We start from the raw sequence: 285,628 nt of genomic DNA on the forward strand, positions 1-285,628 counted from the left end.
TGCAAGCGCACACTGAAGCCGGCTCATGTTCATTTTCTCATTGACCAACACCCCCAAGTCCTTCTCCTTAGGGCTGCTCTGAATCTCTTCTCTGCCCAACCTGTAGCTGTGCCTGGGATTGCTCCAACCCAGGTGTAGGACCTTGCACTTGGCATGGTTAAACTTCATAAGGTTGGCATCAGCCCACCTCACAAGCGTGTCGAGGTCCCTCTGGATGGCATTCCTTCCCTCCAGCCTATCAACCGAACCACACAGCTTGGTGTCATCGGCAAACTTGCTGAGGGTGCACTCAATCCCACTGTCCATGTCAGAGATGAAGATGTTAAACAAGACTGGTCCCAACACTGATCCCTGAGGGACACCACTTGTTACTGGTCTCCAGCTGGACATTGAGCCGTTGACCACAACTCTTTGTATGCAGCCATCCAGCCAGTTCTTTATCCACTGAGTGGTCCATCCATCAAATTGATGTCTCTCCAATTTAGAGACAAGGATGTCCTTCATTCAGAGCCTGCGTAGGCACCACGGTGTTAAAGATCACTAAACAAGAACACAAGTGTCTTTCAGGTCTGCTCAGGAATGCAAGGAAGCAGAGAAGAATCATCTTCTGTCATCCATACTCAATTCAGCAACTTCCCTCCACAAGGCTTACCCACTCTTGGTTAAGTGATTACGGAGAGCCACCAGTTACCCTTAGGTGGGTGCAGTGACTGACAGTATGAACAAAGAGTCAATTTTAACAGAGATACTTGGGCAAAGACCTGCAATCATCCAGCTGCAGATGATCAAGCTCAACACAGGTTAATTCACCCAGAAAAGAAACTACTCTGAGCCAAAGCGTCAGGCAAGAGAGAGCCACCACATGATTTTACAGCCTTTAAGGCCAGCAAACGAGCTCTGCCTCGTGCTGTAACCTCACAGGTAGACATACCACAAGCTTCTTGCCCTTTCCAAGCAGACATGAAAGCCAGAAGCTAACATGGAGTCTGTGGTGAGTTGTGTAGCATTTAAGTAATAATTGGGATTTAAGCAAGAAATTCAAGCAGCAACAGGGACCTACATTGCTCATCAGCACTGTCAGAGAAAGGAGAAAGAAAGGGAACCAAGAGAGGTGCAGCAGAACCTTACAGCAGTCCAAGAGACACCTACAAGTCGTAGCATTTGTTAATGACATGGAGTTACTGTGCTGTTCCTCCAAGTAGCTACAAACAAGGTGAACAGCACAGCCAAAATAGCAAGTTAGGTAGGGCTACACCATGTCTAATCCTTGGGGCTCAGATATAAACACCACTGTGGTAGAAGACATTTCAAGAAGGTAACCCACCACCATAGCACACAGAGAAACCTGCACAGAGACGTAAGTACAAGGAGAGTGAAGATCAGTCAAAGCAATCACTTGGAGGGGAGGGAATCAAACTGGACAGATTGAAACAGAATATAACTAGCTCTTGAACCTAACATCAATGCTAAAACAGAGCTGCAAGTGCTGGGCAGAAAGTAAAATGCCTTCTAGAAAGCAACTGTGAAGAATTTAGGCATCAGATAGAGACAGCCCATCAGCAGGTAAAGGAACTTCAGAAATCAAGTTTAGGACAAGCTGAGTGCAGCTGGAATGAGCACATCCACTGATGCAAGAAAACACAAGCACACACAAAGAGACTAGAAAAGGCATCTTCTCAGCAAGGCAGTGCAGCTGATAGGGATACTGAAACGGAAGTATTTAAAACCGGTTCTGATTCCTATAAAAAAAGTGAGATGCAGAACAAGCCAGATAAAGAAATAAAAGGAAGAAGTTTGCATACGTGTTTCTGTACCTATCAAAAAGCCTCTAAGGATGACTGCGAAAGTTCTCACTAACAAAAGTAGTAAACCCAGGGATGCTTCAGCTGGAAGAGAATCTTAGCACTAGAGCACATTTGGCAACTGCAGGGAGCACAGCCTCCTCTTGTTCTGGTAATTTGTGAGCTAAAAAGTTTATACTGATCTTAAATAACTAGAGAATATCTTTCAACTGTACCAATACTTCATGCACTGTCAGACTGACGCAGTTGCACAGAAAGATGGATATACTGCTTGGGTCAATGATGCATCCATAACTGTGTTTTAAAGTCACGTCTGAGCTCTAGAGTGAGCAAACCTTTAAAAAAAAAAAAACAAAGAACCAAGCATACCTCATAAATGTATGGCCATTCCTGGAGTTCTGGCAAGCAAGTGCTTAAAGACCAAAGCATGGGCAAGCCTGCACCCTCTGTAACTGCATTAACAGTCACACTGGTTTTGGTGGAACAGCCACAAGCTTTGTGGAAAGCACACTTGTTTTGTTGTGTTAGGCACAGAAGACAGCATCTCCTCAGGAACTGGTCAGAGCCCATGAAGTAAAACATCTTTTGCGTGATTGAAGGAGCATCGCTACACTCTCTGCTGCATCTCCACATCTCAGCTTGCTCTCTCCAGCAGACATAAAGCTGTATGACTACTTAAAAAATTCCCTACCACTACAAATAACTCACTGCGCACACAGTTGTCTCCAGGGCAGAGGATAAGCGTAACAGCAAACTGCATGTGACAGGTCACTTAATGCATTTCATGGCAATGCTTCGGGCTGCAGTCAAACTACCTACTATCAGACTCTAATTTAGGTGTCATGACTGCTTCTTTTCAGTGGCTGATAAGCAAGTTGTTGCCTAGGAGCCCTGTCCAGTTCCTGGTCTTAACTTCTCCATGCTCATCCTATACAGTAGCTGTGGCAGGTAGGGAAGCTGCCATTGGTTTATGCCCCTTGGATTTTATGGCACCGAGGGCACCATAAAACCCCATCTAGAAAAGCATGGGGGGAACAGACCAACACACTCTGGTCACTGCCGGTGGTCAGACAGTGTGGTCAGTGTGTCTGTCCTCTTGCTGCCTCCACCACAGCCCCACTGCAGCCCAAGCAGGCTGTGTGCTTCATGCTCCTGCCACCTCCTCCAGCGACAGGCGTTTTCTGCTTCTGTAAGATTAATTTGATGACTGAATTAAACTAATAATTGCCTCACTTCCAAATGTGGTCTCTGGGTGCACTTGACTTAGAACGTGCTTCTCCTGGGAGGTACCAGGCAGATCTGGCTGTATTACTTATGGAATCTGGGCTAATTTAATTAATTTTTGATGGAAAGTGCTCAATTTTGCAGCCGGTAGCTGTCTGCAAGGCCACACACAGTGGCTGATATCTTTTCACTTTCCTTGGTGATGTAAGAGATGATAAAAGGCCCAATTAATAAAGCAATCTTGAAAGGGAGACCTTCTGTTAATGGGAGAACCAAAAGCAATTCACCATTTGGGAGAACTCTGGTTTCCTTATTTCTATCCCATCAACCACTCACCCACTCACAATATGCCTCTAGAAAACAACTGACTCCTGAAGAAGTCCATATGCCCACACTTTCCCAAAGTCTTTCAAAGCAAGGTAACGACTACAAGCTTAATTGCAAATGACATCCTGAAACGGTGCCATTTCCCTCTTTCACGGAGCATTGCCTCCAGTTCCACATGTGCTCCCACAGGAGCCAGCCCATGACCACCAGCCCTGCAGGCAGGAACAAGATGCTCGCATCCCGTGTTAAGTCTGGCAACTGACAATGCAGAAAGAGAACCACAGTAAATAACGATAAGCAGTTGTTTCAGAAGTAAGCCAGGGCTGTGCAGACAAATTCCATTCGCCTCTGGGATGCCACAAGACCAGAAAGCCCAAACCCAGAAGAATGAACATGCACCCCCAGCAGCATCCACGCACATTGGCAACAGCCAGCCTGGTATCTCATGACTCCCCTTGGGACAGGGAGGAGGGCTTGAAAGAGAAAAGCTCGATCTGGCATCACTGACATTATGAGGCCTCTGGTACAATATTAAATTAGAGGCTCTGTACTCCCCCTAGGACCACATACTGTTATTTGTAATGCAGTTGAGCTGCACTTAAAATGAGGGCTTGCGAGAGGAACAGGCTACCATAAAAAGAATTAATTTTCTCTACTCCACATCAGAGCTGCAGCACTCAAGTGAGTCCTTTGGAAGCGAATAACCAAAAAGCAATAAACCTATTAAAAGAATAAGCTTTTACTGCACCAAAAGGGTGAAATAGTGACCTGCCACACGAATGGCTCAGAATACGTTTTCTGTTTCGTAAATCAAAGCCCATTTCCTAGGGAAATGGATCCCTCTTTTTTTTGAACAAATGCTTCTTTTAGGATTAGGCATGTTGGAACTGCAGCTTGACTTTACAACATGGCTGTGCATTAAGCAGATTTTTAGTAGAGCAAAGAACTTATGGATGTAGTTAGTCAGCAAAAAATTAAAAGAGGATGATCAGAATAGTCAGGCATTAAAGACTGAGAGACACTATTCTGCATGCCAAATGCTCTGGAGCTGCAGCTTTCAGGCTGTGGCATGATCACATCTGGTGCCCAGTGCTTTGGGTAGGGGCACAGACCCCGTCTAAAGGCAAGTGGCCTATTTCCTAATGACTCTGTTGCTCTCAGCTATTCTTTGCCAGTGACAGCTATACCTTTGCACCTATGGCAGGTTGATGCAAGGGCATGGACAATTTATTTAAACCTGTGTCCCCTGATCCCCAGGTTTCACAGCAGGGAATGACCACTTCCACGTTCTCTCATAGGGACCTCCATCAGGTTATGCAGGTCCTGTGTACACAGTCAGCATTCTCAGCCCCACTGCTCCAAAAGTCCTAGCGTCTGATGACAAGAAAAGGTTTGGCTTTCCTCCCAGCCTCATGCAGGCAGGTCAGATATTCAAATCCACCCATGCAGATGGAGGTAGGAGGCTCACACTTCATAAGCAAACAAATCAGACATTTCTAGGAATGCAGTTTTCAGAAAGACATCGGGCAAGGACTCAGGATTACAATGGTAGAACCAGCAATGGTTACACGCACCCAAAACACCCTTGCAGTGGTGAGAGAGAACTCTGCCTCACCCACAGCCCCCACACAAATTCATTCATTCTTCCACAGTGGCATGGTTTTATTAACCTAAACCAGATATAGCCAGACCTTGATGAGTTCTTGCTGCTTTTAAATCTATCACTCAGCGAGCTGCTCTTGCAGGGAGTGTTTGACACTGAGTGAGAGGCATCAGTGCTGGGCAAAACCTGACTTGCCTGCTTTTATGGAGGCTCTGAGCATCCATCAGGTGTGCTGCTCACACAGCCCAGCCAGGCACTGCTCTAATACAACTGGGCAGACATCACAGCACCGTCTCTCACTCAGTGTTTCTTCTTTGACTACTTCTCGAGGAGAAACCCAGGCAGATGGTGTCCTTCCTCCTCACACTACTTTCACACTTTGCATTGCTGAGCTCTACATCTTTTTCTTGCTCTGAACGCGGTAAGGTGCAACACCTTTTTATTCCACCTTTAATAACATGGAAACTGGCATTTAATTTTTAATGTTAGCTTGAAACCCAGGTGGTTGCCGAGCTTTACACATCAGCAAAATCAATCTCCTTTTGGGTTATTTAGAGAGTTCAGGAGTCCGACATTTACTGCCTTCAACTAATCCCTTCCTCCTCCCTCAAACACCCTAGCAATTTTGCCAGACTAAAGGCAGGGTAAGGTCAGACAACAGCAGGGCTGCCGGGGTACTGCAGGGGCCATAAACCAACAGGAATGAAAGCAGGATGTATACACCAGGTTATCAAGCCCATTTCCCTGCTAGTGCAGTTCAGTGCCCCACGACACATTCCCTTGTGTGTTACCTACAGCTCTTGAACAGAGTTTGCTACTATTTGCTTCCGGTCACTAGGACCTGGCAGCTTTTAGGATGACCTGCAGGCTGGTTTGATCCTACCTGCAGAGCCTGTCTTGTCTAAGAAAAAAAAACACAACCCAAACCAGTGTATAAAGGAATAGGTAAGAACATGTTCCTGCAGAGATGAGCCCCGTTGGTTTTAGGGTTTCATGCGCTACCAGCAAGTTCATCGCACTTGTGAGATATGTCCGTGCCATCAGTGTTTTAAAACCTACATTAGAGAACAGACTGCTTTTTCTTCTCTTTGGATTTGCTAAAAGGAAAGATCAAGGAACTGGAATGGAAGTGGGGGGGGGGGGAAGCCACAAGTAGGACTAGTTCCAAGAATCAGCTACTTGTCAGCTCTGCAAAATAGCTGTTAATTTATAGAGAAGTGTGCAGGTTCTTTCAGAGCTATACGTCAAAGCTTTCTCACTATGACACCTGGCTTTATTTGGCCTTCATATCATGGACCAAATTGGATTTCTCTGGTTCTGGCTAAGCCACACAAGGGTGATGTACATTGTGATTTATTGCTGTAAGTGCTCAGAATGCCTCCCACTAAATTTGTTGTGACCTTATCACACTATTAAAACCTGAAGTAAATAAGTGCACTGAGTAAAGGTTAACAACACACCAAATAAAACAAACAGGAAACAGAGGGGATAGGACCTACTCACTCACATCGCTGGCACGCTCCAGGGAATGAGATTGCTGCATGTTCTGGCAGCACAAGGGAAGAGCCTCAGAGCATGCGGAGCCATACAAAGATAAGGAATGGGGGTTAACTCCCCAGAGCAGCCCCCAGCCCTGCAGCCCACTGACTGTGACAGCTCTGCTCATGCTTTTCACCTCCAGAGGCCCCTGGATCAGGCCCCATGAAGAACAGCATCCCTCTACTTCCAACTTAGGTTCACAGGGCTCCCTCTGCACATAGGATCCTAACACCAAATCCACTGAAGAGGTCTCTATACAAAAGCATTCAGGATTATACGTACTGCCAGGAGGTAGCAGCCTTCAAGATGAGCCTGAAAGGAGCTATACAATTTATTTGCCTGCTTTAGCCAGATTCCTCTTCCTAAGGGGCAAGATGCTCCCAGCCCATACTCAAAAGTACTCAAAGCAATGAGCACAAGCAGGTTCATGAGACCTTCCCCTTCTCAAACAAGATACCCTGAGCTAGAAGTTCCCCATCTCCACAGCCTCCCTGAGCTAGCTGGAGCCGAAGGGCTGAACACCACAGGAGAGGTGAGAGGGCAGATATGCCCATTTCTGTAGCAGACTTAAACCACCAGATACCAAATCAGTAACACATCAGGTTTATCACTGTCCCCCTTTTCAGTGCACCAGTTCACACCCCTCTCCAGACAGGGCAGTAACTTCTACAGCAATAGCTCTGTTGCCACGAGATGCTTTAGAGAAAGAAACTTTACATTGTGGTCTGAAGGTAAGAGCCACGAGGAACAGATCCAGCTCAATGTTTTAAAAAAGGGCTGAGTACTTTTGCTATAATAATTGTATTAATTTGATTTTCTATGAAAAAAAAAAACCAAACCATACCTAGGTCATGCCCTGTATTATCTTTCCCAAGCATTCAGACCTTATCAAACACCTGAACATAATCAGTGCCAGGAAGCAGAGAAGCCTTTGGAGAAACAGGAGCAACATGAAAAAATGCAGACAATGACTAAGAAAAAGAATCATTTAAATGCCTGATTCAAACAGATTCTTTGCTGTTCTGTAGGAGGAGATGCTCTCATCTCCAGGTGCTCATTATAGCTAAAGAGACTAATAAAGCTTTATGAAACTCAGACCAACAGGACACACCTGCCTGAGGGTCAGAGCTGGCTTCAGTGAGAAGCAAAGGTTAGGGGGTGATGGCATTTTTCATTAGGGAGCCTCGAAAGTGTTTGAAATCCACAAGAAAAAAAGGCAGAAAAACCCCAAGCAAACAACAATTTCTGAATAAAAACCAAAGCAAGTTTGTCTCTGTGTTCAGCTCCATTAGGAAAGGGGGTTTTGCTCCAAAGTAAGTATTCACATCTCAGGGAAGAGTGAAGTTTCTCCCCAAATATTAACCAGAGCATAAAATTCGGTATTCCAAACCACATCTTCTCTTGATACACCAGCAAAGGTGAGCAGGGCACTAACAGCTGCTTCTTTGTTAGCCCAACAACAGTTGTGATAAACACGTTATTTTCATAATTGCTCCATTATAATTCAGTAACAGGTTCACATTCATTTCAAAAGTCCCACCATGAGGCGTTAGCAAACAAAACGACAAATTAATCTGAAACCCTGCTTATGAGAACCACAGAACTATAAGGCATTAATAAAACAAGTAACATGCACCATGAAGTTCACCTAACACCCAATTAAAAATCGTGATTTTGAGGTCAAAATAGAGCATTTCTTGTACCTAAAAGCATATAATTGACTTTTTCTGCTGGGCGAGAGCAGCCAGCCTGCCGCAGCGCTAGAACACAGACGCTGGGCAGCCAGGGAGGGCCACCACGCCAAGGCTGGTCCCAGAGCCCAGCACCACCTCCTCTCATCCAGCCCCTTTCGCCCTCTCCCGCGTTTTCCTCTATCAACTCAAGGATGTTTCCACACCATTCACTCACTGTTGGCAGGGCAGCTCCTTGGGAAGCCTTCTGTGCAGGATCCTGCTACCGTCAGCCCTCAGGGTTAAGAAATCCCTCCTCTCTGGCTGCAGGGAACCACCATAGCCGACATCTTCTTCCCACCGGGTAACCACAGCCTCACCCGTGCTGCTTCCCATCCCTACTAAGCCCATTACCCCACAATGAGGGACAGCTGTGGCGAGAAGCGCTCAGCCCCTAATCACAAACACCTTTTCAGCTGCTCTGACCTGGGTCCCACCTGCTCAAACCAGGGTGTTTTAAGGAGAAAAGGCTGATTTTAAACAACAGGCACCTGCTGTGCCTGTCTGCTTTGGGTGTTCGTGCTCCATCCTTGCAGGCATCGCAGCAGACCGCTATTTGGTCCCCGAGGCTTCTCAGACTTTGTGGCACCATTACCTTGAAGCTGCTTTGTTGTTACCTGTTTTGGGGAGCACTAAGCCCCACCTTAGAGTGCTCTTTCAAATGTCCCTCCATTAGGTTGTAACCACTTTTAAACTAAACCCCTCGTAGTTCTTTTGTTTTAAGCATGTGTTGAACTGCTCTTGCTGGAGGAACGCGTTTTCTCTGCAGCAGTGGAACTTGTATTAATGCAAACCAGCCTTCTCTGTAACACATACATGGTAACCTTAACGCGTTTCTTCAGTACATCTCAATATGTAGGTCATAAACAGCATTAAGAAAAATGCTACAGATCAGATTCCCATCTGCCATGCCCCACAAGGGGAACTAATAGCATCATTTTATACGAGTAACTTGAGCTCAGCATCCATTTTTACACTTCAGAACGTATATCCATGTTCAAAAACATATTCAAGCAAACACTGAATTCCACCCCTGTCACTTATCTCCTGTCTCTGCCTTCCTGAATGAGTCATTAACTGCATTTCATCTGTTCAGCTCCCAAATCCTCAAATTCATCTGCAAAAATGGAACCCCTTTGATCTCAGATTGCTGCTAATTCATTATTGATGACCCAGTCTGGAAAGAAGGGATAAAGCTCCGTCCCCATTAGTTGTTCCACTTAGATGTTCTGGTGCTTCAATTATGCAAAACCCAACTCTGAGGGTGTGACTGCCTTCCACAATGTGAGTCAATGGGGGGGAAACAGAAAAACTGGAATAAAGCTGGATTGAATTAATCCAGCTGTAAATCTTTGTAATAGCATAGATGTCACCAGAGTGATATCCAACACTGAACAATCCTGTTTGTTTCCCGAGCTGCTGCTTTGTAGAATTCCCAAGGCATCCATTAAGGGTTTCTCAGTGAAGAAGGACTCATTCTCCCTCACTCACATTTTTCTGGTCAAGTCATTATTCTGTGTGCTGTAATGACCCTTTTTGGCCCAAGGCACTAAAAGCCTTGGAGTAATATATGAGCTGGTGAGTGAGTAAGCAAGAAGGAATAATTAACACAAGTCATTTTGCTCTTTGTTTTGTAGAAGGGAAACTTCCACTTCTTTCTGAAGATGTCTGAACTATAAATGTTATGAATATGAGCCTGAAAACACCAACGTGCAGACATCACTGGGCCAAAGCGTGCTTTTCTACAGGGATGCTCTGACAGAAGCAGGACTACACAGCAGGAAACACAGCTAAAAAGGCTCATACACCTACATCATCTTATATGAACAACCAGCAGTCAAAAATACGGATATGCCTGCACCTATGTTCAGTCACCCAGCAAGTTTTTGGGCTTAGAGAAGAATCATTTGACTCACATTTCTCTTAGACTAAACTGTACAAACATGCAGCAAGCTCCCAGGAACCGGGGGAAATTGAAGACTACAATTGGACAAGGACTGATTTTAGGCAGAGGATGTCCCATTGAAATCAGGTGGATCAGCTCTTCAGGACATTCTGGTTCCATAATTCTCCTGAATTCACCCACATTAGCACAAAAAGAATGTAGTTGGATTTTCTGCTAGCTTTTGTCAAGTGACTGATGGGCTTCGTGCTTCAGGAAGGTGTTAGCTCCAGTTGTCCAGGACCAGGTCTCTCTTCTGGAGCCCATCACAGCTTTTCTTATAGGATCTTATGGGACCTCTGCTCTACCTGTCACTGGTTTTCTATAAACTTCATTCTCTTCCATACGTGTCTTCACCTGTCAAACTTGATCAACAGATCCTGGCACTGTTGGGAAGTCTGGCTGATACACAGAGTGCAAAGGCTTAAGCTTCCTTCCTGCAGTAAACTATGCTAAAGAAAAACACAGATACTTTGCATCAGAAATTCACATCCTTTTCTCTCCCATGCACTGAGTTCCCCATAGCGACAGAGTAAAGTCAAAGGCTCAGAGCAAATAGAGGAAGCCTTCACACCACATTTATTGCCAGAGTATGTCAAAGCCATCACAGAAACCTCCTTGCATTTTCTAGTACATTTTAAGGGCTAAGCCATTAACCTCTTATATGGCCAAATGTATGCAGTTCTCCAGGCTTCCCTTGCTTTGTCCATACTTCCCTGCTGAAAACTCTTTCAGTACCTGGAAATTGCAGAGTAGACAATGGCCTTTATAGACAGACAGATGCTACCTGTCCTCACAACCATCCCCTTCCCCCTCTTCGCCACATGCTGCAGCCCATCCACTCTTTCTTTTGCCCTCCTGCCATTCCCAATTCTGATTCGCACCCAGATTTCCCCTTATTTCTTAAGAGAAAAACACACCCCAGCCTTACACAAGTTGATGAGAGCAGGATACTGTTATCTTGCTTCCTTGGCAAGACCCTTCCCCATGCCACAGGAGAGGTTTGGGAGTCCCATTTCAAGGCCAGGAGGACCAGGACCATTGATCAAAGGCCAGTTCTTGACTTACATTTTGCACCTCCTGCTTTGCTGCATGTTCTCCTCTTGGTTTTATTTCTCACAGACACCTGGCAAAAGAAAACCCCTGCACCTCACAGGCATTTTGATCATTCATATTCAACTTCAGTGACTGCAAGTGTAATAAACAAGCACTTATTAGAATACAATAACTTCTTAGGGCAGGCAGTTTTCAGGAATGAAATCACAATAATTACCTCTAAGAATATGTATGAATAACAAACATTCAGTCCTCCTGGGTTTGTTGTTGCATTCACTTGCGTGGAAGCCTTCCACTATTCCTCTTGCCTTTTTTTTGCTTAGCAGAGACCTTGCTTTTAATTGGATTAAATATTCAGCTGGGTTCAACCCCAAATTTGTAGGTAAAGAAGCCATACATGGCAGGCAGCTCATCCTGGAATCCATTAAATAGGGACTGAAATGAGATTATTCCAAGAGCTCTCCTGCATTCATAGGAAACCAGATTTACTGCTGAAGAGCAGCTTTCCCAGGCCAGGGAGATGCAGGTGATAACATTGAGTCCTTCTGGTTTTCCCTCTTATCCACAAAGCGGAACCATGCACATTTCTGAGCTCATTTCATACCTGAGAAATGGCTTCCCAAGCACAGATAGCCTGTTATCCACTTCTACACCGAGACCAATTGTACTTTAAGCACAGTGATGTGCCAACACTGCCTGTTTCTGCAGCCTCTTTCCTTCAGCCCTCCCTTTGTGTGCTTTGCAGGCCCCCATGAAATACAGCTGAGCACTAAATGGGAGCAATGGAGAATACAGTAACCTGTACAAAACAAAAACAAACTAGTCACTAAGGGGCGACTACGATAAGCACACCTCCAAGACCAGAAAGCAGGTTGAAAAGCAGCCTCAGCATCATGCATCCCTACCACCACCCCGGCAAGCACAGCCACCCTCTCATGGGGCTTTAATGAAACTGAGGCTCACCACATCAGCAGCATTGGGTAGATCACAGTGCCAACTGCAGCCTGCCACCTCAGCTGCTTCTTCACAGGAAGAAACCCTACTTTAGCAAGGTAATAAATTGGTTTTGGGGACCTGCTGTGGAACTGTTTAATGGCAAAGAACATGGGGAAAAGGACAATTCTGACTTTCTCAGCAGGGAAAAGCGACACCTTTATAAGTCAGAGGCACACACTTTCAGGCTGTGGCTGAGTTTTTGAAGGGAAAGCCCTCTACCAAGACTTGCCTTGCTGGTTGCCCTCTGGGGACCTCATACAGCAGTCCCAAAAGAGGCCTTGAAGTCATAATCTCCAAGCACACAGTCTGGGATGTGCCTCCTCTGAGATAACATTCCTTCCCGGGGAGAATGTACATTTGACTCCAGGACTACAAACAGAGGTCAGGGTGAAGCAGCAGCATGTTCTCCTGTGTCAGGTAAAGTATGGCCTTTCAAGTTGCTCTTCAAAACAGAGCATCTTCCTTTGGACCACAGAGGCATACACAGCTTCAGCTGCTGGTGAAAGGTCTGTGCTCAGAGAGGCTGTGATTAGAGGCCAAGCAAAACAGGATAAATCTGTAGTGGTTTCGAGAGCATGTTTTACTGACTGTCACACACCTTTAAGTCTTGAAAGTCTGTTGATCCCCAAAGGTTCAGGCCACTAAACAGAAGTCACAGGAGCCAAGGCAGTTTCTCTGAAGTCTTGCTTCTAGTTGCTCTCAAACCAAATGAGCTGAAGTTTGGCTCTCTGTAGATAAAGGTCTTACATCTGCAGTATACCAGAAGAGCTCCCAGAGCACAGAGTAATTCTTCTGTGCCATGCAGATTCCTGTAAGAGTTAATCACTGTAAAAGTCTTTGGGTGAAGGGCATTAAAGAAGTCAAGCCCCACTTTTTCCTTACACACTCCACATCAAGCTAGTTTGTTTTTTTCCTAAGGGTGAACTGACCGTTAGCATGGCTCAGTTCTGAAGTAGAAACTTAGCTGATGTAAATTAACAGAACTCTGACCCATATGACTAATGCACACCTTCTTGCCAACCCGATTAGATGTTTGGTGGTGAAGCACAACCAAGATAACTGAGTTAACTATAAAAGCCTTGGCTTCAACAAGGTTAAGGACTCATCAACTTACTTTCATTGTGATGTCCTCATTCTAAAACTAGAAGAGGAAATAGGCTTTCATTTCAGTATCCTAGAGTTTTTCCACCCTCCATATGAACCCAGAAGCATTTTATAGGAGCCTGTGACTTCTGTCATTTGTCAACTCATTTTCCCTGGTGTATTGGCATAGAAGCATGCTGGGCAAAAGCAAAAACCAACCCAGCAAAAACCAGTGACCATGTTTGGATCTAACCTAGTTTGGGAATTGATGGGATGCAGGGGAATCTGAACTGGCTACCCAGTTCTGGCTGTGTGAAAAAAAAAAATGGCTTCTTTTTAAGCTTATTTATGTACAGATCAAACAAACAGACTTCCAAGTGCTTTCATTTAACTTTGATGCCAAACTTTGATGTCTTCACCATTTGCAGTAATCATTTTTATGTGCATTTACTATTATTTTTTAAGTACAAAATGCCACACATAAGACCAACTTCATTTGAAATACGCAGCATTTTTGCTATTTGAAAACTGCGTTTTTAATTTGTTTCTTATCAGCAGAACACTTCTGGGGCAAAGAGAGCATCAAGTTTAGAATGCCTTTCAGATGACTTAAATTCACATTTTATGTTTGTATTCAGAAGAGCTGGCTAATAGAAGGGTGCTGACATCTTTTCACACTCTTTCTTTGGCATGTGTTATATGCAAAGTAATGGTTACTTTTCAAATGTTTGGTGCTTTGCTCTGTGATGAGTACCCAAAGGTGACATTTCCACACAATTTAATCCACTTGGATCACTGCTCAAAAGCCTTGTGCCCAAGCTGGGGAGGAGAGGTACCCCAGCCTCTCAGGACTAAGATTTAGTTGATATTATCAACGCTTTGCTTTAGATGCAAATACCTACTTTTGTGTGCTTGAAAGCCCCATTACCCCCCCCCCCCCCCCAAAACAGAGGAGCATTTCTCATCCTAGCTCTGTATTTCTGCCAGGCTTTTTCCCCAAGAACATAGGAAGCCAGAGATAAGAGTGAAGCTTTTAATCAAAAGGGGCCTGAATGATTTCTATTGCATTTAATAACCACTTCATCACTGTCACTAGATGAAAGTTCTGTATTGGATTCCATAGCTGACAACAGTGGTGAGGTAGAGGATACTCTTCAATTAGGAAGCGATACCTCTCTCCTTTTAAAACTGATGGAGGAGGACAGTATCTGAAGTTACTTTTTCACTGCTGAACACTCTGGCTAGCTTTAATCTAGGTAGCTCAGAGGCTCATAGCAATCTAGTACCAATAGGATGGAGCTCAGTTTCTATCTATCATTGTATTTAACAGAATTAGGGTCAGAGTGATGCCATGGTCATAATGACCAGAAACCTTCCAAGATTCTGTTAAGAAGACAGTACTAGATGGCTAAGGAAGTTGGGAATCATTCCCAGAAGGCATTTGCTAGTCAGAAACTGAGTTAACTCCGTACTTAGGATTCACTTAAGAGATGACCCCTGGGCTTCCAAAACCAAAAGTAGCTTTTTAAGTTGGGATTCTTGCCATGCTACTCCTGTTTAGAGCACAGCTAACTTTTAGCTCACTGAATCAAGAGCACACCTTCAAGCAGGAAGGATTACCATTCTGCTCCTGACATAGCCACATATATTCCAAACATTTTCTTTGTGTTTGCGTATAGACACTTACAGCCATAAACCTCCCCAGGGGTCTGACTACTCTGAGAACTTCATGTACACACAAACTGCTTATGTTCCTCAGTTGAAGCTACTGGAGTCAACCTGGACCAGCTGCACAAACAAGCCAGCAGAAGGTCACCACACACATAAGAGAAGTCCTCACCGAGCATCTCCTGAAGAGTCTGAAACACTCTGGAAGCGTTAATTCTTCCATCGCTTTGGTTTACAGGAAGCAGTCGAACAGCTCAAAGAGGGGTCAGCAGAGATGCAAGCTCTGAGACTATCCCTGCTAAAGCTACAAGGACGGACAAGATCTACAAATTAAGTGAGGACAGGGAGGGAACTCAGAGGAGGAACATAATTACACAGCTGACTTCCGTGCAGGTGTTAGCACCGCATTTTTCCAGAAACCATTTATGCCATTATCCAAGAGGGCAGAGTAGAGAGGAGAAAGTTTTCCTCTCGAGGGCAGCTGAAGGAGGAAAGCACTGAGAAGCAATCATTAGTAAAATAATTGGCTGCCTGCTTTGCACAGTTGCCACAAAATGTTTACGCTGTCAGTGCCATGAATGTGTTGGCTTGCCAAAGGCACAGCTGTGCCAAGGAACTGTCTGCTGCTGGTGCTGCTGTGGCATTTCACCTTGTAGGTACATGATGCACTCCTGGGTCATCATCCAGATTCCCCTGCTACCCCAGGAACCAGATTGGGAAACTTTATCATTAGTCTCCTTCTGAAACCAAGAATGCTGTAATTGCTATCAGAAATAAGTAAAATACCCAGATCCTACTTCTGATAAACAAAGACACTGAGCTGTCTGATAAAGGATGTGAATTAAGGAGGTCTTAAAAAAGCAGTAATAAATTGGAAGCTTCCATGTCAAAGAATAAGACCTGTTGTTTGTTAATGTTCTAGATAGAAAGAAACACTGATGTCTTACATTCAAGGACAATGATACTGAGTTTATTGCACTGTGCTGGAGTGGAGTAGAAGTGTTATTTAATGGAAGTATTTTTGTTGCTTTTCTCTCCTCATTTTCCAACTAACTTTAACAACGTACACCTTGAAGAATGAAGAATGTCTTTGCTTCGTACCAGAGGATGGGCATTGAAAAGAGCTCCTAAAAGACCCCAAAAAGTGGTTAACTGAGCACAGGCTCGCTTATGAGCAAACAATCATATTAAAGAAGGGTATGGTCTAGGAAGGAAAGACATGCACCACACGTAACTTATTCATATATTCCATGTGTAAAGAAAGCTTCTAAGAGCACAATCCTGAAAGATGCTGCAGGCTCCCTGCAAGTTACTGCTGCTCTCAGTTCTGGTGGTGTGGAGCATACTCAGCACACTGCACGATTTAATTCTGAGGGCTAACTGATCCAAAAGCCAAACTGTTAAATTAATAAAAGCCCTGCATGCTAGAGCAGGACATGATTAGATTGCCTATGCTGCAGAGAGATTATCAAGTGAATAAATCTAGCATGTGATAGATAAAACAAATACCTATTAAAAATACAAATCTCTCAACACTAGGAACAGAAATGCATTCCCAGCACAGAGTCTGAAAGCCTTCAGAAAGACAGGCGTATCCAGCATCAGAACAGATGGAGATGAACAATAATTGCTTTTCAAGCATCCATCCCCAATGAAGTAGTGAGCACAGGCCCCCTAAAGAGACAGATAATAAAAGTGAAAGGAAAATGAAGAGTATCTTTGAAACACTTAGGATTAGATAAGAATGGATGGGAATCTCAGCTTTCAAATGTGACATAGGAGAGACAAACCCAGACATTTCTAGCTGCTTAGCCGACAGTTTAGTTGCTATTGCCTTGATCTTGGATAGAAATTTTCACTGACTTTTTGTAGGTAAGAGAGGTTTCACCGCACCAGAATTCTGACCCTTAATCTTGGCTCCAGTCAGCCCAAGGTAAATCCAGGTTTCACATCATTTTGTCCCTTCCTTTCACTGACTTTAGAAATTGCTTTCCCCTTCCGGTCACCAAAGTTCCACTTGATTCACACTCAGATTTCTCCAGATATATCTCTGTCATTTTACATTTACCTAGGACCCTGGGCACACTCAGGATGAAACTTAGCAACAGCCCTATTGAAGAGGTTGCCATCAACAGGGCTCGAGTGGCCTCTCCAATTCACATAGGGCAGAAAGCAAAAGCTCTATCAGTTATGATAGAGCACCTTGGCAAAAGGCATTTAGTTGCTGCAAGGGAAACTACCACAGGGCACATGTCCCACCTCCGTTCTGCACCACAGTGGGGCTCAGCTACACCACCTTTCTGGTGAAAACTTTACTGATGTGCAGCCCTATGAAGAATTTTGCAGTACGTTCCGCTGTACTGGAATAATTCAGGGAATTCAAACTCCAGAAGAGAGGGCAGCAGGATGAGACTCATTATTAATGATTTAATCAGCCATTTGTGGGGGTTTCTGGGTTGGTGCCAACTCCACCTTCAGAATTTTAGGACACACACTGCGTGAGGGGAAGTAGGGCTTCTGTGCGCTCTCTCAAGCTGTTCCACTACACCTGATTTATAGCATGACTCCGCTTGTTCTAGCCCGTAACCTTGAGCTTGTAAACTATACAGGGGAAAATTTACTGAGTTCATCTTGAGACACTACTGGGCACTATTTTAAGTGGGGAAAAAAAGGAAGGCAAGTAATCAGGGGCAGCTTGAAGAGTTGGTTTTGAACATCAATCCTTTTATGGCCCAGTGCAGTGCACCTCACAGTCCACTCTGTTTTCACTTAATTAAGGTTTTAATTTACATGGCCAGCATACAGTAAGGGCCCATGTTTGTCTTGCTCTGAAGGAGAAAATCAATAGGAGAGGTGTAGACACATTTCACTGCTTGTTAGCTGCATACCCTGATGGAGTTTACCATAATAGCATGTACAAATGCCTTTACTGCACTCTTAGCTAGCCTGTTTGATTAATAACAGAAGCCAGAAAACCATTTTGCAACTTTTCTATTAGGAAAGACAATTATAATCCACACAGCAGAACAACAGCCTAGTGGTAAAGGGGTCCTCATTAGCGTACACTGGAAAGCAACAAGAGCTGGGACACAGCTGCCACAGGTACTTACCGCAGTTCTGATGAGCAGCCTAAAAAGGTCCTGGTTTTTGCATGATCAGGCTGAATATGAGCCAACATGCTCTCATCACAGTTACAGCAAACTGCATACTTGGCTCCACTAAAAGCATGGCCAGATGACCAAGGGAAGTTATCTCCCTTTCATCGGTGCTGCTGAAGCTGTACCAGGAACACTGAATCTCGTTCTTGCTTCCCCACTGCAACAGACAGGGAAACTGGAGAGAGTACAGGACAAGGGCTAGAAAACGAGATCTATGAGGACAGGTTGAAGCTGGCTTGTTCATCCTGCCAAAAAGGTCATTAGCAGGGTGATCTCAGAGCAACAGGAGAGTTACAGTGGGATAGTCAACCACTTCTCAGTAGCACCAGGCAACAGAATGAAGGATGAGGACAACAGAGCTTCAGAGACTCAGGCTGGGCTTTATAAGAGGTTCTCAGGGAGAGTAGCATAGCACTAGTACAGGCTACCAGAGAGGTAGCTGGATTTCCAAGAGACTTAATGCAGTGTTAATAATGGTCCTAAATCCAAGCTGGTTTAAAATAAAGGTATCATATGAACACAAATATGGTTTAAGCCTCCATTTCATTATATTTGGAAAAAAAAAAGGTAGTGAATCTAGGTCCATATATGAAAAATTCATTTTACCACACAAAACTCCTACACAATACACAGAAGCAGCACCCACAGAGGCAGCAGTTATTCAGATGCTTTGCCCCACACCTTTGGTTTCAAGAATGCTCTAATCAAGTGTAGGACACAGACATTCAGCTTAATTTCCTCAGCTAGTATCGGAGGTGGATGCCTAATTTGCCCAATATAAAGTTACACTCTCCTTGGCATGTTCTCTTCAATGTCAGTCTGCCCTCTGTATTACCATATAACTTCCCTGAAACAGGAGTGTTGATGTTATAGAGCAAATACAAAATTATCTCTGCATTTGCTGACTATGCCCAGGAGGTATCGTGTTCCTTACTTCAGCCTAGTACTCAAAAGTCAGTTCCTGAAATTCTTCTCTCAAGTTATTTTCCCTAGGTAAGGCTCCAGCAAACACTAACTTGTGTGATTATTATTGCTGTTTCAGTCTCTTGTTTGTTTAGTAACTATTTTAACTTACATGGCTGAAGTGCAGCTGGACAGATGTCACTCGGTAATAACTGCTTGTTCTTTGAAAACCTTGAAATAGGGGCATTTTCAACAGGACTGTATGGTGAAGAATGTCACACTTTGTTCCTATGGTTCATGGAGGATATTAGGAGTAACAATATTTCTATTTAAAGGAGAATTTTGTTTGCAAATGACTTTCCAGCCTCCCAGCAGTGTGTTTTCATAGGGACTGGAAGAAAGCAAACCGTGATTCCTGTTGTTCCTTTACTCCAGTGGCTGAAGGACTGTCCAAGCAACTCCGCAATGCGGTGGCAGCACTGTTACACACCTCCCGTTTGTGCAAACAAGAGTAATGGGAAGATTTGTGCTGTGTGACCTTGATCGAGACAAGTTCATGCCACATACAGTGACACAGCTGAAGCACTGGGCAAAACACGCTTGTCTGGGCACAGATACCACCCAAGCCCAAAACAGCAGTTTCCAGTACAGACCTGAACAGGTCCAGTCACTATCACATTTATCTTCCGTATTTGTCAAGAAGCTGATGACCACTTTATAACACTATCCCTGAGTCTTTTTTTACCTTTGATGAACTACCTCCCCAATAACTGCCCAGGAGTTTTATAAAGGAAGAAAAAATAATCAAAACATCCAAAAACCCATCAGACTGACAGAAGTACTTCAGCTTTCTCACTGGATACTTTAAAATGCTTGTGAAAACTTGCTGTTGGGCTTGTTAACTTTTCCTCAATTAAACCTCCCATTGCTGAGCACAGCTCACAGTGCTGCTCTCTTCAGATTTCCCTGAAGCCTTACTACACCTTCATGCATACTTGTTCCTTCTCCAGCTTCTGACATCAGCACATACATACATGAGTAGCGAGTTTACAGTGCCCCCAAACGTCACTCATAAAATCAGCATCATAGAGGTGCCACTCTCGCTCCCTCCTGGTGATGGCTCATTTAAGAATGTTCTTTTATTGGAGGTCACAGTAATAAATTATCATCTGCTAAAGACTTGTTGAAGTTAGCATGGCATTTTCTGTCTGAATCCGTATCAAATACTTAACTGAAGTGTAGATGTATCACTTGGCAAGAAAGCATGGTGGAATCAATCCCCCCAGATTTTATTTATATACAGAACTTGACAGTATAAAGTTTTATCTCTAGATCTTAACTGAATTTTATAAAGGTTCAGACAGGTTTTTATAGCAATGTTTTAATGCTTCTATCACAGAAATCACTTCAGACACCAGTGCCAGGCAGAATAAGCCAGCTGAAGCCCCTCATCTCACCAAGTCTCCCATCTTTGTATGTTACTGACATGACCATGGAGCTTCCTTGGCCAGCACCATAAGAATCCATGATAGGTGATGCTTAAGAAGGCAGAAAGGGGTACTAAGGAGTAAGAGGAATGTTGAAAAGCAAGTCACAGTCTTCCCACATAGTATTTTGAGAAAGAAAACAAGAATGAAAAGCAAGAATCTTGCTTTTTTGACTGAGAATTTTAAAAGCCAGGTCTGTTTATCTAAAGGAGCGTCAGGGCTCCTTTTTGCTGCATAACAAACAAGCTGGGAAAGACATCAGTGACATTCTCACTTCTCTCCCCACCTGCAGATTCACAACTATAGTGATGATATATATAACGACACAACCTTGTCTTGGAGGTCCAGAAGGGACCAAAGCAAAATATAGAGCATGCAGGAGAAACAGGCCCTGGAATAAAATATCTAGAAGGCAGATTTTACATGCTTAGATGACAAGGGCTTATTAAGCTTGGCTTTTTTTGCAATTCCTTAGTCTTCTCCCAGATCACTGACTCCAAAAAAAGATTAAGTCATTTAAGTTTGCTACAACTTGTAAGAGATTCAGTATGACAAAAGAGTGTAAGAGCAGCTGGCAGAGCAAAGCAGAGCTGTTTATCACAGCACAACAGAAACAGTTCTTCAATCCCCCATCAGGGACTGCAGAGATAGTTTTATCAGGAACATACCTTTCAGAAAAAAGTTACTAAATCGGAGGTTTAAAGCAGGTAGTGTGTCTGAAAATGCACTGCAGAAAACCAGACTGCAAGCAAGCACCCATTAACAATCCCAAGCTATGCATGTACTGCTTGTGTAACTTCACAATCACTCTTTAACATCATGAGACCTTTTCTCTGGTAGCCAAAAGAAACAGCTGTATACAACCTTCATTAAGACACAAAGCTAATTTGTTTCCTTACAGGAACTGTCCCTTTGTCATCATTCGATTACTGCTCAAAGAAAATACCTGTAAGAAAAGCTACCGCTGGTTGGTGTGGTAAAAAGACCCAAATTTAAGCAATTTATCTGACATTCTAATGTTCTCAGAATGGAAAAGGTCTAAATATCAGACATTTACATAAACAAGCAACTACTCATTCTTTTTATGCTGATGTCATTTTATGCTGATATTTTTATCCTGATGATCTCTGGCCATCCCAGTTGAAAATGTGTCTGAGTGAAATGAGATTGCCCCCTAATGACCTCAGCCTTTTTCTCTCCAAAGAGTAATGATAAAAATGGAATTGTTTTCAGAGTCTGGATTTGTATATTCAACAAGCCATTCCACATTAAATCCATCAAGCATCTTACTTGCCTCAAAATTAAAAAAGCAATTTGTTTCCAAAGCAGAACCATTAGTTCACTCTTCAGCAAGACAAGCTTTTCTCCATACTGTGCCTGTTGCCCACACTCAGTTTCCAGAGAACAACCTGAACCCCATGCACCTATCAGACTGTTAACGCCATGGTCAGAATAAAAACAGTTCCAACACTTGAGTTTTCATTGCCACTTCCCTCTCTGACAAACTAAACATTGCCACCTAGTGACTGACAAAACCTGAACTTTAAATGGGTTTTTATTCCCCACTCCCAGACACAATGCCCAAGATGCATAGCAGACTCTAAGAAAAAACATGACAGCCCAGATAAAGAAACCATAAACTGATGCCTGATAATCTCAACTATTATTGTTACTTGTTTTGTTCCATTGTTGTAGCTACTTTGTCAAATTTTAGCAATTTTCGTGCAAGTCTTGGTCTTGCAACATGGCTGTCAAGCACCGATTTTTACAATAAAACACCCAACCATACATAACCAAGACAGCTGCATGAATGTAGGACAAACACAGCTCCTGTCAAGCTTTATAACAGCACTGTATACTCTAGATCTGATAGTCCAAGGTAGAGCCTGAATGCTCTGGTTCGAATAACTCAGAAAAAGTAACATCTGTTGCTGCTTTTCCAAGACTTTTCCATACCTATGGCTTAACAAATAAGAACAAAAACCTATGACCATTCTTGCATCATCCAGCTCCAACATCACCAAAGATATCACTAAAGCATTATTTTAATTATTCTTTTACATAATTACATTATCAAACAAATACCTAGACAGTCACAAAAGTTTGTCACAGTGTGTTAACAAGGGTTCTACTCCGCAGCTGCTGCACGTATTCTTTGGCTTGGTCAAACCCAGTCTTTGGTGGCTCTGGAGGAGGAGGGGGACCTTCCACCAGCTTCACAAAATAATGGCACCTGACGATTTTCATGATGCCAAACATGCCTTTGGCATGGTAACGAATCCGCTTCGTATAGCGGCCTCGGCCCGTCGTTGATTCGGCTGAAAGAAAACGGCAGGAGGGAGAGAGAAGAGTGTTCAGTGACTCAACTACTACACATCTGCAAAGAAATGCTGTCTTGCCAGTGTATTTTTCATGGCTGCATATGAAAAGTTAATTCTACTCAGGATTCCCTCCTCCATCTTTCTTCTACTACAGTTAGCAGATTACTGCTATAGAGGAGCCTGTTAGTTGAATTAACTCTCTTCAGGAGCATCAAAAATGTGAATTTAGAAAGTATGCATGCAAAGATGAATGTGTAGTAAAGGAAAAATACAAAGGAAACCACACTGAGCACTGACTGGGTTATACAGCTCTTCTGAAAGTGGTATTAATTTCACTGCTTTTCGGCAATTTGTCTCATGAATTCCTGCAGAAGTCTTACAGAATTCATTTCTCTCCTTTCTCCCTTTATTGCATTCATCATGAGTATTTTCATTATCTACACATCCAGTCCTGCACTAGCAGATAAACCTTCTTATGGCAGAGGCCTGGAAGGCTCCAAAGACTTCTAATCAAATCTGCTCTCCAGTCCAGGTTACTTGAAGCTTATGAGGTCAGCTTAATAACATTTATGCCATATTTGGAAAGATGGGACTTTTCTCCCCTTTGGGAAAAAAACCACCTACAAGTAAACATTTCTCTAACATTTTTTAGACAGCACTGTAGTTACTACAAACTTATCGTGTAGTCATCTAGAGCAAAGCCTTTTTATAAAGAAATCTACTGTCAATATTCATTTATACTGTTTCAAACAGAAGTTTAGGTTCCCATCCTGCAAATCTAGTAGTACTAAGCCATGGGCAAAGCTTCCAGCATCTACATCTACTGGCAACAATAAAAAGTAGTAACTGTTTGCTTCTTGTTGTCTAGTCTTTCATGATCATGTCAATCATCCTCCTCTTCAGGACTTTCTGTTCACATAGAGAGCAGAAATTCAACTTTAAGACGAACAGGTCTTAAAAACAATGCATCCAGGTGTCAGAAGAACACCAGTCAGACACCAACACAAAGTGATGGCTGAAGGCTCAACCACCTCACTAACTTCTGTACACTTGCCTTTCATGTTTTGGTAAAGCCAAGTGTACTAGAAACCATCCTCCATCACTTCAGCTGATTTAAAGCAACAAAACCTCACTTGAAAGAGCAGGGAGGAAAAAGTACCTATATGTAAATTTGATTTGAATTCCACGTTGTGCTTTTTTACTGCTAATTCCTGAGCTTCTAACAGAACCTGTAACAAAAGGAAAAGAAATGGAAATGCTGAGTAGGAATTTAAGCAATGCTATTTCTTATCTCCAGATAAGATGGAACAAATTGCAAACTTGTAGAATACTTTTTCTGTTAGTGCCTTAGAGATCTATATTGTTAAAAGACAAGCATCTTGCACATAAATATGTTCTTTGCATACAGAATGAAAAAGGTGCAGGACAATTTTATTACATTTTTGGGAAGGAAAGGGAGTGGAAAAGATGGTTTCCACCAGCATGTATCAGCCTTCCATCCATGGACCTTTGTCTAATTACACATCAGACTGGAAACAAATTCCATGACGGGCAAAATGAGCTTAGGCCATTCAGTATTTTCAGCTAATACAGTATCCTACTTGGTCATTATGATGCCAGAAATCAATACTTTGGCCAAGAAAATGAGTAATTTGAGACTCCTAGTAACTACAGTCTATGAAAAGCTTTCATGCCTTTACAGAACCTTCCCTGATGGTTATCTTTCATCTCTCACAACTTTAAGAACCAAAGCACATACATGTAGGAACTGTTAGTGCAAGGATTCTGCATTGTTTACCATGAACTTAACACCAAACACTGTTAGAGAGGTACCCAATGTAATTTATTATTATTACAAGTTAAACCAGCAGCACAAAGGACCTTGGCATATTCCTAAGCCACAACATTACATGACTGCTACAAAAGCATTGTTTGACTCTGCTCCCAACGAGCTTAACAGAAACAGAAAAACACAGAAACAACTCCAAACTTCTGGTGATGGGTATTGATTTGAAAGTTTTCTTGAAACTAGGAATGTTAAAGAATCCTACTGCATACCTCTTTGATCACCTTTGCTCCCTTTTTATCACTGAATTCCAGCTGAGCCAGAGCCTGATCAATGGACATCCCTTTTATCTGAAATCAAAGTGTTAAAGTTAGCTTCTGCAATTACAAACATTTCCCTTCTCTTATTCAGAAGACAGTATTGAAATTATTTTGCCATTATAAAAAGCAAATCAAAAGAACTTCTTTAATTACCATTTCTTCAATGTAATAAATACAGAACTTCTGAGCTAAGTATTAAAAAAATCTTGATATTTAATTATGTTTTCTTTAAAGAGAAAACTAGTCCATTACTATCCTTCAAAGCTCCACTTGCCAGCTACTACTAGGCAGAAGCAAACACAAAAATGCTTCCACAGTGCATGATCTGCACCTGATCCTGGGTACACATCTGAGAGTGTAGTAGGATAAAGCAGCTAAACCAAACTACACACAGCCGCTCGCCTGCACAGATGCATGTTCTTCCCCAGGACTCTATTACAAAGCTGCTGATTAGACTGTGCCTGAACAAGGCTGTTAAGGCAAATACAGCACTTGAATTTGGTGTTCTAACAAATACAGTACAAAGCACTTCTTGCTTACCAGTTTTGCTAGGTACCACATCTTATCTTTGCTGTATTTTATCTCCCTCCGACAGTGATATATTTCCTAGGTGCAAAAAAAGAAGTGGGAGGATCAGTAATTCTGCTGTGAAAACAAGAATCAAGCATATAAGCCTTACACTGTGTTCTTACTAAGAATAGAACTAATATGACTTCTCCTGTTATACCATGAACATCACAAATCAGGCACACTTTTGAAGCTGAAAGCATTAAAAAAAGAGAAGTAGCTAGACAATCACAAACTTTTTTTCATCATCTCTTCATTTCCTCCTCCCCACATTTTGAAGCAGTCTATGACAGACATGCCCATTCAGTCTAAAAAATACTACTCTTGCTGTCAAGTCAACTTACTGGAAGAGCAACTACACAATATTCCAGACTGAACTTCAATAGCTCTTCAGAAGTGAAGAGGGTTTCAAGTCTGACTGGCATGAATAGCTGTCTGAAAGACCCAGTTAACATTATTACTTTACTAACACGGATTAAAACTAGCAAGTTTTAACACCAATATATATGTTTGGGTTTTTTTTTAAAGAGGTGGCATTAGCTATGAACAGGTAAAAAACCCTGATTTAATAACAGAGTTGGTTGATAACTGCATTTTCACATACACTGCATTAGTTAGCACAGTATTTCTATGTCCTAGGCCATAACGTTCACAAAAGTGATAAATGCTCATGGCCCAGAAAAGCACATCCAAAAACCCTCTATCCTTTTGAGATGCAAACACTTCACTTTGCTGCCTAACAGAGGCCACAGCACATTAATTCTTAATGAAGAACAATTACAAAAATGCAATTTCAAAATACCCGTTCTTGAGAGTGAGGAAATACTGAACAATTAACCTAAAATTCTCCCAGGTTGTGCTATAAAGAAAGCAGCACTGGTTAACCCCTTCAGTGATCAAACACAGGACACTCAGTTTTCAAGCACAACTTAAGAGGCTTGCTCCTATTCACAGGTAACTGTACTTCCCAGGGACAGGGAGAAATAGGCATAAACCTGCTGTTATCAAAACCCAACCTATTTTGACTATATTGAAAAATGTGACCGGTTTATGTACGCTGACTTTACCAAAAGTTGTCTTGAACAGTAGAAGACCCTACACTGAGCATACAGGTAACAAAAGGATGTTTAGATTCTTTGCTGCAGTTTATGGCTTAGTAAAACACAAGTTCTTGTGCACCAGACTGAAGAAACAAGCCCACTGACAGCATATATAAAACAGTTTCCTAAGAAAAACACCTCAATAACATGCCATATCTGATTCACACATCCCTCCCCATAGAACCTTTCTCAGTACATATTGAATGTTTTGAGCAATGGCTATGACAGAAAACATCTGAAGAGCTTAGTTAAAGGGGAGACCACAACAACAGGCAATGCATTATATATTCTGAAGTCCGATAACACAAAGAAATTAAGAAGTGAAAAGAGCACGTCCTCTATTGTACCTACATCAAAGGCACCACTAGTTCCACTGCTCAAGGAAAGTTACATTTATATCTTTGTGCACAGAAGCAACAATACAGTGACATTCCTCTCTAGTTACTTACTGTCACTACAAACAGCGTATAATGACACATCCTTGGTAACTTCTACGTCCTTGTAGTTCAGAGACTTCTACATAGAGTGAAGCCTCAGCAATTTGCATCACATACTTGCAACGTGAAGCTCCAATATAATTTGTAAATGAGAAACATACAAATTGATGTTAACTTTTATAATACAAGTGTGTTAAACTAACTAAAATATTAAATAACAGACAAATAAACTATCAAACCAATGTCTTGTGGAGTCACTCAGAGACAATCACAATTTAATCAGAAGCAGCCAAACACAAACAGGTAAGTAAGTTCCCTGGGACATCCTTACAGCTGGTCTGCGAGGTTCTCCAGGCAGTTGTGGAGGGTAAACAATCCTGTTCTTTTTCTCCCACTTTCCAATTTGCTGCAGAGCTGTGCATGACGTGTGGATGCATGACAGAGGAAAAAGGCTACTCGCTGCTAGCCACCTGCAAGACAAGACCACAGTGTTTGCTGCTGAACATCAGGGCTCTTTGTCCCTACCCAGTTTATCTGGAAACTTGTGAACTTACCTGTCCTGACAAAGAGAACTGACACATTTGAGTACTCGCAAAATAAAACTGTTCAAGTCCTCTATAGCTTACATTGAAAGGACACTTTAATTCAGTAAGAAGCCTCAGGCTTCCTAAAGCAAACCATGACAGTGGTTTGGTAAGTGGCAGTGACATAGCATGAGGTTTCACATTCAGTGTCCCAGGACTGTCACACAAGGATGTAGTCACCTTTTTGTTCTTATGGAGGGTTTATTACTCCCACAAACCATTTACTTCTTTCCAAGACTGTCCAGTATACATTTACCTTTTACCTACAACATTTTGGCAGTAAACAGTTCATTTTTCAACTGTGGACTGAGTATCCACGAAATAATATAAGTTTATAAACCTTCTGAGATTTGAAAGGAAAGACAATCAAAACTACTTTCCAAATGCAATCACATCAATGTAAGCCAGTGACAGCAAAAACCTCCAGTTCTCAGTCGCTCACCTCGGATTCAGTAGAAAAACCAAGCTCTATTTTGCCATCTGCTGACCAGATAAAGCAGTACAGGGCAGCCACTTCTAACTACAGGAAACACACGAGCTCAAGACCAGACACTGTGAATTTGACTAAGGTTTGAACAGCTTTGTGTACATATTGATCAGTTTCAAAAGGCCGTTGTACACCTTAAAGGTTTCACATCCTAACAGTAGGGAGTAGCAGAATATACAGATTTAAATGTTACAGAATATATTTCAAAATATTTAACAAAAGCAATTTATTTGCTTAATACTTAAAATTTTCACTCACCGGGACAATAATTTATCATCACCAGACACATTAGCATCCACTAATACAGGGAAATATTTGAATATCATTTTTGTCCTTGAACAACTTAATCACTAATGAACTTCTGGTATTAACAGAACATTAATACACTTAACTAAAGAATCGTGCATTCTCCCCACCTTAAGGTAATCCAACCTCATATGAAAAGCAACTATCATAACGTTAGAACAGGACACAAACACTCATAAGCAAATGGTGACAAGCAACAAACAAAACCACATTAGAGATGGGTAAATAATGGGAACAGGAAATAAAGCTTTCTAGAAAGCATCATGCATAAGTAACAAGTGGGACATACACAGACTAGAAGAACTGAGTAAAGCATCATCATGTAACTGTTCAAATGCAAGTCAGTAAAGCACAGGAGACAAGATGCCTGTTTCTTCTTCCTTCAGTGACACAATGACTCCAATTTACCCCCACAGGCTCTAGGAAAGACCAAAGCTCTGCACTTTGAGAGCCCACACCAGCCTTTCTTCTGAAGTCAGGGATACAGCCAAAAGCAACCGATGCTCCTCCAGCACCACTCTGCCGTTCCTCCAGATTGAGGGGAAAGACCAGCAACTACAGAAAAGCAACGACTAGGGAGAACGCAGAGAGAAGCAACAGGCACTACATTCCCCTGACCTGCACCAGACACCACACCACACCATGCCACAAGCACACAGAAAGACACCTCAGGGGCACGGAGCGGCCTATTCCCTGCAGCTCCAGGATCACGTCAGCGCCACACTCACCTCTCCGGCCGCGCCAAACCCAGCAGACCGCGCACACAGGCGTTACCTATAAAGAACCAGCACGGGAACAAGCGAGGAATGAGCAGGCAAAATCCTCCTGACACCAGCGCTCTGCCCCGGCCCCTCATACTTACCCACACCTGCAGCCCACCGCGCCGCCATCTTCCCGGCCTCGCTTCACGGCAGTCGCACGCGCGGCGAGGCGCGTTGTTTTGCGACGGCGTGCGGGGCGCTTGGCGACAGCGCCCGTGCGGTGGGCGGAGGGGGAGCGATGGCGGCGGCCGGAGGGGTGCGGGTGCTGCCCGCCTCGCCCAACTGGTACAGCAGCCGCTGCAGCGACGCCAGCAGCGACGGCCGCCTCTTCGGCTTCGCGGCGAGGCACCGCGTCTGCCTGCTGGAGATCGGCGGCGCCGCACCTGCGTTCTACGGTACCGTTACAGCGGGATGCTGGGCCCTCAGCCTCCCTGGTTTATACGAGCGCCACGGGGCCGCGCTTCCGCCGGGAGCTGCCGCTCGGACACGTGGGGGGCGGCGGGACCCATGGAGGGGGGGGGGGGATGCTGAAGAGCTCACGGGGGTCTGATGGCGGTCTCTGTCGGTGCAGGAGAGCTGATCGGGCACACGGAAAGGATCTCCGGGTTCGCGTTTTGCCACTGCCCGGGGCAGAGTAGCCTCTGCGCCAGCAGCTCCGACGATGGGAGCGTCAAAATCTGGGATACGGAGACACTGGCTCCCGTGGTGGAGCACAGTCGGCACCAGGTGGGATGTCCCCGGGGGCCGCGGGGCTGGGGAGGTGGAAGAAGGCACAGGGTAGGGAGGGATGTTCGGGTCTTGCACACAGAGCGGGGTAATGTCGCTGTAACCACGGTTGAATTTAACCAGAGAAGCTGTGGTTGCCCCATCCCTGGCACTGTTCAAGGCCAGGTTGGACACAGGGCTTGGAGCAACCTGCTCTGGTGGAAGGTGTCCCTGCCGTGGCAGGGGGTTGGAACTGGATGAGCTTTAAGGTCCCTTGCAACCCAGCTCAGTCTGGGATTTGATGATTTCAAAACCAATGAAATAAATAACATTGAATGCTTCTCGCCAGCTTTTTGTTGTAGCCTTAGGCCAGCGTTTTTGTTACATCACCTTAATAAGCTGTTGGTTACCATCAAAGCCTCAGTAAGTGCCTGTGCTTGTAGCATGTACTCATTGCACTTAACCCAGCTTGCTTTAAATCTGTTCAGCAAGTTACTGTTCCACAGAGGAGAGACTAAGAACCAGCATTTGAACAGCTATCTTGAATCAGGACACCATATCGGCCAATGCCTAGAAGAACTGAAAACCTTTAGAACAAACTCAGCTGATGCTGAGGTGTACTTGCAGATTATTTTGTACCTCTTATTCCATGTTAGATGGTAGCAAAACAGCTTTGAAATGTATTCAATCCTCTTCTCTTCAGAATGCGATCTCAGCACTGCACTGGTCACCTCTTGTGAAAGATCTGATTGTGTCTGGTGATGAAAAAGGAGTCATTGTTTGTTACTGGTACAACAGAAGTGACAGCCAGCAGTTCTTCCCAGAGCCTCGGACAGTTTTCTGTCTCACTTGTTCTCCTCATCATGAAAACCTGGTGGCAATTGGGTAAATATTCATTAAGTTTCGTTTTCCATTTTTCTTCTGCAAGAACCTTATTGTGAATTTTTGCTGCACAGTTGTAAGGTTAATTTTAAGTGGTTTTCTGGTATAGAACAAACTAGAAATAACATTTAGATTTGGTAGACCTGCCAAACACAGAAATCTGTAACAGTGTAAGGGCCCAGGTTTGGTTTGCTGCTATGGAGTATCTTAAAACTCTAATTTTTTTAATTAGACTTGACTGGAAGCTGTATTACTAATGAATTGCTGACACTCTTTAAGCCAAATATATTGGTTCTTGAAAAAGCAGCTGCAGGTACACCAGTGCTAAATGGAGCTCCCCTGGACTGTTAGGCTACTGCTGCTCCCCTTGTGGCTTGTGATTTGGCTTCTCTGTAACACAGTAATGGTGATCCTAGTAAAGAGCTTGAAAATTGACTTAGGTATTATTCCAAAAGGATCCAAGAATCTTTTCATTAATTTAAATCTCTGGTTTTAGCTACAAGGATGGCATGGTGGTTATAATTGATATCAGCAGGAAAAGAGAAGTACTGCATCGGCTGAGAGGCCATGACGATGAAGTACATTGTCTGGCCTGGTGCCCTGTGTCTGGTGAAGAAAGGTTATCTGCTTGGCAAGATGAGTTCCCAGGTATGTAAAACTGATTAATAGTTTATAAAGTTGGGTTTAGTTTATGTAAATGTCCTTCTAGTACATTGAATTCCTTATAGAAAGTCAGTAAGTCACTAAGCAAAGTCAACTGGTAAATTCAGTAATGTATATTCTGCTAAAAATCAATATATTTTCAGGTAATTTCTATAAAGTTTGACTTTTCAAGTATAATAACATGACTTCAATGGTATTCAGTTGTTCCTTCAGAGGAAGGCGAAGTTCCAAATGGGGAGCTGACACCGGACACAACCACGAAGAAAGGTTGTTACCTGGCTTCAGGAAGCAAAGATCAGACCATACGAATATGGAGCTGCACTAGAGGCAGAAGTGAGTAAGATTGATAATGTGAGATAACAGGAGGTGGAAGAACTCTCTAAATGCAGCCTTGATTGGTTAACTTGATAGTTTAAAGCATGGGGAGCATACTTCAGATTGACATGACTTCTTTTTCTCTCTGAGAATGTTGATGTGTTTGATGTTGAGGGTCTAAATGATCCCTCTTGCTTCCATAGGTGTAATGACTTTGAGGTTGCCACCCACAAAGAGAAGAGGTGGAGCTGTTGATCCCACTGTTAAGGAGCGAATTTGGCTGACTGTTCACTGGCCGCCTGGTCATCCCACTGAAATTGTATCCAGCTGTTTTGGGTAAGTAAGGCACACAGATCCCAGCAATAGCTGTGGATTAATTTATTGAGCCTTAAGGAAGAACTGCGTAGGAAACGCTGACATCCCCTTCTTCCTTCCCAGTATAACTAGAGAGAAAACAGACCAAGAGTTAAAGTGTGAGTTCAGACTTCTAGAAAACTACTAGTCCTATAATTTGTCTGATAATCTAACTTAATATGTCTGCTATACTGGGCTTTTGCCCATCTACTGGGAGGAAATGATGTCAGTTTTCAGTGTGGGTAGCTAAGGATATGGTTTGTAGGGTGAAAGCTGCATGTGCATATCTGCTTATAGTTGCACGATGTGGATGTGTGTCAAGCTGTATTGCTCTTGTACTTGCAATATGTATACATGTTATACGGTGTCTATATATTATTATATTAACCTATATTATAATTTTGAAGTGAACAATGAAGTACACATTTACATCTTGCAGAGGAGAACTGCTGCTCTGGGATTTGACCCAGTCTGGCAAACGCAAGTGGACTCTTCTAGGATCTTCAGAAGGACAAAATCATTCCCGGATTGTGTTCAATCTGAGTTCTGTGAAGCATCAAGACAAAGAACTGCTTTTTTCGATTTCGATGGACAGAGATGTAAGAACCATTCATAAAGTTAACATAAAAATAGCCCTACCTGTACAGTTTGACTGAGTGAGCCTACCTCGTTTAGGGCCACAGATTTTCTCTTAAAGTGGGTTTACTGCAGCTTTTTGTAACATCGTTGCCTAAAATTTGTCCGAGTCCCTGTGTATATTTTTGTTAGTTTATAAACTCAACCGTTACCATGTTGGCGTGAATTGTTAACATTCTAGACTTGAATGGTAAGCATTTAATAAGGGAGTTTACCATCTTTTTCCTGAATGTTTCATTTTAAAAAGGTCTTTTTCCTTCTTAAAATCATCTACTTGGTATAAACTAAAGGGATTTTGTTTTTGTTTGGTTTTTAACTTTCTGCCTTTTCCAGGCAGGAGAGTGCCTTGTATTTTTAAGTTAGAAGAGGACCATAGGATTAAAATCTAGCCATTTTGTCCATTCCATTAGAGTCTTCCAGCTATTGCAGCCCTGACTGTGACATGTAATCCTCAGGATGGAGACCACATACTATGTCAAGCCTTGAATTTGACCCTTTATCTCACTCATGCTTTGCTTCTCCTTGTCATGCCAGTCTCTGTTAACCATTCCTTTTTCCTTACTCTTCAGGTAAAGTGCTGGGACCTGTCAACTCTTGATTGTATCTGGACCATGCCCTCCCTTGGGGGATTTGTCTATAGTCTTGCATTCTCCCCTGTGGACACGGGCTGTCTTGCCATTGGTGTTGGAGACAGCATGATCCGGGTGTGGAATACTTTGTCCATGAACAATATTTATGATGTTAAAACCTTCTGGCAAAGCATAAAGTCCAAAGTTACAGCAGTAAGTGTCCTTTTGATTCCTTCTTTTTTATCTTTTCACTCCCATTTTTTTTTTTCTTCCACTCCAAAGAAGGTTCTTCCCAACTAACAATATATAAAGCCAAGTTGTTCCTTTTCTACTTGATTCTTTTGGTACACAATACATTTTAGAATCTGGCAACAAATTTTCACCTACCCTAGATACTTGCATTACATAGTGAAATCAGCTGAAGTCCCACTGGCTGTTTCACTGCTCTTTGACTTTTGTCCTACTTCATGATCCTTCCTTTCTTTATCTATGACTGCACTTGCTCTGCTAGGTAGTTTAACACGCTCAAAACCACACCAAAGTCTTCTCACCATTCTACCACAGTCTCCATTTCTATTTTGTAATGCAGACGTCAAATAGTATTTCACTGATTTTAATCCTTTTCATCTTATCCCATTATAGCTGCAAGGGGGGAGCCTTTGCTCATAGCAGAGTGATCAGATCAAGTGGCTGTAGTTGTAGCTTGTGTCATTCTGAGTCTCTTTTTGTTTTGCTTGCAGTTATCCTGGCATCCAACTAAGGAAGGCTGCTTGGCTTTTGGAACAGATGATGGAAAAGTTGGCATATTTGACACCTTCTCCGGCAGGTAAGAAAGTAACTTTCAAATTCATTAGTGTCAGATCCTGCTGGTATGTTACCATGTAGAGGGGCTGTGGTCTTCTCTGAGGTATGTCTTCACTGTTAGACAAGAGTAGGATTAAATTAAAACTAGTCAAACAGTTGGATTGTCAGTGCATCTTTTAATCTCTCCATTATTGTTTGTTAGCTTCTAAGGTAATCTTTACTTAAAATTGCATGACCAGAGAACCCCTGTGCAAGAATATCAGTCAGAGAAGGCTTTAGACAGAAAGGCATTTTCAGAGAATGAAAAGCAACATGCAAGTAAAGGTCATCAGGACAATTTTGTTATGATTTTAGTAGTGTCCTACAGGAGATGTTAAGGAAGGCTTGGTTATGCCATGGCTTTAGGATGCTAAAGCGCGTGGTGTCTTATTTCATCATTGGAAATATGTTGATTTTATTTTTGTATTCCTCTCTGCTGAAATCTGTCTCTGCTTCCTTATCTTCCTGCCCAGTGCTAAGAATAAGCCACCTCAGATCTCCAGTACGTACCACAAGAAGACTGTGTACACGTTAGCCTGGGGGCCTCCAACTCCTCCTCTGTTTCCTGGTGAGTCTTCCTGTGCCTTGTGATGAAGTAGAACATCCATGCAGAGCACACAGATGCCATGAAGTTGGTATGCCATCCCTTCATAGGAAAAGGAGCCCTATTTGCTTGGTAGCAGTCCTTTCTAGCAGCTAAGGATGCATTCTGCTGAAGGACCTGTTAATAGTTTTGCAAGGGAGCAAAACAACCTTTTCCAGTTTGAAATCTAGGAGCTTCAGGAAGTAGGTGTGCACCACACCTGCTCTTACTTCAGGGTGTTACAGAGCAGTATCTGCACAGGCTTCCTGCAAATATGTGTTCCTTAGCTCCAGAAGTCTGTTTCTACCATTTGAACTGATCAAAACTCCATTAGCTCTTCACAACTTGAATTTAAGGACTAAACTTTAAAGGGAGTTTTAATGACTGCAGGGATGATGCTATGGAGAGATCTGTTTGTAGAAGCAGAGGACTGAATTGTGAGAATTTCTTAGTCAATTTCAGCACAGGCAACTGAAGCACATCTATATCCTTTTAAAATGTTTTGATTTATAATAGGAGTGATTCCTTCTGGGAAGACTGATGAAGAACATGGTATATTTAGGGTTTTTTTTCCTCTATTGGATAGGAGGAGAAGGTGAACAGCCCTCTGTGACGTTATATAGTTGTGCTGGAGAAGGTATTGTTTTTCAACACAACCCCTGGAAGCTTAATGGAGAGGCAAATGACATCAACAAAGTCATCCGAGACACTAATTCAATCAAAGTGAGTACAGTTTTGAGGGGATTTTATGGATTCATGGTAACTAAATCATAGTTTCTATGCCCTTGTAGTTGTAGGTTTCTGATTTTGCCCGCATGATGTATCTGTAGCAATGAAAAGTTTGAAACCCACAGTCTCCACAGATGAACTTCAGACATATATTGACTCAAACAATTTAAACAGTTTGTCTCTGAAAAAGGGTCTCTTTACCCCCTGATCTCAACATGCACATCTGTTTCCAGCATCAGTTACTCCATTTTCTTAACTAGAAAAATAAAATTGAAGTAGAATCTGGTTTTAAAGCTGTGTGTGGCGGTTTGAAACAATCAGTTTATATAGAGCTTTCCAGTTTCAAAGCACTTGAAATAATATCCTGAATAATGTCCTGAATGATTGCTGCTCCATCCAGTTGCCAGCCTTGCCCTGTTGAATGCACGTGAAAGAGATTGAAGAGTTTTTGGCAATCGTTGTGTCTTCTTTCTACAGCACAAACTGCCTGCACGTACAGAGATCAGCTGGAAGCCAGATGGCAAACTCTTGGCTCTTGGCAATGAAGATGGGTATGTGTCACTTGGAGGTTAAGGTGGTTTATGTGCTGATCTGACCAGAATCTCTGTCATGAAGCAAAAGTACTTTTTGTTGCCCTGGTTTGTCTCTGTTCTTTCACTGATGATGTATTTGAATTGTGATAATACCGCATTCCTTGCTGTTAGTTGGTTTAGCTGCTCTTGGCATGGAGGATCCACATCATCATGTCAAATTACTTTTTAAGGACCCACTCATGATTAAAATGCACTTTTACTGATGTGTTAAGTGAGGTTTTGAGTTGAATCCAGAAAAGAAGCTCATTTAGTTACTCTCTTTCATATCCTGTAATTCTGCTCATGCAGGATAACAAAAAATACCCATTTTCACTGACTGCTGGAATTCTTACACTGTTGTTCTTACTTTCAGCTCAATTGAAATATTCCAGGCACCAAACTTGAAGTTGCTCTGCACTATTCAGCAGCATCATAAACTGATTAACGCTATTCGTTGGCATCATGAGCATGGGAGCCAGCCAGAGCTGAGTTACCTGATAGCTTCAGGCTCAATCAATGCCACTATTTATGTGCATAATCTGAAGAGCGTCATAGGTAACAGATTATATCCCAAGTTTTGGCATCTTGTTCTGGTTTACTCTCAGTTTGTTTTGCTGCCTGTACCCGATGCTTTTCTTTTTTGTTTCAGAGAGCACTTCAGAAAGTCCTCTGACAATAGCAGAGCCGTTTCGAACTCTGGCTGGGCACACAGCTAAAATCACAAGTCTCTCTTGGAGCCCCCACCATGAGGGAAGATTGGTATCTGCTTGCTATGATGGCACTGCTCAGGTATTGCTCCACAGCCTCTTAGATGTGTATCTGAGATCATCCATTGTATAGTGTTTTAGAGCTGACTAAACAGCAAAGCTTCTGTGAGATAAATGACTGAAGTAGTGCACATTTGCCCTTGGGAACTATCTCCTGGTTCTGGATACCTGATTGCAGGTATCTGTGTGGTTTTGCAACTCACAAATTGATTTGTAAGTTCAGTTGTTACCATTTTCATACTGGCACTTTTAGATCCTTAAAAAAGATGTTAGGCAAACAAAGGAAGCTCTGATTTTTCTCCATGGTGGTATTTGAAATACCTGTTCAACATGCATAGAGAAGCTCCTACAAGTGCAAATCACTGAAGAGAAAAATGCAGAGTATTAGGGAAGATGAGACTTTCTGAGTAACTGGATTTCTTCTTTGTTTCTAAGGTATGGGATGTTATGAAGGAAGAGCCGCTCTGCAACTACCGAGGGCACCAGGGCCGGCTGCTGAGTGTCCAGTGGTCACCAGTGGATCCGGATTCTGTTTATACAGGAGCAGATGATTTTTCTGTTCATAAATGGCACATCTCAAAGCAGGAGCATACACGGCCTCCTCAAGGTAAGTATATTCAAACATCAGATCCTTTCCTGAACACGATGTTGGAACTGGGAAATAGAGGGTTGCCACATTGATGTGATAAGTTCCAATGCTGAATTCCAAAGAATAAACTGTGTCTAGGTTTAAATTGAGTTGTATCCTTACTTGGAAACTAATTGTTGATCTCTAGAGATAATATCCAGGTAACTTTTGCAACCTTTTACAGGCAAAAAGAGTATAGAATTGGAGAAGAAAAGAAGTATGCAACCAAAAGTCAAAGCCAAGAAGAAGAAAAAACCTATAGGAAAGAGCCCAGGCAAGCAGGATCCAAGTGATGCCATGAATGGAGATGAGAGCGCAAGGGAGATGTTGCCAGAGGAAAGCGGAGTGTCGGACCATGAAGAAGAAAAAGAAGCTCAGGAGGCAGAGTTGCCTGATAAAGTCTCCACAACTGGTAATAATAAAATCATCTTAGCTCAATGGTTCCCAGAGTGTTCAGTGCTCAGATCATCATCAAGTTCAATATTTTCATGAAGATTTTCTCATAACACCTATTGAAATAGTCTTGGTGAAGGAAATGTGGTCCTGGAATGTATTTCACCATTTTCTAAACTAGTTTGGGCTGAAACAATGTCATTTTTGATCAGTGTTGGCTTCTGGTCATAAATCTTAAAATAGCGGTGGACCTTAGTGTGTTTTACACCTTGTTCAGCTTTCTGACAGCTCTGTAATGTTTTCTTAATACTTGCTTGCCCTAAAAAGCTGTTCAGTGCCATGGCAAAGCAAAGCTTGCTTTCTGTGTATTTCAGAATCCATGTAACAGGATGTGAATATATCCAAGTGTTCTGCTATGGGCTTTTCCATGAATCGTGTTTCCTTTTTTTATCACTTACCTCCACAGTGTCCAAGGATACACCTTCCTTTGCATATGATTATTCATCACTCAGCTTGCCAAAGACTTCTGTGGCCCAGAAAGCCATTCCTGTGAAGAAGGATCCACCTAAAGAGAAAGCAAGTTAGTATGTTTCAGTTCTGGTGTCCTCAACATAAAAGGGACATGGAACTGTTGGAACAAGTCCAGAGAAGGGCCATGAGGATGATCAGGGGACTGGAGCACCTCCCGTATGAAGACAGGCTGAGGAAGTTGGGGCTGTTCAGCCTGGGGAAGAGAAGGCTGCGTGGAGACCTCATAACAGCCTTCCAGTATCTGAAGGGCACCTATAGGGATGCTGGGGAGGGACTCTTCATTAGAGACTGTAGTGATAGGACAAGGGCTAACGGGTTCAAACTTAAAACAGGGGAAGTTTAGATTGGATATAAGAAGGAAATTCTTTCCTGTTAGGGTGGTGAGGCACTGGAATGGGTTGCCCAGGGAGGTTGTGAATGCTCCATCCCTGGCAGTGTTCAAGACCAGGTTGAATGAGGCCTTGGGTGATATGATTTAGCGTAAGGTGTCCCTGCCTGTGGCAGGGAGGTTGGAACTAGATGATCTTAAGGTCCTTTCCAACCCTAACTATTCTATGATTCTATGTTTCAGGTCCTGTATCAAGGTCCTCATTCCAGGCACTCTCAGAGCACTTCTAAAATCTCTTGAACATTTTAAGTTGCTGCTTCTTTTACCTGCCTGGATTGTCAGCTGTTCAGTGTGGGCTTAGACGCTGCCTTTTGTTTGCTAGTTTCATTCCAGACAAGATGGGCAGAAAACTATGCCAAGTGATCAGTATTCAGAAGTCATAGTAGAAGTGCATGTGGCACTTGGCATCTGGTTTTTGTTTTCCTGTGTGAGGAAGAGGGGGTTTGGAATACCCTGAACTGGAGAGCTCTGCTGTAGGGGACTTGTAGCTCTGCAGCAGCAAGTAAAATGTCTGATTTTTCAGCTCCTGATGCCTCTCTGAAGAAGAGGAAGCCTCGTTCTATTCTACCCTTCAGCACATTCCTGGACCACAGATCAAAAGACGAAATGCATCAGGACTGCTTGAGGCTGGCTGCGTGTCTGAAAACCAAAGGTATCAGTCTAAAACTAAAATACTTGGAGGATAGGGGCTCAAAAGTATTCAGAAGCACATGTCCAAGGACTTGACTTTGACCAGTAAGCATTATCTTTCTAAAATACTTCCCTTTATCTAAGTGTGTGACTAGTTGTGGTCTCTTACCTGACTTCTGCAGTGTTCCAGCACTCTAGCCACTCCAGCCAGGCTTTGAGTAGGATACAGCCAGGCCTTGATCTGCGAAGAGTAGGATTCTCTGTTCATGTGCAAAGTATTTTTACCTGCAGAGGCATAATATGGGTGGGAGAAAATAAACCATGAGGAAGATGTTAGTATTCTCACAGTATTGCTCCTTAGAACATGCAAAGAGATATGCTGTGCTACATTTAGAATAAATGCTTTGCACATATATGGTCCTGATCAAACTTAGAAGTATGTTCTAGCTGCTGATCTGACAGAACATAAGAAGACTAAAGTATTTGCCACCAGTTGAGTGCAATGTAGTAGTAGAGTGACATGGAAGGTCCCAGTTCCCAGTGTTGTACCAAATCTTCAATATTCATTCTTCTTACCTGGTTTAGATCATAATGAAGACGTGTCCCCTGACCTCAAGGATCGTATCCACTTGGGACTGTTCACAGACAGGGCCTCTCTGCACAAAATGATTGATGTGGAAGGTAAGTGGAATAATGAATCCACTTTGATAACACGTTCATTGTAACTTATATTCCAGGAGAAAACAAATTGGGAAAAATGCTTGAATAATGCTATTGCATTCCAGCTGATAGGAAGTGTGTTTGGTTCCAACAGGAAAACACCACTTGGAGAATGGACATCCAGATCTCTTTCAGCAGCTCATGTTGTGGAAGGGTGATATGAAGGGTGTCCTCCAGGCAGCTGCTGAGAGGGGAGAGCTGACAGACCAGCTGGTGGCCATCTCACCCATGGGTACGTTTGGTCTTGTAACACAAACAGATGGAATTAGCTGTCAAGAGAAGCCTCCTTCTGATTGTTCAGGGTTGGAAACTCGTGATTGTTCCAGACTGGAAGTTGCTTCTTTAACTGCCTGATAACAAAAATCAGATGTAAAACACATCCTATTTATGACTGAGACCTGAATATTTCCACAGGCACCCACAGGTTGGGATAGCAGGAAACAGAGTGGCTGCCTTTGGGACTTCTTGAAGGAGCAGGCTCTTACTTCCAAGCATAAAGTTGGTACTTTGTAATATGTTGTGGTCCTTACAGCTGCCTGATGTAAATATACTTTAAACTTTTTTTACTGGTAGTGAAGCCCTACAGTTGGTTAAGAAACTAGTCTGAGGCAGAGAAGAGATACGTGATGTCATCCCGCCGGAGTTCTTCCAGTTTTAAAACTTTGCCTTCTCTTTTGCAGTTGGGTATCAGGCCTGGGTTTGGACAGTAGAAGCCTTTGCAAAGCAGTTGTGTTTTCAGGAGCAGTACGTGAAGGCTGCGTCCCATCTCCTCTCCATCCATAAAGTGTATGAGGCCATTGACCTCCTGAGAGTGAACCAGTTTTACAGGTTGCTGTATATTCATGTTTTCTAATGGGTTAGATTTGATATTTGGGTTCACTTTTTGTACACAGTCAATTAACTTCCCTATCTTGCTTCTCTTATGTGCATTAGGGAAGCAATTGTAATTGCTAAGGCCAGGTTGCGTCCAGAAGATCCAATTCTGAAGGATCTCTACACAAGCTGGGCAGCGGTATTAGAAAAGGATGGTCATTATGCTATGGCTGCCAAATGGTGAGTGGGACTGGGAAGAAGACAGAATCGGTTCCATGCCTGAAACAAAGAAGGTTCTTGGTTTGTAGTAGCTGAAATCTGTCAACTGCTCTGGTTGTTATTTGTCTGAGGTGGTTTCTGAGCCTCTTCTCACTCGATTCCCTCTAACACAGGTGGGAAAGGAAGCTACAGAGGACAGTTCAGAGCAGAAGGTCCAAATGCTGTATTAAAGGAGAGCCAGCTCCTTCCATAGGCATTACTGGCAGTCTCTGAAAAAGAGTCTAGCAAGACTAAGAGTAGGATGTCTATGAAGAGACTGGGGGATGTTCCCAACCTTTCCACTGAAAATGTGCAGTGTAGGACTTGTATCCTGATCACTGGGTCATACTCCTCCAGTCAGATTGCTTCAAATTTGTGACTATCAAAATTACTAACACTGCTTGAAATACTTTGGCTTGGAATAATGGCCTTTGCTTGATGCTGGTTCCAGTTCTTGCTTGTGTTCACGCTTGTGAAAGTATTCAGCTGAAATCCAGAGCAATGCATTAAGGATAAACTACTGTAATCTTCTCTCTTCAGTCTGTCTCTTTCTGTTCCTTATCCAAGGTGTGCACACCACCAGAGGTTTCAGTCCAGAATATTAGGCTGTCCAACTTCCCCTTTGTAGCTTTGCAGCAGATCAGGTACCATACGTCTGTTGTAAACTTTGGTAAGGCAAAGTCATGACAGCTCTGAGAACCCATGGAAAATACAGGTTTATCTCCAATTGTATGTGCTGCAGTACAACTCAAAACCAGTATTAAAGTACTAACCAAGTTGACTTGCCATTCTCTCTTTTCAGTTATTTGGGGGCTTCCTCACCCTATGATGCAGTTAAGGTGCTGGCAAAAAAGGGGGATGTGACATCCCTTAAAACTGCTGCTGAGCTTGCGCTGATATCTGGAGAGGAAGAGTTGTCAGCAACTTTGTCTTTCAGATGTGCCCAGGACCTGCTGCTATCCAGGAACTGGGTGGGAGCTCAGGAAGTCCTTCAGCAACATAAAACACTATTTGTGAGTTTGGTAGTTTCCTCTCAGCTTTCTTTAGTGTTGTTTCTCTTCAGATTAACACGTACCTCTGCAGAGGCAAAGGGCCCATGGTGGGGTAACAATCTATCACCAAGCTGCTGCTAGCCATGATGTTCTTACATTTGTCTATCTGCTGTGATCAATAAGGATTTGCTTTTCTTTGGGCAGCAGCTCAGTGCTCTCGATTGATTTATTTTTCTTCCTTGTTAAAGGGACAGAGACTTGTTTTCTGCCTTAATGAACTGCTTTGCAAGTGCCTTAGTGAAAGAAATCCCTGCAACCGAAAGAGCCCTGTGCCTCCCTGCTACCACAGCTGGGAGCTCAACAGAGAGGCCTCATTTTTGGACATGGTGATAGAAGTGTGGCAGAATGTACTGGGCATGGACACCACTGAACAAGCCACATGTGCATGGGAGCAGCTGCATAGTGTTGAGCATCCTCCTTCTACCAGCAACACACACCCAAAGCAGGTAAATGGATTTAGATCCATATGCACACTAAGCTTTACTATGGCATATGCAGGAAAACACAACCCATGGTGCTGTGCCAGCCATTCCTAGGGGCTGGTGTTGGCACCCTGTTGCAGAATGAGGCTATAATGTGGGAGAAATAGATTATAGGCAGCTGGGACAGCTTACATAGCCACCAGTTTGTCTGCATTTGTTTCTGTGCAGGGTAAGAACTGACAGATGGTGTCAGTGACAAGCACTGAGATGTGCTGGCTGTGACTGGCAGAGCTGAGTGGACTCAGCACTGATTTAGGGCTTTGTGTCGAGCTGTTGGAGTCAGGGCTGCTTGTTATTAAAACACTCTGGAGTTCAGAAGGTCTATTCATTGCCTGGTGCTCCTGCAGCTCTTGTGATTGACCTTTGATGTGCTCCCATCTCTCATCTGTTTAGTAGGACACAAGTAAGCACAGCTGCTGAGTTTACCATTATAAGTAATGTTGAAGTGCTCTTATCACCTGTGTGAAGACGACTATGTAAATTGCACTGTTGCTAAATTTGCTTTTGGTTAAGTGCTGTGTTTCTTTGCTCCTCCTCAATGTTCATACTTTACAGTATTCCATCATGCTCCCTGGTGCTTCCTGTAGGTGCTTTTCCATATCTCCCATGACCTGAGCCTTGCAGCCCTGAGCTATCGGAGTGCTACTTGGCATGAGGCAGTGAAGAGTATTCTTGGAGCCGTGACCCGCAGTTATGATGCTGGTAATTTCACTCTGATGCAGGAGATTTGCAGGATCATCCTTCCTGAAGGTAAGGCTCTTCTCTTGGCACTGACAGACAGAAGGATCTTCCCTGTAAGTGTCCATTATTATCAATAGGCATAATAATGCTTGGAAGGAGCAAGACATACCCATATCTGTGGAAACCTGTGGAATTTGGCTAGTGCAAGGGCTATTGGGCCATCAAAATTCAGACATGCGGTCTCATGGTAGAACAGAGTACTGTGTTTAAAAAGATGGCAAACATGTCTGCCTTTGCTTCCTCGCTTCCTGCACCGCTCCACCAGCATCCAAGTAAATCTCTGGTTTGGATTTCTGGGAATAGCTGTTAATTTAAACCTCTTCAGAAAGTTGTAGAAACTATTTGTAATGCTTGGTTTTTGGTGTTTGTTTTTCTTTACTAGGCTGTGATAACTTGAGACACAAACTGGACAGCACACATCCTCTGAGCATGGATGCTTGTAGAAGTTTAGAGGGCTTTGTGGCTTATGGACTGCTGTATGACCTGTGGTGGAACCCACCCAAAAACTCCCTTGCTTCACAAAAGGCTTTGGGTCCTGTGCTGTGTCCCAGTGAGCAAACAGGTCTTGAGAAGAGTTATATTTCAGGTCAGTCCTCCTCTGAAGAAACTCCTGATCGAAGTGCAGTTGAGATGGATGAAACTTGCTGCCATACAACTGTTCAGAGAAGTGAGGCAGAAAGTGACTCGAGAACTACCTCAGTTGATTTAGTAGACAGACAGTCAGAACTGAATGGCTGCAAAGTGCTTCTTGTAGAAGAGATTGCTGCTTTACAGAACACCCAGAGAGATATAGCTGAGGTCCAGCAGATTTTAGCAGGTATGATCCGTCAGCATCAGCAGGAGAGGAATAATCTCCAGGAAAACACAACTGGAAGCACCCAGGAAAGTAACCCGGAGCAAAGTTCAGACAAACCACACTCTGACAGCAACCAGCTGAATGGGTAAGCTTCAGAACATGAATGAATGGATTGAAAGTTTTGCTGCTTGTGTGTGTTTGTGCAGCAGATTTCTTGCTTAGCTCAGATTGCCTCTAATCTCAAGATCATCACCCAGGGACACTTTAACATACAGCTTTCAACACTTCAGAAGTCTTGCATTTTCTTGGGGCTCAGCCACTGTATACATTCACTTATTGCAGCTGGAGAATTCCCTGATACGCAGGGTCTGTTGTTACAGTGAATAAATAGGGCAGCCTGAGAAGGGGAGGGATAATGAAAAGGACAAGTGTGGTCTAAGCGGTCTGTCTTTTTGCTGAACAGTTACTTAGGACTTTGGCAAGAATGAGCTAGAGCATGTTACACTTGTCCAGCTCTCTCCTGTGCTTGCTGTACAAGGAGAGGCAATGTGGTCAGTTAAGCAAACCGGTTGTTCACAGCAGCTGCTCTTTTCTTGACAGTAAGGATGAAGTAAAGCAACCAATTACGCTACCTGAGCTCACAAAGCAACTTCTGAAAGCAAAGGAGAAACTAGCAGAATTTCCAGACAATCTGAAGGTAAGTTTTCAGAAGAGACATTGTGGTTCTGGAAAAAGACAGTCTTTTTATAAGGGGCAGCCTCCTCATAGAATCCCTTTCATACAGAAAGTAAGGAAAAGTGACTTTCTTTCTGATCCTGTGGCAGTTTTGAGAGAGAATTGACACATGGCATCAGGGTGATAGCTTTCTTTAAAGCATGAGTTTCTCCATACAGTTGGGAAGTATAGGTGAAGATCCTGCATGGAAAAACTTAATGGGATATTCACAGAGTCATAGAATGGTTTGTGTTGGAAGGGTATTCTGAATGAATCTCTCCCATGCATTTTAAAAGTAATCCCTTGTTACTTAGAATTAATTATGTAAGCAAAATCATTGTGATAAACAGATCAGAAATTTAAGGTATAAAATGGCATTTAGGAACTATAAAAACTACACATGACATGTTTGAAAACAGTGTTGCCTAGGTTGTCTCATCTCCTCTGTTCTTTAGTCTATAATATAACTAAAGGTAATCATGGTGATTGTGCAAAAGGGGGCAAACCTGGTTACAGGTAATGCTCATGCACTGGAAGAAGAGTCAAAAATACATTCAATTTATGACTATCATCTGTTCTAAAGATACTGCAGAGCAGCGTCTTTGGAGAGCTGCTGCCTCAGGTATGTTATAGCTGAACAATTATAATTGAAAGACATCACCTCGTGTTTGTTGTCTTGCAGATCTTCCCATTCCCGGATGTGCTGGAGTGCTGCCTTGTGTTCCTTCACACTGGGTCACAGTGTCCTCCTAAGCTGTTGGAACAGGCTCTGGATCTCCTTCGGAAACACGGCAGTGCTGGTGCCTATAGGAAGGGTGGCAGGAGGTTCTTGACGTGACATCTTGAGACCACACTGTCTCCCTTGAGCTTCCTACACTACCACGGCTCTTCTTTCTTCAAGTGAAGGCTTGTTTTGATGGCTGGGGTAATTTTGGATAAAACCACAATAAATCAGGAGTATACAGACTCACTTGCAGTCAACTACTACTCCTTAAGGAGATTGTGTTAGCAAATTGCAAGGCAGTAGGTTGTGGGCTTGAACTGTATACAGGAGTTTTGTATAGTCTTTTTTTATTTGATGGAAGTTATGCTAATGAAAGCTCTTACTACTGACATGCAAGAGAAGCAGTTTGGAGCAGCTATATTTGTTTTTCAGCAGAGAAGGAATAGTAGCTACCCTGAAGAAAAACAATGGTTTCTGTAAGCAAACTGCCCCTTACCCGAGTATTGTTCTTAAAAGTATTGTGAGTTTATCTTCCCTCCTTTCAATAAAGTCTTCTACCAGCATGAACTGGCATTTCATTTGATGTATAGAAATCAGTATCAGTCAAAGGCACAGGTACTGAAAATAAGCCTGGGGTGGTTTTGTTGTTAAACATACTCTGTAAATCAAAGTTAGTAGATAAGTGTGCTATGATTCAGTTTTGCATGGTGAAGCCACCTACACAACGTAATAGGGAGGGTGAGATCTTCTATATTTGTTTCCAGCACAACTAGCAAAAGGTAAGGGATTTTTCTAGGTCAAGAAAAGTCCCTGCTTTTGGCAACATACGTGGCTGAACAAAGTGGTTTCTGCTCCAGCAGTGGTAAATTTAAGGTACTATATCAAGTACTCTAGAAAAGATGCTGTTTTAGAAGTGCCAAAACCAACCCTAAATTACAGGGTCTTGCCCATTCAACACTTCAGCCACTCTTAACAGTTTACCTGGAGGGCTTTGCCTGTCTTGTTAGCAAAACTAACTCTTCTTAAGAAAAGAACAAGACTGCATAAGCCTTAGTGACCACAGCATATATCTTAGTAATTTCTAGAAGCAAGTTTTCAATTGCAGCAAAAAGTGTGGTAGGATGGGGTAAGGGGTGTCATGAATCTAGACAGATTCTAAGTACAATGGGAGTAGGAGGAATGGATTTATCAGATCAAGACCTGTTCCAGATTCTTTCCAGACAAAACGCAGACTTGCTACTGATAATTTCCTGCTCCAGGCTGAGTAAAGCCTCAGAACAACGTGAAGAGCAGTACATGAATGCTGGGGGTTATACTACAAGATGCGTTAATGCGGCAAACTGCTGCCACTAACTTTAACTTGCCACATTCTGTGCAAAGTATTTGCAAACCAGGAGGGGGAGCCAGTGCTTCACCGAACCGCCTCTTGCGCTTCAAGCAGTAAATTTAGATGGAGCACGGGAACTTCACACAGAGCACGAGTGAAACAGCTTTGGCTAATACTGCACTGAAAGAACACTCAACACCACCAGCTGTGCTAAGGTGAGCAGGAAGAGAGCACCAGTTCCCCAAAGACAGCTTGAGCTCAACTTCCATCAGCTCCTGTACAATAACCTCAAAAGCAGATTTTACTGAGAACTACCACAGTAACACATCATAAATGGTAAAGTTGAGCATCTTTAAGCACGTATCACAACTTTAAAGCCTCAATTTTGGGAATTTTAGTGCTTGATGGAAAATCCAAACCAAAACCTGGTTTAAAAAAAATATTTATTTTACAAAAATTAAAAACAAGTAGTATTTACAAGCATTTGAAAAACTAGCTCTAAACCTCGGCTCCTACTCATGGATCAGTTAAGCCTGTTTAAAATGCAAGATAAAGTCTTAACATTTTAAGCTTGCCATGTCCAAAAGGGTTAAAGGGGCTTTTAAGAAACATTAGAGCTGTTGAAAATAGAATAGCTCATTGTTTAAAAAGTCAGAATCCCAAATTGTTCCTCCATCCTCTAATGACTTCAGATGTTTATAATGAAAAGAAAGGGAGCTGTTTCATTTGTTGTTAAGCAGACAGTAAAATTAGGGGCTGGAGAAGAGGATCAAGAAGAGGATCAAGTATTGAAGTTCTTGTGTTGCAAGGAGAAGAATAAAATTTGTAGGTTAAGTGAAAACTAAAGTCAAAGCATTGGTCCAAGTCTCTGCCAAAGGCAAACTTCTAGGCCTCAAGCTATTTCCAGAACAGTTTCTTAATACCCGTAAGAACTAAGCTGAGGCTCAGTGTGGGTCAACCTGTACCACACAGAATTAGAAACTATGGAGAGCTGTTCAAATCAGCTCCAGGAGTATCCATCCGCACCGTTGTTCAAGCAAATCTCTGAATATTTTTTAGCTGCAAGGATCATTTTTAATGTCACTGTTACCAAACCTCCACAGTGATCAAAGGGAGCCATTTCCACAGACCACACCAAGATAAAATAAGCAACAGATGAGGTGAAGTAGTCACCCTCACAACATGCAGAAGTTTTAAAATAAGCTTTATAAAACACAATTTACAAATCTGTGTGCATGTCTGTGTCCATTTTCACTGGATTTCCACACCCTCAGCCCTACTCAATATTCTACCCTTCCTTGCAGATTCTGTACAGTATAAAGAGGAAAAAAACAGAGGTATGTACAGTAGGTTCTTTTGCCCTTGGTATTAAAAAGATGGCAAACCACAAATGCTGGCATTAGGAATTCATTCAACTCTCTTCTTGTGGGTTTCAAATGAAGATGTTGCTCTTCAGCAGAACTGCAGGCCTTGTGCAGGCTGGATGTGCTGTAGATGCCTTTTGTTTGAGACAGTATTAGGGAAAATGGCTGAGGACAGCAGCTGCCAATATGGTAAAACCACGTTGTGCTGAGGGGTGCCGCTCATCACGGCTGCATGTTGTTGATAATAGCCAAAATGCTCATTTTCTCCTGGACCGAGTCCACATCTTCATTCTGTTTCTGAGCCACTCCTGTGCCGAGGCCATACAGCCGCCCGCAGTACTTTGCATCATCAATTGTATCCTCAAAAAACAACTGCAGGTTAAGAAAAGGAAGAAATGGGTATTGTTTAGCTGTGCCTCCAAATCAGAAACCCCCCAATGTAAATTAAACAGCTTATTTGAAGTCAGCCACCTCTAAGATGCAGCATGTGAATTAAAGGAGGTACATGAAAGAGGAGTAAACAAAAGTCTGGGCCAATATCAACACTTCCTATTGTTGACAGTTTGAAGTGCGATGGCCACAAAGCTCAAAAAAAAGCCCCCCCCCCAAAAACCAAAACAAAAACCACATTGTGCAGATTGACATTCATAGATAGGAACTGGAGAAAGGAGAACTGTAAAGAAGAACACCACAGTACCTCTTTCATTCTGAAGAACGCCATTCCCGTGAGGAGAGAGTCCGATCCTGCCTGGTGCTGTCGTCCAATTCGCTGCAAATCCAGCTGATCTGCCACTTCCTGAAGGCCACCCTGCAATGTGAACACGACAGTGTTTATGTTGGAAGACCCATCTCTTACCAGAATTGCCACACTTTTCCAAAGCATGCTGAGTGAAACACAGGAGTAAATATTGTTTAAGAATTCATAAATACTCATCCCAGATTCAGGAACCTTGCTTTCCTGCTGCAGATACTTGAGATGACTGTGGGTACATTCATAGGTTATAAATGCTGGCCCTCTCTCTCCCTCCCCTCCCTCAAACAAGGCTGTGATTCAGTAGATAAGTTATTTTCAAGCCTCTGAGTGTCTACCAGTTAATCAAGTCATGGAGCAGTTCATGTAAGAAATACTCCACCTTGCACAGGGAAGATAAGCAACGCTGCATTGTAATTAGCCTCTGACATTACTGATACACAAACCGGAAGGTTATGGGAACATCCCCTATGTAAATACATATTGATAAGACTAAAGTCAGAGAGGCATTATCTATGAGATACCAACTTAGTCATAGGTACTTATGTGCGACTACGAGCATTTATACAAGTTCCAGTTCAAGGATGACATATGCAGCAGTTCTGTCACTTGGCTTTACAATTTACAGGGTTGATGCCCGTCATCACTTGCTTGCTAGGGACATACAAGTACCTTGAGGTTTTTGCAGCTCTTCATTAAGTACTTTACATCATAGATAGATGGGAAGAAAAGGTTCAAGATATGGAAAAATTCATGTTCCTCTTCTGGTAACCTGGAATCTGTCAACAACTTCACCATGTAGCCAAAGTCATAACCACTGGAAACAAAAACATACAGAAACCAGATAAGCAGAAAACACCTACACTCAGTTGGTACCAATATCTCGTTTTTCACAAGAGTTTTACTTGCTGTAGCTTTAGGACCTTCGCATTTTCTGACATTCATAAAACTTCTCTGGATCCGAGCCAGAATTCTCCCTGATCATCTATGTCAGTGTATGACTTCTGAATGCTCCCTGGGTGCCTCGCTAACCTCTTGTGGAACAGCTAATCACTGCAAAGAACAAGCTTCTCTTCCCAACACTGCAAGTTTCCGTAACTATGGGCAAAAGAGGAAAGCAAGGAAACCCTGTAAGCACCTGTTGTCACTGCCTCCTCCTCTCTCAAGTCCTTTCACTTGTGATGGTATCAAGGACCAGAGGATTTGTCATCAAATTGCTTGAAACTCTACAATAAAAGATATCTTAGCTACACAGATTTACATAAACACAAGATGGAAGTTGGGAACACCATCAACACTGTAAGGAATAAGAAACAAAACCCTTACTTTACAATGCACACAAGTTACTAAGTGTAGAAATCATATTTCAACTTCTTCCATAGAGGAAGACTGTAGCAGCAAAAGGATTTGCAAGCAACGCATACACAAAATCCAGACCACAGCAAGTGCTAGTACAAAATCAACTGCTAACTGCCCTGGCTTCTTAAACTTGCCCTTCATATCTTCAAGCTCATTTTAGGAACTGCAGAGCTGGTAACTCTCCGTAGAATCTGTGTCAGCCTCCATGGACAAAAGCAGCGGTATTTCAATCAAAAAGATTTCCCACTTGCCAGCATCAGTGACCATCCCAGACCTACCTGTGGAAGGACAGCCACTTCACACTGTCACTAAGCACGACCCCAGATGTCATAAGCAACTCAGCAAAATGCAGAGTATCGATCCCTTCTTCTTCATGCTTCTGGAACTGCAGCCCAGAGCTGGCGAGGAGGTCTATGGAATCCTGAGAGTACATGTCCTCCCTGAAGGAGAAAAGCAGCTTTGCACTTCAGATGTTACCAAATTTCATCAGTATTAAAACCACTGCTGCAGCCTCCCACATCTCTAACAACCTGCTCTGCTGTCATTAATAATTCTGTTGCTATTGCAAATTCCAAAGATTCCTCTGTAGAACTGAATGACTTTGAGAAATGTCACTTCCGCACGACAAACGGAAGCACCATGGATGAGAGCCCAGAGAAAAGGGGAATTCTCTCACGTAGGCAGATGTGCAACTCCAAAGCACTGAGCATCATTCCTGTCTACATTTTTCTTTTTCACTTCACAGCACACAGCACTGTGTCATCATCTCCAGCTCTATCTCTGGGAGTAAACAAAATTGCCTAACACTTGACTCAGGAAGGAAGGCAAGGATGAGTGATGAGATGCTTGGTGGAGAGCTGAGCAGGAACCCGACTTCCACACTGGTTGGTCTCATTCGAGGGTTGGGGGAGGGAAGGACGTGACAACACACAGCAAAATTCAGGCCAAATATGATAACAGAGTCACATGAAGCGATTGCACTATGCAAACTTCACTGCGATTTCAATGCTTCAAGAGGCTAACAAGTTTGTGGAAGCAGAGATTGCAACTTCTGGGTTCAAGAACTGGATGATCAGCACACACTAGCTATGAGTTTTTGTCATGTTCTCCAATGACAGTTTCATAAAAACACTGACTGGTTTCCTAGAAATGTGTGGGTTTGCCAGATAAACCCTCTCTTTACTTCCAGGCAGCTCTAGTGGTAATTATGCCGAGTTTACAATTACTTTACAATTACAGGGACAGGGATAATGAAACTTCTTTCAGCTGTAACACAGGATATTACAGTATGGAGGAGAGAAGAACAACTGCCACACTCCACTGAGCAAGACCCATTCTCCTGAACCTGGTGTGACAATTACATAAACATTCTTCTTTAGATCCTAGTTTATATTTTAGCAAGGATCTGTAAAGAGGTATTTCTCTTTCTGCAGAAAACAGCACATCCATGTATTTTTAGCAGAAAGAGATAGATTTATCTATATATTCATATATAGATATGTATACGAAACGTATAAAGTTTCAGACTCTAACAGTGTCCCAGAAAAAAAAAAATTAAGGAACACAGAACTACAGGGAAAGGGTATTAAGGGTATCAAGGGAAAGGGTATTAAGGATAGTATTCTGACACAGCTTTGGCTTCCAGAGACACTGCAAACTCCATTCACACCACAGCAGTTTCCCACAAAAATCTGTTAGAATCTGAACATTTATTGCTCAGAACCAGCCAGTAATGAACATACAGGCACCTGTGTTTGCCAAAGGAAAGCATCACTTCAGCAGGAGAGAAAAGGCGATTATTCCTGAGCTCAGAAGACTCACGTGAGGTTGAATTTGAAGTTGAACTGCCAGGTATTGATCCCAGAGGGATATTCTCCTTTCTCATTTGTGAAAGTCAGGCCCAGCTGGATAATTTTTAGCAGGTCAACATTACACCGGAGGAGCTGGTACTGATAGTCTATGGAGCTGCGGAATTCTCCAATCGGCCTTACAACAACTCCAGGAAACTCCGTGTCCTAGGAGAGAAGGGAAAAGCTTATTGCACCACTTGTTCTACTAGGAGTCATTATTATCACTCTATACGGAGTCTACTCAGTTCCACACTCACAGGTCTCAGCACTGCATTCCCTGAATTGTTTTGTAAAAATCACTTCCCCCCTCTCCTTTTTTCATATTTATAAAGGTTTTAAACTGCTACATGTCAGACACTAAAAAAAACCCACACAACTTGCTAACCATTCCATTATGTAATAGTTCTTATTCCACAAGAAAAACGTTACAAACTCATCCAATATGCACTACTGTATAATCTAAACATCTCTCTCGCAAAGGACTCTCTCGTTTTCCCTAAATCTACTAAAATGGACTTTTATTTATTCAGCGCTCTTTCATGTTCTAAATACAAGTGAAATTCAGCACTCTGACCATCTTCGTTTGACAGTCCAGGTGGTGATAACCTACCTGGTTTTGAGGAACAGCCAATGCCTACATGAACAAACACTACTACCAATCAAAACAGACCTTAACAACAGATCAACCATCAAGTAGATGAAAAACATTTTACTTGGCCAGTGACCACGAGCTATCTTTGCTGAAAACCCAACTTTCACACTATTTTTATTCTCAGATGAAGTCATGTCACTTCTACTGACTAGAGTGTGTGCAAAATCTTTAATGAAGGGTCCAGTGCTGCATATGTGGCAAAATCTCTCCCAGGCTCAAGATCTCTGTGTGTCCACTCTGGCAGCACAGCTGCTAACACAGGTCACAAGCACACTCTCAGTGAGAGAAATTCTTTACTGTTAGGGTGGTGAGGCACAGGTATGGGTTGCCCAGGGAGGTTGTGAATGCTCCATCCCTGGCAGCGTTCAAGACCAGGTTGGACGAAGCCTTGGGTGAGATGGTTTACTGTGAGGTGTCCCTGCCCATGGCAGGGGGGTTGGAACTGGATGATCTTAAGGTCCTTTCCAACCCTAACTATTCTATGATTCTATGATTAAGATAGCCCATTTCCCACTGACATATGGTAACAAAAAAATCACATTCACTTACACAGCTGTGTTCTACTCTGAAATACCACACACTCTGCTGGGGCATGTGGTTTTATGACATGCTTTTATTTAGGACTTCTCATACCTTGAAGATTAGTGTTCCTAAGCAAAATTAGTGTAACTTCCAGTATCATAACTAACCCCAGTTATCTATGTAAAAAACCGACTCCAGTCAAGACTTTAAGAGCAGGAAGAGATTCCTCCAACCTGGGGGAGATTTCGGTCTTCTTAAACAGAGCTTTCTGAAGACGCTGTTGTACTTACAGCCAGAATGTTTCCCTTCCCTAAGAATCAATATTTGAGCTCAGTGAAAGCCCAGCTGACCAGTCAGCAGCCCAGCTGACTAGTTGTCACTTCCAGACTTTTTGTCCTACAGGACCACAGCATCTTCCGTAACCAAACAGAGAAAGACATTCAAAAGACAAATACACTGGTGGAGAACTAAAGATTTATACCCAATTGTACATCTGGCACATTTCATTTTTCTGTTGTGCAAACTCATAAATTATAAACAGCTAAATATTAAGTGAATTCATGTTTTTAAGGTGTATATTTCTCCCCTTTCATTCAATCCATACTCAGCACTACTTGTATTAGACTCCAGAAAGCTTCTGCTGAACAGCTTTCTACCTTTCTACCGCTTCTAGCTCAGTTTGACTCAGTTTCTCACTCAAGAATCAACTTCTTCCTCTACCCCCAAAATCCCTTGACTAAGGCAACTAGATCCAGTATAAAACACTTACCATTGCAATGTAGCTGTAACTCAGAACAATCTCTCGGATTTTCCTCATCTCTTCCTCCAGGTTGTTTGCCCACACCTCACAGATAACCTGGCTGTTCTCTGCCAGAGCCGCCGGCATCTTGCAGGGACCAGAGGAAAGGGACCGATGCTGAATTCAGATGAAGGGTTGAATTGCAAACTATGCGATCTTATCGGTGTGCTGTGTTAAAGAGATCAATAAATAATGCTTTATAGGAAGAAATAGCTACATATAAGAATGAATTATAAGTTGGAGTCAGTCACACTTCCATTTTCAGCTTCAAAATAGCCCATTAACGTTTATACCAGCTCTTTTTCTTGCTTTTATCGCTTCCCATAAACACACTGAGAGAGATCTAGAGCATCCGTTCAGGTTACAGGAGCGGCCGTGCAATTAACAGAGCAGTTATTCATGAAGAGAATCATTCTCCCCGTCTTTTTCTCCTGCCACAAGCTCAGAAACTTTCGGCCATCAGCTGTACAAGCAGAGAATCCCGATGTTTAACATTCACCTACTGCAACAGCTTTTAGAAACAGCCACACAACGCCTCACGGACCGCACTGACAGACACCAGTTCCTCCGGCATAACCCAGGAAACACCGAGGTGAGGTCTTTCAGCTTACACTAACGGCAGCTTCAGCGGTAAACCGCCGGTTGTTCAACATTCCCTGCACCAACACGGGCACAACGACCCCAGCCTCTGTCATCGGTGAGGCCGGGGGAACACGGTGCGGGCGCGGGGGGTCAATGAGGCCGCGGGGGGGGGGGGGGCTCAACGCTGCCGGTGGAGCCGCGCTGGTGCCCGTTTTCCCTCAGCTCTCCCTCAGTCCTCCCGCCGTCCCCTCAGGCTCGGAGGCCCCGGTCCGGCACCCTCCCCGCACCTGCTCGCGCGCGGGGCGCCGCTCTAGCCCTCCGTCCCCCCCGCCACTCCTCTGCCCCGCCGCTCCCCATCGCCATTCCCTACCCGTACACCCCCCCCCCCCTTTACACATACACACCCCGCTACCTGCCCGGAAGCCCGGGCCCGACCAGCCACTGCGCATGCGCGATACGCCCCCTCCCCAATCGCCGCTCGGGGGGGAAGGGGCGGGGTTGCGTCCGGCCCGTTGGCGGGGGGGTTGGCGGGGGCTGGTTTCCCTCTCGCGAGATTTACGGGGAAGCCGCCCCCGGAGCGCGCGCGCGTTCCCGCGGAGGTGGAAAGGGGAGGGGTGTGACCGCCGCGCGGGGCTGTGCGCGCAGTGCGCCTGCCCGCAGCCGAGGGGCGCGCGATGAGCTCGCTACCCCTGTCCACCCCCCAGGGCGGGTAATGGCATCGCCCGGGTTACCTGAAGAGGGAGCCCGGGCGAGCCCATTCGCCTCACTTGGGAGGGGTGTACGGGTGGTAGGTGTGCCCTCTGCCTGGGGAGCACTGCCAGGGATGGGGCAGCCACAGGTTCTCTGGGCACCCTGTGCCACAGCCTCACCACGCTCTGCCTTATATCCAGTCTAAATCTCCCCTGCTTAAGCTTGAACCATCGCTCCTCATCCTATCACTACAGTCCCTGGTGCACCGTCCTTCCCCAGCATCCTTGTATGCCCCGTTCACATACTGCTATTTAAATTGCTATTTAAAATCTGAATGGCTATTTAAATGATATTTAAATTACATTAGCACAGATGTCTGTATTCAATAAAGCAGCATAATATAAGTTCTTGTGTAACAGAGCTGCCAAAGGTTGCTTTGCTGGCTGATGCTGATGACAGATACACAATTTATTTGGAAGCTTGTCTACTATAATTAAGCTTAGATAGTATTTCCTTTCTTTTAGAGTGCAGCATTCTGGATCAGGTTGTATTTGCTATCAAATAATGCAATTCTGGTACTGATGCAGAACTGGCCACCAAATCTCAGCTACTTGCCTACTGTTTTCATGTAAGTATCTGGAAGCCCAAATCATGGCATCTTTTACCCTTCAGACATAGTTCAGTGCCTCACATTTAATGTTCATCCCTCAGCACAAATGTAACTTCTAGAAAAGAGGAGGTTTTTCCACGTGCTGCTCTCCATCAAGTGACCTTGGTGCTGTCAGCATCTTATGACATCCCATTATTGAGCGCTACTTTGACTCACAGTTTGTCTTCATGGATGATAGATAGCCACCATTCCTCCTTAGCTCTGCAGTCTCTGGTGTTGCATAATTTATGTATTAGGCAATAGACTGGCAGAATGTAATCGCCTTTCTTCCTGTGCTCACTTGAGGTTGGGATTTCATGCAAGAAAACACACGTTGATAGCAGGTAAATAGAGCAGGCTGGTTTACAGCACACAGTAAGTATAAGGTTAGGGTTTTTCCCTGCAGAATTCAGAGCAAAACATAGATATCATTTGTCTTGCTCATAAACTCAGCACTTAAAGGTATGGTGAATCCAGGGGGAAAAGGGAGGATGGATCATCTCAGGACAGGAAAAATGTGTGTGCCTTGCTACTGGAATAAAAAATGTATTGCAGGAAATAATCACTTGGGATAAATTGCGCCTATAATGTTTGTGTGTAGTTGGAAATAAAGCTATTCAAGGATGCACCTCCCGTATGAAGACAGGCTGAGAAAGTTGGGGCTGTTCAGCCTGGAGAAGAGAAGGCTGCATGGAGACCTCAGAGCAGCCTTCCAGTATCTGAAGGGGGCCTATAGGGATGCTGGGGATGGACTCTTCATTAGGGACTGTAGTGACAGGACAAGGGGTAATGGGTTCAAACTTACACAGGGGAAGTTTAGATTAGATGTAAGGAAGAAGTTATTTACTGTGAGGGTGGTGAGGCACTGGAATGGGTTGCCCAGGGAGGTTGTGAATGCTCCATCCCTGACAGTGTTCAAGTCCAGGTTGGATGGAGCCTTGGGTGAAATGGTTTGGTGTGAGGTGTTGTTAGCACCAGAGTTAAAATGCTTTGTGTAGATGCAATACATCATAAGGTGGAATAAAGGGCCATAGCTCAATATTTTCACATCCGCTCACTGGAGCCCCATGTCCTGGATCATGTCCTGTCGAAACAGTTCTGCATTTCCTTTAGAGCTTAGTAACAGCACCACAAATGGTAAAAAGCTTACTTATGGAAACCTTATAAAGTGAATAAAGAGTTAAAAGACACAGCTACTGCTGAACATGTTTGAACCCTAACAACAAAGCCATCATTTGCATTTTCCTAACCTTTCTGTTGCCCAGAGATGCTCCCAAAGCCTGCCACTGCAGTACTGAGTGGTGGCACACATCTGCCCTGGCAGCTGGATAGGAATACAGTTGAGAATGCAGGGGATTAACAATGAAGTGAGGTGCACTCAGTTCAGGTTCCTCTTCCATGCTAGAGGAGCCATCAGTTTGGGTTTTCACAATCCTGAGACACAGTTCATAGCTCATATCCTTCTCATGATTTTTTCAACCAGTGAAACAGTGACTATTGCAGAAATGGAGAGTGAGCAAAGAGAAGTTATTTTATAAAGCATCAGATCCAAAAACCTTTCTGCTGAGAAGAGATCAGACTTCTTGCATGCCTCAGCACTAAGGTTGGGGTGTTTGTAGTGAAGACAGCAGAGCAGGACACAAGCCACCTGACAGAGGCAGCTTTTAGATTGCTGCCCACCAGCCCTGGACACAAACTTGCAGTAGAAGGTAAATGACGTTCACATCCTCATGACTAATACGCTGAGCGCTCTGTTCCTGTTGGGTATAAATATTTCAGACATAATCAATGTCAGAATCAAACAGCGCTTTAAAAGCAGCACTGACACCTGTGAAAGCCACCAGCTTATCTCCACTTTTGGCTATTGGATGAACAGTCCTCCCAGTGCAAGCTCCAGCCCAAAGAAAGGTCATCGCAGGACAGCGTTCATACAGCACCCCTCTTGAAATGCCAATTCCCACTTCCCCCTCTGCACGTGTGGAAATAGCTGGAAGGGATCGCATTCCTCCCTGTTGAGTCTGCTGTCTTATGACAAATAACAACTGGTAGCATCAGCTGAAAATTACAAACTCTTTTCCTACTAGGGAATAGTTAGGATTAGTCAAGAGAAAGCGACAAATAGAACAGTAACACAGTCTTAAATGTGAAATGAACCAACATCGAATGTTTACCGTGCCAAGAGGACAGTGTGAGGGGAGTTCTTGGAATACTCTCTTTCCAGAAAGAAGTTAGTAGTGGTAGGGATAAGGAAACGGGCGCAGGCAACGAGGCATCACTGGTCTTCATGCTTGCAGGTCTCTCTACAGCAATAGCTGGTGCTAGCTTGAGGTTTTGCTTCACCTATGGATGGCCATACAGGGCTGTGAGGCCAAGGTATTCCTTGTTATTCCTTGTGTGGAAAAATAAATCTCAGAAGTTATGGCAAGCAACACCCTCAATTCTCCACACTTAATTCATAATAGAGCGCTGTATATGAGGTAAGTAACAGAGATTGGGGCCACATTTGCATAATAAAGACCGATGCTACTGCAAATTCCATCTTGCTCTTTGCAACAGCATAATTACAGACTTTGTGGTCTCTAAACATTGTATTTAAAGACAACTGAGCCCAACCGCATTCTAACCTATTTGCATCTTGTCCTTACAGATGGAAACTATACCTGTAGCTGGTTGAGGACACCATATAGTAGCAGCATTGGTTTAACTGCTAGACACCAGGAAAACTGGACTGCTGGTGTTTTGCCAAATTCCATGGTGACCCTTACTGCTTTTAGCAAGTACACTTTTGGCCCATTCAGTTGCACTGGCTATTTTGTGCCCAAAACATGAGTTAGTGCATTATAAAAATTATTTATCTTTAAAGGTTAGGTGGCTTTTTTATTCTCAGATACAGCCATTAAGACTCTTACCTGCAGAGATGTATGCCTAATGCTTAACCGAGTGACAGCTTGTGTATGCATGCTGGGAACGCTGCCAGTACTAACAGTGACATGGCACTGGCTTCACATGACTTGCCTGGGAGGGGACAGCCAGCTCCTGCTTGGAAACACCCCCGTCTCCTTCGCCTAAACCCTCATAAAGTTTCCACAGCAGTGATGAAAGGTGAGGAGCTGAAGCCCAGGCTGTAAATGGGCACAGAGGACCTCTCCTAGGCTGCCGTCAGCAGAACGGACAGGCAGAAGTCAGGGATGTAGCAGCTTGAAAAGATGTGATAGAAACATTGAGGAAGTCATTCAAAGGCAATGTATGTCTGTGTAAAGGATGAGTGTAAGCTCTTCTAGGAACTCTGGCTGCCTTCAGACCTGTGCAGTGCTTGGCACAGTGAGACGTCCACCAAACACGATGTCTAGTCCTGTGTCTGCCCATATAGCGTGGCTGATATGAAACTCTTTGGGTGACCAGGTAAGCTGGCCTTATATTTTTCCCTTTCTATACTTTCATGGATGGCTGTAGCCTTTTTCCCTCTCAGGTGGGTTGTTTTCCATTGTCTGGGCACTGTAAAGGTTGATTCCAGTGAAAGAAGGTTTACAACAGAAGAATCAAGCAGGAGGGAGGAATAGCAACAAGCTGGCGTGGGCAGGCAGTCCATCACAGTGATGTACTTAGTAGTAGTAGTGTATTACTGCGTGTTAGTGTAGTGTATTACTGAGCTGTGCCTGCCAGCAGCAGTATGGTCTGGCTGCTGTCAGGACGCAGTACTGGGTACAATACGAGGAGAAGCCTCAGCTTGGGGCAACAGAAATTGATGGGACAGCCGAGATGAGACATAAATAATAATATGACTGTTAAATATAAAAGGGCAGTTCTTTCCTTTTCAGATGATGTTGAGCATTTTAGAACATGATTCAGACAAACTGGCTTTTTCTGATACCTGAAGTGGAAAATTCAGTGAAAATACATCTCTGACTTAATGAACAGTTGTTGGACAAGTGATGAAGTACATGGAAATAATTAAACAAAATGCATTGGAATTCTTTATGGACCAGTGTATGTTTCGTTTCCGCTTTAACATCAAGGCCCTGATTGAAAAAACAGTTACTTTAGGGGTGAAAATTTAGTTTGAATCAAATTTTGTGTTAACTAATTTGAAATAACCAAAAAGGAACCTTTTTTTACCCCCCTTTTAAGTGAGCACCAGTTCTAGCTGATATTTGGAAATAGCTGCAGGCAGCTGAGATCTTCACTGGTTGATTCGGGGCTGTGTAACATGCCAACATGAGAGCAGTGCCAAGCAGCTGAATGGCTTTTTTGTTTGGCAAAAGAGCTGTGGTTACACCAATGCTTTTTTAATGTATTTGATGTATTCTGAACCAGAAGAGAGATTTTCCAACAATAAAAGAAAGTAGGCAATGATATATTTTGGGAATCCTGATCCATTGAAGTTTATCTTGTTTTAAGGCACGTAATGTCAATTTCTATCCTGTAAATACGACTTGACTGAGATTCTGGGGAGAGGGAGGGTAAGGAGATGCACAGGATTGTTTTGAACTGGAAGTCTTTGCCCAAGCAAGACTTGTAGCATAATTTGGTTATTTAAAAGGAGTACTACTAGAAACATGATTCTAATTTTAACTCTTTCCTAAACTCACAGAATCTGGGACTTGGTGAAGCAATGGCTCTTCTTCCTCCTAAACCCTCAAAGCAGAATCACATTCTCTTTTGTGCTCTGCTTTTGAGCTCATTCACACACAAAGATTCATCAGCCTTCCATCAAGCAGCTAGCTGAGATACCCCTCTTATGTCTGCCTCCCTGAGAGGTAATGTTGTACCGCAAGGTCATCAGAGCTGAATAATCTCTTTAACCACAGAAAACTGTGACAATGCTCTTTGCTGTACTGTGTCAGCAGAATCATTTCGTATTGCTGTTTTCATCTCCCTCCTGGGTGGTGGTAGAGAAGATAACACAGCAAAAGGGCAAGGGATACGAGATATAACAAGGGACATTCTGATTAGGAACTGCATTGGGGATATCACAGCAAGGGTAGTCAAATCCCTGGACAGTTTTCCCAGAGAAGCTTTGGAATCTCCCTCCATGCTGACACTCAGAACTCAACTGTTCAGGGCTCCAACCAACCTGCTAAGAAAGGTGGAATGGAGCAAAGCCTCATAAAGGAATGGATTATTCAAGCTTGACATGTTTTGAGCATTAGTAGTGCTTTCTTGGAGGCAGTGGGCACACCTGCATTGAGAGGACCTGTGTGACAAGATAGGTGCATAGCGCATGTTTCGTAACGCGAATGCATCACTGCAAGCAGAAGGGCTTTTGGAAATGACGATAAGATCCATTTGTCCTGTGGCAAGTGATTTATGCTGTTCTGTTCAGGCTGGCAAGTTATTTGTGGTTGCTTTCAGGTATTCCTCATAAGATACGTTAGAGTCCAACTATATTTTTTCAATCAGGTTACGTTGGCAACCTTGATACAGTGGAGAAATAAAATACACAGAAGACCTCTCATACTGGCTTCAATAGTTCACAAGTCTAATAGTGAGGAACTGCAGATCTCAGGAAACATGAGAAGTCCTAGGACACTGTGACTTCCTTAACACATTCTCATTTTAAGCAACACCACCTCAGGGCACTTCTCTCACTACTGCTTTGGCCAAAGGAGGCAGAGTTAACTTGTTTATGTCTTTCAAGGCTGCTACCAAAAGTGAGCATTTCCCATAGGAGCACATAGAGCCCTGTTTCGAAACAGGGGGGTTGGGAGTTCAGATCCATGGCTTCAGGTTTCAAATTGTTTCTTGCCTAATTTTATTTCTTCTTCTCAGAACCATTTATCATCAGCTTCTTCCACTGAAGTATATGGTGTGGTGACTGGGCTTGTCTTTTCCTGTCCTTGGGAAAACAGGAATACGAGCAGAAAGATGGTCTCCAATTTTTGTCTCATGCTCCTTGACGTGCATGCTAACATAGGGGTATAACATAGGGAACACAGGGAAACAGAGCTGGAAACTCCTGTAAATAAACTGAGTTGCATTTGTAAGGATGTACCCAGAAAGCTATCATTTCAAACCTTCTGGCTGACATAGGGACTTATTTTTGGCAGTGTATTCCTCCTCTCTGAAACGCTGCAAGAGGAGTACTCCCAAGAGGCTTGCTACCATCAGAAAGGTAATGGAATATCATCTTTCTAATGAATACATTTCCAACTGTTTCTCTTTATACTTTAGGTAACACATTTTGCCTCTGCTTGAATATTCTTCTTGAGTATGAAAAGCAAAAAGGATTTAATTCTGCAGCCATGAGTAATCTGGCCATCATATTAGAATTCATGTGTTTGTGTTCAGGTGAAGCCACGAAGACATTAAGGAATGTTTTGTTAGCTTTTTCTAGTTAATAATTTATAGTAAGAATGCAGCAATATCAAAACAGTTACACAATAATTCCTAGGACAGCAACAGCAGGTCCTGAATCACAGAGATCTTGCCATGGCCACAGCCAGCAGTGAAACCCCAACAGCTACTTTAACCTCGGGGCTTATTTTATTTTAATTCTATTTTATTTTTTACCAAAACCAGCAACAAATGGTCAAATGCAGGGAGATTTATTACAAGATTTTGTCCATTTAGGACTTTAAACCACCAAACTGACCATAGCAAGACTTGAAGCAAAGATGATTTCCTCACAACTCACAGTTCCTCTGCCACAAGAGTGAAGGCTGTAGGGGGCTCTACTGTGTTAATTCTTCATGGCACAAACTCACTTTGTTGTAGCTGGATTTTTGTTTCCATCCTTGTGAATTTAACAACATGTCACCATTCATGAAGAGCACAGGTTCCACATCGTTATTTCCCTGCAGTCAGTGAAGGGCTGGAGTTCTCACTGGGTGCAATGTATTCCTGGGCCAGATCAGGGGAGGAAGCTGTGCCACAACACGAGTGGCACGATCACAAGCTTTGGGTTTGGCTGTTCTCCCATGTGTCTTTGTTACCCTTGCATCCCTGTTAGTCTTGTAGACAATACTCATCAGGACATAAGGGGATTTCTCTCCTCAAGAGCTCAGTTTGCTCAAGTAGCCAAGACGAAGGAGGGAATAGGACAGGACACAGCACAGAGATTAAGTACTTGACAGTTTTGCAACTGAACTAGAAGCTGAGGGGGTTTGCTGTTGTCAGCAGTGTGCTCTTCCACTTTTCAGCTGTACAAGGCTCACTTACTTAGATCACCGTTTATTTCAGATGAAAAGAGTCTCTGGGTATCCCACCATGGCTGAGCAGCAGAAGCAGGTAAAGACTCAAGGTTATCTTTTAAAGTATCATCTCTTGCCACTACAGCAACAGCTTCCCAGCATTTTTCCCTTCCAGTGAGCTGCAGCTGAAGGGTGTGTTACCTTTGCTTGTATGGCAAGAGACCACAGCACTCCCCTGTAACCAGAAGCTGTGCCACCTAACTGAGCCCAGTCCTCAAAGTGGTCCTGCTGAACAATGTTTCCCTCTTCTACATTAAAGGAATATTCCAACTTCTACAAGCCCTTTAAGGGCAAGATGGATCAAAGTCTGGCAACTAATGTGCTGGGGCTGTTGGCATGAAGAGAAACAGGGTGTTAGCACTGGGACTTGATGAACAAGATGTTTTTTTTCCTATATAAACTTCTGTGCTCCTACAGCTCATGTAATTCCACAGTGTGGGATTCACTCACGTAATCACTTCATCACATGAAATAAAAACACAGCCTCAAAACAAGCCAAAGGGCTTTTAAAATAGCTTAAGTACTGAGCTTCAGCCACTCTGTCCTGTCCCAGAGCAGGACACACAGAGTGATGAGCATTAGGAGTTAATAGATTTTGAAGCTCAGTTCTTCAGCTGGAAGGTGCTAAATAACTGAAATACTATTTGGTCTAACTAAAAATCCTGACCTTGTGAGACATCAGAGTTTTTTCTTTGCTGTGTTCTTCCTTCATCCCAGAAGAAGGATTTATGGATACCACTCCCTTAAGAATGTTACAAAAGCTTTGTATAGCTTTTGTAACCTTTTTTCCAGATAATAAGAAGATGGTATTCCAGGGCCTAGAGATTAAGAGAGTCTTATCTCATGTCAGCAGACACGAGATACCACACGGATGCGATTGGAAGTATGAAACTGCTGAGAGAGCAAATCTCCAACCCTGAATCCAGCAGGCACCCTCTGAAGCTGGAATAGGTGGCTTTTGCCAGCCTTGCAGCTATAGCTCAGTGCGCCAGTGATAATGCGGAGGCCCTGGTTGCATTGCTTCCAATGTAAAACTGCAGGGTTCACAAACAGCAAGCTGTAGGGCAAGAGTCCTTTAAATTACTCCCAGTTCCAACTCGATTAAAAAGAAATGATAAGAGATGAAGGTTGGTTGTTTTAACAGGGAAAGTTTCAGTGCTAATGAGCAAAGTTCTATCCTGGCACAGACATAGTACTGACAAGTCTTGGGCAGTGTTTAATGTTCTGTAGCTGTTACCGAATCTTAAAGCACTGAAAGCTGTGTAGAGAGGATTCCTCCGTATTGCATTACCCTAAACACACCTGCATTCAGCATTTATTAGTGAGCTGCCTCTCTTGTTTGACCTCTCTGATGGGAGACAAGCAGGACAGCAACTGTGAATCATGCTATTTTTACTCCAGTCTGTTTGTGCAGCACAGCAACACGTATTAAAAACAGGAAGGAGAGAGTAATGAAACAGACACTCACTGGTTAGTACACTATAGTCTTTTAGAACTGCACTGATTTCTTTTTAAACAGTTATTCTGCAGATAAATACAATACACAGCAACCCAAGAAAACTGAAACTAAGATTGCTGAACTCCAGAACCAATTCCACCTTGGGCTACTCTAAAAGATAGATGGTTAATTATACAGTTGTCGTATATTTGGCTAAACAACTTGGGTTTGGATCTTTAAATGCTCACATTGAAGATGCTTTTTGTAGTTAAAATCCTTACTGTAATAAAAAAAGTCACAGTAACATCACATTTTATGTCCTTATGCTGTACACAGGAATATTTGTTCAGTAGATATCATTTCTGTGACTGATAGCAGAGACTTAGAGCACTTTAGAGTATTTTAGCTCCTTGTTCATGTGCAATTGTTCCATACAGATGGCACTTATTAGCCAAGTGGTACTCTCAGTACTAGAGCTTAGCTGTACCTGTGATGGCCTAAAGGCACATAAAGTGCATTATGCAAGGAAAGGTATTAAACCTCTCTTGCACTTGTAGGGAAAAGAATAGGCAAGGTTCTGGGCACATGAGCCTGACTTCACAATCAGTCTTCAAAGCAAAAGTGGAAAGGAGTACTTCTGGATTAACTGGAGCTATTATTCAGTTCATCTGAGCACAGCAGGTCTTGACTGCTACAGGGAGGAAGCATAACTGCATACTGAGAGGGAGAAGATACAGAGGGAGGGAGCTGTTGAGGTGGAGTTCCTTACACTTTCTTCCTTTCCAGCTGCTTGTGGTTATCCAGAAGCCCCTTATGCTGTAGTCCTCCAGGTACCAGGAAGTGTGCCAGATGAAAACAGAGGGAAAAATCAGTGGCCCGTTCTCTCCCTTTGATTATTCCAGAGAAATTCCATGTCAGACCCGTCAGGTCTCTGTAAGCATGGCAGATGGATGTGTGTGTACTTCCCCCCTGCTCAGTCACACACAATGTCCCATAACAGCTTTGTTGTTGTGCTCTTTAGAGAGTTTGTGAAACAAAACAGCCCATCATAGGACTACCTTCATTGCCTGCGTTTCAAACACAGAAAGTGCTAGCGCAGGACACAGCAGCACACGCTCACTCTTGTTGCTTGCTCACAGGAAGAGAAGCTCTGGGATGCCATGAAGGTCACTGCCTGTGTCCTCGGAGCAGGTCTTCTCCTATTCACTGCCTTAGCGAGCTCTGCTTGGTAAGATGGTTTGAACAAAGGGGCTTGAGGAGAAGCTTTTCTGTGGAGAGGGGAAGTGGGTGATGAAAAGATGGGCAAGCAAGAACACTTATTCCTGCAGGTACGTGCAGGATACCTGGGACACTTTGGGCCATTTCTGGCAAACAATGTGGCTAAAGCTCTACTACCTGTTAGAGGGAAAGGAGTCAACACTCTTCTTACTTGGTGAGTTTTAACAGCTCTCTACTGTAGGAACCATCCTTGTGTTACATCTAAAAATGGGACGTGGGCATGCCTGCCTAAAGTCACTAATCCTCTCACTGAGAAAGCACATGTAAACTTCAAAGAGAGACAGAGCTGACACAGTGCCACTGTGCTGGCTTTGGACTGTTCACATTAGACACCCTATACAGATCAAAAGGTTGACCTTTCTGCTGCTGCTGAAAAGACTTCATAAACTGGATACACTTTGTTCCTGTAAGAACTGAATGACTCAGTAGAATTACTGAAAAGTGAAGTAAAATCAGTTAATTTCACTCTTGCCATAGCACCTATATAACTTCTCTGTCTGTGATTACAGCTGGTGAACAGACCTGGTAGGCATCTTGCAAAGGTCCTGTAGATCAACTCAACCTTATCCTACTTGCATTTAAAAACCACCCATGATAAAGATCCCACAGCCTCCCAGAAAAGCCCTTCTTGGCCTCAGCTGTGGCACGTTTCAACTGATGAGACATTTGTCTATAACCTTGTCCCATTTCCTAGGTCTTACTTGGATGTTGAATGTACCCATATTCCATTTTAAAGCACCTCACTGCAGGGGATATGCATCTGGCACATCTGGGTCCTAGCAGGATCCTCTGGGTACGATGCCACTGTATTTTGTTTTTGATTTAGCCTCAATATATTCACACATCTCTGCCCTTTCCTCATGCCACAGGGGCTGCACTGGTGCCTGCCCTTGCTTTCTGGTGCTTCAATGGAATCCTTATGGTGGCTGATATAACAGGAAAGCCAACTTTCATTACTCGCTATCGCATTCAGCTGGGCAAGAATGATCCTGTAAGTATTTCTTACTCTGACTCTTCTGCTTGCTAAACACTTCCTGCTGTCTCTCAAGCCAGGAGTAGGGAGAAGAACCTGTTATGCTTTCCTCTTGTAACCAGATAGGGTTCAAGGACAACCAAGCTGAATCTTCCATATGTACTGCAGAGAGGAAGGCAGTTCCTGGGATGAAGCTACCGATCAGCTCTGAATTGGCTGCTTGTTAAAAAGCTGATCACAAAACTAACATGGGAACTGCCTACAGAACTTAGAGCTCTTTCTCCTTCCCATTCAAAGCTGCATTGCTCCTGACTTAGCCTCAAATCCCGAATTCTCTTTTGCAGGTGGACACAAAGAAGTTGCGCCAAGCCATCTACACAGCGCTGTGCAATCAGGTCTTTATCTCCTTGCCCATGCTTCTGCCCATGTTCTACATCCTGCAATGGTGGGGTAACACCTTCAGCAAGGAGTTACCCACCTTCCGCTGGTTCCTTCTGGAGATGAGCATCTTTACCATAGTGGAGGAAATTCTCTTCTATTATACACACAGGTGAGCTGAGCACAGGAACAGGACTTTGTGGTTTCCTCCATGCCTTTAAGCTCATACCCATCCCTTGAAACAGCTGTAGTCCCAGTCCCCCCTCTTCTACCTATCTTCTATACATATGAGATGACTTACAGTCCTGAAATCCACCCTTACAACATGAGGCTTTGGTGCTGCCAGTAACTACAGTAAGAAAAATGGGTAAAATTACAAAGGTGGATCAGCTTAAAGGCTAAGGAAGAAACAGCCCTGAGGGCTTTACACCAAAGCTGTGACCCAGCGTTCCTCGAAAAGAGAAGAACAAGACTGACTGTCCTGAAAGAAAAAAGCTCAGAAGGTCAATGACTGAGGTACTGTTCATTTGTACGGCACCTACAGAACAGGGCTGCTGACACTGCAGGCTTTCTAAGCACTAAAGCAAGGAAGAAAAGAGCCTGCAAAAGACTGTGCAGGAGCAAGCGCAGCATTCTCAGCAATAGGTTTCCCTTTTGGACAAATACAGATAAAAAACTCAAAAAGCCATTTCTTACAAAGAACCCACAGAACCTGAAGTTCTGACTCTGGTAGCTGCCAGCAGGAAAAGTCAAAACAGTGAAAATACAAAGCATGTCTTTCCCTAAGGAGTGCTCCCAAGGTTGAGCAAGAGTCATTCAGGGACTGATTTATGGGACTTATCTGGACTTAAGTTTAACATCAGCCAGTGGGCACATCAATTGAGTAAGGCTACAGTATTCAATACAGAGAGGAAAACTACACTCTTATTTCCACTGCTCCAAAATTGTTATGTTAGAAGGGGTATGAGCAAGTCCCCAGCAGGAATTCTGTGTTATGATACCTTATGTTCCTTTCCTGCAGAGCTCAGACCCTGCCTTTCTCTGTGTTCTCTGCTTAGGCTTGTTCACCTCCCACTCCTGTATAAGCACATTCACAAGAAGCACCACGAATGGACAGCCCCCATCGGTGTGGTCTCCATTTATGCTCACCCAGTAGAGCACATAGTAAGTGGATTCTCCCATGGTCACCCTGCACAGTGTGATTTCCATGGGATGTGGAGGAGTGGTAAGAAAAGCAAATTAAACAGCACTTCTTTCTTAGGAAGTTCAGCTGCACTGCCAAGTGCTACTTGTCTGTAGAAGGGTTGCAGTATCTGTTTATACCAGATGCTTTAAGAGCACAGATCCAAGGACCTGGGCAGCAACAGCCGTTCATGCCACTGGTAGGACACAGTGAGGTGATGCAGCCGGATCATCACACTGATGCTGTTGAACACGTGCACAGGCTCTGCCCTTTTACACTGAGGTTTCCCAAGAGCAGCTTCAGATTATTCCAAGATGAAATTCAGACCTCAGGCTCCAGGGGGATTTACTGGAATGATGCTGCCTCCACAGCTGTGGGTTGATCTCAAGTCTAACTTCTAGTACAAGCTTAGAGCTTGGGGTGGGACTATGTTAGTAAAACTCAGCTCACTAATTCTTTCTTTGATGCTGCTGTGATTTTAGTAAGGTGTTTGAATCTGCTTGTCATGGACCCATTAATAAGGCTGAGTTTGCTATTCATTTCTAGCTGTCCAACATGTTGCCTGCCATGACCGGCCCGATGCTCATAGGCTCTCACATCGTTTCCATCGCAGTGTGGTTCTCCCTTGCTCTGGTAACAACGAGCATCTCACACTGTGGATACCACCTGCCCTTCCTGCCATCACCGGAGTTCCACGACTTCCACCACCTCAAGTAGGTCTGGGCACCGCTCGGCTCCCTCTTCCCCTCCTGCAAAGCTCCTTTCTGAGGGTCAGATAGGTCTGCATAGGAGAAGCTTACCCCATCCCAATAGGCGGCTGAATGCTGTTGGTTCCTAAAGCAATTAAAGAGACCGGGGCTTTGGAGGACTCCAGCCCTACAGCTGCTGGGCACCTTATTGACATCCAGCCTCCTCCAGCAGCTGACTTGGAAACCTCCTCCAAAGCATGAATGCTGAGGCTGACATTCCAAGTTCCTGGAGATTATATGGGAACAAAGCACATAGTAGGGTAGAAGTAGCAGCTACCACTGGACTTTCCCCAGCATGAACATAGAGCAGACAGTTCTGTGCAAGGCTCTTCCTAGGAGTTCAGGAGAACTGCATGTGATCTAGAATGAAGACAGAGCAAGGGCAAGCCACAAAGCTGGAATAGATTTGCAGGAGCCTCTCTGTCCCTTTCCCATAGAGGGGGATTAGTAACAGTGATCAGGTAACACCTTGCTTAGGCAATCCCCATTAACCTAGAGGTTCCAGGCCACCTCTTACACTGGAAAGAGCAGGGTTCCAGCAGGTTGTTCCAGGGATATAATGCCACAGCAGTGCAAGAGCTGTTCCCATCTCGCACATGTGCTCCCAGTTCAGACATATTCTCCCCCCAACAGCTTGCCCCTCCTGCAGAAAGAGCCAGCATGACAGCTCTATCAACACCCAAGTGCTGAACACCACCCACACCACAGTGCTGGTTCTCATTAGCAGTCCTATCCGCAAGCTCAGCTCATGTCAGCACTGCAGAGCTGAGATGCTCTCAGTGGCAGAAGTTGCATGGATCATCAGGGCTCCGAATAGAGATGGAAGTGGGGAAGTCAGGGTAACCCCAATAACATCCAGTGATGCTCATTCCATTTCCCAGGTTCAACCAGTGCTACGGAGTGCTGGGAGTGCTGGATTACCTGCATGGAACGGATACAGTTTTCAGACAGACCAAAGCCTACGAGAGACACAGGGTCCTGCTCAGCCTCACGCCGCTCTCCCAAAGCATTCCTGACGCACCCAGGAGGGCAGAGTGAGCCAAGGCAGCAGCCAGAGACAATGATTTGTGCCAAACAGTACTTGCATTGGGACCCAAGTTATTGTTCACACATAGCAGAGCCCAAAGCTGAACATAAACACACTACTTGAGATGACTGCACTTTTGCTGCTGTTATTTTCTCCCCAAGGCACAAACCACTGCTCTAGGAAGCTATTTTTAAACAAAGTTGAGTGTTTTCATTACTTGCACTGTTGCTTGGTTCCAGCTGCCTGCACCGGGGCAATGTGCTCTGGGCCACGGGGGGAGTTCCTGGGGTGCTCTCATGGCTTTAACACTGCAGTGTTCACAGGCCATGCTTTGGCCTCTCTCGGCAGCATTCTATAGAAATACCAACCAGATCATGGTAACTACACGGGATTAAACCCGCTATTCTGAGAGTCAGGATGCCTGGGATGTGCGATGCAACCCCATGAGAAGGCACGGAGCTTTAGAAACACCTTACCCTGCACATGCGGAGGTCTGACTTCCCTTGAGCAGTTTCTTTGTGCCAGCTCTGAATGAAGGGCAATCACATCCTCATCTGTGCTCCACAAACCAACACCTGCAAACAGTGAGTTTCCCCTCATGGGACAGGGAAGGAGAGCCGGGAGCTGATGCATGACACGGCAGAAGCCTCCTCTGAGCTGCATCTCATTCCCCACACACCCTAACGAGACACAACCCAAACCAACGTACAGTGACAACCTATGGAAAGAGATTTGCCAAGGGAAGAAGTTGGGTGGAGAGCAGTGGAACCCTAAGGAAGGACTCAACAGAACACAGCCTCATGCACATCAGTTTGTATCTACACAACCAAGATGCTGCCAGTGCCCTCCAGGATCTTTTCAAGCCTCCATCCTGTCTGAAGGCCTCGGGCAACAGTCATGTATCTCTCACCACCTCTAGACCAGGCCCAACGGGGGCACACACACAGGGCAGACTGCTCACCCCCCCCCAGCTGAGTAGAACACAGCTCTGTTGTCTTTTGAAGTTTTTATTTTTATACATTTTTTTTGTATTAAAAAGGAAAAAGCATAATTACCACAAATTACAAAGGACTAAAGCATTACTAGAATAATGAATCACATCAGCCTAGAAAGCAGATACTCTGAATAATATTAATGTTATAATACAAGCTCTCATTCAAGTATTTTACATTTTTTTTTCCTCTTTTCCTTTTATACGTGATGATGATCCTAGCACATGGGTCAAAGATTATGTTCTATCGACAGAAGATGGATCATGTACAGCAGGGCCATATTAACAAGATTTTTCCTCCCAAGTGATACATGGTCTGTGATGAGTCATTTTAGGTTTGTCTCTACGATAAATGCAGCTGAAGAAGGTTGCACACACTTTCTAGTTTGGGGGAACAGAAGGCTGAGGTTGGGACACACACGGGGTTGGAGAAGGGCCAGCACATGGAAACACCCCTTTTGCTCCAGGTGAACGCGCAGCTCAATGAGGGGTTCTGAGCCACGCATCCAAAGGTTTCCAACCCCAATGGGACCAGGACAGGAGGAAGAGGAGCAGGGCTGCTCCGGGGAGGCTCGAGGGACCAAGAGGTGCCACTTGGGCTGTCACCCAGAGGGTAAACCACAGGGGACAGTGCAGGGACCCAGGGCAGGCAGTACCCAAGGTGCTCCCTGCTCCCTCTGGAGCTTCCCACTGAGGGGATGTGCTTGTCACAGATACATCGGTCCTATGTTCAAGTGTCTGCAGAAAGTGAAACTGTAAACTACTCATTGAAACGCTGCCCCCAGCCCCGAGATGAATGTTGTCTTTACAATAAAAAACAGAAAAGGAAAAAAAGGAAGTAATCCATCTATTACCTGGACTGGAAACTTGGGGGGGGGGGGGGGGGGGAACCCAAAGAAAAGAGTCAGTGAGTCATTTAACACCAAGTGTAGCAACCCTCTCTTAAAAAAGAGCCTAGCAATCCATTTCAGAACAGTGACAAAGGGACATAACCAGCCTCGGAGGAGATGGAGAAATGAGCATTGCAAACACAGCTTGCTACATGTACAGTTTTCCTTTTTTTTTTTTTTTGTCCTTTTCCTTTTGATACGATAACTGGAAAGGCATTAACAGCTAAAGGCCCCCTCTGCTCTGCCGTGCGGAGCACGTACGGACGCGTGGCAGGATGCTGAGGTTAACACATCGTATTGTTACAGTACAATCGACCAGTCCCAAGCAAGATGAGCAGTTGCTTTAACTCGAGGGACCCCGAGGGCTACAGTGGCACCACTGGGGTGCAAGGGGGGGCAGCAGAAGAGGGACAGGCAGGCAAATGGAGCAGCAGGATTATTACTTTAATTTATACCCCCCATCTCTCCCCCCAGATGAATATGGCAAAGCAATAAAGACCCCTCCAAACACACCTCCTATGCCAGGGCTGCGTACCTGTTGCAACTGCTTGCATCCCAAAGGGAGGCTGACCCTTCAAGGAGCCCTGGGCTGTAGCAGCCTGGACATCCCAGGAAGAGGGGTGAGATGGGGAGTGCTCCCCATGCTCTGCATCCCCCAGCCTGCCCGAGGGCAGCCAGGGCTCCCCCTGGCTGTGCCGGTGGCACCAGCACCACGCAGCCCATGTGAGCTGTGGGGTGGAGCCGCGCACACAGAAGGATGCCACCGAGACCACTAGGATTAAACATAGCACAAATACGATCATGGGCAAACATCCAAGCCAGAAGCAAGGCCTAACACAGGAGAGCAAGAGCTTCCTCCGAAGCACAGCCCCTCTCTGGACAGCCTGCGGTGGTGCGAGCAGTGCGCGATGCCTTCTGCATGCAGCTCCGCAGCACGAGGTCCAGTGTCTCTGCAGACCTATGCAAGCTGCAGGACAGGGAGAAGCCTCGCTGCAGTCAGCCCTGGCACTGACCACACGCTGCACAGGGGCTTTGCCATGGCCACCAGCAGCACACGGGTGCAGGACACTGCCATAACCAGAGCACCGTGGAGCTATGACCAGTGGGCATTGCAACCCAATGTGACCAGCCCAGAGACAGAGCTGGGAGCAAGCCACAGCTACCTCGGGCTGTCGCATCCTTCTTTCCCTGGCTCCCTGGCTAAACTGCTATCCACAGTGAAACAAGGCACATGCTCCACAAAGCTGGAGGGCAATGGGACCGCTGGGACTGATGTCCTGATCCACCTCCCCCTGGGAAACAGGGGAGGGGATTCACACAGAGCCCTCAGCCACACTGAATGCGACAAACCACTGACTCAGCAGAGCGGGGGAAACCTCTCCTGTGCCAAGAGCCTCAGCCTTAGAAAGTAAAGAATAATTTAAAATCAATTCAGATTTGGGGAAATTCTCTGGGAAATGTCTTCTCTCTTCTACCACCTGGCAATTCCACAGTCTGCTCCACAAGCACCGACTCCACAGCAGCAGCTCCTTCCTCCTCACTTCCTATTTCATTTGTGGCTAAAACGCAGAGAGTTGGCTTTGAAAGAGAACACGCACTGACAAGGAACACAGACACGGCAGCAAGGACCACCCTTGGCGCATCCAGACCCGCTTCAACTTGCAGACAGCCAGCAACGCATCTCCAGTGTCCTTGATCAACCTGATCTCTGAGGCTTTTCCTTCCCAGATTGGAGCAAACCCGGCCGCATCTGTAACCTCAGAGATCTGACTCCATCCAGCTCACGAGAGGGGAAACCCAGGGATAACAGTCATGGCCACAGCACTGTACAAGCATTACTTGCCTGTCTTGCCCAGTTACCACCCTGCAATCCTAGAGCACTGCTGCTGTAATGGAGCAAGCCCCGACAGACTGGTGTGCTGAAACAGGGCCTGTGAGCGGTACCAAGCTGCAGGGTGGTGCGGCAGAGGTGGACAGACCAGGGCAGGATCACACCAGCAGGAAAACAGCAACGTAGCAGCTACCCTCACTCAAACCCAGCTGTGCTTTCAGTTCCATCAGCAGTTCACAACGCTGCCCCCCACCTGCCCCATCACCAAAGCAGCACCTCCGGCGCAGTGTCAGTTTGGGGAGGTGACAACTTCAGCCAGAGCCGCTGATGGACAGCTTGCCCCAGCTCACCCTCTTGACCTCTGCTCACCCATCAGCCTCGCAGCTGTGTAGGGATTGAGATCACTCCTCCCTCCCAGCTATGAGACTCCACATCAGCTGGATACGCAGGGGAGACACTGTTCATTACCAGCTTGTGACTCTGCAGATTGAGTAACGCAATTAGCTGCATCCAAGTAGCCCATCTGCTCCACACTGTACACAGGAGCGTGCTTTGCAGCTCAGAGTGCCAGCCAGATCCACAACCAAGCCAGCTGCAAAGCAGGTATTCCAACCCAGGAGATGGAGCACAGCAGCAGCAAGGCAAGCGGCTGTGGCTGCTTCCCACCCTTATGGTAGGAACACAACTTTCCAGTGCTACTTCTGGGCCCCAGGAGAAGATCTTGCCCCCTAACACAAGCCCCATGTGAGGGAACACAACTGATGTGCCTGGGGAGGGGTTGCCTGCCAAAGCCACGCGGTGCTAGGTAGAGCAACCGAGTGAATGCCATAGCAGCTCTGCAGCCATGCCCTTGCCTCGGACGAGCAAGGAGCAGTACGGTGTTAGCTCAGCCCTCGGAGATGCAGAGAGACTCCAGGCAGCCGCCTGCCAAGACATGGCGCACAAGGAAACCCAGGCAAGAGCTCTCCTTTGCCAGGCAGGTCCCCAGCTCACCCTCAGCACAAGTCCCATGAACAGTGATGCTGTGAGAGATGGGTTCCCTGCGGCTGCATCACTCCTGTGTCAACAGCAAGGACCAGTCCCTCCAGGTGCTGTGACCCCCCTGACCACACTGGAGACACAGACAGGATCAGAGCCACATCCAGCCCCAGCTTGCCTGGAGACGGGCCACCAGCACGTGCAGTCGCAGGGAGGATGCTACAATGGTCTATACACAACGGAGCGGCTTCAACTACTTTGCGAGCACAAGTCTTGGATTCAACTGTCCTCGGCAGCTTCCCCCGTGAGGAGCAGGGCTGCAGGGGCTCCGGGCGAGCTGCGGGGTCGGAGGGAAGGCCGCGGGGCAGGATCAGCTCGGCAGCAGTGCCGGAAGGAGTCTCTGGGCCGAGGGGAGCAGGAGCCCAGCGTGCCCTGGGGTGCAGGGAGCCAGCGGCTGCCCCAGGCCAGCTCCACCATAAGGCAACTTTTTTTTGTTGTTTTTAATTATTTTTTGGGTTTTTTTGTTGTTTTTTTTTCTTCAATAATATTTCCAAGGAAGAAAGCAAAGGGAGATGTGTCTTTAGAAAGTTTTTTTTGTTGTTTTTTTGAGGGATTTTGGGTATTTTTTTGTTGTTGTTTCGTTTTTTTTCAAGGGAAAAGGAAGAGAAAAAAAACCTCCAGCAAAGTCCTGTCTTTGCATGCAATGGGCATTCCTGGGGCAGCTGGTGCGCCGTCCATGCAGGCTCGAGTCCAGGTGACCTGCTGGCTTCCCACTAGCTGTCCTTGCAGGAAAGGAGTCAGAACAAGCCTATCCTTGGCAAAGGTCCTTTGGTTGACTTCCAAATTGTCCGTGACAGAAGGGAGAGAGGTGGGCAGAGGGAGAGCCAGACCCTTGGGAAGGCTGGAGGCGAAGACACTGGGAAGGAGGGACCAGGAGGACGAACAGGACGATGCTCCTGTTGCGGCGGAGGGGCACCGCCGTACGTGGAATGGGAGATGTCAGCCAGGTCATGGAGATCAGAGGCTCCGCAGCATCGCTGTGGCATCGGTCCCCCATAGGGAACCTCGCTCCTCCGAGCCTCCTGAGCGGGCTGCCCTGCGATGCGAGAGGGGACACGAAGGGGAGGCGTTGGGGCCGCACAGAGCAGACTTGTTTTGGTAAATCCAGACAAACTTCTAGCAATAATTTAAAACTTGATATATATATATAATAATAAAAAAATCTCCCCTTTCTAAACCCAGCCAGAACGTGTTTGTTTGTTTGAAGAGACACCAAGACATGAGTGTGCGCACAGGAGGGGAGAAAAGGGAAAGCAAAGGGTTGGGTCTGCTGGGAGCGGGTCTGGCTCTGGTCATGGTGTTGTAATAGCAAAATGGTGTTTCAGATGCAGATCATCCTTGCTTTCCAGCCACAAGAGAAAAGAAATCGTGTGCGTTGAAGGTTTCTCCAGAGCAGCCTATTCCTGGGCACCCACCTTCCAGCTCCTTTCCTGTCTCACCTCCTCATGTCTCCCCTTCTCCGAGCCAGTCCCCCACAAACCCACCCCATCCCCTGGCAGGAAGCAGATGCTGCAGCCTCTCTACTTCCCCACTGTCTGCGATTCTGCAGCTGCCGGGGCAGGGGATTGCTGGCTCAGGTTTTTGGCATCCTCTTGTGCAGGCTGGCTGGGTGAGGCGTGGGCTTGGCTGGATGGGCACTGGCTGACCGTTTTGCTGGAAGACTGGGATGGGTAGCGCTTCCTGCCATCGCCCCCTGATGTCGTCGGATATCTCTTGTGTCCACCTTCCTCCCCCATGGGTGGCTGGAAGAGAAGCACCACCCCAGGATCAGCAGAGATTCCCCCCTGGATCAAAGAACAGTTTTCCTGCAAGCTTCCAGTTGCAGCTTCTCTCCCTGACCCACAAAGAACACACGTGCCCACCCCAAGCCCACAGATGCCCTCCTCCCCAGTCTACTGCTACCAAAGACAGACTGGCTTCTAATTAAGAACAATGGTGACAACTTGCTTCCCACCCAGGGGCACAGCCCAGAAGCCTGGCAGCCAAAGCTCCATTCAAGCCAAAGCATTTAACTCCCTCCTCAGCTCATACAGAAAGATGGGCTCATCCACGGGTCACTGCCCACAGCAGGGGAGTTGGAACTAGATGATCTTTAAGGTCTCTTCCAACCCAAACCATTCTATCATGCAGTTCTCCAGAGAGCTGTTCTGAAGCAGATCTGCAGTATTCCAACCCTGCAGCTTGTTCTTGGCCAGGCTGCAATGATCGGGTATGACACTAGGTGTCACTGACTTCCCCAAAATCCTCCATCATTTGAGGGGGGCCAAGGAGCTTTTGCAGGGGCCATCGGTGTGGTGAAGGCACTGTGGCTACTCACATCCACTCGGAAGTCCTCGAGGCGCTTGAACTTGCTGAGGTATTCTTGCAGTTTGCTGTTAATGTCCAGATTTTTGGCTTTGGAATACTTTAAGAAGGCCCAGAACTTTTCCAGCCCATAGAGCTGTCCTGGAGGGGAAGAAAACCAAACCAGACATCAGAACACTTTCCTGAAGGCTTCCCCACCACTTGCCTCACAGACCCTCCTGTCACACGGGTAGGCACAACTGAGGAAAGATGGAGAACCTAGAGGGAAGCAAACAACTGTAATGGGCAGCCCTCTTGATAGGGGATGTTCTGGTGGTGACAGAGCATTGAGAAATCCTAGAGGAACTGGTGCCTCTAGCAAAACATTTTGGAAGCTACAGCCTCTCATTGCTCTCTTCCATCCCCCCAGCAGTCTTCAGGATGATGAGCATCCACTCAACCCTTTACCATGAAGCAACAGGACATCCAGCTGATCCCTGCTGCACATGTTAATGTACAGCATTACGTGGCTTCCCCAAAATCACAGGAAGAGGCCCAGAAGCAGCCATGCAGCTGGACTATATTGCTGTCAACCCCAGGGGAAGGCCAAAAGAAGCACATACCAGCTTCATAATCCTTGATGGTCTCTTCTTGAAAGTCCTTAAATATGTCTGGCCGGAATTTCTTCTCCAGCCCATAGCTGTAGTATCTGAAAAGGCACTCCAGACCGTACCTGGAACAGAGCAGCACGTGGTGCTCAGACACTGTACGTAACACCCGAGCAGAGAGGCTCTTGAGGCAGGAGCCCTGCTGTGCACCAGCAGCAGGAGTGGACTGAGAGCAACCCCAATCCTACCTTGGAGCAAGGCAGAGATGCTGCCTTTGCTTTGCTGTGAGCCCTGCAAAAGACTGAACCCTTCTTCTTCCCTCACTCCCCTCCCAGGAAAGGCCACTCTGCCCCTCCTCTCCTACCTGTATCCCTCCTTCCCGTCCTCCACAGCAAGCTGCTTGAACTCCTCATACATTTTCTTGTTGAAGTGATCTCGGAGGAAGAAGGACCAGAACCGGAAAAGTGTGTTCATCTCCTGGGACTGACCAATGCCCAGTCGTTTCCGCTCTGTTTCGGGAAGAGGGGACATCACAAGTCAGATCTCCCAGGGACCCAGCTCTTGCACAGGGGCTCATGCAGAGCACCCACTCCAGTGCTGGACACCCATGCTCACCAAACACTGTGGTGAAACATCAGCTACCAGCAAGGTTGTCCTATAGGACCCTGCTTTTCTCCATGTGCTGGTGGCACAGACACCCTGCCCCACACCCCAGTGTCCCTACCGTTAAGGCAGCGCCGACGGTACTTGTGGTAGACATGTTGTGTGAAGCCATTCTCCTTGAGCAGCTCGTGCGAAGGATGCTGGAACTTAGGCAGGGACTGCGGGGTGCAGCCATAGCTTCCAACAGCCGGGGTCCCCTCCGAGGGGCTGGAACTGAGTATCAGAGACTCCCATCAACACCCTTCCTTGGCATCACCCAACTGGCAGTGGAGTGGGGTCACACTCTGCCCCACAGCACTTGCCTGTTGGCACCACTGACTCCCTGTGACTGTCCACTCTGGGTTTGGGACCTGGGCCATGGGGATATCCTAACAAGAAGGGAACTAGTATTTCCAACCGAGTCTCATCTTGTTGTTCCAAGGCTTCAAACTTCCCTCCTTTCAGGAGGGACAAGTTGGGTCTCAATCCTTTCTGCAGCCACCTAATAGGAGACCTCCCCTGCAAGATCAGGGACCTTTCCTTAGTGACATAGTTTACTGGTGGACTTGGCAGTGCTGGGGTAAAGGCTGGACTCAATGATCTTAAAGGTCTCTTCCAACTGAGCTTATTCTATGAGTCCAAGATCAGAGCCTGATTTTTCCCTTCCTTTCCACACTTACTCCCTTTCCCATTTCTAGCTCCTCCATGACCACATAACACCCATCTCTGGTACCTGATGGACGCAGTTCGTGGCCTGTGCTCCCGTGAGTCCATCACCCAGCCCACGTGGCACTCCATCGGAGGGTTCGAACTGTGCCTTGTCTTCCTCTTCCGTGGAGTCTGCAAGACACAGCGCATCAGGGATGTGTCCCCTTTCTCACTAGGCCCCAGCTGGGAAACCCCCATCTCCTACCCCATCACCCAGCCCCGGTCCCACCTTGGCATCTATCGTCCTTCCCTCTTTCACCACTGGGTAGAACCTCGGCGTCTGCGTTGGGTCCTTCAGCTGAGGCGTGCGAGGGGTCCGGGGGGTCCTGGTGTTGCGGTAGTTGGGTGATTCTGGTACAGTTGTAGGCAAAGACCGGGCGATGGTTGAAGGTTCAGGGACTCCAAACAACTTGTTAGCCAAAGCGTCTGTGGGTACTGCAGAGAGAAAACCCCCCACCACGGGTCAAGCTGAGCTCTGAGCATGAGGGCATCACTATAGCCAAGGGACATCCATCTGGCAGTTGGGAAGCAGCAGAGACAGGAACAGAGACACATCCTAGCCCCCTGAGACAAGCAGCTTCAAATCCAGCATGCCATCAGCTTGGCCACACAGCCCAAAGCCTAGCAGCAGATCCAAGGACTGAGCTCTCTGGGATCCCACAAGGCATCTGCTTCCCAGTGGTTAACAGCGGCAACAAATTCCCCCATTCCCAAGAGAAGGTGCCAGGCACAGACAAACAAGACCCAGCAGGCAGCTGCCTTCCAGCTACTCGGAGAGGGTGCAAGAGGAAAGTCACAGCCAGGGAGCTACATCAAAGCCTGCCAAGTTTTCCTCACTCAACTGGGACACCCCTGCTTTGGGGCCTCCTCTTCTGAAGCCCCAAAACATTCAAGTTGTGAGAAAAGCACTGCTCTGGGAAAGATAATCCCACATTCCTGTGGCCACAATTCCTTCTCCCCAGCTGCTACCCAACCTCCGATGGCCTCTTACCAGGAGGAACAGGGACAAACTCAGTCACACTTGTCTCTTACCTTGCTGGAACCTGGGGGGACCAGGAGGGACTTCCTGGTTTGGATCCACTGGGGGCTCTGGAGTCAAGGTGTCAAACTGCTCCCTGCTGATCATGTTCACCTTCTTGAAGTTCTCCACCTCTTGCTGCATTGGAAGAGGAAGATGATGAAGCAACAAACTGCCCTCTTTTCCCCTTATCCCATCAGCTCATCATGACCCCTCTCTCCACACTCTCAGCTTCTACCACCCCAGAGAGAAACACTGCTTCATGAGTGTGTCAGGTACCAGCCATGGGAATCCTGAGCCGAGCTGATAGCTCCAGCAGCCACCCCACCTTGCAGCCAAAATGATTTCCGTCGCTGAATATGTGTAGCTGAATCCCCAACTGTGAGAGTCACCAAGCTGGAACTCCAAGGCTTCAAAGCAGCAGATGGGCTTTCTATGAAAAGCCCAAGTCTGTGCAAACTGGCACCAAAATGGGGAAGAGCTCAGGCAAAGTGCAGCCCATCCATCTCTGAGCCAGTAAGCGCAGTCTCCAAGGGACTGTGCCATAAAGCACTGGGCACTATGGACAGTGCAGGGACATCCAATTTCCCCCACAGACCTGGCACTGCCTGCCAAGACCCTGGCAGCAAACAGAGCAATGAGCCCCAAGTCATCTCATTATTGTCACTGTGTTTACCTGGCTGAAGCCCTACAACCATGTTACAGAGCTGTGTTTATCCCTGATACAACAGAACACGATGCTGGGAGCCAAGAATCAAGCTCTGCAAGAGGACTAATTCCAGCTTAGCTCTAACCCATCCCACACCAAGGTGGTCAGCCTCCTGCACGCGTGCCTTCCTACACCCCCACACGCACTCCCTTCAATCAGCTGCTCTCACCTTAATCTGTGAATACTCTGGCTCAAACTGCTCTGTCCACAGGTCCTGCTCGTAGTAGTACAGCCCATCGTTGATGACCTTGGCCAGCTCCGAGCTCATTTTAGCCCTGGATGTGTGGTTGCCAGTCCGGTCCCCGCCAGGATGCCGGCGCAGGTAGGGAGGCGTCTGTGTCACGATGAGGATCTTGTTTACATCCCTGTCATCAATCTCGTAATCAGAGTCTTCGTCTGACCAGTCAGTGAAGGTGTTCTTGCGGCCGTCCATCTGCTCCATCTCCTCATCAAACAGGAAGTCTAGCTCCTCTGGCTCATCTTGGTCCTTCTGCTTTTGCTGCTGCAGTGTCTTTGACTCCTCTGGTTTCTATAGGTAGGGGTACAAGGGTGACAAAGAGTAAACACCACACAGTGACACAAGCATCGTGCTTGGAGACACAACTATTGACCCTTGTTTCTTTACTGAAGCCAAAGCTGCTCATATAGGGAGAACACCTTGTTTACACCACTGAATATCAGCTCCAAAGCGGGTCAAGATGGGTCCAGGAAAGACCTAGGACATCACTCCCATGACAAACAGACCCTATCTGATTTGAAACCTGCCTACTTATGATTCACTCAGACAACTGGGAGTGGGAGACCCCCCCAGCCCAACAGCACCTACATCAGCACCTACCTTGGGCCTGGCTGGCGAGGGCCGAGGTCTCTTCTTCACTTCAATCCATGTCTCTGAATCCAGGTCTGGCAGACTTGTGGACAGGCCCTTGGGCATTGTCTTCAAGTTACTGACCTCCTCTGTTTTGGTGGGGACTGGGCTGGCAGCACGCGGGGAGCCAGGAGCAGACTCTAGAGCCAAGAAGAGACACAAGGTGCTTTAGAGGAAGGAAGGGAGCCTGGGGAAGTGTGTAAAGCACTCGACCAAAGAGGGAGTTACTCTGGCAGCATGGCACAGCTTGATCTCCTGCCAAAACCAAGTCTTACAACAGCCCCAAGAAGATTCTTCACTTGACCTCTTGGGCCCAGCCCTGGGATCCTGAGAGCCCATAAAAGGCAGCAGACCCTTCCCCTGCAGTCAGCTGACAGCTCCATACCTGCTGCCCTATTTGTGCTCAGCATCTCCTCGTCCATTAAGGAAAAGGTGCATCTGTGAGTGTCCTCTGCTCCGCCCAGCAGTAGTAGAGTATTTCTAGGCACAGCCAAGAGACTTCCAGCAGGACTAACCCCTCCCTGAATCCCTTCAACCCCTCCAGACTCAGTCTCTTTCATGTTTCCCCACATACAGAAGTAGCAGTGCTCTGGAAGTCTGAGGATAAAGCCCATACCAGCTCGCACCACCAAGCAGAAAGCAAACGACAGAGCCTTGCCTGGGGAACACCCCAGACTCTCAGGATCTCAGTCCTGCTGCAGTACCAACACTGCATCCCACACCTCCGTCCACATTCCCCAGTGCCCACCTGTCTCTTTCTGGAAGCTTTGCCGGGGCACAAACTCAGGGCAGTTGATGAACTGTGAGAAGTCAGTCTGTGTGTAGTCTGCCATAGGAGGGCCAGGCAGAGCCCATTTTTCTGGCTGCTCTTTTCTCCTTATCTTCTCATCCACGATTTCCACCACCTTGCTGTCCTTCAGAGCCTGGAACCAAGGGATACCTGGTTAATTTATAGCCCTACCTTGGCACACTGAATGGCTCAGCCCCAGCCCTTCCTCCCTGGGAGAAAAAAGAGGAGGAGGGAGCAAGGAAAGGACAAGGGAAGGCTCCACTTGCATCTCTCCCATAGCCCATCTAGAAAACAGGCCTCAGAGAGGGATGGCAAGAAGGAAAGTTAATCTTTCCTTGCCCTCACCTTGATGATGAGGCTGATATCAGTGGTCAGCGCCTGCACCCGGTGGAAGCTGGCAATCAGGGTGATGGGAAGGAAACCATCTGAGTCCATCTTGCGGCGCAGGAAGAAGTCTCGCTCCAGGTTGTCCACACTGAAGTAGTATTCACTGTATGGACAACACATCAGTGTCAGGCAGCTCCAAGCCACCTTCCTCTGGACACCCCATAGGAAGTAATCCCCCACATTTCTGCTGCTGCAAGGCTGATAAGAGAGCCTGTGGAGCCCAGACGTGGGGCAAGCTGGTGCTCTAAGGTGTGTGGCACAGAGTCAACACACCCTGGGGCTCTAACCCTACCCACAGGATTAACTACACAGACCCCAGGGAGGATCTCTGTGAACATCCCAACGATCAGAGAAGAAGAGGTGGTGCTTACATCTGCCGCTTGATGTAGTCTTTGAGCAGTTCCTGGTCCACACTGTAGAGCTCAGCACTACTGATGTTGTCAAAGTAGTAAGTGATGTTGCTGGTGTACTTCTGCGTGCGAGAGCCATCCGAGCCCTCAAATTTCCGGTACCCATACTGGTAATCAAAGTGCCCTGTGGGACACCAGGAAGGATCAGCACAGAGCTCCTAGGATCTGCCAGACAGGGCTAGACTCTCACACAAATAGCTCCCTCTGCACTGTTCCTGGGGCCCCATGGCAGCCCACAGTGGGGCACCACCCACATCCCTCATCCTCCTGCTCTCAGCTTTTGCCACAGAAGGGATCTCAGTGAAGTTTCAACACACCAAGCCAAAGAGAGGCCAGGAACCCTCTTACCCAGGAGCAACTGGGCAGCCCAGATGGCACATAAAGACCCTACACTGAAGCTGTGCCAAGCTTTAGATGCTGGTTTGTCAAGTGCCAGTGCAGATGCTTCCCCACCCAAACCATGACTCCTGCTTGGCTCTTGCCATAAAGCCTACACAGAGTATCAGCATGCTTCAACTCCTCCACGCTGGAGTACTACAGGAGACAGAAAACAGGTGGAGGAGCTTGGTCTGAGCAGCAGAAGGGCATCTGCCTTTATTAAAATACTAGAAAGAATAATTTGCTTTCATTAAAATCAGCTCAATTTACTAGCTGGGATGACCTGCCACAGTATTTCCCTGTATCCCTACAGGGCTCTGCCCTCCCCAGCCTGCTCTGCAGCCCCAGGTCTCACACGCACACAGCCATGCACACTTCAGCACACGCTCCCTGCTGCCACAGGAGCACACATCCAGGGATCACCTCCTCTGCCCCGGCCACGGCCCCTGCCGCGGCCCCGGCCTCTGCCCCGGAAGGTCCCTCGCACAGCTCCTCCCTCACTCTTCACGCTGGAGGTTTCATCATGGTCCTGCCAGCTGCGCTCGTGCTTGTTGTCCGGGTGCCAGCCTGCAGCAGACAGGGAAGGAGGGGCAGGAGGAGTGTTACAGTGTGAAAACACCCTCCTGGAACAAGCCCGCTGCACCCAGAGCGCTTTGAATGCAGGAAGGGTGCCCGCTGTGCCATGCCTGGGCACCAGGGCTTGCTCTGCCTCGTGGCCAGGGCAGGGAGAGGGGTCCCCAGGCTGAGCCCCCACCTTTGAGCTCGCTGCGGTTGTTGGAGGGGTGCCTGTGCTGCTCGTTTTGCCGGTTGTTCCGAGAGGCTGTTTTGTCCCTAGGCACCTCTGACTTCATGTCTATCTGCAAAGGGACCCACTTGTGTTTGTTGCCTGCAAAAGGACAGGGTTTGGGTGTGACACAGGTTCAGAGAGCGTCTGCTTCCTTCCCCACAGCCCCATCTTGTCACACAGTCCCCACACATGGAGGGGAGAAAGCATCAGGGCCTTTTGGACCGACCCTGTCCTCAGACATCCCTCCAAGCCTTACTGGATGGAGAAAGTCTCCAACCAGAACTCTCGGGCATGGAGGGACATGGCACAAAACTCTCCTGCTGCTTCACTGCATTTGTCCTTCTGCCCCCTTCTGCTCATTGAGGCTCAAGCCAGACTGAGCCCATGTGTCGCCCATGGCTGATGCAATCCAGTCAGGGAGTGTACTGTGCCTCCAGAGTGCACATGGAAGGGTAGACCACTGCCACACTCAGACACTGAAGACACCCCTGCTCCACCATAATGACACTCAGCCCGCCCTGAAGCCTGAAAACACCCTAGGTGTCCCTGCACTGGGACCATGTCCTGCAGCAAGGCCCCCAGGGAAGACAGTGGATGCTTCCACCTAGCTGAGAGTCACAGAACAGGAGACAGACTGTCCCCATCAGGTCCTGCCTTACCTTTCTTCTTCTGGGATGACTTCTGGTTGTCATCGTCACCATTCTTCTCCTCCCCAGACTCATCTGATTTGGTTTTCAGGCTCTCTTTGCCATCGCTCCCATCTCCTTTCTCCTGCTCTTTCATGTCTTTCTTGACAGGCAGCTTCCGAAGGGATGGTGCCTTATGTGGCTGCTGGAGACACACCAGTGGAGGGAAGATGTGAGAGGCGGGAGACATGAAGTGCTGGAGGCAGACCTCAGCTGGCCCAGCAGCAACAGGAACCAGAGGACCCTGCCCTAGGCTGGAAGCAACCCTGTTCTGTGCCCCTCAGAGATGTTCTGTTCCTGGCAAAGAGCAGGGCAAGGGCCTCTAGAGAAGCTGGGAAGTGCTCAATCTGAGACACAAGCCCCAGGCATAGAAGTTACTAAAATGGACTGCCAGGGAGGCCTGGTGCTCCTGGACAGTTACCCTGCAAGGGACCAGACTGCCCCAATGGCAAAAGGGTGAGTGAACCTCATGCCCTGACAGACAGCCACGAGCTGGCAGAGCAGCATTTAAAAATAGAAAGGTTTCAAGGACAGCCATGTCTGGAGCAGGAGAAGGCCATGGCCCATGGGCACACGAGACCCTTCTCACGCATTTTCTCCTATAGAAGACTTCTGCCCAGGCCCCTTCTTGCACTGAGCACCCTGAGGAGAGCGGGTCCAGGAGCTGCCTTACCTGCTGCACCCAGCCCAGGGATTTAGACAGGGCTCCAAGCTCCCAGAATAGCACTGAGGGAGAGAGCTGGACAGACAGAGCAGCCCTAAAAGGAAATCCCCTGCACGCTATTCCTGGCTGCTTCTGCACTGACGGCACCCCAAATGGCCCCAGCTCAGCCAGTGCTTCCAGAGGGACAGGGAGGTCTGCAAGGGCCTTATCCTGCTCATTGGAGTGATTCTGTGTTCTCACCTGGACGCTCTTGTGGGCTATCTCTCCTGGTGTTGGCCAGTTTGTGGCATCACCGAAGTCACCAACCTTGTAACCAAAGAGAAAGGTTCTGTTAGTGCACAAACTGCAGACACCATTCCCTGCATCAGCAGCCAGAATCCCTTCCACTACCTACCACCATCCTGCAGATGGGTGTCCAAGTTTAGGGATGCCATCCAAACATATATACACACAGACCCTGTCCCCACCCAAGCAGGGACCCAAATCCATCCCAAATAACTGCAGACAAATTTAATGTCTATAAGGGGTTGTACTGAGGCTGCCAGCAGCCCCGTAAACCACCAGCCTCTCAGCTGCCACCATTTTGCCCCAACAGCAGTATTTGGCACCAAGTTATGGAGGTTAACTCACTCATCACAAGCACTATCCTTGGACAGTGAAAGCACACAGCTTTCAGCATCCGAAATCCACCTGAAGCAACTACATCCCATTAAAGAAGCTGCTTCCACCTAGTGGCAGGTGACAGCCAGGCACAGCTTCACTTCAGTGCCCAACTCAACCAAGGGCTGACACTAACAAAGCAAAGGGATCATGAAGTAGAAGTGGTAGGAAAACTCATGCGAGTGTCTGATGGTGATGGGTGCTCCCTCATTCCAGACACCACATCAGGGACCACCAGTCACTTCTCTGCTAAACAAATGACCTGGCCACTACCATCATTTCTACCTCTTCCAGGTTTCGGAGAGGACCTGCAGGACACAAAGGACCCAAATACTTGCCCAGACACACCATGAACCACGGCTGGGCACTGAGTTTATCTGGTCACAGAAACACCTCCTTCCCCTTGTGGGCTTATTAGTTCTAAGTTAATTTGGAGTCATTGAGTCCCTTGGATCACATCTCTACATGCAGGTGCCATGCTCCTCTCCCCAGAAGGCAGGTGTCCTCGGAAAACTACTTCCAGTGCAAGGCCTGTTTCAGCCAGGAGCACCTTCCATCCCAGGACCCTCCTCTCCCTGATGTGGTACAGATAAGGAAAGTCTTACCAAGTTTTAGATAGGTCTTCACTGGCTGTTGGGAGCCAAACCAACAGCCCGTGTCCCTGCCTGCGCCCCACCTGCATGCAACATCCTCTGAAGCAACTGTCCCTGCATCACATGCTGATCTGGAACAGATTGCCCTGGTTCCTCCAAAGCAGTCGAATTGTTTGAAATCAATTACCCTGACTCTCCATGTGCCAGGAAAGAACAGATTGCACAAGAAAGGACCTGCAGACACTGCTCCATCACACCACCGCCCTGTCTGCACTGCAAAGCAGGGCACTGGCTAAGCTCCCAAGGGATTTGTGTGAAGGGGAGAGGGTTTCCACATCAAGGACTGTGTTCCAAGTGCCTCCCTGTGGAAGGCGAGGTGAGGTCTCCCCTGGCCTAACTGGGCAGAAAACTAGTCCAGGCTGCATTCAAGACCATTAAAACACTTAAGAGGAGATGGAGAATCAGGATGTTCTTCTTGCAAGTGGCCAGGCCAGTACATAAACCCTCCATAATCAGGCTTGTGATGCGGTCTGCTCGTGTATCACTGCCAAAGGCACCAGGAGCTGGAGGCCAGCGATGGGACAGCAGACACAGCCTTACCTTGCTTCCCTTCCGCGGTCTGGGGTTGGCAGCCCTCACCACCTTCGCAGGAGTTGTATGTTCTGCAAGAGGAGGAGAACAAAACTTAGAACACAGCTGAGGGTTTGTGGAAGTGTTAGCCCTGGAGGAAGCAAAGGGTGCCCAAGAAGAAAAGCTGAACAGACAACAGAGCCAGCTTCTGACCTGGATCTCAGAAGGGCCGCAGCAAGATCAGAACACTTCTGATTCATCTAAGTGGCCAAGAAATGGACCTTTGCCCCCATCCTGCTGCAGGAAGGCACTCCCTGACTTAGCTCAGCCCTCCCTACTTGGCCTTGCCAGCCAGGGAGGAGGGGTGGCGAGAAGTTCAGCTCGCTCTGTGAAGCACCACGCAGAACTTGATCTGCTGTTATGCACAGCAGAACAAACATGCCCTTGAACAGGCAAGGCCCATCACCACCAGTGTGGCCAACCCTCCCCAAGGGAGGGGAGAAGGGCTCTGACACAGGGACGCACATGGGTGTTGCTCAGCTCGTGCTTTCATCTCTAGTACATCCCAGCACGGGGCAGTGAGTTCATGAGAGGGAATGTACAGAGAGAAGAAGCCAGACCGGGGAAGTGCTTCAATCCTGCTACAGGCAAGAGTATTTAGGCACTTGAGTGCCTCCGGGGAGTTGTAAGAGTGCAACTGCTGGGGTCTGCACCACTATGGACCTGTAGCAAGTCAAGACCTCAGCTCCACCATGATGTGCCTTGCTTCCTGCTCACACACCACCTCCTTATAAGCAGGAGAAGAAATCGGACTCAGGTTCTCCCTCCTCCCAGGGCTGGCTGCAAGGTCTGCAGATCAGGCTCAAACAGAATCCAACAGAGCAGCACACCACTCAACGCAAGAGGAAAGCCCGCTGGCCCTTGCCTTGAGGGGCATTTCTGCTGACTCCACTGGTTCAGAAGACAAGCACCCAGGACTGGGGTGGAGGGTGAGGGTGGGAGAAAGGTGAAGAGCCCTGAGGGATGGCAGAGGCTATGTGGGGATGTCCCAGGAAACACCCTGAACAACCTACCCAGCCCCACTCAAAGGTGGCTTTGATCTCCTGTGTAAGGAAGGACAACTTTGCCTAGATGATCAAAACGGGCCCCTTGCTAGCCTGGAAACCTGTGATTCATCCTGCCAGCCCAGCCTTGCTCAGGGCTGCAGGCTTTGAAGTGTCAGCAAGGCAGAGGCAGCCATGGCAGGACGGAGCCACGTGCGCTCCCCTTCCCCAAGGTTCCCAAATGGGGATTCCACCCCCAGGAGACACCAGAGCTCTCAGATAGGTCCCTGAATCTTCCCCTTTCCTCCGAGAGCCTCTCCCCACAAGCAGCATCAGTCTCATGTGTCCCTCACTTATTCCACGTGCACCTCATTGAGAATCCCAGCTCCACAGCACAAAGCTTGCCACGAGGCTTTTAAACTTCCCTGTTAGTGTAGGAAGAGCGAGCACTTTCCAAACAGCCCCTAAAATCCTTCACTCAACACCCACAGATGTCACCTACTAAATATAGCTTCAAAAGGCACCCAGTGCTACAGCACAAACCCACAGCCAGCCCACTTTTCCACAGGTACGGAGCACCCCTGCTTGCTCCTACAGCACCGACATGCTGGCACCGCAGGGAAGGAGAACTGAACTTGCTCTGCAGGCTCATCAGACACCCATCTTAAGGCTGGGGGAGAGCAGGGCTCACTGCAAGCATCCCACCTCAGTGCCTGCTCCCTCCACACTGCAGCCCCAGCCTTCACATCTATGGCATCCAGCCGTTCTCTCCAGCTGCTTTCAGTTTCGAAGCCTCATGGCCATGAGATGTTCTTCTGGGGGTCCAGGCAAAGAGAGGACCTCTCACAACCCCTAGTGAAAGAGGCACACACAGGCTGCAGGGGTGGGTGCCACAGACTCCATGTCTTTATGGGGGAGGAATGAGATTGTTTGAAACAAGTTCTGCTGCTTTCCTTATCTGCAAGATAGGAGCAGGGATCCCTTATCTAGCCGAGGTGCTGAGAAGACTCATTAGCATCTGCAGAGCGCTGCGGAAGACAAAACACAAAGCAAAGCAAAGGGCTGCAGCCTGGCAAGGAGGCTGCTCCAGGGAGCGAGGCCAAGCCAGCGCCACGGCAGGGGCTGAGGCACCTCTCAGCAGCGTGGATGGAGTCAGGATCTGCAAGTCATGGTGGAGAGCACTCAGAGCAAGGCGGGAGGCTGAGGGTGTAACTGCTGTGGATACACAGACACACACAGCCAAAAGCCATGGCAGGCAGAAGCTGAGTGTGCCTGGCACTCCCCAGGGCACGCCAGCCTAACCAAGGGCCCCCAGGCTCCTGGCCATCAAACCCAAAACTGCTTTTCATGTTCCCTTGCAGAGACTCAAACAAACCCAAGTGTTTAACAAACCAAACCCAAAACACATTTGGGCTAATCCAGGTGCTCAAAAACCTTCCTATGAGGACAGGAACACATCTTGGGTTCCAAACCCCACTGGCCTTCATCACTGCATCAACTTGGGTGATAGGGAGCAAGTAGGCGATGCTCACCCCCCTCCAGTAGCTTGGACAAGGAGTGCTAGCGAGGGATACTAGCCCTGGCTGATAGCTGAGCCCTTAAAAGCTGCTCACAGATGTCTCAGACCTCCTGGCATCTCACAAACCTCCTTTTGCATCTATTTGGTGCAACCTTTAGTTGCACTAACACTGCCTGACTGCCTTCCCCTCAAAAAACAGGGCCCTTCTGTGCAAGAGGACAGACAAAACAGCTACAGCAGGAGCCAGGGCTTTAGTGGTGTGAGGCTGGCAAGGAAACAACAGGCAGGGAAGGAAGGAGCAGCTCTGCCTGCAGCCACAGAGCAGCTGCTGGCACAGCCAGGAACAGAAAAGCAGGTTTTGATCTGCTGCCTGCAGCCAGAACCAGATCCTTTGCCCATGGGGTTTGCCTAGCCACAAGATTATTTCTTAGCAACCAAGGGGATGAGGCAGAGGTGGGAGCAGCCCAGCCCCATGCCAGCACTGCAGCCAAACCCCTCCTGTGGCCAAGGCACAGCAGGAGCATTCCTTGGCTTTTGATGCTCGTTCCCCAGTGAGCACCGAGCAGGGCGATGCTGTGCAGACACCTCGTGCTTCCCTTCCAGCACAGCACAGCAGCCCTCCATGCACGAAGCTCAAGGGGGTGACCAAGTGAGCCAACACTTTGTACCTGGAAGGAAAAGAGCTGTTGCACAAGGACCAGACAGGGTGACAGCAGCTCCACAGCTAAATGAGTTATCCCCTCACGCTGAGATGGACACGTGCTGTAGGACCACTGAGCTTGGCCCAGGAGACCTATCTACTAACTCACCTGGGAAAATCAAACCCAGTGATGCCACCCTGTTTCCCTGCCTCTTCTCGTACCTAATGCAGCTTCTAATGGGTTTGTAGAGAAGGCAGATGAAGAGGAGGAATAAATCTGCAGGGCTGGTGTTATACTGCAGAAACACCTGCACCTCCATAGAAAGCTGTAGTGCCTGCTCCTGGTGTATCACAGCATAGACAAGGGCTCAGAGCACCACAGCAACAGCTGGGACAGCCTCAGAGGGCAGCCCAGGTTCCCGTCAGGAATGTAGGGTGCTCAGCTCCGGCTCTGCCCCGGACACAGCAGAGCCCTCCTTCCCCACACGAGCTGCTGCAGCCCACGGGACAAAGTGCTGATGAAGGCCATTCTGGAGCCAAGAGCCCAGACTTTCCGCTGGAGAGGCTAAGGCAGGGTGCATGCTCCGTGCGTCCTGCTGGGAATGGTAGAGCTGAACTGGTATTCCCAGAGCCCCAAGGGTGTCGTGTGGGACAGCCAGACATGCGCCCTGCAGTCCAGTGGGATCCACTTCACTACCCAACAGTCTGAGTGATCCCTTCTCCTTCACATGCTCCATGGGACAGTCCCAGCACACAGGACGATCACAGTTCATAACCAACATGATGGACACCCACTCTGACAATGCTTCTTCAAGGTCTTCAGGTGAGGAAGAGCAAGTGCAGCTCAGGCAAGGCTGAGCTGAGTCCTGAGCAGTCTGGGCAGGTTGCAAGGGGAATATTGTCCCAGTCAAAGTGACACAGCAAGAAAAAGTTACTGCATTAACCTCCTGAGAAACAATGGACACCCAGGTATGACAGCTTGTGAGAGAAGACAGAAACCATCAGCTTACACTGAAGAGGACTACTACTTGCTCACAATTACATATACATGCTCATTGTCCAGGCAGAGAACATCAGCCTGGGAATTAGCTGTTTCCCTGTAGATAGCCAGAGTCTTTCCAGGAGGGTCCCTGTTGGGGTTGGGGTACAACACACAGGAGGGACATGGTGGGACAGCACCAATCTGCAAAGCAATTCCTGTAGGAAAGAGGGACCCAGCAGGCAGCCAGAGCCAAGGCTGCGAGGACCCCACTATGCCTGCAAGAATCCCCTTGCTGGTCTCAGAGGCGACCCCAATGCAAAACAGCTGCACAAAGGCACATTCCCACCTTGCCACCATGGGAAACTCAGGGCACCAACCCTGTCTCAAGAAAGCTGTCCAACAGGGCAGCCTGACCCACACAGCAGCAGGGACAAGACACTGATTCAGAGGCTCTCCTGCGGCACTCATCACTTCCTATGCATTCACACTCCATGACTTGGCATTTCAGCCTGACTGAGCCATCAGAGGACACAGCTGATGAGCTTCACACCCACCAACACTACACCTTCTCCAGAGACATTTGCAGAGTCAGTCGTGCAGACCAGATGTGACCTGCAAGCCAACAGCAGCCTTCCCCCATCCCACCAGCAGCCTCCCGTGGCTTCTGTACCTGGTTCTTCATCAGCAAGACAGCAGCAGTGACAGCACATCCTTACTGTAAAGGTGTTGGGAGGCACAGGCAAACAGGAGGGAATTCAGTCTCCGCAGGTAGCAGCCCTGCATGCACAGAGGTGCTGATACCCCCAGAGACCAAGCAGCATCTTCCACCTGTGCAGGCCTTCAAGGAGCTGCTCCCAGCACCAGCTTCAGCCATGTATGAGAACTAATGTCAGACTAAGATGGGAAATGCTTGCCTCTGCAACTCCATGCACGAGTCCGGGATTTACAGCACTGACTGCTTGGCATGCTCACATTTTACTGAAGACATCCTAAAGCACATAAACACCAGCAAGGATCAGGGCAAACCAGGCACAGACTGCATCTCCTCTCGGTTTACAGTGTCTTACAGCTTTACATCTTGCTAAACTGTAGTTGTAGTTGGACGGGCATGAAGGGGGAGATCAAGGGAGCATTGGATGGAGTCTCCAACAGCTTTAAATGGGATGTTATCACAAGGACATCTTCCAGCATAAAGGAGTCAGTGTGTCCACAACAGCGGCTGAAGAACCACACCACATGCTGGATGCAGTCTGGTGGCTCCCTGCTGGCACCCCAGGGCCTGGCCCTGCTCACAAAGGTAATAAAGGTATTTGAAACACCTCTGTAACACCACAAGTTTCCTGCATGCTCAAGAATGGGCAAGGTCAGGACCAAGCAGAAGACCGGATCCCTAAGCCGCATGGCTGAGTGGGATTCAGGCTTTTAAAGCATGTGGGAAGCCTGTTCAGCAGGAGCAAGAGACAAGCTGCAGACACCACAGCTCAAAGCCTTCCAAGCCATTTCTCTGCAGCTCCTCATCAGACAGCTCCACCTTCCAAGCCCTACTGTAACAGCAGAGGAAGCAGGGAGCTGCCTACACTTCTCTGCAATGTAAGCTCTGCAACTGCTGCAAAGATCACCCGCTAAAAATAACTTCAAAAAGGGCATCTGACAGCTCCGCAGAGAGCATGAGGAATGCTCCCTCCCACCTGGGTGTCCTCGCAGGCTCCGGAGTCTGCCCTGGAAAACTGCATGGGAAGAGGTCGGGGTACGCGCAGGTTCAATACCGCATGTGTCAGGCACCATCACAGGCTGCAGTGTGGGCACATGAGTGATGTTCCCAGCTCTTCAAGCCCTCACATCCCTCAGCTGATAGTCCTGAGACAGCCCCGGAGCAGGCGGAGGTAAAGCAGCTCGAGACTCTTGCAGAGCCTGTCTCTCTGCTGACAGCACAGGCCTTCTGAGCATGCAGGGGCATCCTATCTAAAAGCCCTGCTCACAGGGAGCTGATGAACAGTACCGCTTTCTAAATGCATTTAGCTCTGCACACACAAGTTATCTGTAGGGTCTGATTTACTTTCAAGGAGAATGAGGGACAAGGAGGGTCTGTACTTACCAAAGATGCACAACAGTCCTCTTTGCAGTCTCTCAGTCCAAGACACAAACCCTTCAACTTGTGGCTAAGATACACTGCAGAAGGAGCGGGTTAAGAAACGCTGAGAGGCATTTCTAATGTTAACCGTGGCAGCAAGGGCACCGTGGATTCTTCCTGGCACAGAGAACTACTATTAAAGGTAGCAAATGAACTCTCTCTAGGGTGAGTGACATCTTCCCACTACCTTTTCAAGCCAGGCTCTTCCCTGAAGAGGGTTTCTAGGAAACTTTTGACACATGATCCATGCTCACTCCACCACACCAGTCCCAGAGACACTGGGCTCATGCGGAATGAAGAGGCACAGCATCCACCGACCCCCAGTTTTCCAAGGAAAGGCACCCATCATCCCACCAACCTGCATGAGAGGCTACACCAGCACCAGTGCCTGACTCAGCTTGTCCAGTGCAGACAAGTCTCCAGCCAGCAGAGCATTTAGCCAGCAATCCCTCTGCATTCGCAGAAGAGAGACAAAGCCTTTTAGCCTCCTAAAAATGCTCCACTGGGTTAAATGGCTCAGGGCTGGAAAAGGCAGCAGCATTCCTGGGCAAACACCAAGTCAGTCCATTATGGAGGCCTGAGGAAAGGCATCAGATGATCCAGCTGCTGCTCAGGGTAACAAAGCAGAGCAAGGACACCTCGGCATTGGGAAAGGCACTGCAGGCAAGGCTGCAGGGGCTCAGGGCATGCCAAAGCATGGAGGAGCTGGAGGGTCAGGCTCTCCTCCAACCAAGGCAGCTCAGGGACCAGCTGGTAGTTCATGACCTACAAAACAGAAAAGCAGTGGTGGGGAAGAGGGAGGCAACAGGAGCAGGAACTCCAGGACAGCAAGGACAGACACACAAGGCAGGGCAGGACTGAGACTCCTAGAAAACACAGCAGAACCCAATCCACTCACCTCTGGGGGCAACTGCTTTGCAAATTACAGGGGGGTGTCCACCCTCCAGGAGGGACCAGAGTTTCCTCTGTTCTTGCTCACCTGCAGGGCTCTGCCAGGCTCTAATGAAAAGCTAGTTAACAGCTAATTACTACCCATTCAGACACACGATCCCCTACTCTGACCGACTGTGGGCCAGAGGGATAAGGCAGTCACGTGTTGCAGAAATCCCAGCCTTATGAAAGCACGGGCAACTATATTTAGTTGGAAAAACGATGACCTAGCAAGCTTGTCCCTCCCTTACCCTCCCACTTGGAGAAGCTGACCTGCCACCTACACAGATCCTACGTCCATGGCACCCAGGAAGTCCCTCATCCAGCCAGGACTGAGACTAGAACACCCGGCACAGTGGGAGTTCAGTGTGCATGCACACAGATGGGCTGCCCTAGGGGGTCAGGCTAGCGTTCAGCCTGGGCCAGGGGGATCTTCCCTCCCATCCTTAGTGCTGCACAGCAGGTCACCTTGTCAGCAGCAAAAGCTGATAAGCACCAAGAGCAACAAATAGGGCCCAGCCCAAGGTCCTGCACCTTATCTTGAAGGTGGGAGGCACACTGGGAACCTGACCAGTGTGACCAGCTGAGGGGCAGCATTCAGCAGCGATGTTTCGGCTGCTGGCCCCTCTGTGCAAGTGGCTGTGGATAGCAGTTTGCCTTGCCTGGATCAGCTCACCCTTCTCTCCACAGCACGGCTGGGCAAATGAGACAGACACAGCCATGCTGAGAATGGAGAAGGAGCAAAGGCAGCCACACAGTGGTCACACACCCTCCTGCTGCAGAGAGATGGTCCTAGAAGCGAAAGCGTGCAGCAACAAAAGCCAAGAGCATCACCCACTCCCCCTCTCATTGCAGTGGAAGAGCTTCAAAGAAGAAGAAAAAAAAGAGCCTGAGGACCAGACATCATTAATCTCTTGTCATCAGCAGAGGGGTGCTCTCCACCCGCATCCCACTGCGGCCGATGAGACAGCACAACTGGTGGTGCCCACGGCATCAGTGAGAAGAGGTCACCACGTCGCAGCCGAAGCCAATGCTGTGATCCCTTTAATGGCCGTCAGCCTCTTCTGCAGCTGCATCTGGGGACTTGGAAGCTGACAAAACCCTTCCTGGGAAGCATCTGGTTCGTCTCACTGTAAATACTTCACACTGAAGAGACACAAATCGAGAGCCAAGCGCTTGCCACGAGTCCCTCCTGCTGAGCATTCGCACTGTCTAGAAGTCTGTGCAGCTCCTGCTGCCTGTGCCAGTGGAGGGGAAAGGGGTTGTACAAGGCAAAGGTGCAAATGTGCTTCTGGAAAACCTGGCACCTCAAAGACAACAGAGGCCAGGCTTCTAGAAATGTAATGTAATTTAAATAACATCATTTCTAGTTCTTCCCAACGTGATTCCTGTTGCTGACTTGGGCTCCTTCTACAGAGGGATCTCTGCAGGGCCAGTGCGTCCCCTGTGCAATGGCTCCTCGTAAAGTGCCAGCTACACCTCACCCTTGAACCCTGCACCAGGTCAGCTGCAAACGTGCCTCCATGACTGTGTATAATGCAAAGAGACTGAGCAGCAGCAGGCAGAAACCCAGCTACATCTCTTGGGACAGGGGAAAGCAATAGAGATTTGGTGTTGCAAACATTCCCAGGAATTTAGGGAGGCCAGACCCAGGTCACCCGCTAAGCAGGGTGTCTCAATATAGGAGCTGAAGAAAGGCTACAGTCCCAAAGCTACCTGGATTGAATAAACTCAAGCACAGGTATGGGGGCCTCCTCCTGTTGGTGAATCCAGTGACACCCGCACAGGAACCAAAAACCCTCCCAGTCTCTGAGAGCAGGCAGAAAGGCTCCTTTTCTGCTACCTAAGCATCACCGTACCTCAGCTGAGCTGATTTCAGGACATGCTCTCCAAGCACAAGATACAGCATCATCACTTATGCTGCCCACCTTAAGGCAGACCCAGTGAAATTCAAGATTTTTCTAAATAACTTGGATACAACAAATGCTACCAGCTTCCTTCCTGGGTGCACAATCACATGGATCCTGCTGCATAAACCACTCTCTCCAACCCAGCTAATTCCTGTGCTGTAGGTGGCTGCCTCCCCTGCTCAATACACAGTATGAAACAGTAAAAACACCCTAATCAGAGCAAGCCTTTCCAAAGGAGTCAGGAGTACCCAGCTACAGGAATGCAACATGGCACTTTCTCTCCTAACTTAAAGATCCATCTCCTTTTCTTTACAAAAAGGTTTAAAAACAGCTTCCTTGCAGTGGGAGCATCACCCACATCTCCGTATGGAAAACTTCACAGCGTTCCATTCAAAGTAGCATTTATAACTCAAGACCTTGGCCACTTGGACAATTCTTCAAAGAGCATCACTTGCTGCTCTATGGAACACCAGCTCATCCACAGCAGCACCCTGCAGTTAGCTCTGGTCTCTGCATTTCAACAAGAGCACAGCAGTGCTACAGATGCAGAGAAAAGCAATTAAACTGCTCAGAGGTAGCCCCTTAAGAGGTGAGGCTAAAAAGGCTGAGATCTTCCACCACTGAGGAGGACTGGCTGCAGAGCAGGATACCAGGAGGGCACCGGAACAGCACTTGAGGCTAGCAGGAGATCCATTTAAAGCAAGCAGAGTATTGCAGGCAGCAAATTTCAGCACACCATGTGGCAAGAAGTCCTGGAAAGCAGAGAACATCAGGAGAGCATGAGCAGCCTTGCAGAGGGGTTAATGTTCAGGTCCAACACGTGTGCAGAGGTCCAGGTGGAGACGTGCCCTCCTCTGTCAAAGAGTCCATCCCTCTGCTCTGCCACCACACTGCTGGATGTGGGAGAAGACCAAGGAACTGCTGCACTAGACAGAAGGAAGTCAAAATGCCTCTCTGAGAGCAGTTTTACTTCCAAACGCTGTTAGGTAATTGGGATGCAAACACTGGTGCTCTTCCACCTCCACAGCACTGGCTCGTGACACCAGGCTGAGGGCAGAACGCCTCCAGCATCCATACACTAAACAAGCAGGAACATGCTTTGGGGCACACTACAGCTACTGTGCCTACAAAATGGCTGAGTTTTGGCTCAGGCTCCCCACCTATGCATAGAAGTCCCAACTCTGTCACCACAGCTCAGCATCCTCAGTCACTAAGCTAACCACTTGGGTGGAAGGACAATGGACTCCTCACCAAGAGGCAAAACCAGCCACACAGACCCACCTGGCTATACAAGATTAACCTTAAAAAGTAGGCACAGACATAGACATGGGAGTCCTGGGGATTTGCAGAAACAGACATGAGCAAACTAACTCATTAAACAACCTCAGCGATGAAAGGGAGGTGAGGGAGTCAAAGCCAACAGCCTCAGGAGTGCACAACTCTGATGCTCGGGGCAGGTATGCTCCAGGCAAGGCTGCTGCCTTCACACTTCACTGTGTTTTGAGATATGAGGCTTCCAGATAAGCTGGAAAGAAAAAGCATGGTACCAGCTTTACTGGAGAAGGCTAAGAAAAGACTCTGCAGTGTCCTGTGAAGCGACCATTAAAGGAATCCTGTTTAAGCTTTCACTTATCTCCTTAAAAATACCGAACTGTCAAAAAAACTCCCCAAACCAGGCTCCATAGGTAATGTTTTGTGCAACACTATTGACACGCAACATGCACTCACTGAAATGCTATTATCTGCTGCAAACACACACTCATGCCCCACCCTGGAGGCAGTGAAGGTCCCTAACCAGCTGGAGAGCAGAAGATGGGAGTTGTGCCAATCAAAGGATACCTCAAGAGTCTGAAGCACAGGCAGACAAAACCCAACACCTAATGAAGGCAGAGCTTCAACAGGGTGGAGAAAAGCCTGTTGTGAACTGGACTCATGGGAATGTACCTTTACTTCTTCAAAATCAGTCTTAGTTTTTCACTCACACACATGCTCTGAAAGCAAGAAAATCATGACTTATGAACGGGTTGGGTTACTACTGGGGTTACTCCTCTAACACAGGCATTTTCTGTTAACACTCCAGTGCACCCAGTTATGCACCATGGCCTTGTTAGCTAGCTAGAGCTCTGGAAACACACACATACACACGGCTTTAAGCCCTCTGTTCAGTTCACAAAACCAAATTACACTGTCTCAGATGTCACATCAGATTGTTCACAACCAGGGATTTACTTTTACTGAAATCAGCTTTAAGACAACAGAACCTATTTCCATACCTCCAAATCCCCATCACGCAATACTCCACAATCAGCAGCGATTTATCCTCACTATCATGTGAGCTGGGGAAATGTGGTTCCATGCAAAGCCACAGATGCAAGTAGGAGGTGGACACAGCGATGTGTCCAAGCCAAGCACTGACCTCCACTCCCAGATCTTTTGCTCTGGGACATCCCAACCAGGCACTGTAGGTTTGAGACAACAGGACCTTACTGACTGATCTTGGCATCACTGGGTAAAACAAACCTGTCCTTCAGTCTTGGCATGTCAACAACATCCACCTGAATGAAGAGCTTCCAGCAATTTGGGAAAGACAAGAAACTGAGATCACCAATACCTTGCTTTTAAATACTATAACCCCTAATTTGGGACCTCCTTGCCCTACCTAGGGCACCAATCCACCAATGCAGCCAGGCTGCACACACTATTGGGCCCAGGAAGTTCTCATCCTGCACTGATGGCAATGCAGTGTGTATCTCAGTTGTCATTAACAGTGATGCTCAGCAGCAACACACAGACTGAACAAGCCAAAGGGGAAGTCTGCATCTTTCCGAAGTATTGCAAATTCAAACATACATCTTCAGATTCATGGACACATCAAGCTGTACATAACAAACATACAAACAGGAGCAATTCTGAGTTCCATATTCATCTTGACACATCAATGTTTTCAGCTGTGCATGATGATCAAGCCTGCCAAGTTCTGAAGCTCTTTCACCTTGGAGACCCAAACTTGCCACACTGCAATGCATGGAAGATAAGTAACCTTCCAGCAGTTGTAGTCAATCACTGTGGGAAGGCATAAACCATGTCACTGCCCACAAGAATAGCCAAATATGAGGGACTTTCTTGGTTTGGTTTTTTTTTTTCCTGAGGAAGGTTGGGTTTTTTGGGTTTGTTTTTTCCAGTTTCTATCTGTTACATTTTCCTGTAGCAATCTTCTAAATCTGGATAGAGCTGACTCTGCAGGAAGAGAAGTGCAGGGGAGAAGGAGGTTTGAAGAGCTCCATTTGCAATTGATACATACCAGACTGGCCGTCAGCTGGGAATATATCTGTAAAAGAGAAAAAAAAGAGAAAAAAAATCAGTCCTGGTTGCAGCTGGAGTGTGAATCATTTAAAAGGTCCCTCCTTCCTTGATTTGTTTGCTTTAGCTAAACAGAGGAAGTATTTTCTTAGTATCCCAAGTTAAACAACAATCGAGCTTGGAACCCACCTCAATTCAACCACTTGTTGGGAGAAAGATTTTGAAGGAGGCTGTGTTTACCTGCATGTATTGCTCTCATAAGTAACTTTCTACGTTGGCTTCTAACAGACAGTGGGCAATAAAAAGCTCATACAGATGTACAAATATCCATACAATGAGCTATCTGGTGCCACCCCCATGCTCCCCCAGCCAGCATTATCAAATGGAAAGCTGCACAGAGAGTATCTACCACAGTGACCAGCCAGGGAGCAGAAGTGGCAGCCAAAGCAAAAGCAAAACAAGCATTTTCCTGATGGTTCTTGGTTTTTGCAGCCACAAGGGACGTCAACAGCTGTGCCCAGCTCCAATGCAGCTCCTGTACCAGAGAATCACCCAAATGATGCCCTGCTCCTCAGTACATCAGCCGAGGGAGCACCTTCCCCATGCCATCTCAGGTGGCTCTACCAGCAAGCACAGCCCATTACTGGAGTCTAGAGGGGATCCTGAAACAGATTACTCAACCTTTCCACTCCCCCAAGTTCTTTCCAGTTAAGAGATGTGGGTTCTTCTCCTGATGGGCCCTATTTATTTCTGAGAATATTTTTATAAAGTAGCTGGGAAGGATCAGATTCTTTTGAGAAAGGAAAACATTTTTTCTTTTGAGGAGCACACAGGACATCGTATGTGGAGAAACTGCTGGTAAAGGCTCCCTAGAAGCTATGAAAACAACACTTCTGGGAGAGCAATACACTGTATTTTCTTCAAGAAACTTTGAAGAGGAGGGGAAGGGAGGCTGCCAGCAAGGCAAGGTCCTCTTGGGACAGGGGCAGGCCCCTGGCTCAGGCTTATCAGCTGCCCAAAACACACATTCATCTGGAAAGTCACAAGAGTTGCAGCAAGGCCTACCCCTTGGACAGGGCAGTGCTCTCTGGCCAGGGCTCAGCCAATGCAGCAACAGCAGAAACACGCCTCTACCAAAATAACTTTAATTTCTCCATCTTCGGCAGTGCACCGCATTCAAAACATCCTCAGGCAGGGATGCTTTCATCCCACCTATGAGCAGCAGAAACAAAGGGACACACACAAAAGTAACCAAAACTCCTTCTGCCATTATTCACTGTGGCCATGCTGAAGGTGTGATCCCAGGGAAAATCCAACACATCCAGAAAAGCATCCAAGCACCAGTCTGGATCCTTTGCAGACTGCATGTTCTACTGCAATCCTCCACCAGCACATCACCCGAGCGCATCTGAACACCTTGTATTTCTGTGATGGATGCTGAAGAGGTCAACCTTCTACAACAGTGAGTACAAACACCCTGGACTCAATCTAACAGGTCCTAAACAGTGGGGCAATTTCCCTACTTGGGCAACTTGTGCACAGCTTCTCCACAGAGGAACAAGGTGGAAGCACTGATACCTCACCTGTCTGGGTTAGCTACCTGAATCAGCTATTACCAAAACCCCCCAAATCGAGTAAAAATAATACAGTGGCTGACAAAAGGAATTCCTTTGGGTCAGCCAAGAGCTATAGGTCTTGGCAATCATACCCTTACACACAGCAAGGTTCACCTGGCTTCTCTCAAGCTCACCCACAATAAAATGATAGCACATTTGCCACCACATTCACTAGAAAAGCAGTGGAAACTTCTCAGTGGCTTAGACCAGTAGAATGCAAGGACCATGCCAGGGGCAAATACTGCTCACATTCACCTCCAGGTTTTGCCAGTGCAGCTCTTGTCAAGGAAGGATGCTTGACTCCAGTCCTCAGCCCTCTTGTTTGGAAGATATTGAGTTTGTCCAACTCATCACACCTATGATTAATGCAGCTTTGACTCCAAGCTCTCCAGAACAGAGAACCAGAGTACTGGGCTTGCAGGCAGCTTTCCCCACTGCTGACAACAAGCACAAAGCAATGTCTGCAGGACTTACTCTTCTCAAAAACAGGGCTGCTGAGAGGACACATATGAGGTAGGGCTGGTTAGGGACTGCCAGGCACAACAACCCTCTGGGACACCTCCTTCCCCTGCAAGCACAACAGACTAGAAATTAGCCTGCCGATTGAGAGCAGCACCTGAGGTGCCCAAGAGGAGCCTAAATCAGGCAGAGCTTTCCTTTCCCAAGAAAACCTTGGTAAGGAATGAGGCAGAAACGCATGTGGCTCACAGGGCAAAGGGCTGCTCTCCAAGGAGGCTGTCTAGCACACTGCAGGACTGAGGTTAAAAATCAAACATGAAGGACCCAGGCACACAGACCAGGCTGGGGTTTGCTCAAGTAAAGTCCCAATGTGGAAAGCAGAAGCCTCAGCAGTCCCACAGATTCCTCCCACCACACACACTGCTCTTCCCCCCCAGGGCACCCAGATGTCAGGTATCCTGATACAGGCCAGATGCTGCTGAGGATGATGACGATACAGCTGAATCCAGCCTGTCCCACTGGGCCAATACAAGCTAGCCCCAGAGAGCCAAATGGGAAAGAGCAAGGAGTAACAATATGGTGATGTAGACAAGGAAGACCCATAAAACTTGGACCCTATAGTCTAATATTTCCTTCCTCTTCTTCCATGCACACACTTTGCTTCTCAGTATAGGCTCAAACCCCAAAAAGATGGTGTCTGAACAGAGGTATTAGAATCGTCACAGGAAACAGTGAGCTCTTCATTTTAACACCAGTCTCTGCCAAGCCAAGTATTTCCCAAGCCCTTTACCACCCTCCTCAGCTCTGTGCATTATCCATACAGCCTACAACATCCCAGCGGAAAACACGTCTCACAAATCTCCCTGTTATCAGCAAATGGGGGTGGAGGAAGGAATGAGCAGGAGGAGGTCAAGGCTGTGTGCTGCAGCTGGCAGGATGTTGGGATGGGTGCAGAGCATTCCCTTCAGGACAGTCACATGAGGGTGTAGATGTGGCACAGCAATACCCAGATTTGCTGCACAAAAAGCCCAGGAGACATAACTAAATTGAGGGCACTTGTCCTTTTTGTAGGTGATGGATACAGAATCCCAATTTTTGCCTGATGGTATTTTTATACACAGGAGGAGCCATATGCTAAAATGGGGCATTTAAAGAGAAAAGCTGATGCATCCACACACATACCCCCTTCCCCAGGGGCTATCCGGCCACCACTGCTATTCAGGTATCTGGGACAGGTCCAGAAAGGCCACCCCATTTATGAGCCTACACCTCCCTTCCACTGCAGAAGCACACTGCCAGCCCAGCTCCTCCACCAGCCATGCTTCAGTGCCAAACCCCAACATCCTCACAGAAAGCCTGCCTTCTCCCTCCTGAGAAGGGACCTCCATCACCAGCTCCCCTGCCAGCAGCACTCCTTCTCCACCACTGCTTCTTCCTCTTTGGACCCGAGAGGCAGCGGCTGAAGAGCAGCTCATCAGCCCTGACGCAAGAGAAGTGCTGACTCGTTATTACAGCAACCCGCAGGCATAACTGCCGAGCATGGCCGGGCCAGAGGAACCGGCTCCCTGAGCCCCACTGCTCCCCCCTAGCTGCAATTACCCTTCTGCTCTCCAAACTGGGGGGGGGACGGGGACAATCTCAGTGTGCTTTATGTCACCTACCAGTCACCAAAGCACACTGACTGGTACCACTGCACCGGTGTGCTGAGCAAGGGCTGCCCCTCTGCATGCACTGGCACACATGACAGCAGGCTCCTCGGCTGCTGGGGGAGGACACCAGCTGATTCGTCCTGAAGTTGTAACTGAATCAGCCTTCACATTCTGCAGACAAAAGACTCGGACGTCAGCACAAAAATGACCTCTCCAAGGTCACGCGGGGACTCAGTGGCAGAGATGCGACCAGAGCCTGGTTGCAGTGGCTCAAAGGCTGTGCTGGCTGCCCAGGAGAGGGACAGGGAAGGGAAGCGCTGGTGGATGCAGTATTGATGGGGATCTCTCCTCTAACCCAACCTGCTGCCCAGCGGGGACGATTCAGTTCTCCTCCTCTGGCTATGATGGCAATCCTCCCAGTGCAAACAGCACAGGTGGGGAAAAGGTCCAAATTACAGAGTCCAGCGTCTGCTGCAAAGATACCAGTGCTGCTTGAATCTCTTCTCTGCCCCAGGGCAATGTTTCAGCTCAAATACCCATACCCTGGCTCCCTCTCTGAGGCCAAGGCAGTGCCCACACAGGTTCCTGAGACAGTTACCTTTGTCTCTCGGTCTCTTTACCTCTCTTTGACAAGCCTCTTCAAAGCAATGCTCAACAGAGAAGGGGGCAAGGTCTGCTAGGAAAAAGCAGCAAAGCAAGAAACCCCAAACCCCAAGGATTAGCATGGACAATTAAATACCTCATGAGATCTTGCTTGCTTCCTGCTCCCCTCCTTCGTTACCTGTAGAGCAGGCTCAGGGAGGGTCCAGCTCTGAGCCACCCATATCTTCCCCAACTCCCCCTAAGCTGCCAGGTCCCAGCAAAAACCTCTCATGTCTCTTAACAGCTACTGTAATAAGAAGTATTTTTACCTCCTCAAAGAGAAGCTGAAGCTTGAAACTAACATATCAACCCTAACCTGGTATGGTCAGGTGCTAAGACACCAATAAGGTCAGGGCAAGAAAAAGATAAAAAGCCACAGTAGCATTATCAGCTCCCAAATCAGTTTCTCTGCAAGGGTATCCAGACCACTGGACCCCGGGGTAAGTGATTTTCTGCTCTCCACCTAGAGGAGAGGCTTGGCTCCTCCTCAGACACCCTCATCGTGTACACTGCCTGAAGAGCTGCAGCCAGCGTAAGCTCCAACATCAATTTCCCACAAACCACATGGAAACAAATGCCTGAAATAGGTTTTCAGTGTATGAACAACTGTGGTTTTGGTGAAGTTCAGCTGGGGTGACCCTGCTAACTTCATGTACTAGAAAATGGATGAAGACTTCCAGCATCACCAAGTTGCAAAAGGAACACCCCTACAAAACAAGTCACCTACTCCAAAATCAAAGCATTATCTGTGCGAGATAGGTTTAACTTCACACCACACACTGAACTACTGCCGTACCTTAATGCTGATGTTCGCTCTCCAGACAGAAGGGGAGCATAGCTGACCAAACGGGGCTGTGACTCAGGCTTGAATACGCACTCACCAGCGGGACCAGCCCTGCACCCAGCAAAAACACCTTTCTGAGATCCACTTGCAAGAGGGCTCAGGTCTCTTGTCCAAGCACCAGAGGTGCTGATAGGGTTCTGGGGAATGCATCTGGTCAGCCTGACCAGAAAACACGAGTGCTCTCCAAACAGACAGTCCTGTGAATCCAACACTCGTGTATGCGCAGGCACACAAGGAATAGCTGTAAGGTCACTGCTGTTTTTTCTCCCATCCACTTATCAGTGCTTGCACTGGAGAGAACAAACACTGGTTGTTCCCTCCTGTTAACCCCTTCTCTCCACATCTCCGAAACAGAGAAGCAGCAAAGAGCTGCCGCTCCAAGCATGAGTCCTGACACTCCTATTCACACACCCAACAAAAAGCTGCAGAGAAAGTACAAGCACCTTAAAAGAGCTTGACTGCTGTTCCCATGAAGCCTCTCTGCCTCTCACATCCTTTAATCAGCAGTAACTCTGAAGTGACACTGCTGGAAGTCTCCAGTCTTCCAGAAGGCCAATCCTTACATGAGTCTGGGCCCAATGATCACATTCACCTTCCTTTAAGCTACTGGATATTGAATGAGCAAGAAAATTTCAGGAATGATCCAGCAAAATTAAGGTGTTTTGGAGACTCTTGTTGAAATCCAGGAACCACTTTGGTGTGGCCCAGAAGCCAACTAGATCCCACGCTATGGAAACCAATACAAGATGGCATTTCCTTCTGACAGGGCTATCACACCCCGTGCTGCAACACATGCACATCAAGGGCAGGCAGGCCCAGACACCACAGCAATGCAATGCTTGAGGACAGCTCAATAAGCAATAGGCAGGATACATCCTTCTCCATTGCTGTAGCCAGAAATCCAGCCTCTCCATGAAAGAGGATCTCCCCCACCTCCTCAAAAGCAGCAGTATCAAGGGCTTGCCCTGTAATGTCAGGCAGGGATGCCATAAACCCCTGTGAGAAACCCCAGGAACTAAAAACTGCAAAGTGTTCTTCACCTTAGGGCTGCAGGCAGCAGGCCAAGCAGGGGATCTGTAGGATGCACAAAGCAGCACAGTGAAGACAACATAATTAAATCCCTTAACTGAATTAGAAATCATCAGACTCACAGTCTGAGATGTTCCTCTGCTCTGGTCCAGGTTATCTGGTTGGTTTCAAACACTCAGCTTTTCCAGTCATTCTCCAAACTCCATCTTCGCTTGGTTCCACTTCTCTGCTGATAACTACACCAACTCAGATTTCAGCTCCAGCTCAAGTTAGGAGGGCTGTCTGTCTGTCATCTGCCACCTCTTTTCCAAATCATCCTCAGCTGTACTTACTAATTTTTCATTTTAAAAACATGGGTCACCTACTGCAAATTCCCTGCACAGCGTGCAAGTGTCCTATCTGTCGTTCTCCAATGAAAAACAGGGGCACTACAAGAGTTCCTGGGATGGAGAAGCCAAAACAAATCAGTCCCCCTTTTGCTAAGCTCAGTGCAAGACCCTCTGCAATGGCAGAGGATTTCTGCGCACTCGGAAGATGTGTTAGATTATATTAGGTATTCCCCCCAGCTCTCAAGGTTTAGCTGGAAGATGGGAAGTGAAACTTAATGCGATTACAGCCAGCAAAGCCTCATGCTTTGTCATCTGAGCACACGGTGGAGTCACCTCCATGATTCGCTTTTCTGTCTTGCTGGGTGGGATCTTGTGCACAAACACCCTGCCAGTTCTGTTTCACTCAGCTCACTTTCAAGAACAATTTGGGGATGTGTTACTCCACATTTCAGCATCTGCTGCTACAGTCAGCGTCACACATACTGGTGTCACTCTTAACTATTCACTCCGCTTTTACTTGCCTCCTTGCAGAGCCTTGTATCTGACTTGTCAACATGAGCCCGTCTGGAGGTACAGGTAGTAAAGTGCTTCAGTCACTCCTTTACACTTCTCTTTGTGTGCTACATGAAGCCAAGAGCATTGCTATTTATTACAGTCAAGCATACTATTTTCAGCAGGCTTGTTTTGTGAGGCTGGGATAGCTGACAGAGACATTGCTCCTGAGCTATGTGGACTTTGTGATGATTTGGAAGGGCTACAGTAAAGATATAAAATTACTGTCATGAGAATCCTAAGTGCCCTGCAGGAATAAACTCTGCTTCTCTTCCAACATTTAATACAAAAAATGGAAGCTCTGACCTTGGAGAATCTGAAGAAATTAATTTCCTGTATGAAGTGAAATGAATGTTGGCTTATCACACTCTGAGTGTTGCTTATTCTCGCTATTTCATTCCATCACTAGCTTCATCATCTGTAAGTGCACAAAGCAAATACACTGGTAACTAACATTTGGTAAATTGAGAATCACTCATCTACATCACTGACCAGAAGCTTTCAAAAGCAGAGTTATAAAACAAGGAAGAATAATAATAGCAGAATGATTTAGTGTGAAAGCTGAAAATACACTACAAATAATCTGCTTAGAGACTAAGTATTTAGTGATGTACCCACTTTCTGGCAGCACCTCCGAGTTACCAGGCAGGTAAAACATCAATCTCCCCACACACCTTTTGTCTTACTTTCCCATCAGGAAAACTCTACCCTTTCTTCATTTTTGTGGCTTTTCCAATTTCATACTTGTTTTCCCACATATTTAGTCAGGAAAAAACCTCACCTCTTTCTCTGTTTCAGACTTACTTACAACCTAACTTACCCACCCTGAAACCCCTCTGTTCCCTCCACATGTGCATCCAGCAGGCAAGTCAAGAAACTCAAGTGACTGCCAGGAAAGCAGAAGAGATAAGCAGCCCCCCTGCGCCCTCCCTCCTGCTGGCGGATCCCTTCCAGCACGCAGCCATGCCCTGCAGACTGCAGAGTCACTCTGCAGGAGCTCGGCACACGCTGCCGCTCAGCTGGAAAAACGTGCTCAGCAGTGTGCAGGGGATGGACTCTGCTCCCTCCCTCCGCCCCCCCAAGGCTGTACCCCCATACCTGGGAAGGGAAGAGTGGAGCAGCACCGGGCTCCCACATGTGTGCAGCCCCCCATGGGATTACACAGCCCCTCCGGGGCATGCAGTGGGAAGGACACGCAGCACACTTCTGTCCCTCCGTCCACCTTCCCAATCACGGTTCAACTCTGGCATGTGTATCAAGGACACGTGAGGTTCACAAGCCCCATGCGAGCCCCTGTTTCTCCCCATTGCCCCCTCTGGCTATTGTGCTCATCGTCACCAAGGGATCTCTGCACAGCCTGATGGAGACCAAACAAGTAACGCCATAGGGCACCAGAGATGCTTTTCCTCCAGGACTTTCCTTCTGGAGCTGGGATGCTTTTCCTGGGCCACTCTGGGGAGTAAAAAATGGAGAGAAGCACCTGCAGGCATGTGGCCAGGTCATGGGCCAGCTCTGCCTGCTAAAGCAGCAAACTGCAGACCTGCTCCCAGCCACTTCAAGTGGTGCCCGGCAGGAAGTGAACGCACTTCCCGGGAGCACAGGTTGAGGCAAGCTGCACCCGCCAGCACATTGTGCCACATGTGCTCTGGAGAGAACCAGAGTGCCATTTCCTACATCAAGGGCTCCTGTGTCACCTCTAAGTGCCACCAGAGCCACACTGAGAAGCACTGACACCTCAGTCACACCAACAACCACCTCTGTTGGCCATTCCTAAAGCAAATGGAGGCTTCCACCTGACCTGCTGTGCCAGAGCATCCACCACGGTCATCTCCCACAGATGGTCAGCCCCAAGCTATCCACAACAGAGATGTCTACCAGCCCTTCTGACCTATAAAGGAACAGGATGACTCAAACCCAAAAGAACAGAAATAAAATCACAACCACACAGAGTGCTGAAGCCTGTACAGTGCTGCAGCACATAGAAGCGTCGAGGCAAGCTGCTGCTCCTAAGTCAGCTTTGCTCCAGAAGGACACTGAAGGTAAACCACTGATAATGCAGGCATTAGATCAGCCAGTTCACAGCCCTTCCTCCTGCTCCTTGCTTGTCACAGCAGAATATCCCCAGCACACGTAGCTCTAATGCTGCAGGAAAAGCTCTGGATCGAGTGTCACACCAACGCTGGGCTGGATGACTTGCTAAGGATGGCTCCAGCAGCTTAACCAGCACCATCAACCCAGTGCAATACTGAAACCAGAAGAGCTGAAACCAACACATCACACGCTAATTTACTCAGAAAAAGCAATCCACACACAATCAGTCCACAGAAGCCCCCTAAACCACAGCACAATGCATACTGTGATAGAGAAAAGTTCAGTGAGGAGGATCTTCTGGGAACCTGCAATTACAGGATGAACCTGTGCTTAGAAACATGTTGCCACTTGACTTGACCACCCTTTCCACAACCCTTCCTGAAAAAGAGAGGTGTACCGTGTGCAGTATAAGGATTACCATCAACAAACCTATTTTCACCAAATGCTTTGTGCCAGTTTTTACCCCATGTGCACACCCACTTCCCCTTCCAGCCAAGCAACCCAGACCAACCCTGACCCAGGACTCTCCCCAGAGTCTGGTAACTGATTTATTCAAGGCCAAATTCAGTTCCCATTTGTTCTGGTCACCAATTACTGTTGCCTAAATACACAAGTAGCTGCTTTGAGTTCTCACAGCACTGCATTAACTTCTTCAAAGCCCTTCTTTTACCTCTCCTCTGACCCGCTCAAGTCATGTAGCTGTATCATTTGCTACTAGATATTCAGATTAGCCAGTTGTTTCAATGCAAAGGGGTAAGTCTCCCAACTCCACTCAGAGATCACTAACAAGGACCTGGACCTGGCAGAGTGAGTTTGGAACTGAAGCATGGTCTCAAGTAAAGAAAAGGACATGCAGAGCTGGCCATGTCGGAGACCACATCCATAGAGTACCCAGAGCTTTACCCAAGCCCAGGACATGACTTCTTGCCCATGCAAAGCTCTACCTAGACAGCATTATCACCGTGAAAGAGCCCAGCGGGTATGACCATGGCAGCACCACTTCTTTCCCTGAGCTCTTGCGCACACAGCAAGCCAGGGATTGACAAAGCCAGCAGCATGGAGACTTAAGACCTTGGCAGGAAGTCAGCATTGGTTCGGGGGCCAAGATGACCAGAGGATAAATAACATTTTAAAGACCAGAATGTAAATGCATATTGTGGTTGGGAATGAACAAAGCTCACCACCCCCAACTGGACTTACAGTAAGAGCAGAGCAAAAAGCCTTCTATCGGTTATCTGCCGGATCTACAGCAAGGCCATGTACCTCCATTCACCTGGTTACTGAGGTGAAAGCAGAGCTCCTCCAAGAGGTGCACCACCATAAAGGCCACCACAATCCCCTGGCACTATTCAAGTATGTTTCAGTTTTCATTGAGATCCTTTGGTTTTTTAAACCCTTGCTATTTGCAGATGTAGTAACTGAAGGATTAAAACATTCAACCTGCTCTGCACAGCACGGCTTTGTACCAAAATAGTCCTTGTTTAGCCAAACAAGCACTACCACTGAGGTGGTGTTCAAGATTCGTTCCAAAGTAGTGTCAAGCATGCAAAGAGTAACCTAACTCTATCCAAGCTGGCATTTGGCATTCCCCTCAGGATAATTTCACACTATTTGAATGCAGCAAAAAGATCAGGTGTCATAATTAGGGAGGGAGACCAGAGCACTGCAGTCCCAGTGCCCCCATTCCCAGCCCTGCTTTTTGCACTTGATTTGTCTTCATGTATAACCCAAGTTCTTCTGCTGCTCAGGCCAGCGATCCCAGATGCAGCCCTGGTGAAAACCCCCATGGCATCACAGGTAATAAGCAGCTTAAAAGAAGAGGTGTGAGGGTAAGGAGGTGATTGGTGACAATCCTCCAGCGATGCCTTGGACCTGGCAATCTGGAACAGGAGGTCACAGCAGAAGCGAGTGTTGAAGCCAAGCAACCAGGGCCAGTGAGTCAGCTCTCAGGAGCTGCACTGCATTCCCCAGCCTTCCCGAAACAAACAGTGCAGAACAGGGCAAAGGTCCAGCACAAAACTGAAGGGCAAAGGTATGTGGGGGAGGGAAAATACTAAGCTTCACAGTTTTTTGGAGCAGTGAGTTCCAGTTACCCTCATCCTCCCCAACAAGATGGGAAGTTACTCAAACCCAAGGTATGGGATCCAAAGAGTATTTCAGAGAGGAAACCTGGGGCAGTAGGGGTGTGGGGAAGGACTCCTGCTGCGATAGAAGCTCTGTTGCAATAGCCAGGAGAGCTCCACAATTACATGCCACGACAGAGCTAGAATTGCCCAACACTTTGGAAATAGGTGTGTGCAGCACTACCGAGCTGGATACCCAAAGCAGGCAGATGCACGCATCTATTCTGAAGGAAAAGAAATGCCAAAAGTAAAATAAGCTTCCCATACATCTTATCTCCTGTACTGAAGGCTGGTTTCAAGGAAAGCCCTATGGGCAGTTAAGTCAGTGAAGGGTGAGGAGCCAACAACACATCTTTCCCTGCTTTCTCCTCAGTTCTGGTAGCCAACCCAGCCTCTGCTCTGCCATAAAGCAACACATGCTCTCACTGAACAATAGTCAGCGAGCCTCTGGTGCTTGCTGCTAGGAACTAAGGTGTGCCTTCTGGAAAGTACTGCTTATCCACCCAGTGCATTTGCCAAACGACAAGCAAGAAACTCTACTCAAGAAATGAAAACACCTCCTGCATCTCCACTAGGAAATATGCCATTTTCTCCTGGCTGAGTCTTTGCAATGAGAACACAAAAGTTAGCGCAGGCAAAGCTCAGCAATCACAGTGCTAGGCATTAAAACGGAGTGTTCTTATTTCCAAGATATAAATGGCTTTAAAAATTAAGAAGTGCCAAGTGCCTTGATGCAACGTTTCTTGAACTAAATCCAGCAGGTTTTCAAAACGGGGTGCTGTTAACACCTGCCTGCACCAACGCTTGCATCAGCACCAGCCCTGGTGCAGGGCACAGTGGAGCAGTCCAACATGTTCCAGAAGGTTGAGCTGTCTTAACTGCAAGCCACTCTGCTCTAGAGAAAAAACTGAGAAAATACTTTGAATTTGGTTTATAGCCAAAAAGTGCAAAGCTGTTTTTGCCAGAAGATGTTTCCTCTGCTGCTGCAGACACACACGCTGCCATCATGCCTTCGCCAGTCAGGCTGCTGGCTGCATTTATTTACATGATAAGAAGAGAGCATGCAACAACCAAGGGACAGAGGACAGACCTCATTCCTAGATCATTAGAGAGTAAACACAAGGCATCATCACCAGCTCTGCCAACGTCCCTCACAAGCACTAAGCAGTGTCCAGTGCAAACCTTGCCATATAGGACAGGACCACGAGTTTTCTCAGGACTCAAAGGACCCCAACTCTGAAACACACACGAACAGAAACGTAACACACATCTTGTCAAGACAGCACGAAAATCTTCTGCTGTGCCACTCCAGCTGAGCCTCAGCTGAACAGCACCAGTTGTCTAACTCGATCTAATAGTTGCTCCACTTAACTGCCACGCCGCTGTGCTTTTGGAAGGAGGGGTTAAGCAGCAAGGAGAGGCTTCGCTTCAACAGTCCTTCCTGAAAAAGCAGAAGCATTGACTCAAACACCCAATTACAGACCTCACTGACAACCTTGAGCGTAAACGCCACAGCAAGTAGGCAAGACACCAGCTTCTGAAGATAAACCCTAACTCATCAAATTCCCCAGTCCCTGCATCAGCCCCCAATGCATTCAACTTCCCCAGCTGCAGACTCAAACAGCTCAGAACAGCCAGAGGTAGATTTGTTAAGCTCTTCCCCATCCATATTCTGACACAGCAGAAACTCATAAAGATCCTGAAGGTGCCTGTGTTTTCTGTGGGCCAGAGCTCAATGCTCAAGCACCAGTTCCAACACAGACCATTAGAGAAAGGATGAACACCTAAGGAATAGGTCTCGTCCATAAAATCTGCTCTATGGGTCTATAATTAAATAATCATTATTAAAAAAAAGAGGGTTTTCAAAGCCTGTAAAACAAGCCTTTATCTTTACAGATACTAAGCTCCTTGGTCTTCTCACTCACTGAGGGCTGGAAACATTTAGTATCTCCAGCACACAAGCACTGCTGGATCATGAGGATGGTTTACTAAGCTCTGCTGAAAAACCAAAAGCATCCAGCAGTGACTTCCTGGAGTTTAAAAGCTCTCAGTTTACTTCAAGTGTACAAAGGACTCACTTTTCTTAGGCCATCCTCCCAGAGGTCACTGCAACACAACAACTCACCTCACCAGCACCATCTTTCGCACTAACTCAAGTTCCAGATCTTGGTTTCTGTAAGCATCTGCCAAAACAAATCCTCTACCTGAAGCAGTGAACACCCAATGGGAGCCTGTGAACTGTACAAGAAGGTTCTTGGGCGAAGGGCCACCAGGCAAGGTCAGCTGCCAACCTGCCTCTCATGGGAGATCACCAGCCGTGTTTGTTTTATGCATTCTCCCTTTTGCTAACCAACAGGTAGCAAAAGAAACAATGCCCCAAGAGAAGAGAGCCAAGTAGCAGCGTCTGGGGCATGGCAGGATCCAGTCACAGCTTCCAAGCGTCCCAAAACATACTACTAACCAACTCCATTATTTAAACACCTTCAGGAACATCGAGATGGACCCAAGAAAACTCCTGAGTGTTGCAGCATTACGCCATTGCCCTACCACAGGGTGGACATGCTACTGACACACTCCCTCCCTCATAAAGTCATCTCAAGAGTTGGCAGGGCCCCTTCCTCATGCTGGGCAGACTGTTCTGCTTGCTTTGAAGAGTCACCCACTTCTGCGATGAGCACTGGAACGAATCTGGAAGCATCTTAGATATGAGCCTTAAACAGGCACATTTAACTACGTGTTTTTGCATGTTTTCATTTATTTCTAAGGATTTTTACTCAAAAAGGCAGCACAATGGAGGGCAGCTTCCACACAAAGAAGTGATTTGATCAGTTTTGTGTCATACAGCAGATGTGGACAGCAATGCTGCCCTGGATTTCCTTAGGCTTTGCTTATGGTGGTGCGTACAATGACAAACCAAAACAATCTGAACACAGACTTCTAACTGACACAATTAACTTCTCCTCTATACTCCCTATTGAGGTGACAGCTTTCCAGGTGGAAACTGCCAAGCTGTCCTTCTTCCAAAGATCGACACCTCTGACGAATCATCACGCTAGGCAGTAAGAGTTCTTGCAAAACACCAGCACATACAGTAACTGGGAATCTGATGTCATATCTGGCAGCGCGATTTTACAGTTAACAGAAGAAGGAAGGAAAAACGCCGATTCCTTCCCAAACAAGCCCCTCAGTGAAAACTTCTGTTTTCCCCTCTTTGCACCGATTCACTCGAGCCAGGTAGGAGCGATGCCCTCCAGCACCTACCCCAACTTCCCAGCAAATGGTGCTCAGCAATTCCAGCCTCTGCTGACGACAGCAGAGGGTTGCAAACGCGATTTGGACAGCGTCGCCCCGTCGCTACCGTTGGAGCCGCGTAGGGAAGCAAAGGACCAACGTCCACTTAGGGGTACCCCCCCTCTTCCCCAAGCCATGCAGTTTCCATTGCCGACCCCACCATCAACACCCAATGCACGGGCGCGCCGGAGCAGAGCCGTGCTCGGCCGCAGCCCCCGGCCCCGCCGCCATGAGTCGGCAGAGAAAGGCGGCGAGGCCTGCGCGCCGGGGGCGAGCCGCCGCACACGTGGGCAGCGCCAGGCCGCGGTGAAGGGAAGCAGCGGCACCACCGGGGCCGGGCCCCGCTCCCGGGGGAAGCCGCTCGCTGGCCGTGCCCAGAGAAGAGACCACGTTGCGCTGCGGCGGAATGCTGGGAGCTGGAAGGGGGGGCACCGCGTGCCCGCCAACAGGCCCCGGGTCCGTCCCCCCCCCGCCCTCCGCCGCCTCATGGCCGCTGCCCGGGCCGCGCTCCCCTCCCCCGCACACGCGCTCCTCGCCTCATGGCCACGGACGGCGCCGCCGCTTCCGACTTCCACCGACCGGCACCCCCCCCCCCCCCCCCCCAACCGAACCCCGCCGCGCTGCCCTCACGCCGGCCGCGGCCCCGCTGCCCGGCCAGGCCGCAGGCGCCGTCCCCACACCGTGTGCCGCATGGCGCGGCCGGCCGGGGCGCGGTCGGCGGCGCAGCCAACCACCACCCCCCCCCCCCCCCGCACACACACACTCCTCCGTTTCCCCGGCTCCAACCGCCGGCACTCACCTGGAGGCGACTGCCCATTGACCGCGGGCGCGGCGGCGTTCTTCGTCCAGGGGTTCACCTTGGGCGGCGGGGCCTCGATGAACTCCCTGCGTCCCGCTCCGCCCGCCTCGCCGCCGTCCTCCGCCTCGCCGCCGGCCCTCAGCAGGCTCTCCTTCTCCTGGTTGTTGCTCTCCTCTTTCTGCTGCTTAGCGCTGGGCGGCCGCGGCGCCGCGAGGCCGCCGTCGGGGCCCATGGGCGGCTCGCCCTTCTCCCGGCTGCCGTCCTGCGGCGGCTTCAGCACCAGGGCGCGCTCCTCGCCGGGCAGCAGAGGGGCGCCGGGCAGCAGCGCCTCCACCTGCGTCGCCATCTGCGCGCACCCGACGGGGACCTCCCCGCGCCCCGCTGCCCCCCCCCACCCCAGACCCCCCCCGCGCTGCCGCCGCCGCCGCAATATGGAGCCGCGCGGGGACCACGCGACTGCCGCGGGGGCGCGCCCGCCCGCGCGCGCCGCCGGGAGGGGAGGGGCGGAGCGGGGCGGGGCCCCGACGGCGGCGCGCACGTGCCTGATGCAACGCCTGTTTGCGCGAGGGGGGCGAGAGGGTGCTGCGGGGGGGGGGGGGGGGGGTGCTTAAAGGGGCCGCACGGCCGGAGCTTGTGGCGGGGGGGGACCGGGCCCCTTCCCGTTCCCGTTCCCCCACCCTCCGCCGGGCTTCACCACGGGGCTGCCGTCGGGGAGAGCCCCGCGATGCGCTGCTACAGAAACACGGGGTGGGGGGTGTGGAGCGGGGGGGGGGGCAACGGGGGTGTTGCTGCGGGATCAACCCGGCGCAGAGGGATGAGAGTGGCCTCGGGTACCCGCACCCGGGGGTAGCGAACCAATGGAAGGACCGGGAAAGGAGCCCGTGTGTGACCGAGGGAGATGACTCTGTCATGGGGAAACCCCATCCGGTGTCCTCAGCCCGGCAAAGCACATGGGGCGCCATCCGAGGAGGTTAAAATCTGAGGCTGGTGGGATGGGCAATGGGATGTCACCCACCCGTCATCGCCGCTAACACCTTTGGTACTTGACCCCTATTTCTTATAGCTATCAAGACGGAGAGCCCAAACCCCGCTGGTTGTATTTATAACACACTTCTCAAACGCAGACTCCGCTGCTGATACAGTTTTAGTGCAACCCTTCCAGTTCTCAGTGGCCCTTGATGCTTTTTCTGTTCTGATTAAGCCTCTCCCAGCCTTTTCCCTCTACCAGTGACCATACCGCTCTGCTTCTTACCAGAAAGGTTTATTTGGGAGCCCCTTGGTGTGTCCTGCAGCCCTGGGGATACATATGTCCAAAGCCCAGCAGTGTGACAAGGCACTAAAGATGTTGGTTCACGAAGGATGAAAAGCTGATTTCCCAGCGGAGCTGTTAGAAGGAAAGAACAGGGTGAGAGACAGACAAAGCTCAGCACTCCTTTTGGAAAAGCAGCAGCGTCAAGGGTCTGGCAGGTCTGCAGAGGGAGTCTCAGGCTGTCAAGGATGCTCTGCTGGGACCATTGCTGCTCACATGTCCCTTGGTACCCAACCCTTGAGTGCTGCAACCTCAGGGATCACCAGTGTGTGCTGCATCCAAATTACATATAAGAATTTGGACAGTGAAATTACAAAAGGAATCATAGAATCCCAGACTGGTTTGGGTTGGAAAGGACCTCAAAGCTCATCCAGTTCCAACCCCCTGCCACGGGCAGGGACACCTTCCACTAGAGCAGCTTGCTCCAAGCCCTGTCCAGCCTGGCCTTGAACACTGCCAGGGATGGGGCAGCCACAGCTTCTCTGAGCACCCTGTGCCAGCGCCTCAGCACCCTCACAGGGAAGAGCTTCTGCCTAAGAGCTCATCTCAGTCTCCCCTCTGGCAGGTTAAAGCCATTCCCCTTGGCCTGTCCCTACAGGCCCTTGTCCAAAGCCCCTCTCCAGGTTTCTTGTATCCCCTTTAGGCACTGGAGCTGCTCTTAGGTCTCCCGGGAGCCTTCTCTTCTCCAGGCTGACCCAGCCCAGCTCTCTCAGCCTGGCTCCAGAGCAGAGCTGTTCCAGCCCTTTCAGCATCTCCGTGCCCTCCTCTGGACTCACTCCAACAGCTCCACATCTCTCCTGTGTTGTTGCCCACAGAGCTGGATACAGGACTGCAGAGGAGTCTCATGAGAGCAGAGCTGAAGTGGAGAATCACCTTCCTCAGCCTGCTGATCGTGTTCCTTTTGACACAGCCCAGGATACAGCTGGCTTTCTGAGCTGCAGTCACAGTTTAGAGGAAGTTTATAACTCCAGAAGAGCAGGCCAGTGTCCTGGCTGGCTGGCTGAACACCCAGAGAGGATGCTCTGACACCAGAATTACAGTAACACCAGCGACATCCTGTACTGCATATAGCCCAATGATCTGCTCCTCACAAGCACAGCCCAGGGGCTACACAATTCCCACCAGCTCGGGCCACCTTCCTGCTAGCCATGCTCACACCTTCACCCTCTTGAGGAGCCCTTAGTGGGGAGTACAGCCTGTTGCTGGTTGAGGATGGTGTCTGTAGCTGGGGGACATGCAGCTCAATGGATTTCCTGTCCTGTTCCCCATTCCTGCTGCTTGGTCCCTTTGGGATGCTCTTCCACCTGCCATGTGAGTGGGATGGGGCCCCTGGTGAGAGCCAAACTGGCTCTGGAGCTGCCAGGCAGGAGGGAGGTGGGTGAGCCTCAGTGGACAGCCAGGCCAAACCTTGGCAGAGCTTTCAGTGATAGAAAAGAGATGCATGGGCAAAGGGGGAGAAAGGGAAATGTCCGTGTAAGCTTTCCAGATCCGCCACAGGATCAAACTGCCTTGGCTGGCCAGCTCTCAAACACCCATCCTTCACTTGAAGGGAAGCTGGGTCTATCAAACTCCACACACCCCAGTGCTCCTCTGCTGGACTCATTTTCTCCTGCTCTGACCACATCTCCAGCACTGGGATATTCTGCTCCTCAGGTCCAACAACTTGCAGAGAAGCAGCAAAAAAGTCACCACTTTTCCGCAGCACGTTTCACTGGTAAATAATCCACCTTTGCCTTCCCCAAATTCAATGAAAGCACCTAATCATCACCCTCAAGCCTGCTTCTCCGCTGCATCCCTTGTCCCACATGTGTCCCCAGGCCCGCCTGGCTCACACCAAGCTCTGAGTGCTGCCTCCCAGCCCTGTGCTGGCCGCGCAGGCTCCAAGGAAGCAGTCTCCAGGGAAACTCCGCTGGCAAGCAGTGATTTGGGCAGGAGCTCCCACCTCCCTTGCTCCATGCACAGCAGCTTATTTCTCCATGACTGAAGCGTGGCTTGCATATTTATCACAGATGCCTGGATGCTTTGACACTGGCCTGGAGGTCTAAAGATGCTTCGATGGCAGCTGCTAACGTCTTTGAGCATCTCTGGGTCTTGCTTGGCCCTCAGTATCCCCAGTTTCTCCTTTTTTAATCCAGCTTTTAACCTCTCCTTACTCCAGGTTTTTAACCACCAAGCTCACACCCCTGCTCTAGGGAAAGGGGCCCTGCACAAAAGCACAACACACGGACAGAGAAACAAATTCTCTGCTTCTCCTGCGAGGGCAAGGGGATGAGAACACAGTAAGTGCTCATGGACAGTCCCATAGGCTTGTTCTATCTGTAGCTCTGTGATCCAGAGGGATGAAAGATACTCAGTGGCTCTAAGATAAATGCGTTTGGACCCTCCTAGCGAAGCATATGAACAATCAGCATGAAGATGGAATGCATTCACACTAATAGGTAATTTTCAACCTGCGTAATAAAACAGCAGACACTAACGAGTTCCATTATAACCCCATTAAAAAGTGCTTTCACATAGCAGGGCTCCACAGCCCTGGGGCTTGGGCTCCGAAGTTTGACCCTGCAGCCAGCTGAAGGCACCGTGCTGCTCAGGGCACTCATGCCACATGTGGGGTGGGAACCAGCTCCCATCAGCTTTGTATGGAGCCACTTGCCCTTTGCTGCTTCCACCCATCTGCTGCTACTGGGAAGTGATGCTGCAAATGTGTTTGTGTCCAGAGTGCACCCCATGGATTTTCCTGCTTATTATTAAGCTGTTCCTGCTTTTACTTATTAGGAAGTAAGATTGAAATGAGAATAAATATCCCATAATAGAAAAATCTGCTATGCAGGTTTTGCATGTTTTTTAATGATACAGAGCTACTTTTATCACAGAATCATAGAATCCCAGACTGGTTTGGGTTGGAAAGGACCTTAAAGCTCATCCAGTCCCAGCCCCCTGCCATGGGCAGGGACACCATCCACTAGAGCAGGTTGCTTCAAACCCCATCCAATGTGGCCTTGAATACCCTCACAGGGAAGAACTTCTGCCTAATGTCTAATCTGAATCTACCTTCTTTCAGTTTGAAGCCATTCCAGCTTGCGCTATCACTACTTTCTCTTATGAAAAAATCCCTCTAAAAGGTCACAGGTTTTTCCTCCAAAAGCCACATTCTTGTAGGATTCTCCCAAAGCCAGTAAATAACCTTGTCTGCACGAGAAAAATCCTAAACCCACCCCCATTTCCTAGTTATTGATGACATTGGCTGTAGAAAGCAATACCTCCTCTAGACCAGAATTTCACACCTTGTCTGTTTTGCTTTAGATATATTAGTCCAAGGTTGCTTAACACCTCCCTTAAATCATTTGAGTTTCCAGGTGCCTGTGAAAACATGGCACAAGTTGACCTCTGATACTGATACTTTCTTTGAGGAATATTTCCCTCCATGCCACCCCTCTGCCACCAGAAATCTCAGCAAAAATATTCCAGATATACTCTTGCTCTTTTCAGTGGCTTCTACAAAGAGAAATGAGGTATATATGCTGTAGCATCCTTCTCCAAAATGCCTTAAGCATTCTGTGCTTCAGATGAGATGTCCTGCATCTCTTTCAGGTGCCTGCCCACAGCAACCATGGAGGCCCCTGGCTCAGCTCAGCCAGGGATGTTCCATTCCCATGGAGAAGCAAAGCATGCTGGCAATATGCTGTGAGTACCAAGAGCCTGTGTTTCTCTGCCATCAATACCTTGTGCCAGAGCTGGCTGGGGACATACATCTTTCTGCCTCATGCCTAATGTGCAAGAGGCACAAGTGGCTGCTCCATGGAGCTCAATCAGTTCAAGCAGTGGCAGCTTGTGCAGGTGCCCTAAAAGCTCCCAAAGCCTCAAGGTGAGAATCAATAAGATTTATGGGTGGAATTGCTGGGACATTTTCCTCTAAGCACCTAAGGATAATTAACAGCCAAAAGGCTTGGAGTCAACCACCAAAGTTATGAAATACTAAATCAGAGGCAGCTCTCAGCAGCGTCCTTTGCTCTCTTTGCAGGTTGTACATTTGCAATAAAACCATCAGGCACACACGGCTGCAAATTCTCTCCTTTCCCATGGGATTCCTGCTCCTTCCAGTGCCTGGCAGTTATTTAAATATTGTTTTACCCATCTGCAGTCAAAGCAAAGCCCAGGGCTTTGCCATTCAAATCCTAGCCTGGCCAGCAATGCAATTACATTGCTGCCGGGTGTTTGGCAAGCAGCGGGGCTCCGATACGTATGGATGTGATGGGTGCTGTTCTCCTCCTCATATTGCTAGGGGATTGAGGAACAGTGAGAAGAAAAGTTAAAAGCTGCTTGTTATTTTGTGTGCAAGGGTTCAGACTTTTACCCTCTGATTTCCAAGGGTACCATGCATCCTATCATGATGCTTTTGCAGCCACATGTACTCCAATGCCAGGCACAAGCAGCCTGGGCATCACAGTGGTACCAGAAGAGGAGGAATCAGGCAAGACCCCCATCATAAGCCAGTCCTGAATGGTGGAGACAGTTCTCCCACATGAAGTCCAGGTCTCCATCACCAGCAGTGGAGGGTCTGTGAGTACAGGGGGGACCATGCTTCAGCCTGCTCTGAGCATCCCTCTTCTCCACTTGTGCACTGCAGTGAGCTGGGCTCTCTGGCTGTAACTCCCACCCAGCTTCACCAGCTTTGTTTGCTTTCCCAAATATTTTGCTGGTGCAAAGGAAACATCAGCGTGCTAAATCATGTGCCGAGCCACCTCCATGTCCAAGCTGAAGGCCCACGATGTGGGTGAGATGTTGCTAAAGAATAGAGATGGTGCTAAAGAATAGAGCGGCACACACTGGTCCTCCCCATCCCCTGACAGCAAGTCAGTGTGGGGACAGTCCCCTTAACCAGAATGCTGGCACTGCCACTGAGCTCACCACAGCCTCCTGATAACACCCTGTCAGCAGCTGATCAGCGAGTCAGAGGTAAAAGGGCTTCAGCAAAGTGCAGTGCCAGCACCCAGCTGTGGCCACTGTTGTACAAGCACGGTCCGTGGGACACAGGCAAGGGGGATTAAAGGATCTGTGTCAGCAACAGGCCTGTGTATACAAACACGGCAGCTAAAAGGGATCATGTTCATGCTTTGTCCCCACGGAGGTCATCAGGGATGGGAAATGGGTTGTGGAGGGGCAGATATGCCAGGTCTGTGCCAGCCCTCCCTTTGGCTGAGCAGTGATGGGACTGGGGACAGCAAAGAGACATTGGCCTGGGTAAGGACAAATCCCTCTTCCCCTTGCTTCCCTCCCTGCAGAGACCTGGACAAGGGATGCCAGATAATGCTTAGTACCTGGAAGGTTGTGGGGAGCTCCCTGGCTCTGTAGTGGCCCTCAGGAGAATCTCACTTGGTTCTGGAGACAGGAGGAACACAGAGGAACTGCTCCATCAGTGGTTTTAAAAAGTCACCCTGAAGCTGTTGCTGTGGGAAAGGCTCATCAAGATTAGCAGCTGTAAAGACATCAACCAAAGTATCTCTAATTAACCCCAGAATATAGCAGGCCTGCTTTTTCAGCTCCCGGGGGCAAGCACAACTACAGGATGCTCATGGAGATGCTCGTATAAAAAGCATCAAGAGGATCCTGAATCCATTGCCCACGAAGAGCCAGTGGACCAGGACTTCAGGCTGTGAGATACTGTATTTTATGACTTTATACTCATGCTTGCCTCTCCTGCCCTTGAACTTGCCAACGAGGTTCTTGACACCAAGCAAGCAACAAGGGAAAAAGAGACCCAGCCCAGGGACCCAAAGCATCCTCTGTCTCCCAATGCTGTCAGTGGAAGTTACTGTGGGATGGGAAGTTTAATTGCAAACCTGGGAATACAGGGGCTGTGCTCTGCATCACTGCGTTCATTTGTACAATCATATCAAGCAATATCAATTATATCAAGCAAATAAAGAAGTCCTGATGATGTTCTAGATCGTTGTTGCACAGTGACAACTACTGACCAGCTCCAACCACACTGGGTGAAGGGGATCTCAGGCCAGAAATGCAGAATTTACAAGTGGGTTTTGTTATATTTTAGCTGCCTGATTTCATGGTGATACAAGAGGTGCTCCCATAAAGGGAGTCTGACCTCCTGCCGGGCTGGCTGTTAGACTTTGAAGTTCAATCACAACCAACTTAAATGCGATGTGAAGCTGCATGCAGCCAGAGCCAGGATTTCTCACCTGAGTTTCAGTCTGTTCAATTTTCATGCTTGTCAGCAAGCCCCACTTGTTCTTGAACACATTTTCATCTAACAGCAGGCAGGGCCAGGACTCCAGAGTGGAAACAACAGGAGCCAGGCAGGAGTTCACCCTCTTCAGAGAGAAATACCTTTCAGTTCCTCTCCATCCTCAGGAAGAAAAGACAGGGGGAGATGCACACAGTGCCCCTCTCCACCCCTGTGAGCTGCTTCTAAGCAAATCTTGTCTCTGTTTCAGTGGAGGCAGTGCAAGGTGAGCACAGGACCACCCCAATGCAGCACTGAGGGCTTTCCAGCTCTCCAGGAGCTCTTGGCAGTAATTTAAGTCCTAACCCAAGTCTGCCGGTCAGGAGATGCCTCTACACTCGGAGCAGGGTTTTCTGGGCTAGCTTCCACTCTACAGCCTTATCTTATTGTTTGTAATTCCTCTGCAAAGGATGCAAAACCAAAGCTCGCGCCAAACCAAAACATCTCCGGGCTTTATCTGGGTAGGGAGGAGCCCATAGTGGTGGCTTAGAGCAGGGAGTGGACAGCAGCTTGAGCCTGCAGGGCAGCCAGGGGTTGTGAGTGCTGGTGGGGCACAAAACCTGCCCAGAACAGCACCAGAGGAGGACAAGAGCCATGTCATTGACTTTCTCCCTTTCCTGATGATATAAGGCCATCAGAGAGGGGAAAATTGAAGGCAGCATCAGTCACACACCTGACTGATGATTACTGTTAATGTCATAACTTTCCTCAGTGATCCCCATCAAGGCACCTCCTATCTTTCTTTACCTGGAGACAGAGTGTTATGATGGCTGATAACGCTGGCAGACGCTGGAGCATTGAGCCACTTGTGCTCACAATAGCTGCAGGCACCCGGGCACATCGTCTGCTTGATCTTCAGACTGATACCTCCTCCCAGGGCTCTCCAGCCTGTCTGTCCCTCCTCATGCTCCCAAACACTTCGATGTTGCTCCTTTTCCAAGCAGGGAACCCAGTGACTGAACGCAGGGACCCCAGCTGCTCTTTGGGATGGCACTGTCATTTCAGAAGGCAGTGGAAGATGCTCCTGTGGAGCTTCCTCAAGTGATGCTGTTTTGGATGCTTTGTCTAGTGAAGCTATTCTCCATGCAACCCCTTTAGTGACCTACTTGGTTGTGTGATAGCCCAAACACCAGGAAAACCCCAAGGGAAATTGCAGTGAGGTCAGATGCTCACACTTAAACATTTTCTAACACACTGCATAACCCTTTTCATCCCATTTTGAAGGTCTGATGGCTGCTGGAGGGCAAGCCTGCCCCGTCATCCCACTCCCAAGGACTGGACATCAGGCTCTAGGGCTGGACCTGTCCCAGGAGCTACTGGTGTTCAGGGGAACACAACACCAGTGTGAGAGCAATCAGGACCCATCCTTCCCTGGAACAACCAGTTCCATAGGCAGCAGCAATGGCCCTCTCCCCTGTGCAGAGGCCAGTGACTGTGTCCTGCTCGTGGTACCTGTCAGATAGGAAGGCTGCAGCTCGTGTGACTCACATGAAGAGGGGAGATAGCACAGCCGGGCTCTGAGCATGGGGCTCTTGGGAGCCTGCAGCGCTTTGCCCATGATAAAAGCTGCATCACCCCTGTGTGTAATCAGGAGAGGGCAGCCCTGGCTCCAAATGCATCTCTGGTGCACCAGGCTGGGTGGGGTGACCAAGGCACCCTGGACACCAGTGCCAGAGATAACTAGGAGCCCCAGGAGGAGGCAGAGCTGGTAAAGGAGAGAGGGGCTGCCTCTGGCAGGGGGAATTTTCCACCACAGCACATGCTGGTGAGGCTTAAGAAGTCACGGAGCTGTGGTGGGCTTCCCTGCATGGCTGGTCCTTTGGGAACTGGCAATGCCAGTGCTGGTGCTCCCTTACCCTGGGCCCTGTAAGAGAAATCTTCCCATCCCTGCTTCCAGACAGAGGAGAGACAGTGAGTAAAAGAGAAATATTTGGTGGTGGCTCAGCACTGAGGGATGCAGATCCTCCACTTCCAGCATCCTCAGATGATCCCAATCTTCTCTCCCACTCAGAAGCAATTGCAGGCTCAAAGACTCACTACCTGCTGGCAGCAGCCTTCATGTGCCCCTGTGGCCAGGTTTGGACTTCCTAAAACCATACAGCACCAAAGCAGGAGCTTTGCAACCCCACTATGCCTCTGGGGGCTTCTTGACCCCATCCCTGTGCCCACCTTCCTGGTAGGAGCTGCTCCACCAACAAGAGCTCCATGCTTGCAAAGCAGACATTGCTTTCTCCCTATTTAATTCCTTTTCAACGAGACAGGGTGTTGGAGGAGCCCAACAGGCTGGAGAAGATGTTCCCAGCTCCCTGCCAGGGGCTTACACTTTCTTCCCCTCACTGTTTCTTTGAGGGTGCATGGCCTCAAGCCTCCATCCAGCACTGGGTGCTTGCCAGCCCTGACCTGTGACTTGGCAAAACCATTCGTCCCTGTAAACAGGCACCCCAGAGTGCCCTAAGAAGAGGATGTCCTTGGCCCCCTCTCTGTCATCAGATGCCAATGGAGAGCTTTGGCTGCTTCAGCCAGCCCTGCATCCCCATGGGTCCTGACTGTGCTCCCAGCCATAGGGCAGGTGCCATGAAATCCCACTGGAAACCTGTTCATGCTCTCACAGCCTTGTGCTTTGTTTCATTTGTACCTTCCCAGGGGCTTTCCACCTCTCCCTGACCCACAGGGTTCCCTATTGAGAGGGATGGGAAACCACTGCTCAGCACAGTGGGAGCTGCTTATCCTTCCCAGGAGGGGCAGGGAGAGAAATGTTTGGGCTGTTGCCATGCCCTACAGAGCCCTGGCAAGGTCATGGTGGCAGCTTTGGGATGGCTGGGGATGAAGAGCAGCCCAGAACCAGCTTGAGTTTCATAGAGTCATAGAATGGTTTGTATAGGAAGAGACTTTAAAGCTCATCCAGTTCCAACCCCTGCCACAGGCAAGGACACCTTCCACTACAGCAGCTTGCTCCAAGCCCCTGTGTCCAACCTGGCCTTGAACACTGCCAGGGATGGGGCAGCCACAGCTTCTCTGGGTGCCCTGTGCCAGTGCCTCAGCACCCTCACAGGGAAGAGCTTCTGCCTAAGAGCTCATCTCAGTCTCCCCTCTGGCAGGTTAAAGCCATTCATTCCCCTTGGCCTGCCCCTACAGACCCTTGTCCCAATCCCCTCTCCAGGTTTCCTGTATCCCCTTCAGGCACTGGAGCTGCTCTAAGGTCTCCCCTTAAGGAGCCTTCTCTTCTCCAGGCTGCCCCAGCCCAGCTCTCTCAGCCTGGCTCCAGAGCAGAGCTGTTCCATCCCTTTCAGCATCTCCGTGCGCTCCTTTGCCAATGTGCTTCCCCCTCCCTGCTGGTCAAGGAGCCGGGGCACGGCACAGCCAGGAAAAGCCCCTTGTCCCGCAAGGAAAACCCCTTTGGATGGAAGCGCATTTGGGTAGTCCCGAGCTGAGCCGGGAGCCCGGCTCTGCTGCCACCTGCCGCCCGGCCGGCCCGGGGACCGCTCCGCAGGGACACCGAGGGGGGGATGCCCCGTTCATCCCAAACACATCCAAGCCAGCGCTTTCCCTCCTTCCAAGGGGACATGTTTGACCTGCGGGCACAAAGGGCTTGCTTGAGACTCAGGGAACCGGCGGCGGGGAAAGCTCCCGCAGGAAGCCTCCTCCTGCCTGGCTTCGGACCAGAGGTAGATCTCAGGGACATGTCAAGATGATTGCACGGTGTCCTGAGCACAGGACAGGTTGATACGCCCTGGTTCTACCTGGCACTGCCAGCTTGTCCCGGAGATAGCATCTCAGCTCCCAGAGCCAGCATCCCGGTGCCGGGTGAAACAGCGATGCTTCTGCAAGAGCCTTTGTGTACATACTGTGGCATATTATGTGCAATAAATGTATATAAAATCCCATTTTCCATGGGTTTCCAAAAGAGGAGATTTTTTTTTTCCTGTGTCCTCTGCTCTTGGGGCCAGAGAGAGATGATTCCTTCCTCCTATTCCCCAAAATCTCAGCTCCACAGATACCCCATCTGCTACCAACCCCAGCTACACCCCAGAGGGATGGCAGAAACTGTGACAAGCCCAGAGGTTTCGTGCTCTTTGCAAATTTGGAGAGGATTTAGTGGAACAGCTCCTAAACCCCACTGTTCCCTGTCGTGTTCTGAGATCCTTAGGGCCAGGAGAGCCCAATTCCCCCTGAGACAGCAAGAGCCTGGCTGGGAGGATGCGCCGAGGGCTGGCAGGGCTGTGGGGCAGCATGGTAAAGTCCCCCCCCCACACACAGCACCCCAGAGGTCCATATCTAAGCTTTGGTGCCCCTTTGGGTCCAGTGTGCCGGGAGGTGAGTCCCAGAGGTGCCAAATCTTCACCTTTCCCACCCAACAGCAGCCAGACCTGGAGGTTTCTGCCGCGGGATCCGGCGGCTTCCAGTGGCTTACGCCGAGTGTCCAGGGGGTGGCACATGTGGGCTGTGGTCACCGGCTCCGCTCGGGGTTTGGTTCAATCCAACGCTCCTGGATCCTTCTGAAGGATCATCAGCAATAAGCATTATCCTATGGGATGGAAATCGTAATGGGGGGGAATGCATCTATAGAGAGACAAAGTGTGGCAGAGGAGGCTGAAGGGCAGTCCCGTATGGCCTCACGAGCCACCTGAATCACAGGGAAAGGGGATGTGGCAGCCTGCTTCCCAACCACCCTCCAAGCTCCCACCTCCAGCAAGGGGTGTGTGACAGGGCTGTCTCCAAAACCTGTCCCCTCCACCGCCTCAACACCTCCTGCAAGGAGCTAGTCAACCCACCTTGGGCTTCACAGCCATGGCTTCTCCTCCAGCTGGATCCTAAAGATGGCTGTGAACCTGGGAAGGTGCTACAGTCCTAGGGGACATTGTATCCCTGGACCACACTGCACCCCTGCACTGTACCCCTGCACTCCACCCCTGCACTGTACCTCAGCGTGGCATCCCTGTACTGCATCCCTGCCCTGCACCCCAGCAGCACAGAGCATCTTTCCCCTCCCTTGCTGTGCTAGCTGCTGTATTTGCGTATCAACAGATGGAGCCACTGGCCTGCCTGGTCCCCACCACCTGCACCTGCTCCCCAAGTGTGGGACCAGTGCTGGGCCGAAGGGATGGGGGTCCCAGCAGGATGGGGGTCCTGGAGGGATGGGGGTTTTGGCAGCCAGAGCAGCCACATCCGACACTCCATCCCTGACCTGTCCCATGGCCATATCTCATCAGCGTCCCTTTGCCCAGACAGTGATGCCAAACTGACACCCAACCCCAATCGGGTTTGGCATGGGAGAACTTGGGAGAGCAGCCTGGAGGAGGGTGATGGGTGTCAGTGGGAGCCATGAGGCTAGGACAGGCCAGGGAGGTGCATGGAGGGTCCCATGCCGGCCAGGCCAGCGGCTGGAGGAGCCAGATCTCAGGTCTCCTCCATCTCAAAGGGTCGGCTCCTCTGTGATTAACTGCTGTGCTGTGCTGCACATGAGCTGTGGGATTGCTGTGTTTGATGTATGGGGCAGGAGGCCAGCGAGGGATTTTCCTCCCCTTCTGGGGTTAATCCTTCCCTGCCTATTGCAGCCCTTTGATTGCAAAGCCCTGCAGATAAACCTCCTTAGTCACCAGCAGTCAGCAGGCACCGACCAAAAGGATGCAGCAGGACCATGGGCTTGGGGTAGATACTGGATTTGGGAGCATTCCCTGGAGCAGCCAGTGGCTACGGGGCTATGGAGCACATGTGCTCCTTGCAGCTTTGTAGCCACCCTCTGAAAAGGGAGGAAGATGCTTTTCTTCATATAATTCTTGATGAATTCTGCTTATTTAACCAGAGATCTAACTGCACATGAGAAAAGCCATCAAAACCCCAAGTGAGCACAGCTCCCCACCCTCTGTTTGAGTGAAACCTTTCCAAAGCCAGAGCGCTTCAGCAAATCACTAACACACCCGTGAACATGCAGTTTGGGATATGGCAATAGCCACACCACTCTGCTGCTAGCCCCAGCCAGCTTTTATCACACACATACAACAGCCATAAAAGCCAGCTTGGAACAAGCAGGCTTTTTTCTGCAGGAGTGGTCGAGTTTGGGATTTTAATAAGCCTCAAGCCTCTCATAATTTCTCTGTTTAAAATGGCAAAAGGCACCAGCCCAAAACAAGGAAGCTTAGGGAATTCCTCTAACATAGCTTGTAAGTGTCTAAAAGGCTCCAGGTTTCCCTCTTTTGAGCTTAGAAATGCCACCTCCAAAGCAGTACCACAGGGTCTCACTGGTCCTTGTTCCACTGCAGGGCAGGAGCTGCTTAGAGGATGCTCAGGATGCTGAGAGAATGAGTGGTCCAGGCTGTGCTGCGACAGAGGGATGGTTTGGTCAAGCCTGCCCAGGAAATCTGGAGACAGACAAAGCTGCTGGAATGGGGACGGGGATGCGGGATGTCCTCAGCACATGGCATCACTGTCTGTCTCTGCCTGGCCACTGAGCTCAGGGGATTAAACTCCTCTCAAGCCCTATGTCAGCACCTGAATGCTTCACACACAGCCTTGTCCAGCTCACTTTTAAATACCCTTCACATGGCCCAGGCTTCACTGTCCTCCTATGGTGCCTGAATCGTTCATCTTAATACCTAACCTTTGAGCTTTCTCATTGCAAATGAAGTTGATTACATCTTGGCCCAACTCCAGCAGACCCTGAGACCGATTGATCACTGTTGTCTAGGAGGTCTTAGGAGGCTCTTATCACATCCCCCTCTGTCTCTAACTTTCTAGAGAAAACAAACCCCATCTCTTCGGCTGGGTCGGACCATCCACTTTGTCATCCCTGCCGCTGCACCGACTCCAAGTGTCTGCATCCCACCCTGAGCCCTGTGGGGCTCACTTTGATCTGTGGTCAAAGGAGGAACCCAATGCCCTGAAGACCACCCTAGGTCGCTTGCTTTGCCTACACACTTGAGTGCACACATAAGTTGAGGCGTGACAGATGACTCGCAGGTTTCAAGTGTGGTTTGCCCATATGGGATCCCTTTTTGGCACACACTGGCCCCAACGTGCCTCTCAGGGATGCTGCATGCAGGAAAGCACTCTGCCATCTGTTTCACTCAGTAACACAGCTCTGGTTTCCAGTAGAAGAGGTTCATCCATTGCTGGACATGGGGCTTGGGCTCTTCAAACCTTGAGGCTGAGACAGGACATGAAGGTGCATCGTGGCTGGGGCTAGAGGGACCAAGCCGCCCATGGGCTCCAGGCTGCTATTTCTTGAATCCTCACCCTCCCTGTGAGGGCCTACAAAATGCATATGCACATCTGCACGCACATCTGCACACCATGCGCTGCCTATCCAAGTCTTCAGCCAAGGATGCTCCAATCTGAAGGTAGAGTGAGCCAACCAGTGGAATGCCCAGAAGATGCCATGCTTTGCACAGTGGCTGACACCCCAAATCCCTCTACATCTGAGGTCAGCACGAAGACCCCTCCAACTGCCCAGATTTTAATGGTAGGGATATAACATTTTTCACCCACCCCCCTGCCAATCATCCTCCCTTTCCCCTGGCTCTAGGATTTAAAGTAAGAAAGATCCACAGGGCAAACAGCTCAGAGCAGCACCCGAGCAATTATAGAAGTGCTTTCTGCCAGCTGCTAGACTGCTCGTCACCAATCTGATCGGTAGACTAAACAGCAAGGACCTGGGCTGATCCCCCCCTGCACTGCTCTGGCCTGGAAATGGAGTGGGGCACAGGGGAGCGCAATGGTTAGCATCAAAACTGGCAGCAATGTCCTAAAGGAGAAGGCCAAGGGAATCCTGTGGCGGATGTTAATGGAGGAGGGCGGGAGGAGGCGGAGGAAGGGATGGAGAATGGAGAATGGAGCCTGGGCTGTGTGAATTGGGGACCCCCCCAGGGTGAGGTGGCTCCCACAGCTCTCCAGCTTTGCATCGTCCTTCCTCCGTCACCAAACCTGCATCACCAAACACACCAGGGCTGGGGTTTCAATGGTGATTATTTTCCCCTTCAGTTGCCCAAACCCTCCTCTTCCTCTTGCTCTATGAACAGATAATGCAGGCCGTTTGCGCCAGGGGGCTCATACGGAACATCTGGTGCCATTATCTGTGAGTCTCTCCCTTATCTGGTCACTGATTTTGTTTCCAGGGAGTCAGCACCTCTCAGGTGAGGAAGGCTGGGACACCAGCTGCCATACCAGGCACCCAGGGGGAGTTATCAGCGTGGCCACCTCCTCGTCTGGCCAAGAACCATCAGATAGCGGTGCTCGGACATCCCTGGGGGTGATGGTGTGGAAATGCATTGGGGAGCCCCAGGAAATGCTTGCTGCTTCCTAAAAAGAAGGGAAGAAACCCCAAAGTTTGGGCTCAGGTTTCTCTTTCCATCAGTTTAGTATCAATGTAGGATGGAGCCAAAGAGAAATGCAGTGGCAGTGGTGTTGGAGAGAGCACTGCAGCTTTTATTGCTCTTATCTCCCGGCTTCTGGAGGAGCGCGCTGCCTGCGAGGGGGTCTGGGCAGGGACATGGTGCATACGCCATGGGGAGAGCAGCTCCCCTCTAAATCACGGCTTGCCATGATTTACACAGAGGCTCACAGGTTAGGTAACTGCAGTAAACAGAATAAACAGGCCTCCCTCTGGATTTATGGACTGACAAAAGGACCTTTAACCACAAAAGAAATGCGCTTTCCAGCCCTCTTCTATCACCAGATCCCAACTGAAGGCTTAAATGCTTATGTCAAGCCTACAGAGCTCAGGATTTGGGCTAGATTCAAACTACCCCTCCGTCCTGCATGCTACACAAGTAAGTCATCTCATAGTTCATCTCCTATTCACCTTTCAGCTGCCCACTGACATATATGCACACATGATGCCAGAGGAGCCAGAGGGAGCAGGGAGAGGGTTTTTCCTATTACTTGGGCTTCAAATAGGTGACTAATAAATGCACAAGCAGAAGAAGGTGTGCAAGTGCTCAGCAAAGGGTCTGCTCTCTCCTGGAGCTATCTAAAAGAGGGGATACCTTTTGGGATGCTGCTAGGCCCTTCCTCGCCAGCAACTACCCACAGTTAAGTGAGGAGCTTTGCTATTGCCAAGATAAACCTTCCCTGCTGCCTAAAGAGAAATTCAGGGTGTTTTTCTCTACTCTTGGAGTAAAAGAGGTGTTAGATTTTCATGTGGTTCTCAAATATCTGATGAGTTTCTCCCTGTCAATGTGGAAACTTGTATAATGATGATATTACCAATGTTTTATCCCAAATCGAAGGGTGTGTATAAAGGCATAGAGCCCAAGGAACCCTTTCTTACCAACCTTTTGACTGTCATTTTTAATGTGGCATCCCACAAGCAGCTTTAGAAGAGCCTGTCCATCCGCAGTTAGTCATGGCTTGTGCTTGGGGAGCTGGTTCCGCTGGTGGTAGGAGCATGGTGGAGAACACAGGAGGAGAGAGTAAAACCAGGAGCAGTCTGAAAAACACTGGAAAATCTGGCATTAATAGGACTTCTTGCTCTCCTGTATTCGTCAGCTGAGTCAGCCACAGCATCAGCCACACAGAGCAGGCAAGAAAACACATTGCTACCAAACAGGCTCTCAGAGCCCAGTGTTACCTCTTCCCTTGACAGCCGGAGAGGGAAAAGCATCCAGGAAAGCGCTGCCTCCTCTCCATCTTGCACATCTTTATTTAATTCCATTGAAAGCAAGCACACATATTTGAAATGGAATGATTTAAATCCACAAATTGTTCTAAATCCAGGAGAACTGCCAAACTCCGTGTTTTAATACATTTTCAAATTGCCTTTTCCTCCTGTCTTGGGGAGCCAAGATACGGCTATTTAATTACAAGCATAACCTCTACTTAAGAAGCCCTGGTAATGAGGCTGGCGTGGAAAAGGCATCCGAGTTTTCCATTGTCTGACTGACTAACTGCAATTAGTGTGTTTTATTCCTGGTTTGCACTTGGCATGGCTCAGTGAATGATGCTTTGGGGAATGGGCTAACAGTAATCTCTGTGCTCTGGGCTCTTTGTTAGAGCCTGTTAGAGGGGACCGAGTCCAGACTCCTGCTTTCTGCAGCCTGAACCTGGGAGCAGAGGCATTTAGTCCTCCATAGTATGGCTTGGGAAAAAGGGAATTGGAAAGAAATATAAAAGGCAGAGAGGTTTGGGTCAAAGAGAGGCAACGAAAAGTCATGGTAAGGGAGGGAAGCAAGAATGGCCTTGCAAAGAAACTACAATGTGGTCCTTGTGGTAGCTGCATGAAAATGTTTCCCTTGGCTTGCTTTGAGCCAGGAACAAGAGCCGACCCATGGAGGGGCTGTTCCAGGCATATTAGAAGCTGCTCAGCTCTGAAAATCACTGCAAAGGGCTTCCCAAAGGACAAGGAGATCCAGATGTAAAGGGGTGGGATGCAGCATCATTTCCCATCTGGAATGCCCTAAACTGAGAGTAGGGACCTCCCAGTGCTGGAGCCACCACACCCCACCAAAGGGACCAGGATGTGTAGATCCCTCTTAGCCCTATTCCCATCCCCAGAAGCCTAATTTAGGCAAAAGCACCTCCCTGGCACAAGTGAGGACCATCCACTTACAGGACCCCCCATGCCATCAGGCTGTTATGCTAATAGAAGTGATGTCAGTTGTCAGTTATGTCCCCCCATCACCTGTCAAAGCCATAATCCCATGGAGGGGACCAGGATGGGCTGCAGAGCCACCCTGGAGGTGATGGAGCAGGATGGGGGACACCTCCTCCCCACTGCCCTGCCACCAGGCAGCAGATTTGGGTCTACATTGCCCACTCCACTCCATGGGCGCTGGGATGTGGAAAGGACTCTGGCTGATGTGGGGGTACCAATGCGTGGTACCAACTGTTGGGGCTGCTGGAGGGCTCAGCCTCCTGTGCTGGCTCTCCATCCCTCGGGTGTACATTCCTCCAGGCTCAGGGAGTGCTGGGGCTGCTCTGGCTCCCAGGAAGCATCCCGGCCGTGGTGGAGCCAGCCTCCTCCCCATCCATCATCCTTATCAGGCGGCGCTGTCAGCCCAGTGGTCCCTGGCAGCGGGGCTGCACGGACGACGAGCCGGAGCCGTGCGGCGAGAGACAAGCAGGAGGCATGGCAGTGATAAGCAATACTGCAAACAAACACAACAACTCCCCTCCCTGGGGACTTCAAAGCACCAAGCTGAGATTTATGTGGCCACGGAACCCCTGTGGGTGCTGGGAGGGTGGGGGCAGCACAGGGTGGGGATGTGGGTGCCAGGACCAGAGCTTGCCCGTGTGGAGCTGTGGATCTGACAGTCTCCTGTGGGATGTAAATGGGATGGAGGCAAGGACCAAAGCAGGCTGTGATGGACACAACCCAATAAAGCAGCAGCTCAGCCCCAGGCAGGGCTGTGTCCTGTGGCCATGGGCTCTCTGCACCCACTGGCTCCCAAAGCATCCCATAACAACGTATTCCAAATGATTTGCCCGGAGTGATGAGGGCCATTTGCTTCTCACATGCAACTACCTCACCAGGAATAAAGTAGCTTTGAAAACCGGCTCGTGGGCTGTCAGGTGAGAGATTTAGGGCTATTCCCAAGGAGAGTGAGAGCTCAGACACAACTGCTCTCCACCTGTATCAGAGAGGTCCCACGTGCATTACCCCTGCTTACATTAACGGGTATCTTATTCCTCTGGTGGTCCCAATGAAATCCGTGAGACCTCTTGTGGCACGAGCTGAAACTCCACACGCATCCCTCAGACATCGCATCAGGGCATCACGGCTCCGGGGTTGTTGCCAACCTATCCAAACACCTCCAGGAAGAGCATCTGGGCAGTACCAGGAGAAGAGATATTTCAGGAATAACTGGAAAGGAATTCTGCTGTGGTTAACGCAGGGATGAAAGCATCTCCAACCGGGGACGGTGTTTGGATGATCTACTGCTGCGAGCTGCAGGGAAAAGAGACAGAGAGAGGAGACCCAAGGGAGGTTAAAGCCATTGCAGCACAGCAATGGCCTTGGGGAGAGCTGGCATGTGGTATAGGGGAGGTGATGTACAGCAACATACATGTACTCACAACATGTATGCATACACATGTTTATAGACATGTTAACTTCCAGCTGTACATACACATATCCAAGTGTAATAACGCTATTGAAACAAAATGAGACCATTGCTGGCAATTGCTTCTTTTTCTCTTTATAGGATTCAATTTCATCGAGCTCTGTCTGAATGCCAAGTCATGGTGAAAAGTTAATGATCATTAGCTTCCTTAAAAGTCTCTTGAACTTCTATAAGCATTATTCATCAAGGACTCTTGTCTTTATTTGTCAACATAATGATGCAAAATTAGGATTTTACCTTTATTTGATTTAACTTCCTTTCCCCCAAATTTAAGAACTTTATCTTCCAGTTTTCTTTCTTTCCTCCCTCCTTATTTTTAGTAAATGAAAAAAGACTTAAGAGGATCCCCATCTATTTCACTTGAGTGAATTAATAGCAGAAGGAGTGCCATTCTTAACCTGGCTCATTGCAGATCAGACCTATTCCAGGTGAAGGAAGAAGTGTTAATTTCACTCTGTACCTTTTGTGGAGAAAAAGCCCATTACCTCAGCTGCCCCCACAGGAGGTGTGGACAAAAGCTCCCATCAGATGCACTTTGGTGAAAGGCATCCTGATGCTGGAACACCCACATTCCCTGCTTCATCTCCTACACTGGGACAGCCCTTCTTCTGCCTTTCTCTTCTTACCATGACTATGGTGCGGGCCTCCCTTGGCACACTGCAGAGTCTGCTCCTTTGCTTCTAGCAATGGCAATGCACACCAGCCCTACATATGAGCACCAATCACCTTGCACCAGGATCATAGATGTGACCACTCATCTGCAGCAGCCAACCACCGTCCCGTCCCGTCCCGTCCCATCCCGTCCCGTCCCATCCCATCCCGTCCCGTCCCGTCCCGTCCCGTCCCGTCCCGTCCCGTCCCGTCCCGTCCCGTCCCGTCCCGTCCCGTCCCAATCTCCACCTTTCCACCACCGATCCCCTTCAGCTTTTATACCACAGGTGATGATGTCAGTAGTGCCTGCCACACCTGATTGGCTGGTGGGTGCTGGGGGGCGTGGTCTCCCTGCTCAACCCCTCTTTAAAGGGGGCAGAATCCCCCACCTTGGTGGAACTGGTTTTGCCTTTGTTGGTGGCATCCTGCCTGGTCCCCTTCCCTGCTGCCCTGCCAGCAGAGAGCACGCCTGCACATATACCTACTTACATACATTGTGATATCTTGTTTTAATTACATTAGAGCAAATGACTCCTTCCCCTTTGGTTTATATCAGTACTTTGGGTTTGTAATTTATCTTGGCACAGTCTAGACTGGAGCCACTTTGAAGCTGTTTCAAACAGGATGAGAACAAACAATTTTTCCAAAGTGGCTGGATTAAGAGAACTGGCAGCCATTCATCTTTAGGGGAAGGCTTGTGGCAGTGCCGTGCCCCTGCTGGAGCCCTGCCAGCCTCCTGCTCCCTGTCCTGCTGGGACACAGAGGTCCTAACCCTGCGGAGGGTGGGAAATCAGAGTTAGCTACTGTGTGCAGGGGAGGGGCTGGCAAAGGGCACCGCCAGGGGGGTCTGTGCAAGGAAAACCTGATTTATTGCTAATTATTTGTGCTTAGTTTATTCCTATGTGTGAGATGAGGTGGTTGTGTAGCAGGAGATGCAACGTCCTGCAGTCTGTCCTGCTGCTCCTCCAGCCCATGGGGCCATGGTCACCCCATCCACACCCAGAGCACTGCTCCCTCTACCCCTTTTCCTATAAACCTTATTGGCATCTTTAATGCCAGGAAATCTCTCCTTATTTTCTTCAGATAAAAGTAATCCTGAAAACATCTTTACTAACCTCTATGGTTTCCCCAAGACATTTCTTTCTTTAAAAAAAAACCAAACCAAGACCAACTCTTTCATTGACTGGGAAAGTGGTTTTCTTCTGTCTTCAAGTACCCCAAAAGTTGGAGGGCTCATTGTAGAAGCATAGTAAAGGGAATACATCTTCTTGAGCCCTGCATTGAGCTTATACAGACCTCCTTCCATGTGCAGGGTGCGAGTCCTGGGGGTCTTCATGGCCACTTATTCCCTCAGGCCTTGGTCCCCCATCCCTGCCAGGGATGTCTCTTCACCACCTTGGCTGCCATGCTCCCTGGCTGCCCTGCACTGCCACAACTGCAGCTCTGAGCAGCAGCAGAGCTCACATGGAAACACATGTGTTTTCTATATTCTTCTGCCCAAACGCTGGGTTTTAAATATTCCAGCAGCGCTGTTTGCTCGGCAAAAGCTGCCAGGGTTTATGACAGATCCCTCCTCCTTAAGGCTTTGAAAGAAGGCTGTAAACATGCTCGCCAGGCTAAAGTGTTGCCTGTAAAGGGGGTTGCTCCCCTCATCATGTGCCTATTGGCTCCAATTAGCACTGGCAGGAGTCAACCGCAAAGAGAAGGCAGAGCTTATCCCTGGGAGTGAATTGATTTATTTACAGCATTTTCAAAGCAAGATGAATATGGATTTTCTTTTTTTTTTTTTCCCTTATGAAGCTACCCATTTGCGACAGGGAAAAAAAAAACAAAACCAAAACAACCATCCCCTAAATAGCTGGAAGCAGAAAGAAGCTGTTTGATTTGCTTGAGATGGAAATTCAGCTTTGTTTAAAGAGGGTGGGATAAGATCACCTGGCATTTTACTGGAGCCTTGACCTGGCCATCACTGGGCTGGGGGACAGGGAACCAGCCATGCTTGGAGCAGAAGACCAGCATCATGGCACTGATCTGGGTTTTTCTGGGATGCCGCCTGGGTACCACTGGATTGCACCTAGGGAGGAGATGGAGGAGATCAGCCCAGCTGCAATTCCAAACCCATGACATCCAACCATCCCATCACAGATTTAGGTACCTTGGGACAGCTATGTTGGGAAGCAGCAGCTCCACTCTCTGCTTTGGGACTTGCTGGATAAAATGCAGTCTTTGTGGGGCCAGTTTCAGTCACTGGGGAATGGGCATCCTGGGGCAAAACCTGCGGCAACCCCATGAGGAAAAAAACCTCCTCATGCAGGAGAGCCAGGGAGCGGGCCAGCCAACACCTCCCTGTGGGGCTTTGTGATTCCATGCCAGCATCCTCAGTGGGAAGCAATAGGAAGGTAAAGCTGTGTGCTCAATGGGTCCCATAATACCACATCCAATCATGGCTTCAGGTTCACTTGGGTTCCTCACCCCATCAGCACAACAAGGCACCCACGTTCATCCATCAGGTTCCTTTCCATGTCTGCTGCCAGCAACCTGAAGGTCCCTTCTCCAGCAGAGCAGCTGCTTTCCGTCACGGTGCCGTCAGGAAGGAGCCGGGTGAGGAGGTGTTTGTACAGGCAGGAGTTACGGCCATCGCCTGCTACCGACAGTGCTCTGCTCAGCAGCGATAACTCAGTGCTGGAGCTGCCCAGGCAAGGTGGTAGCTGACAACAGGGGGGTTATGGACTCTGAAGGGGACTTTGTTAGTGGTGACCTCAGGGGACTTTGGTACCAGGACACACTGGAAGCTTGCTGTGCTCATCACAGGAGGGGAGGCGATGTGGTTGGCAAAGGTGGGAGTACACTGTCCCTGCAGGTCCCTGTGCCATTGCAGCGGCTGGCAGCTTCAGTCCTTACTAGAGCTCTGGGTCCTCTGAGTGTCCCCTGCAGTGCCTCAGCCCTCTGTCTCATGCTCACCAGTGAAGGGAAGGGCTGCAGTGTTGCGGGAAGATGAGACACGATAAAAATCACAACTCTATCGGGTCTGCCCAGGGATAACCTGTGCCTCAGTTTCCCTGCAAAACCTGCTTGTGACATGCTGTCCCAAGGCAGGAAGGCAGCCTGGGCTTGGGCACTGCGCTCAGCTCTTCCTCTCAACATTAAACAGGCGATGCTGAGCCCTGAGCATCCCTAGCACTGAGAGCCAAGGCCCTGCTTTGGGGCTGGGCTCAGCTCAGTAGCTGAATCAGCAAATAATTAGCAGGACCAGAGCCGGGGGATTAGCATCCCTCTCCTCTCCAGCCATCCAACACAGCTTAACCCTTTCATCCATGCGTCTCCAAAGCTTTGGGGTCCCTGGGGGATGCTGTTGTTGGGCTGGTGCCACTGTGGGGATGGTTTCCTCACACTCCTCTCACCGGAGCAGTGTCCTTGGCACAGTAGCAGCCATGGAGCTGGTGTATGGCTCCAGGCGAGCTGTCAGTCCCGTGCCTGGCGGCTCGTTTGTTCACCTCCGGGCAGCCCGATGACAGCGCTTCCCTTTACTACCAGCTGCAAAAACCTGGCAGCTGATTTAGGAGAGCTCCCGGGGCCCAAAATGTAAACCGTTTTTCACCAGGAATATATAAGCAAGCCATAAAATAAGGGATTTGAGTCTGGTCACATGGGACAAAGCCTCCCATAAAACTGAAGCATTGATCTGTATTTTAGTGAGCAGCTTCGAAACTGCCCAGATGATTGAAGACCTGAGCTTTAACAAACTCTGTAATCTCCCACCATACATCTGAAGTGGCATGTTTGAAGTCTGAGGACGAGTTATTTATATGATTTGTATAATACATGGTGAAAGGACATTAGCCACAGCTCAAGCACCGGTGATGGGTACTGCTGCCAGAGGGATGTAGTCGCTCCATGTCAGTGCTGCCCTGCACATTGGTACTCATATGTGATAGATGAGGTGACCCTAAACTGCAGGATCTGGCCATGCTACTGCACAGCAATGCTGTCCTGGCTGCCCTGTGCCATCTGTAGCTTCTGGTCAGGGAGTTGTGGCCATCTCCTGCCTTCCTGGCATGTGTCACCCCCTTCCCACTAGGTCACCCCCTCTCAATGTCTGTCATTCCCTTAATGATGTCTGTCACCCTCTTCCTAGAAACCTGCTCCTCTTATGTGTCATGCTCTTCCAAGCATCTTTACAGCCACCATGGTGGTGTGTGTCACCTCCCTCCCAGCATATGTCACCCCCATCCTGGTGTTTATCACCTCATTCCCAGTGTGTCATCCCTTCCTGACATGCATCACACCTTTCCCAGCATATGTCACCCATTTCCAGCGTGTCACCCACTTTCTGGGATGGATCACCCTGCTCCTGGTGTGTGTCTCCCTGCTCATGGAGGAGCAGAGGAAGCCATGTGGGGAAGAAACCCACTGCCACCCTTTCATTTCCATGACCAATAGGAAATTTGTTTGAGAAGTGTATTTTCACTATAAAAAGTGTAAATCTGGGGATAAACAACATTACTTATAAATTCCAATCAAATCCTGGTGAGGCCAGAGGGGTGTCTGGGATATGGGCTGAGAAAGGCCAAGTGCCATTTAAAACCATGACTTGCTTTTCCATGCCTGGGAGATGTTTCCTTTCAGCCCTAACTTCACTTACCTTGGACTTCAAGGGGTTAAGCAAAATATAGTTAGAAGCTGGAAAGTGTCTCGTCCAAACCCAAAACAAAGCAGGACAATTGGGGTCACCTAAAGCGTATCACAACCTTTAGATGAAGTTTCTCAGTAGCTTTACTGCCCCAAAATCTCCATGGTTCCCTATTTTATATATATACGCATTTTGGGGACAGCTGTGAAACCCAAACCACCCGGTGCTCGGCACTTCCAAAAATCCAATTTTCCCATTTCCTGCTTGTCTCTCTTGGAACATCAACTAATCACAATAGTTTCCCATGGAGGTTATCATCCAACCAACCAATAACCCCTGGAAAGCCCCACAAGCTCCCTACCATGCAAGCCACAGCCAGTGCTGGTGCAGCATTCTGGGTTCAACCCTCCTTTCCCCCTGCAGGCTTCATGGATAGGTGGAAAACAGTGCAACATTCATCCTTCAGAGAGCATTCTGTGTCTCCCAGCACTGGGCTCCCGTGCCCTTGGCAGGACGATGAGAGGTGTGATTACTAAATCCCTTGCCCACTTAAGGCAGGCTCGGAGCTCCAGCCCACAGCGAGGCATATTTGAAATGCTTTGGGCCAGATTCCTGTGCTGTGCAAGCTTTCCAAAGGTGACCCAGGAACACCCCCCCTCCCTAAAATAGCCCCTGGCCATGACACTGAACTCATGCTATTGCTGGGGTCCTTGGGGTGGGCACTGTTATGCCTTTGGGAGCACTGGGATGGGGAGGACACGGGGGACAGGGTCTGCTTTGTCTCATAGAAGCAACCCCGAGCAGAAGAACCAGGGTGGGACATCCAGGGCTTTGGGATGTACAGCTCCATTTGGGAGCTGTACACCATGGTCCAGGCATGGAGGGGTCTGGGGGAGCCACTATGATCCCTGTGGGGTGCATTGCTCCCATCCAACCAATGCTGCTGGAAAGGAAGCAAGGGAACACTTATAAGAGGGCTTAAGTGTACAAACCTGATAAGGGATTAGGAGGGTTATTTCTCACTCTCTTCCCAGTTACCAGATAGGACAGGACTGGGGCTGCTGGTGAGGGGGCCAAGCTGTGGGGTGGGCTGGGGGCAGAGCCCCCAGTGCTTTCATCAGGGGGGAAACCACATTAAATGTCCAAGGTTTCACCACATGGGGAAATTATTAGGGCAGCTTTTTGGCAGGGGTCAGAGCGTCACTTTAATAGCCCTGGCTTTAATGAGTGAGCGTGTGTGTGTTGTTGATGGCTGTGAAGTTCCCTAAACCAAGGGAAATCACTTTGGTTACCTGCTTCACTTCCATGGACTGGCACAATCAGCATCTGGAAAGGACTGAGCCCACCTCTTCATCTGTCCCGATAACCAAAACTCCTCTCAGTGACTCACTGCTTGACCAGAGTTAAGGATCAAACCTCATCTTGCAGGGAAATAAGACAAATCAGCTTTGAACCCTCCTTACAGCCAGCTATGGGGCAGGTTTTACACCAAACCTGCCAGAGTTCTCCGACTGTGTGAAAAATCAACTTTCGTTCAAAAAACATACATTTTAAAAGCTTTAACTGTATCACTTAAAAAGGGGTGTGTGTGTGTGTGTGTGTGTAAATAATTCTAAGTCAGTCCCAGGAGCTTTGCTTGCCTGACTCACGATTAGGGGTTTTATATTATATATATCTATATATATCACATCAGAAAATACTGTAAAACCCACTTTCAAAGCCTCAGAGGACCTCGGCCTCCTCCGAGTATTCAAAAGCATCAATTACATGAACATTACGGGCAGGATAGTTTGTACGAACCCTGTTAAAAAGTCAACCTGAGACCTGTGCCTCTCAATCCCCTCGCTGCCCCCAGGGCTGGAACTGATTTCTACCTGGGCTTTGGCACTAGGAAATGTTTCACTTGAAAAAATGTTGAAAAGCATTAAAAGCAGCCCGTATGCACTATTATTGAGAAAATCCCACACAGATGGGCTGCATTGAACCCCCAGCAATTATTTTCTGCCTTTCTCGTGAGCTAATGAGATGATCAGAAGTCCCCGGCGGCCTTCTTTTGCCTGCAGACCTGTGCATCAGCCTCCTCCTCTGCAGTGTGGGGCTGGCACGAGCCCCTTTGCCAGCCATGGTGCTCCACTGAGAAAGCAGCAAAGGAAAACTCTTGGGGTTTATGGCTTTTTTAGTTCTGAACGTGTTTTGCTGTACCTGCACATCAAGGACCCACAGGCTGTCCTATGGCAAACCCATGGATGAACAGGGGTAGCCAAAAGGAGAAAACAATCATTTTATCCCATATTAAATTGGATTTGACATTATGCTGCCAATAGGGACCCTTTTGCCTCTATTGCTGAGCATGGGATGCGGGTGTTAAGCTGGGTCAGGGCACAGCATTGTCTCCCATCACTCCCCCCAGCATTTCCCCACAGCTCTAGCAGCAATGGGGAGCCCTGTTCAGGCCAGACTACCAGTTGTTTACATCCCCCGGTGCCTCTGTGCCGCTGGGAGCCCTGCACGCAGCCGGGCGGGATGCACACTCACCCCTCTGGCATGAGCAGAGCAGAAGGTGGCTGAGCTCTGCGCCCTTATCAGCACCAGAGCCCTCATTACTGTCCAGTCTAATACTGCAGGCTTGGCCTGTACCTTACGGGCCTGATTCCCTTAGACAGAAGCTGTTATTGTCCAGATGAGGGGTTTGAAGTCTTGCAAACACAAACCTATCCTCAAAGGGAATTTCTTTCGCTGACACTTCCCGAGACAAAGAAACAATTCCTGCCTGTGCTTTCTGCAGATGGATCTGGCCTTTTTTCCTCCCCTCCTCTGGATATTTGCAGGGCTGCCTGCTTCTGCTTTCAGTAAGGAAGGGATTGGGGTGACCACCTCAGTGTGGGGCAGGAGGGGAGACCCCGCTGCATCCCATTTTACCACTGTGCTGGGATCTGCTTTACCAACACTATTCACACAGGTCTGGGCTGGATGGGGGTCTGGGCAGTTGCTTGCCAGCCCTTTCCCAAAATCTCCATTTATAACTGGGAAACAGCTGGATCATTCCTTAGTGCCCATTGCTTTCCTCCAGCACGATATGAGGCTCCTGCTCCAGCTGGGCTTGGCCAAGCAAAGCAGCAATGGGAAATCCCATGGCCTTTCTGCACTGTAAGCTCATCATATTGTACCTTGTTAATGGTGCACGAGGCAAGAGCCAGCTCCTCGCTCACCGAGCCCAGAGCAAGGCTCCTGCTGCCCACACTAGGATAAGAGCAGGCTCTTGTTCGCCAGTGGAAACGGCATCTTGAAGAAGTAATCTGATCAGATGCAACTAGTTATTATAGTGGACTCGGTGACTTTAATGAGCTCCTGCACAGACTGGATTACCGCGGTCACTCATCCATAGTTCATTAGGGCTTCAGAAAGGGGATCCACGAGCACTCATGAAATACGACCTCCTAATCTCACCTAAAGCAGGAGAAGCCTGGCTATAAAGAAAACACCTTTTAAAGAGCCCACAGAGTGAATAAATCTCCCTCGTGCTAAAAGGCAACGAAAGCGGACCTGTGAGGGGAGGGGATCTGCTCATGGGATGCGTTTTCCGTGTGCGCAGTTAAAAGAGTCCTCACTTGGCTGGAGGAGCAGAGGTCCTTCTGGTTCTCATTGATCCAAAATATCTGTCTAATGGTTTTCTTGGGGTTCCTGGGGAAAAGGAATGAATGCTGGTTGGGTGGAGGAATGAGGTGGACAGTTCTGCTGTCCCCCTGGACTGCAGTGGGCAGAGAGCCAGAGGAGAAAAGTCTGCCCATCCTGGAGGGATGCCCAGTTTGTGTGTCCCAAATGCAAGGCTGGAAACATCATTTATGGGCAAGCTGGTACCCATGCCCCTGAGCCTATCCCCAGCTGATCCCTTTCCCAGGAAGAAGGGCAGGTTTGGCATCACCCCAGGTATCTGCTCACAAGAACAGATCACCAGGGTAAGGATGCTCCTCTGAGCATGGCACATCACCTGGTACCACTGTGGTAACATCCCTATGAATGGAGGAGAAAACAGAGCTCCAGAGAACGTGGGGACAGGGATCCCATTTGCACAATGCGAAAACCATTAACTGGGAAACCCACCTCACTCCATGGGCAAAGGAGGTTGGCATGGCAGCAGCGATGCCGGTATGGGGGGATGCAGAACTTCACAAGCAGGATACTCAAAAGGAAAACCTGAGAAGATTCCTTGTCCACTACAAACCACCCCAGCCCTTATCAGGGAAAGCATTCAGCAAGCGATTAACTGAAGACTTCATTAATACTGCTGCAGCTGGGACAGCTCAGGGGCTTAACCTGAAGCATGTGCTCCACTGGCTGAGGGTCTTAATGCACTTAGTGAACATCTGGATACAGCCCGCCCCTTCCAGACCTTTCTTCTCTCCATGGGCAATCAGGTTATCTGGAGGGGAAGGAAGCCTGAAAGCTGACTCTGTCCTTCAGGGCCGCTCTCATTCCTCAGCAGCCCTGGGGGACGATTTGGCAGACAGGAGCATCACAAGGAATGTCCTGTGATGGACAGCTCTTAACGGGACACCTCTGCATGTACCCCTCTGCAGAGTGACCACAGATTCAGACCCCAGCCCATCCTCAGCAGCCTCTTGGCGTGGAGCAGTGATGCTGAGGTTGAAGGATGCTGCTTCCCCTCCAGACACCTCCGCGCAGGCACGGGTACCTCTGGACACGCAGGCTCTGCAGACTCCAAGCGCCGAGAAATGTTTGACAGAGCAGCGTACATATTCCAAACACTGTTTGATTCATGTTTTAAAGTCCCACTTGCAAGCATACTTCCCCAGCTCAGGCATCAATCACTGCAAATATGTTCTTATAAACAAAGCAATACAGACTGACTGTCTCTTCCACCCCTTACCATGTGCAGGTCACTGGGCAGCACCCTGAGGAGAGGCACTTCCCAGTACATCTGAGCCTCCCTGGAAGATACTAGCACAGGTAGCTAGGAATAAGCAGCAGGAAACCCCTCACTGGTGGCACAGTACCACCTAAGGGCATGGATCCCAAAGACAGATGAATCCCTCATCGCTGTGCTGAGGATGACTTGCTCCTGCTGCACAGCTAGAAGAAGGTTACCCTTGGATGGAAGGGTGTCCATCCTTGAGGTGACCAGGCATCCCACTGGATCCTCATCTCCATCACTCCATGTCCCCCCAGACACACATCCCTGCCAGAACAGTCAGGGATGACGGATGCCGTAGTCAGGACAGAGCATTTCCCAGTACCCAGAGTTCCTGCATACAGCTGCACACTTAGAAGGGCAACAAGAGCAGATGCCTGATTGCATTTTGTGTTTTAACCCTGAATGTCTCATTATCACACCTAATACCTACAAAAGAACCCCCTCCTCAGCACTGGGGACCTGCTGCATGTGGTGTGGGCATGGGCAGGTCATGGTTGACTGCTCCCCATCATCACTACACTGTCACCACCGATGATACCCTGCCTGTGCTGCCTGAAGGAGCATAGGGTTGTGCTAGGACAAGGCTGTACGTGCTTCCACTACCATGAACATCCCAGACCCTACAAGCCCCAGCCCTTGTCACCATATAGGGCACACACAGCTATGGGGCCACCCCTGCTGCCAGACAGGCACCCCAAGAGTCCTTACAGGAGCAGTGAGACACGATGAGGATGGTGACAGAAATGTCTGCTCCAGACTCATGGGTTATGGAGACTTTCTGAAGCAAACTTCCTTTCCTTATGACGCTCCAGCACAGCGCAGGATCCTGCTGATGGGCAGCTCTCGTGCTCCTCATCCCTCTGTTTAGGAAAATTAAATAGGAAAGAATCCAGCAGCAGCGCTTTCCTCCCACTGCACAAGATGGATCAGAGCTTGCCACTGCAGGTAAACTGTCCCACTGTGATCCAACCCAGTGCTTTGTCCTGAAATGCTCCACTACAGCGAAATAAATGACTCCTCTGGAGCAGGGTGACACATTCCAGCCCCAGACAGTGACACTGACAGATGCAATCATCCTGCGAGGTTTAATGGGAACATGGCACTGGCAATAGGAAATTTATGAGGAATTTGGGAGAGGAAAAGGAAAACCAACAGCATTTGCTGGTGTGGGAGGGAGGAAGGTCCCGATGGGGCAGCATTGTGGGTGACTTGGTGGCAGAGGCCTGGCTGCAGGGAGGGAACAGCACCATAGTGGGACTAAAAAGGAGTCCTGGCTCTGTCACCCATGAACAAATGATCAAGAGGTGACATCGTGGCCATCTGCATGGGAAATGATCATCCCTGTGGTCCCAGCATGACTCCCATCCTGCTGCTGAGCACACAGAGCTGCTTTTCCAGAGCAGCAGCATTGCATCCCTGGGTTTGAGCATGCTCAAGTGCTCTCAGGTCAATGCCACGAATCCATGGCACCGAACACATCCAGCAATTGGTGGATGGGGCTTGGAGCAACCTGCTCTAGTGGAAGGTGTCCCTGCCTGTGACAGGGGGCTGGAACTGGATGAACTTTAAGGTCCCTTCCAACCCAAACCAGTCTGGGATTTTAAGTGGCTCAGGCTCATACAGCTGGGGCTGAGCACCAGCCTGCTCACTGCACAAGCTCCCCATTCCAGCTGGAGCACTAAGGCAATGGACTGTTTGGACACATACTCCAGGTTTTCCTCCCCAGCTCTTGCCCTGCATCCCTGTCAGCAGGACGGAGAGGCTCTATCAGTCTACATCTTGCCTGAGCCAGCCCGGCACCAGCCCTGATGGCCTGAGATATCAGCAAGTGGCTCAGCCACAGAGCTCCAGGGGGACAATTAGAGAGGAGACAGCTCCTGCTGCACCCAGCTGCCTTCCCAGGGCTGGGGGCCTGCCGGGATGCTCGGGGGGCTGCACTGCTTTGGGGTATTTCCCCATAGAGGGGCAAGGAAGGCAGCCCTGCCACAGGTCCTGCGTCTTACAAGGCACCACTGCGAGGGCAGGAGAGGGGGAAAAAATGCCTCAGTGCTGCAGGGAGATTTACAGGGCTTGTTATCAGCACAGGAAGAGCCAGAGCTTAGGGGCAAACAGGAGATGCTTTGCCTATTGCGGTATTTTTTCCTACCGTGCTCTGGCCCCGTGTGAAGTCAGGCAGCACGCTCAGCTCCACTTCTCGCTTGCCAGCAAGCTTCATGTGAGCCCTTTCGCTTCATGCCTCTGCTCACTGAGCCCAGAGCAACTCTGTGCATTAGAAGAAGCAGTTCACGTTTAAGTGCAGTGCCCATAAGTGCAGCAGAGCCACTGGCGTGGCCACACGTTAAAGCCCAGCTTGCTCAGATCTCCACATCCAAAGCATTTGGGTCTCAGCAGCTGCTTTTAACTGGGAATGTGGTTTGTAACCACAGCCAGGACCAAGAGAAGGGTGGTTACAGGGATTCTGTGAGTCTTCCCTGTCCCACTGCCCACCTGCATCTCACACCAGCATCACCACATTACCCATGGGTCAGAACCTGGGGTTTATATCCATGAGATCTCCAGGATGTGGGCAGCTTGGGAATGGAAGTTTTATTCCTGGTGAGAAGGGATGCTCCCTGAGGGTCATGCTTTGTGCTCATTTAAACCCCCTGCAAATACATGGGGGAGCACAAGGTGATAGGGATACAGGAGGTACATTCACTCGCTATGGATGTGTCTGAGAGAGGGGGAAAAACGACTTCCTCATCCCATATATTAAACAATAACGTCCACGTGAAGGAAAGCAAAGTCTGAGTGAGTGAAATGTGCCCACAAATGCCTTTATCAGGCAGAATCAGAGAAAGATCAGCTGCGGCGCGGGAAGCGAGCGCGCTGCTCACAGGAGACCCAGCCCATCTAGGGTTTCGGCTCTGGTTAATGACACTGCAAATTAAGCCTGTCATCTTTAGACATGACGTTTCTTGCCGGTTTGGCTCAAGAAAACCACCACCACCCTCTCAAATGGTGGTTTCACAGCAGCATGGCCCCTTCCCTCCCTGTCCTGTCCTGAGGAAAACCATGGCAAGGAGCAGCGCGCATCCAGAAGGATTCCAGTTCCCCTTATAAAGGCAGGTTCATGTAAATCTATAAGTAATAACAATTTTTACCTGATTTCACAGATGTTGAGCTGATCAGCCTGGGAGGGTCTCACTGAGCCTGCATAATGGGGGCAGCTGCATGTCGAAAATCCATTGAAGAAGACCCTGGGATAGAAATAATTGTCCTTAAATCACAGTCTGATGATGCCACTAGCAGAAAAAGCAGCACCATATATATAGACACAGCATATAAGTACACAACATATATATGCTCAATATATATATACACACAACATATATGTTGTGCATATATATACAATATATACTATATATAATATATAAATAAATAAATAAATATATAAAAAAACATGTGATGATTGCTGGTGTGCATATCACTGGCCGAGGAATTACTGAGATTTTTCCTTCTGTATTTTAGGGTAACATGGAGCCAATGAAAAATAAAAGGGCTTTATGAAGCTCTTGATGCTGCGTTGGGGAAGAGTTTTTGCTTGTCATAGGGTGAGTGTCCTCATCTCCAATGGGATGGGCTCCTTTGAGAGCCCATAGGAGCACTGGGGACACTCAGAGCAGGGATGAACACTGCTCCAAAATCTCTCCCTGCCAGAACACACCTTTACAAACCTTCATCCAGATGGAAAATACACCACGCTGAAGTTGGAGATGCTTCACTGTCTGAGACAACCAGGATTTGTCCTGCAAAACATCCCTGGAGTTGCTCCATCACCAGCACTGCAGGCAGGTTTTGCCACATTTCTAAGGGAGTTCTTGGATTTATGGTGTAAAACAACCCCTTTTTGTCCAAACGAGATGCTTCCTGCAGAAATGGCTGGGTTGGGTTGGGTGCTTTTTACTTTGATGGCTTCTCAAAGGGCAGAACATGTTCACACGAAGTTGCTCCAAATGTTTCCAAGCAAAGTCTTAGAGAAAACTGGAGTTTCACTTAAGTGTGTTTTAATGGGGAAGGCTTGTTTTTCCTTCATGTTCACTGCTCTGCTTGGGAAACAGGGAGCCAAGAGCAGAAATGTCTTCAGCTCAAAGCAAACTATTTTGTTTCAGTTTTGAGGACTGGGGTGGGATCGGCATTTTTATGGGAGAAATGTGTTTTTCCTTCCAAAAGGCTCCATTTTAAAAGTTTTCTACACCAGAGGATGTTAGGAGGAGTTGCGTATTGATGTATGATAAATAAAGTCATTATTCTCTGGCAGTCTGGATTCACATTTCACAGCACATCCATATCCCATGACTCCCTGAAAGCCAGCTCCATGGCCCACACTGACAATACGACACCCCATGCATTTGAGCCTTTTCCCCCTCAAACATCCCCCTCACCATTCTATGCCCATGGGTCCCCAGTGGTACCAATGCACTGGGTGCTGGATCCCAGCTTGGGATAGGGGAAACCCAGCCCTTGGGAGGCAAATTTCCATCCTGAACCCAAACTAGAGGCTGTTAGGATGATGGGAGCGAGACTGGGGCAGCTTTTATAAATAATAATTTCAAGAAAAAGTTGTTTTCTTGCCCCAAACCACCCATACTTGGATACAAGGCCAGGGGAGGGAAGGCACAGAGGGTGTCCCCAGCACAACATGGGGCTGGCAGCTCTACAATGCATTTGAGATGGTGTATTTTGGGAGCACATTCCAGTGCTGGGATGGCGGCTCCAGCAGAGCCCAGCCACCCTCCCAGGCTACACTGTGTTCCCCATATAACACCCCCATACAACACTAGCTTCCATGGGCTGTGCTTATAAAAGCTGGTGTGGCTGGATACAGCCCATGGCCAGCAGCAGCTTTGTGTGAGATGTTGTTTTTAATGAAAGAATCAGATTTCCAGGATTCCCCCTTTATCTCCCTGTTTGCTTGGCTTTTTGTTTTTGGTGGGGGCATAAAGCAAAACCCAAGGAAATAATAGAAATAACTGACCCAAAACTTGCATTCCAAAAATGAGGCTATTTGCAGCCCCAGTCTGATCCCAGGCTGCCCTCTTGCTTCTGCCACCTTCCACTTATAAAAGCACGAAAAAAGCACTAAAATGGTTTAAAACCTCCAGCCCCCAAATAATTTTCAGTTGCAGACCCAAAAAAAATCTTAACAGATGGCTGTTAATTTTAAAACCCACCTCAATTTGCAAAGAACAAACCCAACCTTGATAAAACCATCTTGCAACTCTCTATAACCTGATGGCCAATCCAGTGGCTGCATGAACCTCTTGGGATGCAGCGAGGAGAACCTAAGGAATACCAGCCCTTGGGAACAGAGTAGCTCCTGCACCCAGGGGGAGAGAAGTCTTGGGATTTTGGAGAGCTGGGGATAACAGTATAGTGAAGCACCATTAATTGTCCTCATTCTCTTACCCTAGAAGTGCTGGGAAGGCAGAGCCAGACACAGCACAAGGCACTGTGCAATGAGAAGTGAAGCTGCCTCCAAAAACTTACAGACAAAGTGAATAAAACCCCCCAGGTAGATCCACATGGAGAAGAGGGCAGGAAGTATGGATACTGGGACATGGTCCCACCATAGGGAAGGATGCTGCTCTCTGGCTGCTCCCCAGGGCCAGCACTCTGCATTGAGCCGGCAGCACAGTGGAGCCTTATTAGAGCATCCCCAAAGAGTTTGGTGGCCTGGACCACCATCACCAGCTTTCTCCCATGGCAAAGCCAATTACCTGCAATGCACACATCACTGTGTAAGACACAAGGAGCCAGGTCAGTCCCTATGCCAAGAGGGGGACAAAGACACATCTCACCTCACAACCCACCTCTCCTTTTCCCACTGGCACATTGAGATGACCTGAACCTGCACCCACGAAGGGGAAGTTGGAAGCATTGGTCCCAGACCTACCCCATCCAGAGCCAGCAGTTTGTCTCCAGCTATGCCCCAAACCAGATGCTTTAGACAACGCCAGGAACTGCCTTAATAAGCGCTTATGCAATCCTTCTCACGCGGAGGAAATGTCTTTCCCAATCCCCAGCCATTAGCAGTTGGCTGATGCCCTGGAGCGGGACATTTTAGAGCCCTTGTAAATTTGCTTCAGGAGTGGAAAGTGGACGGAGCAGGGGAAGGTGCTGGTTTTTGTCAGGGAGCTCTTCTCTGCTTCTCCCCATGCATGGAGAGCTGCCACCATGGGTCAGTACTTAAACCACAAGTCAAGGCATCAGGGAATGACGGTGGCATCTCCTGCCCCCCAGCCACAGGGCTTTGGGGGGGGGTCAGTGTTGGTCTCAGCAGGGAATCTGAGTGGGGAAAGAAGAGGCTTTAGGGCAGAAGCATCACTCCTGCATCAGTGCAATAAAGATGTCAACTGGGGCTCTCCATACACATGCATCATCTACGCTGGCAGTCAGAGCTCACAGACTCATTTCTTCCATCATCTTCAATTATGTGTCCATGATGGGTATCATAGATACTCCCTTCATGGCAGGTACAGCCTCCTTCTGCTTAGCCTCCTTCTGCTCATTTCTATGGCAATCAGATGAAGGAACAGCACTGTTTCAAACAGGGCACCCCCACCACCTCGGAGCAACGGTTCTAGGGCTGGTTCCAGGGGTGAGGCTGCTGTTCCTTCCTTTTGCCTATTGCTTGCATCCAAACCTAATTGCACATTGACATAGGCTGTCTTTGGGGAGCCCCGCTCCGCTCCACCAGCACAATGAGCCCTTGTTGATCCAGCCCCAGCAGTTTTGCAGGTTAATTTATGGCCGCCACACCCCATTAGCGGCAATAAACGTGGAGCCCGGTTTTGCCCCAATTATGAGTTACGGTTTTTCAAATAAATACATTTTTTCCTATAAACCAGCGCTCTGTTTAGTTTGAATGTTCCTCACAGGCACATCCATCTACATAAAATACACAGGAGAGGAAGCCGAGCTGTGACTTTGCTCTGATGACATAAAAACTCTGGTAAACACAGTGTCATTTGCAGCACCAGCAAAGAGAGAGCACCAAAAATAACCAGTGAGTGCCTGGCTCATCCCTGCATGAAAAAATTAATGCTTTCTTTCCATAAAGCTTTGTTTCCTTTTTGATTTATCCAGGCAGGGCAATGGCTGTTTGGCCATAAATAGGTTGTTTTTCTTGAGAGGCAATGGTTGCAATCATCCGTTGTGTCGCTGGAGGGGCGGCACGGGAGTTATATGTCCAGTGATGCTGTGGATTGACGGGGAGAATAGGAGCATCAGGGCTCAGCACACCATGGGTACCCATCCACCCCAATTCCTTCTGTTTCTTTGGAAGGGCTTTAACAGCCTGGACACCACGGGATGTTGCTTGTGTGATGTTGTAGGATCAAGGACCAGTGATGTACTTTGGGGGGACCCAGGTGGGATTTCCCCTGCATCCCAAAGGTCCTCGTGCTCTGACAAGACTTACACTGGCACAAGACACATGTGGCAAGACATCCAGGAGGAGGGATGTCCTGAATGGGCTTTTACAGCTCTGATGCTCATAGCCCAGCCTTGGCCATGACCCTAGGGCTGGGCTCACTGCTGATCCAACTGACCTGATATCCCTTCTGCATGTTCTCTCCCTCCTCACATCACCACAGTGAAAATAATCTCCCCTGAGCAGCCCCACGCGTGATGCTGACCCCACAGACCTCCCATCAAAGCAGACTGCTCATGCCTCAGTTTCCCAAGGCTTTTTGCAACCATTCCCCCAGGCATCTGGGATCAGAACTGTTAGGAAGGTGCTGAGTGATTATTATTGCATTATTTCGGGCGAGTGCTATAAATACCCAGGGGCACCTTTAGACACAACCCAGCTGCCCGGGGGAGCTGGCTTAGCTTCTGCTGTTGGAGGGGGGGATCGCAGGGTATAGAGGTACCTCTGAGCATAACCTGGTGGGGTACCCAATGGGGTACCATGGGGTATTGGGACTGGGACCTTCCTGGCTGTACCCTGTGGTGGAGCCTGCGGAGGGGGGATGCGGGTGCAGGAAGGTGCCGGGATGCTGCAGGGAAGACAAGGAGAATATTTTACGGGGCTGCAATGTAAACAGAGCTGGAGCAGAGCCCCTTTTTATGAAGTCCCTGTCCTGCCAGGGCATCTGCCAAGGCACTGATTTACGCTCCTATTTAGATAAGGGAGCCGGGGCGGGAGGGAGCAGAGCTGGCGTCAAAGTCACAGGACACCCTGGGCTGCCGGGCACTGATAAGGAGGTAGCTGAGGGGCCGGGACCAAAACCATGGCCCCATCCCAGGGCAGGGGATGGATGTGGATCCATCCTACTGGGATTGGGGTGCAGGAGGGTGCAGAGACCCGGGGTAGCCTCACCCCCCAACATGTGGCACTGACAACCCCTGTCACCATCATCAAGGGTCAGGAAATCTTTCCCTGGGAAGGCTTTGAAGGAAAACAGGTGGAGAGAAACGTGGTTCCTCCCGCCCCACCAGCCATAAATCCCCTAATCCGAACCGCTTGGCGTTCCTCCCCCCTGCACAAGTAGGGAGAAGTGAAATTAAAGGAACTCACCAAAAGTTGGAGAAGTGCTAAATTTGGACGCCATGACCAAGGCAGCCTGGTTTGATTTAGAAGGTGCCGGCGTGAAAAGGGCTCTGGTTTTATTATTTTATTAAAACACGAAAGATTAGAATGATTTTCCAAGGGAAAATCAAGCCATGGGTCCCGCTATTTGCTCAGCTGAGCACTTCCAAGCTGTTCAGGGTCCAGGGACCTTGAAGGGTGGTGAATAAAGCAAGATAATGCCCGGGCTTGGGCTGTGCTTACCTGGCTCAAAGGCTGGAGGTGGCTCTGGTGCACAGCTCGAGGCGATGGCTCCAAACTGGACGTGGCTGTGCAATGCAGGGCTATGGGGAGGGAAGGGCTGTTTTGGGGGTGAGGGGGGTGTTTTGCAGGAATAGGGTTGGGTGGCACAGACACCAGCCTGGTGGTTCGGTGGATCAGGGCTTATACAAGGATGAGAAGAGGTTCAGAGAAGAGCTTGGATAGCTGATGAGAGGCAGCAAGGCGCTGCAGGTGATGCTCTGCTTATATGGGGGGGTGAGGGATGAAGGAGGACCTCTGAACGGTCCCTTAGATAGGCAGTGGTCCCCACCAGCTTTAAGCTGGGCTCAGGGATCCCACCCAGCCATGGGTGTTTTGGAGGCAATCAGGGACACAACACCCTGCCCAAGGCCTGACTCTAACAAGAGTAATCACTAGCAAATGTTTGCAGGGCGCTTGTTTAAAGGGGGTGGGAAGGGGGGGGTGGGCTTTGCAGCAGCTAAGAACAAAGCAGGGGGGGAGCAAGGTTGGCCAGATCCATTATGGCCGCTTCCCCCCCCCCCCCCCCCCCAAGGCCCCTGGCTGCCGGAGACCCCCTTGCACCCTGCCCCTGCCCCCCCCCCCCCGGCCTCCTGCCTTTGCAGCTCGCCTTGTAACAGCTAACGATGGAAAATCCGAGGCATTTAAGTGGCTCCCGAATCCGCCCGGGAACCGTGATTGAGAGAAGTCAAATAAAATTTGTCATCTTTAAAATGCAGGAGGACGTTAATGGTGTGTTAGCCCGGATGATTAATACAAGCGCCTGCAAACAACCCTCCAACGTTTCCACCCTCCGCTGCAAGATGAATCGCTGCAAAGCGCCGTTAATCGCTAACATACCTCGGGCCCGAAGCCCCTTCCTGCCCCGCCACGCTGTGATCGCCACCGCCGTGCCCAGTGTCCGCACTGGGAGTAATGGGAGTGAGAGCAGGGGTCGTTCCCAATGTCAACTGACAGAGCGGGGTCTGGGAGGCATCACCTCAGGGATCTGCATCCCATGGGTGCAGGGGCGAGTGGGATGTGCTGCCCATTGCAGGGCCCCACGCTGGGTTTGGGGCAGCATGAAGTACAAGACCCCAGCCCCGACGGGACCCCCTCCATCCCTTTGGTGGCCAGGCTGGGACAGGGGATCACAGGGCAGGGCCCCAGTGCTCTGTTGTAAGTGTATTTGTGTGTGTGGACAGTATAATCTCTATATATTTATGTATGCATGTGCAGTGTCTGTGCATGGCTGTATAGTACACGTGTGTGTTTATATGCCATACATCCAACATGTGTGTGAGCATGCACAGCATGTGTGTGCATGTAATATAAGTATGATGACATTGTGTGTGTACCGTATGTGTGCTGCTGGTGGGTGTACATAATATATACGGGTGCAGTTAAGTGCATGTGTGCAATCTATTTGTGATGTGTGTGTGTACAGCACAGAGAGGAGTACAGTGTGGGCTCATGTCTATGTTTGTGGGATGTGCAGGCAACATCCAGTGAGTCTGAGTAACATATGTGTGTGCTCTAAATGCATACGTGTGCTGTACACGCGTGTAGTGTGCATCTGTGTGCAGCACAGCATCCGCATGCACACAGGGCATGCATGGGCAATGTACCCCATGTGGAAGGAACACCCCCTGCCCTCACCCTGCCGTGCCCAGCCCGTGGTCTCCCCAGTGCCTTCTCCTGCCCCTCTCCTCCATCACCCATGAGGCTGCTCATGCCCGGCTCGGGGTGCTCCGAGCCTGCCACACTGCCCGAAAAGCGTGCCCTGGGAACGGGGAAGCGGAGGGGATGGAAGCGCGAGGGAGTGGGAATTGGGGTCCCCCCTCGGGTCGCTCCTCACCCCCTTCTCCTTGCAAGCAGGGAGCAAGCGGGGGGGAAGAGCGAACAGCGGAGGTGTGAGCCCAAATAAACCGACTCGACAGAGCGGCGCACGCCCCCTTCGCCGCCCGCTCCCCCCGGGGCCCCCGAGCATCCTCCCCTGCCCATTGGCTCCGCGGCGGGGGGGGGACCCGGCCCTATATAACGTCTGGGAGGCCCCAGAAGGGGTTAATAGGGGAAAAAAAAAAAGGAAAAAACCCACCCCAAAGAACCCAAAACCCCAAACCTCGTCCGCCTCAGCCCAAACCCCAAAGCTACCACCACCATCACCGCAGCCCCTCGCCGGAGCCGCCTCCCCGCTGCCCGCCCGGTGGGGAGCCCTTCCCGGCTATGGTGCGCTGCTGAGCGCGGCCCCCGGGGCCAGCGGGGCGGACCATGAACCTGGTAGGGGGCTACCAGCACCACCACCACCACCACCACCCCATGCTGCACGACCCCTTCCTCCTCGGGCCGGCGGCGCGGTGCCACCAGGAGCGAGCCTATTTCCCCGGCTGGGTGCTGAGCCCGGCCGAGGTGACCCCCGAGCTCCCGGGCCAGAGCCCGAGTTACGGCGCCGCCGAGTACGGCCCTGCCGGCCCGGGGCGGCTGGAGGCTCTCAGCGGTCGCCTGGGCCGGAGGAAAGGGGTCGGGGGACCCAAGAAAGAGCGGCGGAGGACGGAGAGCATCAACAGCGCCTTCGCCGAGCTCCGAGAGTGCATCCCCAACGTGCCCGCAGACACCAAACTATCCAAGATCAAGACCTTGCGCCTGGCCACCAGCTACATCGCCTACCTGATGGAGGTGCTGGCTAAGGACAGCCAGCCCGGGGACACCGAGGGCTTCAAAGCCGAGCTCAAGAAGGCCGACGGCAGGGAGAACAAGAGGAAAAGGGAGACGGTAAGAAGCGAGTCGGGACCCCGCTGCCCGGGGCTGGGAGCGGGCAAGGAAAGCCACGGGGCTGCGGGAAAAACGCCCTTCCCGGTCCCGCTGGAGCCCTTCTTTTTCCCATCTTAAAACCAAACACCCGCAGGAGGGAAAGCCCATCCCAGCTCCCGGCCGCTTTTCCCGAGGGATGAACCCCCGGTCCCTCCGTCCCCTCTCCCGGCCGCTTTCCAGGGAGGAGCGGGCGCATTCTGGGGCAAGGGCGGCCGCTTTTCCCCCGCCGCAGCGGGCGGGGTGCAGGGATGGGAACTCCAAAAACCTCCTGTTTTATCCTCGGGCTGGCAGGAACCGCGGGCTCGGCTGCAGCCCCGAGGCGGGCACAAGGTGCCCGGGCCCCCGCTCCCTCTGACCGCTCCTCTCTCCCCCTTCTCCCCGTCTCCTCTCCCGCAGCAGCCCGAGGTCTACTCGCAGCCTTTGGGCCACGGCGAGAAGAAGCTGAAGGGCCGGACGGGCTGGCCCCAGCAGGTCTGGGCCCTGGAACTGAACCCCTGAGGGCTTTCCCACGACGGCGCTCCCCGCTCGCCCCTCCATGTGCAATGCCGGAGAGAGCCCGGCCCGGCCCCCGGAGCCAGCCCGGGCCCTGTTGCCCCCGCCGAGGCCGATGCTCCGCGGGATACAAGCGACGGGCGCCCTGCGGGGCCGGATCCTGCCTGTCCCGTCGGCACCGGGGGCCGGCCGGGTTATTCCCTCCCTCGCCCCTTCCCCTGTTTGCAGTAATCGTTGCTCCTTCCCGCTGCCAGCAGCGATCGGCGGCTCCTGCCCCCCCTGGCCGGGCTGAAGCGGTTTAGTTCGTTTGCTGTTGTAAATAAGAGCCCCAAACCCTGTCCCCGTCCGCTGCCTGACCGACGTGTGGCTGCGGTGAAACTACCTAGAGGTGCATTTGGGAACACTCCTGTGCCGGGTTTTCTACCTCAGATCTGCATGACCACTTCCCGAGGGACCGAGCGCGCCGCACCACGTATTTAAAACAGAATAATTAACAAAACCATGAAATAAAATACAAACTCTATGCAAACAGCCTCGGCTCCGACCCCTGCGCCATCCCCGCCTGCTCAGATCCCGCTCTTTGCCGGGATAACGGATACTGAGGGATTAAGGACTCCCCTGAAATCAGTACCTTGCTATGGGGCCGATCCATGCGAGGGAATTCCCTCCCGTAGGATCCTTTGAGACTTGTTCATGCCGTGCTTGCTCACCCCAGGAGTTGGTGGGCTCTGTGAAGGGTACCCGCTCTTCGTTCCTGAGCACAAAACTGCCACTGCCTTACAACCCCTTTTCCTCCTCACCCTGGAGACCTGCTAGAGGGACCGGACTTGTATTTGGCATGGGGAAGGATGGCAGGATCAGGCCTTTACAGCGTCTGGATGGCACGAGCACCGCAGAGCTGTGGAGCCCCTGTTTTAATGCTGCTGAGTGTAAAGAACCAGGGCTCGGCTCCCTTCCCAGCCCCGGCAGCTCCCGACTCCATTCTCACAGGGATCCCCTCTTAGCTGCTGCCTCAGCTGCATTTTGAAGGAGCAACATTCCCCCCTCACCATCAAACACATAGATACCACCAGCCTCAGACACACCAATGCTCACACAGCCCAAAGTCCTCTCTGTCACCTCTTAGGATTAAATCCTTAATAATGCTTAATGGTTAAAGATGAAACCTCATTCCTTTATTCTGTACACACTCAGCTCTGTTACCCAGCGTTTCCCAAACGCAGTCAGGGCCTGATCCTGCCTTGCCACACCGCTGGTCCCAGGAACACCAGGATAGACCCGGACACTCATCCAGCTGTTCAGGGCAAAGAGAAGCAGCACGGGGTTGGAAGGTTAATCCGAGGGCTCAGCAGGGAGCATTTACATTTTCTATTTGAATCCCAGCTTTTGTTTGCGTCTAAAGGTATAGAAATAGTGATGCAACATCAGTAAATCACCGATAGATCCATCAATCTGTGTGTGTGGAGCCACACACACCAAAACCACAGCAGCTCACCAGTGGGGAAGCAGCTTGGGTTTTGTAGCCACTTTGTGTGTGTGTACAAATACAGACCGATGGACACATAAATGCTTTGCGATGCAATTAGAGTTCCTCGAACAATCAGGCTGCGGGAATCAGCCTCCTCGTGTTTGGCAGCTGCTGCACCGCTGCTTTCCCGATGTGTTTTTTGATCCCTTTGAATGAGGTGGAGATGAGGATGGACTGATTGCCTGAGTGCAGCGGTGCTGCACTGATGGAGTTTCAGTTTTGTTTGGGCTATAAGAAGCTCAGCATGGCACTGAAGCCATGAGTGGATTTAGAACAGGACATTCCTAAACCCAAATGCATTTAAAGGGGAAAAAAAGAAGGAAAAAATAAAATGCAGAAAATAAACCCCAAATATCCTACTTTGTGGCTGGGTTTCACGGTCCCTAAAAGTACTGGGCTTTTACAGGAAGGCTCCCAAGCCATCGCTAACACTAACCCAGCACACTGTAAATGTGTCCAGCACCAATCCTGGTTGCATGTGCCTGCATCCGTATGGCATCGGTTGGGGCTGCTCTCTTCAGATAAGAGAAAGGGTTAATGGGGGGACCTAGGATTTGCTCTTCTGCATGAGGCTGAGAGTTCTGCACAGAAGTCAGTGCCCTCAGTCCTGGCACACCACAAACATGGTTTGCAGCCTGCGGACCCTCCTCTATCTCACTGAGAACCTCTGGTGTTTTTTCCCTATGAGTTTCCAGCTTTCCTTCTGGAAAAGGGGCACCCTGCAGAGCCTGGCGATGCTCTGCCTGCATCCACTGGCTGCTGTTTTTCTTACCACGAGATTCTGGTGGTGGTACCTGCTGGTAAACTTCTAGGAAAGTCCACACCAGCCTCCCTCACTTCGTTGTGATTCTGGAAGGGAAAACACTCTGTTTCCATCTGCAGAGGGATTTCTTGCCCAGCAAGGGCATTTTCCTGCAAGACACCAGCTTAGCATTTTGGGATAGGATGGGTGAAAAAGAGCACTGAGCAATTCCTGTTCCCTGGGCTTTGCCGCTCCCCACACCCCATGCTTTAGAAGTGGTTTATCTGCAAGCAGTGAGCTCCATCCCTGCCTCATCTCTGAGGCTGGGAAGGGCGTTGATGCTGAGCTCAGAAGGTTAGGATGGGGTCACCCCTTCACCCCAAAGGGAAAGGAGCTGCAGGGGGGTGGGAGCTGTGCACAGGGACAGCTTCACTTCCTCAGGCAGCAAACCCGTGCAGCTGGGAGCTGCATCCCAGCAGCATCCCGGCAGGCAGAAGCAGGGTTCCCGGGACTTGCTGCATCGATCCTTAGTGGAAGAAGAACAGTTTGATCACCAGCTTTGAGGTTTTGGCCGTCTGAAAGCCTCACTCATCGCCAGGGGAGGTGGCTCAGCACACAGCTACAGCTCGACCCTGCCGTGAACTTGATGCTGTTGGGAAGCAGCGCACTCCCGGCATGCAGGATTCAGTCTGCAGTTGCCTGGATAGAAGCACACGCACACATAGATCGCTTGGCCCCTGGGCAGCATCATACGTGCCTTGTCCCCTGCCACTGGAATCCAGCTGTAAGGGTCCATGGAGGGGACCCTGCTGCCCTGCTTGGCCATCGGGCTCTTCCCACCCCTGGGGTTTACGTGCAAATAAATGTTCCCCCCCCCCCCCCCCCCCTTTTTTTTTTCCCCTCCCTTCCTGCCAAGCCCAGTCCCTGCTTCTTGTTGTTGTAGGTATTTATGGGCCTGTTTATCTGATCTCGGGGGAGCCTATTCTTATCTCGGGAGCAGCAAGGGAAGGGTTACACTGGACAGCTCGGTAGACAGAATGGAGCCAAATAAAATACCAATCTGCCAAAAAAGAAGAAAAAAGAGGAAAAAAAAGAGAAAAAAGGGAAAGAAACACCCAACCCAGCCACCCGCTCAGAGGGCACCCACAGCAAACCTCCAAGGCTAGGAGGGTGTCCCATATCGCTGCACAGCTCCACTTCCCTGCTCCATGGGATGGATCCTGGAAGAGACCCGGCTCTGCACACGCTTCCCATGAGCAGAGGGACTGGAGCAGCAGATCCCAGATGAGCACAGACTGGGGCCCAGCTCAGTGCTTGCTGGCTCCCAAAACGGCTGCCACCAGGGCAGAACCCAGGCAAGAAACACCTTCACACAGCTTTAATGTCCCTGGAATAAGGGAAGAAAAAGACATGTTTAATGTTTCATATCAGTTGTTACAGCAGGATGGCTGTGATGCTGCTGCTTGCTACTTCCTTGGGCTGAGCAGGGAAATGTCCCTGCTCTGGATGAGAGGTCCCCAGATGTGAAGGTCATGGCCAGGGCCAGGACTGCTGCCTCCCATCACCGGCCTCTCTGGCCACTGACATGGGACTGGTGGAGGCATTCGGGTGGGGGGAACCCCTGGACACTGCCTGGACTCTACTGTGGCCCCTCCGGAGCCCAGGCATGCAGCACGGCTGGGCCAGAATGAGTAGGTTGGATGGGGTGGGATGGGGATGGATGGGATGCCCCCTCCAGCCATGGCAAGCAGGGGGGTAGAAGGGCAGCCCCATGCTAGGGCTCCCCTCAACTCTAATTACCCCTGCTTAAGGAAGCGCCTGATGGTTCTGGCCATTTAAGGTAGCCCCAGCGCCGCTCAGCAAGGGTAATTGGGCTATAATTTGTTTTCGGTGTCAAGATGGCGTCAAAGATAAGACAAAAATCTCCAGGTTTGGGGGTTAAGGAGACAGGAGAAATCCTGACCCGGGGCCGACCTCGGAGGAACGGCCACAAGCCCCACTGAGTACCACAGCAGGGGAAAGATTTACTGCCAGGGGAGCTTTTTGATCCTCTCCCAACACCCGGAGCCTCTCAGCCCAGGCGCTGGCTCCCAAGCCAGGCTGGCTCCTGGGAGCCCCGCTCTGGTGGGAGGATTTTCTGGTTCATGACATGCAATAGCTCTTCCTTGAATCTCCATGCTTCTGGAGTCATGGAATCAGGAGATCTATCGAAAGAGAAGATGAATTTCCAATCTGTAGCTGTAGAAAGATGTCCAAGCATGGGAAGACTGGAAACACCAGGGAGATGAAGCCTCCACATTGTTTTGTCCCTTTCTTTTATATTACTTTTTAAACCATATCCAAACTCTCTGGGTTTTCACACTGTGGTTGTCCCTGCTTGGGGCTGCTAGCACTGGAAGGCCTTCTCCTCAGTGCAGGGTGTTGGAGAAGTATTTACTCCTCTCACAAGTGCTTGGTGTGGGGTTAGCAGAGATGCTCACCATGGCTTTCTGCAGAGTGACCCATCTGTGTCCTGCTCTGTGGTGGAGCGATCCCATTAGCAAGCATCTTCTCTGGTTGCAATGACACTTTGCTGCCATTTCCCTGTTGATCTTCTCCCTGACATCTCAGCAGAGCCCTTATGTGAAGCTGGTTGGTGTGGGGTGGCACAGCATCCCACTGGTGTGCTATGCTGCGGATGGAGTTCAGGTCCAGGATGGAGTTGAGGCTATCAGGTGGAGGATCAATGCTCCACAGCTCAGGGCAGTGGGTAAAACCAGCTGGGCCCTTTGCTCAGCAGAACTCTGTGCCACCTCCATGCTGTGTGATGCTGGATGAGCTCTGCCTCTCCTGGTTACCACAAAGCTGAAATGCAATAGCAAACCAGAGAGTCAGAGGGGCCAAGGAGCCAGGCAGGGCTGGGAGGAGGATATTTACTGATGAGAGGAGAGTTACCCAAGAGGCCTGAGCTGAGGGGCTGCAAATCAAGAGCTCACACTGTGAGCCCACTGATTCCTCACAACGAATCCCTGCAGGAGGGAAGGTCTTTGCTTGCAAAGCTTCCTTTTTCCCTGCTTGCTCTTTTGGGTGAGAAATTCAGGTCCTGACCACCCTGAAAGGCTTTACAGTAACCAGAGAAGCAGGGAATTTATGGCGTCACCAGCGGCTGAAAGTGAGGAAAGGAGAGGAAAAGGTTTTTTTTCCCCCTTAGACTGCAGCTACCTTGACAAAATTCTCATGGCCTGTAAGTGACCCGCAGGAGCAGCCGGGGGGGATGCGGGATCAGAGCAGGCTGGTTTAACTGCTCGGCCAGCAGCTCTTCCTGAACTGAGGAGCTGGAGAGAGGTACGAGCCTGAGCTAGTGCAGAGAGCTGGCGTCAGCCTTGAAACTCCCTCCTCTGCTCACCTTGAGACCAGAAAGAGATGCAGGCAATGCTCGCACACCTCTTGGACTCAGAACCTCCTCTCTGCTTTAAGACCACAACCTGGGTGAGTGAGCTTGCTTATGGTGCCCATCATGGTGCTCTCTGGTCCCTGGCAGTCCACACGGAGGTTGGAGAAGCAGCAGAGCCAGCTCACCTACTCAACACTTCCCTTTTCCCCTGTCTCACAGCCTCTGGTCTTCCCCACGGCACCACAGTGCTCCTTGATGAGGATGCTGAAGGGATCACTGAGTACTTCCTGCAACACAGAAAGGGAACAGGTCTTGGAGAACGTTCCAAAAACAACTAGGTAAAAGCACTTCAGGGGGCTTTGAGGTACTTAAGGAACAAGCATACAAGGATAAGAGATGTGAAATGGGCTCCAGCTCCTGGCAAAGTGAGACTGAGTGCTGGCAAAGCAATGCAGTCATCCCTTATTGGATACAGGGGAAATCAAATAAGGAAGAAAACCGCCCCAGGGCTCTCCCCTTCGCGCTCAGCTTGCTTCAGCCACGTCTCTACACCATAAAACCATTAAATCCACATTCACATTATTCCCAAGTCCTCTGCGCTGCCCTTTCTGCTGGGGAGCGCGGAGCCGAAGCCTGGTTTCCATCAGCGCTGCAGGGAGGCCACGGGAGTGCTCACGCCGAGAATCGGACGTGTTCAATTTCAATGTCCAACCAGGGGAAACAAAGCCCCACAGCCATCCCCAAACCAACCCGTTTTATGATCTCCACATCCCACCGCAGCCCAGCCCCGCCGCTGGTATCCCACAGGTACAGCCAGCTCCTACCGAGGAGGCAGCTTCGGGATGGGACAGTGGCCCCTGGTCCCCCTGCTGCTGCGCTAGGCTCCGAGGTGCTGCTGCAGAGCACCCAGCGCTGGGTTCCTGAGCTAACACTGCCCTCGCACGGCAGCACGGAGCGCAGAGATGTGCACTGCAGGCCCGTCCGATCGATCTGGTTGCTTGGTTTCTCGGTGTGAATTTGTTAAAAGACTGAGCAGGCTCCTCCTTGGTTTTGGGTTTGAAATCTGCGGGTTTCTCGGCAGGGAGCAAACATGAGGTTAAGCAGCATTATTCATTAGTCTACAGAAAGAACTGATTAGCTGGCAGGGTGTATTTGTACCATCAGAGTTCTCACTGTACTCTCTCATGCTAAAGAGGTGCCTGGGTAATAGGCTGCTGCTTAAAGCTCCCCTCCTGCAGCCCTTCTGCCCTTTCTCCCTAGAGAGGACACCTCCTCGCTGTGCTGGCAGAAGAGCCCATACTCACCAGTTTGGGAATGCAAATGACAGGGCTTTTCCCCTTCCACTAGGTTACACTGCCCTTACCTGGAGGCTTTTCCCTGATACCTCCTCAAAAAGCCTGACAACACAGAGGGGATGCCCTGTGAAGTGATCCATGCTTGCTCCATGCTTCTGTGGCCTCTCCGGTCTGACCTGTTTCAGCTGAGAGCTCCCCGAGACAGGCCCAACACTGGTAGCAGGGCAGCAGCACATTGCCTCATACACAAAGATTCTAGTTCATTGCAAAGGCCTCCAGACAAGTCCATAAACACAGGCACTGAGGACACTGTGATTGCTTCTGATGTGCCAGCTCAGTCTCCCCCAGGTCTCCAATACATCAAGGTCAGCCTTTAGCTTAGAGAGTACCAGACTCAAATGTAACTGCTGATCACTGGTTGTTTCTCACAGCAGAGTAAAGCACCAACACAATTCAATTCAGCTCTCTTCCCTGCAGTCCCCGCTCCCTCACTACCAAATGCCCTGGGATGGAGGACAGGGGACCAAGTGCCTCCTGCCTGCAGCACTGGCAGGATCAATACGTGCGTTCTGCATGGCTGAAGTCATCACACAGCCACAGTGCAAGCTGGCAGCCTCCTCCCAGAGGACAATTTATCCCTTGCTGTGAATTGAACAATGATGAGGAGACAGGTCAGTTGCTTGTAGGACAGCACCAAGGAATGAGGATACAGATGTTGTTGCATAATTATCAGTGCAAATCTTTACTGCACATCAGCAGTGTAATTTGACAGGAACAAATTCAGGTCATGTATTTTCAGTGTAAAGCTCTCCACATCCTCCTTTGCAAGACCCAAGAGTCTGAAAAGCTACAGCACAACCCCTTTCCTGGCTAAAAAAAACAAGGCTAAAGGATGCCTCAGGCAGTGCCAGCAGAGCCTTAGGAAATGCCATGCCAGGGCTCAGGAGAACAAGTATTCAAGCCCCAGTTTTTGCACTTCCTCGCTGCATCTTTACCTGTAGGGCTGAGAGTCAGGAGGAGAGCAATACGGGGAAAAGAAATGAAACAGCACTACACAGACCAGGATCTTGCAGATAACGGGTTGAACATTGGGATGCCACGACAGCATTGCTCTGGAGTAGCACCCACCTCATTAGCTGGGATGCAGCTTCAATTCTGGGCAACAGGAGTGAGCAGTCATGCAGGAGACATAGGCAAGGGTGCACTTGAAGTAAGCAGAAGCACAGGGCTGAACTAAAGAGTATTCATTAGGAAACATCAATCAAATAAGATGCTGCGCTTGACTGTTCATAGTACAGGGGACAAAATCCCCAGCACAGAAAAGCCCAACACCCCAAAATGCAAGCTCATGTGGCTCTCTAACAACCTCCTTCTTTCTTGCGAGCTCTTACAGTGGCATTCAATGTCCCCATGATTTATATCTGCACAACCCACACAGGTTTGTCACAAAATACCCCATCACCTGAATTTTCTGCTTCAGGCCTGACATCCCCTACTCAGTAGTGCTGCTCCCCTCTGTGTCTGCAATCCTCCAGCCCTGGGGAGGTGGGAAATGACGGTGAATCAGAAGAGCCTGGCACAAAAGGGTCATGCAAAGCAGAACTCCATCAGCTCCGGAGCTGAAAGCGGTAAGGGCAGAAAGGCAAAGAGAAGGGAATGTAGGCCTCGTTGCTAGATAGATCATTTATTAAAGTGAAATTCAGCATTGTATCTTTGTCAGACAGTACAGAGTTAAAGTCTCATACACAGTGGAAGCAGGACATCTCCTACACCTCAGAGAAATGAGTTCTACAGTTTTTGCTATAAGTTACTAAGTTGCTTTAACAATACATAGCTATATTACACAGTTAAAAATACAAGGTGTCCAAAACATTTGGCATAAAATCAGCACAACACATGGAGGCCAGAAACAGAAGAGGGAACAGTTTTTCTCTCCTGGTAAGCCTGCTGAAAGACTTCAAGCCACGCTGCAAGTTACCTGCTATTCACCTCCCTCGCACACTAGCTATGGAGTAAACCCAGCCCTGTTTGGGCTCAGCTAAAGGGCTCCTTGAGCCTCCTAATGCACAGGGTGGCTGCAGAGTCGCTTGCAAGGGAAGTTCAGGTTTAAGGCAGGAGCCTCCCCCTTTCCCCACACTTCAATTCATTCCAAACAGTTGTGTTCACCAGGAAGTCCAACCCGCGAGACCAGGGATAGCTGTGAAAAGTGCAAGGAGTATCTTACATCCTAACAGTTCATCTGCACTTTGAAAGTGGAACATGAGAACTCCCTGACTTGGTAAGCTAGAGATGGTTAAAGGGCAGCAGTGACAAGAGGAGTGAGGCATCAATAACATTCCTTCACCTTTAGGACTCTTCAGTCAATACTTGGGGCAATACAAGGACTCCTTTTGTACAGGAGGCCGCCTTGTATTGCCCACTTGTTTAAACTGTACAGGCAAAGTGACTCTAGTGCTCTAGGGAAGTGTATGATCTGCACATTTAAATAAACAGTCCCTCAGCAGACCATTTCTCTCCCCTCCAACTGCAGTTACTGCTGAAGCTCTCCCATTGGTATTTACATTTGGCTCAACCAAAAGATGTAAAGTGCACAGCTCCCCCCTTCTTCCCCTCTCATAAAACATCCATTACAAGAGCTAACACTGAACAAATCCTCCTCCACACTGCTAACTGTTGTTCAGTCTCTCTGTGGGCCATGTCCTGTTTCATCTCTGTGCCAACATGACCCCCTTGAAAATACACACTCACTGTGGGTTATTGTGGCTCTTGTTTTCAAAGCCTCTCTGAATCCAGCTTGCACTTCAAACTAACTTGAAATGCCAGACTTGCTGTGTTGTGGTCAAGTCTTGCACACCAGGGCATCTAGTGGTTTACAGCCACATTACTAAGGAAAACCAGGACAACAGAGTACTGGGGACAAGAGGTACAAACCTGCCCACTCTGATTTTCTCAGGCTTGAGCATCTAAAGTGCCTGGCAAAAGAAACATTAACTTTTAATGCCATTGTTTACTTCATGTTATACAATATTCTTTGCAATGCAGAAACTCAGACCCTGCATTCTAATACAGCCTCCTCAGATAGATTTGCACTTTTCAGCCATCAGACTGCCACCGACTCGAGTCTTCACATGCTTCCAACTCCCTCGAGTTGAGCTCAAGCCGATAACTACCAGCACTGATTTCTTCTTCTTCCTTTAAAGTGAGCAGAGGGTCAGCATACAGGATGGAATTAACCCCAGAAGAGATGTTTCTGCATTATTTGGATCTCATACTAATGGCTTTGGATCTATTCAGAAGTCTAATGAAGTTAATACAACTCTTCAATGAGAATTGAATTAGGCAATGTAATTGAATTAGGCTCTGTAATGGCTGGAGAGCTTCAAAGACGATTCCTCTGCCCCAGGGTGAATGTCACCTATGCAGGCTTGTAAGAAATAAGCTTCCACTATTAGAAATGGAAGATGACATCTGGTCATCCTCCATGCCCCCAAGGCTTGTGCTCCATGGTTCAAAGCTAGACAGAATTTAAGGCCCATCTGTGAAAAGCAAAAATGTAAAAGGAAAAACAAACTCATCATACCAGCCAAAGCGATTTGGGTCTTCCGCCTTTCCAACAAGTCACGTCTAAAAGTGCTGAGCAAATGTCCCACCTCATGGCTTCACAAGTGTGAGGTTCAAACACATTTACTTTGAAGTTTAAACCAAAAAGAAGTTGGAAAGTCGTTTGTTGTTTAATTGGCATGCAGCATAAGGAATCAAATACACAGCATGGTTTCATACAGAACGACAATTGCATTGTTGCGTTTTCTGGTTATTAGACACTAAATGCTTTTCAAGAATCACAGGCACCCTGAACATGGATATTGCTACTGAATTGATGTGTGATTTCAGTTCATAGCATGGGAGCCATAGAGTGGCTAACCCTTCCAACAAGACATCGGCTTCTTTTTGCTCAAGGCGTTCAGCTCAGTTGAGAACAAGGTAATAAGGCATTTGCAAGGGTTTATAAGGCTGTGGGGTCCGACAGCCAAAGATTCTTTTGTTTCTTTGGTGTCTTGCCTCCAAGCTTTCCACCTTATAAACAACTGCTAATGGCTGGTAAACATCTCTTCATCATCACACTTCACTAAGAATTTCATTTTTCTTCCCAAAAAAGGTATAATTGCTTTAAGAGTGACCCAACAGGATCACATTTCACATCAATTGACTATTTTAAGGAAAATAAAAATAAGTTTCCTGGATACCATCTCTGCACAAAAGCATTCCAGTGAATACACCTGAACAGATGGAACCTGCCACCGTATTTCCTTGAAATGAATCATTTTGCTGCTGGCTGCTAAAACACCCCAACAGATTTATTTACTCTTAGGAATAAAAGAAAACAAAATACAACAAAAAAAGAAGGTAAATCCCAAACTACATTTTTTTACAGTTTTGGTCTAGAAGTTACAACGAGGCATAACCCTCTCACCTCAGAAACTCATTTTCCCTTAGTAATATCCTCTGATTACACGAGCACTTTGATGATCACCCATGCAGTCAGAGAACCCTCTTAGCTATCTGTCCTGAATGAGAGAAGCCAGATCATGGTGACTGATGTGAGAATTACTCCACCCTTTCTATAAGGAAAGGACCAGTAATTAGGAACTTCTTAAACATTCACGTAATACCGACAAAAGACATTCTCTCCTCATTCCTTGAACCTCTCTCTTGTCTGATGTTCTTAAAAATCCATACTGGATTGAACAAGGAAATGCTGAAACAATCACACTCTCCAAAACTTCACAAATGGGATGTGTACCATAACAAGAGTATTTCTGCCTACGACACAGGACTGAGACATGTCAAAGTTTGTTGAACACATTTTTGGAGTATTAGCAAATGCTTCAGAGCTGATGTGAACATCTTGCTTTAAATTATGACTTGAATTTTAAAGAGACCCTGGGAAAGCTTCAACAAGAGCTTCACCATGTGAACCCTTCATACCTTCTGAAGCAGCACTGAGCTGCAATCATGGTGTGTATTTAGCTCTTCAACAAAGCTTCATCCAGTTTCAGAATAGTAAAACCTGCCATTGAGAAAATGTTAGCCAAAGTTCTCTACTGTTCAGTTCGTTGCTTAAGGCTTGTTGAGAATATACTCTCTATGTGTAGTCTTGGCATCTCATAACAGAATGGAGACATCAAAACAGCAAGAAAGAGTGGTGCTTTAAATTATGACATCCCCTTGAAGAGACTTGAGGTCACTGGAGAACAGTCAGTCACAACCAACACTTTCATAAGCTCCTTTTGCCAAAAAAACCACTGCATTGTTTGTAAGGACACCTTGGCTTTAAATAACAATATCAGAGCGATCTCCTCCTACAGTGCCCAGTTACAGAGCACCAGCATCCTCCACTCACACAGCTCTTACGAAAGCACATGTGATGCTCATAAAAGGCAAATGCTTTGATACTTCTTGCCCATTGCAAAGAAAGATGAAATGCATCATGCTCCACTCAGGTCACTCTCCCAGTTATGGTACTACACCCATCAGCATAAGTCTGCTTTTACCAAAGGAGACTGCTGAGCCCACTGATCGACAGCAGTTTTGTGACACCTGCTGAAGAGCATCTTCAGTATAAAATTCATTTGTGACTGATACCTGATCTGACACAGAGATTAAGAGACAGATGTCCCTGTTTCACCTACCATCACTGAGCCTTGAATACAAAGGAAATGAGCACAAGTGAATTAAATGAGCATTTCTACCAACAGGACCAAACCCAGCAGATAAGCTGTATTTGCCTTAATACCACATTCTGAGGAAAAGCAGAAGTTTTTAAATACTTACAGACAATTAATTAGTGAGCTCTGAAATAAAAGAAATTAGAAAAAGAGATTGCAGAGAATTGCTTGGCATCCATGTCAGAAGGGGGTGGGAGGAAGCATGGTTAAAGAAAAATAAATCAATTTCACACTAGTGGAGCTCACGGGAGCAGATTTGGTGAGCTGGAGCAGCTGTATAAGATTGGGACTTGAAGCACTGACTCAAGGCAGGACAGACCATGTGCAGGTGGGGAGCAAACTTCAGGCAAACTTCTGGCCCATGCAACTCAATAATGGATTTAATCTCTGCTGCTGTTCCAGTCCTCGGCCAAGACAAACTGCAGTGGTGGCTTGTGATGCAGTCTGAATTCAGTGGGAAAATTCCATCTGTGATCTGAATTGCACTGAGATGCAGATTTCCAGAAATGGTTTAGAACACTGAGCTGACAAACTCCACAGTCCTATGGGTTTACTTGGTTTCTGCATTATCCTCATTTCTCTGTTCCAATGTGACTTTGAAATGAGGGGAAGAAGTCTTCAGAAACATGCTGGGCACGTGTTTCCCAACACTCCTGATAACAATGTCTATAGCTTTTTCTGTCATCCAGACTTACTGCATTTAAAAAAAAATTTACAATATACTTCAGCAGTTTTTATATACCTAAAACGCACAATACCATCTGTTCCTTCAAGGTCTCTGTTATCCCAAGTCTTGTTCATCTTCATTCTAGTTGCTTGCTACCTTCCGATTTCTGGTCCAGCCTGCTCTTGTTGTTCTTCACCATATAGATGAAATATGCAAGCGTCTCTTTCTCATTCACAGGAATATTCCTGAAGTGACGACTGACAGTCTGGAAGGACAACATGGAAAGAGACAGAAAGTCTGACATTAAAAAGTAGAAATAATCAGAACAGGGTTTCTCTTCACTTTCCAAAAACGATTTTATGGCCACTGAGCGTAATATACTTCTAGTCAAACATGCACCAATTCAAACTGTCAGTCCTCATTTACCTCTCTCTCTTTACAGCTGGAATGTGCCTATGAACACAACACAGTTTTGCTATGTCAGCAGTATTTGTAGCCAACCTACAAGTGAAATTTGGAAGCCAGAACGTCCTCCTGCCAAAGCAGTGTGGCCTCTCCTAAGTGACATTTCGTGCCAAGATTATCTGGAGAGCAAGTTCTCCCTGCAGCTCAGTATTCTAAAGGAGAGTGTCAGAAATACTCAAACACTTTGATGTGTGAACAAGATGTAGCAAAGTTTTAGAATCCAAAGGAAAATGCATCGGATAAGTTTTCACTGAGAGGAACACCAGGGGATTTGCAAGGGGAGGGTTAGGACTTGGTTAGGGCTACCCCTCTCTGGCACTGGCATAAACCCTGAACAATTAGCTGCTTTTTCCTCAAAAAATGAATGTCGAAAATATGGAGCTGGATGAGATCTGCTTCTCATACGGAAGAAGCTCTTTCTTGATACCCAACACAGCTCCAAAACTGGATTTTGATGCAGGCTGAGCAATAAGTCACTCCAAGAAGATTTATGGAAGTTTGAGTTTTCCTTACGGTGGGGTAGCAGCAGGAGTCTAAGAGCCTCAGGCAGCAGTGATTCAAGCATGGGAGCTGGACGAGGATCCAGCGTAGGGTCAAAGCTGCTCAGACTTCACAGGAAATCTGGGAAGTGTGTGACAACTTGAAGTTAGGCTCCCTTTATTTTCTGCTTGCACAGTAGCTTTATTTGTTTAACTCCTGGGCACATTCATGGTAAATTGCCTAAGTAAGTAGTCCTTCATGGCAGGAGGTAGCTGAGAGACAATGAACTGGTTAGGTAGAACATGACAAATCAGAGCTACTACTGAGGACATACACCCACCCTGCTCCACTTAACTTACTCCTACATGCACTACACATCTGCTGTATTCTGTCTATTCATGCCCTAGCTGACTTTGAAAGAGAGCAAGACAGTATCTTGCTGTCTTTTTTGGTCTGCTGGCTTTTGTCTTTAAAGCAAAACAGTTTTGGGCTGTTGTGACAGCCTCAGCTTACAAAATCAACCTTGTTACCATTCAGTAACCACTACAGATTTTTCACTTTTACAGTTTAGAGAAGACTTTTCCCACTGAATGCCTTCAGATCAAGTCAGGAAAGAGAGCAGAGCAGATGCACACCAGCACAACTAGCTCAAATAACAGAGAGATACAGAGAGTCCTTTCTTAAGTAGTACCCCATATGGTGAGAAAGCAGCAGTAGAGGCCCTTAAGGAAAGAGCCTTTTATTGACTTAATACAGAATCATAAGACATCAGGACAAGGGAGGAAATAAGGAATCTGAAGTCATGGTCAGGGATTCTGCCTTTAATAATAAGCAATTCCAACCAGTTCAAGTGCCTGTGAGGAAAGAAAAACTAACAGGGTGTGACTAGTAGTGTGTAAGTCTCAGTTTCAGTCGAACAGCCATCTTCAGCTAACACCCTGGCAACTGCAAACTAGGTTGTTTCTGCACTCTAAAGGTAACAGACTGTGCCTATGAACAAGGAGTGAAAGGAAGCAGATAACAGCAAGTTACTAAAACATACTTTCAAGAGCCAGCTTCCATGTCTTCCATGACTGTCTCAGGTGAAAACAAGCACACAGCTTTCTGTTGGTGTAATCTCCTGAAACGTTCTGCAGAGCACATGGTACGTACTAGCGAGAGTCACTACAGGCATTAGCGCCCACAAAATAAGCGCGTGAGCAGAGGAGATAAAAAGTGTTTTAATAATAAAGATAACACTCTCTCTGTCATCACTTACTTCTGCCAGCTGAGCCTTGTTGAGTCCAGGCCTAGTCTGCAACTTATAATGTCTCTTGTAACGTCGCAGGGTGTTCACCTGGAGCTGGAATAAGTCAACCTGGAAGTGATGCAGAGAAGAGGGGATGAGCACCACCTTTTGCTTGTTATCAGGCAGAAATGTTGTGGTATATAAAAATAATGCTTTCTTCCCCAACAGGACTCCTCCCTGCCTGCATTCAGCACCACATCAGCTTGCCTTACTGACAAATCTAAGTATATTTTGTATCTGTTAATGCTGAAGGACCAAAACAGCCTCAGGGAAATAGAAAATTTTGTTCTGGTTCACATGCTGTCAACAGAATTGCTGGCCAATTTCTGTTCTCAATTACACCTCTGCAACCTCCAAGCAGAGAGGAACTTTTTGTTCCCACAAGGTTGAAAAAGCTCACACATGAAATATCAATTTAGCAGGCACTGAACAAATGGCTTCTGACATAAAACAGAATGCAGAGACAGGGAAGAAATGAAATTCAAATACTTAAATGGGAAGTGCACAGTTTAAAAGCAAAGCTGGGGGAGGTTGCAGGAAGGAAGATGAAAATCATGTGGAAAATGCCGTGTTTCAAAGACAAAAGGAATCTCTGCTGAAAACTAAGAAGAAACTGACATTAAAGCTGACACAGTGCAGAGCTCCCTGATCAGTTAGGTGACGTGCATCCCTCAGTTTTTAACCACCAAATACCCCGCATGCTCTACAGCACTAACATTTTTAGGTCTTCACCAATCATCCTGGCAACTAACATAAAGCCTGTATAGGAAAGGTTTGATGGAGAACCTTTTAGAATGGAAACACAAACAGCTACAACAAAAATCAGGTATCCTTAAAAAATACACAAACCAAAAACTTGCTATTCCTTCAACGCTTCCACACCGGAGGAGTGTGGACAGAGCTCTGCAGCCAAGGGAAGGCTCTGCCGCAAGGCGATTTTTGGTGGCTTCCCCCCCCCCCCCCCAGTTAAACTGCTTTTTGTCAGTAGAGGTGGCATTTCCAGCAGAGGGCTCTGCTGAGGTGGCCAGAACTCTGAACATCACCTCTGGGCAACTTTCTGCCATGTTAGCAGTACCAGAAACATCACCAAAGCAAATATCGCACACAGTGGCACACAGGAAGAGGTTATTCGAGAGTTCTGCAACACAGACAACCTCCCCCAGGCCTATTTCCTGCAAATAACGAGGTTACAGATTATCTGAGGGTTGTTTTGATTAGTGCCAAAAATCCCATCTATGCAAAGGTCTGGAAAAGCTAAATATCCCTGGATAACAATTACCCAAACATGGAGAGAGTGACCTACTGAATCCTCTAGTGTACCTGCAAAACAATGCATAGGAAGGTAACAAAGAACCATATCGGGGCCTCAGTCACCACTGAAAATACTTTACTTTTAAGTAAGAATTAGTATCCAATATTGCTTTAACAGCTCTGTTTGGAAGCAGTACATAAATGAAGCTGTGCAGTTACCTTATTACACCTCTTTTTATAGAGAACTTTACATGAGGAAAGAACTCACACAGAAATGAAGAAAACTGGGACATTTTCACACATCCGAACAAAAGTATCCCTTAAAAGTGAGAGCAACTCCACAGCAGTTTCAGTGGAGCTGCAATTTAAAATGTCAGTGCTTTCTGATATATGAAAACATCCAAGAGAAACTTCAACATGGTCAAAAGCAGCTTACACCCACTTGACAACTACTAACCTCCGGGACATCCGTTTCATGCTCAGGAGAGTCACCCCCATCATCACTTGTCTTCCTTTTTCTTTTGTTTCGGACACTTTGGATGAAGTTCTTGTGAAAATCACAAATATACAGATGCCTCACCTAAGGACCAGAAGCGGTGAAAAAGCAATCAAACCAGGTACTGCAGAACAGCATTCAACAGCAGCCACTTCCATAGCACCATTACAGGTGACTGGTATGACTGCCTGCCTCATGACGGTAAGGAATTTCTCATCTTAAAGCCCAGGCCTGATATTGCCCTCTTGAGTTAGAGATAATTTACATTACAAACATGAAAAGCAAGGAAAATGAAGGACTGGAGAGCTTCAGCTCAATCTCTGCAGATAATATATTTCTTTTTTATGGTTGCAACTCTATGTCAGGAAAAAAAAAAACAGGTAATTGTGTGGAGGAAGAGCATTTGCTTCAGAACTTACTACCAGGTAACTACCAAGAAAAACATTATTCTGAGCTACACTTCTGAACATTCTGGTTTGAACAGTACAGAAGATTATTAATGCAAGTGTTTTAAAATCTAAACCACATAGAAGTTAGGTAATTACCTCAATTCAAACAAACAAACCGAAAGAAAATGTCTCCTACAGCTTATCCTGCCTGCCACAGAACCCCCTGTTTAACAAAAATCTCACTAAACTTAGCATATAGAAAAACAAGAACCACAAATGACCAGTATTACTTGGTACCTGTCAGGCAAAAGCCACAGACACCTGATATTTAAAATCGCTTTATGCAGACAGCTTCACATGTTCCCCTCATTTTGAGTTACTAGTCTGATTTCCTCTTTATTTCTAAAGCCTACATCTGTCAACAACGAATCATTCCTAGAGTGAAAGAAATTACTATTCCACTAGACAAATCTGCTGAGGACTACAACCAGGAGAAATAATCTGGGTTTTAATAAGACTTTATTTCAAATCGAGTCACTCTCTTCCCATGATGTGATGCATTCAGGCTGTCAGAAACAGAACCAAGCAGGGAACCTGCCAAACAGTTCGAGACAAAACTTCACCTTTTTGTTTCTTATTTTAATGGTTTTAATATTCAAAGATCAGATAAGAAAAGCAGAACTCCATTAACTGAGCTGCTTCGGAGAAATTCCTTCTGTACTCTTTGACAGTCTGCTTTGCTCTACCTATTTCTCTACTTGGCAAGCGACCTGTTTCTATCTTGAGCTGACAGCTGTCACTTAATGTCACTATGGGGTCAGCAGCAAATCGAGCTGCTCAGTGCCGACCAGCCAACAAGCGTGCAGGTGCCCTGGTGAGGAGGCAGCACACCTCACTTTGCCATCAGACGCAGTAATAACCTGCCTTAGGGGAACAGGAAGTCTTAGCAACTAAAAGAATACCGCCAGTGAGCCCGAACTCCAACAGCAACCCATTCCGCTGATTCCACCTAGCTGCAGCAGCGGCTTTCGATACGAAACCGAAATTAAACCCGAGCTATTACCTCCGAAGCAAAGGTCCCTTCGCTCCCCCGATCACTATGTGCTCCCCACCGCATGAAAGCTTCCCCTCAAACACCGTTTTCAGCGCTGCTTCATTAAGCCTCAGGAGACAACCAAGGAGAACAGCCGTGACTTCGCCCCGGCACGTTCTTCCCGAGCCCCAGCGTGGTAACGCTGCCGATGGGAAAACGCGGTACAGACGAACCGCCTTCACCCAGCAGAGCATCGCACCCGTGTCCCCACGGCTCCTGGGGTACAGTGACCCCCCTTGAGGCCACGGGAGGGCTCAGCGCGCCTGGCAGGGCAGCAACTTCCCGCCGGCGGCCTCCCCGCAATGCGGGGCCGGGCCATAGAGGGGGTGTCCTTGGGGTCTCATCGGTGCCCACAACTCACACTTTTGTCGATGTCCAGCTTCAGCTTCTTCTGCGAGATGCTCTTCTGGATCCTCTTGCTGAAGGACGCGTTGCCGGCGGGGCGCACACAGCGGTCCCCGTCGTCGATGAGGCAGCAGCTCTGGCCGTAAAAGGGGGCGGCGGGAGGCCCATCCCGGCTGTCCTCCTCGGTGCTGAAACCATTCATCGCCCACCTGCCCGCCCCTCACCCCGCCCGGGGAGCCGACAACCGGGGAAACACTCGCTGCCACCGTCACCCCGCACCCTCCGGGGGAGGGGGGGACCCCGGCACCCCCGCAGGGGGCCCCCCACTCTTGCCGGGGCCCCCTCAAGGGGGACCCCCCCTGAGCGCGGGCAGGGCAGGGCAGGGCAGGCCGCGCCGGGCCCCCCAAGCGCCGCGGCCCGCGGGGACCCCGCACGCACAGCTCGCACTCACTCACACACACACACAAAACCGCCTCCCCGGCAGCGGAAGTCCCGCCCCCCGCTCCTGCAGGCGGGGTGCTGGTTGGGCGGTGCTGCTCGAGGGGCGGGGCGTACACCGCCGCTCCGCGCTCCTATTGGTGGCAGGCAGCGCCTGTCTCACAGCCACAGAGCGGCGCCGGCCCGCCTCCCCTGTAGCCCGGCAGCCGGAAGGTCGGCGGGAGAGCGGGGGGAAGCGGCGTTGCCAGGCACCGCAGTGACACCTCCCTGGCCCCGGTTCACCTCGGCGCGGCCCGGGCAGCGGCACCGGCTCCCTGGGCTCCGCAGAGACCCCAAGGACAGCGCCGGCCTCCACCCGCCGCACAGCCGGAGCGCCCCGCCCGAGCAGCGGCTCGGCCCCGCCACCTCGTACCGGCGTGTTCCGTAAGCGCCGGCTCTCGACTGCAGTCTCCACATAAACCTCCCCGGTGGCACGTAGGTAGGAGAGCCCCTGGCTGACAAACCAAATCTGTGTTTCCGAGGTATAAGGTAGGGAAAGGGAAAAGTTGGAGCTGGAAAAGCAGTCCCAGAGGTGAACTTTTCTGTCATTGTCAGAGAAAAGAAAAACCAACCCAAACCAACCCTATAAAAGGGGCAAGAAGTGAGGGGGAAAGAAATTCTTACTGATCTGTGGGGTAAGATGTTGGTTCTGGAAGCACTGTGACCTCTGTAATGCAGACAGCAGATGCTGCTGTCAGAGCTGCATGAGCAGCTGTAAGTGGAGAAGGATTTCATCTTCCCGAATAGAGGAATTTATGTACAAACAGAAAAAAAGGTTCTATAGACTAAAATCACTTCAAAGCGTGGAAGCCTGGATGCAGAACAGCATGTTCTGCATGGAATGAACTGTGCTAAATCACACACACAAAATAGCTTTGGAAGAGACTCCGCCAGCTCTCGGCCATTGGATGATCCTGCTCCACATAGCAGACATCTCATAACGTGCTCTGCTGAAACAGATTGAAACATTAAAATCCCTGATGTCAAGGCAGTCCTTGCAATACCAAACACAGAACAAACCTGGAGGGCCAAGGGCAGTTCTGCCTTATGTCTCACAGTTACTGCTGGTGCCCTCAGGCAATTACTTTCTTTTTTACCTTGGGACATGCAAAGAACCACAGTGCACTGTCCTGGGAACACCAGTGCCAGGAGCCAGCTGCTTCAGTGGGAAGGTGGAAACAAGTTACCCACAGACCAAGAAACAGCAACCAGCAAAGACACTGAAAAAAGCAAGATGACAATGCTTGTACCAGCCCCTGGCCATGTTACCTGGGATGTGCATGCCTCAACACACTCCTGGCAATACTCACACAGATAGTCCCTTGGCTTTGGGAAAAGGCTGACAGTGATCTCAGGGCTCCCACTCACAAGCTTTCGAGGCTTAGCTTTGGATTGGGTAGAAACAACGTGTGATGAACTGACCACAACCCACATTCCACATCTCCCTGCACCATTGGGGGAAGGTGGTGGAGAAAATCAGGAGCAAAGTTAAACCTAGGAAGAAGGGAGGGGTAGGAGGAAGGTGTTTTAAGATTTGGGTTTATTTCTTGTTTTCCCACTGGTTTGATAATAAATTAAGCTGATTTCCCCAAGTCAAGTCTGTGATGGAAGCGGGTGAGTGAACTCTCTCTGTTTTTATCTCAACCCGTGAGCCTTTTGTTATATTTTCTCTCCCCTGTCCAGGTGATGAGATGGAGCAGCTTTAGTAGGCACCTGGTGTCCAGCCAGGGTTAACCCACCACAGTCTTATCTCTAATCAACCAGGAGGCTCAGGACATTTTACAGAAGGAGTCTCCTGCCATTCGGGAAGCTGAAAGCACAGACTGCAGGGACAAATGCTAACAGCAGCCAGTAGATAAAAGGAACATGCTCAAAACATGCAGGAGTTGCTCCTGTCCCTGAGAGGAGATTCTGGAGGTGCTCCCTGGACTATTCATCGGGAAGCTGTCTGGAGACACTGGCAGTATCACTATTTCATCTTGGGCTACAACCTCTGAGCCTATGCAAACAGGAGGACTTTAAGTTGCTTTGCAATGCCCACTCAAAGGCAAGTCCCTGGTTTTGTCAGTGTTTGCTAATTCAGTGCTGAGAACCCCCAGCTCTGGCAAACACAATGACACCTCGTTCAGCCTTTCAAAAAGGAAAAGAAAGGTGCATGGAGGTGTTTGTGTAATTGCACTTTATTTCAGCACATTTATCCTCATGGGAACCTCAAGATTTCACAGTCTGCTAGTCCAGAACTAGCTTGCTGTGAAATAAACGGCCTCATAGAGGCAATCTTTATTAGGTATCTATCACTAACCCAATCCAATAATTCCTGGTGGGAGCTGCAATGAAGTGAGAAACAGTGTTTCATAAACCCATCATCACCCAGGCAGCTTTAGTGCCCTGAAAGCAGTTATGTCCTGCTCAGCCGAGGCAGCCCCCTAAGCAAATGAGGGGAACTTGCACAGGTCTTTAAACCTTAGCTGGAACAGCACTACCCTCTAAAGACAGGCCTGCAGTGTAGCTGTCACCTGGAACTTACTGGTTTAATGGAGCTGTTTGGGTTCCTGGGACAGAAATGCCACCTCCCAGAAGGTCTTTGCTGCCAAAGATGTCCTGGGAAGAAGCCTTTTGTATTGTTTTTATACCTCCAGTCTGTAATCAGACCATTTTCAGTGTCTGTCCCTTGAGGACCAATGCCAAACACTGCCCCAGCACCATCCCCCAACCTCACACACTCTGCAGTGTCTTTCTAGGGTGGCACGTACTGAACTTGCTAAAACACTTGCACTGTTCCAGCTTTTGGCACATCCTCCCCTTGGGAAATGGTGCTGTGGCCAAGAATCACAGCAGTATCTTCCCTTGGGATGACACTTCTATCATAGAATCAACCAGGTTGGAAAAGACCTTTAAGACCATAAAGTCCAACCTTGCGGCTGACTGCTGCTCCCCCCAGAGTGAGCTTTTCCTTCCCTTCCTTTCCCTTTCCAACTGTTGACTTTCCCACATGCACATTTTTCCATGTTTGTTCTTGTATTCCACAGTTTTTCACCCCATGGAGTTAAGTGGGGAGCACCAGGAAGGCCACAGCAGAAATGGTGACAGCAGAAAGTGCTGAGGGTTCCAATGGGAGCACGGGTAGGGCCATGAGCAGCCCATAAATTTCCTTGAACAACAGCTCTCTCTGCATGGAAGATCAGAACACAAAGAGGACAGTGAGTGGTTAAAACCCCTTGCCTACAAACCGAGGGGTAGGATGGATCTTCAGCAGTTGCTCTGAGGCAGATACCATCAGAAAGAAGGACGACAGCTTCACCCCTAGACCACAGGAATGGGTAGTTCAGACAAAACACACATATAAGCTGAGGTCATTTTAACATCTTGTGCTCCTGGATGTGTATCTCAGCAGTAAACACACAAACTGCCTTTGAGAAAAGCTTCCTGTGCTGCTTGGCATACATGGCTGATGGCAGGCTTGGGGAGGGAATGTCCCTGGCAAGGTGAGGCTCTGGAGAGGACAGCAGGGCCATTGCTCTGAGGACAGCAAAGGTCACCAGCCAGGCATGGCAGTGCTTGGAGGACAAGGCTGCCTGGGTCCCTTGCCTGGAGTACTCACACACAGGGAGCAGCCACCAACTACACTCAAAGCTGCTCCCTATGGAAAACCAGCTGTAGCTTTGACCATGAGGCACACACCGTAGCAGATGATGCTCCAGCACTGTGTCTTCTGCGACTGCTTCAACCTCAGGGATTTTTACTTACTTAGTTGCTAATTAACACAAACCGATAATCAATAGTTTAATTACTGAGAAAAAAAGAACATGTATACTGAAGTAAACACCTTTCCTTCTTCTTTTGGCTAAGTTTACTCTGCTCCTCTGCATCCTATCAACAAGGACTGTCCATGGCCACCATCTCTCAGGGGGGTCCTACCTCAACACAAGTCACCCACCATGGCCATAGTCCCTTTGGGACTGCACCGTTGGGCATGGAACACTTCCTTCCACAACCTATCTCTCTCCAAATCTCCTCCAGCCTTATCCACATCTTAAATTTCTCCTCACGTGTCTCCTCCACACATGGCTGTGGTTCTTTAAACTTGTCTGAGTTGAAGTTCTGCAGGGTCCTGCGATGGGCTGGAGCTTTGGGGCACAATACATTGATCCCAGTGGCCCAGGAAGCACCTGTGAAGGACAGACACAGAGGTGCCCACAGGCATCTCTGCAGCCCCAGCTGCCTGTGTCTGCCTTGGGCATGACCACAGTAAACCCTGCAGTTATACCTCATGCAAAGGGCAGCCAGGAAGGATGCTTCCCAGGGGGACAAAGGAGAGCAGTCTTTTATGTGGCAGGAAGCCTGTGCTGGGGAAACACCAGACCAGGGTAACTGAACTTACTGTCCTAAGAAGCAGAGAGAAGGGAGCAAACTGGAGCAAACCAGGCAGGGACAGTCATTTTGGCATACACAGTTTTCAGAAAACACATTAAAAATTTATTTTAAATATATTATAAAAGGAAGTCCATTCAGCTTTAAAAACACTAGGCATTCTATCCATGATTCCCAGTTTATGAAAGCTACTACATTAAAGTGCTACAAGTCCTTTACCACCCCCAGATATTAGGCTGTTTGTCCTAATATGCACAAAATAAATATACACTGATTCAAGAGGCACCATCCAGTTTTACAGATAAAACGCATGCAGTACAAGGAATAGACAAACCTATCACCGAGATCCTGGAGAATGCATTTTGAAACCAATTCCTTTCTCCACCCTAGAGGCTACAGCTATTTGTTATTGTTATCAAATGTTTTAGTCTATTAGTTCTATCAGTTTTATCTTGTTTTGTGGTCGAAGTTCACATTTGCTTGCTCAGTAATTGGGATTAGGACTTTAGAGTTGGACTAGTAGATTTGAGACCACATAGATCCAGTGGCTTTATAATGGCCTTTGGGACTGTTTGTGATTTCTGATTTGGATACTCAGAAAGTAAAATGCAGGATCTTGCATGCTGGTGAAATGCATGAGCCTTCACCATGAGGGGGAACATCCAACAGCTAACCGGGACACTCCCTGGTCTAGCTTTGGTTGTTACAGCGTACCGAGAAGAAGCTGCCATCCTTTCCAAGTCTTCCTACTAGGAGTGACATCCCCCTTCCCCGAGTCATTACTGGTATTGATTTAACAAAGGAAACCCCAGAGCTTCAGAATTACTGTCGTTCACACAGATTTTGCACTTACAAGTTGGACATATTAGAAAACACACACAAACACAAACACAGCAAGAGTCAAGCTTTCTCTGACATCCTTACCTCCCAACCCCTTTCCCTCTCTTCTCTTGTCCAGCAAGGCACTAGGAAATGGTTCAAGTTTAAGCATTTGCTGTACATTTACGTTTTAAAAGGCACATCTTTATTTTAATGATGCTGAATTCCCCTTTCAGTAAGGCTCACACATTCTTCTGTTACGATGTGGAAAAGAAAGTTAATTTCCCAGGCATGAAAAAAGCCACCTTGCACACACCAGAGCCTCAAACCTATTACTCTGTCTGTAGGCCCGAGAGATTAGCACCAGTATAAATCAACAACAGCTTCAAGAACAAATCGAAGTATTATCATGCAACATAACACACATCCAGGGATCCCCTGTTGTCTGGGATCCTGATACTTAAAAGCAGCAGAATTTATGCAGCCATGGAGAGAGGGGTGTTTGAATGCTTTTGGGGGGAAAGATATGAAAACATTTATTTTGCATATTCAATCTCCAGTCTTGACTTGCATGCAGATGTGAAGATTCACTTATGTGTTCATGCTTTAGCAATCTGGCTTACAAATAACCAAAAGTAATTGGAATAATTAACCAGTAAAGGCTCAATTAAAGATGTAGATGATGAAATACAGCCTCTGTTTCTCAATCAGTGGATGTCTGGTTATATTAAGTCTTATTAGTCAGCAAAGCCTCTAGGGTACTGAAAAGTATAATTAATGTAAATAAATTAATAGCTCAAAGCTCAGTGAGCCAGTCTGAATTGGTGAGGCACTGATCACACTCAGATCCCAAACCATCAGAGAACAGATCAGATGAACCGTACTGAGAAGGACCCAGGAGGACCACTCTCACTGAAGCTCCTGTTTCCATGTACTGGTGGTTGGTTTTGACAACAGGAATTGGTTCAACAATTATCTAATCTTTCAGGGCAGACTGCTAAGAGCTTTCCTTTCCCTCCAAATTAAGATCACTAAGTGGTAAAAGACCTGCTCCTTACCGCAGCTCCCTCAGAAGCAAGCGCCCAGCAAGCCAAGGACTCTTCACCAGGTGAGCCCAAGTACAAAGCAAGCCATGCATTTCCCAAACAGAAGCTAATCCTCTCATTAGGAAACTAAGACACACACAACTGCAAGCTGCAAGCAGAATGACCGACAGTCCATTCCTATAATCTGCTGATTGCGTCCCACTTTTAAACTAGCCCTGTGCATGGACAGCTTCTTGTTCCACAGGTATAAAAACATTCCTAAAGACATCTAGTCAGACCATCTAGTGATCCATAGTCAGCACTACTAGACTAATGAGAGCATTAATAACTTAAGGAAAGCAACAGACACAAAGCACTGGGAGGTGGTTCTGTCTCCCACAGAAATGAAAAGGGATCCTAATGACAAACACTGTAGTTACTGAGAACATAAGATGTCAACTCTGATGCTGGCCTCACTTCCATAGCAATACTGCTGTACAACTGTCACAAGGGAAGCCTAGAGCCTTTTTTCACTCCCAAAATGTTAAATACCAATGCATTTGGCAAGCCTGGTCCCAGCTGTAATGCAGTACCCATGTTCCCCTTGCTTCATGAATGCCTGTACTGGGTAAGTCAGCGTGTGGCCTCAGCTGTGAGGATGAGAGAGGTGGGAATGAATTTGAGCCTTACAGTCAACATATCAGTCTTGAGAGGCAGATAGTTGTGTCCTAGTTTGCTCCCAGTTGACAGACACAGCACTACATGGCCTCAAAGAGATCTGAAACATGGGCAATGGTCCTACAACTGCCAACATCAGAAAGGGCTCCCTTCTTCTGGAGCTCTGCAGAGGGAGACAGCCTGCTTGTTTCTTGACACTAGGCAGGAATCTCTTTGCCTTCACATGAGAAAGACACCTCTTCTGGGATGAGATTATTCTGGTTCAGTATCTGGCACATCCTGCAGCCAAACCAGAAGGGTAACACCTTGCACAGCTAACTGGAGGTTAGGGTACCAGTGAAACAGGCCCATCAATCCCACATCTCTGCTTAAACAAACAGATTTCCAGTCACAGGAAACTCTACGGTGCTGCGGATGCTGGGAAAAGAGGAGGGATAAATAGCACAAGCCTAGAACACTAGTGACCACAGGACTCACCACTGTGACAAGCTGCACACTGATGAACAAATGGATAAAGACCAACAGCTGATTTCAGCCCTGACTTAATTATCCTGAACTAATCTGCTCACACCAACTGTGAATTAAGTTAGCTTTCAAACCTCTAAAGGAAAAATGGAAGTTGCCTTCATGTAATCGATTAAACTCTGAAAAAGTCCAGAGGTGTCCATGCCAGAAAGATTCTGAGTAAGAGGCAAATTTGGAACCTGATACTCAAAGGCTCTTAGCAAAAATCTTCACCTGTAAGAACTGTGCTTACTTCATACCCCCCTGCTCATCTTTCACCTTGAAGATCCAACAGTGAGTGACAAACTGACTGCAAAGCGAATGGACCAGAAAGGCAGATTTCTCATCACTAATAACTACAGCACTGTTCCCAACACACGGCTGCACTTCCACTAGAGCTCATTCCTTTATCAGAGCTGTGATTTGGAAAGTGATAATACTCAACTGATTGAAATATATTTTGGTTTAGGGCAAGAAAAAAAAATCATTTAATATTTTGATGGCCTTTTTTTGATGGGAGGATTAAATCTTCAAGATTTTACTTATATGGGCTTTGGAAGATAAAGCACCTCTGTGGGAATGCTTCAGCAGGTGGTATAGAATCATAGAACCAACCAGGTTGAAAAAGACCTTTAAGATCATCAACTACAACCGTTAACTCAGGACTGCCAAGGCCACCACTAAACCACGTCACTTAGGGCAAACTGATCTCCCCTCAAGATCTCCCCTGATGGCTGCCCCTCATGATCTCCACAAGCAGCCACCCCTCATATACCCCCCAGAGTGGCCCACACTGTATAGCTGCTGCCCCTACCCCCCATGGATGCCCCTTACACCCCATGGCTGTCCCTGCTCTCCCCTCATGACTGCCCCTAACCCCTAATAGCCACCCCTCACACCCTATGGCTGCCCTTGCTCTCTCCTCACGATCCCTCCTTATGGCCACCCCTTCCTTCCCCTCACAATCTTCCCTCACGGCCACCTTTTTAGCAGTTATAGAAAGCCCTAGATAACAAAATCCTTTAACGCCAGACCCAGGCAGGAAATAAAGCAAACAAAAAGCAGCTTGAATCGCATTCAGACTCCTCTAAAATCAGAGTTTCAGTTCAGTCTCAGCACAGAAGTGGCTCTCGCAAAGCCTTTAACATTCCACCATCCCCAGAAAAGAAGGATGCAGCATCTTCACAATAAAGCCTGGCCTGCTAGTTAACCTTCTCCTGAGAGTCTCCCTTTTACCTTCATTCACTGTTTAAAAAAAAGTACTCTTAAAAAAAGTTTTTGTAACCCTCCCCAGTAAAAACTAGAATTGTAAAATATATATATATGGATGTATTTCCTCAGTCTCTTAAAGATCAAGATTTCTGTTAAATTTTTCCAAGATGGTTGAGTTTGTATGTTCAAATATCCACTGCTGCGTTGGAGATGAGGGATTGCAGCTATTCATAAAGATCTTTCGGTCACTCTCACTGCAGTCCATACAGCTGCTGCTTACTGGATGGTAGAGGGTCTTGTCCTGGGAAAGAGAAATGTGATATGAGGTTGCTGAGCAGAGAAGCAAAGCTGACTTAAAATCAACACGAGAAAACCAAGGTATTTTGTCACTTAGATGTACCTGAACAAGTTGTTCCACACTGAATTAGTTAGCAACTGTCAAAGTGCAGTCCCACCCCTTGCAACAGCATCCAGCCCATCTCACACCTCCACTGGGATGGTCTAAAGCTCTGTCTGAAACTAGGTTCTCCAGCCTACAGTGCAGTGGCTGCTGCAGTTGCTCCTGACACTATGCATATAAATTACTAGGACAAAGCATGCAGTCAAGGACTTCTTTACCTGTTGCCCACAAAAGGGCTTCTTAATAGGGGGATGAATTATCTACTTTTGGTATGACCTTTAATGTTGAGAATAACCCAATAAACACAGCATACCTCTTGGCAAACAGGTTTTGCAAGGGTATTGCATCACCTCATTGCCAGCTGTGGGCAGGACTGCAAGGAGAGTATCCTTCTGCTTAGCAAGCCCTGGAGAAGCAGTCCTCACCATTTCTAACCAGTGGAACAGGGGAGTCACCTCTTTCTAAGCAAGGATAATTAAGGGCACAAAGACAACAGGTTGCCTCTTACTGCAGCTGCATGAAGGGAAGGAATAGAACAGGAGTGGTGATATTTTAAGGAAAATTGCCTGTAGGCACTGAAGTTGACACTTTAAATGAGAACACACTCACTTTTCGGTATCTCCAGAGCTGGTTCCCCTTCATTCCATGACAATCATAGAGGGTCACAGGGCTGCTGTGGGAAATGGCATCAAAGCAGAACTTCTTAGTGTGCTGAGGATCCCCAGGACGGATGTCTTCCCTCCAGCTGAAGGTGAATACCTGCTGGGACAAACAGGACCCTCAGGGTGGCTGGTGCTGGGCATAGTGCTTTCACCCGCAGAATGACAGTATCTGAGAGAGAAAAAACACTTCCACCTCTGGGGACAGGGAGTGCTAACTAGGGGAGGCTAAGAGCTACCTCGTGGACTGCCACACAGCATGCTAAATGAGACTGTGCTGCTGCAAACAGCCATGCTAGTTAGCTTGGGTACTAATAGCAGCCCTGAATGTCTCTGCAATGCAGACATACATCATGGATTAAGTGAGCAGCTGACCAATTACAGCCTTTCACAGTGAGCAAAAAAGGCAGAGAGCTACAAGAGCTCAGAGTTAACAGTGGCAGTAAACACCTACGTCTGCACAGACAGCCTGCAGTCACCTTGAGAAGAGTCTGTCCGACGTCTTCTGGGACAAGAAACCAGGAGCCCACAGCTCCCCAGCCCACCCCAGAAGGGCAAACATTAGGGCAGTGCTTCCTGGTGCTCTCTTCCACTGTCCCTGCAATGATCTTTTTCAGGTGAAATTAAAGCAGGGATACTACAGAAGAGAAAGGTTTTTAGCTCTAGTAATAAGGCATAACCCATGCTTGGCAGTGCTATGGCCTTGATGAAAACTGCCAGATGTCAGCACACATGGCTTGGAAATCCCTGAACCATGGGGTTGAACCATGGGCAAAGAGGTGGTGAAGCACTACCACACAACATGGCTCTGCTCCTTGCAGACATTAGCTCCCTGTGACATTAGCTTTTGGCCATGGTTTGACACAGCAGAGTGGTTTAACTGAACCCTCAGTCTGACGAGCATGGCTTGGCTGAAGACATGTTTTAAGCATCACAGGACTAAATTCCACAACTTGTTTAAAGGCAGGCACTGGTGTCAACCTTTTGCTTCATGCCTTGACAAGAACAGCATCTCTGGCAAGGGTGCAAGTGCCCTCTTGTGACCAGCACCAGCCAACGTGGTTCTAGCCAGCACGCCTCCCTGTCAGTGCCTGAGGGGAAGGGCTATTCTGTGGGCTCCTTTTGGAGCAATGTGGAAGAATGGTCCTCTCTTCAGAGATATCTCATAGGGCAGTAGGACAGACCTCTAATGAATAGGGTGCTCCTACTTGAAGCAGCAAGGCCAAGAACTTTTGCCACAGTTCTTGTTCCTATTTCTCTTTTAAACCTCTTGCAAAAGAAATTACCACAACCGTTTAGGCTCCATGCTACGCAGAAGTTCAATCACATTATGCTCCTAAACACTAATTGTTCAAGATCCTCCTCATGGAACAGAGGCTTAGTTTTGGACTGCCTGAGTAAATTGTTTTCGTTTCAAGCGTTCATGCATCAGAACTGATATGCAACAACCCTTTGTCTCCTACCACTGAGGCCATTCCCCTGAAGAGTTATGCATGGCTCTGTAATAGAGGCATTGTTTTCTTGAGCTTTTCTCAGCTCAGATGCCACAGTTTAGACAAACTAATATTTCCCTCCCTTTTCTTACAATAAAGCTGTCGTTTCTGGCACCTTATATGTTGAGAGGGTGAATCTATAGCCTGGCCGGTTTCATATCTCTCCAGCAATGGTTGGGCGTTTATAATGCATTTGCCTCCTGTCAGAAGGATGATAGTAAGCGGTTATTGAATGCTCCTGCAGGTTCATTAATATGCATGATGCTCCTCCATCACTTCTCCCAGCACAACCTTTGAAGTTAATATTCACTTTGTTACATATTACAGCTGCCTTGTTACTGGTTTATTATTTTGGCATATTGTTTTCTTGTGCTCCCTTTTGTTCGCTCCCAGAACCTCAAAGTGGAGGTGAAAGCGCTGCACAAAGCCTACCAGGCTCCAGACCCTGCCACAAGCACAAACCACATCCTGCTACAAGCCCACCAAGTATAATTAGCACATGAGCCTTGGGGTGTACAACACCCTCCCTTCACCTGACAGTGCTCTGCAATGACGTTTCTTCTCAAACATTCATCATGAAGTTCTTATAACTTCTCCCTCCCCAAATTAATTTAGGGGCTGATGATTTATCAAAAGGACCGTTACCTGCACGTTGTTCCATGCTGCCTCTCCTCTGTCCTTCACACAGTTTTCTAGCCTCAGTGGGGATCCCAGGGCTCCATGCTTAGTATCCACACACAGTCCAGTTCCTACATTGCGTATCTGAAATGGTAAGTTGGACATTGAATCTCCTTCCCTTACCAAGTGATAGGAAAGAAGCCTTGAATTGCTTTAAATAGTGGCAGTATTTGTATGAAGACCGCTTTAAGATTCCTCACTTCACCATGTATCTGAGCTGGCAGATGACAGCTAGAAGAAAGCACAGCAATTCAAAAAATGGAGGTACAGAAACCTCCAGGACACAGCAAAACCCATTAACTACAGGACTGCAGAGCCCACTGTGTTGTTGTGTGTAATAATCTACGACTTCACTCCTGGGGCAATTCTTTTCCCAGAACACAGCAGACTTCCAAGAACAGGGATGTTTTTCCTGGCTTTCAGATGGGAAAGCTAAGGAGCAGAGCAGCTTAACACAGTTGTGTAGCCTTTGGAAATAGCACTGCTTAGCTGCTGCCTCTCTCTAGCCCTCCCTGTTGGCATGTTCTGCCTTCTACAAAGCACACAACATGCAGAACAAGCCCAATCTCTATTCTCTCTGTAGCTGTGCACTGATAGAAACGGCTGCCTAACTGCCTTCTTTGATCAAGACCAGCGTAATGGTAGGGGAGTTCTGGTCTTTGAAACACATCAAGCAGGATCTTTGAACACTCACTTGCCACCTCACAGCAAACTGCTTACTGGAGCCCAGGGGTACAACAACCTTAAACCAACCTGCAGCCTGTTTGCCCACTGCAGGCTGCACAGCACAGACTTGCCTCTCCCCAGGCGGCTGCTGGAGGCTCCACTGGCGGGTAGAACTTTGGCAAGTCCCACGCGACCTCGTTCATGAACCACTTGAAGCTTTTGCAGTTGAGGTTGTTGCGGAGCTCCTTCTGAGCCGCCACGTCCCCTGCAGAGAGGTGCCGGTACTCCGGTCTGCGCTGGTAGATGTACTCTGCGTACTCGTCCATCCACACCTCTGCCACCCGCTTCAAGTTCTGTGTGGGTAAGAGCCACGTGTGAAAAACCAGAGGGAAAAGCACCTGAGAATGCTCTGCACAAGCTACTGACATTAGCATTCAGAACAGCTCTGCTGCTTGCGCTCGGAAAGGATTTTCATGCACATCCACTCTTTCTGCCCAGCTTCAGGATGAAGATTATTTTTATTATTCTCTAGTTCCAAGGGACTTTTTGAAACATTTGGAGTTGAGGTCAAACCAGAATCCTGGCACTTGGCCATTATACCTAGTGCCTTGTGGCTAAGAAAAACAACATTAATCAAAGGCTTTTCTTTTTCTTCCCTTTTTTTCTTTCTGTGAAGAAGCTACTCACAAAATGACGCTGGTTAAATACCGCTGGACATTCAAAGGTCCCTGACAGAAAGCTGCTTTCTTAAATCCTTTTTATTGCATCTTCTAACCCATCTAGGAATGGGATTTGCTGTACTCCCTTCTGGAAAGCTTCAGTTCTCAATACTCTTTCTTACCACTATTTTTCAGTTTTCTTGAGTAAAAAGCTGTTTAAGAGAAACCCTGAGATACCACAGTAGTACAGAGCTTCAGGTGATGACCCTTCAGAACAGAAGCAAAGGGCTTTACCTCCTAGCAGCAGTGTATTTCACGTATCGCTGTAAAACTTAACCCACTGTGCAATTCCAGCCCAGCAGTGAACACCACCCTGTGGAGATACCCACCACCCTACTGCTCGTCACAACACACTCAAGAGATTGTTGGACCTTGGTCTGCTCTCTGGCAACAACAGGCACATAGTTGGTCACCATTGTTGGTGACCCAGCAGCACTGCCTACCTTGCATGAATACAGTCAGTCCAGCAATGGCCATTTACTACCAAAAACTGAGGACACTGAGAATGAGCAGTGTGCTGACCCTGCCCCAAATGCAGCCTACATACAACTTAAGGTGACCGTATGATCTTAGATGCCAAGAGACAGCCTCTTCTACACCCTTCTGCCATCCCCTTCCAGCACTGTGAGTATGCAAGAGCCGAATACTGAATCAAAAGAAATATAGCTCCTTCCTGAAGGGATGGCACAGAGAGGAGAGCACTCTATCGCTCTGACAGGTCATTGCTGGGCTGAGTAATATATCTATAACTAGGGTGATACCATTAAACAGGGAAGCATTTTAACACTGTGCAAGCCACAAGCCTGCGGAACAGCAGGGCACATCTTGCGGTTTTTACTCATGCAGCCTTTCTGCTCCTATGATTTTTTGCTCCCACCAGAGGGCAATGCAGTCCCTTCCTAATTTGGAAATTAACGGGAGAGATCTAACGCAGGTAGGCAACAGCTCTGTCCTCTTTGGACTACACTAGAGTAAGAAATAGGACAGCACAAAACATTCTATTGTGGAAAATTACAGCTTGCCCATTCAGTGGTCTGTGATGCTTGAAGCTGAGAGGTCTTTCAAGCTCCAAAACACAATCACCACACTGAAGCCTGCTGCTCTGGGGGAGCACAGCTATAAAATGACTGAAGTATTATGCAGATAAAGCCGTATCTCGTTTGTATTGGTAACTCCATAGCCAGTGCCTGATTGCAAAAGTCCATTCCCAACACCCAGCAATGGCTGATGTCTAGAGCATAGAGCTGCCTGCACATGAGTCTGCAGCTCCTTGGCACTCTTCCTTTTGTGATACACATCCTCCACTGCAATACTGCTCAATTTGACCACCATACAAACACAATTTATAGACTATAAAGTCTACATTTGCCTCCCATTGTGGGATGAGAGGAGACAACAGCACGGTCGATTGCAGTCAGACATCTGTCACGGGTAATGCCATTGCCACTTACTCTGGCCAGGCTGACTCCTGTTGGAACCTTGTATGGAACATATTTTCTGTAGATATGACCAACTCTAGAGCAAGGAATGTCCTCCATGCGACCTCCACACATCCATACCTGTGGAACAGCAGAGATACAGTTTCAGTCTTGATTATATGGAGAAAAATGAAGAACAAAAAAAGACTTTCAAGTCACGAAAAAGCTTAACCCAGACTTTTTACTTTAAAGTACACCCTCTCCCAAAGAACCTCCCCTTCTTGCTTTAGTCTCAAATCCTGTAACTATCTGCTTAGAGCCATGCAGCAAGCCTTGATTTAGCACAAGTGCTATCAAGCCCAATAGTCAAACAGTCCAATTTTGCATTCTTTAGCGAAAGGAACAAAAAAAACTAAACTACCCAGAAAATAGCACACAGCACACTTTAAATTGATATATGTTATTACAGCAATAGTAACCACTGTAGTTAAACTGGACTGCCATACAAGACCTGGGTGCAGGCTGTGTAAAAGGGCGGCCATCTCTACAGTACTGGTCCTATGTTATGCAAGACACTCCAGGGAATTCAGAAGCCTGTTCAAGTGCCAGAAAGCAGAAGAAACATTTTCCTGTGGTTATCACTGCTTTCAGGTGGTTTCAATGCTGACATGCACTCACTGCTTTGCAGCCTTACAATTAAGTGGAAATCACTGCCTGGTGAAAACGCAATTAGCTTTAAGAAAGCCCTCAGAAAGTCACTGCAGCACACTGCTAGTTAAGAAAGACTACCCTGATGCTTGGTTAATGTCTAGATTTGGGCCCAGAAATTTCTTTTCCCGTCTGGGAAAATTTAATTCTTTGCCATCACACTACAACAACCTTCTTTTATTCCTTATTTATGTCATGGATGTAATAGTTTTGTCCAAATGAAACCAAAGGAGATGTTTCATGAATCAGCCAATCTACTTCATTAGATCTAAGAATTACATTCATATGCACTTCCCAGAGATATCTAATGAATACTTAGAAGGTATCCTTCTGTATGCAAAACAACTGACTTACTGAATTCTTGAAGCACGACACTGTCTTGCCCTTCAATTTGTCCCCAGATCTTATGTTAATGCCCCGAAAGCAGGACTATTTAAGGAGGTCTGCTGGTGCTGCAGGCTTGATGCGGCGTTCCCGATCCCTCCATTCACTGTGGCTAATTTGAGCCACCGCAGTTCATTGTACAATGAGCTTAGTCAACAGCTTCACACATAGCAGGCAATTCCATTAATATTCGACAGTGACAATATTAAATACTTAGCTCAGAAGAGAAATATTTGGCCAAGGCTGCTGCATAATTATTTGCTCTGACACTAAAGTCCTCTGGAGTTTCAGCTCTGTCTACTGGCCCTAATAATTATAGTCATTTGCTGACTGCGTATAACTTAATGGAGGTTGGTTGCTCTCAGTTAGGGGGATATTTTTCACAGGCAACTTCTAAAGTTCAAGGTACTTAATTACAAGCAGTTATAGTGAGAGAGACAAGAAGGAAGTTGACAAACACTCCTTCTACAGAATTTCATTCCTTTTGTCCCTGCTGTGTCTCGAAAAGCTGGTACAGAAGAGATGAAGACAAAAAAAGAAACTAGCACCCGGCGGTTTTGAAGTTTCCAGTGGAATTAGAAATGCTGCTTATGCTGTGCTTTTTGCTGCAGAGGGCCACAGTGTGATTTCTCTGCTAGGGAATTAACAGATAGACCGAGAAAAGAAGAGTTTGGGGATGTTTCCTGTGACAGAAATGGTTGGCACAAGAGCTGCAGCAGATCTGGGAGCTATAAAAGACTGCAGGAATAGCTGAAGGACCCTAGAGCTCAGCTGCACAGACACACACACTCAACAACCTGATTCTGAGCCTGTGCACTGCACCCTGCATCAAGAAAGCCCTATCTGTGCACATGCAGCTGCATTTTAGTGCAACACAAGGGTATGCAAACAGCAGCGTGTGATCCTTGCTGCCTCACCTGCCCCTGATCTCTAAGGAAAGGCTTTCAGCAGGCCACATTGAATACACATTTCTGAAAACACGACTTCCCTCCTGTGAGAAACAGCCCCCTGCAGTCAGTGTGCAGCTAGAGAGAACACTGTCCTTGCACTGCAGATCTTGTGAAGCAATACTACAGGCAGCCCTTACCAGCTGAGCAGTACACTGGAGAGGCACGGGCTATGGGAAGCTAGATACAACTGACCTTATGCTGGGCCAGGAACTCCAAGCAGGTACAAGAGTCCAGGCACAGAAGACAACATTACATGAACAAATGTAAAGATATGATAAGAAAAGCTTCTTAACCGAGTTACTGAACAAGTACAATCCAAGACCAGTTTTACACACTCCTTTTCTAATCTTGCTTTAAAATATTTACTCCCAAATGATGCTGGGATTACCAGTGCTGCATGGAGGCAACAGGAAGCTTCCTAATTCCCCCTAGCGGAGCTCAGTGACCCTTTCAAGGTATTTTGCCAATTCAGTGCCTTTTTACCATTGTCTCATGCTGCAAGTGACAGTCTAGCGCTTACAGTACAAATCTAATTTTAAATGCATGCTTTCCATTCATTCATTGCTGCTTTGATTTATTTTATTAGTGAGCTTCTTTGTGTGGTGACAGAACTCATTACAACCTCCATAAAGACAATTACCAGTCCTTATCTATAAAACTGGAAGAAGGGGGGAGAGGGAAAGAGCGTGACATGCATTGGTAAAACAGAGCTAACAAAAGCATTAGAAAGTTAAAGGTCAGGTGAATCACATCCAGAGGTCTGTCAAAGAGTAACTGCTAGTGAAGCAAACCCAAACCAGCTGAGTGGATGCTTCCACTCAGTGATATTTGGTTGATTTCAAACAAGGGTGCAGCTCACACCAGAACTTACACTGCTAAAAACACAGCTTTGTCAAACAGCTGAAACAACACTGGCCTGTGGGGCAGCACCTTGTGCCTTCGTGGTAACACTGACTGACACGTACTGTGTTCTCCTTAGGCCAGGGGAGCCAGTTTTGTGTTGCTTTACAGCAGGGTGAGATAGTGCCTCATCTCCCCGGCTGACACACTGCAAACATCAGAGCCTGAACTTCACACCATTAATTTCAATCAGCCCTTTACTAGAATGCCGTAAGAACAGGAATTAAAGCTGGTCAGGCAGACAGTGCTTTATACAATGATCTAATCAGATCTCATTAAGAGAGAACAGGAAACTTCCCTTCCTCCTCAAGCACCAATTCTACCAATCTACATGTCAAGCTAGGAATCTCAGAGCTGACAGATCTGCTAGAATTAAGGGAAAGCCTGCCTACACTGACGTCAATGTGCACACTGCAACAGGTTTTTCTTAGGGCACAATCTCAGCCTAAAAAATAAACATATGAGGGAAGTAAAATAACAATAGCAGTGATATTACTCCCATCTTCTTAGTGTCCTGGAGAGCAACTCCATATTCATAAAACAACTCAAGAGCCTTTGGCTCAACTAGCATGCTATGAAAGCACAAGATAATATGCCACCTATTCTCTACATGGGAATGTTACGCTGATCCAGTTCCCTTCCTGCTATGTCAGAAAACAATATCATGTAAGACAGCTGAACCTCTCCTCTCAAGCACCCAATACAATACTGCAGTTGGCGTGTGAACGCAATTATCTGGGTATACAAGGTTTATGGTTTCCGTGATGAGGTAATGCTTCCCAAGAGAGGGAAAACATACAAAGTCATACAAGTCAAGCCTTGAAAAGAAAGCTGCTTCTGCAAGCCACAACAGAAACAAAGACCACGGGATGAAGCAATGGAGAGAAACTGGCTTGTCGGAACACATACTGGAAGGTGGGAAGAAAAGGGCACAGCGGATAAGTCAAGGGGGTTCTCTGCATAACAAGGTAGATGACAGGATGAAAGCAAGGGCAACCAATAATGCAGGAAGATCATAATCCTCAGCACTGTAAGCATCAGCTATTCTTGCAGCTGGGACTTTCTGCTCTATAAGAGATTAAGGCAGCTCAAAAGGCACTGGGATCTATGTGTTTGCACAACGCCTGCTCTCACACAATGTACACCAGCATGGCCCCTCCTCACCGTCTGGAGTATCTGAGAGTAATGATAGCAGTTTCCAGTAATCACCTTCCAGAGAGTGGAGGGGTCCGCTTTCCTGCTGCTGCTTGGCAGGAGGCTACTCTGGAGCCTGAACCAAGCACACAGTGTGAACAGAGGCCAAAAACTCAAGTCAACAGTCTGAAACTGATAGCTGCATTACCAGTTAGGGAGGGAGAAGGAAGGCACCCCGTACTACAGCCGAGAGCCTTAGAACTGAGCAGCATGTGCTGGCTTAAAACAACCACAAAAAAAGCAGCAGGATGCCCGGCCTGTTTCAGTTTGGGCAAACGTGAGCTGCTGGAAAGTGGTGTAAGGATGTGCCTGGAATAAGCATTGGAAGCTCACAATCAGCACTAACTTAATATACAACTAGAAACGCTGTCAGAAGCGATCCCTTGGCACCTGCACCCTGACCACATACCTACCAGAGGCAAAACATGCATCAGAAATGTGCTGCTGACATGGGGCAAAGAAGATGCATATGCGAACAGAAGCTACAGAGCACTTGGATCTGTTGGAAAACAAGTGACATGTTTTATACAAACCATGCTGGCGCTTTGGGAAAAGGATCTGGAAAAAATGCAATGATCTACAATCACCAGAGTAAGTGCAGTGGATATTTACTATTGCTGAAGCACAGAGTGATGCCCAGGAATATTGTCCATCTCTTATGCCTTCCCCTTATCTGCTCTTCTCAGGCCAACTGTCAATACAGCTTGTTTGCACCAAGCCCTCTGCATTTTATGAAGGCTTTACAATCTCTAGATTACAAGACAAACATTTCTCAAACTGAAATGATCGATCGCCCAGCGAGGGATGTCCAGACTTATTCTCTGTTCCTGAAGTACAATGTACAAATAAAGGACTCAGAACCACTCATGATCTGAGGTACAAAGTATCTATATTTATGTCTGTACAAGTCAGAAACATCACTTTTTCCTCTTCTGTTTCCCCATACCCCCAAAAATCCATATTTAAGGAAGAGAGGCATAAAGCAGTTTAGTGAAGATTGAGTAAGCCAAACAGAATAGAAGCTACAAAAATACTGGAAGAGAGGCAACATGATCACAAGTAAAACAGCGTAGATAAGTGCTGTATAGGGTAGCATTTGCAATAAGGAAGAGTTTAACTGCTTCATAGATACCGCTCCAAATCAAAAGCAATAATCTCAAAGAAAATGAAGTGGTTATGAAGGCAGCAGAATGTAGGATTATGCAGGAACATCGAGAAAAATCAGAGCTATTAAGCTGTGTTTAGAAGAGGAAAGACACGTTGTCACTTGGGGCATTCAGTTTTGCTCACATCATTGCAGAAAGACACAAAAAGACCAGGGAAAACTGTAAGAGAGCAGAGGTATGGGAGTGACTCCCAAAAGCAAAAATACCCCTCAACAGAGTCCACCGAACAGAGAAACTACAGCTGTAGGGCGAGGAGCAGTGGAGAGGAAAGGTACCAAGTGCCACACAGAAATAGCTGTAAACACTTGTTTACCCTTTCTTCAAAATACAAGCATGTATTCAAAGGTCAGCATCTGGCAATCCACTGAGATGGATGGTGCTTACAGCACTGATATGAATGCTGCTTACAGCAGGCAGCTCTGCAGACCCGTTTGCCTGGAGCATCCCACAAACAGGGTTCAGGGAAAAATGAGGCTCCTTTGAACAAGGGCAATGCCTGCAACTAAAATGCAAGACTGAAATCTTCCTGTTGCATCTGGTGATGACCTGAGGCAGGAAACCCCCTGACCTGTAGAAGTAGTTGGTTATGGGCACTGAGCTATTTTGGATATACACAGGTCAAGAGGAGGAAGCAGCACATGCTTTCTTCTTAAATATGGAATGGATGCATTGATTCAATTTCTAATTTAGAAATTGCTGTTTTAAGGGATTGAGAAGACCCAGAAAACTACAAACCAGCAGTTATGGTTGGAAGGCTTGTTTCTAATTTAAAGTTAGCCTACATTTTTTGGTCCCTCCAGCATGCTACGTTTTCTAGTGATGTCTGGGGTATGCATTTCATACAAGGAACAAGGCTTCTATCAATAGTTTGATGCATCCTCCAGCTAAATATATTAGCTGAGGTGCTAAACACTGATGGTTTCTTTGTCAGCTTGCCTTCAGATGGAAGTTTCTTCTGAGAAGGAAGCAGAGCCAGGCGATGACAGGAATACGTATGATCTCAAAACAGAAAGGCAAGAGGCTCCTAAATAAACTTCTTTATTTCCAGTCTCTCAGCAACAGAGCCCCAGGTTTTAAAATAAAGGCAGAAAACCTGTAAAGAACAGGTTTCTCCGTACATGGCCAAAAAGAATATGCTTAAGGAAAACAATCCCTACTCGTGGTGAGGCTTGAGACGGCTGCATCTGATGCAATGGATCAAAAACCAGCAGTACAAAAGAATACCTGCACCCACAACTCCCAAGCCAGGAATGGGTTCTTTGTTAAAGGTCTGCTGTCAGTCTGGCACCCTTAGAATCTGAATTCCCATTAGATAATAAATAATGTGAAAGCAGGTACCCCACATCTAAAGCCAGAGCTCTACATTATTTGACAGTGCCTCCAACTACAAAATCTCAGTCTGCTTCTAAAGGTAAAAACGTGGCTCTGAGCTCACCAGGAAATGTCATAGCTTCATAAATTCTGTGAACAAACCTTCTATTCTTGCAGTTCCAGCAGAATTATTACATCTATCAGCCACAGATGAATGTATCAATTTATCTTAATTTCTGAAAATACACTGAGCTTCTTTCAGTTAAAACTTCATTTTTTCCTTATTGCACAATGAAAGAAAAAGGGGGTCTTTGCAGAGATTAATTAAAGCCAATTTATCCCTCCATAAATTACCATCTCTGGACTGAAATAAACCACTGTGTTTCAGAGAGGATAAGCAAACAGATGAATGAAGTAGTCTTATTTCCTGCAGATCGAACAGTGTGACTGCCTGCTGTGGCATTAGAGACAAAGGGCTTCCCCAGCCACTGTCATCACTCTTAGAAACCAGCATTTCCTAAAAGGGCCAAGGGAAAGAGACTGAATATTGCCATTGCCTCCCCTGCAGAGAATGACAGTGTTACACAATTTCATCACATGCAATACAAAGAACTGGCTCTAACTGCAACGACACCTCCAAATAGGGTGCCCTCAGTCCTCTCTTCCTGCTGCCACTACAGAGAAGGGACCTCTGATGTGACTTTATTACTTTGGGTTTGCTTGTGAGCAACACAAACAATGGCAGAGAAGATTCTGTCTTCAAAACAGTGTCTCTTTTTCCCTATCATTTGCTGTACAGTAAGCAGCACACAGTGGGTATACACAGTAACATGGCTGGCTGAATATAGCTGGATATGCCTCTGAATTGCATGGAGGCATTGGGATTTAGCAATCTGTTTTGTAAGAGATCAGCCATGACTTGTTTGTCAGGGGAGATATGAGGAATTTTAGCTGCTGAAGCTAAACTGTGCCCTATCTGCTACCGCACTGCTACCATCTTCTGGCCCCATGCAGTGGTCAACTAGCTTAGGTCAGTAGCATCCAGACACCTGTAAAGTTATATATTTAACCTGTGAAAGAGAAACCACATAGCAGCCCAAACAGTTTAATGCAGAAGTCTTTACTCAGCTTCCTCTAGACTATGGAAAGGATTCTCATCAGTAAAGAGAAAACTAGCCATCTGCCTTCAGTGGTCTGGGACATCCCAGTGAGCTTCCTAGAATGGATTTCAGAGTGCCACATTCCAAGGTAACACAGGTACCAGAGGTCTTCATGGGTCACAGTGACTCATTACTATTGGTATGCAGTTTTGGCTGTCTAACTCTTTTTTTAAAGCCCTCAACTGAACAGCTGGGTCAATCAGTAAGTGACAGAACTGTCCCTAAGCCAGGCAGTTAATGATCTGAAGTCATTGCCAGCAACAGTGTTGTTATTCCAATTGTTGAGTATTTCTTACAGGGTAATTAATAGTCTCAGTTCCTTGCAGCCAGGAGTCAGATGGACTGACTATAGACAGTACATTATTCTCATCTCTGGGAACTCAAGCTTAAGACTGAGGTACACGGTTGGACAAACACTGAGCTGCCAGAATCCTCCTCCCCTCAAGAAGGAGGGTATTTATCATCTTGCCTGGGTGAGTAGTAAGAAGCCTAAAGCCAGAGAGCTTCACACAAGCTGACTTACCCTTGCTGTGAGGAGTGCGTGCATCTGAAGCTCTGACCACAGAACAGGGGACACCCCGCTAATCATGCTCCAAATTTGACCCTCACAAATGACTGCTCACATCATTGCCGTTTCTTCTGTGTACTATCTTACTACTCCCAGCTCTTTCACCACGCAAAAGCAAGGACAAAATAGATCATTCACATTCTGCGCCTCAGAACAATTCTTACTTTTCAAAACAGAAGTAATTTCCAGAGAACATAGCTCACCTTAAAGGATATTTCATATTGCTCTCCTCCCCATATCTCCAGACCTGCATCATACCCTCCCAGCTCCCAGAACCACTTTCTATCGACTGCAAACAGTCCTCCAGCCATTACAGGAGACCTTAAGGAAAAACCAGACTCCATATTACAACACATTCAAAGATACAGATCTCTGGCTAAACATTTAAAAAACAAAGCAAGATTTGACAAATATTCTTTTCACCACCCAGTGTTCCGGTGCCTTTGCAGCCCTATCAGAGCATCAAACAGTTGGTTTTGCATTATCTACCACTTCCCACTTGCAGGTGAGGAGGACCGGACCAGGCTCCCTCCAGAACCAGTCAATGCCTCTCCTCCAACAGTCAAGAGTTCACCATTAAGTGACAGGATATAAGCTCTCCCATTGGGGCCCATATGGTGTACATGGGATACTCTGTCTCAGTAGCACGAGCAAGTCATTGAGCTTGACCTCAAAAAGTGTTGCTGGGGTTTTTTTGGAACACTGCATAACTATAAAGGACAGCAGAACTGTCTCAATGTTGGCAAGCACAGCAACAGCACAACATAACTTGAGCACAGATTTACTTCTGCAATGCACTGCAATCATCAAAATTGCTGTAATTATACTGCTAGTTTTTCTTCTTCCCCCACCTGGGAATGACATATAAGCTGCCATTGGTTTGTTGTTTTTGGCAGAGCATTAGGGATGCTAAGTTATGTTTGAAAGATTTCAGTAATAAATGACCACATTAAACGCTACACATTACAGTTTTAAATGAAATGTTAACTTCTGTGGGAATTAAGGTGGCAAAAAACAGCAGTGAAAAGGACAGTGTTCACAGCTACTACACAATGCATTTCTTTTGGACCAACTAAACAAACAGCTGCCAAAAAGCAAGTAGCTTAACACCAGCTTCTGACTTTTACTACACTGAAGTGTAACCCAACCCTGTAACAGGGTGTTCTTTTGTTAGCCAGCTCTTAGCACACTTCATTTCAGTAACTTACTCAAAGGGATCACTGGGATCAAGTTTCTGTAACTCAGGAGGAATAGGGATCCTCTTGTAATACATCTCCCAGTCAAATGCACCTCGCATTGCGTCTCCAGCCTGAGTCTCATATCCAAAGTGGTCATGATCAATAACATCAATCATTGGGCAAACGATAGTCTTGCGGTTTCGGGCAATGCGATCTGAAGATTGGAGAAACATGTTAGAAAACCTGCACCGGCTGGTTCCTTTGAGCATGAAATTACAGAAGAGAGCATCAAAACACAAAGTTGTCCAAGAATGACATCGTTCCTGTTCTTGCCATTCATTCTTTTGGGAAGATGCTCCAATTTATATCAATTCATCTGGTATTTCTGCATTGAAGCATTCAAGCTTGAACTATTGAGATAAAAACACTAGGTACCCATGCTACAGTGGCCATTACTGTGAGAGTGGTGAGGCAGTGGAACAGGCTGCCCAAGGAAGCGGTGAATGCTCCATCCCTGGCAGTGTTCAAGGCCAGGCTGGACAGGGCTTGGAGCAACCTGCTCTAGTGGACAGTGTCCCTGCCTGTGGATGAGCTTAAGGTCCCTTCCAGCCCAAACCATTCTGTGATTCTATTATCATCCAGGAGCAGAATAGAAAGATACAGGCACACTACCACAGATACCTAAACTGCCAGGCTGAAAACAGACATCCTGTACTTAGTGAACAGTCCTCATTTTAATGAGCAACTGGGATGTGAACCCTTTCTGCACTGATTCAAAGCCAGGGCAATAACCCATCGTAGCACCTACCTTTAAACTGCTGTGCCAGAATCTGGCAGGAAACAATCCAGACTAATGGCATAACTACTCTCAGCAGGCTCAAGAAATGCAAGTGTACCTCCTCCCCTCAACCTTTTCTTCCAACCAAATAATACAACACAGGATTAATTCCTGTGTAAACATCTGGAACTTCTTAAATACTTTATTACTGAGATGGTCTCTAGTTGGAAGTTAACTTTCAGAGCAGAGGCGACAAATGATGTTTTGGCTTCCAATGCACGTCTAACAAATCCTTTCTATGCTTTAAAATTAATGCATACTCTACGTGTTCTCATTTAAATGGCATTTGAGCTAATTCTGTCCTCCTTCCCCGGGGCTCATGAAGCAGCAAATGTTTTATACCATTGTCAGATACAAACTATAATGAAAGCAACCATATATTACCATCCAGCAATCCTGCTGACAAGTGTAACTAGTTTCTCTTAAACCTCCCCTTGACTATGGGTGCCACAGTTTATTTGACAAAGTCAGACCTCGGAGAGCTTTGACAGATCACTTGCAATAAGGTTGTGAAGGAGCTTGGTAGTGGCCAGAGGCATGCAGGTATCAGAAACAGAAGGCACTGTCCTTTCAATTAGTCATCCCTGAAAACAACAGACGTTGTAAAACTGATGCCTCCTTAAAGATGAAGCACTGCCTTGGAAAGGACTGCATATGCTCTACAAAGACATACCAGCAGCTGTCATTCACAAGAAGTATTTTCCACAGGCTTGCAGACTATGAAGTTAAATATAGTTATATAGGAGAAAAAAATAATACCTAAAATCTACTTAAAAACTGTATGTAAAGATCTTTTCCATTTCATAAAGCCATTCCTCTCTGCAAGCTGCTGAATGACCATGCAGAGCTTAGCCTTCTAGCAAGATATAAATTACTTAAGATTTCATTTAGCAAGGAAATAGAAGAATATAATCTCTGCTTTTTAATTAAGCAGAGCATTTGATAGGGTTGTTGTACAGTGCAGGACTCTAGTACGGAAAAAATTAAAGGCTACAAGTTTCCAGCAATTCACCCAAGCGTTGTGGTTGGTTTGGTTTTGCTTTTAAGACATTTCATCTCCCTTTTGTCCACTTACAGCATGAGGGAAAAGCAGAAGGTGCCAGCTCTTTAGCAGTTCAGTCTTCAGCCATGTACAGCACCACAGGCTTACCTAGCAGAGGCGGCAGCCAGTTCACATTGGCCTCGCAATGGGAATCCAAGAAGGTGATGACATCCCCTATGGCCACAGAGGCCCCCAGCATCCGAGTCCTTATCAGCCCTTCTCTCTTTTTGGTTCGGAGGATTCTTACATTTGGGAACTGGGCCATGTAATCCTCCAGGCGTTTCTTCAGGTGTTCTGCATGGAAATGAGAAATTCAAACACTGTAACAATCAATTTCTTAAAAATGCTGTTCCCTCTTTACCAGAAAGAGATGTCTTTGGAAGTATGGCCTGAGCAGTTAACCGATGCAATAACAGGAAAAAGGAAGAAAGAATGATTTCCTTTAAATCCAGGCTTTAAACATAACTGCTTACCCAAGACTCCTGAAGATGCCCCAAAACCTTAGAAGCAGTAAACAACAAAAAGAAGAACTAGGAGAAGACTGAAGAGTGAAGGATGAGAAAGAAAGCAGCAGAGAAAGAGGACTAAGAAACCACACAGCAGAACTCTGGGAGAACTTTATCAGAGCACAGAGTCTATGACACTTCTGTGGAAAACCAAGGTAGCTTAGAAGAGACGCAGGACAATTTACTTTCAGAAGTAAGCACTCAGCAGATTTAAGTTGCTTTGGGTTTCCTCAAATCATACAACATGACCATTTACTCATGCATAAACAAACAGCAAAAAGCCTACTCAGCCGTCCCCCCAAGCCAGCACGGCAGGCATAGCCACTGCATGTGTCGGGATGGCTTCATTAAATGCTTATCAGAGGAGATATTTGCATTTAAATACGGAAATATTTACACTACTGAATATGGACTGGAGCCACATCTGAATTAGCACAGACATTTGTAGTCACCACAATTAACAAGAATTCAAACAGGGGAGCTGCAGAAGATTACTGAGCGATCAAAACAATAGACAGCTTGTTTAGAAGGGGAAAGAAAAAGCTTGGTCTACATAAAGAGTGAGGGGCACACAGCTGTCTTTACATCAAAGACTGAAGCACCAAAGAAAAACCTAAAAATAGGCTAAAAGCTGATACTGGCCTAATGGCTAATGGGTTGATCTGTAGGCATCTGAAGTTTTGACTGACTTGACAGCAAACCCCATTCACAGCGTGCCAGGGACTGTTCATTAATGCACCATCCTATCCACAGCCATCAGCAACCGATCAAGGAAATGAGCCTTGCTAGGCAAAAGCTACTTTGTCAAATCTAAGCAATTAACTAATCTTAAAATCTCACACAACAGAACTTGAATGGAGGCAATCATTCAAATACAAATAACCTCACAGGCTTATTTGCCTTGACTACAGGGAACACATCCACTCCATTCTGTATAGCAGAGTCTTCCTTAGCTTCCAAAGCAGCTATGAAAGGCAGGGGCTGAAAAGGCAGCCAGTGTGAGAACACCCTGAACAGGGCACCAGGGAAGCCAGGTATTGGAGTAAGTCTCTTAAAAGAGCAAAGGGGCAAATAAACTTCACTGAGTTCTAAATTCTCCCCGATGGTGCTGACCCAGCAATTGTGCTTCAGAGTTTTATCAGAGTTTTAGCTACCGGAGGAAAAAAATGGGCAGAATCCCTATGACTAACACACAGCCTGTACCTCCCCTTTGAAGCAGCCATCACCTACCTTCCTTCAAAGATCACCCAAATCAACTTTGCTTTTGAGGTATTCCTAGCAAGCTCTTTGCCCTTTTCAAAGCTTTATTTAACATCCCCCAGGATTTTTTTGCTCACAAATGCATTTCAGTGTTTTGCCTGACAAGTCTAATTGTCCCACAGTATCTACGTAGGCTTCCCTGCTCAATAGAGCCCTTAGTGCTTCTCGCTGTCTAGCACGCTTTTCCATCATCCTTTTCAAGTCTCTTTTGAATAGATCCTCTCAAGCAACTAGAAATTTTGTCCACTCAATTATAGGTTTTTTAAATAAGGGCCTTCCATAGAAACTAGATATGTTATTACTGCAGCTGCCTTCATCCTGAAACAGTGGGTAGACTCAACAAGAACAAACAGAAAAGCCACCACCATTGTTAAACATCACAGCTCATCCCTCAGCATTGTTAGTTTATCACAAAGGGTTAGTTCAACAGGAAAGAGAACAAAAACAACCCTCACTTCAAGCATAAATCAGCTAAGCCCAAGACGGAAGGTACACCTTAGTGAATCTACCCAAGAGAAACATGAGAGTGGCTGCTAGTGCTCATAGGTAGGTATAGGAAGGAGGTAACCATCACGCAGATGCTGGGTCTGATTCCCCTAACAATAGCCACTTGTATTATATATGTGTATATATATACATATATATACACACACATATGTATATAGCTATTGTAGCATATATATATGTATGTATGTATATAGCTATTGTAGCGCTTGCAAGATCAGACCCCACAATATTTAAGTTATCTAAACCAGACCTACAAAATCTTAAAAAAAAGTCTTAGCAAGTCCTGTAATATCCAAAGCTCCAAAGGAACGGAAAATCTGTGTGTATTTTCTGCAACTCTTATTTTGCTAGAAACAAGAAAATGAGACTGTGAAAGATTCCAGAAGTCTGTCTTCTACCTGTATAGTGGTTGTTTTAGGTTTTGGCATCATGCACCTTTCTAAACTGTCCTGGTTTGGTGTGCTTTTTCATGTGGGGTGACACCTGAAGGCAGCCTAACCAATTCCTCCAAGGGTATGAGCATAGCCCACCTGAGCCTGCTGCCAGGAAACACAAGCACAGCTTCGGTTCTGGTCTCACACAGGAAGGCACACCAGCAAGTGGGCAAAAGTCACTGGACTTGGCCGTATTTGTAGTGATGATGATGGCTGCTCTGCTACACACCAACTGAAGACACGCTGATTTGTATCTATTAATGAACAAGCAGTTAAGAACTGAGAGAATTCCCCATCTTCATAGCATGATAAGAGAAAAGAAGGCATAGGAACCATAGAGTTCTCAGGTGAGTACTCTGCAAAGAGACACCATGAAGTCTAACCCACTGACTTCCCATTCCATTCCCAAATGCTTGTTTTGCTTCTTTAGCACTTATTTACTATGTTTCCATAGTAAAAAAAAATACCAAAGCATTTCACACTTGCAGCACACAGCCTGCTCTGTGTTGCACTGTTAAGAAATATCTCACACACTAAGAATCTTCTTATGCCTCCGATGGCTGGAAGAAGCGAGGAAAAGCTTAAGTACTTACTCCATCAGCATCCATGTGTGATGCAGGGGACACATGTACCAAGTCCTTGAAGCCAAAAGCGATGATGCTCAGATGAGCTGCTCCCAATCACTGCAGAGAAATCCATGCTTGATCGTTGCATTTTATAAGGTTAAGACTGATGTACCATGAACCGCAAGTGAGCAGAATTTATTGTATCTACTTCCCCTTACTAAAGGGTCACAGACTGTGAAGCAACCTCACCAACACATAAAACACAATAAAACATACTTTTCAAAGACAAGGCTTTCTTATCTCCTTATCCCTGTGCTATTCCTGCATCCAACCTGGCCTCCAAACACTTAGAAAACAGTTACTTCATTCTATTACAAATACTGTCACAATTAAGTCAATTTCTGCTTTTAAAAGAATATCTCAGGAAAACAAACAAATGGCATTAACTGCTACAAAGTTTTATGAGGCTTTAAAAAATATATTACGGAATCTTGTCACACTGAGTAATTTTTATTACAAGGGCAATTTTCTTTAACGAAAGTTGTTAGGTGAACTGGATGGATTCCAGTGGCTGTGCCTACCCTGGGCAAAGTAAGAGAGCCCAAGCATATAAATGAGAGTAAGATTATCTGCAGATTAAAAGCTAGGCTGGTAGCTTGCTAACAGACTTCGCAATAAACTTGATATACAGCATCTATATTAACAGTACCAGTCAAGAACTACTGCTTTATTTTGAGCTGTAAATAAAACTGTGTGAAGATAGCAGAGAAGCTTCAACAGCCTAACATAAGTGGTCCCAAAGCTGTCAAAATAAGACTTTTCCCCCCCTATATGAAATTCCTATGGTGGTTTTACTGTATTTCATCCTTCTGGCCTCATCATCCATGGCCACCTGCCAGCAGATTGGATGCAACCAACGAAACCAGTTTCCTCTGCCCTGCAGTATCCTGCCTTCTCCTGACATGCTTTGCTTCAGTGTACACACTCAAAAGGCTGAGGATATGAAGACAGGAGAGCCATTGCACTCTGGAAATACAGGGAACCTTCCCCCTCCTGCTGAAGGGCACATGGCACAGGCAGAAAGACGGGAGCACCTGCAGAATTCCCTTTCAAGCAGACAGGGATGGTTTCCCTTCCCTGCAGGTTATTTTACTGTTTTCCATCCACCAAAACCTGAAGTGCAATTGTTCACCTGTTCACAGGTTATCCCAACTCCCCATCCTTACCTTCCCAAATGCAGACATGCTTGTTTAAGATTACAAATGAATCCATTCATCTTTACTTAGATACTCAGCCCTAATGTGCTGTTTAACAATTTAAGAATGAATTAGACTTCTTCCCAAATCCATCACAATGTGCAAGCCAAGCCTCCCTGAAATAGAAAGCTCTGCATCACTGAAATTAACTTCTCTCCCTGTTTTGGTGCAGATGAGCAATCCTTTAAATAGCAGAATGTGCTGTTATCCAAACAGGCAGCACTTACACCAGTTTTAAATTTCTTCCAATGCTTTCATGAGCTGATCACTGAAGTTGGTTGGGGGATAATAAACTGATTTAATAAATCCTACTATGAACACCAGTCCCAATAATAGCAAACTGATTAAGCAACTGACAGCTTTCCAAGCTGAATCTTCTTGCAAAGAAAGAAGAAAAGAAGTTGGAAATGAGAGAATATATATCTGAGCTCTGTAGTAAGCTCTTAAAGGGAAGGAGGTCCATGTTCTCACTGCCCATTCTGTATCGGTCCTGGGGCCCAGCACAGCCTCATGAACAAAAACTGGGTGGAGGAAAAAGGGTTTCTGGGCATGGGACAATAGCTGAAAGAGTACAACCCATACAGCAGTCTTTAGATTGTAACAAAGACCAAGAGTTGGGTTCCTCGAAATCTTCCTTTGTTCTCTTTCTGAATGTTTTAAAGCCAAGCTTCCACTTTAGGAACAATGAATGCACAAAAGTGGAAGCATGGGGCATAAGAAATAAGCCAGATTACAAGTTACTGAGGCAGAGACCACTGGTGTGAGGCTGTGCTGTGTGCTTCGATAAACTCAAGTGCCTTAACTCCCGCTGTCTTGTCTGTGTCATCAATCACATCCTGGATTTGCAAACAAAACTTTCTCACCACTTCCTGCACCCTGCAGCACGTATCTGAACCCTGCTCAGTTATGGCTTCAGGAGATACTAAGTACTGAATTCAGAGTCAAAGGTGTAATCTTAAACAAGAAAAATATACATTTGCTAGCATTTGCATAAACGTACTCCCAGACCTTAGGGAAAGTTTAGTAGGCTGCATTTCCAAGCAGGAAAATACATGGGGAATAATAATCTCAGCTATGACATCACCTCTTAAACTCTCAGGAAAGTTCTCCTTGTAAAGGAAGTCTATTCCAATTGTTTCTTCCTGAGGGAATACAGAAAAATCCATTTACTCATCCTTCCTTCATGCTGTAAGGTTTAAACACCTTTTGCTCATTAGGAGCAGTGAAGCCAACCTGTGGTGTTATGCATCACAGTTCTTAAATCCTGCACACTGACTCCCCAGCCAACCCACAGCACCAGTTTTTCCTCCTGTGCTATAAGCCGTATTTCCCAGGGGAATCATTCTCATCAGTTTACTCTTCTCCCTTCCCATTTCATTAAATATGTATCAAGATTAAAGCATCCACTTAGGTTTTTCCTCTTCTGTCGACTACATGTGATCTAAAGAGGTGATTTTGTGACTCTCAGTGATTTTCCTTGTTGATTGCTTTTAACATCACAGAGACTGCTCTGCTGACATCCAAACTCTGCAGGTTTTGGCCTATGTAGCCTCTGCAGCTGCTGAAACAGGAGTGAGCTCCTTGCAGCACACTTAATATTCAACTCAAGCTTAATGTAGCCATGGTGACTAGCAAGAAGGGCATTGCTGTCCCAAATACTGCGCCTTCAACCCGCAGGATCTGTGCCCTCATCTTAAGACCAAATAAGTGGTTTTGATTATGCAGTTGTTTAACCAAGGGAACGCCTGTGCTCCTGCTTAATGCTACCACACTTCTACTAAATTGATGAACACTGTATGGGCAGACGAAAAACATGAAGACAACCCACCATATCAATAGCATCACCACTTCAGCAGTCTGAGGCTAACACACCACACACTGGTTCAGAATCCTGTGAATTTATATTCCCCTTTCCATAGTAGAGTTACAAATCATGAGAGATCACATCAGTCTTTAATTGCCTTTAATCTACATCACTAAGTGCTTTCTGAGCACTGGAGAGACAAGAAGGGGTGCAAAAGTGTTTCAGAAGTTCGCTCACAGGATAGAATAAACCCAATTGAAAACTACTCCTCTGCTACCCATGGGCTTCGTAACAGAGTCAGAGTAAGCTGTGATTGAGGGGTGTTTGCTTCTTTCGAGCATGTGAGTATACATTCACTGTTGATAGCTATTTACTGGGCTGTATATCATGACATGAACCCAAAGCCTACAGCTGACAGCAAGACAAAGCTTGCCATCATTTAGGGAGATGCAGGCAGATGAAGCGTTAAGACATTTCATGCTGGAACATCATGGAACATATCAAAGCTGCAAGATTAAAGCCTTAAAAGTCACTGAGTTTTTCTGGGGAAAAAAGCAAAAAAATACATGAAAAACCAACCCAAACCAGTCCTCGGAGATTCAGCTTTGCCTTTAGCAGCAGCATTCATGTCAAAGAATTTCTTGGCCTGAAAGTATTTGCTCTGTGCAAACCAACAGGAGAAGAAATATTCCAGAAGGAGCACAAGAATTAACTACTCCAGAACTTTGTCTTCTTAGAGACTACTCCATTAGGTCCATGATGTAACCCACTTGAAAGTTGCTTTGATTTGGTAGGAATGCATCCCTTTGGAGTCCAAAGACTTTTATCTCAAATGGCTAAGTGAGGAAGAACAACTATGAAGCCTAAAATTAATAGCACAGCCCTACAAAATCTCTGCTTTGGCATTGCAGCCGCACGGAATACTGGAAAACTAACTGATAATCCCTCATTCCTACAATAATGCTCATACATTAATAACCATGAATGATAAAGCAAAAGTACATTTGTCTTGTAGTCTGTGTGTCAGAGAACAGAACACATTTGGCAAATTAAAAGATTACCAATAGAGAAGGAAAAATACAACACTTGATCTGTAGAAACAAACTCTGGCATGTGAGAAATACATTTTACAAACTCACATTTTTCTCTCCTAGACCTCTTTGTCATCAGTTCCCAAAGCTCTTGTTTACTTCATTGGCAAGAAACGCAACTATCACAATAAGTTAGTGACATCTGCCAGAAAGGTCAATAAATCTATTAAATTCTGAAGCACAAACCCAGGACTATTCCCTGCTGTACTGATACTGAAACTAAACCATCTCATGGACAATATTGTTCTCAGCTGACACACTCACTTTAGCTGGATGGGAGAGGGGAGAGGGTAGTACCCTATAGCTGAAAGCACCCTGCTTTTAGATCTTGAGCCTTGGCTTGCACCTTTCAGCAAGGTAAACTGTTCCACTGGAGACATTAATGCATACTTTGCTTGTGGGAAGTAGGCAACAGCAGTCCTTATGACATTTATGAATAGATACCACTGCTATTAAAACTACATGGAAAAGGAATGTGTTTTAGATTATCCACTTTTATTGTTAAATTGCAGCAGCATCACCTTCCAATTTTCTCAAAGTGAGGAAGTTTTCACCTTTATCAATGTCCCTATGTAGAAACAGCTGCTTTGTCAGTACCACCCAAAATGCATGCTCAAACAGCAGAAACTATGATTACCAATAATAGACATCACATACGAGCACTAACAGAGGGTATCTGAATCACATTTCTAATTAACATCTATAGAGAAGCAGCTGTAAAGCATTAAAATGCTGATTTGCACTGCAGCTGGCAGATATCTCCATTTTTGACTCCTAGCAGATGAGGACATATACTTCAAGGTGAGGAGAATAAAATTAAAGCTGTTTTCCCAAGAAATTTCACTAAAAAACACAGGGTTTGTTGGTAGCAAGCAATGCAGCCAGATTTATTTAATGAGCTGTAATGGAAACTCTGCTCCTCAATTCTTTATTTAAACCTTAGTTTGCTGGACATCCTTCACTACACAATAATTAGCTAAGAGGTCATAGTAAAGCAGACCTTTTAAAGCCACCTCATCTCCTTTCTAGAAGGATCTTTAGCCACAGCAACTCATCTTATAGTAATAAATACAAGATGATGAAAAGTAAACTGGTTAGTTAATTTAAGGCAGCCACCAAAAAGCTGAAGTAAACAACTACAATGAGCCCTCAGGTCCCTTAAAACACTAGAGAATGTATTTAATACTCTCCAGCCAGTGCCTAATGAACAATGCAGGGTTTAGATATTCTGTTATGAAGGGTATACACAAGTACAGAAATGGTGTTTGGAAACATTAGAAATGAAGACTCTGAAAAGGAAAACTTAAAAGTGAATCCTGTCCACATTTCACTATGGATCCAAAGCAAGCTCTAACAATTGCCTGAAGTATCCCATGCCCACAAGACACTGCCAGAAATGGAGAATAACACAAGATTCTCATTTCATAAACAAAAATTGGACATCTGCATCAGGTTTTATTTAGTGCTCTATTTGGTGCTCACTAGAGAACAGAGTATTGGTGAGCTCACAAATTCCCTCCCACACCAGAAGGTACAGCTCTGCAGTCACACTGGAGTGTGGGTAACCAACATCACATCCAGGCTATGGGTCACAACCCCTTAAGCTACTCTGAAGCCTGTTTCACTTTGTAATGTTTGTGCCACTACCAGAACCAGTGATATTCACCAAAGCCAAGTCACGTGCTACATGGAAAAGAGACACTGGTATTGCCTTCCATCAGAAGCATTTTGATAGTGAGATTCTTAGAACTTGACTGCAGCCTAAGAATTGCTTACAGGAATGTCATGGTGTTAAAGCACCAGACAAACGACCAGGTCCACAAACTGAGCATCATCAAAAGCCTGAGATTTAATGAGATGCTGATATCAAAATGAGTATGTTTCATGACAGAATTTCATTCTAATGAAAGTAAAGAGTATGTTTATTTCCTTCCAAGTCTCTCTACCCTAGAGCAAACCTTTTCCCACTTACCCAAGGGGGGATCTTGTTGACAGTTAATCCAAAGCTGTTATGAGAGTCTAATCAGAGATAGCCTGCAGTGTGTTCCAACAGCAAGGGAAAAAGATATTGTGTCACTTAGTTTACAAAAATAATCTTTTCAACAGTTGTTTGAGACAACAGTGACCACAACTTCTACAACAGACCTTGAAAGCTACATTAAAGGAAAGGCTGTGGAAAAGCAGAGTTGCCAAAAAGGCTTTTTCTTTTATTATGTTAGGGTAAAAAGCTTTCAAAGAACCATATTCAAACTTCTGTAAGAAAGACTGTCACCACTTGGTTCTAAGCACAGTCACTCCACATATTCAGAGATGTACTAATAATCAGATGTACTTCAGCACATTTGAGAGAAAAAAACCCTACTTCTACAATGCATGTGCCTAAAGATGAAAAGATAATCTCTTTAGCTGCAGAAATCCTTTACTGTTCCATTTAAAGATCAAAAAGAACTCAAGTATTAAACCTTTTTCTATTTCAGATACTAAGAGCACGATTTCTTTCAATTAAGGTCTGGCAGATGTGGTTAATGGAACCACGTTGTATTTGCTATGTACCTGATGCTGCACCAAATGACACATTATTCACCCTTCGCCTTCTCCCTTCAGTATGCTACTTAGTGACTTCTGCCCTTCAGGCCGAATTATGCTGCATGTGGTTCAGCCAAGTAGCCTTACCCACATTTGTTTTTCCATTCAGATTATCCCAGAATTACTTCTGCTGTGATATAAAGAGATTTTAAAAGTCATTGGGGATTTATCTTACAAGGGGAAAAGGGGGATTTGGCTGTGGCTCCCTCTGATGCTCAGTGAACAGCTGGGCTCTGAGACTCCCCTGCCAGTAACTGTCCAAACAAGCTACAGGATGCTGTAAGACAGCACAATGGTGCAAAGCAAAGGACCAGCTCTATGTGAGGGCAGAGGGAAACGCTGGTCAAAACCAAGGGCTGAGATGACACTGCTTAGGGAAAACACCCCCGGACTCCTTTATTAAAAGGCCTAAAAGCCTCTTGCTGCCTTTCAAAGATGAGCAGTGGCCATGTGCCAGAGTGTGAGCTCATAATGCTCTGCTGTCTCCCAAACGTCAAAGAGCTGCTTTAATTTTATTGCACAAAGTCCTGCTGAAAACACACAGCTAAGGAAAAAAGTGAGTAAAAATGAGGAAAGAATAGGAAAGATTTTTAAATGGCTGAACAAATATCTTCAGGACTCCTAAATAAGCATAATTTTCAAGAATTAAAATAAGGCTCAAAGAAATGGCCATCCTGGAAGAAAGATGAAGCTGAAAACCAGAACCTCCCTAACAGCCCCACCAAGGGAAAATGAGATCCCATAACCTCGCTTATGACAGAATTTTCTCCTCAAAGCCAACTATACCCAAGTTTGCAATGCTTCTAACACCCTAAAATATACCGTGTTTAACCTAAAAGCCAGAAGGTTGGCTTTGCGAATGTCATTGTTATATTGGGTTAAACGTATTCAAGTCATTCAGCTGAAACTGTTCCTGCCTCCCAGTCACAGATTTTGACTGGTTACCATAAGAAGGATGGCAAATCCCCACATACTGCACTGTACGGCCACACAGTGCTGTAAGGCAGATGGCCCAGCTGGGTTCACACTTCCAGAATGATCCTTATGGTTGGAGATTGAAGCATTTTCAGTGCTGCCACATTCAAGTTCATTGCTACATCAACATAGTGCTTTGCATGTAACATTGTGCTTTAGAGATGACTACCGATGCTGCAGTACTCTTCAGCTGGAGACAACAGTTGTTCTAAAATACAGTCATTTAAACAGAAGTAGTCTTATAGATGAGTAAGAACAGGCTGTCAGTCAATATGCAAATAACTGAATGCTGAAACTTGACTTCTATATGAAATACAAGCACAGCCACTGCCTTCTGCCAAACTAAGCCATAGGATAATCCCAAAGCAGTTCTGAACCACTTGTGTGGTGTGTACATTCTCCTCTCTGCACACAGCTAACCCAGGTATGTGGCAGGATGATTCTTTTAAATAACATTCAGCAATTAAGTCACAGCCTCCCAGCACACAAGAAGTTTACAACATCTTGAATAATTTAGTACATTCGATTGCTGCAAGGATGAAAAGTAAAAACCCTGCCATGCTTTACATTAAAGAGAGGGCTGAAAAATACATGTGTTTGCTCCAGATAAATACAAATCCAAACAATTAGTGTAAGTTTTATAGGTATCAGTGCTCCCTAGGCAGTTATGCCTTTTGGTCACTTGACAAAGGAATTATGGCATTGGGGCATGCAGGATGCTCATGCAGCCAATCTTACTAGGTCTACTATTCCAATACGTTTGGATTCCTTCACTCTTGTTTTCTTACCTATAAAAAGCATCCTGACTTTAATCACTGCCTCCCATAACATCCTTACAGACAAAGTGATGAAATCTGAGCTAGATAAACAGTGAGGTAGATGGAAAAGTGAGCTCTAAGGGTTGCAATCAACAGCACCAAGCTGAGATGGAAGTCTGGACCATCACTGTGCACCCCAGGGGCCAATATCAGGGCTAATATCACTGCACATCTTCATTCAAGACCTGGATGACAGGACTGAGCTTAGGTCTCTCAGCAGGTCTGCAGATGATACAAGCCTGGAGGCACGGCTGATGTGCCACTCACAGGGACTTGGACAGGCAAGAGAAATGGGCCAGAAGGAGCTCATTAAATTCTACAAAGGGAAATACATATTCCTGTGCCTGGGGATGAGCAACCTCATGCACCCGTATTGACTGGTGCATGGAGCTTTGCAGAATAGGACCCAGGTGTCCTTGGGCACAATTGGAAGTAGAGGAAATGCTGTTTAAACATTTCCTTTTGTTTAATCTAAGTCACTAACAGTGACTGAACAGAACAGGTTACCCAGATTCATTATGGGGTCTCCATCCTTAGGGATTTTCAAGACTTGAGTGAATAAAATGGAGAAATCTGCTGTAGCTGAGCAGAGAGGTTGGGGTGGATGATCCCTGGACATCCTTTCCAACCTCAGGTATTTGTGATTCTGTATGTGTACCAGTCCAGCCTCCACCTGAAAGAGATCTCTTCTCCAAAACAGAGAAGAGAGAGGAGGGTTTGACTTCTGCCTCTCACCCAGCAGCAGTATATACAGATGTTCCACTGCTGTACAGAGCTACCAATTATGTATATCAGGTGAAAAGCAAAGAACATTTAGACAAGCACCCTGCAAAGAGAAAGCATGCCATCCCCTGCCCTCAGTTCCTTTAGCTTAAGGCTATTCATTTATCTAGCAAGAGACAGAGGACAGCATGTTTATTCATGCAAACACAAAGAGAGCTTATACAACAGAGGTGTCCATAGACCACAAGAACTACATGGAGACCGACAAGCTATTTCATACAAGACAGAGATTAGAGGAGGACAGCTCAGTTTCTCACAGCTGGATTCAGACTGTAGGTCTATGGACTGATGCAGACCCTGAAGAATCAGGAACTGCTTTGTCTGTTGCCTGCTATCAGTAATAAAATGCCTTTAGAGCCAGTACAGAAACCTGCAGTTTTACAAACTGACCTGCATTTCAACTTCTCTTCCCCTCCCCCTATTTCTATGATATAATAGAACCCACTTAACCACTCTGCTGCATGGTAATTAAATAATCAAAAAGCAAACAAATTTCACATCTGACAGTCCCCAGGAGAAAACCGATACACATGAAAAACACATTTCAGTTTACTTAAAGCCATTCTGGTAACAGCAAGCTCAGAGGGATATAATTAGTACTCTGCAAGCCAGCATTATGAAAAAGCTTAATTTAACTGAGATAGGAACTAAAGAATAGCTATAGAAATGAAAAGTGAAGCCACAAATCCACACAGGATTGCCACAGCTAAGCATCTTTTATGATCAAGAATTCTAACATGGTACTTCACACATATTGCATTCTGATTTCTTCCTATCCAGACGGGTAGGTGCTCTTCTGGACCACTCTCAAACAGCTCAAGTTAATCCCTGGAGGTCAGTCTGTGGGTCTTTCAGCAGTTCCCAGTAGCATACAGGAAGAGGCAGGCAATGCCAGGCAGGTTCATTCTTACTGTCCAACAACAGTCTGCTGAATTGGTGCCTCCTTCTTCAATACAACCTATATTCTTCTGCACATTAAATCCCTACAGTTGTTTTCAAATGCTTGTGGCCAGGAGAATAAAGTTCTTCTATCACAGACATTCCAACTAAGTTAGTGAGGAAAAAAGCATACACTATTATAGCAGTCTTCATAGGAATGCTATGTTGGTAATATCGACCATCAGAGAAACTAGAAAACAGCCCCACAATATGTACTCTGTTGTGACCAATGGCACATGCTGGAAAGCAGCTTCTCTTAAGGAACTTTTAATCCAACCTAAGAAGGGAATCCCCATAAAGAAAGAACCAAGTGTCAGCAAATACAATTGCTGGAGGCGACATGGTCAGCACCTCAAAGCAAACTGGATGCCTCCACTGTACTGCATCACCCACCCCACCAACACGCAGCCATTCCCAGACCACTGTGGCCTCTGTGGAATCCAACCCTAAATTTGTCTGAAGGCTGGATTTTGATAATTTGTATTATACTACAGGCATGCAAAAAAGAATTCCAGAGGGCAAGCTGTTCCAGCACAATGTGATTTTTCAAATACAAAGCAATTCCAAAACACAGCTCGCAAAGCTTTTGCTGCCAGCTGTTAAGATTTGCTGTCATCAGGACAGCCTTTTCTGGTTGAAAAATGTTTATTGCTAAAGGTCACACTATTGTTTCTCTCAAACAAATTAAGAAATAAATGGCTGTTGACACTTCCAGATGATGATTCATCTGTCCAAGAGCTGCAATAATGTGAAGCAACCCAGCTGCCTCTCAGGTATGCTGCAGACCACATACATCTATCTTCACTCTCCTATCACTTTGTTAGCCAACTCCTCTACCTTCTTTGTCATCACACCCAAAATTCCTTACTCTCAAGCTTAAAAACAGATGAAAACCATACGAAAGTAACATCTGTCAAAAACACACCAGTGCATGCAGCAGCCAGGTTTCCATACTTACTCTATCATTAGCAGTCTCCTTTATGTGAAGCAAAGATTTTCCACGTATGAGATGCACAGGTGAAAGAGGCTGATGGATTGGCACTAACATCTCCACCTACAGAGACCAGTGCAGAACAAGAGCACAACCCTAACAGAACCTCAAGGGCAGCTCAGCAAAGCCCAGTACATTTAACCCCAGCGCAGGTCAGTACACAAGAAATGCTAGCAGGAGGAATGCAGTCTTCTTGCCAGGGAAAGCCAGGTTCCTGAAGAGTTATTAAAGTGCTGGAGGTCTGGCCTTTAAGACAGAGGTTTAGACAACCCTCAAGTGAAAGGCCATCATGAGATACAGCAGAGTGTATCTGGTACTTTATCTTGTCAGGGTAACCTCTCGATAGAAGAATTAATAACAGATTTTTATTGAGCGATTATCCTTTTCATCTTTTGCTCTTCACTGGATTTTATGATGACTATTTACTGATGCCTTTGGGGAAGAAGCTGACATTTACTGTTCATACTATGCCTCTCTGATCTCAAATGTGGCCTCTACTATGTCTAGGTCCAACAGTGATTCTATAATTTTAGAAGACAGATGCTGTTAACAGATCTGTGGGTCTAGCATTCGAAACAGAAGCACAGCATTGCACCTTGCAGTGTGTCCTTATTCTTGCTGCTGCTCACCAGTTCTGTGGCACAGCAGTGATGATCATCAGCTTGGACACAGCGTTTTTATCCCTTACCCAAATTATTCATGAGAAACAACCACAGCAGTCCAAATCCAAGAATGTGCCCTTTTCAAACACTTAACATGCAAAGTAAAAGTTTTCCTGGAGTCTCTGCTCCTTTATGCAGCTCAGTTTGATGAATTATCAATTCTCAGCTATTGGACTGATGTGTTAGGTTTGGGGGTTTTATTTTTTAATTAATACAATGGGTAAATTAAACCCAGAGATTCATAACCAGCAGCCTTTCAAGTCAAGACCATGTGTTTAGAACCTAACAGCCTCCTGAATCATAGAATCAACCAGGTTGGAAAAGACCTTTAAGACCATCCAGTCCAATCATTACCCCAGGACTGCCAAGACCACTGCTAAAAGACTACGGATCTATTTAAACCTAAAGAGGGATATGGAAGCCAACCCCAGGGTGGTTAAGGAAGAACACTGACTACTGGTAAAGGAGCAGCAGCCAGCAGTAAACGCTACAGTGCAAATACAGAACTGACAGTGAAGGAAAAGTGTTCATCCTAACCAGTAATTGTCCCAACAAGCAGAGATCAACTGAGCAAGCAGGAAAAACACTTGTTTAAACCAAGAAGTTCTATTAGCACTCTCTTTGCCTGTGTGTCTTTCTCTTCCCTTGACAATTTAGCTCACTGTCCAACACCGGTAGTCTTTTATAACCATCTATAAATAGATGCTGCACACAAATTAATCTCAGCTACTTCCTGATGAAAGATGGATGACTGACGGAAAAGAGCTTGCATCTTATCAGAGGCAGGTGGAACACAGCAAAAGCAAGCTGGATGAACAGCACGTGTACAGACTGATGAGGAGCAGGGGTGGGGAGCCAGGAGTGCTCTTTTGCCTGGTCAGAAGAGCACATTTAGAGAACAAGGAAAACAGATCCACAGGAAACCAGATTTCATTACTCCCACTTCTCTCAAAAGAAACCTGCTTGTACAATTCAGATGGGATTACAGCATGATCTTGTCTAGTTTGCTTCTAGACTGAATAGCACTAAAGATACCTTGCTAGCAGGGTGTTTGGGTTGGATTTCCCCCCCAGCTTAGTCTGAAAATCCTCGAAAAACATACTTATTTCATGTAACACTGATTTGTGCAAACCAGCATGCCTTGCTTGAAACTAGTTAGATATGTACTTTAGAACAAATACTATAGCTGTTGTGTGGTGCTTATTTGGAAGGTCAGAACACTGAATACTCACAAGCTTGTTTTCCAGCTCATTTTAGGAGCTTCCTACATGACAGATTTTTGGAGGTGTATCCTTTAGCATTTGTGTAGAGAGCTCTTTCCCCCAGTTGAGTAATGTCAGTGGCACAACTCTTGAACTCTGCAGCTCATGAAGCTAAATAGTCTTACTAATTTTAAAGGAGAAACTAGAGTTGCTGGATTCAGTCATAAGCCCTTGAAGTCACTGCACCCTCCTCAGCACAGGAGATCACCAGCTAACTTCAGAGGACTTCCCATGTGATCTTTCTAGCTATGCAGTGTCTACATGATTGAGGCATTCATTCCTCCTTCACTCGATTGCCTTTTTCACCATAGCAAGGGCACAAACTACAAGACAATGTCTAGCTTAATTATATCACATAGCATTTAAATGTCTGAGAAAAAAAATCCCTTGCCTTTCTGCTACAGAACAAGTAAATTCAACAACTACATCTACACACTGCTGCTGCAATTATAAGTGGTTGTTTCATTTGTGGTGATGTGTTATGACACTGACTACACGTCTTTGCACATAGCACTTAAACCCAATCCAAAGTGACTACTCCTGGCAATGCAGTACAAAATAAAGAGTGTAGTTGCAAGCAAGTCAGCAAGTGAGAGTAGTCAAAGCTTTGGATGTTGCAGATTTACTTTTCAGGAACACAAAATTCAGGTGAAAAGCCAAATCATAGGCAGTCAAGGCAGAAACCTTTTATTATCAAGGCTTCTTTTACCATTTTCTGTGTCTAGAAAAATAATGCAGAATGTGAGGAGTGAGCTGTTCCCCACTTTGTATTTTACTCCAAGCTTCAAGTGTTTAATCCTGAGGTTAAGGGCTATACAGGTCCTTAGCAGAATATTAAAACCAGCTTCCCTGTTTATTCACATTGTCCAAAATGCAGGATAGCCTATGCCATCAGCAGCTAAATTGGCATAAACTGAATATGGACCTTGAGTCCTACCTGAGCTGTGCTGTTGGCAAGTAAAAAGCTGAAGTTATTATACACATATTTCCAGGGGAATTGATTTCTCAGGTAGGTAAGCATAGCTAGGTAAGCATGGTGAAGTTACATACAAATGGTCATACCTCTGTCGCTGAAGTCATCCACCAGCACTATCTCTGCTATCAGCTCAGGCGGGGAGCGGTTTAGGACACTGTGCACTGTCCGGAGGAGGGAAGACCATCCTTCATTGTGGAATGGTATTATCACACTGGTGTTCGGGAGCTTCTCCAGGTACAGCTTGTTCTTGCAGCTGGACATAAAGAGAGGAAGTCAAAAGGCAGTGCCAAAAACCACCAACACTTGCATATGAATTACCATCAAGTAACTTAGCGCATTCTTTACTCCCCAGATTGATGCAAAGTGCTTGGAAAAAAAACAAACCACCAACTTTCAAGCCAATAGTGCCGTGATCTCGTCTACCAGGAAAGAAAATAGAGAATTCCATAAGGAGCAGGGACTGTTAACAGCCAGTGATGCTTAGCAACACAGAAAGTTACAATGATCTATTAGGTGCTGAAGCTGCTTTTAAAAGAAGCTCCAGTTATAGCTTAAGATACAGGAGTCTCTAAAATATATGTTTCACTGTCTGTATGCCTCAAAGATCACTAGGAAGAGGAATTTCTACAAAGTTGTTTCAGAAGTTGAATGCATCCCATGAAGGCATTATCAGTACATTGGTTAAGCTTGTTTATTCCCATCTTTTTGGGAAGCAAAATCCTCTTATCACATATGTAACTGCCATCCAATTTTAATAGTCTTTTTTAAACAAAATCTGCAGGAAGTAAAGACTCTAAGAACTGCTCAATACAGGAAACCACCTCACTCAGTAATAATAGATCTACCTCCAACCTCTACCAAAGGCTTCCTTTGTCATGAGGGACAATTATTCAGTTCAATTTTCCTAAGCAATCAATCTTGCCTTCCCATTTTTCAGCATGTCTTGTCTGGCACACGGGATCAGTTCTACAGATAGAAGTGGAGAAGGCGGACTTTGGACACATAGCAAAGTAGGACTTCGATAAAGCTGGAGAGTTGTCTGCAGACAGCCCATATGAAACCCTTGAATTTGGGGGTATTTCCCCACAGCATTAATCTTAATTTTGAAATAATGTTCCCTTGCTTTATGGGGGTGTTTTCGAGGCAGCTTCGTGAAGAAAGCTCAAACTGCACAGAAAGTGCAGTGTTTATTTTCCCTACACGTACGGCCCTAAGTGGAGTTTGAACCTTGTTAAACAGGTAACATCTAAAGCCACTAGAGCAAACATACTGCTCTCCCTGCCCTGCCCAACACTGGACCTCTTGCATTAGCACTGTAGCAGCACTGATTTGCAGGCTTTCCCATGCCAGGCACTCAGTGAGGCTTTCACTACGTGCACAGCAGTAGCGAAAGCACAGCATAGCACAGCATGCACACAGTGATTCCCTCCCTGCTTCCTTGAAGGGCAGATGGGAAGGAAAGCAGCTCTGGCAGTGCAGCTTTTCCCAGGTACTTTTCCCAGGGAATGGGGAAGGATGCACCTATGTTAGACAAATAAATCTGTGCTTACAGGAAGTTACTCTGGTGTCTGTGTGAAAGGACAGTAGCTTATTCTGTGTTTAATGAATTGCTTTGGGGTGCTGCCAAGCGCTTGCAGACTATGGCTGCAATGCACAGATGCAAGACGCAAAATAAAGCTGCATGGAGTGCTTTCATCCAGCCCTTGGCATTGCAATCTTAGCCCTTTTTCCAAGAGAGCTACTACCTCTAATTCTGTTCCAATATGAAACAAGAGCCCTCAAATCTCTTCTAACTCTTCTTGAACTGGAATTCTCATTTTCTGACCAACTTTAACAACTGGGAAAGTTCAGCTATGAAGTTTATTCATTAAGCATGAAGAGAAATTGTTTCCCTCCAGCTACATCTACAATTGCTTTACAAGACCTGCAAAATTAGTATTCAATATTAAAAAACTCAGAAGCACTTAAAGAAAATGTTAGCAGACATGACTGTTGAAACGAACATCATATGTGTGTACCAGGTAGATCCAGTACATGCCCTTCCCCATGCTCGATTCCCATGATTAGCAGAAAGCAGAGGTGGCACTATTTGGCATATAAAGGGTCCACACTAACCATCTATGATGAGAGCAAACACACTAGCTTCCTTTTTGTTCTCTGCCATCCATGTCAGCTGTTGGGGAGAATCCCAACTGTGGTCCCAAAGCATAGGACAGGACAGATGCTGCAGTTTCCCCGACATCACCTTCTCCTTATACACCCTGCTGTCTGCAGGCACCTCCCCAAAAGAGAAAGTGTATTATCTCTTACCATATCTAAAAGTCTAGGTAAAGCAAGTGCTCTAAAACACAGCTCTCTTCCTTCTAGAATGCTCCTTATGGACTTCGTCTCAGCCTAACTTCATTATAAATTGCTCTCATCAACCTCCCAAATAACACAAACCACACCATTTTAAGTATATCTTATTTAATGGGCCCGGGGAATGCACAGGAGACCTTTTCAGTCATGAATTCCTTTACTGCAAATCTCCATTACACATAGCTCTACTCCCTGCCCAGCTAATCCCAGCGTCCGTTGTACACACGCTGTTTATCCTCTCCTTGAGACTTCCACAATTATAACTCACTACACTGGGGGAAAGAATGTGTCAAGCAACAAGCAAACCAGCTGCAGCAGCGTCATTAATCACAGCTTAAGTCTTTGGTGCCCCAGACACTTTACTTATTAATTTTAACTGGGGACTGGAGACAGAAGTTTCATGTTTTAAAAGAGTTTAAATAGCAGAATTAGCAAAGAGGAGTCAGCAACTTTGGGAAACAATGGGGAATATGTGTGAGGCAATATATTACATCCTCAGATGAGGAAATACTGGCACCGTCTGATGCTTAAATTCTCAGAGCCCGTGGCAGCTCCTATAAATAGAGGCCAGGTATAAGTTAGGTTAGCAAACTCAAACCGTATTTCCTAGAGCTTGAGCATGGGCTGATCAACAAGCATCTTCAGTTACCTGATTTATCTCTATGTTTGAATATTTCAGCTGCATGCCTAAAATATTTATGGAGCTATACTCACTACTCTGGTTTATGAGTATATATTGAGAAAGGGTGTCAAGCCAGTGTATTTGATTAGTTTGCTGTGACAGCTGAAGAGGTAATCTCTCAAATGTGCAGTTAATAAATTATAAAACCTGACTTCTGGAAATCATATCTCACGAATAAAGGAGATGTTGAATTCAGATTCACTAAGCTGCGACAAAAGGGGCTTCACACAAAACAAGCCCCCATTCAAATGTCTAACAATGCTTTGAGATTAACAACTGCACAAAGAGTATTTAAAAGCCTCTCAGCTTTGTATGAACAAGGGTTAAATCCCATCTGAAGCACTTTTGATAATGAAAAACTCCCTCTGGCTTGCACAAAATCCAGTTTGACACCATCCAAATAGATAACATCCCAAAATAGATGAACTCAAAAGGTAGCACTCAACTGGAGCCAGTTTCTACTTGTAAACCCTGATGAGGTTTTTACGAGGAAGATGTCTAAGAAACTGACCCACAACTCAGAAGGATTTCTGATAAAACTCTTCATATATAACCGAGTACTCAAATCTTGAGTCTCCTTTATTTCCCATTGCAACTACTATACACTGCCCTTTATTAAGGAGACAGCAGGACCCAGCTGTGAAAGGACTGTATTTGATGAACAAAGGTACAAGAGTCCATCATAAAAAAAGAGAGCACTTCTGCAGATATGGCAGTTTAGAGCTTGTAAACTTTCATCCATAGACATGTGAACTATATACTCACTTTGGATGTCTGATGTCTGGAAGGGAACGATTTAGAGAAATTTTATCACTCACAAAGATATTAAAGCCATTTTCCCTGTATGCCTGGTCCACTTGCTCTGCATCAGTCATTGGGTAAGGTTTTCCCTGTTCTCCATTTCCTATAGACGGAAAAGAAACAGGCATCGTTGCTACTAATTGGTGCTTAACTGGCCAGAAATTAATCCATATATCAGAAGAAAAGCAGTCATAGCCCTTTGAGAATTCCTCAATTAGTTTTGAGCTCTGTGTCATACTTAGCACTGGGGCAACCGTGCCAACCTAACCATTTTGTTTGATAAGCAGTTTTCCTACAAACCACTCAGCTGTGCAAATCATGGAAGCTAAAAGTCTTCCCTCTAACATCAGAAACAGAAGAAGGGGCTATGGCAACACTGTGGAGGATCTATAGAACGCTTTTTGCTTCACTGCAGAAAGAATGCATATGGTTTAAATACCTCATCACTATTGCTTTCTTCAGCACAGATGGGTATGTATATTTAACAACCTGAGCTCCTGCACAGGGGAGGTAAAGCCCTTGCAGACACACCAGTGTAATGCTGTGACATTCAAAATAGGTCTTTTATGCAATGTGAGACAAAACCCAGAAATACAGACTAAAACTTGCAGAAGTTATAATTTTGAACATTTTTCTTACCCCTCTTCTTCCTTTCTGCATCTCCCATACTTGGGAGAGGTGCGGACTCACATTTTTTGATAGGTTTTTAAAAAATCATGTTGCACCTATGCTAAAAATACCAAAACGTTACCAAGATATTTTCACCTCAAAATGGTTATTGTGGAGTTAGGGGAACAGGCTTTAACTGGGATTAACACACAATAATTGTTGCATCGGGTCAAGAACATCTTGACCCTGAGGTTGAACACGCTCTTCTGCACTCAACCTACCAAATAAAACCAAACTAATTAACAGCATGTATTAAAACATTCTTATAGGAGTCTTACCTACACGCTCAGAGTCCCTCCTTATGGCTTCTTTGTTATGCCAGTCCTTTTTCCTTTGCCCATCACCAAAGTAAGGGTCTTTCTTTTGCCTCACGTATGATACCTTTTAAACAAAAGATTGGATGTATTAAATACACAACATGTGAAACCTTTCCTTAACAGCCTCCCCTTCCTGTAAGAGGATATTAAACACCTTCCTTAGGGTAAAACCATCACAAAGAAGTAGTTTTTCACCTGAAAGGAGTGAGGAAGGAAGCAAATTTTCTTGCCATAGAACAGTACTTTATCTATAGCTGTCAAGTGATGCTTTTTTTCACAGCACCATCATGTATGCAGACCAGTATTCTTAATCAGTGAATCTATTAAAACCTCCCATTTTCATTTTGGAAACATCCAATACATCTTACATCCTATTTAATTAACAAAAAAGCTGTAATGGGAGACCTACTGCTGGAATCATTATTAATGAGCACACTCCTATACCTGAATAAAATCAAAATAAGATTTAGAAGGTCATTTATTAAGACTCTGGCTGCTCAACTTGAAAGCAAATTCTACAGAAGGCCTCAGCCTCCACTGAACACCATTAAAGCTCTTCTTTTTATGATGTTGTTCCTGGAATTCAAAGGCAATGGGTGTGCTTTGGAAACATGTTAGCAAATGAAAGGCGGAGTAAATTCAGGATCAAAGAGACTAGTGTGGAACAAAACCCATGATACATTTCAAATACAGACATCCCCAAAATCCAAAGGCATATATATATATATATATACACACACACATATATATATAGTGTATCTAAGTAGGTTTTAGAGTCAAGAAGAGAACACCTCCAAAAATGAGTTTTCAATTATGTTGCAATATGCTGGCAGAGTACAAACAGAAGTCATTTGTAGTATCATTACTGCAGATGTAGCTACACAAAGAACATTGAGGTTTTCCCCTTTTAATTCCTTGTGACCTGCAGAGAGAACTCCATAGGCTAGAACTTCCTAGAAAGAAAAAGCAGCTTTCTTCCTTGGAGGGCAAGAGGTTTAAAGTCTCATTAATGGCTCAATCAAACCAAACCACCACCAAAAAGCAACGGTTGGCATAGTAACCTTTGCAGGGCTATCAGGCATCTCAGCATCTGGGACACAGCCGTTATTTGCCTGACTAGTTAAATTACAAACTCTTCATTTTCATGCCTAGATTTGACTTGGAAAAATAGGAGATTTGGACATTTCACTTGTTATGCCAAGGCACCAGCTTACCTCACCGCACTCTGACAGACAAGCTCTGGTGAACCTTGCTGCAAAGGCTTTGCAGATTATCCCCAGCGCATCACCCCTGTTCTACAACAACCAGTGGGAAGGAAGCCCCGTGTTTGATCTTATGAAATTATCACTGCAGACAGGTTTCAGCTAAAATGTCAAAGTGAACTACAGCGGCAGAACACAGGTACACGTTCTGCTCCGTCTAGCTCCTTAGCAAAAGAGCTGCATGAAACCCTTGAGCTGTGCTGGTTGTATTACCATGCCTAAGGGTAATAAGACAGTGGTCTAACAGTAAGAGAGCTCAATCTGGCTTGTGAACTATTAGAATTTATATTCGATTTATAATCTCTTACATGGGAAAAAACCCAATTAGATGCTTTCAATCACAGCTCATACTATGATTTACACTTGGCTTCTTGACATTTTGCAGATGGTGACATACCTGGCAGAAATCAAGTTTCATCCATGAAACCAGACACCCAGCTACACACATCAGTTAAGTAACACCGATACTCAGAGCATTTCCCTTCCTGCTCCCTGCTATTCCATTTTATTTTCACTGAAGGAGAGCTGACGGGCACTCAGGATGGACAAGAAGTCAGTTGCATAGAATCATGGAATGGTTATAGCTAGCACATGATGTGAACAAGTATTTAGGAGCTTCCACTTGTGCCATGTGGAGCTAACAAGGATATTATGATGCAGGGAGATAGGAGTAAAGGAACTCTTGGGGCAGCACAGGAAGAGCAGGACTATACTATGGGATGTGGTTAACAGTGGCAAAAACCAGACAACTGCCACAAAGGGTGGTTAACAGGAAAGGCCAGAAGAAAAGTGACCACTTTAAGAGAAATCCCAGTAGAGGTAGATTTAGATTGTGTTCTCAATTTCTAATTATTTACCCCATGACTCCTTAATTTTCTTCATTAACTTTTCTTTTATTTTCCTCTGATGAGATTAGATGAATCAAAAGCAATAGCTCATTTCTATGCTGTTAATTACTGCCCTTTTAGTACATGAACTCTATTCTTCTAAATCTGTATTTCTGTTACAGCACAGAATGGCAGTATACCTTCCTGAAGGTCATTCTGCACCTCTGTCAGGACATAAAATGAAGATCACCACCTGCAACCCAGTGTCTTCAGTTCACCTCTGACTGCATGTGCTGAAGGACTTGCATTTGGCAAGATAAAGAGGCTTCAGGAGAGGCACTACAAAAGCCTCACTGATTCCCATTATGCAGGAGAATGGTAAGTGCAGCTCCAGAGCAGCAGTGCTGTGATGAAAACCATTTCTTTCTGGAAGGGTTCACTTGAATTGACCATATATAAACATCAAACTAAAATGCTTAGCCTGCCTTGTGGTTTCGTAACCATCCCATTAAACACCAGTGGTCTTATGTGAATTTCTACCTGCTCATAATGTAAGAGTACTGCTAAGCATCGTCATGAATGTGCGAGGACAGGAACCAAATGGGAGGGCAAACTGAATACAACAGACAACAGCACTTAGGAGAAAAACTAAGCATTTTGCTTAGTCCTTGGGTCAATCTGAGGCTGATGTCAGCAACACGCTCACAGAGCACCTTGAAAGCCAGCCATGGTTATATGCCAAAACCAGCCAGAAACCTGGTGTTTGCTCACTGCAGGAGGCTGCTGCTGCTTTGACATAGTGGGTGCAAGCAGAAGTGTTCGAGATGCTTCATTGGGGTGTGGCGACAGGGCACAGTGAGGGCAAAGGGCAGAAAACCCAACGCCAGCATCTACCCATGGCTCTGTCTGACCTAATGCTCAGACGAGTGAATTCATGCGAAATACATGTGACTTCTGCTAGCTGATGTGAGCAGGTCTGGATGAGAGCTGCGTCACAGGCAGCAGAAGCTGCAACAGCTTGGTTATTTTTTGTGTAAAATAGATGAAACTTTCAGCACCAGGAAGCAGGTGCCTGTGCTACAACAGTCCACACATCAACTGGTCTGGCCACCACAGCGGTTTCTAGTTTTCCTGACAACATTCCAACCTCCCCATCATCCCCACTGAATAACCCACAGAGCACAAAACCTTTCCATGAGATTTTTGCCTCTGTTTCGCAACATCCCTGCTTTTCAGGCCTGTTTCACCATCCAGCTTCCTCTCCAGGATACTCCTGTGCCAGGAAAAGTCCTGGAAAACTCCCGCAGACCAGAGCACCTCCTTGCCAGGAGAGGTTTGCCAACTTTGAGCACTAGGCTTGTGCACAAGCGTCATACTGGGCATGGGAACAGCTGGCAGATCCGAATTCTCAGTATTTTAAGTGTCTTTTGTCTCCTATTTACAGCACTCCCAAGTGAAAGAGCACACCAGGAAGAGTTTACAATGTTGTTATCCCTTCTGCCGCTTGCTGCGATTCAACATATGCAAACCCATTACTGGCAGTTACTCCAGAAATCCCACCCACCACTGAAGAGGAAAACGTTGTAAGAGTGTCTAGGAACAGATCTAAAAGGAGAAACACACAGTGTGACTGAGCCTTGCAACACCTACTGTGCACATGGTAACCCAGCATCCTGTGCCAAGCCCCATGAAGCCAGGGGTTAAATTGAATCACAGGTGACTTGTAACCTCCTGCATGATAGAAACTGGCGAGGCTTTTGCTGCACATGTCAGCAACATGTATTTAAATACCTCCAGGGCAAGCAACAACCACACACAAGCAATCTAACCACCGCAATACTGAAAGAATAGCACACCATCCTCCACTGCTGCTCGAAAAGAAGAAATCACAGACTGCCACTGTATTATGTACTGAGCCCAAATGACACAGGCAGAGAGCAGAAAGTCTAGTAGATAGTCATATTACTTCTCTCAGTCCCAAATGAATTTACACACAAAACCATCTTTGGGCTGAGCTAAGCTAAACCCTGTAAAGGTTATACATGTCAAGAGAAAAACTTCAGCAAGCTTTAAGCAAGAGTGGAAACTATGGAGTGCACGCATCAGTTATCCAAATCATTCCCAACTGTAGTATTTGGAGACATATGGAATAAGAGTTATTAATCCTTAAGTCCCAAGGTCTTGGAGATTTACAAGGACCAAGTTTTCTTTATGTGGGCACCAGCAATGTAAGGACTGTATAGGGTGACTCACTGGGTAGGGTTCCTCTGCCTGCAGTGCCCATGATGATGCTACTGCCCTGTACAACTAAAACCAAACAAGATCCACACAAGATAAACATGTTAATCTCTATTGGATCAAGATACCTCTCCAAGTGGCTTTTAAAATCTTGAAGGTAGACATAGCTACAGATGGTCACAACAGACGTGCTGCATTGTGGAGCTTTTTTAGTCTCAGGCAGACAAGTTATATTTGTCAATCCAATTCAGAAATGCTTCGTTACATTTAATTCAACTTAAGCAAATGTTAAGGGGTTGGAGGATTTCTGACTGTATCCCTTGCAAGCAAACACATAACACTTACATTGGCTTTGCAGGTCGCTATTAAAACACGGTATCTGAAAAGTCTGCTGTGAGTCACTGACAAGTTCTGTCAACAATGCCTCAACATTAGATTGACTTTCAGGGCCAGAAAACAGTATCAGTGTCTCTGCTTCAGTGACCTTGCCAGAACCCACTATTCACATAGCCCCAGAGGGAAGGCACAGCTGCAGCAGCCTGATTAGCATCCTATTTCTTGTTAAAAATCACACTTTCAAGACCAACTTAGTTTCAGCAGGCTACCAAAACCAGCCGGCATGAATGATAAAACATTGTCTTCCCCACTCCTGACTGCAATCTTTATGCTCATGGTATCACCATAAGAGGAGCAGCGTGCAAAGTTGTGGGCAACGCACCACCATGGGCTCATCTATGGGCTCAGAAGTCTTGCTCGTTGTGAAAATGGGCAGGTTATTGACATTGATGTTATTTTGGAAGCTCTATTGCCCCCTGCTTTTTCCTTTTTTTCCTCTTTGTAGAAGATGTCTGAGCTCCAGAAATCCAGACACAGCAAACAGGGACCAGAACGTTGCTTTTTTTAGTGGTTTCCTTCAGGGATGCTGCATGGGATTTGACTCAATTATGCAAATTACAAAATTTGATGATACCCTTCAACAGACGCTCTAGACTGTGATATCTAAGCAATCTGCAAAACACAGCAAGTTTCCTAGGACTGACTTTTGCTCTAACTATTAAACAAGCATATCATTTGCAGGGAGCTGCATCCTCTGTAGTGCTTTATCTCTTATCAGTTTTCAGTTTTATCTTTATCTCTCATTAATTCTAATTGCATAGGAGGAAGAATAACATTTTTGTCCAAAGCCACCAGCACATCCCTCTCCATTTGCATTTTAACAGTGGAACACAGTGACCATTGTTTGAACATTGAAGTTATCAATGCTGCTTGATTAGGGTAAATTGGCATTATGGATTTGGATTTCTGTCCCTATAAAACAGTTCAGCAAGGCTACCGCCTTGGCAATTACCTGTTCTGCTCTACCTCAGCTTCACATTTTGCAAGAAAAGGTTGAAAAAGGTTGTTGAAAAGGTCAGTAGTAAACAGCAACGCTAAAAGCGGATTTCAAAGCACGAAGGGTTCATTATGATCATGTAGTCAAGCTATGTAAGTGCACAAGCCGTTGAATTTTATCCATCAGCTCCTACAGCAGGCTCGTAATTTCTATTTCAGCTCAAGCACATTTTCTTTTCCTTGAGAATAGGAAGTTGTTTACCTCTAAGGAGCGATTACTTCTCCAGCAATATCTTAAGCTAATCTGCCTGCTTCCATCCTTCATTTTTTAAAAACTGGAAATGACTTAAAGCAGAAAGGCACATTAAGCAATACATTGAGACTGGATTTAGACAGATTGCTGTAAACAAGCCCCTTCTGTTGTCTACCACGCTGTTAACACGCCGCCAAAGCAATGGATCAGCGTTCAAATGCCAAATGCACAAAAATGGAGTTTTAATTTTTCTGTTTAATCACTATTCAGTGTGCCTGGCTCCTGCCAGAGTAAAAGCAGGGAGGATGGAGACATGAGCCACAAGTTTTCTACACACAAGGGGAAAACCACTTGAAGTGTATTCACTTATCATAACACTGCACAGATCTCAATCCCCATTCAAACGTTTTGCCGATTCTTTAAAGCCAAGGAGCTATGATCTTTGGAGACAGTGTTAAAGGGGCATCCATTCCATCCCAGGTCTCCTCATTTACCCCAGCACCTCAGCAAGTGTATCTTGCTTTTATTCCCTACATGATAAAACAGTTCAGAAAAACAACAGTTAAAGGGAGAGCAAATACAAACCATTCCTCTATTAAAGGAAGTTGTAACCTGAGGGAGACTCGGTAAAGACTCAAGAGTGTGAACCTTGGGTACAACCCAGTTGTTGCGATCTGTGTCATGGCAAAACAGAAAGAAGAAGAATCTTCTAAAGTACTCAAGGGGTTTCAGAAGGTAGGAAACATGGAAGAATCCTCCCTCTCTCATCAGCAAGAAACCCAGGGTTTTTTGATCATTGGAGCATCCACGCTAAATGTAGGTAACCCTTTCATAAATAAAGGGATCTCAAGTCTTATTGCACCATTAAGAAATGAAATTCCTTTTTGGTCTGTCAGATCTATTAGCATGTGTTGAACAACAAACTGGTGCAACACCCGCGCAGCACAACCAGCTTCCATCCATCCCCTGTACTGGCATGGAAACAGCTGAGACTTTCAAATGATCTAACGCAAACCAAAAATATCCCTAGCATCAGCTGGAGGCACTTGTCCTGGGTCAGGAAGCTGCTCATAGCCTTGGTCAAAGCTCTTCATTTACTAGAACAGGAGATAGCACACCACTAGAAAAAGCAAGTGCTAAAAGCCTGTTGTGCAATCTACCCAAATGTTTTCTAAAGGTTAACTTTCGAAGCTATTTCAGTCCATCAAAAATTTAAAAGCTACATTAACATAATCCATACCTTCAATATTTCAAGACCTACTAAAAGGTAACGCAGGACTAAATGGCATCACATCATGTGGAATAATTAAATGCTTTCAAAGACAAAAAGCCCAGTGTATCTTATAGCCGTGTTGTGACTCGGACCGAAGCAACAGGTTCGAACCAACCTGAATGTTTCCTGTACGATGCTACCATTTGGCTGTGATGCTCCTCTCTCCTGCCTGAAGCACCAATGACATTGAAACCCCCATGGATGGATTTGTGCTTTTCCTTGAGAAAGCTGTACTTTGGAGGATGGAAATAACCTGCCTGCTTCCTTCAGAACACAGAGCCACAAGCACTGTGAGCACTCCTGGGTCAGTCCTTACCCTGTGCCAGCTACATAAAGCTGGACCACAACCAGTCAAACTGATCAGGGCACACAGGCATGAAGCAGAATGCTTAGAGACAGACGCTTGGTAGCTGCTTGCAGAGCTGTTAAAGTAGTATGTTCCTTGCAGAACACCAGGCATACAGCTCCTTGGTGGACAGGACACCCCACTACTTAAGAATCAGCCAATTTTAGCTAAGATGGTACATTTAATACCGAAAGTTTTTGTATCAAGTGCTACAACAGTACTTAATTGAACTGAAACTCCCCCCCCCCCCCCCCCTTTTGATTAAAACTTATTAACTGAAAGAATTTAACCATAACTGCTACGAATCCCTTAGCACAAATGAGACTTTAGCAGAAGGTCCTGGTACATCAGCTGATGAAAGCCTAAAGACACCAGCTAAGGACAGCAATTTGACATCCAGCATCATCTCTATCAAACACCTTACACTCTGTTCTTCACCTGCCTTTAGAAATAATATTACAGTTTTGCAATGTGTGCTGCTGTAAACTTGATGTTGGACTAATTCAACCCTGGCCTTCAACGTGCCTTTCCAATGAGTGCAGAGCACCAAGTTGGTGACTTCTTCCCCGGGTTTCAGCCCACCTTGTGACAGCACAGCAATTTCAGTCTTAGACTTTCATTTCAGCAGTTAAACCCCAGCTGGCCTAGTTTTGGGCTTCAGAACAGGATTTGTTGCTTTCATTTGCTCCACAGCAGCCTTATCTTTTCTGTTCAGTAAAACATTTACAGCCCTTCCCATCTACAGAAGTGCTCCATTTCCCATGTAGTAGCATGCCTCAGGAATCCCCTCAAAACTGTGGAATACGCTCCTGCAGGCATTTAGTTGCATCAGAAACCTCCTCACTTCCCCCCTCAAGCAATAAGCACATTTCTTTGACCTTGCTTTAAGATACAGCAACACATTGTGAAATTCCCAAACAAGACATTACTCCCTGGGTTTGCCTTCAGTCAAGATGGGAGGCAACCTGTTACTGACCCTGCCTGAGGCATAAAGAGCCAGGAGGGGCTCCAACAGCAAATGCATGAAGTATGAAGATGTAGACAGAAGTACTTTCTGAACTGCCATTCTAAATGGGATTAAAGACTTCCCACCCCTCCCACCTTCCCTTTCTGCTTCACATGATTCCCAGAAACTGGAAACCAAGCAAGCTCTCCCAAGGAACCAACATAGATTATCGTGTGTCCAATAGAGTTGGGTTTTAACCACAACTCCTGGCAGAATCTATGAGTATAAAACCCGGCGATGCAATTTGTTTTCCACATCATTTAGTGCTATCTGAAGCTGTCTTAAATGCAACAAGCCTTATATTCACAGAAAGAAGACTGAACAAGCTGGTTTGGGAGATCAATTTGAGAAATGGACATTTGAGGCAGAACCTCTCAGATGTCTGCATATATCCATGCTCCATTGAACACGAGGAAATGGCACACAGGCTGTAGTGGTTTCCTATAGGGACACACTTTGGAGTAGCATTTCTGAAATCTGATTTACCAATTAGATTTTCAGATTATGTTGCACATGGTGAATAACCTACATTAAGATTTAACAAAAATGCAGGATACAAAACCTATTAATTCCATCACCTCCATGAATTCCCTGTACTGGAGTTATAAACTCCTGATCAGATTACAGGAATGTTAAACCAATTCAATCAAGGACAGCTTGTATCAACACAACTTGCAAACAATTTGAATACTAGCACAGGATCAAACCATGTATCATACTAGCAGAAATCTCACTAAAGATACACCCCAATGAGCATCCTCAACATAGAAATACTACACAGAAGTGAAATTCACAGCTCTGAGACTAATACAGGATTACAACCAGGCTTGGCACTGCACATACATGGACCTGGCAAGTGTGTGACTGCAAACTGGACTTCATTCAGTTTATTACAAAACTACAGCATTTGTAACTATTTGAATGATGGAAGAACTACGCCAATTTGTGCCGTCCATAAAATGGAATCTACCTGCATGAGCATCAGGGCCTTGAGAAAAACTGGTGTAACTCCTGGTATAAACTGGTATTAAAGAGATGGGTGTTAATGTTCCACCACTCTTTGAAGCGAGGACAGGACAATATGACTTGAACAAGATAGTTCCTGCTAACTCCAGTAAAGCAAAGAGAATCACAAACACTTTATTTTCCACACTCTACATGCAGTACCTTCAGTGCCAACATTGCTCAGTTGCCTTACAGGCACTGTGGAACCAACAGTACCTGGAACAATCACTGCAACGGCTTTAGTTTAGGGAAAATAATTAAACCCACTGTTTTCAATTAAATATTTACTATTCCTTCAGGTGGTGCTCCAAACCCAGTTTGTTTCCTGCTTCACACTGTTTAGCATTGGTCTCAGCACAGCTTTTTTGATCAGCAAAACAGCATTTTCCTGGTTTTCAAGCAATGGAATACCACTATTTTCCTTTTAGCTATTTTAAGGATTTTAAAGTAAATTCTCTACCAGCCTCCTGGCAGACTTGATGCTTCTTGACAGTGTTATGTTAAACTGAAAACATCAGCACTAAAAAGCAACATTTAACACGCCTCTTCTTCCCAAGCAGTTATTTAACTGCTGCTCAGACAAGAGGTACATTGCACCCAGCAATAACAAATGCACAGATCTGCACCAGGATTAATCATACTCAGAGTCAGACTTATGCTATCAGCCCAGTTACTCTAAGCCATGTTACCACTGGTTTCCCCTCATTAATGTTGTCAGTTCATTTGATGTCCTCATGCTTTGTTTGCATCTCCATATTCTCCTTATACAGCAGGCAGCACACAGAATTACTGCCCTTGATGGTAAGAAGTCCTGCTGTACACAGCAGTGCAGAGCAGTTGGGCTATTGGAGACTCTTTTACCATTACAGTGTTCCCATAAGCAGTCCTTCTCATCAGGAACCATGAGCTGCTCTTTGAAATCAGGCACAGCTGCATTATTCCAATGGGAATAAAAAGCCAAGCACAAAAATCCCAACTTCAGTCTTCAATCTCTGCTAAGAAACCAAGCCACCAGTGATGGTTTACAAAGGTGACTTGCAGAACGTGCACATCACACTACTAAGTAATAAAATCCCACCATGAACCATATGGGGAAGGTTCTATGATACAAAGTTCTGGGCACCTTAAAAACAAATGGTGTCTATGATAAGAGATGGAGGCTTCTCATCAGTTAAAAGCTGAAGTGCCAAGTACATGTACCCAGCAAGAGCACGTCTGCCACCCTTTCTGCACTCCTCCCTCCACAAGAAAAGCATTGGCAGACTCCCTGCAGTACTTGTGTGTATATGTGCCATCTGATCACACTTCCCAAGTTTAATACCTCTCTCCTAAGCAAGCTGCTCAAGAAGTCTGGCTCCACCCCTTTGAAACACAGCATGAAACTGGGAATATCAGGCATCTTTATGCCATCCCAGGGCTTTTAATTGTCCATGTCTCCACCTTGGGCTGACCCAAGGCCAGGAAAGGATCAAGTAATCCACACTGAAGTGTTTAATCTAGACCCTATGTGGGTACATTGATTACTCCTAGAGATGCTCTGCTTTCTAGTAATGATCACCACTTGCAGTTGGCAAGAAGCTACCCTATTGCTCACAGTGCCAATGTAGCAAGACAGCACGATACGCCTGGTTAGGCACAGTAGAAACTGATGAAATAGAGTGGTTGGGCCTGGGAATAAACTGGTTGAAAGTCTCAGGGCATCTGCAGAAGACAGATGAAGTTTTCAATAGCTGAAAGATAAACATCTGGGGAATGAGGAAGAGCAGGGCTGGGGACGCAGATACTGAAAACCTGCACATGCCTAAAAGGTAACATCACTTTTGGGTGTCACCGTGAAAGTGACAAAGAGCTCCTAACTGCAGCAGTGTCAGGATTAAAAACTAAGAATCAAGTAGCTTCTTTCTGGGACACGTAGCAACTGGGCTGACAGGCAAGAAGAGGGATACATCACTCAGTAATGTAAAACTGAGCAAACCGAGTCTTGTTAGTGTTAACATCCAGATCGGATTTCACTCAAATCTAATAAAAACTTACATGTTTTGATGCAAATATTCAGGTCATGTGTCAGAACAATCTTTGTAGACCCTAGAAAATGAGCTATCGATTTCAATACCGGAACGAAAAGCACGCTTGTTAAATCTGCTGATGTTGCCAGTTGTGTGGAGAACAGGATTAAAATTCAAAAGTGGTCTTGGCAACAGAACAACGCATCAAAGAACTTGGGATACAGCTTAAAGGGTGAGTAAAGGCGGCATTAACTGCACAAACACAAGACTGGAATGACTTCTCATGCAGGTGTTCAGCAGCTGTTTTACCAGCATTTCTGTGTGATGACAGATCACAGATTGTGGGAATCTGCGTCCTACTGTTGGGAAAGAAGCAAGTTTCATCCTGAGATATTTACAGGAATATCATAGAAAAAAGTGGAAAGTAATGGATGCTGACTAGGGCAGAAAGGAAGGGCAAGTATTACCATAGTCCTCACACTTTTCCACACTGCTGTGAAGAAGAAAGTTGAAAGACAAAGTTAAAAGCACAACACATGAAATTATGGAAGACAGTTTACAACTACATGAGAAATTCATATATTTCATCTTGGGCCAAGAGGTAGACTTTGAGGAGTCTCATTTTACCACAAGGGTCTCTCCCTCGAGAGCACACTGACAACATCACATTGCAGAAACATTCACAGTCCGCTTCCTGTACATGGCTACAGCAGCCAAACAGTCTCATAAGCACCCAGTTGGAATCACGTAAGATATACACACTGCTTTCTATTTTCCTAGATTGACTCTAGTTCCTATAGCACAGTAAAACTATAGTCCAAAGAAAGTGAATTATTTGGAGCATTTACTGTCCTTCGGGGTCATTACAAGAGCATAGCAGTTAGCCCTATGATAAAATACAAATACTCTTCTCTATGGCACATAGCCTGACCTTGGTATAATGAGGCTCCATGGGACTGAGTACAAATTGCTATATAGCACGACATTCTCTGAAACAGAGATATGGTAGCTTGTGATACCAGAATAAAGTACCCAATCTGATTTGAACATGTTATATCTAGTGTTTTTATGAGTCTCATTTCATATGGAAAGAATATTGTCTAAGCATTAAACAAAAAGAAAACTCAAAGAAATAATGGTTGTCCATGAGATAAAGCAGAGAATGACCAACACAAACTCCTCAGATTTGCTTAGGTGGGTTTTCTGCCAAATTTTATTAAACAGGAAAAAAAAAAAAAGCTGCTAGGACTATTTCAAAGAGGGTGGGTTATTAAAGGTCCTGTTGCAGAGCATCTGAGTAATTCACTGTATGCATAATCTCTCTCATGTCCTCTGACAGTTTAGGGTGTAACACCTCAGGGCAGAAACAGTGTTGGGAAAACAGTGCCTACACAAACTGTGCAGAAACACTGAGCTCCAGTTCACCTAGTTGGAGGAATTCTGAAGGTGAGTCTCTGTTCAGTCTGGTATAGAAGTAGCTTGAACTATCTTCAAGCCTTCTTTTAATGGGAGCAGAATAAGCCATAATCTGTACCCTACGTTTTGGGTGTTTCCAGTAAAGAAGCACAGTTGTTCTGGGGAGTATTCAGATGACATATGGATGTCCCTTTTAAGAGCCACGTTCACTGGCTTTCATTACAGAGAAGAATAACTCTGCTGAAAGGGGTTATGGTTAAGGCTGTCCAGCACAATGTGAACAAAGTATGAAGTCCCACAGCCTCTGAAATGATGTCTTACAGAAAAGTAATGAAAGATCACGGGTGTAACATGCAGCATTCAATAAAGGTTTTCATTAGCCTCTGATGCTGATGTTGGTCACTTCTTCCCCTCCTCTTGGAAGGGGCACAGATATTTTGAAATGGAGTTCACCAAGCCTTAACCACAATTGACAACCATGGTATGCAGAGAGGAAAATCCACCTCCACTTTGAAGTTTGACCGGACGCTGACATTTAACATTTGTCAGATTGACTAAATTCTGGGACTTCATTAATTGCAATTGAATAGAATTTCTTTTACAAAGAGTTCATCCACTTCAAGCTCTGTTTTTTAAACGTTCTGTCAGACACACACATCTGCTGAGTGTGGAAGTCACCTTGAAGGAGTAAGAAGGCCCAGGAAACCAGGAAGGAAAAGATGCAATTAATGATGATGAACTGGCCTTATTACCATACAGGACTGAAGTTCAAGACTTGATCTGTGTCGTAAGTGAAGAATCAATCTGATTAATTTTGCCAATATCCATTCTTCGGACAGAGTTTTTCAACACTGCTCAAAGAAAAAGCCCTGACCTGATAAGAAAAGAGCGGCTTAGAGCAGCCAACACTACCCAAGACCTGTCAGCTCTTTAGACCCATCTCCTGACCATGGGAAGCTTTCAGAGAGATCCCTTTTGTTCATGACAACAGCCTGTTTCATAGACACTTGCTGCAAAGTCTCTTAAAACCTCTGTGACAGATAATAATTCAAGACAAAGATAATAGGAAGGGGGTTCCCTCCTCTCTCTGCAAGTGAGGAAAGAGTTTTCCATTTCAGAATGATTTGAAAGAACCAAGCCACAAACACAGATATAGAAACACAGTCTATTACAAGTTTGATAGACATGCTCAAGGTGTGAACACTACAACATTTTAAAACCTTTCAGCATAAAATGAATGCCTAAAAGGTTCTGAATGACTTTGCTCAGGAGGTGGACACCACTGTGTGCTCCATCTGACCTTACCAATAATCATTCAAGCTTCAAGTCTGCTGCTAAAGTCTCTGTTGTAAGCAATTATTTGCCTCTGTGCAAAAATCTTAATTTCATGCTCTGTAAACACATCTCCTTGTGAAAGACCAGGCTGCCCATAAAGATTACTTTGACAGCCTGGTGACCATCTCCTGCAGTGTGTTTTGGTAGGTAGAAACATCTGGTCTCCCCTCAGTAAAGGGGAGGACATAAGGGGATGACATGTCTGCGGGTGAGCCACACAAAGGGAGCTGGAGAGTTTTGGCACTTACTTAAACCAGTGTCACTTGGCACTGTAAAATTAAAGACAACAGCAATTGCTTTCAAGTGGCTGTAATAATTTGTCATGGCATTCCATGTTGTGGAAAACATCATTTCTGCAGTGCTACTCTTAGGGAAAGGATGCATGGAAGATAAAGGGTATGGTAAGAAAGACGGCTTTTTAAGACGAAAGATGGTTGTCAAGCTCCAGGAAGAAAAGCATCACACTCTTTACCAGAACTAGTACTAACAAATAGGCAGATTATTTAGCCCAAACCGAAGTTAGCCACACCTAAACCTGTGAGCAATCTCTCTCCATGAGATCATGGACATGATGCTACAAGACAAGCTTTTTTTTCTGCCCAAGAATGTCAGCCTGAATCCCAAACTTAATCCATTAAATACATACAGTTCTAGTTTTGGATGTCAGCACATGCAAGACCGCTGGGAGACAAGGTACGTATTTTAAGGCAATATAAAAAAGCAACTGCCTTCTGAAAATGCAAGTAAAGTGCTACATGTGAAAGTTACCACCTTTGCTAGAAAGGCAAGAGAATCATAAATATGCCAGGCATTTGATGCTAGGAAACGACTCAGCTTTGAATAATTTTATGCTATTAAGAGATGCACACTGAATATGGACTCAGATCACTTCATAATTCATATCTAACACATACTAAAAGTCAGCCTCAGACTGCATAGCAAGTTGCCATCCACAGTGGTCTTTCAGATGCATCTAAATTCACTTTGGCATGCGTACAGCGCAATGAAATACTTTCACCCCTCCTCAAGTTTCTACTTCTCTCTCACTATAGCTTCACAGATGCCTTCAGCTAGACCTATTTTCCCATGCCTCATGTTATAAAATACCCTAGGGCCACACATTAAATGACCTTGTCTATTTTACTTCTAAGAACATCTCTTGAAACTTGCAGTAACAGGCAAAGAGACTTCAACATTTTAGTCTCCATAAGATGCTCCCAGATTAGGAAATATTTATGTATTTCCATAAACTTACCACCGTACAAAGAGGCAAGACAAGTTCACCATCCCCAAAAGCATAAGCCAGAGCAGCTGGCTATTATGAATTATACAAGCAAAAAGCTCAGATAAATGTCAAAATTTCAGTAACCCCATTCAGGACAGCTGCTCAAAGGCAGCCTCCACAGGACTGGATCTTCACAAGTTACATTAGGAAGAAGAATGACCTTAACACTTACTGGAATGAGGAGATGGCAATCTTGTCAAAAGTGAAAAATAAGAACCTTAATAAATGCAATTTGGTGAAATTACTTTCCAATTTGTATAATAAAATCAAGCAAAAAAAAAAGATCAAGGCTATTACGTACTTTCCAGTAATACTAACCTTAGATTGATAAATCCTGACACTGCTGTCCATGGCCTGAAGTAAATCCTTGCAAATTCTTTGAGCAGGTGAGACCAGTCTTTTTTCCTCTACACACCACAGCAAAACCAGTTTGTTAAGTTAGACTACTGTTCTACACTCACCATTTTTAGTAGCAAAGCTCAGTTGAAAGGCTTTTTTCTTGTTTCAAATCCAGCTTCTCTCCTCTATCTACTTTACAGGAGGTCCCCATCCAGAGCCATACAAGCCCAATGGAGGAGAAAGCAAGCTGCAAAGTGGGAGCAACATCAAATTGCCTCCATCACCGAGACAATTTGTGTCAAAGTCCTCCTTAACACACACCATTTGGTTACTGGATCATTATTTGTCAGGCAGGGAAGCATATCCAGGCAATTTACTATTCTTCCTGCTATCTCTACCACTCAAACACAAATTCACACCTTCATACTCCCTCATACAGGAACACGTATCAATCTCCACTTTCCCCGAACTTTCAGGCTTATGGAAACTAAGAGGATAAAAACTTTCTAAAGCCAAAAGCTGCTTCTGTAAAAACAGAAGGGAAATCTCAGTGCCAGCCTTAAAAGAATCAATGCTTACTAGTCAGTGGGAAATTCAACACATTTTTGGCTGCTTGAGTACACCTATGTTTAACACCTCCAAACAGCCGAATCTAATTGGGTCCTGCACATTAAACCACCTTCCCTATAAAAAACTTTAAGCAGGCACTTCCTTTAATTTTCAGAACGGCATCAAGCCCACGCTAACGTTTTAATCTCAGTGACAGCCAAAGAAGATCCCAATTAAACAACACCATCACAGCAACACTGCTCTATTTAAGTAATCTTCTTTGCAAGCTTCAGAAGGATCACTGCATGCAAAAGAAACCTGCCAATGCTCACGCAGTTAAAAGCCTTCACCACTTAATCCTCCATCTTCAATAAGAACTACTCTGGAACAATTCACATAGCAGCTCTCACTACAATAAGCTAAACATTTCATTTCCAAGAAGGGAAAGTATGAGGAAACTAAAGCACATGGTGGTGATTTGGGAAAATTCAATACTTTAACCTCCAGCATTCCTTTAAAGGTATTTTCAAAAAGCAGCAGTTACAGACAAGCCAAGATATTCCACTTAGACCACAGGGATGAGAAACCACCCCAAATTCCTTCAAGTTCAATAGAAGCCAACTTTCTGTTAGTTCCCACTAAAAGCAGGATCATTTTCTTTCCCTTACAAGAAGACAAGCCAAAGTTCATAGCTACTATGGATTTTAAAGTATTCAGATCAATCTTGCAAGTGCTGCAGAAAAGTACTGCATACTTTTGATTGATGCTTCAGAAAATGAACTGTGGCTTGTCTCTCAGTCAGAAATGTGAGGACTTCAGGCTCCATACCCAGTTCAGAGAAGGGACCTCTATGCCTAAGTACATTAAGATAGCTGCAGCTGAGGGGCACATACTATCTTTGAGATTTCTTTTTCCTGAAGAAGTTATGGCAAGAAACCAGAGCAAAGTCTAGAGATAGCAGGTGTCTAGAAGACATCCTGGATGAGTGTGGAAAAAACAGCTTCATTGCTCAGGTAAGAAACCACTAAGAAAAGATAACAGCCAACCTTCAATGTAAACTGCCTTAATACTTTGTAAGACAAGAAAAGATGTTCAACCAAACACATAAATAGTTCTATAGCAACTTGACAGAACTCCCTCTCCCCAGGTATTTGATATATGCATTATCTAGAGTCACTATACAATTGGCAAGTATCAAACCCAAACCGTTGTCTGGATGTTTCATTTCTTATAACACATCAACACAACCATTTAATGCTCCTGTACAAATAGAACTGAACATGAAAACTTCTTCTCTTTGCCAAGCATCAGTGAGAGCTTTTGTTCAGCTGCACAAGAATTCAGTATAATGGTTCATACGCAGGAAAACAGCTGGCAGCAGTGAATGTTCACCATCACAAAGCAGGGAGGGATTTGCGAGGAGGATTGTATCTACTAAGCAGTTCTAAGCACTAATGTGAAATAGTAAAAAATCCAAATCATTAGACTTGAGTTTGCTTGATTTGGCTCCCTGCTGCAGGCAGCGTGCCATGCCCCTTCAAGGAAAGCATGCAGGTCCCTGCTCAAGTAGTTACCCATTGATGCTTGCCACCTCTAATCTTCTCTTGGAATTGTTCCCTAGTGCCAGGCAGTCTCTAGGGGTTTCAATGAGCATAAGCTGGCTTGTATCTAAACTGCTCCAAGGCTCTTTAAGGGTAACACAGACTGGCAAAAAGATTCTCATTGGTTACTCTGTGTGGTTCAAACGATACGTATCGTTAATATTGTAGATATGTAAAGATACACACCTTGTTCTCAAATACCTGGTTATAATTAAAAAAAGAAATCTTGCACAAAAAGCTACTGATAACACTGAAGCCATCCCTATTTCCCTTCAAAACTCTATAAAGATTTTTGGCAAAATCCCTGACAATGTCAGACATTTAGGACCACCATTACTTGATGAACTGCTGACATCTAAAGAATCAGATGTATTGCCTCTTTGGCACATCCCTGCATAAGGGGGCATTTCCACTACCTAGTTTTGAGCATCGAGCCTGGAAGCACTCAGCCTGTGCTCTCAGGACATCCTCTTTCTACTCCTGCACTGACCAGATGGAGGACTCAGGGTGCTCTGTACTGAGTCACAATTTAATGAGGTGTCAGCAAAGCACAAGTATTTCCCAGCCTCTCGCGGTATGGAAAAATGAGTGAATGGTTTAGGTAGCCATGAATCAAGCTGTCTTAATTTTGGAAGTGAAAAGACATCTGATGCAATTCCCATGTCAATAACCATATAGTCCCTTTTCCACCCCAAAACCATACATCTGAACATGCAAGCAACATTCTGTACTCCACAGATATGTATCTATATATATATGAAATGCTCCTCTGGCCAGGTGTCCAATTCAAAGCTATGGAGGAAGGACAAAAAGCACAGAAACTTCTTTACTTTACGTTCTTGACTTTAATCCTGAACAAAGTAATTGAAATACCACATACGTTTCTGTAGTACAGGGCCATGCTATTGTCAGTGATGCACAAGCCACAATGTTTCCATATGTTCGAATACATGCTTCCACTTTTTCGGCCTTAAAGCTGAAAAGTCATATGCCTGTTCCAAATTTCAGTTCAGTGTTTAGATATAAGCTGAAGTACCCTTTCAAACAAGGGTCCACCATCCAGTATTAGCAATAGAGGGCCAGTAAATAACTGTGTGAAAGCCCATCTGTGGCAGTATTTGTTCCAGTCTCTATATGTGTCCCAGCTAACATCTGGGCATGTCTCATGAAGGAATGCTTTCAGAGAGCAAATCCCCTGACAAGGGAAGAAGGTAAATTTTCCTCAGTTCAGACACTGAACGTTTAATTCCTAAAACTTTATTTCCAACATTTCCTCAGAATATACTGCATGTAATATTTAGAGCTGCTGGCTTCCAGGAGACATTTGTCAAAGCCCATTTAGAAGCGATAATGCCTAAAACATCTGCAGCTGGTTATAATGCATCAGGAAAATAAAGTTGTCTGGCCTCAGCACCATGCCAGTGCTTGAAGGGGAAAAGAAAAATCAAACCCATATGCCTGCTCTTAGTTTAGTCCCAAGTGATCTATATTTTATAAGGTAACTTACCATTAATTTTTAAACTCCCATGAACTGAATTCTACTAATTGGACATTTTGGTCTTTTTTAAAAAATGCTTTTTAAAATAAATCTTGCATTTCCCATAATCCAGCTGGTTTGGATTGTACCAAACATCCAAAAGCTTTCTGGTAAGGGGCGTAAACTCCAGAAGTTATCATAAAAGTGCCAATCCCAGAATAGCTCCCTTCACTTCTCCCCAGAAATAAGTTTCCTGTGATTGTTTTAGCCAGGCTATCCCATCACCAGTGCACACAATGACATCCTTTCCCTAGGAATTTACACTGTGATTTTTAAGTTTAAACTCCATCTCAGATAAATAGTGGGTTATGAGTAAGAGCAGGGATTTTAATCCAGTCAGAAACTGTCGTGAGCCCAGTCTTCTATTTTCCCTGAACAAAAGCCATTCAAAGAAGGTGACAGTGCTTTCCTGCTTCAAAGGTTCTTGAGCTATATAAATCAGCACAGATCTAAGGGACACAAACACTGATACTGGAAAAGCACAGCAACGTACATCTCTGGTATAGCTGAGACTTACAGGGCTGTGGACTCCCTCCCAGCAACACAACAGGGACAAAGTTTCACCACTGTGCATGGAACCAGGATGCTCTGGAAAGCCTCTCCCTTCCTTCAGGGAGCACTTCTACACAAGCCTCCAAATGCCACCAGCTCAACATGCTTTTCCCAACTTTGCATTTGCTCATGCCAAATTAGTGTATTTAAAAGTCTTCCATGGCTTTGGCTTTAGAGACAACTCAAGCAACACACTCTGGAAAACCAGCTATTTCAGCTGTTGCTATGGCCCACACAGGCATTTCTGTATGGAGTGGCTGAAGCCAAGCAAAACAACTTGCCCAACAAGCAGACAATCATGTCCAACTCAAACAAACAGCAAATGCTCAGCACAACTTTGTGGTCCGTGAGTAAAGAGCCCCACAACCCAAGGACAGTCCAATGAACAGACCCAGAGTGAGAAAAGTATGAGAATGATACATACACTGCAAGTGGAAATCCTCCACTGTGGAATGAATGCATCACTTGGGCTCAGACTGAAGTGAAGTGGTCCAAAAACCATGCAAACCTTCCCCAACTGCTCTGTCCCAAAACGTGGTTTTGTGGGTCAGAGAGAAACAAGTGTCACACTACTGTGTTATTGCCTTGTCTTTTAAATGCAAGCAGCACTAAAACCTTTGCTCTGAAGAAATCGCCTCTCACAGACAACACAAATCTGCAGAATGCTTTCAAACACAGAGCAGGAACAGAGGAGCAAAGCTTGTGCTACAGGAACTGACCTCTCCGGGTAAGAGGTTTTAACAAAGAAGTTATCTAGTACGGTGATAGAAGAGGCTGAATGCAACGTATTTTGGGTTCATATCTCCTGGGAAACTTAAGGAAGATAAATGGCCCTGTCATACTTTGTTCTCTTAAGAAAGAGATGTTTTCCTTAACCCCATAGATTAATGCACTCATTTATTGCCTTCACTGCTTAATCTCTGATCTCAGTGCAAAGTTGGTAAGAATTGCCTCTCATCCTTCTTTCAGAACACAAAAGACACTTCAGAATTTGTCTTCAGCTTTTAAGTGCTCAACAGCTACATAGTTTCCCAGTAATGCTTTTGCTGACTGACCATTTAGCAGGCTTTCCTGTTACTTAACACTAATTACACAGCAAATACTGAGACAACCACTCATTCCCACTGCAGAACCTTTAATAAGGATAGATAATTACATGGCTTTTGATACATCAGAAGGTTGTGATGCAAAGCCATTAACATTTCACTTCTTGTAAAGAATTTTGGGCTGGTTTACATGACAACAGTGCTCTCTATAACCACACATTTGTTTTGGGGCTGAGTACTAGTCTGACATTTTCAAGGCCAGGTTGGACAGAGCCTTGGGTAACATGGTTTAGTGGGAGGTGTCCCTGCCCATGGCAGGGGGGTTGGAACTGAATGATGGTCCTTTCCAACTGTAACTATTCTATGATTCTATGACATACTCTAGCAATTTCCAGTCAGCATCTTAACATCAACTTGATAAGCACTTTCATGGCTGCTTATGGATCCCAGCAAAAGCAATATAAACTGCCAAGGTTCAGAGTTTAGGGCTTTTTTTACACCTTTTGCAACTTTATAGAACAAAGCAAAATGTTGAAGGCCACCTGCAAGCTCAGGAGGACACCTCTGCATTGACTTCATCATCAAACCAGCATCCAAGCTTTCCTAACGCTGGTTGAGTAAAGGGGAGATTGAATATAATGTCCTGCAGAAGGCAGCTGGATGAACCAGGAAAAGATGACAACTCTATTGAAGCCACTGGCTCCTCCAAACCACCTGCACAATGCAAAGAATAACATAACCTATGCATAACATGGATTTGGAGAGAGAGCAGACCCAGCGCTCTCTTACCAACGCATCTTTTAAGCTAAGAACTCTGCTTTACAATCACAGAAATTCACTTCCCTCCAATACACAGCCTACTCAGAGACACAGAATACAGTGTGCAGTGTGCCTTTAAAATTCTCAAATCCTGCTTAAAACCCCCAAACAGCAGCACTCAATCCATGTCAGTACATGTACCTAAAAGTCATGACAGGGTTTGTGTTTGAGGATCTAATCATTGTTTTAACAGCAGAGAACCATCTCTTCTCTCAGATTTTGTTAGGGGGAGACCCAGAACAGTACAACTTGTCATTAAAGGCACATCTCAAGCACTTGTCATATTCAAATCACATTAGCAGCGTATTAAATATTTGCAGCACCACAGCTGCGTGAGCTGCCAAGAGCTCTACACCATGCAATTCTCCTGTGAAGTACAAACCCCATCATGTATGATCAGCCAGTGTTAGAGAAGCAGCCACAGATTCTGCAAAGCAAAACAAAAGCATTTTAGACAGCAGTTAAGTTTATTGTCTTATGCAGCACTCTCTAGTCTGACATACTCAGGGATTCTGGAAATGCCCTCCCAGGAACACTAGACATTTTTGTCCATTGCTGCTAAAGGACCAGAAGTACCCAATTGCAAAATCCTAAAGAATGACTCAATGGCAGCTCACAAAAAATCTCCTGCAAGGGAAAAGAGATAATCATACATTTATTTGAACTTATCTGTAACCCACAAGCAGCACAATCTTGCTTTGTAACCCATAGCAGACAGCAGATTAACTCTGAAAGGAATGTACGGGCAGCTTTCAAAGACTTCTAGAAAATGCCTGGAACATTCTAATAACTTAACTCTGACTTAAAGAAATCTTTAATTAAGACAGCATTTAGAAAGTATTTTCAGAACAATCTGGAATCCTGTGGAATGTGTTAAGGCCTCCAGGAAAGCCTGCTCTGGCCAAGAACTGAGATCAGGCATGATGCAGAGAAGGGAAGCAGCAGCCAGAAGTAGCCAGCATCACCCAAGTATTAACATGCAATTTGCCTGTTTGCCTGTATTTGGCACCAGGATCATCCCTGCCTGTCCTTTATCATGTTCATTTGATGAGTTTGGTCCATTTTCCCCCCAAAACTATGGCACTACCCAAATAACAGTCACACAGGACTTGACTTACTGCTGCTTACTTTCACACTAGCAAGCCACTGCTAATCCACACACCAATAAAAAAAACGCAAGGGAATTAGATCAAGGGAGCTTAAGAACTACTAAAATATGTTGTTTAGGGCCCTATATCCACAGTTCAGACAGCAACTTCCTCATCCACAAGCAAGGAGCAGACATCTAAGTCAGGTTCAGATGGCCAAAGGGTCGTTGTCTGGATATCAATGAACTTTTCTTTACTCTTTAGAGAAGGCTTATGCCTTGAAAATGCCTATCAAATACATGCAGTTCCCAAAGAGATTACTTTGAGGAGATTAAACCCTGTCAGAGTGCTGCAAAAACTTTACTAAAGTACAGCAGGTCTCTTTCTAGCAATACAAACTCAAATATGGAGCAGCAAAAGCTACTGCAAATGCAGACATAACTTTCTTTCTGGAAGCTGCCCATCCAACTGATGCCACTCTGTTTCTAAATGGTACAGGACACTGCAAGACACCAAAACACCAAAACATATACAGTTTGTTATATATGCAAAAGGTTTCCATGACAGACATTTTCTTTCAATCTCAAGCCATAGACCACCAGAGAAATCAGAGCTATTCTGACACACGAAAGCAAGACAGGACACAACCCATCACCTCCGAGACAGCTGCTTTAGCACAAGCCCTTCCTGAGCCTGCTGTACATTAGCTGCTGCTATAGAATGCAGTTCCCACCTTTGAGCTGCATGGATGCTTTGGGAGCACAGATTCAGTTCCATGGACTTGATCATCCACAATGAAAAATGAAGGCCACTCAGGCAATGCCATTAACACAGATTAATAGTTCTGTCAAGCACTGTCAGATCCATGGGATGCCAGCTGTCTAGTACAAACCCGCCAGCCTTCGTAAAGATGGTGCCAAGTGTTTTGCCCAGTGCAGCCCATTCTGCCAGCTGGGTTTGGGATACGATGCAGTCTGAGAACTAGATGAAGAAATGGATGTTTACTTCATCTTCTCCTTGAAGTCCATTGCTCCAGAGAAGCAAACACAGTCTCACTCCCACATCAGTCTATGCAGTTGGAAAGAAGCACAGTTAGTGACTGCCCTATGTTGGGCTTAAATGTAAACCAGCATGAAGAGCAAGAATGTAAACTACCATGAATCAGCATCCAGTTTCATATTGGGCACACAGCTACACACCAAAGGTGTAAGAGGAACAGTTCTAATAGTTTGACTATCCAAGGAATAACACAACCTTCCCTGCCTGCCCTTTCAGCCCCAAACAAGAGAATTAGGAAGATCTCATATGCAGCAGTTGGATGACAAAAGGTCCAGCAGCATTCCTTGTGTTCTCTTATTGTCACTTCCCAGCAGAGTTGGTAAGCAGAAGTCAACAGCAAAGAAACAAAACCCTGTAATGTGGCTGAAGCAATGCTACAACACTACAGGGCAGGGATGCACCTACACTAATTCTTGTCTAATTCCTGCTGTCATTTCCCAAACATGCAGCGTTCCAGGGACACAAGCCAGCATTTGTGGCTACTGGCTGAGCTACAATAAATCCCTCTGGAAAGATGTTCTGCAGTTCTTTTGCTAAAGAGCATTGTTTGATGCCCCCATCATTTTGGCTGCAGATCACAGTAATCTCTCACATACTCGCCATAGGTTGCCCAAGCCATTCTGCACACTAGTAAGGAGGATTTTTCATAGCATAAGCTAAAGCCAAGATTGCTTTAAACCACAAAGACACAGAACTTGAGGAGCTTCAAGAAACCAGGTGATATCTTTGCAACTGCTACCTCTCCCTCCCCACTTGTTCAAGTATTAGTACTTTTTAAGATTAAGATCGTTCAGAGGAGAGTCATTGTTTCAAAGAGTTTAGCCCCAGTAGTTACTAAGCAGAGCTGCTAAAGCCAACACAAAACACATAAGCCCAGACATGCAATTAAATTGTTGGATTACATTTCATTAAAGTTTAAGAGTCCTTTCAGGGTCTTTGCCAACCAGGTTCCCCTTTTGAGGAGCCACTGAGAATTTTTAGAGGCTTTATAAGCTTTTCACCCTGTGATTTCTGACAAGATCCAGGTGCATGGACTGATGTCCTCTGTTTTAATTCCTCACCCTTCTTGCTCACCGCACACAACACAGATGCAAGAACAGGTTACACACACGGAATGGTGATGCGTTGCACACTGTTCTGCTTTAGGAAGCCAGAACAGATCTTAACTGCATAATCCAGCAGCACTGAACGTGTGTCCAAACTTATTTGTGTTAAGCTGACAAAGTTTATAAATAGGATGGAAGAGAATTTTCTCTGGTATTCTCTTCCACCTCCTGAACAGAGCAGATTGTCAGAGTCAATGCACAAGTCTACCCTAACAGCACATCGCAACACTTCACGAGCAAGACGGTTTTCCATAGCCTTCCGTCAGAAGGGGAGGGATGAACATTGTGCCCCACTCATCTTCCAGTCAAAGGCATTGCCTTTCCTTTGCTACCCAGGAACTTTCAAAGACCACTTGTATACATATTTCTGCTAAACCCCCCAGATTTATCTACAGATAAAACCCACACAAACCTTCCAGTATCGGACGGGAGCCTACAGGGATGCTGGAGAGGGACTCTTTATCAGGGACTGTACTGACAGGACAAGGGGTAATGAGTTCAAACTTAATCAAGGGAAATTTAGGCTAGCGATAAGGAAGAAGTTCTTTACTGTGAGGGTGGTGGGGTGCTGGAACAGGCTGACCAAGGAAGTGTTCAAGGCCAGGTTGGATGGAGTCTTAGGTGACATAGTTTAGGGTGAGGCGTCCCTGCCCACGGCAGGAGGGTTGGAACTGGATGATCTTAAAGCCCTTTTCAACCCTAACCATTCTATGATTCTATTACTAATGGATCCAACTTCAACAAGCTTGAGAAAGCTTTCTTTGCTAAAGACGTCCTGTTAATGTGAAGGCGAGACTCACAGGTGAAGTAAACTGGTGCGCTTCTTAAATGTCTGGACCTTTAACAGTTGTGAGGAATTAAAGAGATTAAAAATAAATCAAGATTACAAAGTCAGAGCCTTTCACAGCTCTGACAAAGCTAAGAAAAAAAGAATCTACATTCAGAAAGCTCATGCCTGACCCAGCAGGTTCTAGTATAAATCAAATACAAAGCCTAGAGACTCCACACATCACAAGACTGAAAACACCAAAGATCTTTACATACTGGATTCAGTCACCAGTGAAAATCCAGCTGTCCCTTTCAGAAAGCTGTGCAGTATTTGTGACAGTATAAAATCAAGTTATTGCACTGCTGAGAAGCTGCTTTTTTTTTTGGTGCAAGTACCAGGAAACAATCTAATTTTTAAGGCATTTTCTATAGAGCAATTTTAGGGAAGGAAAATAAATATACTTTCAGGGGATGCTGCTTTATGGGAAGCAGTCTTCCTTTGCGTGTTTTATTTTCTCCTTGCAGGTTTCCGACTGGGCCTCCTGTGTGCTATAGAAATACAAATCAATCCTTACGAAGCCATCACTCCCTAAAGGGCCCAAAGAATTTCATTCTGTTATGTTAATTATCTCAAGAGGTGCATAAAAGCAAGAACTTTACAGATGAGCAAAAAAGCCAGACCTAAAATAGCTTTAAAATCTCTTAAGCGCGAGGAGAAATTCTACACAAAAAAGCATAAGATGGCTAAAGTCACAGCTGTATTAAGCTCAAGACAATTATTTCATAACTTGGATTTAATTGGAAATAATTTGGCTTCTTGCAAGATTTCTTTGGGCATTAATAGCCAAATGCCTACTCCACAAAATGTAGCAGTCTAATACATTGTTTTTCTAGTTTCCAGGGATTCTCTAACCTCTTGTGACTTCCCTTAATCCAAGTTGCATTAAGCTGCTCTGACAAAGATTTCAGAAGGGAAAAACAGTTTTTATAAACAAATACTGGCAAAGTTCAAATACAGCCATCAATTGTGACAAAGGGAACAGGACACTTTCATTTTGCTCCCATTTATATTGAATAGAAAGATTTTGCTGTACTCTAACGTAACAAGATATGAAGAACAGGGTAAGGCATAAGAGCATCTTTTATTGCACTTGAGTGATGGCTGTATCTATGATGTTGAGGGCTAAATCGACAAGAAACTGATGCTGCAAAGCTGTGCATCTCACAGCTCAACTTCCAGCTTTGTGATTCCCACAACGGGGTCTATGTGCTCGAGTGAGATCTGCAGGTACCTACAGGATCAAATTCAGAACAACTGAGTAAGACAGGCTTTTAACTTCCAATTTCTCCAGGTCTAAGACACGTGGCTCTTACATACAAGGTGGCCTCTACATCACATAAGAATCACTCATTCCCATATGCAGATCAGTCTCTGCCTGAGCCCTTACATCCACAAAAAGAGCTGGGTACCAAACTCTCTCACTTCCTAGGGCTTTCAGTTCACTCTGGCATAAACAAGGCAGGCAAACACCTGCATTATATAGAGTGATAGATTTAAAGGGCAAACAGTTTTCTAAATGAAAAGGAAATTACGGGAAACACAGAGAGACAGGCACCCATTGTCCTCTTCGTTAAACCTCGGCTGATTTGGAAGAAAGCACATCATCCACATACAGACAACCCTAAAAATAACCATTTTCCATTCCTACTGTAAAACCAATCCATGAACCACTACATTTCTCATGTTCTGTCCATTCAGCTTTTTTCTTACACACAACCATATTTCATCTGCTTCATCCTGCAACACTGGTCCCACTAATCACTGACATATGCTCCAGCACAGAGCATTTCCTCTGGCATGCTTTAAAAAGAAGCACTGTCACTAGAGCAATATCAGTGCTGGCAAATATGGTCTGTCAGATTTTGTTTTCTAGGACTATAAAAATAGACTTCACTGCATTAGGCTTGAAAACTCATACCCTCTAGAAATAATTTTAAAATACACATTTTCAGATGCCTTGTTATTGTTTTCAAATATCCAGAGAGAAAAATCTGTAGGTTTAGATTTCATTTAACATGTTCCGGTTAAACCAATATTTGAGTTCTTCTACACCACTGACAGCTAATTTATCAACAATGCCAGTGTTCTCTGCTCACGTGCATCAATTTGCAGCTTCTCAGATGTATTTCTACTATAAGAAGCCTCTCATGGTAAAGATATCAGCACTTGGGAAGGCACAAGACAGCACTTGTTTCCAGAGCTTAGGCATTCCACCCGTGGTAACCCTTATTGGTTTATGCTGATAACAGCTTTGGCCAAAAGGCAAAGAAAAGGGCTTTGGCACAGACTGAGGTTTGAGACACTTTGTAATTGCTTTCCCAAGGACTCTCTTACTGTAATCAGCTGGCCCCAGTTCCTATTTGCAGAAAGTATGCAACTATACTGAAAGAAAACCTATTACATTCTATACACAGGTAGTTTGCAGCAATCAGAAGCAAGGACAACACGAGCAGGACCTTCACACACTGCAGGTAACACTTTTCCAGCCTTCTGCATCCTTACTTCCATGCCCTCAGAATCAGGCAAGCAAAATAATTGAGAAGTCTCATTCCAAACAGTTTAATTGGACCAATCTTAACATCCTTGCTGCTGTGAACACGACCTGTGAACAGATGCTCGGTTTCTGAAGGGAGACTCTTCCTTTTTCCCCCCAGGCTAAATTAGTACCTAGAATCAGATTCCAAAACAGCCACAAAAAATGAGGCAGCAGGCAACAGTGAAACATCAATAGCAGCTTTAGATATTTCTAACACTATCAGCTACAGCCTGAAAAATCAAAGAGAAGGGGGAGTCCATAGTCTATTTGGTGGATCAGCAAAACTAACATATGCAGTGGAGAGAAAGGGTTATTGGCTATCATAGATGTAGTTTATCATAGACTAAACCCTGGGAACAGGCCACCTGGAAGATAAATGAGAAGACAGAAGATAATCACAGGGTTCACTTATTTCCAAGATCCAGAATAAGCCTGTTACACAGTGGCTAACATGAACTGACAGCTGGGATAAATTTAAGTAACCTTCTATACCGTTATAAGAAATAACTTATTTTCCTAACTAAAGCCCTTTACAACAGCTGTGTTTATATTTCTCTAGTTTTGGGGGTTCTGGTTTTCTTTAATGAGGGAATATATCTTGCTTTTACATGTCCAAGCTGAAAGTAGTCCCTAAAGAGAACCCCTTCCAAGGAAGCAGAGTTAAGATTAAAGTCAGTCTGAGCAGAAGTAAAAGAGTTGCTCACTCTTTTAAAAATAATAATATAAAAAAGAGAAAACCAAGAAAAAAAACCATTATGGGATGCCAGACCTGGTTACATGGTTATTTTTGTATCATACCCCAGATCAAAGTCATGAAGACTCTTACTTTTCAAAGGAACATCACACTCCAAGGCACCTTTGAAAACTTTGGTATAAACATTAAGAACACTCAAACTCTGTTTCACCTGTTTTATTTATTAAGCAACAGCTCATACTTACTAGTCCCTGTGAACATTTCTTCTTTGGAGTTCATCTGAAGGATCAGAAATGTTAGGCAGGCTCAAGAAAGAAAAAACCTACCTCTTTTCCATCAGGGAGAAAATATGTTTTCTTGCTAGCATCATGAACTAGGTAAAAGTAACTTCCCAAATGAATTTGAACACAAGCAAAGATAATTTATGCAAAGACAAGCCTGTATGATCTTCCAACAAAACTGGCTACTACAGGCTTTAAATCTTAGATCTTCCAAATAATAATAATCAAGGATGGAGAAGAGGATGACTTCCCTTTGAAAAGTCACCTTAGCACGCACATGTAACTGCAAGCAAAGGATTTCCGGCTTTAGAGATCAAACAGAGCAGAACTTCTTGTAACAACTTAATCTTGTAAAAACAGTTGTTCAAGAGGGTAGAAGCAAAGCAGCTCTGAACGTAGGAGGGACAGCTGACAGCATTTCCAGATAAGATCTGACAAAGCTCCAAACATCACAAGCCTAACAAAGTGCCATTCTAATCAGATTTTTGGAAAGGGGTAGTAGTCAAACAAGAAAGAAAGTTCTTGCAGGACACAGACTGAATTACTGTTATTCTGCAAATCCTTTATTTTTATGACCAAACAGCTCTACAGCAGGAAGACAATTACAGACATCCAAGTTAAACACACAAGTTCAAATATTTGTACATGGAAAACCATCCTTCAGTGTCTGTTTGCAATTTAACCCCTTGGTTGGTCAGTATTTCAGTAAATATCTGCAGTTTCTGTGCACTTAATACTCTGAAATGCCTTTTGGAAGTCTGACTTCAGCAGTCACACAACCACACAGAATGGGCCAAGTTCCTTATTTGAAAGCTACATCCGGGAAACGTGTCAGGTCACTGCTACATCATCTACACAGAACATACATGTGAGAAATACATTAGTGTTGAGGGGAGATACTTTGAACAGAAATTGGTTACCTCACTGCAGAGGCGATGCTCAGCCATCATTCACCATTCTGAAGGATGGGTTTTAGAAGTTGCTTTCTGCTACTTATGCTACTTGTAATACAAAAAGTATTACAGCTGAAAAATGACCAAGGAGCGGAGAGACTGGAAGACACAGTTGCAAAATTAAGAGTGAACTTCTCCACCAGACTGGGTAGTGCTATGCAGTCAAGCCCTCACTGACTTTATGCTCCTCCCCTTCCTTTGCTTTCTACTTCTGGCTAAGGAAAGAATCACAATACCCACAGGAGTTACAGCATCTCACTTAAAATCGGGTTTCCACTTTAAACCCTTGGATATATTCAAATTGCTTATTTCTGTTTGACTCAGGAGTACAGAAAAGCAAACGACATTGCAATATAAACCAAGTTTTGTAGGGTGCAAATTTTAAGCCGTCAGCTGCTGTTCAACAATTGCCTTCAAGTGTGCTCCTATCCACTGCAGTAGCAAGACCTTCAAGAGGACCTAGATTAAGCGAGGAGTTTCACCCCTGCCTCACCTTGGTGGCAACAGGTTCATGTGCCTATATCATGATCTGCAAGAGAAGAAAGGCTACTAAACATTACTGACCGTTGGTACAGTTAATGAATGCTGTGCTTTAGTTCAGATGCCCAGAGCTGTAGTAAGACCCAAAGAAGCCAGACCTTAGAAATGAGCTGGATGGCATTTCCTCAAGCTTTCTCATAAGGAACACTCATTGCAATAGCTGGCAGATTGCATTTCCAAGAAAATGACAAGCAGTAAACATTTCCCTTCTCAACAGCTACAGAAGATGTGCCATTAGTGGTCATCAACCATAGAAAGATAACTTACCAAGTGGGAAGGCATGAATCCTCAGCAGAAGGATCTCCATGGCTGGGATAGTAGAGTTCAGTTGTAATAAAATCAACAGCTTTCCTACTGAAGCAAGTTTCTTCCCTGGGTATTAGCAATACCACAGCAGTGCTTGTACTCCACTGTAATTGTGGTTAGAAAGCCCTAATTATAGATATATGGTCCAGAGAGCTCTCTTTTAACCCTGGAGCTAAGATTACAGAAAATGGAGGAACCGCAGAAGGGCAGAGAAAAAAGTCCTAATTATCTAGAAAGAAAAGCAAATTTAAGGACCAGGAAATGGCAGACCTTCCTTTTTGAAGCCGTGATTTAAAGCTTTATCAAGTCTACGAACAGAAAGAGACATGTCAAATGACATATTTCTTGTCTTTTAGGAAGCGCACAGGACTTTGGATGCAGAGCTGCCAGCAAATCTCATACACAGCAGAAGTTACTCTTCCACGCAGGCATTTGAAAAGGAGATCCGTCTGGCAACTTCTTGCGCTACATATTGATTTACTTATCTGTAGCCTTCCCCAGTTGTCTGCCAGACCCTTTATATCTAACAAAAGAGGCACAGTCTGACAAGCCAGCCATAATTTGATATCCAGTACTACTTATATTCTTAACAAAGCTGCTTAGATAAACACCCCCTTCCTTGTTACCTTTTCATCATCCAGCCAGGGTAACACACAATGCAGGAAATACTACCACAAGTGTTGGTTACACTGATAGAAGAGATACCATTACCACTTAGAGATTATTAGGCTTCATGTCGAATAAAGCAGGACCAGTAACACTTCCTAGCTCCCCAAGTTATAAGAAGTCACGAGCAGCATGCCAGATCTGAAGGTAAAACCACAAGTTAACTTGTAAAGAGATAGAAAATTAGAAGTTTATTCATCACAAACAAGGCAAAAGGCAATCCAAAAGCAGAACATAAAGATTTAAAATTAGGAAGGGGGATGGAGAGGCTACTATCCCTGGGTTTGGAATTAAAGCATCGCGCTGTTTTACTCCTGAAAGTGACAGAGCATCAGGATTTCTTCAGGAGCCTGTGAAATCTGATGAACACATTCACACTTGCTGCTAACTGCTAAAAATCCCCACCAACAGCTACTGGCTTTGCAACAATCTGGGGACCTGAAGTTATTAGAATACATTCTTCTGGAAGCAGAGGAATCCCAGCCAAGCTGCATCTAGAAAGAATAAGAGCGGCCAAACCACAGCAGGACTGACCAAAACCGTTCTGTCCAGGGACATCAGCTCAGGTTAAGACAAAGTGCATGTGTAGTGCAGCAAGGCCATTTCCAACGGGATTCCAAGCAGGAACAGATACAAAATTAACAAAAGGTAGCTACTCAGCTTTAACTCAATCTACCTCAGTCTGATGGAATTAACATTTCAGTAAGATTTAAATGAATGATTATTTAAATAATCATTAATGCCTGCTTTCTATTGCAGTATATCCCATCAGAATTCCTGATTTTTAACCCAATCAGCCATGGAAAAAATCCTTTTTGGTTTTCAAATACAGGTGATGCAGAAGAAAATCTACACATACACTCAGGTCACTTAACCTGAAAGTATCTGTTACTATTAAAAGATCTCACATGCACAAAGTCACTGAAGCCACCTCTCTCCCTATGCCTACGCAGTATCATGTATTATTCATGCTACTATCAAACAACTTAAAGCAGCATAAATTAAAGGTTACTCTACAGAGTACCTGTTAACTACAGAGCTAACAGGAGGGAAAACATGAAGCTCGATGGACACTAGGGAAAGTGTGTCCTCTGATGGTAAATACCACAGCAGCTTTGTCTACATAAACATTTACACAATCCTGAAGTGCCATGAACCTCACCCCAGTTAAGGTGCACTCCACTGGAACAACAGCTCTGCTAAAGTCAACAGGACACCAAGGCAGCAGGTTGAAATGCCTGCTTTCAGAGAGGATCTAAATGAATTTCAGTGATACTTCAAGCACACAGCAGAATACCTCCTACAAACTCCTTATGGTACCCTACCAACTCTTTACTTTCCAGAAAGAAGCTGAAGGCAACCTCCCTGCATCGCCTGGTATAGGAGAAAGCTGCAAAGGAATAGGAGCCAGATTGCTGTTACACAGGGAGAACAATCTCCTCAATGACTAAGGTAGACAGGATCTATTTTCATGCCATGTAAGTAAGGTTACAGTTGGCTCCATAAGGAAACAGAGTGACAGGAAGGTAAACTGCAATTCTTTATCTTTTTATAGTGATGCCTGTAACTGTATTTAAACAGGGAGTGGAAGGTGATACGATATAACTGAAAGTTTGCTCCATAGCATTTTCCTGCCTAATTTCACCAACACTGGTGGTAAGAAACTTTTCATTAGTTTATCAGTCCATTTAGTCAAATACATGGCAGTTAGCTGTCACAAAGTTTGTAACTATAGTTGCTCTTAAATCTCACTTTCTTTCTGGATTTGTTCCGTATTTAGACACGAAAAGGATACAGCTCTGGAGATCACTGTATGATTATGGCTTTCATTGATGACCTAAAAAGTAGTCCAGGTACCAGAAGCCAAACGTTTTGCTGCTCCAATCTTCATTCCAGAAAGAAAGGGAACCATTGCAGCTATTAAGAGCTGCATATGGAGCAGGTTTGAACATCAGAGCCACCTGCTTCATGATAGAGTTAACCTCCCCTAAAGAACAGCAAGTATAATAAACCTTTTACTTTCACACAGCACTGGAGACTCAGAACACAGACCATTTGTTCACTGTGTTGCCATCACAGTGAAAATCACCAGAAGGAATAACAAGACACTGAGTGAAGACCACTGAAAGCTCCAGTTTATTAGAAACATATTTTCCAAGTTCTCCTTTGCACTTCACAGCTGTGAGATGATTTTGGCCACTTCACATTCACTTCAGCTCACTTTGCTAATCAGAAGTGAGTCCATGCTTATCTCACCAAGGAAAACCTGCTCATTTCACAAGAGCACTGAAGTGATCAACTTCAGAGTAGCCCATACTGGAAATCAGTCACTCTTTATTCAGAACAAGCTCATTCAGCTCTAGCACTTGCACTTCTAGTCCTCAGGTACCCATTGTTTTACACTATGCTCACCAAAACAAGCTTTTCAAAGTTTGCTTTTCTACACAGCTGCTCCAATAGGTCTGCAAGGAGGCAGGCCCCAGAGTCCTATGGCAGCTGCAAGGTTCAGGGCACAACCAGCCTCACTACTAAAGAAATCTGCCTATCAAGTATGGCAAATTGGCTGTTGTTCTATTTACTTCTGGCTGGCAGAGAGCTGCGAGCTTTTCCTCTCACTTTCCCGAGCCTTTCTCTTCCCTCCCCAGCGTTGGCAGTGCAGAGTCTGCTAAACCACCCTCTTCCTTATTAGCTTTTGCCAACCACAACATGAAGCTGACAATCCTTGACAGCTTCATAGCTGCCCCCAGGTCAGAATGGCAAAGCCAATCATCCTCCTCTGCTGAGGAGGACACGGTGGCAGCAGCAGCCTGGACCGCAGCACGGCATCGCTCCCCGCTCAGCTCATCATTTCGGCTGTTGTTTTCAGCAAGACCAGCTGGAAACTTTAAGCTTAATTGCACTAAAGTCATTTTACAACCCAAAACTTTCCAAAAGAGGCATTCTGACAAACCATTTTTCCATCACATGCTTGCAGTTGGTTTCTCATTCAGAACATACCAGCGATCAGGTACATCCCACTTCACTCCAGCCGTCTGGCAGCAGAGGGCACCACACAATCACCTATGTGATTTATACACTTCCATCATGCTCACGGGTTAATTTATAGAGCACAAATTACTACTACAACAAGCTACAGGGTGACTCCATAAAGCATGCATCATATTACATGAAAACACATGCAATGAAAGGCAGCTGATTTGCTAGAATGCTTTTAGCCAGCAATCCAAAGAGATGCTCAAGCTTAGCATCTCTTCAAGTTTAAATGCAACATTCCCATAATAGCAGGCGTCATGCAGAGTGAGGATCTCCAGCCTGACTACACAGATACAAAGTAGTATCTCTGTTGAATCACATAAATACTCACATTAGCCCAGACATAAACCACTACCCCACGAACTAACGCATCTGTGGTTTACATGCTGCAGGATACATCATTAAACATTTTGACTGAGGATGCACAGCAGCCTCTGAGGCAGACAGCAGAGATTCAAGAGACAAAAAGAATACCTGTATTTCTCTAGCTTTTTGCTATTCCTATGTATGTTTTTACTTGTTGAAAAAAGAAAAATATGAAACTACACAAAAGTGAATCTGTATTACATGAGCACACTGATACACGCATACTGGTGAGCAAAAACGTACAACCATGAAATACAAAAAGCTCCTAAGTTAATACTCTTACTGCCAACAGAAACATTTCAGTACCTTGATACTATCATACCCATTTAAAGCCATGATGCTAGCCAAATCTGTTACACACCCTGTGGAAAAAGGACCTCCTATTCATATCATCTGCAGAGTGGTACATACACTGATAAAGGACACTTCCGAGTGTGCAGCCATAGTGAAGAATAACTCAACACATCAGCTTTTCTAAAGAGATTCACAGCATGACCTTGAGGACAAGACCTTGATGACTTAATGGCCATCCCTTTTCTGCGGAGCCAGAAACACCCAACAGTGCTCCAGAAGAGCAAACCCAAAGGCCAAAGAACACATCCTAATCCACTTTATTAAAGCAATACGTTATTTTCCACCACCATAATGTTTCCCCTGAACATGTAAATACAGGAACAACTAGGTACCCAGTAACTTCTGCAGAAAGCCTTTAGCATCTCTCCTAGAATATATTTACATGCCTTCTGATTGCTTAATTTTCTGACACATTTGTTTCAGGCACTCTAAAGATTAAATAAGGCAAAAATCGCCTACACTGATACATCACCGTTTTGAAGGTAACGAGCAGTACAAAAACTCCTTGCAGCTTTTAAACTTCAGATTTTAGCATCACAATTCTATGTTCTAGCTTTAATTCTGCTGTTTCTTAAAACCTTCCCCTCCAACCCCCCACCTTTCACTGTTACTCTGAAAGATAAAAAACACTGACTGAAACAGCAGACACCATTTAAAGAAGAAGAATGAGCCTGGACAGAGATTTCATTGAAAAGCTCCATTCTGTATCACATCCGAAATGTCCTCAATTCAAAATTAGCCTGCACAAAAAGGCAAATTAAAGCCAGAAACAGAAGAAAAATCTTTCTGACTGCTGTAAGTATCATTCTTTATAAGATAGCCTCCTATCATCTAGGGGTTTAGTATTAAGAACTCAGCTTTTCAGAATGGCTTCACGAACAAGCAGACAAACAGCATATTCATTTACAAGCTGGAAGTCGATTAGCAAGTACAAAACCCATGAACGCCTGTCAGAACCAAGGAAGAGAGGCTGGAACTATTGAACCTGAGGATGCCCAAAAACCTCTCTGCAGTCAGCTAGCAGATACCTCTATGACAACAATAAAAAAAAAAAAAACAACAAACCAAACCCATCTGGCTTGTCTTTATACTTCTTCATCTGAAGTTATTTTTACCAAGAGAGGCAGTTGTCCTTTAGGACGTGATTTCCCTTCCTCAGTGTAACAGGAACCATCATTTCAGGGCCAAATCCCTCAAGAAAATAGGCATATGATACGAGCATTTCTTCACTCACAGACCCACTGCAGCCTCTAACTCCACCTTAATTAGACTGGAAGATGAAAACTTCAGCCTGCACCTCAGTAACTCTGATTTACACAAGCGCAGAGAGGTTTTATTGCGAATTCACCTATAAACTGCACAGCCATTTCCTGCCCAGCTCAACACGCCATCAAAACAAAAGCAGATCTCAATTTACTGGCAGCTGCCATACTTTAAGCAGACATAAAGAAAACCAGAGTCAACATTCTGTACAACATGGGCAATATGGGCTATCTAAAATACTGAGAACTCTCAACACAGAAATCAGCAATGAGGAACTGCACTGTACGAACTACTTAGCTTACAGCTACCCAAAGCTCACAGTACGAGGACAATGTTTGAAGAGCAACAAAGTCAGTTTCACTATTTTTTCATCCTTATAGATTTGACCAGAATTAGCTGCTATTTCCAATAAGGAACTTTGAAGGCTCCTAGGAACCATTACCATTTTTCTCCTCACAACCTCTGGAAGACACATGATTTTATAGTCTTCATTTCACCATGGGAAGCTATGGAGCAGTGGACTGCAGGGCTTGATTTTTATTAGTCATGCAAAATAGATTCCCTGCATTGAACAGAAATACAAGCATAAGGCAGTACCATCAAGAACTCCAGGTATGTAATGATCACTGTGTAGGTTAAAAGGATTTCTGGGCAGGCTTTGGGATCCACTACAAATTGATGCTTTATGGCAGGTAACAGCTGATCCCTTTCCCTCCTGGCATTACAGGGATATAATGGTTTTACCTAGATGCACCAATTGCTTCAATTTCAGAACACATTTCTTCTGGAAAGGAAGAGCTTAGACTCAGTTTGACTACAGAGCTTCCCAAGAGCCTTCTCTCCCTTGGAGCATAAATTCCCATAGTAGGTTTCTCAACCTTTATGCTACAGTCATAGTGGCAAGCCTCCAAGGAGGAAAAGAATTAGGCAACTAAAGAGTTTTAAATGGTTATGAACAAGCAGAGCTTTGTAAAGTAGCAGCCGAACTAATAGTTACACACTGACATTTCAAGCTTTCAAGTCCCAATCATTCCTAATGGTAAGCCAAACCGAGAAGACAAGGCAATTGCATAGCTAAGAGTAAACGCAGCTAAGCTGAGCTTCCAAATGTCTAATTTGGGTGATCCAGCCTCCCTGTCTCACACACTAAGCAGAAAGATTTGGCTGTTAAATTTACTACTACTCCAGTGGGACAAGAAAGGAATGCAGTCATGTGCTGCAATATCGTCAGGCCGCGTATCCAGCAGGCATCTTCTGCCTCTCAGGAAGAGTTATCCACTCCTCTCTCCCTAAAGGAGGCTCAGCACACAGACGTAATCTTCAAGCTCCACCTGGCACTTTCTGCTAGCCCTTGCCTTAAGCGTTGCGGGGACCCAGAGGTAACAGGTAATGTTTGCTCTCTGTCCCTTCCCAAGGCAAAGGGACGTGGCACGTAGCGAGGCACACCTTTGGGAGGCAGAATCACCGTGCTCTTCTATGCAAGGATGGAGCAGGCGCCTCTTCCTTACCCCTTAGAGCAAGAAGCCAAAACCCTCGTGTTACTCGCGTATCAAACTCAGCCCTAAAACGCGAGCAGACCCTCCAGTCCGCGCACCTATGAACTGCCGAGAAAGCGCTCGCGCTCCCCTTCCAACCCAGACATCGCTACGGGAAAGGGGCTCCTTGCTCAGGGGCACAGGAGCCCACCCCCGCACCCCTCTTCTTCATCCCCTCCTCTCTAGGGAGCGGCTGCTGCTTCTCCTCCACGCACAAGCTGAGCCTCCCTCCGTGTGACAAGGCAGAGGGACACCCCCAGCCGCCCACCGCACCCACCTCCCCCTATACACACATCCCCACACCCCGCGACCGCCGACACTCACCGGCGCTTCGCCCGCCGCTACCCCCGGCGGCCCCGCAGCGAAGGCGGCGGCGGCGGCAGCAGCAGCCCCTTCCCCGCCGGCTGCCCCGCCGCCCTCCAGCTGCCGCTCTCGGTAGAGGGACCAGAGCCCCACGTTGGGCAAGAAGACGAGGGCGGCCAGCGCCAGCCCCACCGCCTGCAGCAACCGCTTCTGCTTCCGCCGCATCGGAGCGGCCGGAGGAGGCTGGAGCAGGGAGCTGGAGGAGGGAGCGCGGCCCGGACCGGCCCCGCCGCCCTGATGGAGCCCAACTTTGCCCCGCGCACGGTGGCGGCAGCGGGCGGCAACTCCGGCACTTCCGCTCCGCGCTCGCGGGGAGGCGTGGCCTCCTTAGGCCCGCCCACCGCCGCAGGGAGGCTCCGCCCACTCCCTCACCCCGTGCATTCCCGTCGTTAATGAGTTTCCCTTAATGAGTCTTTAATTAATTACGGCTCTCGAATGATGCCGGGGCACCCGCGGGGGGCCTGGGTGGGCGCCGCGGGAGAGGGCGGGGGAAACCGAGGTGGGTAATTGCTCCGGAAAGGGTCCGCAATTAGCGATGCCCATAGCAATTAGCGATGCCCATAGCAATTAGCGATGTATTGCAGCAGCACCTAGCCTGGTTCTGCGGAGGGGATGCAGGGGCTTCCCAAAGGGATGCAGCTCGCCCCATGGGCACACTGGGGAACAAGGCTACATGGATGAAGATTTCATTGCCTGGCCTTCCGACAGACGGGATCGCTCCAATCAGTTCCCCAGCAGTGGTTCCCATTATAAAGAAACACTGCTCATTGGAGTCCCAATTAAGTGGTTTCTACTGTATCATAAACTAGGTAATGTATATGCGCTGGATGGTGGGGGCTGTTTTAAGAAGGAAACAACGCTGGTACAGCTTTTTCAAAACCAGGGAGTAGATGAATTCTTTAACTGGAGAGCAAACAGCTCTGGCGATGGGAAGATGCTCTGCCAGGGGACGGCCGTGCTGCTCGGCTAATGTCAACAGCAAAGCTGTGACAACCCCGAGCCCTGCTGGGGGACCAGTGAAATAAATATTATCTCTTCCAGTGTAAACTCCTGCAGGGAAATGTGAATAACAGCAATAGAAATTTACAAAAATTTCTACACACCCCACATCTGCAGCCCTTGCCACCTTCGCCCCACACCAAGAAGTGGATTTAAACTTAAATAAACTTCCATAACCCACTAGATGGCATCTTCCAGCAGATTTCAGTGCCTGCTGCTAGAGCCAAATTGCCAAGGAAAGCATTTGAGAGCAGGTTACAGTTCCCAAGACTAACTACATGTTGAGGCAGCTTGTACTTTTATTTTAATTATCAGTGAGGTTTTGCTGCCAGCTGATTTCTTTACTAGAGATGTTAATGCCTCCATTGTTCCTTCGTGGGTGGAGAAGATACTGACCCATGAAATCCCTTTGCTTCTGCCTTTAGAGCAAAATGTATTCCTTTTATCATCACTGAATCACCTCCGGCAGAGCAGAGACTTTGGCTGCTGTTGAATAATGCATAGCTCCTAAAATTGTACAACAATGAGGCTACATATACGTTACCTGGTACTGTGAGAATGAAGGCTGGAAAGCTACAATGCTCTGATTTAATACTGCAGTGCCAGTGTGCTGCCATATGGACCCTTATAATAACATCCCCATCCCCTTGCCTCTGCAAGAGGTCTTTGAAAAGTGGTTGTGAAATAGCAGGCGGTTTTGTAGGTATGCACATAGGATTACAGCCTGCCCTTGGCAGAGCATCCTCATTTATATAAAGAAATGACAGCCACAAAGTTTGAGAGTTAATTAAAACAAAGCTACTCGCTGGCTTGACATATGTTTAAATTTAGGATTGTGAGCCTGCTTGCTAATTAAATGTTTGCCTTGTAAATTGACTTCAGCAGAGTTGCACAAGTTGTAACTGGGAACAGAATGTGGCCCCATGCTGCAGGTAGATCAGTATTTTGTATATAAGAGCATCCTGAATGATGAGACCCTATAAAGAGACTCATAGGAATTAAAATGAATATGGATGCTCTAGGTCTTTCCTTCCCACTTTAAGACAAAGTAAATACTGTTGAGGTTACCAAGTCGTTTATATGCCATGAAGCTCCTAAATAGATGTGTTTCTTCAACTAAAGGTCCAGTATTTCTCCCTGTCCTCTTTCTCCTGAAGTGTTTTGGTGCAGACAGAGCTCTCATTTTATCCTGTTGGATGCAATGCCTTGGAGATTAATTTGGTACATGCAAAATAAACACAGATTTACGTTTCTGAGAAAGAAGAAAGCCTGTGGCTTTTAAGCGTCTAACTGGAAAGGGAAATGGTGTACCATCCCCAGGCATCTTTTCAAAGCAAATATAGGATCAATTAATAGCAGCTCAATCCCCATTTGGAAGCTCTCTTTGCTAGCAGGCTGTGCTGCCTGGGTTGCAGCTCTTGTGTTGAGATGCTGCAGGGCAGAGTGCGGCAAAAGTGGGTAGAGGCATCATAAAGCCTTGGGTGAAGGACAAGGACCAGGGGTGACCAGAAGGACTTGGGGTGCTGGGAATGGGCAAGAGAGAATTGATAATGGGTGTGGATGTGAGAGGAGTTCCCGGAATAAAGCCCACAGATGGCATGACAGCATGGAAATGAGATGGCAGAGACGGGGAATCAGTACTCTCCTGCCTTCTGGTCTCCTCTGGCTGCAGCTCCTTCGGGCAAGGACTGATTCATGTGAAAGGCTGGATTCTGACCCTGGGACTCCTGCAGGGGTGGGTAATGAAAAGCAGTGGGTCCTTTGCATCCCTGCAAGAGAGCTGAACCATTATGGGATTCCCTCTCCTGCTAAGTGATTGTGAGTGAGACAGACTTTGTTTTCCATGGCTCCAGCTACTGTGCCAGCACAAGCTAGGGGGAGAAAATACTGCTGGAGGAATGGCATATCTGCAAGGGGGACATAGGGACCAAAATACCACCCAAGAGCCTGTTTTTTCTTCAGTTTATGGATACTGCAGATACATGTTGCCACTACAGGGGTGGAGTATGAAACTCTAGTCCAGGTCTCCATGTCCACACTGTGCCCTGTGTTGGGTGCACCATAGGGAAAGTCAACTCCTTCACTTCTCCTTTGGGCAGTTTTTCTGGTAGATATTTGTGTGCTGATAATGCTTCCTCTTTTCTGCAAATCTCATTTTTAACCAGAGAGAGAAAAGCAAAAACAATCTTTAAAAAATGAATGAACTTCAACCACGGCTGGGCCACAACAGGGTTTTGTTTCCCTTGGCTTTTCTTTATCCTTCGGTGTTGGTTGAAGTTCAGCTCAAGTCTTATGTGAACAGAATTGATTTGTTGTGGGTTTCTTTCCCAATGAAAAGCAATGTCCAGGAACTGGCCCACCTGCAGGCAGGAGCACAACCCTCCTCTGCTGCTCAGCAGGGGTGTGCCTGCCGGCATCACATCCCGCAGTGATCCTGCGGACTTCCCCAAAGCTGGAGCTGCCTCCAGCCGCCACTCAAGATGCTGTGAAACAGTGCAAATGCTTCAATAGCTCAGAGAAATGAGGATGATTACAAGCTTCTAGAAGAAAGTTGCTAGCCCTGGCACTGTGGGAGAACATCCAACCCTGTCCCCATGTCTCCCAGGGGTGGAGAGACAGCACCGACATCCATAAGTCCTTGTCCCTTAGCTGGGAAGCAAGAGAGAGTTATCTGTGGCATGGCTGACCTGGGGGTTTATCTGCACAGGACAGACCTATGCACAGCTTTTAGCAGTAAAAAACACTGATATTCCAAGTGGATCCACCTGAGCAAACAAAATCCCTATGATCAACAGGGAAATCTGCCTGCAATTACTTCGAATAAACAGAGCCCAGCAGCGTGGGGTAGGAGAAGGTGACTGGAGCTGGATGCTGATGGAGGATACTCAGGGTCAGTGCCATTGCCAGTAGTCACTCCTCCAGCCTGATGCAAAGTGGAAGGAGTGGCTGTCTCCTTCCACACACTGACACACTGAAGTGTCCATCTTCAGTCTTGAGAGGTGCAAAAACAACCAAGTTGTTGGAGTTGTTTCACAGAGCGTAACACACTCTTATCTCCCCTGGCCTGAAATCAGGCGGGTAATTTCACTGATCGCCTGTGGCAGGGAAAATTGCTGATGTTTAAGCTGAAACACAGTCCTGGAGGACAAGGCAGAGATGGCTTGCTGGGAGGATAAATCCTTGAGCAGAGCATGAAACAAGGCGGGATGCACTCCACATTGCAAACAGGTGCACCAATATACCTAGGGATTTGCTTCGCATGGGAATGTGCTTTTCCCCAGGAGGGACCTGAATCTGTTGCCCACTTCTGGGCCAGGATGCCCAACCAACAGGACCATTAGTGATTGAGGAGAAAAATCCCAAAGCTGTGCTTTGCAGGGTCTGAACGGTCCCTGCTCTCCCCTCTGAGCTTTAGTAGCTAATGGGGACCCTGCTTCTTCAGTCAAAGCCTTAGCTTGTGCGTAATTATCAGTGGGGCTCAGTCTGGGGATGAGCAGACAGAGAGTCTATTCCTGGCTGTCCATTCAAGTAACCTTATTTAAAGGGGAAAAAAGAAAACCACAACTGTTGTTGCAGTCTTTCTGGCTGGAATAGGCAATGAGCCTTGTCTGCTCCCTCTGCTCTGAATTCCGAGCTGCTGCAATGAATCGGACTGATTCCAAGTCCGGCAGAGCCAGCCAGGCAGACTGCAGTCAAGATGTCCCCAAAACTCCCTGGCTCCTGCTTCTCTGAGCACACCGTAAATTCCAAGACCAATGTTTTCTGTGCTTCTCGAGGGATTTGGAAGCTCACGCTCTAATAATTAAGGCAGCTTTGAGCATCTTAGCCTTCAGCTGCACTTTTCTGACTGTTCCCCATAGCAGCCGTTAGTGCTTGGCACACGTACTGGCTTTTACAATGTGCTTGCCATGGGCTTGCATGGTTTTAGCAACAGGAACTTAAAGAGATTCTCTAATACATACATGAGAGCAACATAGAGCTTATTTTAAGGGAGCCTTGCAGCTTTCCTATGAACGTGAGTAGTTTGTACCTCACTGTGCTGAGCCTGGAGGAGAGGTCTGCTCTTCTTCCGATTCACTGGGTGTGCCCTGAGATGAGAGTAGCATCACTTGGGTCTGAGGTGTTCTTCAGGGTGGATCAAGAGCACTTAAGTGCTCAAGATCTCATTTAAAGGTTATTTGCTAAGTGTGATGAACTCTGCTTACACCATTAAAAAATAACCTTATGGAAAGAGGAAAGAAGAATAAAGATGCTTAATCCAGCACTGAAAATTCTAGTGCTGAAGGTAGCCAGGAGAAAGGGAAAAATAAAGCTGGTTATGAGAAAATTTAAGTGAAGAGCATAAAAACTTGAGCGATATGGATAATATCCTCTCGAGTTACTGTGATCAGCCCCATGAAGGGGAGAGGAACAAGGACTATAAAACATAAATAGAGGAGAATCAAATTCAGAACAGATGTCAAGAAGTGCCTTCCCAAGTGGAGAATCAAAAAGGCAGGGACTGACCTGCCACGTAAGGCTGGAGTGGGCACACTGCTCACTGCGGCTTTCCAAAGTGAGATGTGTCCCTGGAGCACTAGCCTGGGGCTAAGCACAGAGTGAGATGTGCCAAATGGCCTCAGTGGGATCCTGTCCTGCCTTCTGCATCTGACATAAAATCAGCTTGAGGAATTTTCATCCTGAAAAACAGCAACTGCCATCTGTGATGGGAGCCTGGGCTGCCCTTCTCATGGGAACATCCTGCTTCTTCTGCCCTGTGTACTGAGAACGTGAGATGCTCAGACTTGGAAAGGTCTGAGCCACACAGCAAGTGCCCTTACCCATCACCAGGGAGAAGGTAGCATTGCATGGGAGTCAGTGCAGGCGGCGTGTGCTGAGGACCTCTCCCCAGGACACGCATCTCCTCACCTTCCCTATGAATCCTGCTGGAGCATCCCTTGCAGACACTGATTTCTGCCACTGCTGGAGGAGCATTTGGTGGCTGAAGTGGCTGCTAGAAGGTGTCTCAAGTGCCCAGCTGGAGGGCACGGCGCTGAGCCTGCCCTTACTGAGCAGGTTTTCCAGCAGGGGGGGAATGCTCTCCTTTCTTAAAATAGGTCCTTTCTAAGGGCTTTTGTATTCAAGAGTCAGAAGGAAACCAGGTCCTTTGTCCTTTGTTTTCCATCGCTAAAAAGAAAGGCTGAATAACAGTGTTTGAGAAGTAGAAAAGCAAGGAAGAAGTGGTGTGGGATGGGAGGAGAGGATGAGATGAGATGAGATGAGATGATGAGATGAGATGAGATGAGATGAGATGGGCGGGTGCCTACCAGCATTGCAATGCTGACCTGTGGCCAGGAATGCTGAGAGCTTTGTGCCACTGGGAACTTGTTACTCGGGCCTTGGGTTATACTTGGTCACTTGCAAGTTATGTACTTGGTTATAATTGCAGCATGGGTTATGCCGGGTCAGGTCAGCACTTCTGCTGTGTCTCAAAGACATTGTCCTCCTTCAAGGAGCTTCACATCTCGAGGCTGCCTTGTGGCTCCAGGTAATCATCAGTCGAAGATAGAGTTGCTCAGCTGCTTGGTGTATTTTCTGTTTTCTGTCTTTTGAGATGAACTCAGATCACAAAGCCAGAGGTTTGGATACCCTCTTTTTTCCTTTCTACTGCCCAGGGTCCCCAGGGTTGCTCTTATTCTTTCTATTGCTTCAGAGTCTGCTGATGCTTCTGGCCTCTGAGACACACAAAGACATTGTGTAAGGAATTATACAGCCCCTCTCCCATCAGCTGAACCTTGTAGTTTGACCAAAATCTCATCGTCCTTTAGTATAAGAAAGTACACGTAGACAGTCTGGAGGTCAATGAAGAGGCACTCGTCTCTCTGGAAGGCCCTGTTCAAACAGACGTTTCTAACAGCTCTTTTGGAGGTGTTTTTACCCTCTTTTACTACATAAAATGCTTGCTTGGACTTGGAGAGCTGAAGTTCAGCACGCAGAGTGCTGCCTTCATCCTGAAATCCCAGATTCTTCATTCTCCTCCCCTGCAGTCTGCAATTGCTATTACTATTGCTGAGGATTCATAATTCGGCAGCCCTATGGTTAACACTTGAGCTTATTGAGCAAGGTGTTGTTCAGAGCTGTCTGCCTTATTCCCAGTAGATACAGCAGGATGAAGGATAACTGGCAGCTTCTTCAAGTGTGCTAATAACCATCATCTTGCAGTACACAGCACTGCAAGGCAAAGCACTTCCCATGAGGATCATCCAGACCTTCCCTCCTGGGAAAACACACCTAAAAGCCTCAGAGGAGTTAGGAAAATTAATCCTCCCGGGGAAGCTGAGGCTGAGCCCTGTCTATATCATGGGAGGAGCAGCAGAGGGGAAATAACAGCCCCTTGGCTGAGCTGTGTGGTCAACATCACAGTGGGCCAGTGACAAAGGGGTGGTATTGGTGTCCTGCTATTACCAAGGAAGAGGCATATAGGAGATGTTCATGGTCTGCTGTGCCCCAGCACGTCCAGCTGCAAATCTGGTGTTTGCTTGCTTAATTTGTTGGAAACTGGGAAAAAATAAGAAGTCAGTTTTGGGAGTCCTGGGTTCCGGCCTGGGGCTGACACATGGGTTTGCCAGGGAGAGGGAGGAGCAGAGTGAACCAGAGTTCAGAGAGCAGCGTCTTGTTTTGCTGCTGGGCTGTCCGAGGAGGCAGAAGAGTTGCTGTGATTTATTAGGGTTTGAGAGCCACCCTGGGCCCCTGCCAGCTCCTGGCAGAGCCTCAGCACTGCTCACTCCCATTGACACAGAGCTGGAGGGAGCTGCCCTTCCTTCCTCTGGAGTGTGTTTTACCTACTGCTGATGAAGCAGGACCTCACAACACACAATAAATGTCCAGCGCTGGAGAAGAGATGCTCTCAGCTGGTAAATCACATTTCCTTGTTCCTTACACAGGTCTTATGGACTTAAACAGGCTGTTTCTCCAGCCACCATCATGTCCAGCTCCCCCTTCCATCCCAGAAATAAAGACAGGCTGAGAAAGAGCAACATGACTGCAAATCTTGCTAGAAAGCTGTGTCAGGGCCACTTGCTCTTGTAACTGTGTCTAACGGGGTATGCAATAAGCCTAATGAATCTGCCACAAACCCATGGGCACGTCTTGCTCAGAGCCTGGTAGACCTCACGTAAGGGCTCAATCCTGGAGCTGTTCGTATGGGAAAGAGGGAGCAGAATAGAATATGCAATACACTGTTGTGTTGAGAGCTGAGCACAGATCCAGGGAGTCACACAGCTGACATCTTCAAGATGTGCAGATGATCCCATGCACCCCCAGACCCACAACAACCTCTGCCCCCTGAGATGCTTTTCTGAAGCACTGAGTTACTTCACTTTACCCTTCTCTGATGGCTTTCCAGGATCACCCGTGTGCTGCAAACGGGGCAGAGTGGGAATCATTGACTGGTTACAGCAGCCTGTGTCAGATGTCGCCTGGGGACCACGGGGACGCTCGGCACAGAAATCCACCCCTGCCTGTGACATTCTCCCCAGCTAACACATGTTCCAGGTTGGGCCAATGTGCTGAAGATGGCTTTTGATCTTGATAAAACCATGCACCTCCCCATCCTTCCTGCCTGCTGGAGAAAGGACACCTCAGTCCACAGACAGACAGCACGAAGAGCAGCTCTTGTGCTAATGTAGAGGCTCTGGGGCATCTCTAGGAGCATGTCTGAAATCCGGGCACAGTAAATGATCTCTTGAGGGTTTCCCAGCCCCACTTTCACATGTGGCAGGGGAATCAATGGACCTCTTGCCCATCTAGTGGAGACAGCAAGCCTGGCTGTTGTCTGGAGAGGCAGGAGTTTGTTTCCCCAAGTCAAATGCCCGGCAGCAGTGTGGTTCTGCTAGATGTGATTCATAGGACTGATCCTTTACTTCCACTTCCTAAATTTATGCCTCTTAGTGCCCGGCTTTAGGTAAGCATAGAGAAGTGTGGCTGCAAGTGCTGTCCTCACAGGCAAAGGCAGCTGGAGGGGCTGTGGAAACCAGGCAAGAACCTGGGTGCTCTGGGCTTAGAGAGTGCAGGTGGTAGCTTATCTGGGTGAGATAACTGGAGACCTCTTGGGATTGTGCAAGCTAAAGAGAGCCCAGGTTACCTCTTCTGCTGAAGAAGACATAAAAGGCTAATTTATGGTACCCAAATGAGAGCTCTCCTGGGAAAACATAGCCACAGGGCTGGCAGAGCTTTCTCAGGAGGGAGCAAGGAGGGACTGGGCTTGAAAGGGAAGACCAGCCATAAATAGTGCCAACAACTCAAACCAAATAACCCTGACATAATCTGAGATGTAAGAGAGAAATGGCACTGTCTGATGTGCGGGAAATGTGCAAAGGAGCAGATTCCTCTCTTACGCTCTGAACAACTCTTCTGCTCTGTAGGTAGGTCTCATTGGTGTGGGGTAAGTCAGGAGAAAGCTGCATGCTGGTGGATGGATGGTGTGGCCCTCGAGCTGCTTACAGCAGGCTTCAGGGACTCCTGGTGCTTGTGCTTGCTGGTGGGGATATAAGCAGTATGTTTAATACATTCATCCTAAATGGGCCTTTTGTTATAGACCTGACCGAAGTCTGCTAATAGCTTGCTCCTGCCCTTCTCTGAGGGCTCTCAAGGCACTTTATGGGAAGGAAATGCTAGTGTTTCGATTTCACTGTGGTGTCAAGGGACTCGCCAATGCCTGGGCAGCCATTCAGCATCAGACAGGCTGAGAAGGAACCCCAGTGCCCGGTCCCTGGGCTCCTGCATCCAGAACCAAGGGGACAGCCACAACTGTGTCCTAGGGCAGGTACCATGCCCTAGCTTGGGGATGCCGAGCTGCAATCGCCTCAGAGTGAACCTCCGGGACTCTGTAAGCCCCTGAAACACAGGGGAGTGACTTAAGGGAGGATGCTGAGAGGAGATAGGTAATGCTGGGCAAGAGGGAAGAAATTATAACAATAAAAAATGAGCTGACAACATTCCTTTGAGCTTCTGCAGACATAAACCCTCTGCTCTACAGGCACCTGGATGTCTCTCATCAGCTTGCGTTGGTTCATTCCTCTGTATGTTTTAGTTGTTTGGATGAAGAGAAAATAAATGTCATGGCAGAGAAGAAGAAAGATAGAAGAAGACTACAAAAAGCTTTAAGCTGCCAGTGTGTTTTGAGTTGCTTTATTCTGAATCAATATTGAACTGAAGAGGAATTATAAATCTAGGAGATTACAGCTGAAGCAATGCCAGGGCATCTGTTTCCAGATATTCTTTTCTCTTTTTTTACGGTCTAGCGCAGCTGTTTTTACAAGAATCTACAGTAAAAGAGTTATTAAAACAAAGGGGGCAAGGAAATAACAATAAACAGGAGATATATAGCAGACAAGGAGTAGCAGAAATGCGGGGCTGGGAAATAAATGGAAAAGGAAGAACCCGACAACCAACAGTTTGTAACCAGCATCAGGCACTACAAAATCTGGAAGATATTTGTTTTACAAGACAGTGATTCCCAGCTCCAGGATTGTGCTCTGTGATTTATGGCTCCTGGCAGCCGTTGCAGAGGTTGAACTAAGAGCAACACAGATAGAAAAGTGGAAACCACCCTTAGCACTTGTCTGTTGTTTCCTGATGGAAGGAGATTTATTAGTAGGAAACCAATGGGGGTTGCTGGGGCAGATTCCCAGCTCCATTGCTCTCCATTGTCTAGGATCAAATTAACCTTTGATGAAGTTCAGGCTGTAATTAAGGTAATAGGCACAGAACCAAGAGCATTCATGTGGCTTAAAGCCTTACTGTGCTGAAGCTGAGGTGATGTAATCAGCACAAGCATGCTCATAGCCTGGCCAAGGGTGGAATAATGAGTCAGATTAAAGCACCATGAGGCCAGGAAGCCGGTTATCCTGGCCCTGGCTGGACACCATGGCTCAGGTGTGAAGCTGTGTGAAGGTGAAGGTTCACATGGGAAGGTGTGAACCTGCTCAGCCCAGCCAAGCCCATCAGCGCTGGTCATGGGGCAGTGATGGTGCTGGGGAGCCCAGTCTGCTCATTGGTCTCCAGCAAGTTACACGGCCTTTGCTTTCCCAAAACCTTCATGTAACGTAACAGATTCCCATAGAAACTATTCTAAGATAGATAAAAATAACCCAAACCTGCTGCCCCTCCCATAGGTTGACCTTTCTCTTCACACCACTCTATCACAGACGCTGGTTCACCAAAGGGTTGCTCACAAACCTTAAAAAGCCTCTTTACAGTGACATTTTGCTGGATTTCCCTGGTGCCCCTCTAGTTAAATGTAATTAAAATGCTACATCCTGGTTTTGCTCATTCTCTGCCATGTTTAGATGCTGTATTACAACATGCCCAGTGTTACATGCTTGTCCTGAAGTCAATCAAAGACCTCTTTTCCAAGAGTACCTCATCTGCAAGCAGGGGCTCTTACTCCTCTTGTTACTTTATCAGCACTGATCGTCATGGCTTGTAGAACTAAGAAGAGGGGTTTGGCTCCTACATGAAGTTACTTAGAAGCCAGAAAAGTAAATCAGCTGTCAATTATCCGTTGTGCTTGGCTTTCTGTACTAGGAATGACCCTCCTGTCTGCAGAAAGCACCTGAGAAATGCAGAGGGGAAGTGGGAGGCAGCATCTGCTGCAGCAGACACAAAGGGTTTGCCCTTGTGTTTGCTTCAGTCTTATTGATTCATTTTTACAACAATGCACTGTAAATAGATGTATTCTTACAGTTATAATTGAGTCGATGAGAGCTTGGGAAGTGGAAAGAAAACTGAATAGAAATCAAGACCAAAAGAAGACTCTCATGGAATGAACAGATCTCTTAGATGGTGGGAAAATGGGATGTATGTGTCTCTCTCTGTACATGGCACTGGGCATAGCCCTGAACACGTGAACACAGCACTGTTGTCCTTTGGGGCCAGATCCTCTTGCCCATAGGAAACCTCACTGTTGCCCACAGCCCCAGTCCATGCTGTGCCTTCACCATGAGCCCATGCTGAGTGCCCTGGAGTGTGCCATAAACCCTATCCCTCCCTCATTCCTTTCTTCTCTCCTTCCCTGTGGCAATTCCCTATTTGAAAACATACTTTTTTAGTGTCTTTTTAACCTCTTCCCACTCCATTATATGAGGAGAAGCAGGATTCTTTCCCCTTTTTCTTGAGTTTGTGCCTTTAATTGCTGTATCTTCTCTCTCTTCTAAAGCATCTGAGGAGCATGGAGAACAATGGTCCTTCAGCCCCTGCTGCAGCTCCAGGATGCGACCCAAAGAGAAATTGAAGTCAGCTCACAGACAGCAGCTGAGCAGGAAGGCAGCAATCTTCCCTTAATCCACCATTTGATGCAGATTATTCATACTGTTGGTATACCTGGCTGGGACAGGATAGAAACGATGCCTGCTTAATACTACAGACAATAACAGAATTTGCTTTCGAAGGACTCATTGACTGAGCTGTTGTGCCTGAGCTGGGGAGACAAGTGTCTACAGGCTCCAGTTTAATGCAGCGTGGAAATGTATTGGGTTGTATTTATGCCCATACACAATACTTAACTGACTATTGTGTTGATTAAATATTTAATTGGCTGTCTGTGAGGAGAAATGCACCATTAGTCTGTGGGGAATTGCGCTGTTCTTTGTGCCTACTCTTAAATAAAATGCGTAATTCGTTGTCACTTAAGCATGATGTTAAGTGCCCGTTAAGGACTTTACATTAAGGAGATATTTTCAAGGGAAATAAATACAAAACTTGCCTGCTGCATGGACGCCTATGTGCTTCAGTGTGAGCACAGCCCTTGGGCATCTCGGGGCTCAGGGGACAATGGAGATGCTCAGCCTACACAGGGACAGGGAAAGGGGCTTGGGGGTCTTGCACTGCCAAGAGGTTTCTGGAGGTGCTGGTGGAGGCAGATGGTGATTTCAACCCCTTCTCCCCCGGTCTTTTCCTGCGTGGCTCATCCAAGTGCTGTAAGTGGGGAGAGAAATGCAGAAAGCCCAGTGGGATGCTCCTAAAGGAAGCTGCCTGCTGCAGCTGGGTGAAGAGAGAGGGCTCTGTCAGTGATTGTTACAGGAGTTTCCTGGCCTGGCTTTGTTTGGGAATCTGAATTCAAAGGGGGGGGGGGGGGGGAAGAGGAGGAGGAAAGAGGAAGTGGGGAACGCTTATGAAAGCAACTGTTTCTTCCCTTCCTCAGGGCTACCCTGAGGTGCAGCAAAAGCAAAGAGCGCAGAGCACAGCTCACTTACCTCGCAGACTGTGCTGTGCTGAATCCCTGCGAGGGAAAAACTGCTGCTGAGTTTTATTCCTTGTCATTATAATTTAATGAAAAGCCAGGGCCTCGTGATGTAAAAGCCGGTGGTGTTTTATTAGGAAAAACTCTGCGCTCTTAGAGCACAGCATCATATCAACAGCTTCCAGCTTCACGTATCCCAATGGCTGCCTCCGCCAGCCGAGTGGGCAGGGTCCCACCATGGGCTGCACAGCTCTTTGATTCATCCCAGCAATGAAGCTGCCATCTCTGTTGAATTACTGATCCTTCAGCAATGTAACTCTTTTTCCATTGACAATTTGGCAGCCTTCGCCAACTGGCTCTTTCTCTTCATCAGGTTTTCATGTCCGTGCATGTGTGCCTGCTGCGGGAGCAGCTCCAGGGCAGCATCCCAACTTGCCGTGAGGTGCCCACTCTGTTTTCTGCTTCAAAAGCACTGGCCAGCTATTGGGATTCAATAGCAAAACCTGATATTTTGAATAAAGCAGCTTCATCTGCACCCTTAGAGCCTGTGCTGGCCTGGACTATCTGATAAGAATGGCTCTTCGCTGATCTCCCAAGATCCCTGAGAATGTTACTCTATGATGAATGATACTGGTCATGCAGAACCTAGAGTCCAAGTTACACGGAGCAAGGCATCTTTCCATCCTCTCCTCTGCTCCACCCTGGTGGGACCACAGGGCACAGGTGGGGCTGGGGAAGCTCAGCCTGTGCTGGCTCAGGGACAATGCTTGAATGTGAGACAGAGATGGTCCATAGGGAAGCTGGGATTTCCTGCATCACTCCAGTCAACAGCAACCAATAAAAAGCCAAAAAATCCAATCTGGTTTTACTGCAACAAGCTCCAGGAGAAGGGACAGACCTGGGAACAAAGGATGCACCTAATGGTGTCTTTGGGTGTCTGAGTGCACAGGGTTGGAAGTGAGAAGCAGAGAGAAATTCTTGCCCTCCATTTCCAACAGCATCACTGCCCCTAACAGCACCCCCATCCTCACCCCTTGGCTCCCTCTTGTGAGGTGTGACACCAAGTCATAGCTGCCACCAGCCCCACGGCGGCCAGAGCTGACACGTGTGGGAGCACCAGGGAGGTGTCAGCACAGCTCCCTGGAGCTATTGCTCGGCTCTGAAATACCCCATCATGAGCCATGGCCCCCTCTCCAGGCTGCAGGACCTTGGGGAGGAGGATGCAGATTGCCTTAGTCAGGTTGGTTGGGTTTTCTTTCTTTTTCTCACTTTTTCCTTTTTGTTTTGCTGCTTTCACACCTCCCCTCACTCTCTATTTTTGATCATCTGAGTCAGCCCTGGGCTTAGTGCTCAAGGAGAGGAAAGGTGATGCTGCTTCTTGCGGGAGTGGGACACACTTCTTGATCACATCCTTGTGATCAGTGGGACACAACCCATCCCACTGCTCCCTGGCCCACCACTCCCTCTGAGCCAGCAGCTCCATGCCATGAGCACAACCACTATAATACAGTTTTGCCTCTGTGAAGGTGAGGGTTAAAGAGCTGAGATCTGAAACCCCTGATATGGAGCTGCACCAGCCTTTGGGAGATGCAGAAGAGCATAAGGTGGGCATCCTACCCCAACCTTAAAACTGGGACACCAGTGAAACATCAGGTGCTCTGGGAAGGAGACAAGGGCTAAGAGAGCTGAGGGGCTGGGGCAAGATGTCGCAGGGAGCTGACATGGGGTCAAAAGCCCATTCCCAGTCCATGCATGCCTGTGTCAGCCCTTCCCAGTGCCAGAAACACATCTGACTTTCATGCCCTTGCTCCAAGCTTGGTGGCTTGAACTGTACAGGATGTGTGCGAGTTCAATTTTGGGTTTTGCTCAGCCACCAGCAGTGGGCTCGGCAGGACCCCATCGTCCCTCTCATAGGGCTGAGCCCATCTCTTGCACCCTGGGGAGAGAGGTTGAGGATAGGCATGGGGGGGTTTAGCTTTTCTTTAGAAAATTAATCACACTTTAATTACAGTGAAACCTGGAGACATGGCGAAGGATTATGTGGATTATCTTCAGAGTAATTCGTTATCAAATATTTATCCTTCTGGGGAGGGTGCTGCAGCTTCAGAGATCCTGTGTTATCTGTGCTGCCAGCCAAGGATGTGCCATGTCCTTCCTGCCTCCCCCTGTACCTATGTCTCCCCAGTGCCCTTGGTGCAGGCTTAAGATGCAGAGCAACGTTCCTTGTTCCCTGGAGTCCCTTGTTCCCCGGGGCTGATGAAGCCAGTGCTGTCCTGGCTTTTCCCCTGCAAGCCCATGACACTGCAGGAGGGGAGATGCTGTTGCCTTACCAGTGGTCTCTGGCCTGCGATGTGACAGCAGGATCAGACAGCACTGATCTCAGGTCCAGCACTGGGGTGGAAGCTCCTGGACCTGTTCCCTGCATCCGCAGCATCAGGGAAGGGGCAGGGGGGCTGCACTGGGCAGCAGCTCTATCGCTGCTGGAGGAGCCAGCAAGATGCATGGTAAATCGGATTCAGCCTGAGCTCTTTATCCGTTCGGCAGACTGTGGGTTTAGTGCTTGGATGCTTCATTAACTAATAATAATGACTCATTGTATTTGCCTCCTGGGCTTTGTAAATGATCCAGTGTCAGGAGATGCCATGATGATGTAGAATCGCAATGAGGCTGGAACAGGCTGAGCATCGGAGCGCAGATCAAACAGATGCAGATGTACCCCGTGCTCCTCACCTTGGGGACACGGTCCCCGGGGAGCGGACAGCCACACAGGGACCAGGGATGGGACCTTATGGTGCTGGCTGGGCTCATGGCAGTAGGATGCTCACATGTGAACAGGGACCCCCATGGTATCTCCCTCTTCCCCTTGCTCACGAGCTTTGAACAGAAGCTTCCTTTTCGCTTCCCATTGATATAGGGCTTCACTAGCCTGCACTGTCCTGCAAACAGCGCTTGCACTCCCCCTGCGGTTCTGCATCCCTCAGGATGATGCTCCAGCTGCCCTGGGACCACCTTTGTATTTTCCTCTAAGGATAATTGCTCCTCCAGAGTGAAAGCAATGTGTTGTGCAGCATGCCAGAAATACGCAGTCCTTGGTAAACCCTCTGCTTACAAAGGAGAGGTGTGAGTGATGCCCATCCAGTATCTATGAGCATGCCACATGCCTTCACACTGGTGAGGGAGCAGCTCAAGTAGAGGGTTGATATTCTGTGCCAATTATCAGATGTGCATGACACTAATGGACATGACACAGATGCCTGTCCCCTTGCCCGTGCCTCATCTGTTTGGCTGTTGGTGTGCTGGTGGGACAGGAGGAGAGGAGGAACCAATCACTGCTTGTGGACAGACATCCTCTGCTGCCAGCATCACAGCCCTCATCCCTGCAGACAGCATCCATTTGCATCCCAGCTCCACATGCAGAGAGGCAGTGCTCCTCTTCAGTGACCCTGCCATGCCATGAGCTGCTCATAGCCCGCTTTTCATCCCAGCCACATGCCCTATACTAACAGGCATCACATCAATTCTGGGGGACCAGGACATCCTCCAGTTCAGAGTCAGGGCCCTGCAATGCATATGCTGGTGCAAGCACACCCAACTCATCATCCCATCACGGAATGAACCAGCTTTGTTTGACATGACATTGTTTTCCATGGACCACATGGACTGGCATTAATTAGATCTCTATCCCTTAATTCTTTATTAATTGAATCTTACATGAGCTTATCTTTTACTTTGCCTAGGATTAAAGCCAGGCTGAGCAGGCAGCACTGATTTGGGTCATCCCTCATCCCTTCTCCAGGAGCTGACACACCTTTACTACTCCTTTCATTTCCTGCAGCATTCCCAGCTCCAGGCTTCTCTTCAGGACCTGGCTCAGGCAGGGCACAGGGCCAAGGCACCCTGGCCCACTGCTTCTCCAGCGTTTATTCCTGGCAGATGATATTTAATAAGGACAAATAATTAATAAACTAGAAAGTGCCTCAGCAGCCTGACGTGAGACAAATCTGGCTGCCTGCTCCTTTCCAAATACCAAACAAATATTTGCTGCTTGTTTCTGCCTGTTATGTATCATCATTTGCAATTTTACTCTCTCTATTAAGCATTTGTCTGTAATAATACAAATACAATTTTTAAAACTCCTTTCTTATTGCCTATAGCCCTTCCAGGCATGTTTTTCCCCTGGTATATTCATCTTGGGTTATTTTGCATTCTTAACATTTCACATCTTCCATAACATAACGAGTGCTATCTAGTTTTCCATGGCTATATATACATTTTCCCATTGTAACTGCTGCTTTCATTTCACCATCAAACCACAAGAGCTTTAATCATTTCCTTCTCTGACCCTGTAGCCAGGCTTTTTAGTCCCTCTGTTTGACTCAAAATGCTTCCCCCCCAGTTCCCAGCCGTGTATTTTTCCATCTGATGCTCCCACCTCACGGCACGAGCCTTCCCAGGGATGCGATGTCTGTTTACATAGTTCTCCTCTCTTTCACTCCAGGCAGGTTTATTCCCCACCATGGCAACAAGGTCTGCTGCACAGAGGCACCCACTCCACCAGAATCCCGGTTCCAAGTGGGATCCTTGGACCATGTAGCCCTGGTTGAGCCAGGCTCAGTCATTGCCCTCTCTTGTCACCCTTCAGCAAAGCAGAGGGATGATCCTGAGCCCCTCACTGTGACTCAGTTTCCCTTCTTGCGTGTGCCCGTTACACAGCACCCCACCTTCGCTTGCCTGTGGGAGGTGAAGCAGCAAGAAAACTCCCACTGCGCTGCTGGGGGTGGGAAACAAGGAAATGTGTCAGCACAGTTTCTCTGAGCAGCAGCAAGAAGACACTCGTGTGACGCTGGTTTTATTGTCTCCTGAGTGCAAGAGCTCCGCTGCCTGCCTGCAGCCCTGCGTAGGGTGGGATGCTCTCAGCACATGTGGACTGTCGGCTCCTGGTCCTCATCAGGGGAGGCAGAAGCTGTTGCAGGAAGTCAAAAGCAGGCAGAGACCGGCTGTAAACACCCCATGGGACTCTCAGAACGCAGCATTCACATCCTCCAGGGAGGAGATGGCCCAGCCCTGCTCCAGTGAAGCGAGGCAGAGCATCTTGTCTCCTCTCCAACCAGACGCATCACAAGTTTCTGTGTTTTAATCACATTTTCTGTGATCTCAGTATTTGCCTTCAGGTTTCTGAGTGTTCAGGCTTGTTCTCAGTGTGATTCCCAGGCTGTCTCCATAAGTGTGAAGTCTAGAAAGGTGCTCCCGCTCCAAAGGGAAGCTGTGAGCTGGGTATAACCAGCGCTGGGGGAAGGCAGCAAACGCCACAAGGCTGGTGGGAATTAGTGAGCACATTCCCTGCTGGAAGCCGGCTGCAGCTCTCCCAGAGCCAGCTGCCTGCACAGCCTGCCTGCTACCCAGCAAACACATGCATATACAAGCACCTGGGTGAAGCGGGACTCGGGTTTGGGGTCCCATTTGGGCATGGCAGGAGCTGGCTGCTGGAACATTGCAAAGCCATTCTGGTGAGGAGCCAGTCCTCAACCAAACCCCAGCAGTGCCTGCCCTGATGCTCTGTGTGTTTCACCAGCGAAGCCCCATCACTAAGCTCCTGCCCCATGCAGGGTGTTGCAGGTTTGAGCTGATGATCCCAATGCAATCAGGAAAGCCCTGGAAGCAGGCAGATGTCTCTGTCCTGCAAGACCATGTTATCCTTGCCTATTCACAGTTGAGTGAGTGGCTCTAAAGGAATATTTCACACTGCAATGACAGAGTGTCTGGGGCTTGAATTTGTGTCACTGCACATCTTTCCTGTGTGGAGGACCTGGGGAAAGCTACATCAGAATAGGGTGTCCCAGAGCAGGGGGACCCTGCTTTGCCCATGGGGAAATGGTGGAAGAGCCAGTCCCTGGGCACACAGATCCTGTTGTGGCTCTGGGAATAGGGTCCATGTCTCCATGCGGGACAGACCGTCCTTCTTGAATGGGAAAATATCACCCAGGCTCCAAAGCAGCTGCCTGAACGGCAGTCATGGGACAGACGGACATGCAGGGCTCAGGAACGGGTAAGGGGAAAGGAGCAGAAGAACGAATGAAGGCCCTAAAACGAATCAGAAGCACAAAGGAAACTTTTCCTTCCATCATTTCGCTGGCAGAAGGTGACACCAAGCCTGCCACCCCCTTTCATTACATCTCCAAGGCTTGTCATGCAAATTCAGACAAACAATTTCTCGGCTCCCTTTTAGCACCCTGGGAGGGCCGATTTCATTTCAGGAGCAGTGGGGAACAATAATCATCTTGAAGTGTCTTCCATCCTGAGAGGCACAGATAAGAGCTGCGCAGTGGACTAACAGCACTAATTTGACGTTTTCAGCTGATAGCTTTGCAGATGACAAAAATCAGGCGCCACAAAAGGCTGGTAAACTCCATAGCAGCAGGGGTACCCCCTCCTGTGCATCCCTCCCTCTCCCCTCCTCTACCCTGAGAGCCAGATGAAGCAAGCCCCTGAGTCATCACTGCTCATTGCCATGGGGAGGTGGTTTTGGTGTGGATGAGGCAGGTTTGGCTGGTGACTGAGCCCAGGGAAGGAGCAGGACACAGCTGTGGGATGCAGGGATGTGTATGGTAGGTGCAATGCTGCCCATTGGTGCTGCTCCTCTTACTGGGAGAAAATATCCTGGCTGTCTTTTTGGAGAAGTCCCTGTTCATGTATCCAAAGGGAAAATGATCACTTTAGTGCTTTGAAATACCAGCTGCACATTCCTGATCCGGTCTATGGAGCCAAGCAAGAAAAGCCTCTCTTCAACAAACCATTCCCAGGTATTTTCCAAGCTTTCTTTGCTGTGTGAACCCACGCAGATGTCCTTGTCCCCACCCCCTGCACCCAGCCATGCATGCAGCCAGCCCCCTCGGTGCACATGGGAATGCATGGGTCTGTCTTGTGGCTCAGTAAATCCAGCTCCTTCTGTGGGGTCCCATCTGGGTGCCCAAAACCTCCGGTGCGTGCTGCTGTCACTTGGAAAATGAGTGGTAAAGTGACAAAAAGTGGCTGTAAACTCTTTGTAAGCTCTTTGTCTCCATGAGTGCCCATGAGGGGTACTCGTCCCACCCCCAGGCACACACTGGCACCCAAAAAACTCAGTGGTGGATTCATTTCCCTAGATCCCTTTCTTCTTATTTTCCTCCTTGGATAAAAGACAACACTGAGTGACCAAGGCAGGTACAAATCCACCTGGGGCCATCTTCAGTTTCTGACAGGCATGGAATCCTGGGGGGGGGGGGGAATGGGAACAAAAGCACCGATTTCCATCCAGCTCAACCAGCACAGTGGGGTTTGCTGACAGGCACTGGGGACAGCAGCTAATTAAATTGGTGACAGTGGGGCAGGCTGGGCAGGGCATGACACAGAGAGCACAGGTTTTGCTGCTGCAAAGTAGCCACTGCCAGCTGGAAACTTAAATCACATCCTATGCTTGAGGATGCTTTTTTTGAACTTTTTTGTTGTTTTTTGTTGTTTTTTTTTTTTACCTGAATTAGGACAAAATGCAATATCAGGTTGTTGGTTTTTTTCATAGAAAGAGATATTCCGAGCATGTGGAAAAAGCTTCAGGAGAGCTCAGTGGGGTTCCTTGGCTCAATGTGTGACTGCTCAACTGGTGCCCATTCATTTTGTTTTCTCCCTGAAGGCAGAAGTGGGACAAGGCGAATGTCTCTGCTTCTCCCATCCCTTCTCCCAGAGGAAACTCAGC

At 46.7% G+C, this 285,628-nt stretch overlaps 8 protein-coding genes and 2 long non-coding RNA genes across 18 annotated transcripts; 3 read left to right on the forward strand and 7 right to left on the reverse strand.

Moving 5' to 3' along the window:
* Positions 1 to 22,055: 22,055 nt before the first annotated feature.
* MRPL22 (mitochondrial ribosomal protein L22) lies at positions 22,056 to 29,391 on the reverse strand. Its single transcript, XM_061456859.1, has 7 exons — positions 29,289 to 29,391; positions 29,155 to 29,200; positions 27,381 to 27,519; positions 25,486 to 25,551; positions 24,898 to 24,975; positions 23,999 to 24,068; positions 22,056 to 22,836 (listed from the first exon to the last, which is right to left on the reverse strand). Exons 1-7 carry the CDS (start codon positions 29,314 to 29,316, stop codon positions 22,625 to 22,627), a joined length of 639 nt encoding a protein of 212 aa, XP_061312843.1. The 5' UTR covers positions 29,317 to 29,391; the 3' UTR covers positions 22,056 to 22,624.
* On the forward strand, positions 29,359 to 137,380 carry GEMIN5 (gem nuclear organelle associated protein 5). Of its 2 annotated transcripts, XR_009743996.1 has the most exons (29): positions 29,359 to 29,582; positions 29,759 to 29,913; positions 30,596 to 30,777; positions 31,271 to 31,422; positions 31,639 to 31,770; positions 31,956 to 32,088; positions 32,546 to 32,705; positions 33,312 to 33,524; positions 34,052 to 34,137; positions 34,628 to 34,722; positions 35,324 to 35,460; positions 35,944 to 36,017; positions 36,412 to 36,593; positions 36,688 to 36,827; positions 37,241 to 37,412; positions 37,618 to 37,845; positions 38,293 to 38,406; positions 39,269 to 39,397; positions 39,961 to 40,056; positions 40,190 to 40,327; positions 40,776 to 40,923; positions 41,029 to 41,148; positions 41,969 to 42,179; positions 42,407 to 42,664; positions 43,288 to 43,450; positions 43,824 to 44,382; positions 44,838 to 44,934; positions 45,634 to 45,908; positions 137,369 to 137,380. XR_009743996.1 is itself a non-coding variant. In XM_061456850.1 (28 exons), exons 1-28 carry the CDS (start codon positions 29,426 to 29,428, stop codon positions 45,787 to 45,789), a joined length of 4,587 nt encoding a protein of 1,528 aa, XP_061312834.1. In that variant the 5' UTR covers positions 29,359 to 29,425; the 3' UTR covers positions 45,790 to 46,238. The 2 variants fall into 2 exon arrangements, 1 of the variants encoding a protein (XP_061312834.1); XM_061456850.1 differs by lacking the exon at positions 137,369 to 137,380 and having other exon boundaries at positions 45,634 to 46,238.
* Positions 47,433 to 55,350, reverse strand: CNOT8 (CCR4-NOT transcription complex subunit 8). 3 transcript variants are annotated; one of them, XM_061456858.1, is made up of 7 exons: positions 55,294 to 55,350; positions 54,270 to 54,467; positions 52,298 to 52,491; positions 50,755 to 50,916; positions 49,790 to 49,934; positions 49,064 to 49,174; positions 47,433 to 48,738 (listed from the first exon to the last, which is right to left on the reverse strand). In XM_061456858.1, exons 2-7 carry the CDS (start codon positions 54,384 to 54,386, stop codon positions 48,589 to 48,591), a joined length of 879 nt encoding a protein of 292 aa, XP_061312842.1. In that variant the 5' UTR covers positions 54,387 to 54,467; positions 55,294 to 55,350; the 3' UTR covers positions 47,433 to 48,588. The 3 variants fall into 3 exon arrangements, with proteins under 3 accessions (XP_061312842.1, XP_061312841.1, XP_061312840.1); XM_061456857.1 differs by lacking the exon at positions 55,294 to 55,350 and adding an exon at positions 55,169 to 55,265; XM_061456856.1 differs by lacking the exon at positions 55,294 to 55,350 and adding an exon at positions 54,799 to 54,992.
* FAXDC2 (fatty acid hydroxylase domain containing 2) lies at positions 59,014 to 71,604 on the forward strand. 2 transcript variants are annotated; one of them, XM_061456853.1, is made up of 10 exons: positions 59,014 to 59,622; positions 62,268 to 62,332; positions 63,400 to 63,447; positions 65,988 to 66,076; positions 66,177 to 66,280; positions 66,996 to 67,117; positions 67,444 to 67,649; positions 68,536 to 68,641; positions 69,207 to 69,373; positions 70,291 to 71,604. In XM_061456853.1, the coding sequence occupies exons 3-10, from the start codon at positions 63,400 to 63,402 to the stop codon at positions 70,445 to 70,447; spliced, it is 999 nt and encodes a 332-aa protein (XP_061312837.1). In that variant the 5' UTR covers positions 59,014 to 59,622; positions 62,268 to 62,332; the 3' UTR covers positions 70,448 to 71,604. The 2 variants fall into 2 exon arrangements, with proteins under 2 accessions (XP_061312837.1, XP_061312839.1); XM_061456855.1 differs by lacking the exon at positions 63,400 to 63,447 and having other exon boundaries at positions 59,019 to 59,622.
* On the reverse strand, positions 71,428 to 116,241 carry LARP1 (La ribonucleoprotein 1, translational regulator). Of its 2 annotated transcripts, none has more exons than XM_061456852.1 (20): positions 115,827 to 116,241; positions 100,404 to 100,430; positions 87,978 to 88,039; positions 86,365 to 86,430; positions 85,434 to 85,602; positions 84,742 to 84,873; positions 84,411 to 84,554; positions 83,571 to 83,733; positions 83,158 to 83,302; positions 82,771 to 82,945; positions 81,993 to 82,162; positions 81,324 to 81,683; positions 80,460 to 80,583; positions 79,657 to 79,862; positions 79,453 to 79,559; positions 78,802 to 78,953; positions 78,442 to 78,586; positions 78,093 to 78,202; positions 77,504 to 77,631; positions 71,428 to 76,928 (listed from the first exon to the last, which is right to left on the reverse strand). In XM_061456852.1, the coding sequence occupies exons 1-20, from the start codon at positions 116,170 to 116,172 to the stop codon at positions 76,707 to 76,709; spliced, it is 3,153 nt and encodes a 1,050-aa protein (XP_061312836.1). In that variant the 5' UTR covers positions 116,173 to 116,241; the 3' UTR covers positions 71,428 to 76,706. The 2 variants fall into 2 exon arrangements, with proteins under 2 accessions (XP_061312836.1, XP_061312835.1); XM_061456851.1 differs by having other exon boundaries at positions 85,434 to 85,605.
* Positions 137,381 to 143,783: 6,403 nt separating the features above from the next.
* On the reverse strand, positions 143,784 to 147,030 carry LOC133271067 (uncharacterized). The gene is made up of 3 exons (XR_009743994.1): positions 146,355 to 147,030; positions 144,257 to 144,394; positions 143,784 to 144,160 (listed from the first exon to the last, which is right to left on the reverse strand). It is a non-coding gene; the product is annotated as an uncharacterized LOC133271067 (long non-coding RNA).
* Positions 147,031 to 153,356: 6,326 nt separating this feature from the next.
* Positions 153,357 to 155,477, reverse strand: LOC133271311 (uncharacterized). The gene is made up of 3 exons (XR_009744081.1): positions 155,341 to 155,477; positions 154,465 to 154,544; positions 153,357 to 153,688 (listed from the first exon to the last, which is right to left on the reverse strand). It is a non-coding gene; the product is annotated as an uncharacterized LOC133271311 (long non-coding RNA).
* Positions 155,478 to 156,339: 862 nt separating this feature from the next.
* HAND1 (heart and neural crest derivatives expressed 1) lies at positions 156,340 to 157,860 on the forward strand. Of its 2 annotated transcripts, none has more exons than XM_061456839.1 (2): positions 156,340 to 157,251; positions 157,690 to 157,860. In XM_061456839.1, exons 1-2 carry the CDS (start codon positions 156,751 to 156,753, stop codon positions 157,786 to 157,788), a joined length of 600 nt encoding a protein of 199 aa, XP_061312823.1. In that variant the 5' UTR covers positions 156,340 to 156,750; the 3' UTR covers positions 157,789 to 157,860. The 2 variants fall into 2 exon arrangements, with proteins under 2 accessions (XP_061312823.1, XP_061312822.1); XM_061456838.1 differs by having other exon boundaries at positions 156,361 to 157,251; positions 157,687 to 157,860.
* An 8,528-nt stretch (positions 157,861 to 166,388) lies between these two features.
* SAP30L (SAP30 like) lies at positions 166,389 to 177,410 on the reverse strand. 3 transcript variants are annotated; one of them, XM_061456840.1, is made up of 4 exons: positions 176,937 to 177,410; positions 175,055 to 175,177; positions 173,317 to 173,415; positions 166,389 to 171,378 (listed from the first exon to the last, which is right to left on the reverse strand). In XM_061456840.1, exons 1-4 carry the CDS (start codon positions 177,120 to 177,122, stop codon positions 171,250 to 171,252), a joined length of 537 nt encoding a protein of 178 aa, XP_061312824.1. In that variant the 5' UTR covers positions 177,123 to 177,410; the 3' UTR covers positions 166,389 to 171,249. The 3 variants fall into 3 exon arrangements, with proteins under 3 accessions (XP_061312824.1, XP_061312827.1, XP_061312825.1); XM_061456841.1 differs by lacking the exon at positions 166,389 to 171,378 and adding an exon at positions 172,199 to 172,330; XM_061456843.1 differs by lacking the exon at positions 175,055 to 175,177.
* Positions 177,411 to 186,111: 8,701 nt separating this feature from the next.
* On the reverse strand, positions 186,112 to 264,924 carry GALNT10 (polypeptide N-acetylgalactosaminyltransferase 10). The gene is made up of 12 exons (XM_061456860.1): positions 264,642 to 264,924; positions 225,643 to 225,745; positions 224,660 to 224,798; positions 220,941 to 221,107; positions 203,547 to 203,732; positions 201,589 to 201,772; positions 200,584 to 200,701; positions 192,073 to 192,180; positions 190,034 to 190,255; positions 189,204 to 189,320; positions 187,016 to 187,165; positions 186,112 to 186,307 (listed from the first exon to the last, which is right to left on the reverse strand). The coding sequence occupies exons 1-12, from the start codon at positions 264,843 to 264,845 to the stop codon at positions 186,140 to 186,142; spliced, it is 1,866 nt and encodes a 621-aa protein (XP_061312844.1). The 5' UTR covers positions 264,846 to 264,924; the 3' UTR covers positions 186,112 to 186,139.
* Positions 264,925 to 285,628: the final 20,704 nt, after the last annotated feature.

This window comes from Pezoporus flaviventris, unplaced genomic scaffold (genome assembly GCF_033815535.1).
Source record: "Pezoporus flaviventris isolate CSIRO_AGI_PZ_B2104156 unplaced genomic scaffold, CSIRO_AGI_Pfla_v1 ptg000023l, whole genome shotgun sequence".
Taxonomy (NCBI): domain Eukaryota; kingdom Metazoa; phylum Chordata; class Aves; order Psittaciformes; family Psittacidae; genus Pezoporus; species Pezoporus flaviventris.

Excerpts from the sequence above, each read along its gene's own strand:
- FAXDC2 (XM_061456853.1), top strand. The coding sequence starts at position 63,400 with ATGAAAAGAGTCTCTGGGTATCCCACCATGGCTGAGCAGCAGAAGCAG. Across the intron at positions 67,118-67,443 it reads AGCTGGGCAAGAATGATCCT|GTGGACACAAAGAAGTTGCG; the intron begins GTAAGTATTTCT and ends TCTCTTTTGCAG. Across the intron at positions 67,650-68,535 it reads CTCTTCTATTATACACACAG|GCTTGTTCACCTCCCACTCC; the intron begins GTGAGCTGAGCA and ends TTCTCTGCTTAG.
- GEMIN5 (XM_061456850.1), top strand. The coding sequence starts at position 29,426 with ATGGCGGCGGCCGGAGGGGTGCGGGTGCTGCCCGCCTCGCCCAACTGG. Across the intron at positions 29,583-29,758 it reads CGCCGCACCTGCGTTCTACG|GAGAGCTGATCGGGCACACG; the intron begins GTACCGTTACAG and ends CTGTCGGTGCAG. Across the intron at positions 44,383-44,837 it reads GACAGCAACCAGCTGAATGG|TAAGGATGAAGTAAAGCAAC; the intron begins GTAAGCTTCAGA and ends TTTTCTTGACAG.
- LARP1 (XM_061456851.1), bottom strand. The coding sequence starts at position 116,172 with ATGGCGACGCAGGTGGAGGCGCTGCTGCCCGGCGCCCCTCTGCTGCCC. Across the intron at positions 88,040-100,403 it reads CCCAGCTGACGGCCAGTCTG|AACATACAACTCCTGCGAAG; the intron begins GTATGTATCAAT and ends CTCCTCTTGCAG. Across the intron at positions 86,431-87,977 it reads GACCGCGGAAGGGAAGCAAG|GTTGGTGACTTCGGTGATGC; the intron begins GTAAGGCTGTGT and ends TTTGGTTACAAG.
- GALNT10 (XM_061456860.1), bottom strand. The coding sequence starts at position 264,845 with ATGCGGCGGAAGCAGAAGCGGTTGCTGCAGGCGGTGGGGCTGGCGCTG. Across the intron at positions 203,733-220,940 it reads GGATGACTTCAGCGACAGAG|AACACCTGAAGAAACGCCTG; the intron begins GTATGACCATTT and ends ATTTCCATGCAG. Across the intron at positions 200,702-201,588 it reads GATCCCAGTGATCCCTTTGA|GTCTCCTGTAATGGCTGGAG; the intron begins GTAAGTTACTGA and ends TTTTTCCTTAAG.
- CNOT8 (XM_061456858.1), bottom strand. The coding sequence starts at position 54,386 with ATGCCGGCGGCTCTGGCAGAGAACAGCCAGGTTATCTGTGAGGTGTGG. Across the intron at positions 49,935-50,754 it reads AAGTGGCTGTCCTTCCACAG|TGGTTATGACTTTGGCTACA; the intron begins GTAGGTCTGGGA and ends TTTTGTTTCCAG. Across the intron at positions 49,175-49,789 it reads AGAGCTGCAAAAACCTCAAG|GGTGGCCTTCAGGAAGTGGC; the intron begins GTACTTGTATGT and ends TTCACATTGCAG.
- HAND1 (XM_061456838.1), top strand. The coding sequence starts at position 156,751 with ATGAACCTGGTAGGGGGCTACCAGCACCACCACCACCACCACCACCCC. Across the intron at positions 157,252-157,686 it reads ACAAGAGGAAAAGGGAGACG|CAGCCCGAGGTCTACTCGCA; the intron begins GTAAGAAGCGAG and ends CCTCTCCCGCAG.
- SAP30L (XM_061456840.1), bottom strand. The coding sequence starts at position 177,122 with ATGAATGGTTTCAGCACCGAGGAGGACAGCCGGGATGGGCCTCCCGCC. Across the intron at positions 173,416-175,054 it reads ATGAAACGGATGTCCCGGAG|GTTGACTTATTCCAGCTCCA; the intron begins GTTAGTAGTTGT and ends CATCACTTCCAG. Across the intron at positions 171,379-173,316 it reads ACAAGGCTCAGCTGGCAGAA|ACTGTCAGTCGTCACTTCAG; the intron begins GTAAGTGATGAC and ends TTGTCCTTCCAG.
- MRPL22 (XM_061456859.1), bottom strand. The coding sequence starts at position 29,316 with ATGGCGGCGCGGTGGGCTGCAGGTGTGG. Across the intron at positions 27,520-29,154 it reads GGTTTGGCGCGGCCGGAGAG|GTGGCTAGCAGCGAGTAGCC; the intron begins GTGAGTGTGGCG and ends CTTGTCTTGCAG. Across the intron at positions 24,976-25,485 it reads TGTGGTACCTAGCAAAACTG|ATAAAAGGGATGTCCATTGA; the intron begins GTAAGCAAGAAG and ends CTTTGATTTCAG.